Raw genomic sequence first — 257,840 nt, forward strand, 5'->3', positions numbered from 1 at the left:
ATATCGAATGGCATGATTTGATATATGGTTGGCATGCTTATCTGTTATATGACAAGAAGGTGGATAAGAATTTTAAAAGTCATATTTTAAGAAATGCTCTACTGCGTGTCTGGAAAAAATATCAACATAAACTAAACGACAAAATACCTATGTGGGCAATTCCCAGACATGCAATAGAGAACATTAAGTATAGTACAAAAACAGGATGTAACTACATACAGACAGATTCTCACTATAGAAAGAGGTGTATTACAGCTAAAACCCTTGAATGCACTAAAAGAGGAAAAGGTAATTCAAACATGGTTTCAGTATGGACAATTACAGGCCAGATGGAAAAAAGATCAAAAATTGGTTTTTTTATGAGGATAATTTATTAAAACAAATTAGGGATCAAAGTCAAATGCATATAAAAAGGTTATATAATGGATTAATAGAAATGGATTCGGAAACAGAATTAGTCAAAGATTGTATGATAAAGTGGGCACAAAATTTTGAAGAACCAATAATGTTGGATACATGGGAAAAAATATGGGTAAGAAATGTAAAATTCACACAAGCCCAAAATTTGAGAGATAATTTTTATAAGATGTTTTATAGATGGCATTTAGATCCTAAAAAACTGCCCTGTATGTATCTGAATTTACAACCTAAATGCCAGAGATGTGATTGTGTTGATGCTACGTATTACCATATATGGTGGACTTGTAAAAAGGTTAAAGCATTTTGGATAAAAATATGGTGGATTATGCAAAATGTTCTTTAAAAAAGGATAAAGTTTACCCCTCAGTTATTCCTGTTAGGTATAACTACTGATTGTACTGTTATAGAGACCAACTTGATTTTGTACTTAATAACGGCAGCAAGACTTTTGGTGGCGCAATACTGGAAGAAGGAAGATTTGCCTACTATTCAAGAATGGATATTAAAAGTAACAAACTTTGCAGAGATGGCTAAAATATCAGCATATCTTAAGGACCACTCAAATGAGAAATACAAACTGGAGTGGAGAAGATGGATTGACTATATTCAAAATAAATACGGGACTAAGAAATTCCAGATAGTTTTTGACTGAAAAAGCGAGGAATGATATAATCTGTTTAGAGTTAGCCTAACAAAAGAGGAGTTAAAGCTCAAATGAAAGATGATACTAACTTTCTTTAAGTTTATTTTAGAAGATCTTTGTAAAAGATGTACACCTTGTATTTGTTCTGGGAAGTTGGGGAGGGGAAGGTTGGGGGGGTTGGGGGGAGGGTGGGGGAGGGGAAGTAAATATTTGTAAAAGCCTTTTTTTTTTAAAGAATTTCAATTTTAAAAAAAAGACTTGTGGATTTCCACACCAGAATTCCCCAGCCAGTATGAAGTTGAAGCCCACAAGTCTTATAGTGGCCAAGTTTGGAGACCTCTGATCTAGCAGATAGCACTGGGGTTCTCAGACCATCTCTCATCCAATCTTGAACTAGGCTTGACCCTGTTTAGCTATTGGGCCCAGATAAAATTAAGGCAGGTATGGCCTTAAAAGGTAAAGGTTTCCCTTGCACATATGTGCTAGTTGTTCCTGACTCTAGAGGGCAGTGCTCATCTCTGTTTCAAAGCCAAAGAGCCAGCGCTATCCAAAGATGTCTCCATGGTCATTTGGCCGTTATGATTCAACGCCGAAGGCACACAGAACACTATTACTTTCCCACCAAAGGTGGTTCCTATTTTTCTACATGTATTTTTACATGCTTTTGAACTGTAAGTTTGGCAGAAGTTGGGACTAATAACAGGAGCACACTCAGTTACGCAGCACTAGGGATTTGAACCATCGAACTATATATGTACATATATTCCAATATGTACAGTGACATTATTGGAAGACATTAGTCTATGCCTTTATCAATCAATTGCAGCATGAGTATGAAAATGCCAGATAATGTTCTGCTTTGCTGGCAGAGATGGGGATGTTTTCTTGATTGGCCAAGCTCCCCAAAGAAGCCAGCTTTTACTTATGGGATTCTTGTGTCCCATAAATCAAATTTTCTTTTCATACTCTATAAATCAAAAAGAAAAAAGGAGGAAGTAGCAGCAAAGGGCATCCTCCCTAAGAACATTAAAGCAAGGATTGCAGAGATGGCAAGCAAAATTTAGTCATTTCTGTTCTTCTACTGACCCAAACATGGCCTGCTATGGAAAAGCTATAGCAGACTCTGGATAAACATATCACTTGGTCCTTGATTTACAATCATTCATTTAGCAACCGTTCAAAGTTACAATACAACTGGGGGGGGGAGGATGATTATAACTGGTCATTGTACTTGCAACTGTCCCAGCATCTCCATGGTCACGTGATCAAAATGTGCAGGTGCTTGGCAACAGCACATGTACAATAATTGCATCATTCCAGGGTCATGTGATTGCTATTTGCAAACTTTTCAGTCGGCTTTTGACGAGCAAAGTCAATGGGAGAAGCCAGATTTGCTTCATGACTGCACGATTCACTTAACAACTGCAGTTATTTGTGGCAAAAGGGTCATCAGATCAGCTATGACTCACTGATCAACCCCCTTGCTTAGCAATGGAAATTGGGGCCGTAAACTGAGGATTACCTGTAATGAAAACTTTGTCTCATGCAAATATGTCCTATCTCTCAGTTCTTCCTATCTGTGTTGGGGCTGAGATTATTCATGGGCAGTTCTTACTTTCAAAATCATTAGAGAGTATGGAATCTTCCCCCATTCAACATCAATGATAATCAGAGCTTCCTGCAAAGTAGTTTAGATTATAATCTTTCCTAGCTGATTTGAGACTATACTGGCTTTACAATCTCAATCCATTTATTCAAAGCCAATGGATATCATAACCTCTCATCACAAGACATACAGGTCTGCAAACCCCTATTACTCACCTTTCTGCACCCTAGAAGGGCAGATGTTTTCTCCTGGCCCACCCTGTTAAATATGCAGATTGTGCTGAGAGCAGCACAAAAGGCAGGTGAAATTCATTTTTTTTACTACCGGTTCTGTGAGCGTGGCTTAGTAGACATGGCAGGGGAAGGATACTGCAAAATCCCCATTCCCTCCCCACTCCTGGGGGAAGGATATTGCAAAATCTCCATTCCCATCTCACTCTGCTGCCAGCCAGAAGTTGTATTTTCCGGTTCTCTGAACTACTCAAAATTTCCCCTTTTGATTCTCCAGAACCTGCTGAAGGGTTTTGGAAAGCAGAAAGTGCAAATATCTGCCCCCACATCAATTCTGGTGAAAGTCACTGAAGATTTGCAGGAGGCTGGTGGTGAATGGTGGTGGTGATGAATGAATCCTTGACAGAGAAGATGGTGGTTGTAACCTTGATTGAGAAAGTAGCCTCTGCTGAAGCAATCATCATTTGACTTGCTTAGTTTGGAGAGCTAGCGATATGTCTCAAACTTGCCTTTGACCAGAACAGTTATTGAGAAGGTAGAAGGACCATAGTTGTGGAGAATCATGGACAAAAGAAATTATTGGGACCCTTTTCATTCTTGATTGAGACAGATTGGCAGTACTAAGATAACACTGATTGCTCTTTGGGATAATGTGAGGTAAGACCACAATGAGGAAGGACGGGCTTCCTAGTCCTCTTTGATTTCTCACCAGCCTTCAATACCCTCAATCGTGATGTCCTTCTACAGCATCTCTGAAGGTGTTGTGTGGGTTGTACAATGTCACCTCTGTCCTCCAGGGCCAGTTGTATTTTTCTGGTAGAGGGAGAGATGAGGTTCAGGTGGAAGGTAGTTCCACATGGACCAAGCATTCTCTACAATTTCACATATATGTGAAACGTGTGGAACAGGATACCCATCCACATGAGGTCAGATATCACTAGTATGCTGGTGTTACTTGTGTTCCTCAGCTCTAATTTGGCAAGGAAATGTGGTCAAAATTCTATTCCAGTCTCGGGATACCACAGTATAAAGTTGGAGGAACACACCCAAGTTCAATCCATGGAAGACAGAATGTCATGGACTCAAAAGCCAAGTTATGTTGAAGTAGGGCTGGCTGGGGGATACCAATAGTTGACAGCTGAAGCTTATTTTTCTCTGGAGAGAATGGGCCCTTGGGAACATGCCAGGATGGGAGTAGGGTACATGTCCATTGCTCCTTTTCCCTAGCAAATGGCAGGAGGAAGAGGAGGAGGAAGGCTTCACTGGAGCTCTGCTGCAGGTCATGAGGAGAGGAAAAGTCAATGTTATTTCATTCCTCCGCATGGTGACTAAATTGACTAAAGCAAAATACTGTGGACATAATATACTTAGACTTCAGCAAGGCATTCAACAAAGTAGACCACAACCTACTTCTTGGTAAGCTATGAAAAAGTGGGATAGATAGCATCACCACCAGATGGATTCATAACTGGCTGACAAACCATACTCAACAAATAGTCCTTTTAATAGATCTAAGTCTACATGGAGGGAAGTAAGCAGTGAGGTACCACAAGAATCCAATTTATGTCCAGTACTCTTCAATATCTTCATAAATGACTTAGATGAGGGAATAGAAGGAGAACTCACCAAATTTGCAGATGATACTAAGCTGGCAGAAATAGCTAACACCCTAGAAGATACTAAGAGCCAGCCTAATTCTATCTGAAGAGAAGGATGACCCACTCAGTTATGGACTGACTTGTGCTTAATTAAATGGCAGGTTCCTTGTTTTAACATTATGTCCACCGAAGAAATAAATATTTACTTGCTGAAATTGTTGGCACCTAGAATTCAAATGGAGAACTGTACCCTGGCCTTGAGTTTCATGGCCCACCAGAGCTGCCTCAAGTCAGCAATCAAAGCCATATTCCACTGGGACTTGTTGTTAGTTGCAAAGTCATGTCTGACCCATCACGATCCCATGGATAACGTTCCTCATGGCCTTCCTGTCCTCTTCCATCCCCGGAGACCATTTAAGCTCACACCTACTGCTTCGGTGACTCCTTCTATCCACCTCATTCTCTAATGTCCCTTTCTTCTTTTGCCCTCAATCTTTCCCAGCACTAGGCTCTTCTCCAGTGAGTCCTTCCTTCTCATTATGTGGCCAAGTATTTTAATTTCCTTTTCAGGATCTGGCCTTCTAAAGAGCAGTCAGGGTTGATCTCCTCTAGGACTGACTGGTTTGATCATCTTGCAGCCCAAGGGACTCATGGGAGTCTTCTCCAGCTCCATAGTTCAAAGGCCTCAATTCTTTGGCGCTCAGCCTTTCTTATGGTCCTACTTTCACAGCCATACTTTGCAACTGGGAAAACCATTTTTCCTCCATTCCATTGGGAGACTCCACTGTAAATTCAGTGGTGCTCCTCTCTTCTTCAAGTCACTTTCCTGGGTGTGCTGCTATGATTTGAAATTTTGACTCACTAACTTTTTAACAAGCCTCCTGAGTGTTGGGGTGAACTTGATCCCAGAGGCACATCTTAAGGGATCAGAAGTGACTTAGCATGACATGGAACCATCAAATGCAGTCAAAAAGGGCAACGTGAGTCTTTTCTTTTTAAAAAAAACATTCTTCTCTTCTCTCTCTCCTTTCCTTTCTTATTTTTCCATCTCGCTAAACATCTGCAGTCTTCTTGGAAGCCACAAATCTTAGCTAAGAGAATGAAAAAGAATGTCTTTCCTGGTAAGCTTGATTTTATAACTCCTTTGACCCTCCGATCTTTTCTCCCCCACCCCCCCGCTTAAAGACGTCTGAGATAAATTACGAAAACCCCACGAAGCATTAGAAGCTGTCTTGCTATCTTAGGTAAATTCATATACTGTTTAACATTAACTCAAGTTAATATGAATCCTCCATTTACAAATGTCTTTTACTTATTATAAATACCCACATTATATTTGGCTAGTGGCTTTGGGTGCTTTTAATCTAACCATTATGTTTATTGTTAAATATAATGTCTTCTGCCGTTTTAGGAAACTTGCCTAAATTGTCAGGTAGAGGTGATTATTCTTGGCCTTCACTAATTTTCTGCAAATAATTGGGTGTTTGGTGTCTTAATAGAGGAAAAGAAGGCAGAAATTATTATTTTTTTAAAAATCCCCAGGAAGCTGTTGCATGGCAGGTAATTACTTATCCATGGAGTTTTGTGCACAGGGTAACCATAGTTCTCTGCCTCCCACTGTGGCTTCCAGAGGTTATGGGTTTTGCTCCCATCAATCTCCACCAGCACAGCTTTTGACTGGGGTGGGGAAATATCTTTTTGGACACATTTAGATTTTTACAATATCTGCTGTAAGAAATGTTAACTGCTATAGAGAAGATAGATCAGAACAAGAGATATGATAGAGAACATTTTGAAAAGAGGGTTTGCTTATCTATAGGTCTTAGAAATGGAAACCTGTGAACCAAAACTTAACTTAAAAGTCTTTCATAATGAAGAAGAGATGATCCACAGCCCCAAGATGAAAGCTACCTTAATGGAACAGATCCCAATTCTACTCCCTGTTGTTACATGAGTGAGAAGTTAGTTAACACATCAACATAGTTAAATATGGCTTATATAGGAAATGATACCAAATTATATTTGGGTTTGTGGGAATACCATCCCAAGATAACATAAACTGAGATTTGAAAGAGACACCTACAACAACAGAAAGTGAAAAAGAAAAGAAGAAAGGAGGAAAGGAGATAAGAGGAAGAGGAAGGAAGGAAGATAGAGGTATGGAGTGGAAGATGGAAAAGAGAAGGAGAGAGGGTAGGAAGGGGAAGAGAGGAGTAGAGGAGAAGGAAGGAAAGAAGGAAGGGAAAGGAGAGGAGGAAGGAAGGAAGTAGAGAAGGGAGGGAGAAAAGAAAGGGAAAAGAAGGTGGTTTTCAAAATAGGCAAGGGATGGTAAACAAACGGTATGCTATAACCCTGTAAATGGAATGACAAATGTATAAGAATGATGAATGTAAAAAAGAATAATAACTATGTGGATGTATACCTATAATTGTATATACAGGACAAAACAAATTCATTTAAAAAAACATAGTTAAATGTGGCTATTGGGTCTTTCATGTTCTGTTAAGGACTGGTCATAAAATCTAAGTTATACTAAATTTGAATCTTCTCATAATTGTCTCTCAGAGGTCCCAATCAAGAATGTCAAAGGGCAATTAATTCCATGATCATTTCATTTGCAGTCATCAAAATGATGGTGGTAGTTCACCTTGCAAAGGCAACAGGTTCTACCTGGACTAAAATTGTCTTATTACTTCACCAGGATAGTTATTGCACAATCCTTTGACAACATGAGAAGGGGTGGAGGAGAAAACCTGTGATTCACTTGAGGGGGCAGGGTGCGTGCAGTTTTGTTCTGCTAAATGTTTAAGGATCAGCTGTGCCATTTCCATTGTTGCCACCCTACACCATGCATTTGGGGAACAGGTGATCAGCACAGCAGCTCAGCTATGCTCTCAATTGGCTTGCAAAATTCAAAAAAAAATTAATAGTTGGCTCTGGCGAGTTAATGCAACATGACTCCCGCACACTATAGACTATGTGCCACATAAGCCATGTCTTTCTGGCTCTCTGGCTCTTCCCTTATGATCTGATTGATGAACAGGTATTATAACAGAACAAAGAAATCTACAATCATTCTCTTTCTTGTCCATTCTGTGCATCACCTATAGAAACTGGCACTTACAAGATGCTCCGAAGAAATCAATCCATAGTGGAAGACTTTGTCCTGCTGGGCCTCTCCCAGACCAGAGAAATCCAATTTGCCCTCTTTCTCCTCTTCCTTATCTTTTATTCTCTGATCCTGCCAGGAAACCTTCTCATCATCCTGACCATCCAGAAAGAACCTCAGCTGAACTCTCCCATGTACTTCTTCTTAGCCAATCTGGCTTTCCTGGACCTCTGCTATTGCTCTATCACTCCTCCCAAGATGCTGTCTGACTTCTTCTCCAGCCATAAGACTATCTCCTTTAAGGGCTGCATCCTCCAGATCTTCTTTCTTCATTGGTTAGGATGCTCTGAGGTTTTCCTTCTTTTAGGCATGGCCATTGATCGCTATGTGGCCATTTGCCACCCTTTGCGCTATACCAGCCTCATCAGCAAAGCGGTGTGCTACATTTTGGTCCTGGTGTCCTGGTCTATAGGATTCATGCATTCTATCATCCAGGTAATTCTTATTCTCCCCCTGCCATTCTGTGGACCCAATGAACTGAATAATTTCTTCTGTGATATCACTCAGATCATCAAGTTGGCTTGTACTGACACCAATGCCATAGAATACATCATGTTCTTCAACAGTGGCTTGGCCACCTTGATGTGTTTTATCCTTCTCCTCATTTCCTATGGAGCCCTTCTGATCAAAGTGAGAGCAAATTCTGACAAAGGAAAGAGTAAAGCTTTCTCGACATGCATCACCCACATCATCATCATCTTCATCATGTTTGGCCCAGCCATCTACCTCTACTGCCACCCCTTTCAGGAATTCGCCTTTGATAAAGTGGTGGCTGTTTTCCATACAGTGGTCTTCCCCTTGATGAACCCCATGATCTACACTTTGAGGAACAAGGAGATCAAGCAAGCCATGCTGAAGTTGTTGGGCAAAATTAAAGTTCAAAGCGGATGATGACGATATTTTATTATCAAAGGCATTGGAAAAGTTGTGCCCTACCCATGATGCTACAACATAACCTGCTGAAAGTTTGCAAGCAAGTGGCAGAAAGGCCACTCAGTTGCTTATAACTATCTGAAGATCAAAGCCAGGACACAACCAGAGTGAACCGAAGTCCACATCTAACTCAGGAACTTCAATCATAAACAATGACGAAGATCAAGGCACTAAAAGGCAGATAGGAAGGGTGAAGGCCTTTGAATTGTGGTGGTTTGAGATGACTTATTACGCATCCCCTGAACTGCAAAAATCACAAACAAAGAAATCCTCAATTGAACCTCACCAAAACTATCAATCAAAGCCAAGATCATAAAAAATAAAAAAAACCTCTATCATACTTTGGCCATATCATGCGAGCTGACTCAAGTCAAGCATTCAATCACGACGGGAGTGACCAACAGAAAAACAATTAGGAGTCACCCTAGTACCCATTGGCTGGACACTATAAAGGATGACACGGGATACTCATGGGGGAGCCAAAGGAGGCTGCATGAGACAGAGGGGCATGGAAACTTTCGATCCATTCAGTGGACCAAGGGTTGGGCATGACTGACAATGACAATGATCAAGGAGAAAAAAATCATTTTTTTCCCCAAATAAATGTTGACAATTGAATTTCAGCCTGACTAAATGAAATCACAATTCTGTGAATTCCTTCCTGCCTGTTTTTTTTTTTTGTTGTTGTTGAAAAATCTGGCCTTTCTATTCGCTGTATGCTCCAGAACTGGGTTCCTACTGGTTCAGCTGGGTAGCTAGTAACTCGGCTTGAACCGGTTCTATCAGTGGTGGCATAGACACCACCATCTTGTTTTTTTTTTCCTTCTGCACATGCGCAGAAGCATTTTTCTCAGTAGTGTGCATGCATGCATAGCACGCATCCAGTGCACGCATGCGTGGCACAGCCCTGAGTGAATTGGCAGCAGCCGAAACCCACTCCTGGTATGATCCCATGTGTGGCATTAACCCTCATTCTTTTTTTTTCAAAACAAACATACAAATCCTCCTTCTTTACATACTGTGGAAAGTGTACCAGTTGGTTACAAAAGGCTTTTGTGCATCTCTTCCACCGTCATCAAATATAATTCATATCCCTCATTCTTGAGTATTAGGAATGTCCACAAGCATCAACTTCCTCTATTTTTAGTTCAAAGAACAACTAGCAACTTTTTAAAAAATAGTCTGATAAGGACATTTCTTGGATCTCTTGAGATCCAGTTGCATTCTGATTAAAGGTATTGGAAAGAGGTGACACTTAGAATACTGCATCCAGTTTTGGTCACCACACTATAAAAAGGATGTTGAGGATCTAGAAAAAGTGCAGAGAAGAGCAACCAGGATGATTAGGGGACTGGAGGCGAAAACGTATGAAGAATGGTTGCAGGAACTGGGCATGGCTAGTCCAGTGAAGAGAAGGACCAGGGGAGACATGATAGCACTGTTTCAATATTTGAGGGGCTGTCACAGAGAAGGGGGGGGTCAACCTGTTTTCCAAGGCACCTGAAGACCAAACAAGGAGTAATGGATGGAAACTGAACAAGGAGAGATTTAACCTAGAAATAAGGAGAAATTTTTAACAGTGAGAACAATCAAACAGTGAAACAGATGTTGCCTTTGGAGGTTGTGGGATCACTGGAGGCTTTCAAGAAGAGATTGGAGTGCCATCTGTCAGAGGTAGTGTAGGGTCTCCTGCTTGGATGGGGGAGTTGGACTAGATGACCTATAAGGTCCCTTCCTACTCTGTTAATCTGAGGTTTCAAATCCTATCTCAACATATTTGGTCCTACATGGATTTATATCGATTTATATAGCAATAGCAATAGCGCTTAGACTTATATATCGCTTCACAGTGCTTTACAGCCCTAAGTGGTTTACAGAGTTGGCATATTGCCCCCAACAATCTGGGTCTTCATATCCTATATAATTGAACTGCTGATACCTTGGTTTATATTTTCCAAATCACAAAACTAAATTTCTATTAAATCAAAAGGTTGCAAAAGCATTCTTTTAAATTTAAAAAATAATAAAAAAATAAAAATTCAAGTATTAAAGAAAAGTCTACAAAATCTCAGGGGTTGCACACTTATTTAAAAGCGAACTAGTAATATAATCTTTATAAGCACAAACTGCTTCTCTCTCCCCCCCCTCTCTCCCTCCCAACTCCCTTCCTCCTTCTCTCTCTCCCCCTCCCTCTCTCCCTCCCTTCCTCCTTCTCTCTCTCTCCCCCTCCCTCCCAACTCCCTTCCTCCTTCTCTCTCTCTCTCTCTCTCTCTCTCTCTCTCTCTCTCTCTCTCTCTCACACACACACACACACACACACACACACACACACACACATTCACATACAGAGAGAGTGAATTGCGAATCACTGTGAAGTTTAAAGTTAGTAATGTCATGTATTATGTATTTAGTGGCCGATAATGACCTGTATTTACAATCCCTTTGGATCCTGACTTTGCAAACAAGTGAACTTCAGAGGATTTATTTTTATGTTATTTGTATCCTACTTTTATTTTTTTTTTTACAAATAACACAAGGGGGCGAACGTATCCAACACTTCTTTCCCTTCCTATTTTTTCCACAACAACAGCACTGTGAGATCAGTCCTTTAAAAAGATAGAAATGTCTATTTTCTGCCTGATCCTATCAGCATTCAGATCCACTAAATCTCTAAGCCAAGAGTGCATACAGGCTCAAAAGTATACACAGCCCCAGATGGACATTATGAAACCTTTATCAATTTGTACCACTTTAGTACTCTTTCTTAGTCCCAGTTTATAATGCCTTGGTAGGGCCACAATTGGAATACTGCATCCAGTTTGGGTTGCCAGATGTAAAAAAGATGTGGAGACTCTACAAAGAGTGCAGAGATGAGCAACAAAGATGAATTTGTTTAGACTGGAGGCTAAAACATATGAAGAATGGTTGCTGGAACTGGGTATGCCTAGTTTAATGAAAAGAAGGACTAGGGGAGACATGATAGCAGTGTTCCAATATCTCAGGGGTTGCCACAAATAAGAGGGAGTCAAACTATTCTCCAAGGCACCTGAGGGTAGAAGAAAAAGCAACGGGTGGAAACTCATCAAGGAGAGAAGCAACCTAGAACTAAGGACAAGTTTCCTGACAGTTAGAACAATTAATCAGTGGAACAACCTGCCTCCAGAAGTTGTAGTTGCTCCAACATTGGAAGTTTTAAAGAAGTTGAATAAACATTTGTCTGAAGTGGTGTAGGGTTTCCTGCCTAAGCAGGAAGTTGGACTAGAAGACCTCCAAGGTCCCTTCCAACACTGTTATCCGATTCTATTCTATTAGTCAATTAGTCTATTAGTTCTATTCTATTCTATTAGACTCAACTTTAGTTCTGGAGGTACCACTCTTGCTGAAAAGGAAGGGCTGAAAACAAAGCTTTAGATGGCTGGAGACTAAGACATATGAAGAACAGTAGGAGGAAGTGGTTATGGCTAGTCCGGTGAAAAGAAGGACCAGGGGTAGCAGTGTTAGGTAGCAGTGATAGCAGTTATTTGAGGGGCCATCTCAAAGAAAAGGGAGTCAAACTATTCTCCAAGGCATCTGAGTGTAGAATAAGAAGCAATGGGTGGAAACTAACCAAGGAGGGAAGCAATCTAGAACTAAGGAGAAATTTCATGGCAGTTAGAACAATTAATCTTTGGCAGAGTTCCCCGATGTTTCTGTCTTTGTAGACTGGGGGGGGGAGGGGTGATTTGTGTAAGCAGCCAGCAAGCGTATACAGCTCCATAGCTCCATTTGTGCGAACAGCTCACACGTGCACCTGCCGCTCACAGAAACTGAGCACGCATGCTCTCCCGCTACATGTGCCAGTGAGGATAAGCCTGCACACACGTGCCAACTGGCCGTTTCTACAGCCAAGTTGCAAACCCCTTATAGCCCTCGCGGTTTTCGGACCCCTGATCTATGGAGCAATTTGCCTCCAGAAGTTGTGGCTGCTCCAACCCTGGAGGTTTTTTTGAAGAACCATTTGTCTGAAATGGTATGGGGTCTCCTGCCTGAAAAGGGGGTTGGACTAGAAGACCTCCAAGGTCCCTTCCAACTCTGTTATTTTGTTAATTATTTTTACCACTGGGGGAGGAAAGGGATATTATGATTTCCAACCAAACGTGTGAATCTACCGCAGGGATTTTACAAAGCCCATTCATGATGGTCACAAATGGATGCCGACTTTTGCAATAGCTTTTAAGCGAGATGAAAAATGCAGATATATCTATGATGAGGGGGCCACTTTTGTGGTGTAACCGCAGCGATCATTTCTTTCTTTCTAATTATAGAGGTTGCCTGAGAGGCACTAGAGGGCAGCAAAAGGCAGGCAGGGGGAAAAAAATCATGAAGATTGTGAATATTTATTTTAATTTATTTATTTATTTCATCAAGCATGAATTAGATAACAGATATAAGTATAAACATGATTATGAATACACAAAATGAATATGAATACAAGGGACTATTAGGATGACAAGGATGGTAGGCATGTTGGTGCACTTATGCACACCTCTTAAAAGACTTTTTAGGAATGGGGTGAGGTCGACAGTGGACAGTCTAGGGTTAAAGTTTTGGGGGTTTGGGGAAGAAATCACAGAGTCAGGTAGTGCATTCCAGACACTGGCCACTCTGTTACCGAAGTCGTATTTTCTGCAATTGAGTTTGTAGTGATTTTCCATAAGTTTGTATCTATTGTGAGCTCATGTGTTGTTGGGGTTGATTCTTAAGTATTCATTGACAGGAAGGACATTGCAGCAGACAATTTTATGTACTATGCTTAGGTCGGATTAAAGACGGCGAAGTTCTAAATTGTCTAAGACCAAAGTGTGGGGGCATAAGGTAGTCTGTTGCGAGCAGAGGAGTGGAGGACTCTTCTCGTGAAATATCTCTGGACTCGTTCAATTGTATTAATGTCTGATATGCAGTGCGGGTTCCAGACAGATGAGCTGTACTCAAGAATTGGTCTAGCAAAAGTTTTGTATACTTTAACTTTAATAGGATTTGTATGCCCTTGGGACTCTGGGCGGCTCACAACAAAATAAAAACATTTAAAATATTTAAAAAATACAATATTAAAATTAATACATCGTCCATTCAGTCAAGTGGGGCTGGATATTAATCAACAGCCCCAGGCCTGCCGGAACAGCCAGGTCTTGGGCGCTTTATGGAAGGCCGGGAGAGTGGTGAGGGTCTGGATCTCTGCGGGTAGATCGTTCCACAGGGCCGGTGCAGCTACAGAGAAGGCCCTCCCTCGGGGAGCCGACAGCCGGCATTGTCCGGTCGACGGCACCCGGAGGATGCCCAACCTGTGTGATTTTATTGGTCGTTGGGAGATGAATGGCAGGAGGCGGTCTCTCAGGTAGATACTCTAGTTTGCAGTCCAATATTACCAGAGAAGAAGCTATGCAAGATTAGATTAATAACTCTTAGTGCCTTTTTGCCAATGTTGTTACAGTGAGCTCTGGCATTTAGATCATTTGAGAGTCCCAATTTCAGTGTGAAAGGTGGGTGGGTGGGTGGCTTTCGGCCTACCACCAGAAGACTGAGAGTTCTAGTCCCACTTTAGGTGTGAAAGCTTGGCTGGGTGTCTTTGGGCCAATCAACCAGGAGACTGAGAGTTCTAGTCCCACTTTAGGTATGAAAGGTTATTCTCCAGCCCAACCAACCTCACAGGGTTGATGTTTCTTTGGTAAAAAAAAAAAAAGGCGGAGGAAACCGAGAGAAATATTTGAGGTGTTTAAGTTGCTCTATAGAGAAAGAGGTAAAAGGGATATATTAAAGGTTTGGAAATGGATACATATTTAGATAAAGAGACAAGGTCCCTAGCTAGAGTAGAATTTTATTTGATTAACTCACTTGGTTTCAACATAGTTTGAAATCCTGCAAGTAATAAATTAATTGAGATTAGGAATGATGTACATTGTTTAAGTGTTAATATTGATGGGAAGCTGAGTTTAAGGTAGAGAGTTTATTGATTTTTTTTCTGGGGGGGGGTTTCCCCTTTTATTTTTTAATTATTCTTTTCTTTTTTTCCTTTATTTTTTACTTTTTATTTTTTATTATTTTTTAATTTTTAATCTATCTGGTTTCAATATACTCCAGACTTTGCTTGATAAGGAACGATGTCAGGAATGGGATCTGGGAAGTCGGAAGGGGGTCTGGGAGGGGGGTTCATGGGGGGGAGGGGGGAGGGGGGAAATATAGATTCAATTTTTAAAACAATGAATGCACTTGGATACTGTTGCTTTTTTCTTTTTCTTTCTTTTTTTTCTTTTCCCTTAAAAAATTTTTTTTTCCTTATAATTTTAGTGTAAATTACAAAACGAATAGACCAATGAATAGTAAAAATACACCGAAGTGAGGAGTAGAGGGAAAGAAGGGGGAGGAATTAAGAGGGAGTGAGAAGGGAACGTAAGGAGGGTGAGATGGTGGGAAGGGGAGAAAGGAATGGTTGAGGGGGAGGGGAAGTAGAAGAGGGGATTGTTGGAGGGGAGAAATGAAAGTTGGAGGGGTAGAAGAAAGGGTGTATGAAGGATAGAAGTGTTATGAGTTGTATTTATTGCTTTTTTTTTAACTGCACAGTATTTAAGTGATTGTATAAAGGAAAAGGAAAAGGAAATAAAAATGTTTGAAGCAGAAAAAAAAAAAGGCGGAGGTAGGAATATCATGTATGTACATTGCCTAAAGGTTATTTATGAAAAATAATAAAGACATGATTTTTTTTTAAAAAAAAATCTAATTTAAATCTAAAGCGTCTGGTAGAAGCCACAAGGTCACGTCTGTCATCATGCAAATGACACAGGTTATGGAATGCTTATTGGCTAATTAAATACTTTGCATGGTTTCCCCAATGGCTTCTTATCTCTCGTGACATCTCCTCTTCCTCCCTCCACCGCACCCTCCAGGCACCCATGTAAATGTAGTTGCACAAGCCCGGGGGCCTGTTGTTGCAAGGGGCCTGCCTTCCTGTATACAGAAGAGATGGAGAAAGGTGGGGCACAAAGACATTCCGTGTTTGTCCAAATGTTTGTAGGGGAAGCGGGGGGGGGGGCGAGTGACATCGTACTAGAAGACATCGGGAGATGTGTGACTATCGCTTGTCCCAAAAGGTGCTTTTTCAAGAAGCAACCGGACTTTCTGGTTTTTTTTCTTTGAAGACCTTTTGCTTCTCATCCAAGAAGCTTCTTCAGTTCTGACCGGATGGCGGGGAATGGAAGGATTTATGCTCATGGCAGACAGCTGGTCATTTGCATTCTTTTAACTAGTCTTTGATGCCATTTGGAGGTTTATCTGTGTAATGCAAATGAGTGTGGAGCCTCCTTGGAACTGTTGAAAGGACTGTGTTGTACACTGGAGATAGATGATCTTGTATCCCTCCCCCTCTGTTAAGAGAGGGCTGTTCAGTTTTGACACAGATGGCCTCTTTGACCCTCCTTTCAAACCAACAGTCTTCTCTGTCCAAAATATGGACTTTGCTGTATTCAGAAGAGTGGCCATTGTTTTTTAAATACAGATGGACTAGTGAATCTTGTTCTGATGGGTTTGTTCTCCTATGTTGTGCCATACATTTACGAAGTGGTTGTTTTGCACTACTCACACAACCCTGACAACACAGATAAACCTCCAAGTGGCCTCAACAACTCTCTAAAATAATACAAATGATCAGGGGTATAAATCCTTCCATTCCTCACCCTCTAGTAAGAGATGAAGAAGCTTCTTGAATGAGAAGCAAAACGTCTTTAAAAAACAACAACAACAATAACAACCAGAAAGTCCAGTTGCCTCTTGAAAAAGCACCTTTGGGACAAATATGTCCCAGATGACTGAACATTTCCATAAACATTTTGCTGATAAATCCATAGACATTAGAGCAGCGATAGCATCACGTGCCAAAATGCAATGATAGTACAATGTGTGTGTGCCCCCCGTGTGCCCCTCACGCATGCGCCCCACTCCCATGCATGTGTTCCACCCCTTTATGCATGCATTCATTACCCCCTATGCATGTGCACGACCCCCTGCCCCCCCCATATGCATCCGCTTCGCATGTGCCTTGCCCCCCTTGTATGTGCAGTAGATACCCGAAAACCAGCTGGCCGGTGGGAAGCATTTGTGCATGTGCAGTTGAGCTGATCTGGGGCGATGGCTCATGTGCCTGCAGGTTCACCATCATGGCATTAGGCTAAGTGTGACTATGTCAAGTTTTACAATATACCCTCATTCCAGGAGGTGTCTCCTGCTGAGATGATCACCTGGAGAAGATATGGAGGAACAGCTTTAAGGCAGTGTTTCACAATCTTGGCATCTTAAAGATGTGTGGACTTTAACTCCCAGAATTCTCCAGTACAGAAAGCACTCAAACTCATTAAAAGTGATTAGAAGTTGGAAAAGAAAGAAAGGAAAAGTCTTTTAATAAAAGGGGATATGATTAAAAGCTAGAATACGTGATAGAAATAAGAGAAGGGAGAATATTAGTGTATACATTTTTATACAATAAAATGAAAGTAATAACAAGAGATATTGCGGAACAACTGAACAATGATAGATTGTAACCTAAGGTAAATGTGTGTTATTATTAGAAATATGTAAGTTGATTTAATGTAATAATTATGATGAACTATAACAGTTCTAGGCTGCATAAACATATATAATATAATCAAGGGATATAATCAAGATAACGTGTGTTGTAACATAAGTGTAGGCATGCATAGCTATGCTGGAACACGTATACAACAGCAGTAATCATTTACCATAAGACCAGAGGTCACAACCTGTTAACTCTCAGCACTAAGTAGGTCAGAGGTCACAACTGGTTAACTCTCAGCATTAACTAGGGGTCAAAAGGTTGCAAGCTGACTCTGCAGTATTAACTAGGGGTCAGAAGTTTGCATACTAGTAAAAGATTTATTTACTGACTATGGGCATTCTCTAGGTTCAGAGGTCTACATGGAAGTAAATGAGTTACCATATACCATAGACTTGTACAACCATGATTGGTCCACATAGACCATGTGACTCCACCCTTTCTTTGTGTATGCTCAATAAAAGAGGCCTCCGGACTCGTCTCATCCCGAGAAAGACCTGTCTCCGAGTCTTCCTTCATCATTGGCCTCATGAGCGACCCGCGGAGAAATCGCAAACGTGAAGTGTTAATACCACTTTATAATGCCTTGGTAAGGCCACACTTGGAATACTGCATCCAGTTTTGGTCACCACAATGTAAAAAAGATGTTGAAACTCTACAAAGAGTGCAGAGACGAGCAATGAAGATGAATTTGTTTAGACTGGAGGCTAAAACATATGAAGAATGGTTGCTGGAATTGGGTATGTCTAGTTTAATGAAAAGAAAGACTAGGGGAGACATAATAGCAGTGTTCCAATATCTCAGGGGTTGCCACAAAGAAGAGGGAGTCAAACTATTCTCCAAAGCACCTGAGGGCAGAACAAGAAGCAATGGGTGAAGTAAGGAGAGAAACAACTTAGAACTGAAGAGAAATTTCCTGACAGTTAGAACAATTAATCAGTGGAACCGCTTGCCTCCAGCAGTTGTGAATGCCCCAACACTGGAAGTTTTCAAGATGAGATTGAACAACCATTTGTTTGAAACGGTATAGGGTTTCCTGCCTGGGCAGGGGGTTGGACTAGAAGACCTCCAAGGTCCCTTCCAACTCGGTTATTCTATTCTATTCCTTTTATTTGTACTAGAATTTATGATACCTAAGTGCCACACTATTCACACGTTGATTTGATACATTTATAAAAAAAAAAAAATAAAAAAAAATGGGGTGGGGTGGAAGTGGCTTGCATGAAATGAAATGAACCACTACATGACAGAGACGGTTGCATGGATTCTGAACCAACATCTGTGATGGAGGATATGACGTGACGTGGAAATCCAGCTTTGCAGAATGCTCTTAACTTGTGGAAAACATTTAATCCCCCTCCATTTTTTATTTTTTTATGCTTGCATAATGCTTTTGAGTTGCAAAATAACCAAGCGGGAAAAAGAATTGCTTATCAAGCTTAAGCTGTATAAAAAAGTAACGAAGATTAAATTTAAATAAAGCTTATTGCGTTGTGCCCTAGGCAGCCACTCAGTCCTTAATTGACCTGGCAAGTACACAGTGTGAATTCAGCCAAAACAAAGGTAGCCCTCAAGTTACAAATGATTTGTTGAGCGACCGTTTGAAATTACAACGGCATCGGAAAAAAGTGGCTTATGGACAATTTTCAGACTGATGGCTACTGTGGCATCCCAATAGTCACATGATCAAAATTTTTGACATTTGGCATTGAACATCCTTCGGTCTGAAAAGTGTATGGTAGCATCCTAAAACAGCATCTGGTGTGCTGTATTCAAAGCCGGAGTGTCCTCTCCAGAGCACGAGGCCTCGGTAGATTAATACGGAGGACAGACTCTTACCCAAGCAGCAGATCCCGCACTCTCCACATCGCTGAAATAGTCCAATGAAATGGGAGAGCTGATATGGTTGGTTCCAGCTGCATCGCAGGAGTTACCAGAATGTGGTTGTACATAGTCACGAACTGCTTCCGGGACTTCGGCTCCGGATTTTGCCTCGAGGTTGACTCCTGGACCCCTTTTCCAGTAGTGGATATAGCCACAAGGCAGTGGAGGTTTGTAATCAGAGTTTCCCTTCTCCTAGAAGATGGTTCTGCCGCTTAATCTGCTGTTGGGGCAATGGTGGGTTTCAAAAATTGTTCGAACCTACTCTGTGGGTGTGGCCTCCTTTGTGGGTGTGGCTTGCTGCCCATGTGACCGGATGGGAGTGGCTTGCCGCCCATGTGACCGGATATGCTGACAACACTTGTCAGAACCACCTTAAATTACCTCGCACACAGCACGGGCATGCATAAGAATATGATGTCAACTTGTTTTTTAAAAGGCATCTTTGGTTTGCGTTAAAACAACTTCAACACACGCAATGTTCTGATTGCACCACAAACGCAGTAGTCATCCTTACCTTTCACACAGGCACTGAGTTTTATAAATATGAGCGTAATAGTGTAGAATAATCATATCCAAGGACCAGTGGTGGGTTTCAAAAAAGTTTGGAACCTCTTCTGTAGGTGTGGCCTGCTTTCTGGGTCCACTGGTGGAACCTCTTCTAAACGGTTCGGTAGATTTGATGAACCGGTTCTACCGAATAGGTGTGAACTGGTAGGAACCCACCTCTGTGTTGGGGCATAGAGCCTTCTTCTACCTTCAAAACCGTTGACCATCTTCTTCTGTAACCCTGGAAAGGGGCCCTTACGAGGCGCTACCAGCCGGGCCAGCGGGACCAAGGATTTTTAAGGAGGTGTTACTCCTCCATCACTCACCCTTTGTCCTGGCTTGTGACAGGCAGAGCCTGGCTTCCCAAACGTTGGGCCCAGAATGTGGGATTTGGGCATTTGGCAACTGGCATTTATTTATGACAGTTGCAGTGCCTTGGAGTCCCGCGATCACCATTTGTAACTTCCCAGCTGGCTTCCGGCAAGCAAAATCAACGGGGGAAGCCAGGTTCGTCCAATGACCACATGATTCACCCCATCCCCAGGCCGCGGCCCACTACTGGGCCTTGAGTTGTTTCAGAACTGGGCCACAGAAGTGGCGGGCAAGTTCGTGCGCTTCCCCATTTGCATGAACAGCAGGCAGTGATGCACTTTAACAACGGTGCGCCAGAAAGGCCATAAAATGGGGCAAAACTGCTTGTTTAGCAGCAGAAATCTTGGGTTCAGTTGGGGTTGTAAATCGAGGACGACCTGTAAGGCTGAATCGTTTCCTAAACCCCCTCAGAATTAGCTCTCCATAGACCGATTTGTGCTATAGGCTGTCGGCCGCCGCCAGCTCCTTTGGAAGCCAAATCAGATGAGGAGGAGGCATGGGAGTCAGGACCAGCATCAAGGCAATCTGAGAGCTCTGAGGGGGAAGAGGGAATGGAGCTGTCAGAGGGAGAGAGAGACAGAGAGACAGAGGCAGAGCCTGGCCATCCGTCAGCCCTCAGATGGAGAATCAACAGCCCTCAAGTCTGGAAGTGGCTGATGAAAAAGAGGAGGAACAGCTGGGTCCAGTGCCTGATATGCAGATGCACAGGAGGCAGAGAAGAGGAGAGCAGTGGAATTCTGCAAGGGGTCCAAAAAAACCAGGTGCTTCCCAACCATGTACTCAAGGCCCCACCCTCAGCACACACAAAAGGGAATATGGCTTCAACCGTGTCACTGTGGAAGTGGAAAGATTTGTCAGTAAAGGGATGGACAATCATAGATCAGAGCTTTGCAAAATTTAGTGACCAAGAAATCTGACCAATGCAACTACTAATAGTCCTCAAATTACGATCACTTCACTGATGGCTCATGAGTGACTTAAGGCCATTTCACTGTTGGCTTATACAATACAATAGCAGAGTTGGAAAGGACCTTGGAGGTCTTCTAGCCCAACCCCCTGCCTAGGCAGGAAACCCTATACCGTTTCAGACAGATGGCTATCCAACATCTTCTTAAAGACTTCCAGTGTCGGGGCATCCACAACTTCTGGAGGCAACTTCTGTTCCACTGATTAATTGTTCTGTCAGGAAATTTCTCCTCAGTTCTAAGTTGCTTCTCTCCTTAATTAGTTTCCACCCACTGCTTCTTGTTGTACACTCAGGTGCCCTGGAGAATAGCTTGACTCCCTCTTCTTTGTGGCAACCCCTGAGATATTGGAACACTTGCTATGATGTCTCCCCTAGTCCTTCTTTTCATTAAATTAGAAATACCCAGTTCTTGCAACAGTTCTTCATATGTTTTAGTCTCCAGTCCCCTAAACATCTTTGTTGCTCTTCTCTGCACTCTTTCTAGAGTCTCCACATCTTTTCTACATCGTGGCGACCAAAACTGAATGCAGTATTCCAAGTGTGGCCTTACCAAGGCATTATAAAGTGGTATTAACCCATCACATGATCTTGATTCACTCTCTCTGTTTATGTAGCCTAGAACTGTGTTGGTGCTTTGGGCAGCTGCTGCACACGTAAGTGGTTATGTCCATGGACTCCTCAATCCTTCTCACAGTTACTGCGATTGAGCCAGGTATCACCTATTCTATACCTGTGTATTTGAGCTGAGGTGGCGCAGTGGTTAGAGTGCAGTACTGCAGGCTACTTCAGCTGATTGCTAACTGCAGTTCAGCAGTTCAAGTGAGCTGTAAAAGCACTATGAAGTGGTACATACATCTAAGTGCTATTACTAGTACTATTGCTATTTGTTTTTTCTTGCCTAAATGTACAATAGAACCTTGCTTTTCTCCCCATTGAATGCCATTTTGTCTGGTCATAGTGCCCTGTGTTCAAGTTTGGATCTTGAGCCTATCTTCTGGAGGTCTGGCTAATTCCTGCTAGCTTAGTGCCACCTGAAAAATTGATAGGTTGCCCTCTTATCCCCTCATCCAAATTGTTTTCGAGGGTATAGAAGAGTATTGGAAATAATGGATTCTACTCTCACAAAGAGCATGATTTTCAGCTGAAAGGGCCTACAGTTTTGCAGTGCTCACATGCCAGATATGAAGACAATGAAACCCTTGTTTGACTCAAGCATCTGATATTCGAAGCAGATGACCTCTGAGTTCTCGTGGTTATTTGGGAAGTTGATCATTATGAGTTATGAGCACCCATGATATTCTAGGCAGGCTGATGTCAGACTGCTGCAAGAAATCTCTTTTGTGGCCAGGCTTAAGAGAGCAGGGATGATGCCAACCAAGCATGGGGTGAGTCTCTGTACGACCTACAGCAGCATATTGTTTACCAAACTCTACTTAGCCAATTATGCTTTAGAGCAGTGTTTCTCAACCTTGGAAAGATTGAGATGTGTGAATTTCAACTCCCAGAATTACCCAACCAGCAAGCACGTTTAAGATGGGTGGACTTCAACTCCTAGAGTTCCCCAACCAGCTAGCAAGTTTAAGATGGGTGGACTTCAACTCCCAGAATTCCCCAACCAGCAAGCATGTTGAAGATGGATGGAGCTCAACTCCCAGAATTCCCCAACCAGCAAGCACGTTTAAGATGGGTGGACTTCAATTCCCAGAATTCCCCAACCAGCAAGCAAGTTTAAGATGGGTGGACTTCAATTCCCAGAATTCCCCAACCAGCATGGCTGGCTGAGCTATTCTGGGAATTGGAAGTCCATACATCTTGAACTTACCAAGGTTGGGAAACACTGCCCAAGAAAAATGAAGATTAAATGCAACTCTATCCATCCACTCATCCTATTAATCTCCTGCCTTAAGAATCCAAGACAAGCAAGGTGGAATTGAATCTTGAGTGAGCCTAACCTCACCTCGGTGGTTCTGTCCTGTCCTCACTGCCTGCTCTCTCTCTCTCTGCAGAGCACAGCAAACCAAAGATAGATCCGAGAAGGTCAAAGAAGGACATGCAGATTGGAAAACCAGGAGATCAGGATCCTCCCAGCTCTGCCTGGATTGTGAGGCCTGGAGCCAAAGATATAAATGAACCTGGGGGACTGCCAACTTCTTGCTCAGGGAGGTCTCAGAAGGAAAAAGGGGAAAGGTACTACAGCAGGGTTGGTCTACTGAGGTCAACACAGGAAGAAGAAGGGAACTGTTTGTTTTTTGGGAAGTATGTCCCAGACTTAGGACGCAGGTCCAAGAGGCTATCAAATAATTGCACGGTACACTCGGAGTTACCCAGTTTTTTAAAGTCTCTCTTTCTCTCTAAATTCATTCTTTCTTTCCTTCCTTCCCTCCCTCCCTCCTTCCTTTCCTCACTCCTTCCCTCCCTCCTTCCCTCCTTCCTTTCCTCGCTCCTTCCCTCCCTCCTTCCCTCCTTCCTTCTTTCCCTCTCTCCTTCCCTTCTTCCTTCCTTCCCTCCCTCCCTCCTTTCTTCCTTCCTTCCTTTTTTTTCTCATTTGAATGATAGCAGGACAAATTTACTGCTGGCCCTTAGGCAGCAATAAGACTAAGGTTCAATGCCGTGACAGTCTTGCAAAGAGACAAAAGCTGCCCAGCCCCGGTCCTCACCCAGCAAGCAAAACCAGTTCCACCTGATTTTAGTATCCAAAGTCCAGCCATCCCGCCCTTTCTAAATAGGCCGGGCCAGCATTTGCCCTTGGAGCTGTTTGCAAAGCCCTGCGGCTCCTGCTAACAAACGAAGCATCCACTAGATGTGCTTTTTCAAGAGGCAACTGGACTTTCTTGTTTTGTTTGTTTTTTTCCTCTGAAGATGTTTCGCTTCTCATCCAAAAAGCTTCTTTAGCTCCGAGAAACTCCATAGACAGCTACTAGATGGCAGCAAAGAGAAACAAGGGGGGGGGGAACCCACTAATATGGTTGCCTCTTGTGGTCAGCTGGAGTTTTACAGCCGGGGTTGCCCACTAGAACCTGCCAGACGTGCACCAAACAAGCCAATGCCTCTGAGCATGTGCAGAGTGCCTTTCCCTTAGCGCTGCCTCGCTGGTCCCTTTCCACCACGGCTTTGTTTGCAAAGTTCCCCATTATGTTTGCATTACCTAACTAATTATTATTATAGCCGAGGTGGTGCAGTGGTTAGAGTGCAAAACTGCAGGCTACTTCTGCTGACTGCCAGCTGCCTGCAATTTAGCAGTTCAAATGTCACCAGATTCAAGGTTGACTCAGCCTTTCATCCTTTCTGAGGTCGGTAAAATGAGGGCCAAGATTGTTGGGGGAATAGGCTGACTCTGTAAACCACGTAGAGAGGGCAGTACAAGAACTGCGAAGTTGTATAGAAGTCTAAGTGTTACTGCCGTTGCTATTATTACTATAATTACAATTAGGCATGAGTTTCCGTGAATTGCATTTTCAGGTTGATGTGGTTTTTTTAAAAAAAAAAAGCAAAAGGCCCATTTGTACTCAGATAGACAGAAGCACTCCTTGTGGCTCCTGAATGGCCCTGCACAGTTCCACTTAGCAAATGTACACTGATATTTCTCACTCCAGCCATGTAAAGAACATTCTGGCCACCGCAGTGTGTCTCTGCAGATTGTTTCACATCCTGATAAAAGGAGACATTGATTTCCTATTAGGTATCTGCAAGGCAACGTTCGCAATCCGTCCCTTCACCCTGCTGTGTTCACATAACAGCAAGGAATGACAGCAAAGAATTCTGAACAAATATGTCCTTCTTGTTGATGGAATAGATTGTCCTGCAAAAACTCACTTCTCCATAACAAACCAACCCAGAACTGGTCAATTCTTTGGGGGGGGGGGAGTATCCCATACCCCACTCCTTTTTCCAAGCTACAAAGCAGCTAAGACTGAAGTACTGAAATTTAGAATAGAATAGAACAGAATAGAATAGCAGAATCGGAAGGGACCTTAGAGGTCTTCTAGTCCAACCCCCTGCTTAGGCAAGAAATCCTCCACCACTTCAGACCAATGATTGTCCAACATCTTCTTAAAAACTTTGAGTGTTGGAGCATTCACAACTTCTGAAGGCAAGTTGTTCCACTGATTAATTATTTTGACTGTCAGCAAATTTTTCCTTAGTTCTAGGTTGCTTCTCTCCTTGATTAGTTTTCAGCCATTGCTTCTTGTACTGCTTTCAGGTGCTTTGGACTCCCCCATTTTTGCAGCAAATCCTTCTTTTCATTAAACCAGGCATACCCAATTCCTGCAAATATGCTTCATATGTTTTAGCCTCCAATCCCTTAATCATTTGCCAGCAAACAAACATTATTCTACAAAATAAGGGGGTGACTTATCAACTGAATTGTTCCTTAGGCTACAGGTGATTCTCAGTTTACGCCCAGAATTTCCATTGCTAAGCAAACTAGTTGTTAACTGAGTTGCGCCCAATTACACGATGGTTTTTTTGCCATGGTTGTTAAGTGAATCATTGCAGTTGTTAAGTGAATCCAAGTTCCCCCATTGACTTTGCCTGTTGGAAATTAGCTGTAGGTCACAAATGATGATCCGGATTTCTGCAAACATCATAAATACAGGCTGTTTGCCAAGCCTCTGAATTTTGATCACGTGACCATGGGGGTGGTGCAACAGTCGTAGGTGCAAGGAACAGTCTTTAAGTCACTGTTTTCCATGATATTATAACTTTAAATTATTATTAAGTCAAGAACTACCTGTATTGGCTAGCTCCACATCACCCCAAAACTATGGACTATCCCAAGATGGCAGCAAGGGTAGGAATTTGACTTTGCTGCCCTCTATTGGTCATTTAGACTTTTACATTTCAGGCATGAGTTTCTCCTCAAACTCTAAAGCTGTGGTGGTGGGCTGAAAGTGTTGGCCGCGCCCACTCTGTGGACATCTTCCATCATTGCCACGCCCCTCAAGGTCCTCAGAGACCTGAGAAATGCAAAAAGACGTCAACTCCCAACTACAAGGCCACATACTTGATTGCTGAGGCTGCTGGGTATTGGAGTTCGCCAATACTGGGATAGCCACAAGTTGTCCTTTTTGGAAAGAATCTTAAGCCATTTCAAATCCTAGAATTTCAGGATTCCGAAATGTAGAGTTGGCATGAAGTTGGGATGGGCTTCCGATGCACCAGTTCAAGCCCAGCTTCAGTCCTGGGTGCTCTTTGGTTGATTCTGCCCACATATTCTCTCAACCCAGCCGACCTCACAAGGTTGTTGTTATGGGGGAAACAGGAGTAGAGAATATCTTTGAATCTTGCAATCAACTTCTGGAAGAAAGACAAACCATGAATCAAGCAAGCAACTAAATATACATCACATAGTCCTTGACTTGTAACAATTCATCGAGGGTCCTTTCAAAGTTACAACAGCGCTGAGAAAAAGTGACTTATGACAATTTTTCACATTTATGACCATTGTAGCATCTCAGTGGTGGGTTCCTACCAGTTCAGACCGGTTTGGCTGAACCTGTAGTAGCTTGGCGGCCTGGGTCACTGAAACTGGCAGGGACCCAGACCTGCCATGCCCCCAAACCAGTTCTCCTGTTGGCGTCATAGGCACTGCCATCTTGGTTTTTGCTTCTGCGCATGGGGAGCAATTTTAGTTGTGCTGCGCATGCGCGCAGCGTGCCCGTCAACGAACCAACAGTAGTCTCTACCGGAACCCACCACTGCCTTGGTCACCTGGTCAAAATGCAGATGCTTGGCAAGTGACTCATATTTATGACAGTTTCAATGTCCCTGGGTCATGTGATCCACCTTTTGCGGCCTCCTGACAAGCAAAATCAACGGGGAAGCCAGATTCATTTAACAAACGTATTGCTAATTTAACAACTGTGGTGATTCACTTAACGATGCATCAACAAAGGTCGTAAAATAGGAAAAAGCTCGCTGAACAAATGTCTTGCTCAGGGACAGAGACTTTGGGCTCAGTTGAGATCATAAATCGAGGCCTACCTGTAAATTTAGAACTGTGCTGAACTGGGCAGGTTAACGATAGAACTTAAAGATGAAGGGGAAACAGAGTATTTGTCAGCCTCTGTTTCGCTACTTGCTTTCGGCTGCCATTGAAACAGGGAGGAGGGGTGGTATTTGGAAAGGGAAGTTTTAAGTACAGAAGAGATTGTGAAAAGGGAGTTTTGCTCTCACCATCTACTGCGCAAGCTGGAGACAGTGATTGAGGTGGCCAAGGCCAACCGTCCTGCATACCACCTGATGATGCTCTTTGAGCTTGTCGATCACAAAGGTCGGCAGTTCAGCAGTTCGAATCCTAGCGCCACGTCACGCAGTGAGCTCCCATTACTTGTCCCAGTTTCTGCCAACCTAGCAGTTCAAAAGCATGTAAAAATGCAAGTAGAAAAATAGAGACCACCTTTGGTGGGAAGGTAACAGCATTCCATGTACCTTCGGCATTTAGTCATGCTGGCCATATGAGACGTCTTTGGACAGTGCTGGCTCTTCGGCTTTGAAACGGAGATGAGCACTGCCCCCTAGAGTCGGGAACGACTAGCACATGTGTGAGGGGAACCTTTACCTTTTTTACATGACTATGGATTAAAATGTATAGAATGTAAAATATATAGAGTGCTATTGTACAATTATGAAAATTAAGGGAAATAAATATGACGTACAATATCATGTATTTAAAAGAGAATATGCTTTATGACCATGAGAATAATGGTTATGACCAGGATGTATATTTTAAAAGAATTTGATATAACCAGTACGCTGTTGTTGCAAAACTGGAAATGTGATGTAAAAGAAGGAAAATATGTGAAAAACCAGGAGGCTGCAGCACAGGACTCAGGATATCACTACACTAGAGCTCAGGAGGTCATCATACAGCCCATTACCCAGGTCATTACAGCACAAAAGAACAATAGGCACACAGCCAGTACCTCAGCCACACAGGAGGTTACAAAACAGCTGACTAATCTGCAAACATCAACTTCATCTACTAATCAAGATGTTACAACACAGCCAACTAATCTGCTTGCAGCAACAGAGCCACTCCCACAAGTATTTATAGAGGGACGGCAGCTCCGATCACACTTTGCTCGCACAGGCACGAGGCCGAAGACACCAGCCTGAAGATGACGAATGGGATCTCGTCAAAATGTTTGCCAAGATACTCTCAATCTCACACGGGAAAAGACCCAAATACACCAAAACTTGCATAGATAGATAGATAGATAGATGATAGATAGATAGATAGATAGATAGATAGATAGATAGATAGATAGATAGATAGATGATAGATAGATAGATAGATAGATAGATAGATAGATAGATGATAGATAGATAGATAGATAGATAGATAGATAGATAGATACAGATACAGATACAGATACAGATACAGATACAGATATAGATATATAGATATAGTTATTCGGGTTTTCTCCCGCGTAAAATTGGAGATGTCTTGGTGACGTTTCGACGAAGTCTCATTCGTCATCTTCAGGCTTCTTCAGGCTTGGTGCTTCCAGGAGCAATGTGAGATCTCGGCTGTTTCTTCCTTTTAACTGCCAGTGGGGGGTTTGAACTGATTGGGTGGGAGCTTGGCTGTGTCCTGATTGGGTGGAGGTGTGTCCTGATTGGGTGGGGGTTTGTGTTTCATGTAAGGATAGGAGGGGTTTAAAGAGGCTAATTGTGCATTTGCAGTCTGGCTTCTGGTCCTGATATATACATATACATATACATATACATATACATATACATATACATATACATATACATATACATATACATATACATATACATATACATACATACATACATACATACATACGTGTGTGTGTATGTGTTTGTGTGTGTATACACACACACACACACACACACACATGTAGGCACATAAATAAATAAAAAACCATATTAGCTGTTAGCTATAAATAGTGGGTGGACATGTGTTATTTTGGACACTCAACCCTGGGGTTTGTTCTAAACTGCAAATAGAATTGTTGAAATATGCGGAACATTCTTCCTCTTAGGAAATGTGTTTCCGTTCTCCATTAGAACGGAATTTCTGAAGAAATGGCTCCTTTTCCTGCATTTGCAACAACAAATTCTTCTCAGTTCACAGCCATTAAGCTGGTGGTTCTTAGATTATTTGATGTCATTCCAGAACAGACACTTATAAGCTGCAGGGCTGCCCGTAACTTCTTATATGCCGTCATTGTACTTAAAGTTATAATTATAATTAATTAATTAATTATAATTAACATAGCTCTTTGTTAACGTGTGCTATTTCGGCTGTGACTGCTGTTCGCAGCCAAGCCTTTTAATTCTGGCAAAAACTGGGATGACATCCAGTTCAAAAGTGCATTAGGGTGGCCTGTTAAATAAACAAATATTAAAAAATATGATTATAGAGTAACAGAATAACAGGGTTGGAAGGGGCCTTGGAGGTGTTCTAGTCCATCCCCCTGTTCAAACAGGAAACCCTCTACCAGAGGCCTCCAACTTTTGGGGCACCAGTTCCTTGGAGAGAGGTTTTTTGGCAGACTGTGTGTGTGTGTGTGTGTGTGTGTGTGCGCTAGCTGCATCCCGCGGATGTGGCTTTGCTTGTTTGTGTGGTCCAATTGCTGGCATCACACCCGAGTGCCAGTTCCCTGCCCTATATCATTTCAGGCAAGTGGTTCACCAATCTTTTCTTTAAAAACCTCCAATGTTGGAGGACTCACAGCTTCTGAAGGCAGGCTGTTCCACTGATTCATTGTTCTAACCGTCAGGAAATTTCTCCTTAGTTCTAGGTTGCTTCTCTTCTTGATTAGTTTCCATCCAATGCTTCTTGTCTGATCTTCTGGTGGAAAATAGGTTGACCCCACCACATTCTTCTTTGTGGCAGCCTCTCAAATATTGGAACACTGCTATCATGTCTCCCCTAGTCCTTCTTTTCATTAAACTAGACATACCCAGTTCCTGCAACCGTTCTTCATATGTTTTAGTCTCCAGTCCCCTAATCATCTTTGTTGCTCTTCTCTGCATTCTTTCTAGAGTCTCCACATCTTTTTTTATTATGGTGACTAAAACTGAATGCAGTATTCCAAGTGTGGCCTTACCACGGCATTATAAAGTGGCACTAACATTTCAATAAAGGGATGAAATCAGATTGTCAAATTGTGTGACGAGTGAAAAGATTAAGAGACATGGGCAAGAAGTACAGGTCGTTCTCGATTTATAACCTTTTGTTGATCATCTGTTCAAATTTTTAGTGGCACTGAAAAAGGTGACTTACAGCTGGCATAGAAAGTTACAAATGTATGAACACTGATTTTGGCAGGAGTACCTAACAATGTTGGTAATCCTAAAATTGCCATCCTTATTGTACATTGTAATCTTTCCTTACACCAGTCAAAAAAATAACCTCAAAGGAAAAAAATTATACGTCAGGTAATTACATATGTGATTAAGCCGGAAGAATTGGGCCTGCCAATATCAGCTGAGCAGTATCTCCTGACTTGAAGGTGTGTGGACTTCACCGGCCAGAATTCCCTAACAGCCTGAGGAATTCTGGGAGTTGAAGTCCATACATCTTCAAGTAGCCAAGGTTGAGACACATTGGATTAATTGAACAAGATCTGAGAAAAGGAGGAACGAGATGCTAGAAGATTGCCATAGAAATTAGTTTTTAAAAAATAATGAACACTTGCTACAGCCTCACCCTTAGAAATTACAGGGCTTTAAGTATGACCCTGGCAATACAAACATAATTTGATAGTAAGCAGGTGAGGCAGCATTGACATGACACTATCAAATTTTACCCCAGGAGTGCGAGGAGGAATGCTAAAATGATCACTCCGTCCCATGTCGCTTTAGAGCCATATCTCTGTTTGCTGCATGACGTTATTCCATATTAATATTAATATTGTTGTTGTTGTTGTTTTGCAAATTGGAAAACAGAAGTGTCTGCAGCCTTGGAAAACGACTCCTACTTTCATCGGAATCACGAAAGGATCATTGCAGCCTTGCATTGCAAGCCCCTTACAGAGATGCATGCATAATGTAGCTGCACAGGTAGAAAAGGGGCGGAGCTTGGGTCGTTACCTCTTCCCCTGAGGTGGGTGAGGTTGATTACTTTTATTTTTGTGGTCCAATATTTCATTGTACAGAAATGTACTATATCCAGGGCCGGATTTTCCTATAGGCTAACTAGGCTTCAGCCTAGCGCCTCAAGATCATTCAAATTGTTAGCAAAATTAAAATTACACTATTCTAAAAACAGTGAACACTAAAACACTGAACCGAAAATAAGGAGAAATTCTACGCATATGACTAATAAACAAACATAAAAATGTATTGGTTAACATCGTTCCAGCGCCGCGGCAGTTGGGGAGCCCGCCCACGTTCCCGGCACCAGCGGTCGGGCGAGAGGCGCAGCCACTCCCAGTAGCCACCCCGTCGACGCAGAGCCCACCAGCAGCCAGGCAGATGAGGGCGAGGGGGCCGAGCCGGGCAGCTGAGTGCAGCAGGGGAGGCGGCTGGCCTCGCTGCCTTTGCCGCAGAGCAGAGCTGCCCTCAGTCGGGAGGCCAGCTATATATATTGATATATATCACAGTAATGATGTATATTATTGTCTCTCATGTAATTTACAAACTTAAAAATGGGAGGTGAAAGGGCCTCCTAAGTGGAATAGCCTAGGGCCTCTTTTCATCTAAATCCGGCCCTGACTATATCCAATCCTCAGGGAGAGCGTGATGGGATGCGTGCTTAAGCGTGACCTCTGCTCACTTTCCCACTGGAGATAGTTATTTATCCACCCACCCACCCACCCACCCACCTATTTATCATCTATCTATCTATCTATCTATCTATCTATCTATCTATCTATCTATCTATCTATCTATCTATCTATCTACCTACCTACCTACCTACCTACCTACCTACCTACCTACCTACCTACCTATCTACCTATCTACCTGTCTATCTATTTATCTATCATCTATCAATATCTATCATTTATCAATCATCAATCATTTATCATCTATTCATATCTATCATTTATCAATCATCTATCATCAATCATCGATCATTTATCATCTACCGTGTTTCTCCAAAAATAAGACAGGGTCTTATTTTCTTTTGATCTCCGAAATAAGCACTTGGCCTTATTTTGGGGGAGGTATTATTATTTTTGAGGCCCAGGAGGCAGCGAGCGTGGTCACCTCATGACTGCTGCTGTGTTGTGTTGCTATGGCAGCAAGGCACATCACTGGGCCTGCCGCTCTTCTTTGCAGTGGTCATTAGCGTGAAGGAAGGGACATGGTTGCTAGGTTTGCAGGAACGGCCATTAGGTAAGGGCATGGGGGGGGTGGCATGTTCCCCCTCCATTTCCCAGTTGTTATTAGTCATCCAGTTGTTGTTGTTGTTGTTGTTGTTATTGACCTGTGCATGTTAAGACTTTAAAAATCAATTGTTGCAAATATTTCTTCTCAGTCCAGATCGTCGATGGGAATTCAAAGGAAGTTCCGCCCAACACAGGAAAGATGAATCGCATGGAACCATTCTTTGTGGCTGACAGCTGGGTGTTCCCAAAAGAACAGGATATGATTTGGTCACATCTATGACTCTTCGTGTTATGCTGCCCTTGATCACATGCCAATTATCTTTCATTAAATAATTAAGCAATTACAAAGTCATTCTGTTTGCCCCAAAAAAATGCCAATTCGAATTTCCAGAATGAAAAACTTGGAGTTAAGCCTGAATTTTATCCGTTCATAAAGACCTGGCTGGTAAAAGAAAGATTGATAAGAAGCAATTCTAAAAGACACCCATATTGGTCAAAATTATAAACATCTATGCATTCCAAGCTAATACCTGCAGAACGATGGGATATAAAACCTCTTTCATTCATTTCTGTGGTATTAAAGTCTTATCTTTGAAAAATTCTGAATATGGGTATTTAAAAAGTGTCTTAAAACAGTGAAAATGTCCCATCTCTAAAATAATTTATTGACCTAGCTGGGATTGGGTTGTTGCTTGTAATAATAATAGTAATAATAATAGTAATAATAACAACAACAACAACAACAACAACATGCACTGGCTGATTATCTAAAAGAAAGTCAAGGACATCTATTAATCGAAGTAAAGAATAAAAATCTATTGAAGGTACAACAGACGAAACAAGAATACAGAAAAGATGTGATAAAATCAAGAATGGAGAGTTGGCAGAACAAAGCACTGCATGGCCAATTTCTGGAAAAAATAAAAGATAAAGTGGACAATGAAAAAACTTGGTTATGGTTAACAGCAGGTACATTAAAGAAAGAAACAGAGTCACTAATCCTGGCTGATTATTTAAATTTCACTTATTACAAGTGAAGCAAACAGTTGAAGAAGAAAAACATGCACTGGCTGATTATTTAAAAGAAAGTCAAGAACATCTATTAATTGAAGTAAAGAACAAAAAACTACTGAAGGCCCAACAGACGAAACAAGAATACAGAAAACATGTGATAAAATCAAGAATGGAGAGTTGGCAGAACAAAGCACTGCATGGCCAATTTCTGGAAAAAATAAAAGATAAAGCGGACAGTGAAAAAACTTGGTTATGGTTAACAGCAGGTACATTAAAGAAACAGAGTCACTAATCCTGGCTGCACAAGAACAAGCTATCCGCAGAAATACCATTAAGGCCCAAATCAAAAAATCCTCTGATAATACCAAATGCAGACTTTGCAAAGAAGCTGATGAAACTGTTGATCACATACTCAGCTGCTGTAAAAAAAATCGCGCAGACTGATTATAAATTGTGGCACAATTCAGTAGCACAAATGATCCATTGGAATTTGTGCAAAAATTATAATATTAAAACAGCAACAAACTGGTGGGAACATAAGCCTGAAAAAGTCACCGAAAATCAGATGGTCAAGATCTTGTGGGATTTTCGCATACAAACGGACAAAATACTGGCGCATAATACACCAGACATCACACTGGTTGAAAAAACAAGGTTACGATCATAGATATTGCAATACCAGGTGATATCAGGGTCGATGAGAAGGAATATGAAAAAATTGCGAAATACCAGGACTTAAAAATTGAAATTCAACGATTATGGCACAAACCAGCAGTGGCAATTCCAGTGGTAATCAGCACACTGGGTGCTATTCCAAAAGCACTGGAATTACATTTAAAACAGTTAAAAATTGACAAAATCACCATCAGTCAAATGCAAAAAGCCGCATTGCTTGGATCCGCACGCATATTACGAAAATACGTTACGACGTCCTAGGCCCCTGGGTGGGGCCCGACTAGTAATCAATGCCAAATCCGGCGAAACAACTGGCCGCTGTGATACAATTCTGTTGTTGCTAATAATAACAACAAGAACAACAACAACCCAGGTCCTTGGAAAGGACTCAATAGATAGGCCAAAAGGGCAGATCTAGTCTGAACATTTGGCTGACTGTGGGACAAACCATAATAATAAGGGTAATTGGAACTGCAGAAAAAATAATTGCTACCAACCTGCCTTCCCATTGAAGACCTGTATATTACACGAGTCAAAAAGAGGGCTGTGAAAATATTTACAGACCCCTCACATCCTGGACATAAATTGTTTCAATGCCTACCCTCAAAACGAGGCTATAAAGCACTGCCCACCAAGACAACTAGACACAAGAACAGTTCCCCCCCCGAATGCCATCACTCTGCTAAACAAATAATTCCCTCACCACTGTCAAATACTGTTAGTCTTCTCCTCGTTCCTATCACCCATCTCCTCCCATTTATGACTGCATGACTGTACCTTTGTTGCTTGTATCCTTATGATTTGTATTGATATTGATCGTTTCCTGATTACTTATTTATATCCTATGACTATCATTAAGTGTTGTACCTTATGATTCTTGAGAAATGTATCTTCTCTTTTTACATACACTGAGAGCATAGGCACCAAAGACAAATTCCTTGTGTGTCCCAATCACACTTAGCCAATAAAGAATTCTGTTCTATTCTGTTCTGTTCTGTTCTAGTCTAGTCTACTCTAGTCTAGTTTATAATTTGCATAAGGAGAGGAGGCTCAAGTATCTGTAACATGCTTTGTAAGTCAACTGAATGTTCTTCCTTTTTTTTAAACATCCTCCTGTCTCCTTTTGCCATTTCTAAGTCTTTTCTAGACATTGCTAAATTCCTTGGGGCAGAGACTGACTGTGGCTGACAGTGTGAAAGTTTTATAGATTGTACCCTTCCTCGTTACAAAATTATTTTCCTGCTGATGTAAACTCAAAGGCTGGAGGAAGTATGGATGGAATGTCACCTCTGTCCTTCTTACATTACTTCTGTCCTTCTTAGCCACCGCCTTTTCCTCCATTCCTTTAAGCTGCACAATTTGCAATATGCAAGTCCCCACATTTCTTTTCTTGGGTGGAACATTTAAGGCTAGACTTTATATCGGCAGGGTCAAGTCTTTTTATCGCTAAACACAAACTGGTAGTCCTCGACTTACAATCACAATTGAGCCCCACATTTCTGTTTGCTAAGGGAGAGATTTGTTAAGAGAGTTTTGCCCCATTTTACGACTTTTCTTGCCGCCATTGGTAAGTGAATCACTGCAGTTCTTAAGTTAGTGACATGGTCGTTAAGTGAACCTGGCTTCCCCATTGACTTTGCTGGTCAGAAGGTGATCACATGATCCCAGGATGCTGCAACCGTCATAAATATGAACCAAAAGTCCAGATTATCTGAATTTTGTTCATGTGACCACGGAGATGCTGCAACGGTCATAAAGTGTAAAAAAAATGGTCAAAAGTCACTTTTTTCAGTGCCGTTGTAACTTAAAACAACCACTAAATGAATGGTTGTAAGTCTTTTACAGGTCTTTTCTTTGCACAGGTCGCCTTCAGGAAGTGAGGGGAGCCAAATGTCAACCCGCAAAGCATCCCTGGACTGCTCTTGAGTTGCCATAGACAAGAGGGATGGGAATATGAACTTCGTAGCAGCAGTGAGGGAGCACTTTGATCAAAAGCACATTCCAGCCATCTCTCTGTCAAGACATCCCCACAGTTACCCACAGTGCCCAGAGGGGAATGATCTCTAAGGTTTAAGGTTTAAGGTTTATTAACATTTGTATGCCGCCCACTCCCTAGAGACTCTGGGCGGCTCACAGATAAGACAGGGGACATATATATATAAAATTAAAATAAGGATACAAACATTAAAATTACACAACATGCATACAGCTTAAAGTGGGGCTGGATAAAATCAACAGCCCCAGGCCTGCCGGAACAGCCAGATCTTAGTAGCTTTACCAAAGGCCGGAAGAGTAGTGTGGGTCCGGATCTCCACAGGGAGATCGTTCCATAGGGCCGGAGCAGCTACAGAGAAGGTCCTCCCCCGGGGAGCCGCCAACCGACATTGACCGGCCAATGGTACCCGGAGGTGGCCCAATCTGTGTGATCTTATTGGTCTCTGTGAGGTAAATGACAGGAGGCGGTCTCTCAGGTAGCCAGGTCCTAAACCTGAAAATTGCTTCATTGAAGAATGTGACAGATGACACACCTTGGAGGGAGGGGGAAAACAGGGTCAGATCCAGGACATAAATTACCTTGCATTGACTTAACATGTTGATGGATCCCCATCTGAAATGGAATTGGATTTGCCTCGAAATTAAGATTAGGGATTTTTCATCAGGTATCCATGCCAGGTGAGAGTCATGGACTCATTGTGCCAGTGTCCTTCCTACCTGCCTGTCCCACATGATATGTGTATTCTAACTCTGGGTTTTCACAGCAATGTGGAAATTGCTACTGTAAATATTTGTGGCGTTTACCGCACTTAGAGATAGGGATAGTAGAATGCTGAAATTTGAGATACAGGAATTTCCTGATTTGCTAAGGCCATCTGGTTAATCCCTCTTTTTCTAAGTAGGACAACTGAGATTGAGAACTGGGTCTCTGTGTTTCCTTGCACCAAACAGGGACAGACCTATTCCAAAAGTGGCCAAAAAGGGAAACTATCACATTAATCCCTGCAGTTCTAAGCTAACTTGTGTCTCAATGCTCATAGAGAGGCTTTCTCTATTTTTTATTTTACAACAACAAGCCAATGAGGTGGGTTGAGCCAAGAATGACTTAGCCCAGTGTTTCTCAACCATGACAACTTTAAGATGTGTGGACTTTAAGTCCCAGAATTCCCTGGACAACATATGCTGGTTGGGGAATTCTTGGAGTTGAAATCTTACCCATCTTAAAAGTTGCCAAGGTTGAGAAACACTGACTTAGCCAAAAAACCAGGAAGCTGGAAACTTCAAGTGTATGCCATACTTAGCATCTAGACTACACTACATTGGTTCTCAAAAGGAAGCTAATTTAATGTTAATTATTGTACATAGACATTAGTTTGGGTTTTGTTCACTCCTCTCCATCCTGTAAGGGTAGAGATGCCCTTGAGCTGTGACTCCATGACAATGTTTTGACAGCTGTGCAAATGTGATGCGGTATTATTGTTGCCTTTGGGCCCTTCTTTAGCTCCCTGTCAAGCCTAACACATTTGCCCTGTGGCATTTCCTAGTGGTCTCCTATCTATCCTAAGCAGTGCCAAACCCAGACAAAATGGACTATTTCAGAGACAACTGACCTTTCATATAGCACAAAGGGACGGAAGGGGAAGGGTGGTAGGCCAGTGGAGGATGGAAAGAAGGAAAGAAGGAAGGAAGGGGAGAAGGGAAAGAAGTAAGGTAGGATGGAAAGAGGGGGAAGGAGGGAGAGAAGGAAGGAAGGAAGGATGGATGGAAGGAAGGAAGGGGAAGGCAGGAAAGAAGGAAGGAAGGATGGAAGGGGAGGGAGGGAGGGAAAGAAATAAGTAAGGATGGATGGATGGAAGGAAGAGGAGGAGGGAAAGAAGTAAGGAAGGATGGAAAGAGGGGGAAGGAGGGAGAGAAGGAAGGATGGATGGAAGGAAGGGGGAAGGAGAGAAGGGAGGGAGGGAGAAGGAAGGGGAGGGAGGGAGAGAAGGAAGAAAGGGGAGGGAGGGAGGAAAGGAAGCAAAAAAGGGAGGGAAGAAAGTTGGGAGGAAGGGAAGAAAGAAAAAAAGAAAGAGAGAGAGAGAGAGAGAGAAAGAAAGAAAGAAAGAAAGAAAGAAAGAAAGAAAGAAAGAAAAAGGCGCCTTCCAGACGTTTTGGGCCGCGGTGCCCTTGTGCAACCTTGCCTCCTCCTCCTCCTGCTTTCCACGGTTCTTACTGGCTTCCCAGCGAATAGCGCCTTTTTTGCCTGGCGGAGAACCGAAGGCTCATAGACAGCGGGGGGATGGAGGGATGAAGGGCTACACAGGGATGCCGAGTCTGCTTCTCCTCCTCCCTTCCTCCTCCTCCTCCTCCTCCATCCGGTCCCTCCAAAGCGAAAGTCCGTCCCTGCCAGCCATGCCGTCGCTGAGACGACCGCGCCGAGCCCCGCCCTCCCCCCCACCCCCTTAGCATCCTGGCTCCCTGCTGCCGCCCGGCTCCGGTGCCAGGGCGTCCCTCCAACCGCTCGCTCGCTCACTCGCTCCTCCGCCTCGCCATCCTCCGTGCCCCTTCCCCGACCAGGCCCCGGGCTCCGGCCCTTGGGGACGCATCCCAGGCTGGAAGCGGGGGAGATCCGGCCATGGAGGGCGGCTCGAACCGGGGGGAGGACGAGCCGGCCGCGGCCGCCCCCAACCCCTTCGTCCACGAGCCGCGGCTCAGCCGCCGCCAGCTAGTCCAGGTAAGCTCCGCGTCCCCAGCTGCGGGCGGAGGGGCCGGTTAAAGGGAAGCCGCGGGCTGGTGCTCTCTGCCGGGCACCGGGCTTGGGATCGACGTCTCGGCCAGATCCCAGCAGGGAAGGGAAGGTCGCAACCGTGGATCTCGGGGGATCGGCAGGGGGGGGGGACGTTTCTCCTTGCAGCTTCTCCTTCCATCGCTCGCCCCTTTGGGGATCTCGCCTTGCGCAGCAGCCGAGCGATTTCCCTTGCGATCCACTGCGAGGGACATTCGCGGGGAGAGTGGGGAGGGGCAGAGAGATCCCGGCCAGCGGGTCACCTTCGGAGATGGAGGATCTCCTGGGATGAGGATCCGATGGCCCTGCAAAGCAGAGAATGATGGAAGCGGGTGGGGGGAGCAACGATCGCTCCCCCTACAATTGGGAGAAAGGGACAAATCGAATCAATCTTTATTATTATTGTTATTAGTAGCAGTGTTGTTACTATTACTATTATTATTAGTATTATCTTCTTTTATTCATGAAACTCAAGTCAACTGAACATTCAAAAATGCATCACAAATACCATTGACTGGTGCTAATGGTTGATACGGGTTGCTAGGTATCAACCAAGTATTATATGTGTGTGTGTGTGTGTGTGTGTGTGTGTGTGTGTGTGTGTGTATTTTATATATATAGTTTAATTATATATATAATTAAACAATATAAATGATTATTCCCTCTCAGAACCCCATAATTAATGGGGTTCTTTGGAAAGGGTTCATTTCTTTTTTGGGAGGTTTTTTTTGGGGGGGGCGATTATGCTAAAGCAAAAGTTTCCTTGAACTGGACTTCTGGGAAAAGCTGAGTGGAGGAAAGAGGTTTAAGGGGGTCCAGGGTCCGGCCTATCACAGATGAGAGAATTGGGGATGTGGGGGCGACACTTCATATCAAGTGGTCCCCAGAAGAGGATGTTGAAGAAGAGTGGTTGGTTGGATGCTAGAATTTGCCAGGCTGAAAAGTTCTGCTTGGTGAGTCGGTGGGTGGATGAATGAGCTTTTGGGGGGGGGGGAGGGAGGTCCTGCAAAGACCCCCTCCTCCTCCTCCTCCCATGCACCAGGAAGAACAGGATGTTTTCAGGTTCAGAGGTTTGGAGGGGAGGGTTGAGATGTTGCTGCAGTGCATTGTGGGTGATTATGCAGTCTCCCCCCTCCCAAATCCCTAACGCCCCCCCAAACCCCTCCAGATATGTTGGACAGGGAGGGCTTCTCAGCAGGCAAATACAAACACCCTGCTCCCCCCTACACACACACAAAAGCAGGGATGAAAAGGATATATAAGGGTCCTAATTTGGGGGGGGGGGACTTTGATCTTGAAAATGCCTTTGTGTGGGAAGCCTGGAGAAGGCAAGATTTGCACCCCTCCCCTTGGCCTCAAAACAGGATGGGGGGGGAGGAAGAGGGGAGGAAAGTGTAAGGATCCCCCTTCCCCCTCCCTCTGCCCTACCTCTCCATCAGCAATCTGCCGGTAGTGCGGAAGGAAAACAGGCCCTGGGAAAGAGGGTTTTCTTGTTAGGCAGCCCACCCCCTTTCTCCCACTCTGCAAGCAGAGCCCCATAGCCTAGTGATGAGCGCCAATTAAGCATGCCTCCATTCCCAACCGTCCCTTCCTTCCAGAAGCCCTCCTTCCCATCCTCTCCTTTCTTTATTTGGTCCTGCAGAGATTAAACATGAAAAGTGCCTTCCCGCCTGCTCGCTTCCTTCCCTTGATTGGTCACAAAATGGAGTGGAGAGCTCTCTTTCCCCCCCCCCCCACTCCCAAGGCTGAAAATGCAGCCTCTAACCCTCCGGGGAATCTATAGAAATTCTCCCTATATATATGTAATTTTCACCACCCCTGCATCCTGCCATAAAATAATTATCTGTCTTGCTTTAAAAAAAAACAAAAAACTGTTCCGTTCTCTCCTTTTCCCTACCAATCTGCTTTCTCCCGCTGGGGCTGAATATTCTCGCTTATCCTTATCGCCCGCACATCTGAATGTTTGGGTCCCCGCCTTTGTTTGAAATCCCTACCTTGGTTCTGCCACTACGCTGAACTTGCCTGCTTTTAACCTTAGTTGTAAAAAAAAAAAAAAGGAAAAAAAACAAACAAACCCTGCCGGATTGATTGGTTTGTGTTTTGAGAGTAGCAGGGCCAGAGATGGTATTCTATCCATTCGGATGGGTAGCGGAAATCGTGGGAGGCTCCTCCCACCCACACCTCCACTCTATAGCATCCCATTTAGTCTCTGTTTTTTTTTTCACCCAAAGTGGATGCGTGCGCTCACATTTGCAAACTGGTAGGAAAGAGAAAGGGGTGCAGTGGCTCAGTGGCTAAGACGCTGAGCTTGTCAATCAGAAAGGTCGGGGGTTTGATTCCCTACTGCCGCGTAACGGAGTGAGCTCCTGTTACTTGTCCCAGTTTCTTCCAACCTAGCAGTTCGAAAGCATGTAAAAGAATGCAGGTAGAAAAATAGGGAACCACCTTTGGTGGGAAGGTAACAGCGTTCCGTGCGCCTTCGGCATTTAGTCATGCCGGCCACATGACCACAGAGACGTCTTCGGACAGCATTGGCTCTTTGGCCTTGAAACAGAGATGAGCACCGCCCCCTAGAGTCGGAAATGACTAGCACATATGTACAAGGGGAAGGTAAGTGTATACCACTTCTAAGTAGGATGGTAAGAACCTAGTAAATGCATTAATTCAGTGCTTCAGTCTGTGTTAGCCAAAGTCAGGCACTGTTTCCAACTGGAAAAAATGAATTGTTCTTTTCAATGACCTTTTTAAAAAAAAACCTATATTAAGAGCTTCAGGGAGAGTGAAACGGAGACCATGAAGTGCATTGTATTCTCGTTTGCAGAAAGCAAAAATGCTGCTTTCATTTTCATTTTAGGCAGTGATGCTAACAACCGAGCTCGCAATTCACCAAGGGCTCTTCAATGCACCGTTTCCCCAGTTTTAGCTTTACAGGGTTCCAGGGTAGGAGAGTGAGTTGGAAGGAAACAAATGAAGCAAACTGTCTCTACATCCTTGTTTCTCTTTTTTAAATAGCCATGTTGTTAAGAATTAAAATACCCTGTTTCCCTGAAAATAAGACCTCCCCGGATGATAAGCCCAATTGGGCTTTTGAGTGCATGCACTAAAGTAAGCCCTCCCCGGAACCAGCAGGAGCCACTAGGCGATCACGCTCGCCGCCTCCTGCACCTCAAAAATATCATGTTTCCCCAAAAATAAGACAGGTCTTATATTCTTTTGACCCCCTGAAATAAGCACTTGGCCTTATTTTGGGGGAGGTCTTATTATTTTTGAGGTGCAGGAGGCGGCGAGTGTGCTGCTGCTGCTGTGTTGCAATATTTTTGGGGAGGACTTATTTTCTGGGGAGGGTTTATTTTAGTGTAATAAGGTAATAAGACCTCCCCAAAAATAAGGCCAAATGCTTATTTCAGGTGTGTGTGTGTGTGTGTTAAAAGGAAATAAGACCCTGTCGTATTTTCAGGGAAACATAGTAGCAAAGATAAAAACAAATACAAACTAAAAGGGGGGGCGGAAATAGAAGGTGCAGAAAAGAAAATACTAGAAAGAAAAACAGAAGAGAAAAAAAATAATATTAAAAGAAAAGAAATATAGACAGAAATATCCGAAAGGTGTTTTTATTTTTATTTTTTCAAAAGGCAACTGGGCTTCCTGGTTTTTCTTTGAAAGCGTTTCACTTCTCATCCAAGAAGGTTCTTCCGTTCTGAATGAATGAGTCAGAGTTGAAGAAGCTTCCTGGATGAGAAGTGAAATGTTTTCAAAGGAAAAACAGGAAGTCCAATTAGGTCTTGAAAAAAGAAGCACCTTTGGGACAACCATGACCTGGATGACTGAGAATCTTCATAGATATAGAAAGAAATAATTCCACCCTTCATCACAAGTATAAACAGTTTAAATAACTTTATCACCTTCTCTTAAATACAATACATGAGCTTTTCTTCCTGTATCCCATCTCTTATGTATAAACAAACTCTTGAACTGCCCTCTTTCAATTCCTGAATAGCACAATTTCATTAATGACATTTTCCTTAAAGTGTAAGAAGACACTGGGAGATTATTATATTCTGAACAATCGCAATTTTATACAACACTTAACACATCATAGACAGAGAGTACAGGTCATCCTTGAGTTACAACCATAACTGAGCCCAAAATCTATGTTGCTAAACGAAACATTCATTAAGTAGGTTTGCCCCATTTTTCAACTTTTCTCGCAATGGTTGTTAAGCGAATCATTGCATTTGTTAACGGAGTAACATGGTTGTTAAGTGAATAGCTTCCCCATGGACTTTGCTGGTCAGAAGGTCGCAAAAGCTGACCCCAGGACATTGCAGCCGTCATAAATATGAACCAGTTGCCCAGCATCTGAATTGTGACCATGTCGCTGCAGCGGTTGTAAGTATGAAAAATGGTCACAAGCCACTTTTTTTTCAGTGCTGTGGTAACTGAGCTGTTGTAAGTCAAGGATTAGACTACCTTTATAAGTTGTATCTCTCTAAAGAGAACAAAACTCCTTCTTTTGACTTAATGTATTTTCAGAATGACAACAACAGTTTTTTTTTAATATCTCCTTTAATTTTGCTCTCCTTTTTTCTCTGCCTTTTTCCAACTGATTGCCTTTTGCTACAAGCTTGTAATCGATACGATTTCCATCTCATGCCCAGCCCTGAATCTGCCCTTCCCGAGGTCCAAATTTTCTTTTTGGACTTGTGCTGGAGCCCATCTTCAGGGAATTTCTCTCTACTGGAATAGTGCTTGGCTACTATGACATTTATGACAGGTGTGGTGTCCGAGGATTGTGTCATGTGATCTCCTTTTGTGACTTTCTGACCAGCCAAATCAACGGATAAGCCAGATTCACTTAACCAACTGTGTTACTAACATCGACAGCCATGATGATGCACTTAATAACGGTGGCAAGAAAGGTCATAAAATGGGGCAAAACAAATGTTTCACTTTGTTGTTGTTGTTGTTGTTCACTGCGAAGTCAGGTCCGACACATTGCGACCTCATGGACACCATTCCTCATGGCCTTCCTGTCCTCTATCATCCTCTGGAGTCCATTTAAGCTCAGGCCTACTACTTCAGTGACTCCATCCAGCCACCTCATTCTCTGTCGTCCCCTTCTTCTTTTGCCCTCAATCGTTCCCAGCATGAGGCTCTTCTCCAGTGAGTCCTTCCTTCTCATTAGGTGGCCAAAATACTTGAGTTTCATCTTCAGGATCTGGCCTTCTAAAGAGCAGTCAGGATTGATCACCTTGCAGTCCAAGGGATCGCAGGAGTCTTCTCCAGCACCAGAGTTCAAAGGCCTCAATTCTTTGGCGCTCAGCCTTCCTTATGATCCAACTTTCACAGCCATAGATTGCAACTGGGAAAACCATAGCTTTGACTATCTGTCACTGCCTCCATTTCTTCCCCATCTATTTGCCAGGAATTGAGAGGGCCGGATGCCATGATCCTAGTTTTCTTAATGTTGAGTTTCAAGCCAGCTTTTGCACTCTCCTTCTTCACCCACATCAAGAGGCTCTTTAGTTCCTCTTCACTTTCTGCCATTAGAGTGGTATCATCTGCATATCTGAGGTTGTTGATATTTCTCCCGGGAATCTTAATTCCAACTTTTGATTCATCTAGCGCCACCCATGATGTCTCACTTAGCAACATAATTTTTAGGCTCAATTGTGGCCCTAAACCAAGGGCTACCTGTGTATGGACCTATCACAGTCTTCTTTTATTTTTTAACTTCTTATTGCAACCTAACAATCCTATTCATCTGCAAAGTCCAACATTCTATAGCTTTATAGGAAATAAAATTTTGATCTGCTCAAGCTCTTCCCAGCATTAAGGATACGGCTTGCCTTCTTCCAGCCTCTTTTTCTCAAATTCCTAATCTAGCCTATATCCGTGGGATTCCTAGTTCAGATCTGCATAAATTTATGCTGCTGCATAAATCTCTTTTTGAACTATGCAATGTACAGGTGAAACTCAAAAAAATAGAATATCATGCAAAAGTTCATTTATTTCAATAATGCAACTTAAAAGGTGAAACTAATATATGAGATAAGACTCATTACATGCAAAGCAAGATAATTCAAGCCGTGATTTGTCATAATTGTGATGATTATGGCTTACAGCTCATGAAAACCCCAAATCAACAATCTCAGAAAATTAGAATATTGTGAAAAGGTGCAATATTCTAGGCTTAAAGTGTCCCACTCTAATCAGCTAATTAAGCCATAACACCTGCAAAGGGTTCCTGAGCCTTTAAATGGTCTCTCAGTTTGGTTCAGTAGGAATCATAATCATGGGAAAGACTGCTGACCTGACAGTTGTGCAGAAACCCATAATTGACACCTTCGATAAGGAGAGAAAGCCTCAAAAGGTAATTGCAAAAGAAGTTGGATATTCCCAAAGTGCTGTATCAAAGCACATTAATATAAAGTTATGTGGAAGGGAAAAGTGTGGAAGAAAAAGGTGCACAAGCAGCAGGGATGACCGCATCTTGGAGAGGATTATCAGGAAAAGGCCATTCAAAAGTGTTGGGGATTTTCGCAAGGAATGGACTGAGGCTGGAGTGAGTGCATCAAGAGCCACCACACACAGACAGATCCTGGACATGGGCTTCAAATGTCATACTCTTCTTGTCAAGCCACTCCTGAACAACAAAGAACATCAGAAGCGTCTTACCCGGGCTAAAGAAAAACAGACTTGGTCTGTTGCTCAGTGGTCCAAAGTCCTCTTTTCTGATGAGAGCAACTTTTGCATCTCATTTGGAAACCAAGGACCCAGAGTATGGAGAAAGAATGGAGAGGACACAATGCAAGATGCTTGAAGTCCAGTGTGAAGTTTTCACAATCTGTGTTGATTTGGGGAGCCATGTCATCTGCTGATGTTGGTCCACTGTGCTTCATTAAGTTCAGGGTCAATGCAGCCGTCCACCAGGAGATTTTGGAGCACTTCATGCTTCCTTCAGCAGATGAGCTTTATGGGGATGCTGACTTCATTTTCCAGCAGGGCTTGGCACCTGCCAAATGAACCAAAACCTGGTTCAATGACCATGGGATTACTGTCCTTGATTGGCCACCAAACTCGCCTGACCTGAACCCTATAGAGTATCTATGGGGCATTGCCAAGAGAAAGATGAGAGACATGAGGCCGAAAAATGCAGAAGAGCTGAAGGCCACTATTGAAGCATCCTGGTCTTCCGTAACACCTCAGCAGTGCCACAGGCTGATAGCTTCCATGCCATGCTGCATTGACGCAGTAATTGCTGCAAAAGGGGTCCAAACCAAGTATTGAGTACATATGCATACTTATACTTTTCAGAGGTCCGATATTGTTCTATGGACAATCCTTGTTTTATTGATTGCATGTAATATTCTAATTTTCTGAGATTGTGGATTTGGGGTTTTCATGAGCTGTAAGCCATAATCATCACAATTACGACAAATCATGGCTTGAACTATCTTGCTTTGCATGTAATGAGTCTATCTCGTATATTAGTTTCACCTTTTAAGTTGCACTACTGAAATAAATGAACTTTTGCACGATATTCTAATTTTTCGAGTTTCACCTGTATGTGTTACAGGTAGTCCTCGGCTTACAACAGTCCATTTAGTGACCATGTGAAGTTACAGTGTCACTGGAAACAGTGACTCATGGCTATTTTTCACACTTATGACCATTGCAGCATCCCCATGGTCATGTGATCAAAATTGAGCTGCTTGGCAACTGATTCATATTTATGACGGTTCCAGTGTCCCGAGGTCAGAAGAAAAATTGTAAAACGGGTCGAAATTCACTCAACCGTCTCACTTAGGCACAGGAACTTTGGGTTCAATTGTGATCGTAAGTCAAGGATTGGCTGTACATTCACAGAAACATGCACAATTTGATGTCTGTGGGGGAGTAAATTCCAATGTTTTGTGAGTGTCCATTAAATCAAAGAGCATGTTGAATCATGGCAAATGATACCAATTGCACCATTGGTAATTGTCCAATGGTTTCCATTGATGTCATTTGCAAAATGATACCATTGTGCAAATGTCATAAATCACAGTTGAAATTTGATTCACGACATGCAAAATCTTAGATGGATCAAGATCTGGCAATTCGTCATTACGCTATTTAAGATTTCTTTCCCACCATTTATAAAAACAATTGGAATGCACACAATGCGTTGCTTAGGCAACCACAACCAGTTTGGGACAGATCGGTGGAAATGTAAAAACACAGATTTGATTTACAGTCACATATCAACAGAAACTTCCCAGAATCTCTGAGTCGCAGAAAGAGCTTAGAAGCCCATACAATCAACTGAATGCATTTTCTGAACTCGCACCGTAATGTTTTGGTCAGCACAAAACATAATAAGGTTGATAAAATTTACTGTGTGGGAGTGTAGCCATTAGAATTTTATCTGTGTTGGTTAAGTGTCGGCCTTCCCAGGTAGACCAGACAAAAAATACAACCGGATAAAGTAATTATACTTTATTGTAAAGTAGTGCAAGATCAGATGATGCAGAGAGAAACTGGCCCATAGAAGTCGGACATGAGTAAACTGATATCATCATCATCATCATCATCATCACTTTATTGTAAAACTGCTTTAACACAATTTAGCAAGTCTGAAAATACACTTGTCATTCCATGGCTTCCACAGGAAGTCCACAGTGACCACAACCGAGCTCAAACGTAACAAGCAAGGCACTTGAGTTTTATGACCTTTCTTGTCACAGTTGTTAAGCAAAACATTGTGGTTGTAAAGTTAACAACACAGTCTTCCCCAAGGACTTTGCGAACCTGAAGTGCATCACGCTTCTCCCACTGACTTTCATAGGTCCCTTTTTTTGTGTGCCATTGTAACTTTGAGCGGTGGCTCAATGGCTAAGACGCTGAGCTTGTCGATCAGAAAGGGCGGCAGTTTGTCAGTTCGAATCCCTAGCACTGCATAACGGAGTGAGCTCCTGTTACTTGTCCCAGCTTCTGCCAACCTAGCAGTTCGAAAGCATGTAAAAACGCAAGTAGAAAAATAGGGACCACTTTTGGTGGGAAGGTAACAGCGTTTCACGTGTCTTTGGTGTTTAGTCATGCCGGCCACATGAGCAGAGAGATGTCTTCGGACAGCACTGGTTCTTTGCCTTTGAAATGGCGGTGAGCACCGCCCCCTAGAGTTGGGAACAACTAGCACATATATGCGAGGGGAACATTTAACTTTGAACGGTCACTAAACAAATGTTTGAAAGACGAAGTCTTAATTGTATATCTGTTTCTGAAGAGGAAGGCACAGAAGTATTTTGACTTGCAGGAGATTTTCCAAGAAGCATCCCAGAGGTGGCCATTACTGGAAATAGGATGATGAGTTTGATGACAAAAGACGCCCTGTGAAAAAAAATCTTGTCCTGACTTCTAAATTATCTCCAGCTCCTGCCTAACTGATCCAAATAACTTGTGTCAATCATATCGAATGACCATAAGCAGTCCTTTCAGGAGTTGTGGGAATTGCTCAGAACTGGAAGGTAGACTAGAATAGAATAGTTTATTGGCCAAGTGTGATTGGGACACACAAGGAATTTGTCTTTGGTGCATGTGCTCTCAGTGTACATAAAAAGACAAGATACATTTCTGAAGAATCATAAGGTACAGCACTTAATTATAGTCACAGGGCACAAATAAGTAATCAGGAAACAATTAAAATCAATATAAATTGTAAGGCAATGTCAACAAAGTCACAATCATGCAGTCATAAGCAGGAGGAGATGGGTGATAGGAATGATGAGAAGATTAATAGTAATAGTAAATCAGCCTTAATTAATAGTTTGACAGTGGTGAGGGAATTATTTGTTTAGCAGAGTGATGGCGTTTGGGGAAAAAACTGTTCTGGAAGAATAATAGTAATACTTGGACTTGGACTTAATCTTCATAAATGTCAACGTCCACAAGGCAGTGACCGTTGCATTGTGAAGGCCAAAGGCAGAACGTCACGGATTACAGAGTTGTTTATCCGTGTGTTGTCCTGCCATTGGGTTCTCAGCTTGTTTCACAGTTCCGTCGCCACGGGAACCAACACTCCCCATTTATCCGGGCTTGTGACCGGCTATGGTTTCCCATAGGCTGGGTTAATAGTAATACAGTCTTAGTAAATTATTGACAGTGTTGTGGAAATCAGTTGTCAAGCAGAGTGATGGCATTGAGGAAAAAAACTGTTCTTGTGCCTAGTTGTGCAGTGGTCTATAGTGTCCTTTTTGAGGATAGGAGGTGAAACAATTTGTGTCCAGGATACGAGGGGCCTGTAAATATTTTCACGGCCCCCTTTTTTACTCGTGTAGTGTATAGGTCCTTAATGGAAGGAAGGTTGGAGGTAATTGTTTTTTTCTGAAGTTCTGATTCTTCCCTTAAGTCTGTATCTGTCTTGTTGGGTTGCAGAACCAAACCAGACAGTTATAGAGGTGCAGATGACAAACTCAAGGAGGAAGGAGAGGTTGATTTAAATGATTCAAACTCAGATTACAAAGCAGTGGTGGGATATACCAGGTTTCAGGCTGATACTTTGTACGTCTACTTTTTAAAACGATTAAACATTTAAAACATCTGGTTTGTCTAATAGGATGTTAGCTTTTGCTAAATAGGTGAGCACGTCATAGAGGTGTGTCTCAACTATTATTGTTCTGGCTAACCACTGTGTATTATACTACCCACATATCTGTTAAGACATCCGGTTGCCAAAGGCTTTAATTGTCTTAAGTACAGTGAGAACTCGCTGTTACATTCCTGCCTCTGTTAGAGAAATGTAAGAATTGTCATGAAAAGCATGTCAGAAAAAGGTTGGCCTTTATTTCTTTGGATTCCATGTCTCAGATTCTCCCTTTATAAACAGAGGAAGAAAAAATGATGGCTTAGAGAAAGTGAATATAAGGTAGACCTTGCCTTATGACCACAATTGAGCCCAAAATTTGTGTTGCTAAGTGAGAAATTTGTTTTGCCCCATTTTACAACTTTTCTTGCTGCATTTGTTAAGTGAATCTCTGCAGTGTTCAGCTAGTAACACGGTTGTTAAATGAACCTGGCTTCCCCATTGACTTTGCTGGCCAGGCCATGCTATAATGGTCGTAAGTGTGAAAAACAGTCATAAATCACTATTTTCAGTGCTGTTGTAACTTTCAACAGTCATGAAATTAATGCATGTAAATTACAGATTATATTATTTTGTTAGGATACATTGTTGTTTCTTATGATGTTCCTGGCTGAAGAATTAAATTTTATGTGCAATCTGATCTGATTTCCCTAAGAGTTCGTTCTACTGAATTCATCTGCATTTCTGACTGGTAGGTTTATAAAATGGTTTAGTTTAGTTTTAGTTTAGTTTACATTATTGTCATTGCACATGGTACAACGAAATTAAATGCCATTGTTAGTGTACATTATAACTATAAAAATAAGAAGATAAACATATGTCCTTTACTTTCTATATAACTGAAATTGAAAACCCGATATTGCACTATACCATAGAATTCAATATGGTTACTGCCCTGGGATAGAAGCTGTTTTTCAGCCTATTTGTCCTTGTTTTTATTATCCTGTACCGTCTGCCAGATGGTAATAGTTAAAAAAAAAAAGGGTGCCCAGGATGAGATGAATCTTTAAGAACATTTTGAACTTTCTTAAGGCAGCGGGAGCTATAGAGCTCTGCAAAGGGGAGGAAAGGGCAATCAATGATCCTCAGGGCAATGACATTGACCCTCTGGAGTGCTGTCCTATCTGCCACTGTGCAATTGGCAAACCCTACGCAGATGCAATAAGTTAAAATACTTTCTAAGGTGCAGCGGTAGAAGGTCACCAGCAGTTTTTCATTCAGTTTCTGTTTCCTGAGAAGTCTCAGATAGTATAATCTCTGATGGGCCCTTTTGACTAGTGCTGTAATGTGAGAGCTCCAGGTCAGCTCCTCTTTTATGATAACACCCAGAAACTTAATGACAAAAATCCAGAATTAGCCAGCCTTTGCTTCTTCTTTTAGGAAGTTCTTCCAATTTCCTGGTTGAGTATACAATCTGGGGTGTCCTAGGTGTTTCCCATGCAGATAATAACCAGAACTACCATATTTTTCGGATTATAAGATGCACTGGCGTATCAGACGCACCATGATTTTGAAGAGGTAAATTTTAAAAAAAGTTTTTTGCACTCTGCACGTCTCCCAAATCTTCTGCAGGCCTCATTTTTTGCAAAAAGATATATATGGGTGGGGGAGGGACATGCAGAGCTTTGGGAGGCTTGCAGAGTGCTCCTGGGGGCTGGGGGCGGCAAGAACAAGCATAAAATGGGCTATTTGTGCAAAAAAGGGGCATACAGAGGGTTTGGGAGGCTTGTAGAGTGCTCCTGGGGCGTGGGGGCAGTTTTTGCTCTTTTTTGCCCTCCCCAGCACCCAGGAGCACTTTGCAAGCCTTCCAAACTCTCTGCACGTCCATTTTTACAAAGGGGGCAGGGTTTCGAGAGGCCAAAAATGCTGTATTCAGTGTATAAGACACACTCAGATTTTCACTCTCTTTTGGGGGGGGAAGGTGCATCTTATACTCTGAAAAATATGGGTTTTTTTAAAGCACAATAAATTATAGAGTGTTAAAAAGAAAAAAAATCAGGAAAAAAAGGTGAAAAATAAGAAAAAAAGGAAATGTAAAAGAAGAAGAAAAACATAGAATTATGATTTCCGGCTTTCTTCCCAACCAGCAAATGCCATTCCCCCCCTCCTCTCCCCTCTTTAACTCCTTTTAAATCCATTAATCCTCCAGTCAGTCTTCTCTTCCTTCAACAAATGTCCATATAAGGCTTCCTTATATGAGAAGGCATTTCATCTATTTTTGACTCAAAAGACTTTCCAAGGATGCCATAAATCATTTTGATTTTATTTTTGACATTGATGAATGTTTAATAGAAGTTATGGATCTCCGTTGAGAACAATAGCACTATGCATTTGATTTTTCATACTTCATTCTGAGTTACTGCACTGACCGACTGTATGGCTGGTTGGATGTCTGCTTGTTTTTCTCAAAATTGACATTTGTGGACTTAAGAATAACTTTTATTCTTCTTTCTACTATGATGCAACTAATCCCTTACAGTGGCTCTGAAGATGTGACTTACCATATTTTTTGGAGTATAAGATGCACCAAGATTTTGAAGAGGCAAATTAAAAAAAAAAGTTTTTGCACTCTGCAGACCTCCCCCAAACAGTCCATTTTTTGCAAAAGGAGGCTGTTTTTTGTCAAAAAGGGGCATGTTAGGAGGCTTATAGAATGCTCCTAAGGGCTGGGGGGCATAATTGAGCAAAAATCGGCCCCTTTTTTGCTCATGTTTGCCCTCCCCAGCCCCCAGGAGCATTCTGCAAAGCTCCTAAATGCTATGCATGGCCATTTTGGTGAAGGGGGAGGGATTTGGGAGGCAAAAATGCTGTATTCAGTGTATAAGACACACCCAGATTTTCAGCCGCTTTTTTGAGGGAAAAAGGTGCATCTTATACTCTGAAAAATACGGTATGACCATTTTTTCACATGTATAACTTTTATGGTATCCTCAGGTTCACACGATCAAAATTCAAATGCTTGGCAACTGGCACATATTTATGATCGTTGCAGTGTCCATCCGTGGGCCATGTGATAATATTTTGCGACCTTCTGACAAGCAAAGTCAATGGGGAAGCCAGATTCCCTTAACAATCTTGTTACTTAATGACTGCAGTTATTCACTTAACGAATGTAGCAAGGAAGGTTGCAAAACTCACTTAACAATAGAAATGTTGGGCTCAATTGTGATTCTAAGTCAAGGACTACCTCTATTATTAGTTGCTTGCTCCTTGGAGCAATCCAAAGTTTTGGACTCTGTCTGTAAGATGGGTTTGAGGTGTGGAGAATGCAAACCCAGCATCTCTCAAGGAGAATATTTATAACTCAGGGTTGAAATGAGGGATCCTTGATGTTCTGTAACCTTGGTTGTTTTCTTGCAGGTGTTTCATTGCCCAATGATTAGCTAGCAGTGATGATGCTACCTAGTTTGGGTAATGTTTGCAGGAAGACAACCAAACTCAAGAGAGCACCAAGGATCTCCCTGATTCATTCAAGCAATCATGCCTATCTACAGGATCCTAGGTTGCAGTGGATCACACCTCCAGCTGTATGACCCTAGAAAATGACATAGCTGGTTTGATGAGTCACAGACCTATGTGACATTTATGCTCCTGCACATTCAGAAATACCTCTTCTAATTAAATCTGACACATTAAATAGCCTATTCATTTCCTATGAATTATTAACCTTGCATGTTATTATTATGTGGTTAATCTTTGGTGAGATTCACAGCCTTTGGGGCTGGTTAATAGCTCAACAGCTCAAGTCCTAACCAAGGACCTAGGAACTGTTAAGGTAATGTCGGAGGATATAAGCTGTTCCAAGTAGGGTGACTTTTTGTAGAGTCAGAATGTTCAAGTCTGATAAATTTAAAATTTCCAAATAGCGAGGTAGCCCTTTAGGTATTGCTCCAAGGTCTCCAATTACAAACAGGACAACACTCAATTTCTTTTTCCATTGTCGCTCAACTTCAATTTGGAAGTCCCAGTACTTTGTGATTTTTTTTTCTTACTGCTTATCTTCACATCAGATTTAAGATTAAGATTTAAGATTTAATTTATTTGTATGCCGCCCTTCTCCGGGAGGGACTCAGGGCGGTGAACAACTCAAAAGGGGAAAGGGGATACAAACACAATACATATAATTAAAATACACAAGAGTCACACGGCCATACAAGTCGAGAGGGGAGGGGAACTCATCAACCCCAGGCCTGCCGGCACAGCCAGGTTTTGACGGCTTTCCAGAAGGCCTGGAGAGGGGTGAGGGTCCGAATCTCCCAGAGTTCATTCCAAAGGGCTGGTATTGCAATGTCAATGAACCAAACTTTTTTTTTATTTTCAACTATTGTTATGTCAGGTGTGTTGTAGGCCAAGTGTCTGTCAGTCTGAATTCTGAAATCCCACAATCCCACGCCGGTTTGACCGGCAATTTGGCTCCTAATCTAGTAGAACCATCAGATTGGTGCGGCAAGGGATCGTGGCTTACTTAGGTTGCCTCCTTATCTGACCTGCAAGGTGCTGGGAGCTAGTAACGCTCGCACCGCATTCCTTCTTGGCTGGATCTGATCTCAGTGACCTTCTCTGTCTCTCTTCTGAGTGCTGCAGTCTGCAACTGTGAAGGTGGTGAGTGGAGGTAGTCCCTGCCTGTTTCAGTTAGACCCCAACCTTTCAGCCATGGCAGATGAGATCCCTGAGAATTCAGTGCAGCTTGGGCCCTCTTCCAGAGCTTTCTCCAGGCAAGCTGTCAGGGCTGCCTGGGAAGCCTTCAGGGGCAGCAAACCCTATTCTAGACCTGGACCCAAATATGGATCAGGCCCGGATAAGGATGCCATCTGTCCCCAGAAGGCCTTAGAGAAGCACTTTTCTAAAGCTCAGCAACAGGCCCAAACCTTCCAATCAGTGTCTCCAGTGGAGCCCTCCATGGGGGTTCAACCAGACCAGAGGCAGCCCGTCTCCGATAGTGATGAGGAGGGCCAGGGGTTTTCTCCCACTGCTTCCCTTGCCATGGCAGCTTCTCCAGATCCATCAATGGTTGACCAGGCCGATCTCTTTGTCTGTCCTTCAGACCTGGGGGAAGAGCCTGTTCCCGTGGGCCACTTGGTGCTCCAGCAGCCCTCCTCCCCGTCCCATCCTAGGGTTTCGACCCATTGAGGACCAAGGCCCTAACCTTTCAGCAGAGATGCAGGAGGTCATTAACAGGGCTATATCCCAGGGCATAGAGGCGGGCATGCTGCAGCGGGGCAAGTGCCTGCGCAAGATCCGACATCTCCAGCCCCAGGATGCTCCTAGAGAAGCCTCCTTCACCCAGCCTACTCAGTCTCCACATTCCTCTCTGGACAGCGAGAATTCTGACTGGGAGGAAGAGGACATCCTACCTAGGCAGGAACCTGAGTTTTCTGGAGACGAAGGGGTTGCGTCCGAAAAGCCTATCTTTTTGGGTTTATTTAAGCTTGCCAACTTCAAAACCATCCTGAATAAGACAAAGGTCTCAACCCGCTTGGGGTCTACCCCACCACATCAGGCGACTAACGATCCTGATGACCTATCTGGGGACCTCTTTGAAGAGCCTGTCTCAGCCCAAGAGATAGTGCCAGTTCCCAAGCTCTTTCTGAATGTGGTTCAAAAGCAATGGGCACAACCAGCCACCCTTGCTACTCCCAGTAGCAATGATAAGAGGTTGTACACGGTAGATGCCAGTCTTGAAGACTTGCTTAAATTGCCTCCCATTGATCCTTCTGTGGCAGCCTTTGCCTCATCCTCTGTACTCCCCACTAATTTACTGGAGGGACGCAAGGCAGAGTACAGGAAAACAGAGAACGCCTGCCATAAAACACACCAGGCAGTGGCTTGGGCAATTAAAATGTCCACCTCTGCATCCTTCCTTTCTAGGGCCTCCCTTCTCTGGATGAGACAGTTGCTCACCAAACCTCCAGCTGGAGATACAAAATTAAGGCAGGATGTCAATAATATCATGGCGGCTACTGAGTACACCGCCGAGGCTACCCTGAGCGCAGCCAAATTTGCCTCCCGCGCCTTGCCGTCCAATATCACTACTCGGTGTCTCTTGCTGTTCGGCCTGTCATCGGCCACCAAGACGTTTACAAAGATCCTTGCAGCAGTGGCAACCTTTCTCAGATCTTGTCCTGTGCGGCTCCATTGCTACCTAGACAATGTCCTCATCCAGTCGTCATCGTCACAGCAGGCGATCCAAGACCTGAGGTACACCATGGAGGTCCTTCAGGACCACGGCTTCTCCATAAATTTGGAGAAAATCATCTTCAACCAACGACCAGGTTGCAACATCTGGACACCATCATCAACACTGTCACCTGCCAGGTCTTCCTGTCCCTAGAGTGGGTAGCGAGCCTCAAAGAAAGGGTCCTACAGGTGCAGTGGTCCCTCACGCCAAGGTCGTGCAGTTGTCGCAATTCCTAGGCAAGATATCGTGCCTGTCCATCGTTCCGTGGGCAAGACTCCATTCTTGTCCCTTGCAGCAGCTTCTGCTGCCCTACCAGAGGGCCAACAAAAGAAGTTCGACAAGGTTGGTACAGGTCTCCCCAAAGGTAACATCACTCCCTCAGGTGGTGGCTGTCTCCAGCCATGGCGAAAGGCACCCCGTTCAGGGAACCGGCACATCTCACCATCACGACGGACACCAGCCTTTACAGCTGGGGAGCTCACCTCCACAATCAACTCACACAGGGCAGGTGGTCTTCAGCCAAGGCCTCTCACAGCATCAATTGGCTGGAGCTAAGAGCAGTCAGATTGGCCCTCCTCCATTTACGCCTCAACATACAGGGGCATAATGTGAGAGTGCTAACAGACAATGTAGTGACAAAGGCGCACATCAACCTCCAGGGGGGCACTCGCTCTAGATCCCTAATGACAGAAGCCGATGCCCTAAGTCAGTGGGCAGAGAAGCATCTCCTGTCAATACAGGGGGAGCACATTTCTGGAGCAAGCAACATCCAGGCAGACTGGCTGAGCAGGGCCACGTTCGACCACTTGGAGTGGCGACTACATCTGCTTCTATTCCAACACTGGTCTCAAAGGTTCGGCTGTCCGCTGGTTGATCTGTTCACCACCCCAGCAACACACACCTTCCCAGGTTCTTCACGAGGTTTCACAATCCGCAGGCCAATGGAGTCAATGCCTTGCACTGCCCATGGCCGCGGGGATTGTTGTATGCGTTCCCGCCATTACCTCTCCTTCCCACAGTCATCCAGAAGGTCGTTTGCCACCTGGTGCACCTCTCACGGGGTATCAGTGACTTCGGCCATGATTCCCATCATCTTGGACTTCTTGCAAGATGGACTTGACAAGGGCCTAGCGCCCAACACTCTACAATGCCAATTGGCCGCAATTTCCATGATACTTGCTCCTGATGAACACTCCTCCCTTGGGCGTCAGCCTACTATCCGTAGCTTTCTGAGGGTCGCAACCAATCTGAAGCCCCCAGTGGTCCACAGAAATTCCTCATGGGACCTCAACGTTGTTCTCCGCACCCTGATTGGTCCTTCGTTTTAAACCACTTCAGTCGGCCAGCCTTAAGCATTTGACCTTTAAGACCGCCTTTTTGATCGCCATCACTTCTGCGTAGTGTATCTCACAGCTGGCAGCCCTGTTGGTTTGAGAGGACTTGTGTTTGATAGGGTGGTCCTTCGGCTGGACCCAACGTTCATCCCCAAGATCAACTCCTGGTTTCATTGGACCCAGGAGGTCATTCTCCTGGATTTTTGCCTGCATCCCAGGCATCCAAGAGAGAACCGTTGGCACATGCTCGATGTCCGCAGAATGCTCCGCAGATATGTCAAGCACATGGCTGTGTTCCGTCATTCCGAATCGCTCTTCGTTTCTTTCCAACCAGCCTCCCAGGGCCGAAAGGTTTCCTCCTCTACTATTGGATGGTGGTTGAGGGCCTGCATTACCCTCGCTCACTTTCTGCAGTCCAAACCCGTGTCTTGCCACATCACGGCACATTCTACTAGGAGTGCCGCCACCACAGCAACCTGGGTGACGCAGGCGCCAATCAAGGAGATTTGCAGGGCGGCCACTTGGAGTTTGTTATCTCCATTTGTTCGGAATTACAAGTTTGCCTCGGCAGAAGGGGCTTTTGGGAGACGAGTTCTTCAGGGCATTCATACCAGCGGAGAGACCCTTAACACGACTGCTTCCCACCCTAGTGACATTTAGCTTGTGTATGTCCCTTGCTTGGACTCTCCAGAGCAGCGCCCTGGAAAATGACCATTGTCTTACCTGAAGGGTCATTTTCAGGGTGCTGCGAAGGAAAGTCCCACCCTACCCTGGGGTCTGGTTCCGCTGTTTTCAGTGCAGACTTCGGCAGTTCCTGTTGGATTTGTGCTTACGTTGGATATGGTTTTTTTGGACTTATTGTTGAACTTCTCAGCGCGCAACAGTTCCACGCCTTCATTGAAAAAAATCTGGAGATAGTCAGCACCAGAGGCGTGGCTTAAAGTTTCAATTCAGTTCTGGGCAGATTGGCTGTATTTAACCCTTGCTTGGACTGTTCTTCGCAGTGCCCTGAAAACGACCCTTTGGATAAGACAATGGTCAATTTCACTGTGGCTGTGTTTGACCATGGGGGAGCTGGGGTGGGCATGGCCAGCTCAACGTCACTCATTTGGGGAGCACCTATGTGCCCTGAACGCTCTGCCAGAAAAAAATTGGCTCCTGAGCTCCGTTTTCGGCTGCGATGTCCTGCAACTCTCTGTCCACGAAAACAGAACTTGAGAGTGCCGCCCGTGGCTCTTGCAGGCTCTGTTTTGGTTGCGATCGCCCCCCTGCAGCCCTCTGCAAGTGAAAATGGAGTCGAGAGGACTGCATACAGTCCTTCCGAGCATCATTTTTGCTGGCAGAGGCACTATGGGATGGTCCTTTACAGTCTTTAGGGCAGCCTCACAGGCCGGATCGAAGCACCCCATGGGCCAGATCTGATCCCCGGGCCTTGTGTTTGACATTCTTGCTTTACACTATGGTTTCAGTTTATTTGCCTTAATGTCCAAAGTCTTTTTGGATATTCCAGAATGTTAACAATAACTTAGCAGGTATGAAACTAAACTCTTGTTCTATATAAGTGAGTCAGCTTTCTCTTTTTAATTAAAAGGGATATTTGATGCTCTCTGAGCTTTGTGGTTTGCTTGCAGACATTTCATTACCCGACTAAGTAACATCATCTTTTTAATTAAGATTGCAGACAGCACTGCTGGTGATATAATATACACAAATACACACAGAGATATTTGTCTCTTTCTAGGCAGTTCTAGGCTAACTAAATACGGTAAATATAACTTCTTGCTGTCTCATCGGCCCATGTTCTTGGATTGACCTGTCCTTTTGCGTCTGAAGTTTGAGAATTGTCCAGAGGTTATTAGCTGCAAACAGAAGTGTCCATGGTGTCTCTTTGTGTGCCAAGGTGACATGTGTGGTGCCCAGGGCCGGATTTTCCTATAGGCTAACTAGGTTTCAGCCTAGGGCCTCAAGATCAAGAGGGGCCTACATTAAAATTGTTAGCAAAATTAAAATTACACTATTCTAAAAACAGTGAACACTAAAACACTGAACCGAAAATAAGGAGAAATTCTACGCATATGACTAATAAACAAACATAAAAATGTATTGGTTAAGATCGTTCCAGCGCCGCGGCAGTTGGGGAGCCCGCCCACATTCCCGGCACACCAGCGGCCAGGCAAGTGAGGTGAGGGGGTCGAGCTGGGCAGCTGAGCGCAGTCTAAAGAGCAGTCAGGGTTGATCTCCTCTAGTACTGACTGGTTTGAGCGCCTTGCAGTCCAAGGGATTCTCAGGAGTCTTCTCCAGCACAATAGTTCAAAGGCCTCAATTCTTTGGCCCTCAGCCTTCCTTATGGTCCAACTTTCACAGCCATAGATTGCAACTGGGAAAACCATAGTCGTGACTATATGCACTTCTGTTGGCAGGGTGATGTCTCTGCTTTTTAGTCTGCTGTCTAGATTTGCCATAGCTTTCCTCCCCAGGAACAAGCATTTTTTAATTTCTTGGCTGCAGTTCCCATTTGCGATGATCTTGGAGCCCAGGAAAATCACTACCTCCATTTCTTCCCCATCTATTTGCCAGGAATTGAGAGGACCGGATGCCATGATCTTAGTTTTCTTTATGCTGAGTTTCAAGTAACTTTTGCACTCTCCTTCTTCACTCCCATCAAGAGGCTGTAGTTCATTAAACTAGACATGTCCAATTCCTGTATCCTTTCTTCCTGTTTTAGCTTCCAATCCCCTTCTGATACTCTTCCCACAGATGACCCTGGAAGCAGGAGAGAATCCTGGTGGGCCTTCCTATTATAATCTCTTTCAAGATAGTTTACTCTTCTCTTAGTGTCTTCTTCTTAGATTCGGCAAAGAATTTGTAGAAAACCCACTCCAAATAAGGCAGAATCTCTCTTTGAAGGAGATGTGAAAAACTAATAAAATAAATGAAAGTGATTGTTGTTTTGTTTGAACTAAAGTTATCAGTTTTGGCGAAAGGAGGAAAGGTGTTAGAAATCCAGTTCCCCTATTCACAGTTTTGCAAACACTCCTGCCTCTTTTTTTTCTAGTTTTACTATTACTGTTACTATTTTTAAAATTAGTTTAACAAAGTACAGAAGTACAAAGAAAAAGAAAAATAAGGGTAGAATAAGGGAGGAAAGGGGAAGAGAGAAACGTGTAGGGTAGAAAAGGCATTGACTTCTGACTTCTTTTGGTGCAGTAGAATAAGGTATTTACATAAAACCTCAATTTTTTATTTTTACATAATAATATATACCAGCCCAGTGGTAGGTTTCAAAATCTTTCTGAACCTACTCTGTGGGTGTGGCCTCCTTTGTGGGTGTGGCTTGCCGGCCATGTGTTTTTCTTTCTTTCTTTCTTTCTTTCTTTCTTTCTTTCTTTCTTTCTTTCTTTCTTTCTATCTATCTATCTATCTATCTATTTATCTATCTCTTTCCTTCCTTTTGTCTCTCTGTCCCTTTTTCCTTTTTTTCTTTCATCTTTCACTTTTTCTTTCTTTTTTCTTTTTTTCTTTCTTCCTTTCTTTCTCTCTCTGTGTGAGTCTCTCTCTCTGTGTGTGTGTGTGTATGTGTGTGTCAGTGGTGGGTTTCAAAAATTTTTGGTACCTCTTCTGTAGGTGTGGCCTGCTTTCTGGTGGAACCTCTTCTAACCGGTTTGGTAGATTTGACAAACCGGTTCTACCAAACTGGTGCGAATTGGTAGGAACCCACCTCTGTACCAGCCCCATGATGGAGAACCTATGGCACACATGCCAGAGGTGACACTCAGCGCCCTTTCTGTGGCCATGTGCACCAGCACCAGCTACTATTCTGGTTTCTGGTGCATGCATTCATACTGGCCAGCTAGTCTTTGCGTGCACGGGAAACCCGAAGACTAGCTGGCTGATTTCCGGTGCTCTGGCGCACGCGAAGAGCAGCTGGCCAGTGCATGCATGCGCACCGGCCAACTGGTCTTTGGGTTTCATGCGCTCTGGCATGTGCGTTCCAGTTTGGGTACTCGGTGCCACAAAGTTTGCCATCACTATACCATCCATTTTTATAACAACAAACCTATCTAATCAGCCAAACCCAAGAGCAAAGTTTCATATTTTTTCCATCTCAAGCACAAAGCCCAAAAGTGGTTTCCAAGTAGAAACAAAATTAATAGTGTTCTTCTCTTTAATCAAAGCAATCCGTTTAGCCCTCTCGGCTAACTCCTTCAGCTTTTGCAGCCATTCATCCATCACATTGTCCTCCCATTTTGGGGCATAAAGAAATCTTTCTACATCAACGTACATAACGTCAAAAGTTCCAGTTTTTTTTTCCAAGTTCTTTGTCCATTAGAGCTAAAAGAAGTCTTTGGTTTGCTCTTCATATCCACTTTAACAAATCTTCTTGTTCGATTGGGTAATAGATAGGCACACACAGGCTTAACGGTAACAACAGCTCTTTATTGAATACAACAAATGAGAACAATCCAGCGAAGATTGAGTCTGACAGCAGCCCTTTTATAGGGAGCTGTCAGACCCTTCAACCAATAGGGTTAAACCTCTGTTCCCGCCGGAACAGAGGACCTTGGTGGAAACCACTGTAGATAGGGTGAATATCTAACACCCCTCCCCTCTTGGATGGAACAATCCTACTTGTAACGTAGTCACGCAGGTAGGCGGGCTTTTGGGTAGCTCTGCCTGACCTGCGCAGTTCAGCAGGAGGGGTTTCCTTGGACAGGTTGGACGGACCTGTTTGCTCCATAACTCCGCTTGGTGGAAACTCCTGGAACCTTTCAGAGGCCGCGGCTGGATCTTCTAGAGCCGGCTCACTTGGAGCTCGCTGCGGGCCTGCAACAAAACGAGATAAGTTTTCCGGTACCCTCGGGCTTGAGCTGGCCATGGAAGGAGTGAGAGTTTGCTCCGTTTGGTTAGGGCTTTGGCTAACTCGTGCAGGAATTACCTCTGGTTGTCTAAGAGTGGAGTTGGAGAGGCGGCCATGGAGTTAGTCAATATCCAATTCCTACCATCCTTGAGCTCTAAGAGGTAAGAGCAAGGGCCGGTGATGCCTATCACTATGGCAGGAATCCACAGAGTTCCCCCGGCGTAGTTGTGAGTGCATACCGAGTCCCCTACGCTAAATGTCCGAATCTTGCTTGTGGAGTCTGGGGGCGATGAGGCAGAATAATTGGGGTGTAGCCAGTCTAAGTGGGACCTTAGCTGGCGACCCATGAGAAGCTCGGAGGGGCTTCTGCCTGTAATGGCACAGGGCGTGATGTGCTGGATTAGCAAATAGTGATCAACCCGTGTTTGCCAATCTCCCGGGCCCATCCTAGCGAGGGCCTCTTTTGCAGATCTCACCATTCTCTCCACCTCACCATTGGAGGGCAGATGGAATGGCGCAACTAGGGCATGCCTGATTCCCTAAGCTGCTAGGAAGGTCTCGAATTGCATGGCCATGAATTGGGGCCCGTTGTCAGGGATCAAGATGTCGGGCAGGCCGTGCATGGAAAAATGTCTCCGTAGCACCTTGATGACAGCTTCTGCTGTAGTGGAGGTCATCGGGACTACCTCTAACCATTTTGAGTAGGTGTCCACAACTACGAGAAATGTCTGGCCATCAACGGGGCCAGCAAAGTCAATGTACACCCTAGACCATGGTGTTTGAGTTCCATTTCTTAGCGGGTGCCTCTGGGGGAGCCATTCTGGACTCCTGGCACGCTGTGCGAAGATGCAAAGGCATCCAGCCTTTAGTGCCGGATGAAGGGCGACGGGGATGCCCATGTCGCTGCCCTGCAGATGTCTTCTATAGGGGCCTGGGAGGCACAGGCCGCTGAGGTGGCCCCACTCCTAGTGGAGTGGGCCATGATGCCAGCTGGAACTGGCAAGTTCTGTGCCTCATAGGTGAGGGCAATGGCCAGACGGATCCACCAGCTAATGGTGGACCGGGAGACCCTCTTCCCTAGCGACAAGGGTTGGTATGACACAAACAGAGCCTCACACCTACAAAACTCCACCGTCCGCCTTAGGTAAATCCGTAAGGCGTTTCTTACATCTAAACATTGCCAACTGTGCTCCCGCTCCTTGGGTCTGGGCAGAAGTCTGGAGGAATCACCACCTGCGCCCGGTGGAAGAGAAAAAGAAAGAAAAAGGACACTGACTTCCATCTCTTTTTAGCACAGTACAAGATAAAAACACTTCAACCTCAACATTTTGCTTTTACACATTAATATATAACTAACCCTTCCTGTAACAGCAAATCTTTCTGATGCATGAAACCAGTCAAAGTTCCTCTTTTTTCCCCCCATCGCAAGCACACAATCCGGAAGTGATATCCAAATAAAAAGGGACTTCCAGATTCTGTAACAGTTCTGGAATTCTGTTCACTTTGTCATCTCTCTGGTAAATTTGCAAGATTTGTTTTTCTCGCCATGGATATGTATACATCTGAACTAGACTGTGTTGTTTTTCTGGGCCATAGAATACCTGTGGGTATATGCATAATTTTGTATTTACCATATTTTTCGGAGTATAAGATGCTCCAGAGTATAAGATGCACCTTAGTTTTTGGGGAGGAAAATAAGAAATAAAAAAGTCTGCCTCTGCCTACCAGCATCCATGGTATTCATCTGTGTCCTGTCAGTGTGTGAAAGAGTTGAGGGCTGTTTGGAAACAAACAGCATTTGCTTTGTGAGCAAAAAGGAAGGAGACAGCAAGGAGCCTGGGCGTGGCTTGTTCTGTACTAAAGCTGCATGCTGTGCTGATATCTGAAACTAAAAGTGAAAGTGAAACTTCTCTCTGCTGAAGTACCGCATTGGAAAACCTAAATTTGGTATTGTATATTTACTTAATGTGTTATATTATATATAAAGAGAAGTTATTGAATCCTGCTGGATCAGTGACTTGTGTGTGCTTTCTGAATGTGATTGCTGCTGCAAATTCTGACACCTCCTTGCAACAGAGAACAGCCAAGTCAGCTTCAGCACATTATTGCAGCCTGATTCAGCATGAGCAGCTGATTGGCAGGTGGATCGGCCTCCAGGAATAACCCCAATCAGCTGTTCCAGGCTGTAGGGATTACCACAGACCATCCTCTCCTTTGTGCCTCGCGTCTTGTGCTTCAGTGTATAAGGCACACCCAAATTTTCACTTTCTTTTTTGGGGGGGGGAGTGCATCTTATACTCCCAAAATACAGCATTTATTTATTCATTTTCTCATGTTTGTGTAGTATATGTTGGAAGTGGCGACCCTTTGAGAGCTGTATGAAACAAAATTTCATTTTAATGCAGGCCGTGTACCTATCAAAGTGACAATAAAGTTATTCTGAGTTCTACGTTCTCTTGCAAAAAAGCACACAGCCGACTTATTCAGTCTGGCTGTTTCCCAAAGAAACCATTACTGGACTCAATGCTGAAGGCGCTCTGCGACATAGTATTTATGCCAAGTAGCCCCAGAAGAGGAGTTACAACTGGGAATTACTTCTCAGCCAGACAGGAATGCAATAAAGCAAGGGACAAAATTGCTGACATATCTCACATTGGCGTGGCATCTCTCCTTCTAGGGAAGTTAAAAAAAACACACACACCAAGATCTGCCCTTGCTACAACCCCAAATTAGCCTGACATGTTGTCATGTGGACTTAAGCAGTGAAACAGATAAAGGTAGCCCTCAATGTATGACCACAATTGAGTCCAACATTTCTGTTGTTAAGCGAGACCTTTGTTAAGGGAATTTGCCCCATTTATGAGCTTTCTTGCCTTGGTTGTTAAGTGAATCACTGCAGTTGTGACCTTCTGACAAGCAACAATGCGGGAATCCAGATTCACTTAACAACCGTGTTACTAATTTAACAAGAGCAGCGATTCACTTAATAACTGCGGCAAGAAGGTCATAAAATGATTGGGCAACACTCACTTAAGAAATGTCTCACTTAGCAACAGAAATTTTAAGGTTCAATTGTGGTTGTATATTTGAGGACTACCTCTACCATTTTAGAATAGAATAGAGTTGAATTGAAAGGGTCCTGAGAGGTCTTCTAGTCCAACCCCCTGCTTAGGCAGGAAACCCTATACCATTTCAGAGAGATGGTTGTCTAATTTCTTCTTTAAAACTTCCAGTGTTTGGACCATTTACAACTTCTGGGGGCAAGTTATTCCACTGATTAATTGTTCTCAATATCAAGAGATTTCTTCTTACCTTAGTTCTAGATTGCTTCCCTCCTTGATTACCATATTTTTGGAGTAAAAGGTGCACCTTTTTCCCTCAAAAAAGAGGGTGAAAATCTGGGTATGTCTTATACACTGATATAGCATTTTTGGCCTATTGAAACCCTGCCCCCTTTGCAAAAATGGACATGCAGAGGGTTTGGGAGGCTTGCAAAATGCTCCTAAGGGCTGGGGAGGGCAAAAAATGGGCCATTTTGCCCCCCCCCCCACCAGCCCAGAGGAGCACTCTACAAAGCTCCCAAAGCCTATGCATGTCCAAAAAAAACCCAACGGCCCATTTTTCTGAAAAACAGCCTGTTTTTTGCTCGCTTTGCGCTCCCCCCACTCTGCAAGCCTCCCAAAGCTCTGCATACTTCTCCTTTTTTTGCGAGATCCGAGGTGTGCAGAGGGTTTGGGAGGCATGTAGAGTGCAAAAATGTTTTTTTTTAAATTTACCTCTTCATAATTTTGGTGTGTCTTATACTCCTGTGCGTCTTATAGTCCGAAAAATGCGGGAGTTTCTTGAATAGAGTTTATATGTTTATTGGAGGATATCGGGTTTTGTACAGCAGCTCAAGAGATCTTTCACATCACGCTCTTCTCCTGTCCCCACCTCCCATAACAATCCTTTGAGGTAGGTTGGGCACCAGGAACTTGATCTAGATAATGGATTTTTTCCAGTGCCTGTCCAACATTTTAACCAACAAGAATCAACGTCAAAGGCTAAACCTCAGGGGTGTGTTTTAAAAAATCATTTGGAAGCATTAAAGGCATGAAAGCGATAGCAGCTTAAACTGGTTTTCACAGCCAAGTGTGTAGAGGAGGGAATTCCCCCAGTCTGACCCACAAAAATGAAAAGAATTCCAGACCTTCCCAGTTCGTGCCACCTTCACTCAGCTTGCTGAACTCCCATTCTCGATTCTATTGTCCTGTTCATAGAGGGGATTATCGCCCAAAGTGTCCATCACAAGTCACAGTGTGACTTACGCAAATTGCATAAAGACACAGTTTGTGTCATTGGTGTGATGATGTCAGGCTGCACAGGACAGGACTTGCTCCCCAAGCCGTGGTGGCACAGTGGTTAGACTGCAGTACTACTTCTGCTGATCACCAGCCGCCCGCAGATTGGCAGTTCGAATCTCACCAGGCTCAAGGTTGACTCAGCCTTCCATCCTTCCGAGGTGGGTAAAATGAGGACCCAGATTGTTGGGGGCAATAAGCTGTAAACTGCTTAGAGAGAGGGCTGTAAAAGCACTGTGAAGTGGTATATATTGTATTTTTCAGAGTATAAGGCGCACCTCCCCCCCCCAAAAAAGAGGGTGAAAATCTGGGTGTACCTTATACACTGAATACAGCATTTTTGGCCTACTGAAATCCTGTCCCCTTTGATGAGGGTTTGGGAGACCTGCAGAGTGCTCCTGGGGGCTGGGGAGGGCAAAACTGAGCAAAAAATCAGGCCATGTTTCCTCGCTTTTGCCTCCCCATCCCTCTGGAGCACTCTACAAACTTCCCAAAGCCTCTGCATGCTTCCCTTTTTTGCAAAAAATGGACCGTTTTTTGCTCGTTTCCCCCCCAGCCCCCGGGAGCACTCTACAAGCCTCCCAAAGCATTTGCATGCCCCCTCCTTTTTTGGAAAAAACAGGCCAGTTTTTGCTCGTTTTCACACACACCCAGTCCCAAGAGCACTCTACAAGCCTCCCAAAGCATTTGCATGCCCCCCCCCTTTTTTCAAAAAACGAGGCATGCAGAAAATTTGGGAGGCCTGCAGAATGCAAAAACTTTTTTTTAAAAATTATTTCTTCAAAACCATGGTGCGTCTTGTACTCCGGCGTGTCTTATAGTCCGAAAAAATACAGTAAGTAAAAAGTGCTATTGCTATTATGATCACCCTGGGGGAAAATGAAGATGCTGTTTGCTCCCTGGGGTTATCGGTTCTTCGAAGCCACAAACTCTTGGCTAGGAGAATGTCTCAGTCTTCAGAAGAAAATGACATTTCCAAAGTTGCCAAAGTTACAATGCAGAAAAACGTGTTACTGTTGCCTTCACAAGTGGCCGTAAGGAAGAAGAGGCAGCAGAGGGGAACACAGAGAAACTGAGTTAATCTGTCTTCCCATCTTATGCAAATGATTGTACAAACGGATGTTCCCTTAAAGCAGTGGGCTAAGAAGAGATAATAAGATTTATTTATTTATTAGAGTTTTAGCTCACTGTTATTACTTTATATGTAACTCAAGGTAGCGAAGTAATATTCCTCTCTCCCCTTATTTTCCTCATAACAATCACAATTCACTGTCTCTTAGTTAAGACATACGAAGAATAGTTGCAGGAACTGGGTATGTCTAGTTTAATGAAAAGAAGGACTAGGATAGCAGTGTTCCGATATCTCAAGGGTTGCCACAAAAAAGAGAGAGTCAATCTATTTTCCAAAGCACCAGAGGGCACCACAAGAAGCCATGGATGAAAACTAATCAAGGAGGGAAGCAACCTAGAACTAAGGAGAAATTTCCTGACAGTTAGAACATTTAATTAGTGGAACAAATTGCATCGAGAAGCTGTTAATGCTCCAATACTGGAAGTTTTAAAGAAGAAATTGGACAATCGTTTATCTGAAATTGGGTGGGGCGAGTCGGTCAAACTGGCAGCCTGCGGGGCTGGGTGCGTCATGTGCAGGCCCCACCCGCATTGGCTTTGCAAAGGCAAAAAACATTGCAATATGTCACGTGATTGAGTTTGACACCTGTGATATAAGGTTCCTTCCAGCTCTGTTATTCTGTATCTTTTGCAAACCACCCAGGTATATAATCATAATTTAGAACAGAGTACCCCAACCTGAGGGGGGTTGAGGGGAACAACGGGATGGGACAGAAGCCTTTACGCACGCATGCACACATATGAACGGGGGCCGCGAGTGAGGGTGCAACGCAAATGGGGCCATGAGCGCATGCACCCCGCTCACTGTGACACTAGCACAAGTGTGGGAATTCGTGCATGCGCTGGCCAGCCATTCACATGGCCCAGTGGCGAAGAGGCCACAGTCCGGTAGTAGGCTGGGGCCCATAGGTAGGGGACCCCTGATTTAGAGTCTTCCCTAAGTCAAATTAGAAAATGTAGCAAACAGAAAGGAAAGCAAAAGGAAATGAGGGGATGGATCTGGGGTGCAGCCTTACCACACCCCTCCCAATGAATTTGTTTCCCTTGCAGTTCTATGTGCTGGGGGCTATTCTGGCCCCAATCCGTGTCGCATTGGCCTTTGTGGTCCTCTTCCTTATCTGGCCCTTCGCCTTGCTCCAAGTGGTGGGACGGCCTGAGGAAAGCTTGCAAGAACCTTGCTCCGGATGGAGAAAGTAAGTAATGGGACAGCCAGGGGTGAAATCAACTTACCTTCACTGCCAGTTCTCAAATGTGAGTGCAGGCGCGTGCTTCGCTCACACGTGTCGCCTCTGCGCATGCGCAGGGCCTTCCGTGCATGCACAGAGCGTCAAAAACAGAATGTGTTGACATCCGGGGGGGGGGGGTGGGCGGGCGGAGCCTGCTTCTGAGCTTCAAAGGTAAGTAGAACAGCAAGAGGGGAGGAACCCGCTGTGCCACACGAATTAGATTAGCTAGAAAGCAGGAAATCCAACCATTCTAGCTAATATAAATTGCATGTCACAGCTGCTCGTTGGAAATACCGGTTCGCCCGAACCACCAGCATTTTTTTTTTACTACCAGTTTGGGCGAAGTGGTAGCATTTTTTGCTACCGGTTTGAGCAAGCCGATCCGAACCAGTAGCATTTCACCCCTGGTCTCAGCTCTCCTTTGGACATTCTGCCTGCAGCCCTCTTAATGCCTCCTCCTTTTTTGCCCTTCTTCTTCCTCATCCCTTTTCAGCACAGTTTCTCATGGTTCGGTGTACTGGCTGAGTCGCCTGATGTTTTTCTTGCTTGGATTCATGCGCATCCGGGTGCGAGGTCAGAGGGCATCCCGACTCGAAGCACCCATCCTGGTGGCTGCTCCTCACTCCACCTTCTTCGACCCCATTATTTTGCTGCCCTGCGATCTTCCCAAGGTGGTGTCGCGCACGGAGAATCTCCATGTGCCGGTCATTGGGGGTAAGGCTGATTAATATCGCTGGGGATGAGGGTGAGTAGGACAAGGAGCCCCACGTAAGTGGTAGATCTGACCTTTGGAAGGTTTCGATGCATTGCATCTCTGCAGCTGGTGCATCTTGCAAGACTATGTGATTTGGGCTTTTACGTGCCACTTTCCGGATATTTTAATCCATTCTGAAATGGAACCTCTGGGATTCTAGTCCTCATGATGGTGAAGATATCTGCAGTGGTTACTGCAACCTTAACAGAATAACAGAGTGGGAAGGCATCTTTGACCCTCAAGGAAAGCCGTTCCACCGATTAACTGTTTTGTCATGAAATTCCTCCTCTCCTTGTTAAAAATTTCCCTTTGTCTTTCCTGATTATTCCAAGTTTCAGTTTCATCAAATGGCCTCTGGTTCTAAAAAGAGGGAGAAAGCACTTTACCTTGTCCCCTGTATCTATATCAGTCATAATCTCTCCCCCCCCCCCACCCAGTAACGTTCCCTCTCAATCACCTCAGCTTTGTAGGGTGGGGGGAAAAATACAATACTTAAAATATTGGACTTTAGTGAGATGAAGTAGGGAAGGAATTGAGTGTTCTGACCTAAGCTTCCCAAGAGCATGAAGCAAACCCCTGGTCCTGACAAAAAAAACCTTTTATTAATTGACTGTGAATTCTGCTCATTAACTTCCAGCAAAGTCTTTCAAGGGAGGATTTACAGTCACAGACCTTATCTGGCTTGGAGAGCTGACAGGCCGACATCTGCAAAACTTGGCAAGGGGCCTCGGAGAGTCACGAACCAATTAAATGAACTAATTGTCTCCTGCAAACTCCACTCCCCTTTTGCTCCTCTTTTATTCCCTCTGGGAGGGGCCATTCATCATCTGTCCTTACTCCCAAGTCGACCCCTGTTCTTTAGATTGTTCCCTTTGTCTGGCAACTCTGCGCATGTGCACACTGGGAACAGGCTCCAGCTGTTCGTCTGCCTCACTGATGTCTGACTCTGAAGGTAGCTGATAACTGGCATACAGCTCTGGCCCCCTCTCTTCCTCTGACACAGAGCCCTCATCAGAGCTTTCCCCAGACTCCAGGACTGGCCCATGTTCCTCCCCAACCTCCTCTCTCTCCAAATCTGCTGCCAGCTCCACCGGCCACTGGCGGGCCATCACACTGATAGCTCCTTGGTGCTCTCCGAGTTTGGTTGTTTTCTTGCAGACATTTCATTACCCAAACTAGGTAACATCATCAGTGCTGAAGGGGGAGGAAGAAGGAAGGAACTCTTCAGAATTTGTGTCAATTAAATTAAATTATTCTCCTAAAATAAGTAGTCCCTTTTCACTCCTTGCAACAGAACCTCCCTACTCCTGGGTGTGAAGCTTAATTTCACCCTCAAATGCCTAAAAGAATAACATTTGTGGACTTAGATTTTTACTGCCATATTGGGGAATGCAAACATCCAACTGATCATTAGATGGCAGCAAAGGGTTGGCATATCTGCATATCTTTGCCATTATGAAGTGGTAGCAAATGCTGTCATGGTTTTGGACACCCTGATTTGCTTGCTCTAAGACTGTCACTACCTTGTACTGATTTTAACATGGTCATTGGCTAAAATGAGATGAATCTTTGGACTGATTCAGCAGGAGTTTATGAACTTATAAAGCACTAGCTGGATACCTGTGCTTCACAACGAAACTATCTGATTGGGCAATGCAGGAGAAATCCGGTTCAATCCGTTGGCTCAGTGGTGGTCAACACATAAGGGAATATCGGCACCGTTGCCATGAGTCTGGAAGCAGTTCCATAGATGGAAGCCATATACATTTTGGTGAGATACTGACATTTAGTACTATATGAAGCCCCAGAGTGCTCCTGAGTGGAATGCCGGCCAGTTTGAACTGAGGTAATGGAATGTGCAGCAACTGGCAGTTGGAACAGAGTTCTTTTCAGGTGGGGAGGGGGAGCAGAACTCCTTAGCATCAGAATGTGTTAATCACTGTATAAGAAATACTAATGATCTGATGGTCATTTCAAAAAATCCTTTCTTAGCTGACACTTACAAGCCAAGAAGAACATATATGCCAAATTACAAGTTTTTAGGCTTTACGGTTCTGGAGATTTCATGATGAGTGAGTGGTACTTGGCTTTTATATATATATAGATTCATTCCCTTGACAGCTATGGATTTCATGAAGCAAGTGCCATACAGTAGTCCTCGACTTACATCCACATTTGAGCCCAAAATTTTCACCATTGTGAATTTTGCCCCATTTTACGACCTTGCTCGCCACAGCTGTTAAGTGAATCTGTGCAGTTGTTAAGTTAGTAACATGGTTGCTAAGCGACTCTGGCTTTCCCGCTGACTTGGCTTGTCCGAAGGATTCAAAAGGGGGTCACGTGACCCCAGGACACTACGATGGTCATAAATATGAGTCAGTTGCTAAGCATCAGAATTTTGATCACATGACCATGGGGATGCTGCAAAGGTCGTAAGTGTGAAAAATGATCATATGTCGCTTTTTCGGTGCCACTGTAAGTGGTCACTAAACAAACTGTTGTAAGTCGAGGACTACCTGTCAAATAACAGAAAATACAAAAGAATAACTGAATCACAAAAGGTGATACACATGATCCTGGGATACTACAACCATCATAAATCCAGGCCAGGTGCCAAGCGTGATCACATGACTGTGGGGAATGCTAAAGTGGTCGTAAGTATGGAAAAACAGTCATCAGTCATTTTTCTCAGTGCTGTTATGACTTCAGAGAGTCACTAAATGAATTGTTGTAAGTCAACGTCTACCAGTTTGCCAAGCATCTGAATTTTGATCTTGTGACCATGGGGGATGCTGCAATGGTCATAAGTGTGAAAAACAGTCATAAGTCACTTTTTTCAGTGCCATTGTAACTTTGAATGATCACTAAACAAACTGCTATAAGTTCGCATCCTTCGGGAAAATATTTCTCAGGCCAGCTGCCTGGCAGTGACTCAGAAAAGCTTTGCAACTACTTATCCCTTCTTTCCCCCTGTGCTCATCCCCTCCAGCCCTGCTGAGATTCAATCAGGCCATCCTGGTTTCTCGCCATGATCCAGCTTCTCGCAAGAAGGTGGTGGAAGAAGTGAAGAAACGAGCAACATCCCAGGGGAAATGGCCACAGGTAAAAAACATGGAGGACCCGGTCCATTTAGTTAGCTTTGTTAAGAACTGAGGGTGGCGCAGTGGTTAGAGTGCAGTACTGCAGGCTACTTCAGCTGACTGCTAGCTGCAGTTTGGCAGATGGAAACCTCACCGACTCAAGGTTGACTCAACCTTCCATCCTTCCGAGTATAATGGGTAAAATGAGGTCCCAGATTCTTGGGGGCAAGAGGCTGACTCTGTAAAACACTAAGAGAGGGCTGTAAAAGCACTATGAAGTGAAAGTGCCATTGCTATTGCTAACTCTGCCCACTGCCAGGAGTTTCATCCTGACCAGCTCAAGTTTGACTCAGCCTTCCATCCTTCCAAAGTCAGTAAAATGAGGACCCAGATTATTTGGAGGCAGTATGCTGACTCTGTAAACTGCTTAGAGAGGGCTAGAAAAGCACTATGAAACAGTATGTAAGTCTAAGAGCTATTGGTCTTGCTAGCTGCTCTTGATAATTTGGGAGGGTTAAAGGTTTGGAGATCCTCTCTTGATTTGTGTGACCACTTTTTCCAGGTGCTTTTCTATCCGGAGGGGACCTGCTCCAACAAAAAAGCCTTACTGAAGTTTAAACCAGGTAAGACCATGAGTAAGCCTGTTCAACAGGGGTAAAACAATGGATTGGTTTACCAATCCAATGAACTAGCATTGGAGATTGCCCTGCTTTAAACTAACTGATCAAAAAAGACAACTCTTTATGATTGACACAAGAGGCTATCAATTAGGCCTCAATTTCATTGCCTGTTTTGAAAAGCCGACAAGGTCACCAATCCGATTAAGTCTAATCTCTTTTGAAAACTAAAGAAAAAGGACTTTCTCTCTAAGTTTTGATTTGGGCGAAAACTTTTGTGAGTATCCCCACCCTTCAACCTTAAAATATATGTGCCTTACACTCATCTTCAGCACTCGGAGGAAAAAAAGATAAATCCCTGCCTATTTTACTCTACTACCCTATTTCCCTGAAAATAAGGCCTCCCAGGATAATAAGTCCAATTGGGCTTTTAAGCCCATGTGCTAAAATAAGCCCCCTCCTGAAAATAAGCCCTCCCTGAAAATATTTTAACGCAGCAGCAGCCATGAGGTGACCACGCTTGCCGCCTCCTGCACCTCAGAAATAATAAGACTTCCTGGAAAATAAGGCCAAGTGCTTATTTTGGATGTCAAAAGAAACACGGTAGTCATTGCCAACCGCGACCCTACAAATGCGCGCACAACAAAAGCGCGGCGAGAAAACCGTGACATCATAAAAGTGCCCACAACAACACACCGACAAAAGCGCAATTTAAGTTAAGGTAAGGGTTAGGTTTAGGGTTAAGTTCAGGGTTAGGTTTAGGGTTAGGTTCAGGGTTAGGTTTAGGGTTAGGTTCAGGGTTAGGTTTAGGGCTAAGGTTAGGGTTATTAGGTTATTATTACTTGTTTGTTGAAGGCGAGCTTTTGTCGGTGCGCTTCTGCACTCATTCGTCGGTGTGATTTCAACCTCGCGGTTTTCTCGCAGTTTCATCAGCACGCTTTTGTCGAGCGCGTATTTGTCAGTGAACCATTGCCAACTAAGGGGTGATGCTCATTTCCGTTTCAAGACCATTGAGCCAGCGCTGTCTGATGACATTTCTGCGGTCATGTGGCCATCATGACATCATGGAGCGCTGTTACCTTCCTGCCAAAGTATATTTATCTACTCGCATTTGCGTGCTTTCGGACTGCTGGGTGGGCAGGAGCTGGAATGAGGATGGGCGCTTAACCTGTCACATAGCGCTTGGGTTTCAAACCTGGGTTGCCAGCTTTCCAGCCAATAAGCCCAGCAGCCTCTTAATCACTGAGCCACCGCGTCCCACTTTCAGCACTCGGGACAGATGAGTAAATCTTGAACGTCTGTGCTTTATATTCTCAGGTGCCTTCATATCTGGTGTTCCCATTCAGCCAGTTCTCATTCGCTACCCCAACTCTGTGGTGAGTTTCCACGAACTTTAGGAAAGCGTCTTAGCCATGTAATAATTACAGGTAGTTCTCAACTTACAGCTGCAGTTAGGATCAGAATTTTTGTTGCTAAGCAAGATTATTGTTAAATGAGTTGTGCCCAATTTTACAATCACAGTTACTAAGTGAACCATTGCTGTTGTTGCCTGTGGAGATTCTCCGCCATCCAGGTCATGGTTGTCCCCAACCGCCTGCTCCTGTGTTCAACACAGGGCATAAAACACCCTCAGAAAGCACAGCTACACAACACAGTCCCTTCAGCAGCTCCAAGAAGGCTCCACACCCATTTGTGCTATTCAGGTGACCCTGTGGACACAGACAAACCTACAAGCGGCCTCAGTGAGTCTCTAATCAAACCAAGTTTATTACAGTCAAAGACCAGAGACCAGAATAAATAAAAATACTCAAGGAACATCCAGTTAAAAATTCTGGAATGAAGGAATAAATAGCAGATAAAATCTATATTAAAATCACAATTTGGCATCCAATCTGTCAGTTGCACACATGGCCTAACTATACTATAATATCAATCCTTAAAACCATTGAGGCCCGTAGTCATCAAATACTAAACTGCAAAAGGGTTTTGCTACATTAGTCGTGTAAAATAGCTAATGTTGGATTAATCAAATGTTTCTGATGAATCGCCGATGCTTCTGCACAGAATCTAGCCACCTGTGCTGCAATCACAGTGTTTTTGTCCTTGAACAGCGACTGGAGATAGAGCCTCTAAAATAATGCAAATAACCAGCTGGCTGCAAGGAATATAAATCCTTCCATTCTCCACCATCCAGTCAGAGCTGAAGAAACTTTTTGAGAAAAAGCATGAGAAGCAAAACATCTTTTTTTTAAAAAAACAACACAAGAAAGTCCAGTTGCCTCTTGGGGGAAAAAAAAAAGCACCTTTGGGACATTGCAATTGTACTCTGTTTCCCCCCCAAATAAGACACAAATGGAAAATAAACCCTAACATGATTTTTAGGATGCTCATAATATAAGCACTACCCCCAAAATAAACCCCAGTTAAGATTGTCAGCCAGATGGACGCATTTAGTGGCGTATTTTCCTGAAAATAAAACCTAACCCCCAAATAAGCCCTTAAGGCATCCTTTGGAGCAAAAATTAATATAAGTTCCATTCTTATTTTTGGGAAAACACACAATCAATTAAGCGATTTGGCCCTCACCTCCAAAGGGGCTTTGCCTGTTCGAAGCCATCAGCGAAGGCCACATGACCTTGCAGAAACTATCATAAATACCTGCCAGTTGCCAAGCCCTTGAATTTCGATCGCATAACAACCATGGGGACTCTGCAACGGTCATATGTACGAATATCAATTGCAAATTACTCTCGTTGATGCTGTTGTAACTTTTGAAATGTCGCTCGATGAATGGTTTTAAGTTGAGGACTATATGTACCTGATGTCAGAAAGAGCTGGCTGAGTAATTTTTTGTCTACTTTTTTTGAAGCTGGCTTGTCTAAGTAAATGTGAAGCTAGATTGTCCCAAAGGTGTTTTTTCAAGACTTTCTGGTTGTTGTTTTTTTTGAAGACCAGAAAGTCCAGTTGCCTCATGAAAAAGCACCTTTGGGGCAACCATGACCTGGATGACAAAATCTCCATAGATACTAAGTTAGATCAGTGTGTTGTGGCCTGTTGGCCACAATCAGAGCAGGAGCATTAATGGAAGTCAGGGCCAGTCTTGAGGCAACCTGAGAACTCAGAGGGAGAAGAGGGAATGGAGCTGGCAGAGATAGAGATGACAGAAGCAGAGCCTGGGCTGTCCATCAGCCCTCAGATGGAGAATTAATAGCCTCCAGGTCTGGAGGTGGCTGATGAGGAAGAAGAGAAACAGCTGGATCCAGTGTCTGACGCACGGATGCGCAAAAGGCAGAGGGAAGGAGAACAGTGGAAATCCGTGGGCCGGTCCTGGGGAAGGAAGAGCCACTGCTGCTAGCAAAGCCCCACCATACCTCTGGGGATAAAAGGCAGGGGGCAGAGATGAATTGACATGGAAGACAACTATTCCATCTGGACTTGTTAGCCTGCAGTGAGAGAGAAATGTTTTGCTGAGGTTGCTGGCACTCCTAATTAAAGGAATCTTTGAGATAAATTCAGAGGGTCTGTTGTGTCTGGTTGAGCCAGGTGAGAACACAGTGTCTAACTTATTATTAAGGCTTATAAAATGGCAATGGAAAAGCAGCTGAAGAGCTCTTGGAGGTTTTTCTGCGCCCTCGGGGTCACCTGAGTAGTGCAAATGGGTGTGGAGCCTTCTTAGGGATTATATGGACCTCTCTTATGAGCCGCGGTGGTACAGTGGTTAGAGTGCTGTACTGCAGGCTACTGCTGATCACCAGCTGCCAGCAGTTTGGCAGATCGAATCTCACCAGGCTCAAGGTTGACTCAACCTTCCATCCATCCAAGATCAGCAAAATGAGGATCCAGGTTGTTGGGGGGCAATAGGCTGACTCTGCAAACTGCTTAGAGGGGGCTGTAAAGCACTATGAAGTGGTATATAAGTGCTATTGCTATTATGGACCATTATGGACTCATTATATTATGGTGGCCCCTTATGGACCATGCTACTTTGTTAGATAAAACCAAATCTTTTCACTCTTTTTTTTTTACAGGATTCAACCACCTGGGCATGGAGAGGACCCGGAGTGTAAGTTCCTAATAATGGTTTTTATAATAGTGGCTGGTTATATGTATTCGCCTTGCCAGCAAGACCAAGTCTGATTCATTTTCCATTTCTTGTTCCAGGTTAAAAGTCATCTGGTTGACTGCATCTCAGCCTTGCACGACTGTAGAAGTAGAGGTAAGAAGAAAAGAGGGGAGATTGTGATAATTACTTCTGGGGTGATCCGTTGGTGCCTTTTCAGCCTCACAGCACTGAACTGTACTTGGTTCAAAGTTGTGTTTTATTTGCAGAACGTACTGTGTTTTTCGGAGTATAAGATGCACTTCCCCCCCCTAAAAGAGGGGTGAAAATTTGGGTGAGTCTTATACACCAAATGTAGCCCCACCCATCTACTGGCCCCCACCCTTTGGCCTCTGCCTCTCAGCAATTTGCCTCCTTGCCGCAAACAGCAAGCAGCCTGTTTCAGCTTCAGCACAGCCTGATTAGTACAAGCAACTGATTGTCAGTTGGATCGGCCTCCCGACTATCAGCTGTTTCAGGCTGCAGGGATTGCCATTGCCTATTGCTATCTCCGCACTCCTCATTTTTGGCCTCGCATCCCATTTTTGGCCTCTGCGTGTCCTGTTTTTGGCCTCCATGTGCCCCATTTTCCATCCATTCTGATCCCCACCGCCTGGAACGGGTGGAAAATGGGACACATGGAGCTGAAAAATGGGGCACGTGGAGGCTGAAAATGGGACATGCGGACGCGGCGATAGGCAGTGGCAATCCCTGCAGCCTGAAACAGCTGATCATTGGGATGCCAATTTAACTGACAATCAGCTGCTTGTGCTAATCAGGCTGTGCTGAAACTGAAACAGGCTGTTTGCTTTTTGCTACAAGGAGGCAAGTTGCTGACAGGCAGAGGCAAAAAATTGTTTTTGTTTTCCTCCCCAAAAGCTAGATGTATCTTATACATCAGAGCATTTTATACTCTGAAAAATACGGTACAATTTTTTTCTGGAACTCAGATCACACTTTGGCTTTGAATGGTGTGTTGGGGACCCACTCTCAAAAACAGTTGATGGGAAATTTCTCCTTTCTGCCATATAAAAAAATTACAATTTCATGTAGATTTGAGTACTCAGGTCCTAGTCTTCATATTGGCCTACAATTTATCTTAAAGTTGATGCCATTGTCTTGACGATCCCAGCTTGTGCATAGTATAAAGTTTACTTTAATTCTGATTTTTCTCTTCCTTTCTAGTTTCTCCCAGTTTACCAACCCAGCCCGGAAGAGGCTGTGAACCCTACACTATATGCTAACAATGTCCAGAAAGTGATGGCCAAGTGAGTGGGAAATGCTTTTTGTAAACTGGGAGTTTGGGGTGCAACAGGAGGAAGGATAGGCTCAACCTTATAAGAAATGGTCAGAAGATGTTGGGACTGGTTTGGGGTCCAGGTTCTGTGTGTTGCTGAAACTGAACTCAGAAAACTTGGGATGGCACACGGAAAAAACTGAATTCATAGAAGAGAAAGCCTAAGCCTCTTGATAAATTGACCAGACTAGAGGAATTGGCCAGTTCATTAATATTTATGGCAAAATCCATCAATGCAGAGGTTTCTTGCTAGGCTTTGAATCTGATCTGTAGGATGCTAGTTTGGGGTCCTTGATGACCTCAGCAAGAGACTAGAAGCCAACATTCATTCTCTGGAATGAGATGTGGCTCAGGGGCTAAGATGCGGAGCTTGTGATCAGAAAGGTTGGTGGTTCGAATCCCTTGCGCTGCGTAATGGAGTGAGCTCCTGTTACTTGTCCCAGCTTCTGCCAACCTAGAAGTTCAAAAGCATGTAAAAAATGCAAGTAGAAAAATAGGAACCATCTTTGGTGGGAAGGTAACAGCGCTCTGTGAGCCTTCAGCATTTAGTCATGCCAGCCACATGACCACAGAGACGTCTTCGGACAACGCTGGCTCTTCGGCTTTGAAACAGAGATGAGCACCGGCCCCTAGAGTCAGGAGTGACTAGCACATATGTGAGAGGGGAACAGGGGAAAGGATAAGTATAAAATTATAAGCGGGCTTGCAGGAATACCATCCCGGAAATACACCAGTTGAAAAGAGATAACCACAATAATAGAAAAGGAAAGGAAGAGAGAACAAGAGAGGGAAAGAAAAAAGAGGAAAGGAGAGGAAGCCATGGAGAGACAGAAATAAGAGAGAGGGTAGGAAGGAGAAGAGAGAAGTAGGGGAGAGGATGGGGAAGAAGGAAAGGGAAGGAGAGAAGGGAGGAAGTAGAGAATGGAGCAAGGGAGAAAAGAAAGGAAAAATAGGGTGGTGATAATACAAAATACTGTAGGTGTAGGGCAGTGGTCTCCAACCTTGGCAACTTTAAGACTTGTGGACTTCAACTCCCAGAGTTCAACTTCCTCAGTTGAAGTCCACAAGTCTTAAAGTTGCCAAGGTTGGAGACCACTGGTGTAGAGGATGGTAAGCAAAGCAACTCCAAATGTATACTTTAACTTTTTATATGGAAAAATAAATGTTTAAAAGTGATAGATATAAATCAGAAAAATAACTATATGAATGTATACCTGTAATTGTATGTAAGGGATTAAAAAAAAACTTTTTAAAAGAATATGTGTGAGGAGAACCGTTACCTTTAATGGGAGAATACTGCAGTTGGAAGCCTGATTCTTGGTGCACACGGATAAGCCATTTCTTCCCTTGCTTGATCAATCTGTGTTTCCCCATAAGACTCTCCTTGTCCTTATGTTGTTTCCTTTTTTAAACAGAGCCCTGGGGATCCCTGCCACAGAATGTGAATTTGTGGGCAACCTTCCAGTGACTGTTGTAGGGCGCTTGAGGGTAGCTTTGGAGCCACGCATCTGGGAACTGGGGAAGGCTATTCGGAAAGCCAGGTGAGAGAGGTTTACCAGGACAAGGAAAGAGCTTTGGTGGGTGAAATCAATGGTTGAATCTCATCTTTCATTCAACTTGGATGCCACAAGACAAGGCAGGCCTCTTTTGATAGATTATAATGGGTCCTGCTATTAGGAAGGAGAAGAAGAGGTACTGTTTTTGTTCTTGGAAATCTAATGATGGAGGAAGGATATGATGTTAGGGGAACAGAAATTGACCAGCATAGCATAATCATTGGCACAAGGTCCACTTGTGAGCAGAAGATTAGGTAGGAGTGGAAGGACACCTGGGAAAGAACCAAAATTGTCCAGGTTGGTGGGTTTATAATTTCCAGTTATATTCCACTTAATATTAGGAAGCACACTGGAAAATCAATTTTATGTTTTTCTTTCTTTCCTTCCTTCCTTCCTTCCCCGTCCCTCCCTCTTTCTTTTGTTCATTCCTTTCCTTCCTTTTTGTCTGTCTTTCCTTCCTTTCTCCCTCTTCCTTCCTTCATTTCCTTCTTCTCTTCCTTTCCCCTCGCTCCCTCCTTTATTTCCTTCCTTCCCCCTCCCTCTTTCTTTCTTTCCCTCCTCCCTTCCTTTCTACCTTTCCTTCCCTTCCTTCCCCCCTCCCTCCTTTCTTTCCTTCTTTCTCCCCCTCCCTTTCTTTCCCTCCTCCCTTCCTTTCTTCCTTCCCTTCCCCTTCTTCCTCCTCCCTTCCTCCTCCCTTCCTTTCCTTTCCTCCCTCCCTCTCTTTATTTCTGTATGTCTTTCCTTCCATTCTCCCCTTCCTTTCTTTCCCTCTTTCCCGTCCCTCCCTCTTTCTTTCCCTCCTTCCTTTCTTCTTTCTCTTCCTTCCCCCCTCCATCCCTCTTTTTCTTTCTGTCTGTCTTTCCTTCCTTCTCTTCTTCCTTCCTTCCTTCATTCTTTCCTTCCTCCACCCCTCCCTCTTTCTTTCTTTCTTTCTTTCTTTCTTTCTTTCTTCTACACTTTTGTTTTGTATATTGTTACTACATTGAAAAATTCTAGATAGATAGATAGATAGATAGATAGATAGATAGATAGATAGATAGATAGATAGACAGACAGACAGACAGACAGACAGACAGACAGACAGACAGACAGATAGATAGAGTAGTCTATCACTCAAGGTAGCTTATAGGGATAATTGAAGAAAACACGGTTAAGTAAATTGGGTTTCAGCTTTACGGCTGTGGAAAAAACGAATACAATTCCACTAAAATGAAGGAATGCTTGCCAACTTGCCCAAGAGGGCAGTGTAAAAATGTAAAATAAATAAATGTAAAATTTATTTTCTACCCTGCTCCTTTCTCATCAGTTAATATGTAAATTCATTCTATTCCAGTTAAGCTAATTTGCATTTTTGTTTGTTTAAGAGTTCCAGAAAATCTGTTATCATTATATATTGTATTACATTGTATTATATTGTATTATTATGTTTTCCTTTTATTCTTTCCTACCTCAAAATACTGTGTTTCCTGAAAAATAAGACATTATTTTCCTTTGACCCCCGAAATAAACACTTGGCCTTATTTTCAGGGAGGTCTTATTATTTTTGAGGTGCAGGAGGCGGTGAGCTTGGTCACCTCATGGCTGCTGATCTGTTGCAATATTTTGGGGAGGGCTTATTTTTGGGGGGAGGGCTTATTTTAGCACATGTGCTCAAAAGCCCGATTGGACTTATTATCCAGGAAGGTCTTATTTTCAGGGAAACAGGGTATTTTGGAAAGAAATCAATTAACTAAGTTATAATTCTGATTGTTTGTTACCATAGTAACTCTCAAAAAATCCAAAGAGAATAGGAAGACGCTCTCTGTGGGAGAGAAACCCCCACCCCCAAAGAAAGACTGAGTTCAAAAAATGGCTCAGGGATTGAGAGAAAACAGTGCCCCCACCAAATTCCCCCAGACATCTCCCCTACATTCTGGTCACATCACAGAATTGAGTGTATCCAACACACCCCATGCTTTTCTGTTCACAATAGATATAAAAAGAGAAATATTTGTGTCGCCAGTGGTGGATTCAAATAATTTAACAATCGGTTCTCTGCCCTAATGACCAGCTGGGTAGGCGAGGCTCAGTGGTCATGTGACTGGGTGGGTGTGGCCATCTCAAGGTCACTCAGGTCGATGGGCGCTTCACCTTAGCTGTTAGAATGTAATAAGGGTTAACCAAGGAGGCAGTTTCTATAAGCAGGGCAATAAAGATTAGGCTAGAAACAACACCAGAATGTTTCCTTCCTGCCTACAGGATTAGCCCTGTAAAGGGAAAAAAAAAACAAAGTGAGATTTCTTCCAACAACTGGTCTCTGAACTGCTTACAAAGTTATCAACCGGTTCTCCTGAATAGCTGCAAACTGGCTGAATCCCACCACTGTGTGTCACAATATTCAATAAACGTATTGTTTATACAGAAGAAAGTGTGGATGATGTAGGAAATGAGCAGGCTGAGCCCGAGGAGGGGAGGAGGTGTCAAACATGTCATCAGTTTAGAATCCTTATGTAGCCACAAGCAACCTTAGTCCAGGCCTGGTGAATTCCATTGACTTTTACCTTGTGCCAATATGTCTTGACTATTAGTTGATCCAATTCATGTAAGGTAACATGAAATAAACTCGTAGTATTTTCCAACACTACCCCACCTCCTGGTTTCTTGAACCTGACAGAGGCCTCTTGTGGCGGATACTATTAAGAGGACTGACAAACTTTCCTGCCCTCGCTCCTTTTCATCTTTGCAAATATCTCAATCAACAGATGCCTAACGGAGGGGATGAAACACAATTTGGATGCGCTTCCTTTCGGCACTTCAGGGCAAGTGGGACCAAGTGAGCTTGCCCACTGGCTGGGACTGGCCTGCCCTAAAGCTGTGGAAGAGATCTGCGTCTATTTCCAGCAGGTAAGCTAGAACAGGAAGAGGGGTACAAGTAGACTTATGACCACAAGGGAGATCAACATTTCTGTGGATTAAGTTGAGTTTTGCTCCATTTTACAACCTGGCTTGCCACCGTGGTTAAGTGAATCGCTGCGATTATTCAGTTAGTAACACGGTCGTTAAGTGAAACTGTCTTCCCCATTGACCTTGCTTGTCAGAAGGTCGCAAAAGAGGTTCCCATGACCTGGGGACACTGCAACCATCGTAATTAGGAAGCAGTGGTCAAGCATCAGAATGTAAATCACGCAACTATGGGGATACTGTGATAGTCATAAGTGTGAAAAAATGGTCATAAGTGTTGAAAAGGTCATAACTCACTTTTTCAGTTGTTTTATAACTTCAAACAGTCATTGAATGAACTGTTTTAAATTGAGGACTATCTGTACTGCGTGCATAGACTAGAGTGCTTTCTTTATTCGCACTGTTGTGGCCTGCCAGTGGCCAGCAGAGCTGGCAGCAGATTTGGACAGTGAGGAGATTGGAGAGGAAGATGGGCCAGTCCTGGAGTCTGGGGAAGACTCTGATGAGGGACCTGTGTCGGAGGCAGAGATGGGAGCAGAGCCCTATGCCAGTTATTAGCTGCCTTCAGAGTCAGACAGCAGTGAGGCAGACAAACAGTTGGAGCCTGTTCCCAGTGTGCACATGCACAGAGTTGCCAGATGGAGGGAACAGCTAAAGAACAAGGGACGACTTGGGAGGAAGGCCAGGCAATGAATATCCCCTCCCAGAGGAAATAAAAGAGAAAGAAAGGGGAATTTGCAGGAGACAATTAGTTCACTTAATTGGTTCCTGACTCTCGGAGGCTCCTGTCCCAGTTTTGCAGATATCAGCCTCTCAGCTCTCCAAGCCAGATAAGGTCTGTGACTGTAAATCCTCACTTGAAAGTCTTTGCTGGATGTGAATGAGCAGAATTCATGGTAAATTAATAAAGCGTTTTTGTCCGGACCAGGAGCTTGCTTCATGCTCTTGGGAAGCTTCGGTCAGAACATGCACTTAAGCAACTCTTTCATGCGTCCTGCTTTGATTCCCAGGATTCCAACGGAAACATGGATGCCCGGGAAGTGGCCTTAGCCCTAGAAGCTCTACGGGGAGAACATGACCCACAGCAACTGACACGTCGGGCTTTTGAGGTAATGGCTCTGATTAGCTTTGAGGGGTTGAGGAAATGAGCTTGCAGAACGCTGAGTGAGATGTTTAGCAAGGACTTGGATCCCTGCTGGCTGGAGACATCTTGCAGCTAAACAAAGGTAGTATTCAGTCAGTTCTGACTAGTTCATCTGAACCGGTAGCAGAAATCACGTGATTTGAGCAAAGCGCATGCTCGGAAGGCCGGATGCATGCGTGGACAGGGCACGCACACACGCACGCACACACACACATTCATGAACCAGTAGGGAAGGTAAGTGAAAACAACCCTTGGAGCTGAAGTCCTCACACCTTCAAGATTCGACACTTGAGATCACCAAGTTAGTTCTTGGGCAGGGAATGCCAGAATATGTCAGAGAAGTTGGGGTGAAACATTCAGAAAAAAGACAGTAGCAAGCAACTTTCATTTCCCAAAGGAGACATGAGGCAACTGGGCTTTCTGGTTTTCTTTGAAGAGTTTCACTTCTTATCCAAGAAGCTTCTTGGATGTCTTCAATGCTTCTTGGGTGAGAAGCGAGACATCTTCAAAGAAAAACCAGAAAGTCCAGTTGCCTAGTGAAAAAGCACCTTGGGGCATGAAAATCACTTGCCATTGTCTTTTTTGGCACTTTTTAAAACTTTCTAGGGTAACCCTGGCATATCCAGGTACTCCCCATCCAAGTACTAACTCCGTGATTCTCAATCATGGCATCTTGAAGGTGTGAAGACTTCAATTCCCAGAATTCCTTAGCCAGCAGGGATGAAAAAGCGCTTTTGGAATAATCGTGACCCGAATGGCTGAGAATTTCCATAGGTATTAAGCAGGAGTGAAATCAACTTACCTTCGCTACCGGTTTGGAAATGTGAGGGCATGAGCCACCTCCACACATGTGCAGGACCTTCCGTGCATGCACAGAGCATCAAAACAACGTGATGATGTCCAACTGGGTGGGTGGAGCCTGCTACCAAACGCGCCTACTATCAAGGGAGGGGGGATCGGCAGTATTTCTGATGATCAGCTGTGCCACACGATTTAGATTAACTAGAAAGCAGGAAATCCAACAATCCTAGCTTATATAAATTGCGCCTCACAGCTGACCTTTGGAAATACTAGTTCGCCCGAACCGGTACCATTTGTTACTACCGGTTCGGCTGAACTGGTTCGAACCAGTAGCATTTTACCCCTGGTATCAAGCCACTTTCATGTTGCTGTTAAGAAAATTACAGGGATCTGTCCATAAAGTTTTCAAGAGTTAAGCTCAATTCAAGATCTTTCCCTCATGTGTAGGAGAGAGTTCTCACAGTGTCAGTGAAGTACAATTGATAGCAAACCTGTCCATTGCAATTCCCTTGCCCTTTCTGGCTCTTTCGTGGCAAAGGGAGGGGCAGGAACGAAAAAATACAGAAGGGTCTGAATACTGTTTTTCTAAGTAGAGCTTGTTTTTCAAACACAGCAATCCCTAGAAATTTTTCCTCACGGCTTGCTAATTTTGTAAACATCACTCGTCAGAAATTACAGATAGTCCTCAACTTACAACCTCAATTGAGCCCAAAATTTCTGTGGCTAAACGAGACAGTTGTTAAGTGAGTTTTGCCCCATTTTACAACCTTTCTGGCCACAGTTGTTAAGTGAATCGCTGCAGTTGTTAAGCTAGTAACACTGTGGTTATAGTGGCTGGCTTCCTCATTGAACCTGCTTGTCAGAAGGTCGCGAAAGGTGATTGCGTGACCCCAGGACACTGCAACTGGCATAAATATGAGTCAGCTGCCAAGCATCTGAATTTGAAATCGTGTGGCCATGGGGATGCTAAAACGGTCGCGTGAAAAATGGTCATAAGTCACTTCTTTTCAGTGCTGTTGTAAGTTGAGGACTACTTGTATTGGATTCTTGTGAATTTCTTGGAGTGGTTCCAGTTCTGGGTGGCAAGTGAAGTCCGACATCCAGAATATATTGTCAGTGAGAAGGTCAAAAATATGGAAGAGACATCAAAAGAAAAGATCAGTAGGAACTGTAGATTTAAAGAAGATGGAGCGGTGAACGTCAGAACTAGATACCTTTTGTGAAATGTGTTTCAGTTTCATTCCTTTGTCAAACTCCATTCTTTATATGGAACTAGCTGATAACCCAGTGCTGCCTGGGTATTTGTTTATCCCAATCCTGAATTAGACAGGAATAACAATGTCAAGTGGCAACCTAAGTGCGGAATAGGCTGTCCTCCCTCCCTCCATTAACATCGCCACAATTCCTGAAGAGACGATGGCAAGAGCTTCTCTGAACCCTGATTTGAGCAACAGTTGATTTCGTCAAAAATGTTTTCCCTGTGCCACCACAAGCCTAATTTCTAATGGATTTCCCCCCTTACCAGAGGGAGCCCCCTTGTGGAGTATTGTGAAGCCGTTACCATGGCAACTCCACAGCGCTGTATAGTAGAAGTCATTTTAAGGTAGTACAGTAGAAGCCATTTTAAAGCAGTACAGTAGAAGTAGAAGCCATTTTAAGGCACAATAGGCTGTATCGTAACAGAACACCCCCCCCCCCAAGAGGTGTTAGGGGTGTCTTACCCTCACAGTATTTTTTTCCAGAGTGTAAGTCATCTGTACCAAATTTAGTTGAAATTGCTCAAGGCGTTCCAGAGTTATTCTGGAACATAACAGAGAGACACACATGATATATATATATATATATATATATATATATATATATATATATATATATGTATGTATGTATGTATGTATGTATGTATGTATGTATGTATGTATGTATGTATGTATGTATGTATGTATGTATGTATGTATATATATATATATATATATTTTTCAAGCTATTTAGCTCTCATGAGCTAGCCATACCCTTACTGGGATTCGAACCTGTGCTGTGTTGCTAGCTGATGAGAGCTAAATAGCTTGAAATAGATCTATACTAGTCTCCCTTTATTTATTTATCAGCACAAATACAAAACACAAATATATATAACAAAGGCAACAGTAAAAATATTGGGTTTCTGTCGTGATGGACTCTTGTGACGAGCCGAAGGACAGATGATGGAAGCAGTTAGCTTCCTCCCATAATTGGGGCTTACCAGGGGTTGTATATATATATATATATATGTATGTATGTATGTATGTATCTATCTATCTATCTATCTATCTATCTATCTATCTATCTATCTATCTATCTATCTATCTATCTATCTATCTATCTATCTATCTATATATATATATATATATATATATATATATATGATAGTTAGATATAGATATATAGATAGATATATTATATCTATATATCTATATGTATATATATATTAGATAGTTAGATATAGATATAGAGAGATAGAGATAGATAGATTATATATATATATATATATATATAGGATAAGGAGGAGACCTGTGGCTTAATGGCTAAGACGTTTGCCTAAGATGCAGTACAGCACAGGTTCGAATCCCAGTAAGGGTATGGCTAGCTGATGAGAGCTAAATAGCTTGAAATAGATCTATACTAGTCTTCCTTTATTTATTTATCAGCACAAATAAAAAACGTGTGTGTGTGTGTGTGTGTGTGTAAAAAAGAGAGAGGGAGAGAGAGAGAGAAATTACAGTGAAATGCTAATATGTGTATTTATTGACATCTTTCCTATCAACCAGTTATTCTCAGAGGTGGAGGCCAAGACAGGAGACTCTTGTCTGCACCAAGATGGATTCTGTGCCATTTTGCGCCTCCTGCTGGGCACTCCAGTTGTGGACGGAACTGAACTCTATGGCCGACTCTGCACCGAGGACCACAGCCGGGACGGGCTTACCCTTGGTGAGATGGGGCAGGGAGAAGAAGGTTTCGGCAGGCACTACTGCTGGTTCGCTCAAGTGCGCGCCGTGTGTGCATGTGAGCTTGATGCACGCTGTATGTGCATGCACAGTATGATTAAAAAATTTCTGCACATGCACAGAACCAAAAAACAAGATGACGGTGCCTATGACACCGCTGGGAGAACCAGTTCGGGGCATGACAGGCCTGGGTTGCTGCCGGTTCCAATATGTAAGCACCATGAGGGAAACATGATTTGGATAAGAAAATTTCAGGGGGCTCCTAAGCCATATGTCCCACTCCAAAGCTTGTTTCTGAAGGCCGTGGAGACCTCCAAGATCATCTTCCTAGGTTGAAATGGCAACTCTTTCATTTACAGTTATCTGGGTTGCAGTGTAGAAGGAAATGTGGGCAGAAATGCACCTGCTTGGCCTCTTTTAAGCCTAGCATGTTCATTTTGTCTTTCAATACCCTCAGCAATCACTCAAAGGATTGAAGAATCATGAAAGGAAAACATTCATATGTTAAAATGAGGGGTCCTTGGTGCTCTCTGAGCTTGATTGTTTTCTGTCCCTTACCCAACTAGGTAACATTATCAGGGGCTAGACTAGATGTTGTTGTGGCCCGCGAGCAGCCAGCAGAGTTGGCAGCAAAGTCTGACGGTGAGGAGGTTGGGGAGGAACATGGGCCAGTCCTGGAGGCTGGGAAAGGCTCTGATGTGGGCTCTGCGTTGGAGACAGAGATGGGGCCTAGGCCGTCTGGCAGTTCTTAGCTGCCTTCGGAGTCAGACATCAGTGAGGCAGAGGAACAGCTGGAGCCTGTTCCCAGTGTGCACATGCGCAGAGCTACCAGAGAAAGAACAGCTAAGAAATCAGGGTTGACTTGGGAGTAAAGGCACAGGTGGTCGGTGAATAATCCCTCCCACAGGAAATAAGAGAAGCAAAAGGGGAGCAGGCTTTTGCAGGAAACAATTCGTTCGTCCGTTCATTCGTTTCAGGAGTGTACAGATCTGTCCATGAATCTCAGAGACTCTGTGCCAAGTCTTTCCTTGCACATTACTGCATTTGGAAAATATTTCCATGGCAGCTTTCCAAGCTAGATAAGGTCTATGGTCATACATTCACCTTTGAAAGATGGTTCACCAGGCCTTTGCTGAATGTGAAATGAGAGGAATTCCCATTCGTTTAATGAAAGGGCTTTTCTCGGGACCAGGAATCTGCTTCGTGCTTTTTGGGGAACCCTGGGTCAGAACAGATGTGACCTAGTTTGAGTAAGAAAATGTCTGCAACAAAACAATAAAGCTCAGAGAACACTAAGAACCCCTGAAGTATCATTGCCACATTACTTGTGGCTGTAGGAGATCTAAGATTAAAAAGATGGCCTCTGGTTGCCTGTGCCTCTAATCATGGAAGCAATAAGGAAGGTACCCCATAAGGAGAGAAACAACTATCCATATGTGAGCTCTAAAATGTAAGCCCCATAGAAAGTGGTGGTTGCAGAACAACCCTGTGGCTTTCTTCGCAACATTTTTGGGAGTTGTTTGCCTTCTTCAAAGGACTGAGAGAGGAGGACTGGCCCAAAGTCAGTTGTCAGCTGGCTGTGGGCCTAAGGGAGCAACATCTAAGTGAGTTGGTCTGATCTCAATAAACAGCAGGGCCAAGTTGTTGGACAGACGACTGCTCCTATGTCTCGGGGCCGTAGGCTAGGCTGGGAAGTCTGAAAAACACCCTGGAAGAAAGCAGATGGCAAAAACACTTCCGTATTGTCATCATAAAACCTACCCAAGCAGTCAGCAAGGGCTGAACTGGATGTGTAGCATCTTTGCCTGGGCCAACCCATTAGTGATCTGGGCTGATCTCGGTGGTGGTGGGAGGGGGCAAGTGTTTGACCTTCTTGGAGGGGAAAACCACATAATAATTTCTAGGCTAGGAAGTCAAAAACACATCCTAGAAAAACGGTGCAAGTGGTAAGCCACTTACGATAGGAACTGCAGAGCATTCTGGAGCTCAGAAGCCTTTGGAGAGTCTCAATCATGTAGGTCCGTGATGGCGAACCTGTGGCATGCGTGCCACAGGTGGCACGTGGAAACTTCTCTGCAGACACGCGCGCCATCACCACAGCTTAGCTCCATCACACGTTTGTATGCCTCCTGCTGGCCAGCTGAGTTTCGAGTCACTGCCGCATATGTGGAAAACACACACATGTATGGGGGAGGGGGGGGAGTCAGGCATGCATGAGTGGAGGGTGGGGGGTAAGCAGGGAGGGGTGCGTCACTCCCCTGTGCCCCATTTTTGGTTCAGGAAGGCCTGCTAGGCCCAAAATGGGTGGCGGGGGTGGTGGTGCAGTGCCCCCCCCCCTCATTTATGTTCCCAGGAGGCTTCAGTGAGGTCTGCTAGGCCCAAAACAGGGCGTTCGGCACTCTCCCCCTGTTGCCCATTGTTTGGTCTCAGGAGGTTATAGTGAGGCCTGCTAGGCCCAAAACAGTTGACAGGGGGTGCCCCCCCCCTTTGGCCCATTGTTTGGTCCCAGGAGGTTTCAGGAAGGCCTGCTAGGCCCAAAACAGTTGACAGTGCGTGCCCTCCCCCTGTGGCCCATTGTTTGGTCCCAGGAGGCTTCAGTGAGGCCTGCTAGGCCCAAAACAGTTGACAGGGGGTGCAACGCCCTCCCCCTGTGGCCCATGTTTGGTCCCAGGAGGCTCAGGGAGGCCTGCTAGGCCCAAAACAGTTGACAGGGGGTGCAACACCCTGCCCCTGTGGCCCATTGTTTGGTCCCAGGAGGCTTCAGTGAGGCCTGCTAGGCCCAAAACAGTTGACGGGATGCGCCCTCCCCCTGTTGCCCATGTTTGGTCCCAGGAGGCTTCAGCAAGGCTTGCTAGGCCCAAAACGGGCCACGGGGTGGTGGTGGTGTCGTGCACACATGTGCGGGGGTGTGTGTCATGCATGCATTGCATTATGGGTGTGGGTGTGCGCGCGCTTTCGGTAGGTGAGGACAAAAAGGTTAGCGATCACTGATGTAGATCATGGTTGTCCCAAAGTTGCTATCCCAAAAGACAACTGGACACCTATCTCCTGTCTTCCACACCCATTTGAACTCCGATTCAGGTGACCCTGAAGGTACAGATAAACCCCCAAGTGTCCTCAATGAAAATTAAGTGCCAGATGACTGCAAAGAATGTAAATCTTTCCATTCTCCACCAGTCAGTTAGAACTGAAGAAGCTTCTTGGATGAGGAGCAAAACGCTTTGAAAGGGGGGGGGGAAACCAAGAATGTCCGGTTGCCTTTTGGAATTATGACTTTCTTCTGGTCATCTAAAGCCGAGTTCCTCAATCTTTCTGGTTTGGTGGCTCAAAGGGCGGTGGGCAGTTGCCTTTATGCATGCATGTGTGAAAGGTCCGCGAGCACCCACGTGATGCCTGTGGCGACAGCAGTGTCCGTGTTGTAAATCGCTTTGACACTAGGGCCCATAGTGCTCACAGTGATGCTAGTGCAAGTGGGGAGTGTGCATGCACACGGTTCCACCACAAAACCGCGGTAGACTAAAGCGCGCTTGACGAAACCGCGTACCTGTCATCACAGTGCGACGAAAACAGCACGCTGTGAGCGGTAAAGTTAAAATTAACGCGTAAACCTAAACCTAACCCCCCCCAAACCTAACCCTAAACCTAACCTTTAACCTAACCCTAAACCTAACCCTTAACCTAACGCTAACCCTTAACCTAACCCTAACGCTTAACGTAACTCTAAACCTAACCCTAACCCTTAACCTAACCCTAAACCTAACCCTTACCTTTACATGAATCGGCTTGCTTTAAAAGCACTTTTTAAAGCGCCCTTTTTTCTCCGCGGTCGTATTTGTCGCGCTGCTGATGATGTTAGGTACGCGCTTTAATCGGGCGCGCTTTAGTGGACCGCAGTTTTGTCGTGCCACCCATGCACACATACATCAGTGCACTGGCCAGGCACTCACACGGCCCAGTGGCCAATAAGCCACAGCAGTGGTGGGGTTCAAATGTTTTTTTTCCAATGGTTCTCTGGACGTGGCTTGGTGGGCGTCGCAGGGGAAGGACACTGCAAATCTCCATTCCCTCCCAATCAGCTGGGACTCGGGAGGCAGAGAATAGATGGGGGCAGGGCCAGTCAGAGGTGGTATTTACCAGTTCTCTGAACTACTCGAAATTTCCGCTACCGGTTCGCCAGAACTGGTCAGAAGCTGCTGATTACCACCTCTGGGCCACAGTCCGATCATGGGCCGTGGCCGATGCTACCTGTGATGGGTCCTTTTTATAACGATGCAATTTGTTTTCTTCTTTTCTGTAACCAGGTCAATTCCAGGACTTCTCTCTCCATCACCCTGACTATGCCCGTCTGTTCAGCACGTACCTGCACCCCCCTCCAGCCTGCACTCTCCCCAAGCCTGCCCAAGCCTCCACTTACGCTAATGGTGTCTCCGCCATTTCTCCCAAAAGCAAGGGTGACTGAAGCCCTCCCCTGCCTCTTAAGCCATGTGTATCCAACAACCATGAGAACAACCCTCCATACATACACACAGACACACAGCCATGCCGCACACACCTTTGGCCACAACAGAGCCCGTTCCTTGCTTGCTCCCTGCTGTCGGGGTGGTTAGGCGGATTGGGGCCTCTCCCCCCCCTCCCCATCTCAGGGCAAACGAAAATGGGGAAATCACAGCCGCAGTTTTTTGGGGAGATTGGGGCTTCTCTGGGTTTACTTTAGAGTTTTGTTTGGGGGAGGGCAAGGGGCTAGGATTTACTCCTATCCTTTACTTTACGTTGTTGAGTTTTGTTTTCTTTTCACCAAGAGGAAGAATGAACCGAAGGAGGAGATAAGCATCGTTTTTTGGGGTTTCATTTTCTGTTTTGTAAAATATAAGAAAGTGCTATTTTATATATAAGATAAACATCTATATCTCTATAATAAATATAAATAAATAAATATATATATATGTATTACATTTTAAAACAAAGATGGTTCCTGGACTTTTCTTTCTTTTAAAAAAGGGTTTGATACGGAGACAACTGTTTGCAGTCTGAATTTTTCATTCTACTCAGGATTTCAAAAGGAGATTAAATATTGCAAAGCATCCCTACTACCTAACCAATGGGAATATGACCACAATTGAGAGACCAAAACTTCTGTTGCTAAGCGAGACATTTGTTAAGTGAATTTTATGCCCCATTTTATGACTTTTCATGCCAAAGTTGTGAAGTGAATCACTGCAGTTGTTAAATTAGTCACACAGGTTGTTAAGTAAGACGGTTGCTTAGTTAATTTTGCCTCATTTTACTGCCACCTTTGATAAGTGAATCGGTGCAGTTTTTAAGTTTGTAACATGATTGTTAAGTGAATCTGGATTCCTCATTGACTTTGCTTGTCAGAAGGTCGCAAAATGGGATCATGTGACCCCAGGACACTGCAACTGTCATAAATACAAGTCAGTTAAGCATCTGAATTTTGATCACGTGGGCATGGGGGGGGGGGGTGCTGCCAAGGTCGTAACTGCAAAAAACATTTTTTTCTGTGACGTAACTTCAAACAGTCACTAAATGAACTGTTGTAAGTCGAGGACTATTTGTATAACATCCTGGGGCATTGTTCAAAATTCACTTATTGGGAAGGGAGAAACCTCTCTTCCTTCCCCCCCCCCTCCTCTCCTGACCTGCTTAATGGTGGTCCGCCAGCAGAATAGGCAGCAGATTCAGACAGTGAGGAGGTTGGGAAGGGACACGGACCAGTCCTGGAGTCTGGGGAAGGCTCTGATGAGGGCTCTGTGTCAGAGGCAGAGATGGGGCCAGAGCCATATGCCAGTTATCAGCTGCCTTCAGAGCCAGACATCAGTGAGGCAGATGAACAGCTGGAGCCTGTTCCCTGTGTGCACATGCGCAGTTGCCAGATGAAGGGAACAGCTAAAGAACAGGGGTCGACTTAGGAGTAAGGCCTCAGTTGGATGATGAATGCCTCCTCCCAGAGGAAATAAAAGAGGAGCAAAAGGGGAGTGGAGTTTACAGGAGACAATTAGTTTGCTTAATTGGTTTGGGACTCTCCGAGGCTCCTTGCCAGGTTTTGCAGATATCGGCCTGTCAGTTCTCTAAGCCAGATAAGGTCTGTGACTGTAAATACTCCCTTTAAAAACTTTGCTGAATGAGAATGAGCAGAATTCACAGTAAATTAATAAAAGGGTTTTTTGTTGGGACAAGGAGTTTGTTCATGCTCTTAGGAGGCCTAGGTCAGAAAAGATCGAAATATAGCTGTGGTGGAAAACAAGAAGACAAGAGTTTGGGATTATTGGAAAATACCTTATTTACTTTTTCTTGAAATGTTCCCATATTATTCAAGGACTATTTTTTCTTTTTTTTTAAATTGCCCAAACCAACACAAATGTTCCATTCCTGGAAGCCATAAAGCTGCTCTCATTCATCTAGCTGTCCTCCATGTGGGTATAACCACCTTATCCATTGTCCCCGGCCACTCCTCCCCTTACCCCCAGCCACTGCGCTTAGAAACGCTGAGTTTTGGAAAGGCTGCTGTGCTAAAAATACTAAGCAGACCCTCATTCTTTCTCAAATTATAAAATCCCCTTTCCTGCCCCATAAATTTGAAAGCAACAAAACGTGGTTTTCTCTTTAACAGTTGTTATTTCTCCCTTTTTTACCCTCTTTGTGTTTCTAATAGTTTATGAAATCAGCATTGTTGCATTCTCCAACTTGCCAGGAATCATTCTCTCCTTTTTGTTTGAGCCTTTCTTCCATCCACCGTTCACCCATGTTCAGTACGAGATGGATGTAGGAAGACCAAACCATTTATTTATTTTTTTACTCTCTGAAATTAGCAGAAATTAGACGGCTTCTGACTCCTTCCTGCAGAGACAGCCGAAGGATTTAAAATTGTTTTTAATTGGCTAAGAAGCAGGAACAACGGGTGGATGGGTGGGAGGGAGAGATATCCTTCTTCAAAAGAAGCACTTTTTAGAAAAATGCAAAAACCAACCAATCTTCCTGGCCCTATTTTGAACAATGATGGGATTCTGGAATCTTGGGTTGAATGAAGGTGACACCTATCAGTGCAGGGTTTTAAAAAAATAAACAGGGACTTTTCTGGGATGGCTGATGACAACACACTTAGGGAAAAAGGACGAGTTACTGGTTGCGAAGACGCTTGCTCCTTCGAGTCCCTGTGATGTTGCTCTTCCTCTTGTGATGACGATGGACCGATGCGCTAACATCCAAGCTGGTGTTCGTGAGAGGGTTGGCATTCTGGGATAATTGACCCTTGGCGCAATGCCTTGGTTTAACTTGCTTTGCAAGATCCATGGGTGAAAAGCTCAGTGTGTCCCCTTGTTCCATGGTGAGAAGCAACTGGTCGCTGTGAGGAGAGAAGTTGAGCTTGGAGGCAAGTAATGAAGAGAAACTGGACAGCTCTTCATCCTCTTCCTCATCCTCTTCCTCCTCTTCGTCTTTGAGAACACCTTCCATGGTTCCTCCAGGGAGGTCTGAAAGCACCACATTCATCACAGGGACTCTCTTGACCGGATCACCTTCTACCTGATTCCAGTTACTCATTTGTTTCTCTGGAGTTACTTGCTCCCAGCAGATGTTGGATTCACTTCTTAGAATTGTAGGATTGAATTCAATGTTTCCATGACTGCTGTTGCCTTGGAGGGTAAGGGGTGGTGGAAGCGCACGAGTGGGTACAGGGGGATGATCTCCATGGGGACCACTGTTCTCTCCATCAGCCTCGCTCAGAGAGACACAGCTGGAAGGATCTAAAGTAGGTTTTAGGCGTTCATCGTTTTCCATCCGCAGAGGGACATTATCCTGATCAGAGAATGGTCCCCGAGACTCCTGTAGTTTCTCAGTGCCACTGTGGACAATCAATGATGGTTTCTCGTGCCTGGAAAAGGTGAAATATGGTGGGTGTTCAGAATCTCCATCTGGTAGCTGGTCCTCAAACTTCCCTCCCTCGCTAGAACCACCTAAACAAAACGGCTGCGTATTTTTTCTGCCCAGTTCAACATTTGCCCTTAAACTAGTTTCTGGATGAGTTTCCAACACACCTGGTTCGGTTAATGGTTGGCCCTCTTGTCTAACACAGCTCAACTGTTTGTGCAGGGCTAAGTTGTCGACAGGAAACCTTGGGCTTCTGGCTTGGCCTTTGTTTTTGATAGACACAGTCTTCATTTGCTTTACATTTGTGTGGGCCTTTCTCTGAGATACAGTCTTGGCCCCTTGGCTGATAAGTTTGTGACCAATTCCTGAAAGAGCTGGTGTAAGTCTGTCTTGACTTACTATACTTCGACCACAAGGGTTTACATTTTCAAACTGAACTGCAGGAACATTGCATTTCTGAAGGCCTTGGATCTGGTATTGATCTTGGCCCACCAGTCCTTGGCGACTCTCTTGTTTGCCATGTTCAAACTGAATGACTTCCTGACCGCCGACTTTTCTAGGAGTGTCCTGATAAGATCTCATTTTCCTTTCCTGAAAGTCGAGCTCCGCTTTACTTAGGGGACTTTCAACCCCCATGTCATCCTGACTCTGAGGTGGGTTTATCACCTGTTCCTTCAATTCTCTGGGTCCATCAAAACGTAACGTTAGATGCTTTTCCCACTTGCGGTTCCCTACCAACATCATATTGTCTTGTTTATTAGGTTCATCCTGATTCGAAGGAGACGCTTGTGCTGCCCATGGAGTTTTCACTTCTCCTTTTTGGTTACCATCCTGGGTGGGTTTTACCTTATTCCAAATTATCTGAATTCCATTCTTCACAGGTGCTGCGATTCCATGGCTGCCCTTCTCTGTAGCCTTAGGGGACGCTGCTTGATCCTTCTTCTTTTGTTCCTGGATGGTATCTTGCTTTGAAGGGACGAGTCTTACCATGTCTGGCCTTGCTCTGCTCTCCCTTGGTGAGGCTAAATGACTACTAAGGGTGCTGTTTCCTTTCACGCTTGGAAAAGTCCATTGGGTCTGGGTTGGGGTTTCATTACCATCATTCATAATTAGATCTTTTTCCTGGGATTCCTGCATGCCTCTTTCCTCGGGATTCTTCAAGGTGGCTAGCAAATTCCCCTCCTGAGAGTCATGACTGCAATATTCACGAAGAGATAAGCTTGCTCTGAGAGTCTTCGGGAGAAACTCCCTGTCTCCCAGTTTCTGTTGTCCATTAGAAGCCGGTGGAGAACTGACAATAGAGTTGGCCAACTCTAACTGACTGGCTCGGGTGCCCTTGTTGGCGGAAGACCTTTTTAAAGCCTGCCGCAACATGTCTTCTCCTTTGCCGTTACTACTGACCTCATCTTCTTCCTCAGATTGGGATGGGGTGGAATCAGAATGGGAAGTAGGATAGACCGAAGGATCTCTTTCCTCTTCAGATAGTGCCAGGAGTCTCTTCTCAGTTAACTGAAGATAGACAGAGACAGAGGGATTGAATCAAGATCACGTGAAGTAAGATATTTTTTTGGAGTAAAAGATGTACCTGAGTATAAGATGCACCAAGATTTTGAAGAGGCAAATTAAAAAAAAAAATTTTTTTTTTGCATTCCGCAGCCCTCCAAAAAATGGCCCATTTTTCATGAACACGGCCTGTTTTGTAAAAAAAAAAAAAAAAAAAAAGTGTGGATAGCCTCTAGGAGACTTGTAGAGTGCTTCTGTGGACTGGGGGGGCTAGGGGAGGGCCAAAAATGAGCAAAAAATGGCCTGTTTTTCGTGAAAACAGGTCCGCTTTTGTCCAAAAAAAAGGGCATGCATAGCTTTTAGGAGGCTTATAGAGTGCTCCTGGGGGCTGGGGGGGGCAGAAAATGGCCTGTTTTCACTCATTTTTGCCCTCTCCAGCCCCCAAGAGCACTCTGGAAGCCTACTAAAGGCTATGCACGGCCATTTTTGCAAAGGGGGCAGGGTTTCAGGAGGCCGAAAATGCTGTATTCAGGGTATAAGGCACACCCAGATTTTCAGCCTCTCTTTTTGAGGGGAAAAGGTGCATCTTATACTCTGAAAAATACAGTACTAGTATCGCTAGAATACACTAGTACACCTAGAATACTGCACCTAGTTTTGGTCACCACACTATAAAAAGGATGTTGAGACTCTGGAAAGAGTGCAGAGAAGAGCAGCAAGAATGATTAGGGGCCTGGAGGCAGAAACATATGAAGAACGGTTTCAATAATTAGATATGGCAAGTCTAGTGAAGAGAAGGACCAAGGGCAACATGACAGCAGTCTTCCAATATTTGAGGGGCTGCCACAGAGAGGATGGGGTCAACCTATTTTCCAAAGCACCCGAAGGCCAGATAAGGAACAATGGATGGAAACTGATCAAGGAGAGATTTAATTGAGAAATGAGGAGAAATTATCTGACAGTGAGAACAATCAGCACTTTGCCTTCAGAAGTTACGGTTGCTTCATCACTGGAGGGGCTTTGAAAAAGAGACTGGACAGCCACTTGTCAGAAATGGTACAAGGTCTCCTGCATGTGCAGGCAGTTGGACTAGAAGTTCTACAAGGTCTCTTCCAATTCTGTTGTTCTATAGACAAGGAAAGGGGCCTATATAAACAGAAGCTTCACAATATAGTCTGGGTATGGGGAAATCCTTGCCAACATTGGCCTTCATGTGTATCAACTGTACTTTAGGCCTATCAATAGGTGGAGGGCTCGGTCTTTTGAGGACTAAGCCTTGCCAATTTGATGGGGTTTCATGGCGATTGTGAAATCTTCTGCATGGCAGGAAATGCACTATGTCCCTTTGTCATTAGGTTATCACTTCTTGTTCCCAGTTGGACATGACCATTTAGATGGTGACCAATAAGAGGCATCTACATATAATTCTAATGAACTAGTGAGTTCCAGCAGGTGCTTCTGGCTTCCTCAAGATCTTGCCAACTGAATAGAGGCTTCAACTGGGAGCAGGAAAACAAGACTTACTGTATTTTTCAGAGTATAAGATGCACCTCCCCCCCCTAAAAAGAGCATGGAAAGATTGGTGCGTCTTATACACCAAATGCAGCCATTTCTGGCCTCCCGAAGCCCCACCTCCACCTCCCATTTATGTGAAAAACAGGGCATTTTTCACAAAAACTCAGGCGTTTTTGCCTTCCTTCAGCCCCCCCAGCAGCACACTGCAGGTTTCAGCGGGGCTGGGGGAAGGCAAAAATGCCTCAGTTTTTGTGAAAAATGCCCTGTTTTCTGCAAAAATGCCTCAGTTTTTGTGAAAAATGCCCTGTTTTCTGCAAAAAAAATGGGGCGTTTTTGCCTCCCCCCAGCCCTGTTGAAGCCTGCAGAGTACTCCTGGGTGCTGGGAAGGAAAAAAACTTTTTTTTCTTACTTATCTCTTTGAAATCATGGTGTGTTTTATACACCAGTGCATCTTATAGTCTGAAAAATACGGTACTTTTGATCCGCTGTCTCTCTGCCTTTGCTTCTGCCCCCCCTCCCCCCCTCCATTGAGGCTATGTGCTGGGTGTCCATCACTCTTCTGCCTCTGGGAAAGTCTGAGGGAAGGACCGTGGCTTGTTCGGGATTTGGAAGTGACTCACGGCCGGCAGCTTTGAGTACAATGGGAAGAGGTGAAGCACCGCCAGCTTCATAACCCAATTCAGACTAATCTCCCCCCAGTATTGCAGCAATGTGGTATGGCGAATCTAGAGAAAAGGAGGAGGAGCGGTGACACGATAGCACTATTCCAGTATTTGAGGGCCTGCCACTAAGAAGAGGGGTCAACTTGTTTTCCAAAGCACCGGAAGGCAAGAAAAGAAACAACAGATGGAAATTAATGAAAGAGAGAAGCAATCTCTTATTAAGGAGAAACTCCCTAACAGTGAGAACAATTAACCCATAGAACAGCTGGCCTTCAGAAGTTGTGGGTGTTTTATCACTGGAGGTTTTAAAGAAGAGGCTGGACAACCACTTGTCTCAAATTGCATTGGGTCACTTGCTTGAGCAGGAGGGGGCTAGACTAGAAGACCTCCAAGGTCCCTTCCAGCTCTTGTCTGAATGGTATCAGTTTGAAGAAGATTAGGGAGCCTCAATAGTTAATATAACTTCTGTACCCAATTCCACCTGAACTGATCTATAAATATGCTCAAACTCTGATATGGAAGTGATTCCCATGCAGTGGTCTTACTGGAAAAAAAATCTGGGTATCCATAACTGAGAAACTCCTCCCCAAATTAACACTTGGAGAGTCACAAGTGTCTATTGTCAATATCTGAGTGGCAGGCATGCTGCAGCTGGGTTTCACAAATTCCTTACCATTTTATTATTTTCCCCTTTAATTTTTGTAGCTGGAGAGGATGTACCTAGATGTACCTAATTACCCGACAGTCGTTTTATTATTATCACTTTAAAAATGAACAAGTCACTCTTTGAATTGAAAATGGCACTTAAGCTCCAGGAACACACAAAAAGGTCCTTGCTAGCTTCAGCCCAAGATCTAAAATTGTAGAATGGCACTCTTGCTTCCAATCCTATTCTGCATGGCCTCTCCACTGCAGGATTCCAATTTAACCACTTCAAATTTCAAATTTCATTCCCTTGTATTACCTGGCTGGGTGTCAAGCTTAACTCCTCTGCTAACTCTTCTACCAGCTCCAAGGGATCCTGGGTTTTCTCTGGAGACAGTAAGTCCACCATAAATTGTGGATGGATAACAGCTTCCACCTGGCAGAGAGAAGCAAAGAGAATGGTATGAATAGGCCAGCTGGAGGATAATCACAAAAGGCATCAAATTCTCTGGTATGAGCACAATTTGCATCCACAATAACAAGCAGCCACAAAAAGTGAGAAATCAGAAGAGATTGCAAGGTCTATAATTTAATAAATCCAGAATAATACAGGTGGTCGTCCTTGACTTATGACCACGACTGAGCTGAAAATTTCTGTTGTTAAGTGAGATTTTTGTTAAGTGGGTTTTACCCCAAAAACTCTTGCCACGGTTTTTAAGTGAATTGCTGCAGTTGATACAGTAAGTTAATAAACGGGCTATTAAGCGGATATGGTTTCCCCACTGACTTTAACAGATAGCTTTGAAAGATTAACAGAGCTGGAAAGGACCTTGCAGGCCATTGAGTCCAACCCCCTTCCCCAAGCAGGAGACCCTACATCTGCCTCTACATAGGATTGAACTCACAACCTCCTCATTGTGAGGCGAAAGCTCCATCTCTAGGCCCCAAGAGTCTACGTCCAAGACTTTGCTTGTTAGAAGGTTGCAAAAGGGGATCTCGTGATATCAGACCACAGCGATGGTCATAAATATGAGGCACTTGCCAAGCATCTGAATTTCGATCATAGGACCATGGGGATCCTGCAGAGGTCATAACTCTAGGAAAAATGGTCGTAAACAGTGCTGTTGTCGCTTTGAACGCTCCCTAAGCAAACTGTTGTTAAGTCGAGGACTACCTGTAATTGAAACTGCTATAGACAATCAGGAGTGAGAGGAACATAATGAATAGGAAGATATAAAAGTAAAATAAGAAGTGACCAGTACATAGCCTGCAGACAGATGTGGGTCTTCAAATCACATTTTTTAGGTCCCTGTAATTCCTCAAGAGAGGGATGCGGTGGCATAGTGGCTAAGATGCTGAGCTTGTCAATCAGAAAGGTCGGTAGTTCGAATCCCTAGCACCACGTAATGGAGTGAGCTCCCGTTACTTGTCCCAGTTTCTGCCAACCTAGCAGTTCCAAAGCACATAAAAAATGCAAGTAGAAAAATAGGAGCCACCTTTGGTGGGAAGGTAACAGCTTTCCATGCGCCTTCGGCATTTAGTCATGTCGCCCACATGACCACGGAGATGTCTTCGGACAGCGCTGTCTCTTCAGCTTTGAAACAGAGATGAGCACTGCCCCCTAGAATCAGGAACGACTAGCACATATGTGCCAGGGGAACTTTTACCTTTAATTCGTCAAGATCATGATACTGGAAAATTCAACAAGTCACTGAACTTGGTGGATTTTGAGATCAAATTGGTACGTGAAGCTCCTTGGCTAGGCTTCACATGCATATTTCCAATTAAATGAGAATACTTGTAGCATAGGGTTGAAAGCAGCTCCTTGGTGTTCTCTGAGCTTGGTTTTTTTCTTGCAGACTTTTCATTACCCTTTCATTTCATGCAGACTCGCATGGAAAAGCAAAATGGATTGATAAAGGGAAGATCACATTTGGAATGGCATCACTCAAGAGATGGATAGCTGCAAAAACTGGACAAAAATTAAGACATGTTTGGGAGAGATGATACAACAACATATTGAGCTGAAGCCAGAAACATTTCTGCTAGGAATTCTACCTAAAATTTATAATAAAGAAATAATAAATAAAGATAATGTATATTTAATCATTCATGTACTAACTGCAGCTAGAATTGTATTTGCTCAACATTGGAAAAATGTAGAGATCTCTATTGATGAGAAGGTGATAAGGAAAATATTAGAATGTGCAGAAACAAACAGATTAACATCAATTAAAGAGAAAGAGCACACTAAATATTATATTATTTGAGAAGTATTTTACCAATGGTTGGAGAAAAAAAAGGAGTTTGGAAATGAAGAAAAGTAAAAATAAGTAGACAATACACAAATAAAGATGTAAAATGGTTAGTTTGTGTATGATAATTATGTTTAATGTTGATATATTATTACTAGAAGATAGTAAGAAAAACAATGGAGAGTTCTACAATGTTTAAATGCCTAATATATTATAATACTAAACTTAGGGAAATAATGTTAATATGAATGTGAAAGATGTGGCAAAAGGGGACCAATGTTGCCCAGAGATGTTTGTACCCAGAATACACTGCCTAAGGAAAGATGGAATGTTTATTTTTGTAACTGAAAAATAATAAAACTCTTAAAGAGAAAGAGATGGATAGCTGCTTGCAATAAGATACAGACTCTTGTGACACAGATAGCAAAAAGATAGCAAAAACAGTTTGGTTAAGCAAGAGAACTGGTATGCTGATGTGGGCCCAATGGTTTATTCCAGAGGTGTCAAACTCAAGGCCTGCGGGCTGGATCCAGCCTGCAGTGTGCTTAGATCTGGTCCATGGGGCCACTCTAGGAACAGTGGAGGACTGGTCTGTGGTGCGTCTGCCAGCAAAAACGGAGCCTGGGCGGGCTGCATGCGGCCCTTCCAAGCTCCATTTTCCCTGGAAGAGGGCTGGAGGAGAGTCCCTCCTAGCCCAGCTTGGGCCATCAGAAGTACCTCTGACACAAGTGACGTCAAGCTGGCCACGCCCCCCCTCCCCCCCCCCCAGCCACCTGAGGTCAAACACAACCCTGATGCAGCCCTCCATGAAATCAACTTTGGCACCCCTGGTCTATTCCTTTCCACTCTTTATCTTCTGCCTCTTACATGTCAACCATTCTTGGAGGAAGGAAAGAATACACCCTGTGTATCCCGCTAAATCCCCATTTTAAAAGATTGCAGGGAATTCTCAAGGGAAGAGAAGCTGCAAAATGTTGCAGAATAATGTACTAGGTAAAGGTAAAGGTTCCCTTTGTACATATGCGCTGGCCGTTCCCAATTCTAAGCCAAAGAGCCAGCACTGTCCAAAGATGTCTCCGTGACTAAACGGCAAAGCTGCACAGAACACTGTTATCTTCCCACTAAAGGGGGTTCCTATTTTTCTACTTGTATTTTTACGTGCTTTCGAACTGCTAGGTTGGCAGAAGCTAGGCCAAATAAGGGGAGCTCACTCCGTTACGCGGTGCCAGGGATTCGAACCGCCAAACCGCTGACCTTTCTGATCGACAAGCTCAGCATCTTAGCCACTCAGCCACTGATATACTATAGAAGAATAATGTACTACAGAAGAACAAATCCCCCTGCCATTGGACATTCTCTGTTACCTTACAAACAAATTCTTCATCGTCACACAACTGATCAATATACTGAAGCAGGCCAGGGTCTGGGAACACTCCTTCCTCCTGATCCTGGGTGTCTCGGCCCATCCCTTGTTCTTTCTTCTCGGCTTCTTCTTCCTCCCAGCTGGGGTTTAGGCCTTCCATGATCTCTGCGTACTGGTGCACAGCCTCAGCAGGGATCTCCCTGGGTGCTCCCGGGTTGGAAGTACTGGGCGGGCGCCTCTGGCGTCGTCGAGGCTGGCGGCTCTTGGAAGCTGACTTCTTTGGGATGTACACTTTTTTTGGAAAAAGAGGGATTGGGGAGTCAGTGCTGGAGAACATCCCATATGCATACTTTTGCCAGTCCCCTGGAGTAGAATGATATGGTCTACTCAGTCCTACAGTTGACCAACCAAGGGTCTAGGTAGGACAACTCGCCATGGCCAAGTTGCCATGGCCAACTCATTGGATAACTTGGATGGGACAATTTAATACTGCATTAATCGTTTCATTCAGTTACTTTTATTATTGGTGACCACATTTTCATTGCAATTATTATAGATCTTGTTACAACAGAGTCGAGGTGGCGCAGTGGTTAGAATGCGGTATTGCAGGCTACTTCTGCTGCCTGCTGGCTGCCTGCAGTTTATCAGTTTGAGTCTCACCAGCTCAAGGCTGATGCCGCTTTCCATCCTTCCAAGGTGGGTAAAATGAGGACCCAGATTGTTGGGGGCAAAATGCTGACTCTGTAAACCGCCTAGAGAGGGCTATAAAGCACTGTGAAGCTGTATATAAGTCTAAGTGCTGTTGCTATTTCTGGATTGACTTTGTTTTATCATTATTGGCCAATGTTTAGTCAAAATTAATTTAACTTTTTGTATCTGTGAATTGGTCATGGCAAGTTCGCTGTGGCAAGTTGTCCCATTCTGGACCAATGATTTCTGGCGGATGGCCCAGGGAGCAACTAAATGTTAGCTGAGGAAAATATAGAAGACTTTTCCGCAGTTTTCAAGGCTACTGTTTGAAATGTTCTTTTCTTTTATTTGGATCGGCCAATGGAAAGAATCACTGAGGCTTCTCCAATTGGATAAGGCCAGGAACTTATCCAATTGGTTTCTGCCCAGATAAATCCTAAATCGGTTTTTAACTTGTCTGTAGCACCTGAATATGGCGGGAATCCCCAATCCTCACTGAGAATTCTGGGAGTTGCAGTCCCAGTATATCCAGAAAACATCGGGTTGGAGAACACTAGGCAAAGAGAGGCCTGAGTTTGTATTAATGATTGTAGGCTTGTAGCTTAAACTCATATCTGAGCAATCATAAGCAGGTTTGGGAAGCCGAGACACACAGTAGCAAGTATTCTAACAACTCGAGTCCCTACCTAGTGCTTTGCCATAACTCAGGTCGATAGAGGCAACTATGCAAAATTCCCACATGCACACACAATAAATGACTTTTGGTGTAATACGTGCTAGCTGCTGCTATACTTCAGCAATAGCATTTGTTAAATCTCTGGAATTCCTGTGATATATGCAGTGCTGCAGCTCAGAGGTCATTTTACCTTCCTTGTATGGTATGAAAAGAGACGTGAGTTGGAAAGGAGGCTGTTGAGCACACTTTATATCCCAAACATATCTCTTAAGAGAAACCATTTTCCTGCCAGGATTGCTAAGCGGAGCAGTATAAACACATATCCAAGAAAGCATAGAGACTAAGGCCTGGTTCACATTTGGAAGAGCCGAGGTGGCGCAGTGGTTAGGGTGCAGTACTGCAGGCCACTTTAGCTGACTGTGATCTGTAGCTCAGCGGTTCAAATCTCACCGGCTCAAGGTCAACTCAGCCTTCCATCCTTCCGAGGTGGGTGAAATGAGGACCCGGACGGTGGGGGCAAGTTGCTGACTCAATTTGCTAAAAAAAAATTTGTAAACCGCTTAGAGAGGGCTGAAAGCCCTATGAAGCGGTATATAAGTCTAATAATAAATAAATAAATAAATAAGTAAGTAAGTAAGTAAGTAAGTAAGTAAGTAAGTAAGTAAGTAAGTAAGTAAGTAAGTAAATAAATAAATAAATAAATAAATAAATAAATAAAGCCACACCTAGAGTACTGCATCCAGTTTTGGTCATACCAAAGAAAAGACTCTAAAAAAAAAGTGCAGAGAAGAGCAACCAGGATGATTAGGGGACTGAAGGCTAAAACATACGAAGAACGGTTTCAAAAATTAGATAGGGCAAGCCTAGTGAAGAGAAGGACCAGAGGAGACATGATAGCAATGCTCCAATATTTGTAGGTCTGCCACAGAGAGAAGGGAATCAAGCTATTTTCCAAAGCATCTGAAGGCCAGACAGAGAATAGTGGATGGAAACTGAACAAGGAGAAATTCAACCTGGAAATAAGGGGAAATTTCCTGGCAGTGAAAACAATCAACCAATGGAACAGAAGTTGCCTTTAAAAGTTGTGGTTAGCAAAAAAAAAAATAATAATTAAAATAAATCTGCTAATGAAAAAAAAATAAAAGTTGTGGCTAGCTTCATCACTGGAAGCTTTCAGGAAGAGGTTGGACTGCCATTGGCTGGAAATGGTGTAGGGCCATGTTGGCAAAAATATGCCATGTGTGCAAGAAGTGCACGCAGAGCCTTCTCTGTGGGAACATGTGCTGTCACTATCTGCTCTTCACGTGCAGCAGAGCATTGGAAAAAAGCCAAAGAACAGGCATGTCTGCATAGGTACACACATTCTGATTTGGGCACTCGGTGCCAAAAAGGTTCACCATCATTGGTGTAGAGTCTCCTGCTTGGGCGGAGGGTTGGACTAGATGACCTACTTCACGTCCCTTCCAACTCTTAATCTATAATGATGGTTATGTCTACTTAGCCGTAATTTATGTAGTCAGCAGCACTGAAACAATGCTGCAAGTCCTCGAGGCTTCTGTATATCCACCGGACTCTTATCCTGCTTTGCAACTCAGATACAACATGACTTAAACATTCCCTGCGGGGGTGGGGGTGGGGATAATTGATGGGTGGGTCCAATAAAGCTACTATCTCACAGCTGCAAAGAGCTGGGTATTTACCAGGCACTAGCAATAACAAGATGGAAAATGCCACCACCTAGTGGTTATTTGGACAGCTACTGCTTGGTCCTAAGCCATAGTTTACGTTAGCTTTTATTAACAGCAATAGCAACAGCAGTTAGACTTATGTACCGCTTCATAGGGCTTTCAGCCCTCTCTAAGCGGTTTACAGTCAGCATATTGCCCCCAACAACAATCCGGGTCCTCATTTTACCCACCTCGGAAGGATGGAAGGCTGAGCCAACCCTGAGCCGGTGAGATTTGAACAGCCGAACTGCAGAAATTCAGTCAGCTGAAGTAGCCTGCAGTGCTGCATTTAACCACTGCGCCACCTCGGCTCGTGCAATAATAATATTTTATCATTACATGCTTTTGTTATAACCGGCAGGTTTATAATCCACAGGTACTCCTCAACTTACATCCACAATCAAGCCAAAATTTCCATTGCTAAGCAAGACACTTGTTAAATGAGTTTTGCTCCTATTTACAACCTTTCTATGAGCCACTGTGGCCCAGTGGTTAGAGTGCAGTACTGCAGGCTACTTCTGCTGACTGTCGGCTGCCTGAAATTTGGCAGTTCAAATCTCACCAGGCTCAATGTTGATTCAGCCTTCCATCCTTCCAAGGTGGGTAAAATGAGAACCCAGATTGTTGGGGGCAATAGGTTGACTCTGTAAACCGCTTAAGGTAAAGGTAAAGATTCCCCTCGCACATATGTGCTAGTCATTCCTGACTCTGGGGGGCGGTGCTCAACTTTGCTTCAAAGCTGAAGAGCCAGTGCTGTCCGAAGACGTCTCCGTGGTCATGTGGCCAGCATGACTAAATGCTGAAGGTGCATGGAAGGCTGTTACCTTCCCACCAAAGGTGGTTCCTATTTTTCTAATTGCATTTTTTACATGCTTTGGAACTGCTATGTTGGCAGAAGCTGTGACAGGAGCTCACTCCATTACACGGTGCTAAGGATTCGAACCACTGAACTGCCGACCTCTCTGATCAACAAGCTCAGCGTCTTAATCCCTGTTATAAACTGCTTAGAGGGGACTATAAAAGCACTGTGAAGTGGTATATAAGTCTAAGTGCTATTGCTTTCTTGCCATAGTCTCTTGCAGTTGTTAAGTTAGTAACATGGTTGTTAAGTGAACCCGGTTTTCCTGTTGACTTTGCTTGTCAGAAGGCTGCAAAAGGTGATCACGTGACCTCGGGATATTGCAACCGTCATAAATACACGCCAGTTGCCGATCATCTGAATTTTGATCACATGATCACGAGGATGCTGCAACAATCCTAAGTGTGAAAAATGTATGCCAGTTTCTGCCGGTGCTGTGGTAACTTCAAAAGGGTCCCTAAATGAATGGCTGTAAGTCAAGGACTATCTGTAGTTTGCCCATAAAATCGTGTTTTGCCAATGACATTGCTTGGTTCACACATGCAACAGGTAGTCCTCCATTTACAACCGTTTTGGAGCCTGCCCATTTGGGTTGTGAGTCAGGATGTTTGTAAAGCAGGTCACTATGTGACCGGAAAGGGACGTGGTGGCTAAGACACTGAGCTTGTCGATCAGAAAGGTCGGCAGTTCGGTGGTTCGAATCCCTAGTGCCATGTAATGGAGTGAGCTCCCATTACTTGTCCCAGCTTCTGCCAACCTACCAGTTCAAAAGCATATAAAAATGCAAGTAGAAAAATAGGGACCACTTTTGGTGGGAAGGTAACAGCATTCCGTGCACTTTCGGCGTTTATTCATGTCAGCCACATGACCACGGAGACGTCTTCAGACAGCGCTGGCACTTCGGTTTTGAAACGGAGATGAGCACCGCCCCCTAGAGTCGGGAACGACTAGCACGTATGTGTGAGGGGAACCTTTACCTTCATGTGACCAGATCTGTTTTTACTACCTTTTTTGTGGCAGTTGTTACGTGAGTACAATGGTTGTAAAGCGAACCCATTGTTTGTTATGAGGTGTTTTTGCCAGAAGTTGGAAGTCAACACAGGTTTTCGGCATAAAATGTTGAAAATTTTTAACATAACCGCAGGATGTGACAAACAGCCAAAAATATGATCTGAAAACAAGCATGAAACTATGGCAAATCTAGGAAGCATACTAAAAAGCAGAGACATCACCCTGCCAACAAAAGTGCATATAGTCAAGGCTATGGTTTTCTCAGTTGCAATGGATGGCTGTGAAAGTTGGACCATAAGGAAGGCTGAGTGCCAAAGAATGGGGGCCTTTGAACTCTGGTGCTGGAGAAGACTCCTGTTAGTCCCTTGGACTGCAAGGCGATCAAATCAGTCCGTCCTATAGGAGATCAACCCTGACTGCTCTTTAGAAGGCCAGATCCTGAAGAGGAAACTCAAACACTTTGGCCACTGAATGAGAAGGAAGGACTGACTGGAGAAGAGCCTAATGCTGGGAATGATTGAGGGCAAAAGAAGAAGGGGACGACGGAGAATGAGGTGGAATCACTGAAGCAGTTGGGGTGAGCTTAAATGGACTCCAGAGCATGGTACAGGGCAGGAAGGCATTGTCCATGGGGTTGTGATGAGTTGGACATGACTTCGCAACTAACAACAACACCGCAAACAGGGCCCTAATTTTCTCATCATTCCTGTTGTTGACTTACTTCGGATAATTCTACGAGTGGCTTTCCTGGGGTGAACAAACCATTTTCTCAAAGATCAGGGGATTGGGGAGGGGTAGGCAGTACCTTGCTGTTGTCCAGATTCGGGGATGGGGGACAATGGCGGCTTGGTGGGTTTGGGGACTGGGTTTTGGAACTGGGAACAAGTGGCCAAGAGTTTCATCTTTTGGATTTGCTGTTCTTCTTCGGCTTCAAACTCCATGAACCTAGGGAAGGATGGAGATGGAAAAGATTGAGTAAGGGGTCAACCGTCTTAAACCCACACCAGATACACATAGCGTAAACTGAAGGGCCCCCGGGGGGAAAATACTAAAAGGGAGACTTGGAGCCAATTCTCACTTTTCTGCCATTTCATAGAAGATCATGCGTTCAAAATTGCTGCTGTGCTCCCATTCCTGCACAGCACGAGGGACCCCATCCTCTAAGGTCATGTTGGGACGAAGGCGGGCCAGTGAACGGAGGACGGGGCTGTAGGGCAGGATGGCAATATTGTGTATCAACAAGATTTCCCAGTTCCAAACAGTCCTCTTCAATGTAATGAGGTACCATCGCCCATTGTAGCATCTCCCACTACAAGACTCATGAGTTCCCCTCCCACCCATCCGTCCTTCCCCAAGCCTTCATCTTCCAGAGCCCCCTCAAAGTACCTTCTCAGCTTCTTGGCCTCTCCAACAGTGTCTCTCAGTGGTTACAGCGCTGTGATAGAAGTGTAATTGATATAAGTGTACAAAACAAGAAGAGAGTAGCAAGGGGTGAAGGAACCAACATTTCGAGACGCACTTAAAAAAAATGATAACAAAAAGACGAGGGGGAAGTTAGCAATAGATTGTATGAAGACCGAGGAAAAGCAGAAGAAAGCATTGCAGCTTATAAGAGTGGGTTTCCTTTGGGCCAGAATTTTTAGAAACTTGCTTTGGGGATTGGGGTGGGTGCTGATTTTAATTTTGATTCTGCTTTGTTTCTTGACAAAGCAGAATCAAACATTTGACACAAGCACACTTAGAAATGTAGCTGCAGACTGAATTTAAGCAGCCTAGTTTAGAATAGTGACGAGACTAGAAATTCAGGTTTAAATATCCACTCTGCCACAAAAACATATTGACTCTGGCTTAGGTGTTGGCTGTGTTAAACCACAAACTATACAACCACGTATTTGCTTCTCCGGGCTATAGGATTGGTTTATGGTGCAAATACTGGATGAATCCTGAAATTTGTATTCATGGAACAATCACCTATGATTATCCAATTAACTGTAAGTAAATTTCTTCATCCTGGGATGAAGAAAGCAACATCTTAGACCAAGATACCTTACAGAATTGTTGGGAAGATAAATCTGAAGGGAAGATTACTACTTATGCCACTTGGATGCTGAAGAAGAAAGGTGGAATATAAATTAATCAAAGAAACCAACAGCTTCGGGTTGCCCATCCTTAGACGCATAGATCTGAAATTTTAGATGGAGGTAAAGTTGGAATCTCTGTAAAAACTGACTGTCTAACTGGGCTTACCTTAACTCCTGGATTGCAGGTTTCACAAAGAGAAATTTGAGGTGTGGAGCAAACCAGTTTTTCGTTGGCTACCAAAGCCCCATTGCTTTGGGCCAAGTCATTTCCCTCCCTCAAGTCTATTATTCTAACAGGTTGAACTGAGCACCTTTTGAAAAATAGGATTCTTTCACTCTCTCTAAAATAGGATTCTCACTGGCAGTTTGTCCCAGTGAAGGATAATTTAATTGTCATAGTCTAGGTTCATATATTGCTCGATACTGTGGTTTATCCATCGGCTGGATTATTGCAATGCGCTCTACATGGGGCTACCCTTGAAAAGCGTTCGGAGACTACAGCTAGTCCAGAATGCAGCCGCGCGAGCGATATTGGGTGTACACGCACGTTACACCTGTCCTCCGCGAGCTGCACTGGCTACCAATTGGTCTCCGGTCGCAATTCAAGGTGTTGGTTCTTACCTTTAAGGGCCAGTGTATCTGTGAGACCGCCTACTGCCACATACTTCCCAACAGCCAGTAAGATCCCACAGATTGGGCCTCCTTCAGACGCCGTCAGCCAGTCAGTGTCGGCTGGCAGGCCCCCAGAGGAGAGCCTTCTCTGTGGTGCTCCGACCCTTTGGAATCAACTACCCCCAGAGGTCCGGACCTTACCCACTCTCATGGCCTTCAGGAAAGCTGTTAAAACCTGGCTATTCCAGCAGGCCTGGGGCAGTTGACCTTATTGTCAAGGTCCAGCCCCGATTAGAATGAATGCATGTTGTGAATTTTAAACTATCCTTCTCTTGCTTTCCTTTCCTTTCCTTTCTTTTTCCTTTTTTGTAAGCCGCCCAGAGTCCTTCGGGATTGGGCGGCATATAAATTCAATAAATTCGATTCAATTCAATTCAATTCAATAAACCATGAAATCTAATATGTAGCTAGGTTTACCCGACACACCTAACCAAAATCTAATACATTCCCTTAGGGTAGTGATGTCAGTACCAAAAGCGCACACAACATAGCCCGTGTGTGCCCACAACTATAAAGCAGTATTGGCTAAACTTTTTGTCGTTGCATGCCAAAAACGCATGCCCATACCTGTAATGCAATGTGCTTGCGACCCCCTGTGCCCCACCTCACATATGGACTCCCGACCCTCGCACCTGCGCACGTAACCCCCCACCCTCCCCCACCCCCTGCACATGGACCCCACATTCTCTTGACCATGTTTGGCTTCCAGGTTGGTGCAGGAGACCTTCCAGGCGTAAAACGGAGTGGTGTGTGTGTGTGTGTGTGTGTGTGTGTGTGTGTATGTGCATGCGTGCACGTCCTACCTCTTCACCCCATTTTGCACCTGGAAGTCCTACTGCACCAACATGGAAGCCAAATCAAGGCACAGGGGCACTGTGTGAGCTCCCAAAATACAATATGAGTGCCTCCCCATGCATATACCATGCCCCCATGCATGCACACACACACCCGCACAAGTGCGGCAGAGACCTGGGGATCAGCTGGCCAGCAGGTGGCATGTATGCATGCACAGTGGACCTGGGCTGGGTGGGGGGAAGCTGGCGTGCCCGCAGAGAGGACTCTGTGTGCCACCTGTGACACGCATGCCATAGGTTTGCCATCACCATCTTAGGGTTTGGTATATTGGCTGACCCCTGTCTGTATCTCCCTATCATCCCAAGTCAACATCTGATTTCCAACCTATGGATCTGGCCCACCAGGATCCTCACATGAAAAAACAAGCAAGAGCTTCTGCATCAGGTGTGGCTGGGAAATGGCGTCTTGCCAAAGCCTTGTAGCGTTGCCAACGCCGGTAATTCTCATAAACTCCCTTGGAGGTACAAGCAAAAGAGGTGTCGCTGGAAGGCGACCCTTGAGCAGATGGGACAGCCTCAGGTGCTCTGTTTTTCCGACCACCTGGCTCCTCACCGGCTTTCGTCAACAACACAGTGCGGATGCCTGCACCACCAGGTCCATCCCGGCGCTGGGTGGCCCAACCCAATGGCATCCCTGTCAGGAAGAACGTCTGAGTTCGGGGCAGTTCCTCACTACCTCCCATAAGAGGTCCTTCACGTTTCAGTTTGATGATCAGCTTGCTTCCTGGGGTGTCGGCTGAGGTCACCAGTAAAGCAGCCCCAGGAAAAGCTGGTAGGAGCAGTGAAGGAACATTTGGAGGGCAGGACGAGAGGCCAGGGCCCTGAGTATGATTCTGGGAAGTCATGATCCTATAGGAGAAAGAATCTTAAAAACAAATTGAGCTGGCCAAGGAAACTGGCAGCCCTTTGCTCTCGGTGAGGTCCTGCTGTAATAACATTAGTGGAAGTGGATTGGATGCTGGGTCTTCTGGGAAATTCATGAGGCCACATCTGGTTTCCAAGAAGATCGTTCATTGTTGACTTGACTCTAAGTGCAAAGGTTGAATAACGGTTCCAGAACTTGGATGTCTTGGTGGTTCTAATAAGGGGGAGGAAGTTTAAAGTTCTACCTGCAGATCTGACCTGAATTTTCATACAGCACGTCTGTATTTATCATTGCCATTATGCGACCGTAATGGAAAATACGTTGAGATGACATGGTTCCTTCAGCCAGAAGGAATGTTCTACTCCCGCTCAACTGTACTTCCTGAGAGCCTTTGCTCTCGGAACTTGTACCTCTTCGTCTGTAAACAGGAATAGTTTACAATAAAGGATTGGGTTCCATGATTAAAATCCATGCCCAATGTTGCCCTGTGGGCAACACAACTCTTAGCAAGGTAAAGAAGCAAGTTTTAGAAATTACTTTTGGTTCAGTTGATAATCCTTTCTCTAGCTGAGACCTTTTAAAATAATAAAAATAATAATAATACAGGAGCCCTATAAAGTTACATACCTTTCCCTAAATGTGACCCAAGTCCAGCTTACCAAAACTGAAACAGGAAAAAGGGGTGAGTGTAGTTTTTGTTTGTGAGGCGCAGTTTAATACATGATGTCTTTTCTGACATCGGGCAGTGAATTGTAAGCACGTTATCTCCTGGCTTGAGGGCAGCCTAGACTGACACTTACAATGTAAACCAGTTTGAAACTGTTTTAACTGTCACACGGCCTCTATTAACAGAACTTTGAAAAATGTAGTTTGGAGAAAGTACCAACAAAACCTTCCTCCCAGAGGGTTTGCTCCCAGGTCACAGAGTGGAACTGGGGTGCTGGCTTTGAGTGACACCTCAGAGAAAACTGACTTCTATATTTCATGGGTGTCTTCCAGCTTTATTCTACAACCAGGTTGTGTTCAAGGCAGGGATTTGAGTTGGAGAGTGATCTACGTTTATTTCATCTGACTGGAAATGGGATACTCTTCTCCTCTACTTGTTCAAACAACGGGCTGTCACAAATTAGATGCTTTCTTCCAAATGCTATTTTCAAAAACAGTGAAAGGTTTGGACAAAGCTATCTTCTGTAAAAAGTGGTCAGTGTTAAAATACAGCTGTTACTTCTTTTTCTCCTTTTTATCTACTAAAATTCACCATTTATTTATGGCAATGTTTGTCAAATGTGGCAAGTTTATATACTATATATACAACTTTATACACTTTAGATACTAGACAGCATAGTATCAACATACTATAATGCTATAAAATACTAGACAACACAGTATCAATAGTAGAGGCCTTAACGTTTTTTTGGTTCTATTATATCTGAGGACCTAAAATGGACACCTAACATCAAAAATGTCATTAAAAAAGTACAACAAAGAATGTTCTTTGTGCACCAACTCAGGAAGCTCAGACTGCCCAAAGAGCTGCTGATTCTGTTCTACAGAGGAATTATTGAGTCTGTCATCTGCACCTCCATAACTGTCTGGTTTGGCTCTGCAACCCAACAAGACAGACACAGACTTCAACGGATAATCAGAACTGCAGAAAAAAACAATTACCTTCAACCTTCCTTCCACTGAGGACCTGTAGACTACATGCGTGAAAAAGATGGCCTGAAAATATTTACAGACCCTTCATACCCTGGATATAAATTGTTTCAACTCCTACCCTCAAAATGACGCTATAGAGCATTGCACACCAAAACTGGATACGAGGACAGTTTTTCCCCGAATGCCATCACTCTGCTAAACAACTAATTCCCACAACACTGCCATATTACATACTAAGAATGTATTATTATTATTGTTGTTGTTGTTGTTGTTGTTGTTCTCTTTCTTCCTTGTACCTATCTCTTTCCACTTATGACTTTTGTTGATTGTATCTTTAAATTTTATATTGTTTTGTTTCCTAGTATAATGTGATTGCTTATTAGTAAGCTATGACTATCACTAAGTGTTGTGTCTTATGATTCTTGATGAATGTTTTATTTTTCTTTATGTACACTGAGAACATATGCACTAAAGACAAATTCCTTGTGCGTACAATCACACTTGGCCAATACAGAATTCTATTCTATTCTATTCTATTCTATTCTATTCTATTCTATTCTATTAAAATGTCTGGACTCCCAATTGCTGGCTGGGCAATTCTGGGAGTTGAAGCCCACACACCTTAGAAGTGGCCAGGTTTGAGAATCACTGTGCTGGAGTGGTGGGTTTACACAGCACTTTAAACTAGGGTGGTTTTGTCAACAAATCTAATTTTCTGATTTCCATAATTTAGTGAACCGTAAAAGAATATCCATGGGTGAGGCATATACAAAATGCAGAAAACACAAAACATTGGTTTAGCTAGCTAGTGAGTTACTGTGATGTGCAAACGCAGACACGGTAATTTGGTGAGGGCTTAGTACCGTGTGAACTCAATCCATTAGTTTATTCAACAAATAAGGCTAAATTACTCTATGTGTTAGCCCAGTTGCAAATCAGGACAACACGTGCGCCCATTTTGGTTGTTTTGTGCTGAGGTCATTATTGTTCCTCCGTCCTTGTTTTATCCACTGCCCTTAGGCAACCTCCGTTGATCTAAGGATCTCAGGAAAATTATCCCTTTCGATACTTTTCTAGTGCTAAGTGCTGCTTGTTACGCAACTACTCTGCATTTTTTAAATGCAACCACTATATTTTCTTAGCAAGAGATCCAATCAAACGAAAAACCTCCGAAAAACACATTCTCAAAGAAGATGCTTTCTGCAGCTCCTGATGCAGAATAACGAGGCTTGGCGCGGAGAACGACTACCGTTCCCAGAATTCATTGAGGGAAAGACACTACAACTTCCAGGAAAACACTGCGAGCCAGACAGCAACGTGAATCGTAGAGCTTGAAGCTTAATAAAACGACAACTCCCAGAACGCTCCGCTTTTGGGGCGGTCCTTAAAGTGTAAGGGGTATCCCGGAAGCGGCGTTATCCACGTGTGTGTGCGGAGTAGGAGAAGCGCGTTTTTTTTGTTTCATCATAAAACTGAAGTCAGCGGCGTTGCGGTTGCAGTTTGGCCACAATGTTTCTGCAATACTACATCAATGAACAAGGGGAGAGAGTCTATACTCTGAAGGTAAGGCTAGATCACAACAGAAAAGAACAATAGGAGAGTTGGAAGGGACCTTGGAGGTCCTCTAGTCCAACCCTCTCTGCTCAAGCAGGAGAGCCTATATACCATTCCAGATAAATGGTGGTCCAATCTCTTCTTAAAAGCCTCCAGTGATGGAGCATCCATAACGTCTGAAGGCAAGACGTTCCACTGATGTTTGTTTGTTTTTTCACTCTCTCCTTAGTTCTAGATTTGCTTCCATCTATCGTTTATTGTCCAGCCTTGTGATGTTTTGGGAAATAGGTTGACCCCCCCTCCCCCTCTTCGTTGTGGCACACCCTCAAATGGAACAGTGCTAGAACGTCACCTTTAGTCCTCCTTTTCATTAAACCACTAGATCAGTCCAGTTTCTGCAACCGTTCTTCTTATGTTTAACAGATTAACAGAGTTAAGGAAGGGATCTTGTAGGTCATCTAGTCCAACACCCCCCCCCCCAAGCAAGAGATTCTTCACTATTTCTGACAAATGGCAGTCCAGACTCTTCTTGAAAGCTTCCAATGATGAAGCTCCCACAACTTCTAAAAATGAGCTACTCCGTTAGTTGATTGTTCTCACTTTCATAAATAGGTTCTCACTTATTTCTAGGTTGAATCTTTCCTTGATCAGTTTCCATCCATTTGGGTGCTTTGGAAAATAGGTTGACCCCACCTCTTCTCTGTGGCAGCCCCTCAAATATTGGAACATTGCTATCATGTCTCCCCTAGTCCTTCTTTTCATTAAACTAAACATACCCAGTCCCTGCAACCATTCTTCATGTGTTTTAGCCTCTTAATCCATCTTGGTTGCTTTTCTTTGCACTCTTTCCAGAATCTCTATCTTTTTTCTATAATATGGTGACCAATATGGTTGTATAATATGGCAAGCAATATGATTCCTTTGGCCAGTGGTTGGAGTCAAATAATTTAACAACCAGTTCTCTGCCCTAAAGATTTCTTCCCATAACCAGTTCACCAAACTGCTCAGAAAGTTAACAACACTTTCTCCCAAATGGTGCGAACTGGCTGAATCCCACCACTGCCCTTGGCACTTTAGCAATTCATCCAAATGGTTGTCTTATTGTGTTTTGGTTTTTTGCAACCCTTCAGCTAATCTTGATACACCTGATAAAGCTGAAAACACAATCTTTCCCTACTATTTCTCTTAATTATCTTTTGGGAAGTAAAGGGAGATGGAGAATGATCTCCATATGCAACTGGATTCATTTCCAGAATGTAACAATTTAAAAGTAGGATAATTATTTTTCAGGCTCTTCTAGGTCTTTAGCATGGGTGGGAAATGTAGAAACTGATGTGAAAAAAAATGTTAGAATGGGTTTGTTAGGGAATGGAGTATTCATTTACTGTGCCTGTTAGAACCTTGCATATTCCTAAAGATTTCCTAAAGATAAAAACTGATAAAATTTGTGAAATATGCAATTCATTGCCTAGAGGCCTAATATTTATTTTTGTTTTATGACATTAGGGATTTGGTTGCAAAGGATGCACCCATAATAATAATTTACAATATTAATAAAGCTGAATACAAACTGATAAAATCTTACTCCATCACATGCCTAACTGTTTAACTGTGGTTGAAAAGAAGTAAATGAGGGATAACTGATGTGGCAATACCAGGGGATAGTAAAATAGAAGACCGAGAATTGGAGAAGATCACAATATATCAAGATTTGAAAATCAAAATTGAAAGATTATAGCATAAGCTCGCCATGGTGGTCCCAATGGCTATTGCCACAACTTGGTGCCACACCCAAAAAGATCTTGGATGACCCTTAGAAAATGTCCACACTGACCAACTTTCAATTTGTCAATTGCAAAAGGCCACATTGCTTGGATCCACACAAACATTACATTCATATATTATGACATTTGGGGAAAGAACTTGATGTGTGAGAAGGCCAATATCAACTAAACTCTTGCAGCTGTGATTTCATATTTTGGGGTATATTGTCTGTGTGTGTGTGTGTGTGTGTGTGTGTGTGTGTGTGTGTTCGTGTGTGTGTATATATGTATGTGCGTGTATATATGTATGTATGTATGTATGTATGTATGTATGTATGTATATGTGCGTGCATGTGTGTGTATTTGTATGTGTGTATAAATATTTTAAAATATTTAAAACAAAGAGAAGCAGAAATTTACCCCACAAAAACAGTACAAGCCAAAAGAAGAATGATGGCAATGAAAGCAAACCCACAGAGGAAGAGAAGGACATCAATGGTCTCCTCCACTTGTCTGGGCAAACAGCCCCTGGCTCTTTAAGGTCATTTGAAATGCCAGCAACATGGAAGCCATTCGAATTTTGGTGTGGACCTTGTATAAAGTTATAGGATAGGGATGATGAAACTTTTTAGACACCGAGTGCCCAAATTGTGTGCCAATGCCCAAACTGAATGGTGTGCACGCATGATCATGCGTATGCATGGACATGCACATATTCACAGACATGGGTGTTGACATGTGCAAATGCATGCATGCATGCGCCACAGAGACCTGTAGACCAGCGGGAGGCAGGGCATCCCAACACCAGCAGCGAAGTAAGATATTTTTCTTTCACAAGCTTCAGTTTCGTCGTCTGTAGGGAAACAGAAGCGCATGAAAGAAAGGCCACGGAGATATGACCTGCATGTGTGCCAGGAGAGAGGGCTCTGCGTGCCACAGGTTCGCCATCATGGTTATAGGATGATGAAAATACTTCTTAATCTAATGTCACTGTCTAGCTTTGGGATTATTATTTGCTCTGATAATCATGGCAATTAATTTATTACATATACTTATTATATTATTCATGACTACACTTTAAATGTACAAGAAGCTGAGCTTGGCATTGTTCCAAAAGTGTTTGAAATAAAATGTTTTGAAAACTTGTGGCCAATTTCATATCATGCTAAACCAAAACCAAAGAAACAATGAATCCAGCTGCTGTAGCTTGTAAATCAGGGTTTTGGGTTTAATGTGATATGTAAACTGCACACACACACACACACACACACACACACACAGCCTCTCATCTCACTAAAAATGACTCTTGGCAGTATACAGTGTATTTTAATCATGTTAGACTGGTTCTCAATACTACTAAAAAATTTCCATAATCTTTAATTGTGCAAAACGTTAGGAAACCATAGGACAACACTTTTTGAAACAAAGTACTTCAAAGGGGGTTAATTTATATAAGGCATCCATCATCCAGGACTCATGACATCTGTGAAGTTGAAATGTGGCAAATGTTATAAAGCTTTTTATGATGCAAAGATGATCATAAAACAGTTTATGACAAGAGTACAAAATGTCAAAAAAAACCATGTCCTGTGTTGATGTTTGGTTGTGCTATCCCAGTGGTCCCCAACCTTACTGGCTCCATGGAGCGACAGTGGGGCGGGGGGGGAGATGGTTGCGCACACACAGCCTAGCGATCCTGTGCATACGAAAATGAACCTGCGCTCACTTGCTCCTTGTATGGCCCAGTTCCTATCAGAACTGTGGACCAGGGGTTAGGGACCCCTATGCTATACATTTCAGCATAGTACCATTAGAGAATATTTGTAGCTTAGGGTTGGATTGAGGGGTCCTTGGTGCTGTCTCTGAGCTTGATTGCTTTCTTGCATATGTTTTATTATCCAACTAGGTAACATCATCACTGGACATCTATAGCACTGATGATGTTACTCAGTTTGGGTAATGAAACGTCGGCAAGAAAATAACCCAGCACAAAGAGCACCATCTGTTCAACATGGGCTATTTTCAAAGCAGATACATCTCTAGATGCACCCCAACTTTTTCAGTGAAGACAGTTCAGAGAGAGAGAGAGAGAGAGAGAGGGAGGGAGGGAGGGAGAGGGAGAGAGAGAGAGAGAGAAAATAAAAACTCCAGCAAGAACTGTAGGAAGGCATTAACATCTGTTGGCATTTTTCAGTTTGCTTAGGAGGTCAGTTGAATATTTATTTATTAATTATTATTTATTAATTAGACTTATATACCGCTTCATAGGGCTTTCAGCCCTCTCTAAGTGGTTTACAATTTATTTATTTTTTTAGCAAATTGAGTCAGCAACTTGCCCCCACAGTCAGGGTCCTCATTTCACCCACCTCGGAAGGATGGAAGGCTGAGTCAACCTTGAGCCAGTGAGATTTGAACCGCTGAACTACAGATCACAGTCAGCTAAAGTGGCCTGCAGTACTGCACCCTAACCACTGCGCCACCTCGGCTCTTATACTTCTTATACTCATATACTTCTCTGTATTAAAGAGAAGCATTGTAGCACAATCCCTGTGTAGAGTACTGAACATCACAAGATTGATTTTTTTTCATGGTCTTTCATACTTTGCACACATTCTGGATAAGGTTTTAATAAGTTATGCTCATACGGCTATTTTATCTGAAAGGTAGGGGGCCTGCATGGCTTTTTAGATGGGATACGTTGATTTAAAGTCATTACGTGATCTTCCTTAAATTGACACACGGTTCTGTCTTGATTCTCCGGCTTTGTAGAAAATGGATCCGTCCGGCCAGCCAACATGTTCGGCCCACCCTGCCCGCTTCTCTCCTGATGACAAATATTCTCGACACAGGATCACCATCAAGAAACGCTTTGGTGTCCTGATGACCCAGCAGCCTCGGCCTGTGGTTTAAGTTACAAAGGCGGCGAGATAAGCTTTGAGAGCAGCTTTGAAGAAGCAGAGGAAGACGAAGAATACCTGACAATCTGCATTCTGCCGTCCACATGGTGGTCTCACTTTGCTGATGTTTTTTTCAAACTTGACTTAATTCTGTGGATGAGAAATTAATGATACCCTGGAAGCAAGAGAAAATTATTCACTGGTTTTTTTTTCTGGTTATGTAATTCTGGAAATAAAGTGAGATTTTTTTCCATGGTTCTATTTCGTTAGCATGATGGGTCTATGTAGTATTTTCCAGAGAAGGATAGCTTCCCCCAACCCTCCTCACAGCATGGTAGGGAATATCAATATCAGTAATGCTGGAAATAGTGGTTTGTATTTTGAGTGGACAATTTTTTTTAGTTCTTAAGTTAGCCAGCTACCTTTGGGCAATGTGGCACAACAAATGGCCACATTGACAGTTTCTCATCAAGTTGTAGGGAAATATTGATTTGCGTACCATAATGTTCCGTCTTCCTTAGCTCAGTTTTTGTCAACATTTTTTGCAAATTGGGTGCAGAAAAAGCTTATTAAATATACTGATATTACAAAATTTGATGGGATAACTAATGCTCTGGGGAAAAAAATCCAAAATGTTCTTGTAATTTTTTTAAAAGAATGGCTTGAAAATAACAGTGAAATTGAACAGACAAATGCAAAGTCATCCTTCTGGGGAAACAGACAACAAATGCATAAATATAGGATGGGGCTTGGCAATAACATTTAGGAAAAAGGCTTTAGAATAGCAGTTCATAAACAATCTGAGTCAGCAGGGTGGTGATGCAAAGAAGGCAAATATTTTAGGCTCTTTTAAGGGAAATATAATTTCCAAATCATAAGTAATAATTTCTATTCATTCTACATTAGTTGGAACCACACCTTGAATTCAATACCAGGTACTACTTTGTAAGATTCAGAAGAATTGAAGCAAGTTTTACAAAAGCTACAAAGGTGATCCGGGGGATGAGAAACAATTTGATGAACGTATTGAGAAAGCTAAAGGGTACATAATGCTTTTCAACTCTCTGAAAAGTTGCCAACAAAGAGGGCTAAAAATCAGTGTTTTATTAAAATCAAAGTATAGAATTAAGATAAAGGTAAAGGTTCCCCTCGCACACATGTGCTAGTCGTTCCTGATTCTAGGGGGTGGTGCTCATCTCCATTTCAAAGGCGAAGAGCCAGTATTGTGCAAAGATGTCTCCGTGGTCATGTGGCCGGCATGACTAAATGCTGAAAGTTCCCAGAACTCTTACCTTCCTACCAAAGGTGGTTCCTATTTTTCTACTTGCATTTTTTACATCCTTTAGAACTGCTAGGTTGGCAAAAGCTAGGACAAGTAATGGGAGCGCACTCCATTAAGCAGCACTAGGGATTCGAACAGCTGAATTGCCGACCTCTCTGATCGACAAGCTCAGCATCTTAGCCACTGAGCCACTGTGTCCCACAGGATTAAGATAAAGTATGGCAATTTCCAGATGAATCCAAATAGAATAAATTTGATGAGCAGATGGCTTCCCTGGAACTGGGATGCCTTGAAGATATTCTTGCAACCGAGCAGAAAAGTGCCTAAATTGTCTCCATTCTCAATCAGGCCTACCAGTGCCAAAAGCAACCACATTAATATAGGATGCTTTTTTTTAAATTTAGCAGTTTGAATTTTGCTGGTTGCTCACTCTCAAGAGATTGGGGCATTCCATAGCTGAGAACCCAACAAAGAATCTTTGCCTCATCTGATTCTTATTAAGAGATTGCTACTCTCCTCACCTTTCATTTATTGTGCATCTTGGAACATATCTATCCTTTGAAGCACAATTCATGAAAATCTTAATGCTTTTGGAGAAAGGGTGATCAATCATGCAAGACACTCCAGCAGATGGTTGTTTTCTACTGCCGGTTATCTTGTGTAACATGGATACAGAATACTGAAGGGGGTTGCTTATTATGAATTCTGTCTTGTTCTTTTGTGTTGCTTGGGTTTTCACTTCCTGCCTCAAACTGGGGATGGGGAAGGGCTGATCTGAGCCAAAGGCCGCTATTTAAAATATCTTGGGGTGTACACATCCTGCTGCTGAAACCGCACTAGGAGTGATTGGAAGCCAGACAATAAACAGAAGGGCTGCTGCCGCTAGATTTTGAGCAGAGAAGCTCGTGTGAGTTAAGCAAGGCTGAAACAGCGCCCAGCTGACTTTCTTCCATGCTACTCAGTCTGATGTGGCTTTTTTTTTTTTTTTTGGCTGACCAAGGATATGTAAAAAATGGGGAACAATTTCTGTCTTCCAAGCAGGGAGAATCCATGCAAGTATATTTGGGGCGGCGGGCTAGAATTGGATGTTACGCTGTTGGAAGAAATGTTCTTCTGGGTTCAGTTCCAAGTAGGGAAAAAGAAACTGGAAACATAGAGGCTGCTTGGAAAGATGGTTTAATGATGGACAGGATTAAGGTCCTGAACAGAAAAAGGGGGGGGGTCACATGCTTCAAATGTTGGGTAAAGAAGAAAGGGCTTGCTGGGTTTTTATACTCTGTTCGGCCCCACCTCTGTTTCCTGTTCCTGTGTAAGAAATGTATTCTGATTGGTTGTCAGACTCCCATGCGGCCATGTAGGGGCAACTCTCTAGGCTGTGCTTTGAGTCCAAGTTTGATTGAGTTTCCAGATGCCATGTGGTGAATTTCTGTAGAAGGCTAATCCTACCTTTATTATGTAAAGTAGACTAGCTCAGGCTTTAAGGGCTCAGTGGCAAAAGGGGAGGGGGGAGGTATGGGAAGCTGCAGGGAGCTACTCTGTATTTAAAATCATATTTCTTCCTTTTCACATCCAGGGAAATATAATATTCTGCCTTCTTAATATTTCCCGGGATATTTCAGTTTTCTAGCAAAGGGTAGGTTTTAATTTCCTACAACGCAGAACCAAAGTGTGGTTGGATAGCTTTGGGGTGTGAAACCTTAAACAGGAGGTTTTCTACAGATGTGGGGGAAAAAAGTCATATCACTTTATCATTCCAACACCCTTTGGCTGCTTAGGACTTGCAGGGGGAATAATGTGGTGCAACTAGTTAGCATGCAGGACTAGTCTTAAGACTGTTTCAAACTAGTATCTCAGTATAATATAGGGGGAAAGAGCAGAATAGCAAACTCCCTTAAGCTTCATGGAGAAAACCATTTATTCAACTTGGCCTGCCTATTTATCATATAAGATGGACTATGACTCAGGCTGGCCTATGCTGAGATGATTCAGAAACTCTACATTGAATCCTTTCCAAATGTATTCAGCATTGCTTTTGTGTCATTCTAGCAGTCTTACCACCATTCTAGCAGTCTTATCCAATAATTTTAGTCAAGAACTAGAAAAAGCTGAGGGGAGACAAGTTGATCAGTTGCTTCCCCCCCCCCCCTACAGTGTTGGGAAGCAAATCCAACTCTGATTTATTAATTTAATTTAATGAAGTTAAATATGGTTTTCCTCTCCAGGAGAAGGGGAAAGTAGACAAAACCGAAGTTAATGGTGGGATTATTTGGGATGGGTGAAAAGGAAGGGCTTCTTTGATAGACTGAAAAATGATACAGCAGAGGCTTCCATTGTGATGCCAACAATTTTGATGGCTTTAGAAAGGAATTAGGCTAACATTAGTCCTTCCATGACCACTAATTTTGGGAGGTATATATTTAGAATAGCTCATGTGCCCTAAATAATCACCAGTGATTCAGAACCAAGCATGGAAAAGAGCTGTTGGTCTCTTAGTATTGCTTGCAGGCTTCCCAGATTCATCGGCCCCTATGGGACACGTGCCCCTAAAGTCACCTTGTGGCAAAATCTGGCAAACTCTTCTAAAGGCCTAAGGGCTGTGATATTATATCTGCTTGAAGGGCACGACTGCCCCGGAGTTAAATGCATCTTAATAATGCATTGCTCCAATGACTGCACTGCATTTTTCTGCAACATCATTGCATATAATGAATTGCTTCTTTGCACACTGTTATGTGCCTGTAGCCTTTGAATAATGTTTTAGCACTTTTAAGATGGGGGGGGGGCGACTTCTATTTGTTGAAGCCCCCCCTCCCGCCCATCTTAAAGTTGACAAGATTGAGAAACACTGCCATAGACTAATCTTGAAGTGAGCTCTGTTCCTAGTGATTTATAGGTAATAATGCAGGTGCCATTGCTGCATTCTGAGGATTCCTCCCCAAATCCATTCCCAATTTAAGTCACTAGCTCTGAGATTTTGCAATATTCTCCATCCAAGGAGGAATCAGGTCTGAGGAAGCTTAGCATCCCCCCAAAAGTCAATATTGGCCAAGACTTTGCTTAGGCTGCATTAGAAGCCATACAATGAAGTTGTGAATCATGTATATGGCTATTTGAGGGGTGGGATGTGGGGGGGGGGAGGCGGCTGGGCTCATCAAAAGAGGTTGCTCTCAAGTTAATTGCAGCCTCAGTCATAAATTCCTCTTCCAATTTTCCCCAAGTCTCACTTAGTACCCTCCTCTCGCTATAATTTTCTTTCAGAGGCATAATCTTGGCGGTGAGGAGCCCCTCACCCTCATACTAATGAAACTACATCCCCCAGCAACCCTCGCGCGTTTGCAGTCTCCCCTTCTCCCCCCCCCTCCAATTGCTCCCCGTTCTCCAAAGGGTCCCCAACCATCCCCCTCGTCTTCGCGCGCTTCTCTGAAGATTAAAAGAAAGCCCAGTAACAATAACCGCTATTTCTTTCTGCGCTTGCGCAGCCAAAAGAAAAAAAAAGCGGCGGCGGAGGGGGGGGGGTTTGATAGCGATGGAAACAGGAGAGGATGAGGACACTTAAAGAGAGCCCGCTCTCCCTCCTCCCCCTCCTTTCCCAGCAGCTGAGATAGCGGCAAGGACTGGCGTGCGCGCGGGCGGGAGGCAGAGGCTTGCCGCTGTGGGCTGCGCGCGCCTGCCGGTCAAGCCAAGCCGGCCAAAACAAGCCGGCGAAGGTCTGAGGACGCGTGCGCGCGGGCGAGACCCTAATTTTGGAACGTTGGGGAGGCAGCCGCTCTGTCGCGCGCGCCGCAGGTAAACAAGCAACGGCCGCTCTCTCCCGCGGCGTGTGTGTGTGTGTGTGTGAGAGAGAGAGAGAGAGAGAGAGAGAAGAGGGGGGGGGGGGCTCCGCATCAAAGGACGTGGGGAGCTCGAGCGGTAGGAAAGGGAGGGGGTGGTAGTGGTGGAGGAAAAGAGCGCGAGGGTGACGCACGCGCAGCGTCGCCTTCCCACCTGTATCTCTTTCCACGTTCGTTCCCTTCCATACACTCCCACCTCCAGAGAGTTTCAATCTGCTCCCTTTGTATTGGTCTGTGTGGGTCTGTGGGTCCTCAGTCTTTAGGGTCATTTTGGGGGAGGTGTTGTCTGCTTTGCCTCATCTCATCTGCGGGGGGAGGGGAGAGTCTGGGGTGCCTTGTGGTGGTCTTTCTCACGCTCAGCGCACCTTGGGTGCCTCAGCATCTTTTAATTAGATAATCAGAACTGCAGAAAAAACAATTGCCACCAGCCTGCCTTCCATTGAGGACCTGTACACTGCAGGAGTCAAAAAGAGGGCAGATATTTACAGACCCCTCACATCCTGGACATAAATTGTTTCAACTCCTACCCTCAAAATGATGCTATAGAGCACTGCACACCAAGACAACTAGACACAAGGGCAATCCCTCCCCCACCTGAACACCATCACTCTGCTAAACAAATAATTTCCTCACCACGGTCAAACTATTCACTAAGGCTGCATTACTATTATTACTATTAGTCTTCTCATCGTTCCTATCACCCATCCCCTCTCCCTTATGACTGCCTGACTGTAACTTTGTTGCTTGTATCCTTATGATTTATATTGATATTGTTTCCTGATTGCGTATTTCTACCCTATGACTATCATTAAGTGTTGTACCTTATGATTCTTGACAAAAGTATATTGTCTTTTTATATGTGTACTGAGAGCATATGCACCAAAGACAAATTCCTTGTGTGTCCAATCACACTTGGCCAATAAAGAATTCTATTCTTTTTCAGCAAGAATCGGAGTGCTCCTAAGAGCGTTGCTGTCATTCTGTGGGTCGGAGACCTGAAAATGTGTGTTTCCTGCCTTTTGGTGAACTCTCCTACAATAATAGTTATGAAACACTCCTTTCTCCCTCTTGCCATATCACAGCACCAAGTACAGGTAGTCCTCAACTTAACGAACCACAAGACCACAACTGAGCCCTAAATTTCTATCGCACAGTGAAACATTTTGTTAAGTGAACTTTGTGACCTTGCTTGCTGTGGTTGTTAAGTGAATCGCTGCAGTTATGAAGCGAGTAACATGGTTGTTAAGCGAATCTGGCTTCCTTGTGGACTTTTCTCGTCAGGTTGCAAAAGTTGACCACGTGACAGCTTGGACACTGCAACCATCCTAAATATCAGTCAATTTGCCGTCTGAATCTTGATCATGTGACCTTGAGGATGCTGCAATGGTTGTAAGTGTGAAAAATGGTCATAAGTCATTTTTTCAGTGTTGATGTAGCTCTGAATGGTCATTAAATGAACTGTTGTAAGTCAAGGACTATCTCTAGGAGAACTTTGGGTTAGTGAGATTTTACAGAGGATTCAATGTCTCCGTACAGTTTTGTATAATCGATTTTTTGATATATACATATTTACTTTGTTTTTTTCCAGAATCCTACAGTTTGAGGAGGACTGATAATTTCCTTGCACTAGTCCAATCTAACGGTGATCTCCTTCTAGCAAAATCTTCAAAAACAACTGGAAGTTTGAGGAATTCTTGATGTTGCACCTTAAGAGATAACTTTGCCTCCGCTTCTTTAAGTTCTTGCACTGGAATCTGACATTTCTCCTCTTCAGTTGGAAAAAAGAGACCTCTGCCACACTTGTTCTCTTGTCTTTTTCTGCACCGGAATCCTAAGGGACATTTGCAAAGAAAAATATTTTTTTTCCTGGCATTCACCATGGAAAACAAGTGGATTATAATCTTACATTCATTATAGACTTTCTAGCATTTTGGCATACCTTGCAGATCTTTGCTTTTGGATATATTTTTCCTGTTGCATTTTGCTGAAATAAAAGGCATTTGCTTAACGGGTTCTGTATTGCTGCTTTCCCAGATATAGGGTAAAGCTGGAATTTTAGCAGTGTGGCTCTTTGACAGTTAAAAATTGCAAACGTTTTTCTTTTCTGACCTTTAGGATATCCTTAAGAACAGAAAACTGTGACATATTTGCCTGATGCATGGGAATCTTCAACGTAATTATCTGTGAAACATTAACCTACAAAATCATGGAATATTGCCTTCATTCAATCTTAGACTGTACTTATAAAAATATATCCAATAAGCATTGATGTCAAAATACTGCACAGTTTGAGTGTGAAGCAGTTTGTGAATCCATAGTAGACATGCATCTTCCTCGTGAGAGAGTATTGGGTAACATTGTTGGCATCTCTATTTTTCTGAATGGTCTTCCTCTTACGACTTGAGGTGACTTTAGGTTAAACTAATCAAGGAAGAGAGTTTTTTCCCCCCCCGGTTCTCTGTGCCATCTTTTTTGCCAAGATGGCTTCTGTCCGGTTTATGGTTACCCCCACTAAAATAGATGATATCCCAGGCCTGTCTGACACTAGCCCAGACCTCAGCTCCCGCTCGAGCTCCTGCGTCCGCTTCAGTTCCAGAGAAAGTGTGCCTGAAACAAGCCGCAGTGAGGGTGCCAGTGATTTTTCCCGAGTAACCACTTCCTTGGCCACTGAAGCAGCCGAGCCTACTTCTGACAAGATAACCAACCCTCGGACAGGTGTGGTTGAAGGTAGGCAACCTTTGGTGGGAAGGAGAACAGATAGTTAAAGTCTACTGGTAATTTTGCTAGTGGAGCAAAGTTAGTGGTTGCAAGTACCTTGTTTGGTAAAAGAACCAGGCGGTGCTTGTTTTCAAGTGTCTTGTTGGTAGAAGAACATTGAGAGATGAACTGTTCTTGAAAGATTCTTGTTCAGAAGTTGTGGGAAGCACAGTTCATTCCTGGTTGTGTTGCTCATGCAAAGAAGTATATTTTTGTGTTTTGGGAGGTACAAGGATTGTGTTGATGATATAGGAGGAGTGTGAATGGGCCTGTCCACTGTTTGACAGATGTTATTTTCACATGACTGGATTTTCCAGATTAGGCACCTTAGAATACATTTGTTGTTTTTATGCCAAGGTTTGACTGGCATATTTTAGGTTTACAAGAGAAGAAATAAGTTTCCTGATCAATTTCATTGGAAGCAGCTCTGAATTTCTCTGCTTCTAAAATGGAAGGAAACTAATCAAAGAGAGAAGCAACCTAGAATTAAGGAGAAATTTCCTGACAGAACAATTAATCAGTGGAACAACTTGCCTCCAGAAGTTTTGGGTGCTCCAACAAACAGGAGGTTTTAAAGAAGAATTTGGACAATTATTTGTCTGAAATCGAATATAGTTTGCTGTTTGGGAGAGGAGGTTGGACTAATGACCTCCCAAGATCCCTTCCAATTCTGTTATTATGTTAAAACCAGCCAATTTAGTCTTTAAATTGTGCTTTCCCTTTGAACTACTAAGTTTGCTGATCTCAGTTTTTCAGATTCCTTCTCTTTATTTTTTTTCCCCTTGTGCCAGGAAATGCTGAGCAAGACTCATGGGAAATGACTTGGGAGAATTTCAGTTCCCTTAATTTTGTTGGTTTGTCCTGTCTGATTTTTTTTAAAATGTCTAAGGTTAGACCAGGTTTTGCTCAGTCATCACTGAGTCAAAGTCACATTTTCATTGTGGAGTTTTTGAATAGCAACACTGATCTGTCAACAGTCTTTAGATCCAGCCAGTCTGTAGTTCATTGTCTGTTTTCTGAATCTTACTTTGTTCTAAAAGGCATCTGTCCTAAATTGCTCTCAATTGGAACAAGTTGAAAAATTTGAAAAACGGTAGTGAAACAAAAGAGAAGAAGAAAAGCAGTTTTTCCGAGCATCATCTATGACAGTGAAATACCACAGGTGAAGGCTTTTACTGTAAAGCCCTTTTTTCTGTTCTGTGAAGACTGTTAACAAGAATCACTTCTGGAAAATCTGGCAGTTATGCTTTTGGTAACTGAGACTTTCCCTTCACCAATCTATGTTTATGTTTTTGAAGTAATTATTTAATTATAGCTATGTTTGGCTTCCAGCTTTGTTTTGCAGATAACACCTTTTTGAGATGTTGCTAGAAAGAAGTAATTGTAGTAAGGAAATAATTCCTTTGATCTTTTTTTGTTCATTGAGTATGTATACATGTGAATAACTTTAATCCTCAATTTATATTATTTTACAAGATATATATTAACATAAAACCTCAGGTGCATTTCAAGAAAGGGTAAGTAGATGAAACATTGTATGATACAGCTGAATCCTTCTTTAGCAATCATTCCCATCCTACAGTCTGTGGATAACTGGTGGTTTGTAAGAGTATTGTAGGTGGCCCCTACAGTACTGAAATCTCATGAAATCCTAGGTGAATTTTATCCATTAATATAAAAATCACCTAGGATTTCATAAGATTTCAGCACTCCTGCTCAAATAATGATATTTCAGGTGTAATATCAAAACCTTATAAGAGTACATGGTCTCACAAGTTTTTAATCCTGTTATTCGGGAGTCCTTCGGGATTGGGCGGCCTATAAATTTATTAAACATCAAACATCAACATCAAACATATTTTAAAATTAAAATTTGAGGTCCTTCAGATGCCCTGGTATATAAGGGTGATATCTGCAGTGTAATAATGTTCCTGAAGGATTCTGAAACTGGGCAGAAATGCTCAGATAGTCAATTCAGCAAGTAGTCTGACTGCTTTTAATGGTGATGACCTTGAATTGCCTCTGGAAGTATACTGGAAAGCAAAGTCTCTTGTACAGCAGTGGTATTGCACAAGGGAACTTTAGAGTACCCCAGGCACCACTACATTCTGAAACATTTTAAGTTCTGAGTGTTCTAGGAAAGCTCCATCTAGAGCACAATGCAGTTATCCAATTAGGAGGTGACAAAAGTATGAATGACAAACACTGTATAGTCCAGAAATGAGCAGAACTGGTGCATGGGGCAAATCTGTACAAAACCTTTAGACCTGGAGCTGTTGAGAATGACCTCCAGATGGCATATTAACTCTGGTGAAATGCTACTCCAATAGCAGTAAGAGACGTAAAAGCAGATCTGGAAGGTTCAGAGGTCTAGAACCACTTGGATTTGCCGAGGTTGAGATGGATCCTATACTCCCCCAACCAAGCCCCCACAGCTTCCAGTCACTGGATAAGAACCTTGAACAAATTGTACAGTTGAGTAATATTTTGGTATTGATTGTGCTGGTAAATAGCTTCAATCAGTGATTTCATTTAGATGTTAAATATGAGTGGGGAGAGAGTTGAGCCTTGAGGAACTGCACATAAGAGAGGTTTAGTATTACACCTCTCCTCCTTCCCATCAACAGGATTGAAGGAAACAGGAGAATTACCACAAAAGAGTGGTCTCCATTCTAACCTATGGACTTAATCCAGAAAGGTACCATGATCATGCTATGAAAAACTGATGAGAGATCTAGAAGAAGAAAGACAGATACACCACCATCACTACATGTGCTCTCGAGATCTTCTGCAAAAAAGTATTTGTTACCGCTTGGACACAGCTACATGTTCCTCCTGGCTGGCCTTGACCAACTAGGAGCAACATGGATCTAAAATGTAGAAGAGTTTACAGCTCCAAAGACCCTATCTACTTCCTCAGGCTTAACCAGGCTAAATTTATTTCAGTTAGAAAGACTGTATATCAATCACTTACATAAAACCTGCTTAGTGGTAAGAGCCGTGATGGTGCAGTGGTTAGAATGCAGTACTGCTGGCTACTTCTGCTCAAGCTAGCAGTTCGGCAGTTCGATTATCACTGGCTCAGGGTTGACTCAGCCTTCCATCCTTCTGAGGTCGGTAAAATGAGGACACAGATTGTTGTTTGGGGCAATATGCTGACTGTAAAACTGTTTAGAGAGGGCTGTAAAACTTTGTGAAGTGGTATATAAGTCTTAATTATTGCTAGTTCATGTCCAACTCAAGTAGATTGCAGTGACTTTGTCCAATAGATGTGTAGAATGAGCAGGCAACAAGAGCCTTAAACTGGATCTCGGACCAGTGTACACTCTTCATAATTGGAGATCCCATACAGCTTCTTGTTTTCAGAGGAGCTTGGGGAAATGAAAACACTCTTGTGAATACATCTGGAGAAAGACGAAATAGCAAATCCAACTGAGCATGAGTAAGAGCACTTATGTCGACTCATTTGGTGACAGAACAAATGATAAAGTGGGCTTTTATTGTGTCTGGAAATAACCAACCGGCAGCTTTCTTTTGGGTGACCAGATCCTTCCTTGATAAGGAGGGGTTGCTGAAGCTTTTTCAGGCTCACTGCAATGGCTATTCTAGGCAGCAACATAAGGCCTTGGCTAGAGCATGCCTCAGAGTTTCAGGAATATTTCCCTGAAACCCTACTGGGTCCATCAATTGCCTGGCCTGGAGCAATCCAATTGGCCTTTCCTCCCTGCAGCCGGCAGCAGTCTCAGATAACTGCAGTGATTTGTGTAGCTGCCTGGAGTCAAGTTTGACACGAAGGAGTTACTGCAGTGCACCATTTTCCCCTTTTCCTTTTGCAACAGTCATGTCATCAGTTGCACACGCATCATCACTTTGTTATGACCTATAAATAGTCTTGCCTACTTCAAGGAATCAAGGTTGCGTGTATGTGCATCCAAAAACTGGCGTTTTCTGTTGCATTTGTCCCCTTAGATTTTTTTTTTGCAATGCCTGTGGGATGTTTTTCTCCAAATACTGTATCACATTTAGGTAAGAGACAATTCTGAGGCATGTTTAATTGTGAAAGTTGGCAGGCTGCCTTTCCCTTGTTGTTGGTATGCTGAGTTCTTGCCCAGTTTTGCTGAGCACTGATGTGTACATGTTCTCCTGCAGCTAATGTCTATCCTTCAGGAAGCAGGATGATTTTGTATATTTATTTAATTATATTTTATACCTTTTTCTTCACAAGAACAATTTTTGGAGTACACAAATAAAAACAGTAACCAGAATAATGTTTTGTTTGTAGCTCCTACTCCTCAATAGCACTTTTCTTCCAAGTGCTATGTTTATATCACACTATTCTCTCATTTATACTTACTATTTTTTTCATAGTCCACACAGATGTTACATGCAGACTTTTATGTAAGCCATTGCGCCTATTTTGCTATTGGCCTTTCCTTTTTTTCTTCTTGTTACTGCTCTAGTAGTTACCTATAGACAGAGTATTTCTTTTTACATAACCTTTATTAAAGAGATTTTAACAAGATAAAAACAATACAGATTATAGAAAAGTAAGAAAATAGTGAAAAGGTGAAGAAAACAGGAAAAAGAAAGAAAAGAGCAAAAGAAAAAAAGTAAGAAAGTGGCTTCTGACCCTCTTTAACAGTTGTAAAATGCATTCATGTTTTACCTCATTAGAACAGTGCTTTTCAAAATTGGCAATGGCTGGGAAATTCTGGGAGTTGAAGTCCACACACCTGAGATTTGCAAAATTTGGTAAAAACACTTAGATCTACAGAGCCACCTGTGGTTTTTGCCATACTTGTTTGGTTGTTTGCTTTATGAAGAAGCTATATCTGCCATACATAAGCGAGCTTGTCTTTTCTTATAGCAACTCTACATATGGATAAACATGAAAGAAGATAAATTATGCAACCAGCTAACCAGTGTCTCAGTTGTTCTGAGGCCCTTGCTGCTTCCCTTATTATATTATGACATGTTTGCTTTAAAACTGCTTGTATTTCAATACTTCTACACATACAGTTCCTATTAAACAAAAGACAATAGGATCATATTTTTGTGGCTGGAGAGAAAAGGAAAAGTAACTGATTAGTGATAGCAACTTCAGTGTGGTATACAAGGCACCAGCCTAGAAATCAAGAAACTGACTTCTAGTCTTCTTTTAGTCATGAATGCTAGCTGGATGACTTTGGTCCCTTCATCCTTTTTCTGCTCAATCCACTTCACAGAGGTGTTAATGGGAAAATTAGGAGGTAGGAGCATTATATATAGTAACTTGAGTTGCAGTGAATAAAGATGAGATATAAACATTAAAAAATGGCATTATTATATATGAATTTTAAACACTCTCCCATTGTCTTAATATGCTTATTTATTGTGTTTTCATAGTTATTTTAAGAAGTTTTTTTATTGTTTTATTATACACTGCCCAGAGTTATATTCATAAAATAGGTAGCTATAGAAATGTGATAGATAAATAAGATAAAAACCTCCCACCCACCTTGAGCTTGAGCTCAACTTCTGGTGATTGTTCCCATTTAATTTTTTGGACAGCATTACTTCTGGTTTTGGTTTTTTTAATCAGCCTAGTCAATGATCCTGATGATTTCCTGGATCCAAATGCTAACCAAGTCTGAATCTGCTTAGTTTCCAAGATCAGTTAAGTGCTACCACCTTTTAGGGTATCTAAATGTAGATAAACGTACCTTGGTAGACAGATGCTACCACCTTCTACGGTTTTTAAATATACTTAATAATACCTTGGTAGACAGTTTGGGAAACAAGGGAGAAAAAGTATGAAGAAGATGGCTGTTTGGTACCCTTTTCGAAGCTGTGATCATAGGAGGTGTCCATATTTTCTTCTGTGTAGCAAAGTAACATGCTACGTTTGTGTGTACAACATACGCTTTCTCCTTATGTGCACCTGTATCCTCTCTTATGGTATAAGTATTTGTATATCTGTTAAGAGTTTGATCAAGGTGACTGAACATCTATATGTTGCTTCTTTGTGGGCATATACGTGGGAGGATGTAATAGGCTAGTGATGGTGAATCTATGGCACGCGTGCTGGAGGTGGCATGCAGAGCCATCTCTCCAGGCACACCAACTGTCGCCCATTGCTCTTCCAGGTTCTGGCGTGCACATGTCCACCAGCCCTCTGCTTTTCACTCATGCATGCGTGCTAGAAACCGGAAGACCAAATGACCAGTGCAGATGCTGGAAACTGGAAGGTCACCTTCTCGGTCCATGCATGCGCACCAGGGAACTGCTCTTCTGGTTCCCAGCACTCCTGCGCATGCATGCCAAGGAACTGCTCTTTTGGTTTCCGGTGCTACCCCTGCGCGCTCCTGTTTCGACACTTGGTGCCAAAAAGGTTCGCCAACATTGTAAGAGACATATGAGTTCTCTATGTGTGTGTATGTCTGCTTTCAACTAATGTTGCTTCTGTGTGTTTTTGTGTGTATATGTGCACTGGGAAACAAGGAGTGGCCAGCAAATGCTCTGCTTTGAGTCATATGACTGGGCAGAAGGAAGGAAGGGAGTATTTGCCAAGAAACTGAGGTGTTGCCAAAATGCCTTTCCCATAAGCCTTTTTTCTTATTTATTTGATTTCTATAGCCACCCATCTCAACAAACAAACAAATGTTATGTTGTTTTTGTTCTGTTTTTTGGTATTATTAGTCACCCAGACTCTGAGTGAGATTTAGAACGGTGGATATATATATTCAATGAATAAATACAATAAATAGAAGCACATTGGGAGCATTGTTTTTTCTGGGGTGTGTTTTTTTGTAGACTTCCCCCCTATAAACCCCCGCCCCCACGTCTAATCCTGTCCATTGTTCGATTCAATTTTTCTTTTACTGATTTCTCCCATCATAGCAAATTTGATCGTATTCGCTTAACTTAACAGTAACTTACTGATGAAGAGTCTGGAACTATTTTACACAAGTTTTTCCAGCATTCTTTTGGGCTGAAAAGTATAGCAAATATAAACATCAAATTACAAGGATTTTTTTTTCCTTCTAGAATCAGATCTTTGCTGTTGTCAGTTTATTTGTACAGTATTTATAATGCTAAATGTAGAACGGAATAGGAGAGAAACTTGCCTACCAAGATTGTTGCAGCATAACCAAGTGTTTTTTGTGCTACAGTGCTGTCAGTTTAAACAAATGTGGCAATCAAGGAAAATGTTTACAAATCAGAGAAATGATAAGCTCAACTGGAAGACTTAAATCAAAGGTGCAAGTTAGGCCATTTTGGTGCTTTTGAAATGCATCATTTTAGTTTTAGTTGGCCTTTTCTGTGATTGCAATATGTAGATAAATTTATATTTAGACTTCTTGGAGTTAAGAAGCATAGAGTTTAGCTCTAAGTTGTAAATTCTTATTTAGTATACAATATACTAATCTCAATTTCCTTTTCTTCCAGTCCAGGGCATTAACTTAGACCTGCGCTCATAGAGCTGGCAGAGAACATTGGAAAAAAACCTGGAACAGCCAGGACTTTAAAAAGACAGGTCATACACACACATACACACACACTCATATTTTTCTAGAAGTCAGATTGAACCATGGCCTTCCAAGCAAGCTCTCAGGTTACCGTATTTTTCAGAGTATAAGACACACCTTTTTCCCTCAAAAAAGAGGCTGAAAATCGGCATGCATCAATACAGCATTTTTTGCCTCCTGAAACCCTGCCCCCATCACCAAAATGGCTGTACATAGTCTTTAGGAGGCTTTCCGAATGCTCCTGGGGGCTGGTGAAGGCAGAAATGAGTGAAAAATTAGCCACTTTTTGCTTAATTTTGCCCCGTCTCCAGGAGCACTCTATAAGCCTCATAAAGGCTATGCATGCCCTTTTTTTTGACAAAAAACGGTGTGTCTCTGGTGCATCTTATACTCTGAAAAATATGGTAATTAAGGGCCGTTTTCTGCTTTTTCATGATGGTTTTTCCCCTTTCTGTTCAGATGAGATTTTTAACCATATTTTTTGTTATGCAAGAACGGGAGATGTGATCTCTTTCATAATAATGAAGTGTTCTGCTCCGGGTCACATGACTGGTTAGCAGGCACAATAACGAAAGCCTTTATATTTGGCGGCACCCTAAATTACCCGCTGCTTTGCATGTAACAGGTCCTAATGTGATATGATACAATAACTGGACTTTCAGGTTATATAATAAACTCTAGGTGCTGAATAAAATTCTGAAGCTCTTTGTTCACAATTCTGGAATCAGAATAAACCAACCAGATAGATAGATATTCTCTCTAATATAAATACAAATACCAACCATAACCCGAAGGATTGATTTACTTTGATGATATATTTGTCAATATTATTAATGACTCCATTTCCATTCTTTCTTATACTCTTTTAAGAGAATAGCCTGGTTGTATTGACACAAAGCTCATCTTAAGCCAGAATTTTGCTCTAATAGTGGCCAGACAGATGTCTCTGCTGTGCTCCCAGACAAGAGATGGAGGTGTATTTCTTTCCAGCTGTTCTTTCCCTGCAATTGGTATTTGGAGGCATGCTTTTTTTTTTAAAAAAAAACCATTATTTTATTGCTGTTAAAATAATGACAGAGAAAAAAACCCCAAAAGAATGTCTTTTTTAAAAGTGAAAAATACGACAAAATAAAAAGGTACACAATTTTAGCTGCAGTTACCCCAACCCCTCATCTTTCTCTCTCACAGACACATACTTATTATTTATGCTGTATAAGTGGTATTTTGAGGTCCACTGATATTCTTGCTAAAGAATTTAAAACACTCTCCCATTGTTTAGGCCAGGGGTTGGCAACCTTAAACACTCAAAGAGCCACAAAGGTCCTAACCGAAAGCCCCCCTTTCAATTCTGAAGCCAACTAGAAGTCCAGTTCCCACATGATAGTTTCCTCCTAGTTCAGCATCCTTTTTCCTCTGCTGACAGGAGGTCTGGTTTCCCCACCATAGAGTCTCCTCCTAACATGATGTCCTTCTACCTGTCCTAACCAAAAGCCCTAACCCTAACCCTAACAATTGTGGAGCTGACTGGCAATAGGGAGCTCCAGCAGATGGATGAAAGAACCACATGCAGCTCCAGAGCTATGGGTTGCTGACCCCTGGTTTAGGCACTAGAAGAACCTCTAATTCTTTATTCCATTCATTCCTTAATTTTTAAAAAATGATCCCAGTGTATTACTTTTATAAATAACTCAAGGTGCTAAATATAATATTCCTTCTCCTATTTTTCACACAATAACAACCTTATGAAGTGAATTTGGCTGAGAGAAAGTGACTGGCTCAAAGTGACCCAACCTGTTATTGGTAACAAATATAGAAACTAATATTAGCTTTTAATTTCAAATTTTAATTTTTTATTCAGAATTATGTCATAGTCCAAAGAATGTATTTAAGATATAGAGGCTTTTAAAAAATAAAATCAATTTACCACATTTAGATGGTACACAAACACAACTTACCTTTGCTGTATTATTTGATGTAGAGATTGAAGAGATAATTTTCAAAACAGCAAGTGGACTAGATGGGTTTCCTGTCAAGGGGTATAAAACATTTATAGATTGTTTTTTGCCAAAACCTTGTCAGGTAAATGAAGAAATATTTGATAAGGGAATTTTATCACTGGCATTTAACCTGTCTGATTTGATCAAGAGCAGATAAAGATCATACTCAGTGTCCTAATTATGGTTCTATCTCATTGATTAATGTTGATACCAAGATTTTAACAGCAGACTTAGCAAACAGAGTACAGCAAATGATATTGTTCGTTATTAAGAATGATCAAGCTGAGTTTATAAATATTAGGCAAGTAGCAAACAATGTTAAGTTGGTCATGTATCTAATACACTTGAATAAAAAGATACTAATTTGTAATTTTATTGATGAAAATGCCTTTGACAAGGTACATAAACAATATGTGATAGCTGTCCTAAATATATTTGGATTTCTTTTGGAATTCATAAAATTAATTAAGATATGTGTTACTTGAATTTAAAATAAAAATTAATGGCATATTTTGTCCTATATTTCCACTTTAAAGGAACTAGATGTTCTTGCTTTTTAATATCCTCAGGGAACCCTTGGCTTGTGCTTTTAGACAGCAGAGAGAGATTTAAGGTGTAGTATATAAGTCATTATAACACTACTTTTTTTATTGCAGGTAACTTTTTTTGGTTTATACTACTATCACTGTTGATGGGGGGAAATAGATGGCTTTAATAATGTAGCAGGATACTCTGTTAACGGGCCCAAATCAGAATTGATATTGATAGATGAGTGTAATTAATTAAACCTTACTCTTTGGAGAAACATGAATTATCTCAAAAGGAATATTATTCCCAGACTGATTACTGTGTTTTTCGGAGTATAAGGCGCACCGGAGTATAAGACGCACCAAGGTTTTGAAGAGGCAAATTTTTTTTAAAAAAAGGTTTTGCGCTCTGCAAACCGCACAAAAACCAGCCCATTTTTCATGAAAACAGGCCGGTCCTCCCCACCCCCAAAAAAGAGTATGGATACCCTTTAGGAGGCTTGCAGAGTGCTCCTGGGGGCTGAGGAGCAAAAATGATAAGAAAGGCCCATTTTTTTTTGTCAAAAAAGGACATGGATACCATTTAGGGGGCTTATAGAATGCTCATGGAGGCTGGGGGGGGGCAAAAATGAGCAAAAACCAGCCTGTTTTTTGCTCATTTCTGCCCTCCCCAGGAGCTCTCTGAAAGCCTCCATAAAGCCATACATGGCCATTTTGGTGAAGGGGGCGGGGTTTCGGGAGGCAAAAAATGCTGTATTCAGTGTATAACACCCAGATTTTTAGCCTCTTTTTTGAGGGAAAAAGGTGTGTCTTATACTCTGAAATTCGGTAATATTCTGAGAGGAATTCCAATTTATATATCTGGAAAATATTTTCAAAAAATAAATTCTTAGTTTCAAAAATTTCAATGGAGTTCTTTAATTTTGAGTATATCTTTGCAGAAAATGCAATTATCAATTCATGAGGGGAAAAAATGGTTTTCTGAATCTGAAGTCGTTACCGATCCTGACCGGCTCAAGGTTGACTCAGCCTTTCATCTTTTTGAGGTTGGTAAAATGAGGATCCAGATTGTTGGAGGCAATATGCTGACTCTAAGCCACTTAAAGAGGGCTGTGAAACTCTGTGAAGCGATATATAAATCTAAATACTATTGTTATATCATATATGAAAATTCTGGCTGTGTTAATGTTTAGATGCAATCAAATGGTGTATTAGTACAAGGTGATTGCTTTTAAACTGATTTAACTTTTAAGTGCAGCCTGTTGAACAAGAGCTTCTAAATTTTCATGAACAAGAGCTTCTAAATTTTGATTAAGAGAAACCAGTCAGTGAGCCCATTAAAGATTTTTGAACTTATTTGATGCTTTGGTTCTCCACACCTGGTTGTAATAGTAATAACTTTGAGGGACATTAGAAAGAACAATAACAAAACCTATCTGATAAAAGATCAAAGTAGAATCATTAGCATTCGTAGCTTATCATTTCTAGTCTGATCTACCTCAGAGATTTGATATTTATGTAGTAAGTGAAACATTGTATAGGAATAAAGAATAGTTGTGGACTTGAATAAACTTTATGCTCAAACCCCTTTATTCATTGGGTTCATCTCTCCAAACTGTATCACAGCCTATCTACTAAGTACAGCTTCTCTTCTGCCTTTCTAGAGCCATGCTAAGGTAGTAAGGCACAAAGGGGGTTTGTAGATAATTAGTATTTCACTGCTTTTGTTGGGCCAAACAATTACATTGTAATCTCAGATTAAGTTGATGTGCTTTTTAAATTGGTTATGCCCTTGTCTGCAATCTTGTCATGTTGATGATATAAATGGCATGTGTAAGATTGTAGAAAATACAACTGGAACATTGGAGCTTTCTGTTTTAATCTGCCCCCCCCCCCCGTGTCTCCCGTCTCCCCCTCCCATACACATGTTGTTTTCACCCATTGAAGTTTAAGTAAATGAGTGTACTAAGTGTAAATAGAGAAGACATGGAGTCTTTTCTCAAAGGGATTTGAGATCTATGATAGAACTAGTTATGGAGTGAAGATAATTGTAAAATGGGGTTTAACTATGGGTTTAACAGACTATTGAGAATAGTTGAATTAACCTAACAGTGTGGACACAGCCACCATTTTTCTCAGTTCTATATACTATCTTTATCTGTAATGTGTAATATCTAGTGAGATATATTTTGAGTTCCAACTCCCAGTTCTCTTTTTTCCCCCCAGCAACTCCCAGTTAGGTTGAGCCTTCTTCTTTTCTGAACATGACAATACAGACATGCACTCTCCTACTAGCCTTCTTTTTGCAACCCAAAGTAGGATTCAGTCTTGGCTGGAAAATGCTTATGCCTAAGTTTCAAGTTTATGCATTTAAAAAAAAAACCTTCCCAGAGAAAACTGAAAAATAGGGATTCATTTCTCTAGGAACAGCTTCCACTATGCAGCCATATACACTAATATGTATGTGGATACATATTCTGCACCAATATACAATCATATTCTGGCTTTAGGGAAGGGCAGTTTGTCAAGATTGAATTGTCTTCTGATGGGAGTTGCTTTGCTTTTGCAGAATACACTACTCGTCCTACAGGCACTGCTAGTAGGACTACATTTTGTTGACTCTTGCTCTTTGCATTACAATTGTAATTAGTTCTTTGTAATTTCAAGTTTATGATTCTTTTTTCCCTTTGAGATGGACAAACTGTACAGCTTCTCCCAAATATAACTTCTCAAGCACTCTTTGTGTAAGGCCAAACAATTATTAACTAGCATTTGTACCTGTTAGCAGGGCTGCGTTTAATTCTTGGCAGAAAGCAAAAGACTCCATACGGCTGCTGTGATGTAAAGAATGTGTAGACTAGTGCAGCAGAGCAGTATGCACTGAGAGTAATCTTCTTAGTAGCAGGGTTGTAAATAACTCTTCGTGGCATGCATACACTTGAACACACACATATCCCCAAAGAGGTGTGTCTCCCTCACATTACATGCCCACACCCTTTCCCTCCCATTCCCTGGGGCTGCCTGTCACCTGACCCGCTGACACTTTCAGTTCTTTGTGTCCTGGTCTGGAAGAAAGTTTTGCTTTGAACATGCCTCAGTTCACGGTAACCAAAGTGGAAGATGATGAAGAGGGAAAACCAGAGGGGGATGGACAGGCAAGAAGCAGTCCAGGGCGGATCTGGGATCCTAGTGAAACTGCCAAGGAAGGTAAGCAAGTTAAATTGGATAGTTTCTTCCCATTTATCACGGTTTGCTCTCCTCCCCCAACGTTTCACTTGAGGTAATGTTTAACCCGTTTTGTTAGCCTCATTTGCCAGTAAGAGCCATGTGCTCAGCTACCCACCTTCTAACAGGGAGAAAGCTCTCTTGTCTCTTTTGCTTTCCCCTCACCATCATTTCTTCCCAGTGGCACCTTCTGATAGGGTTTGGTTTCTTTAGTCTTCATCTCTCTCCTCTGGCTTTGTTTAATCCATTAATCGTCTTCTCACTAACATTCCTGAAGTGTGACCTTCAGCCAGGTGGAAACTAGCTGTCTAAGGCAAATTACTGAAGTCAGAACCAAACTATAATCTGTGATTAGAGCTTAATTAGGACAGGGGCCAAATGTCCTGCTTCTTGTTCTTGGGAGGAAATTATAGCCACACGTACATCCAGGATTTCCGTTCGGTTTCAGCTCTTAGATAGCAAGTGAGCCTAGAACTAATGGGAAAAAGTATGGACAATTCTGCTATGGCTCCATCCTAGTGGTGATTAAATCAGATAATACCTATACCATATCTTTTTTTCCCCTTCTGGATGGGTTGATAGGTATTTTATTCTCCTTATACTCTCTTCTGGGTTGCATTGTTTACCATTATGTTCTTAACTGGATATATTTTTTTAGAAACGTTGAACAGTTATTTGCTTTTCAGTGTCTTTCTTACGGGATATACATCTTTTCCAAACATACTCTGTTCCATTTATATTTCCCATTACATTCCAGCCATGCTAAGCCAATCTGCTAATTCTTATTATCTTTTTTCCTTTGGATTCCCTCAACATGAGGTTTACTTTCTAAAGTTTTCCCATTAATTCTGCAAGTCTGGGACTATCTTGATCTGCTCTTAATTACAGTACATATTGTATATTTGGATGAAGTTGCTTTGGCTTTTCCATTCTCTTTGCTTATTTGTATCTACAAGAGTCTGTTTCATGTGATTTGGCTTGCATTGTTTATTGTCACATTGCTATATTGTTACTCAGCATGACCTTGAATTTGCCAAATTATTTTTCCCCCTGTTAGGTCATTATCTTCTATGCCATTTTAAAACTTCCTTGGTACTGGCACTAACCAAAATTCTCTTACATTCTGCCTTGGATAGCAGTGAAAAGAAACTGACCATTTAAGTGAAAAAAAAATGGCTAAAAATGACAATTTATTTATTACAGTTGTGGCCTTTGGTCCATGACATTATTAGTATCGTTGTGATCACTGCTTTGTTTCATTCTTCCCAATAGTTAGCAATAGATCTCATTATTATTCCCATTTTGCAGATAGGAAACAGCAGCTAGAAAACGTAGCCTTGCACAATAATGTTCAATAAAATTTTCCCTAAGGTCCTGTAGAATTCTGAGCTCTGTTAAAGCAGGATTCCTAATTAGAGGTATGGAAGATGTGAGTCTCAAGAGAATAATCTGATAGGGTAAAACCATTCAAGATCACTCAGCTTTACTTCCACTTTATTCTAATGTGACCTACAGAAAGCATATATTGCTTAGAGAAAGCATGTATGTTCTTGGTTTTCCTTTGTATTTGGAAAGAACACAATCTAATAGCCCAAAACAAATTAATTTGAAAGCTGATTTTTTTATGAAAGGGTAGATAAGAAGAAATAACTTGGGGTACATTTTGTAGCATTCACCAGAAAGAATAGAAGTTGAATTTACCTCATGTTGTTTCATCTATCTGAACAATTAATTACATGGAGGAAATGCACATATCAGAAAGGTGAACATAAACCTTAAAACCAAACAGAAGGGTTTGTTCTGTTGCACAATATTCTAAGGTGCAGCTGTTAAATCTAAGAAAAGCTTAATATGTCCCATCACCTCGTCAGCCACCCAAAATAGTATTTTATGTGTTCAGTTTGGCCTCCTGTGTCCATCCCGCTTTCCCTCAGAAGATTCCTACACAGCCTAGAAGTTCTTTCTTAGCTATATATCTGGTTATGAAAGGCTGGATGCTGACTGGTGAAATAGTTGCTCTCTTTGTGGTATGTCTATTCCTTATGCCTTCATTCTTCCAAGGTAACAAAGAAAAACACTTTTTAACAACAAATAAGTGTTAAGAAAATAAGTAGTGGGTTTCTATGCCCGCAGATGTCAAAATTATTGCCTTAACTGCCTTCGCACCACTGAGTCTAAGATACTGTGTTCAGAAGAGAAACCTGGTAAGATTAAATTCCTTAGGCTGAGTAATCCGGTAATGCCCTAAGTATAATCCTAAATAAAACATTTGTATGATTTCTAGAAATGCAACCTTCTGTATAGTTTTCATTTTCCTACTGGTGATGAGGAAACATACATACCCACACACCATGCTCCAGAAACATATTCTAAATGAAGATTTAATGTGAAACCAGGAACTTTCCTTGTTGGAAGTGCCCAAATCCGATATAATCTCTATTTATCCTCCTCAACACTTCGAATTGCTTTGCCAAAGCAATGAGCAGAAATAATTAGGTGCAGACTCATCAGCCACCTAATGTTTTTAATGCTGGGACCAAACTATGCTAATTGGTCAAGGAAGATTGCCAGCCCTAGAGTGTTTGACAGACATAAAGATGGCTTTGTGTATGAATATAGAACACAGAATAATAGAGTTGGAAGGATCCTTGGAGGTCTTCTAATCCAACCCCCTGCTTGAGCAGGAGACCCTATACCATTTTAGATAAATGGTTGTCCACTCTCTCTTTGAAAACCTCTAATGATAGAGCACCCGCAATTTCTGAAGGCAAGCTGTTAATTGGTTAATTGCTCTCACCATTAGGAAATTTCTCCTTAGTTTTAGGTTGCTTCTCTCCTTGGTTAGTTTCCATTGTTTCTCATCTTGCCTTCTGGTGCTTTGGAAAATAGTTTGACCCACTCTTCTTTGTGGCAGTCCCTTCAACTATTGGAAAACTGTGATCATGTCTCCCCTAGTCCTTCTTTTCATACTCAATTCCATTCTTCGTATGTTTTAGTTTTGTTCTTGTTGCTCTTCTCTGCACTCTTTCCAGATCTCCACATCTTTTTTTTTTTTTTTTTTACTGTGGTGACCCAAACAGGATGCAGTATTCCAAGTGTGGTCTTACTATGGCTGTGTAAAGCAGTACTTAAACTTCATGTGATATTAATTCTATCCATTAATGCAACCCAGGATTGCATTGACTTTTTGGCTGCTGCCGCACAGAGTTGGCTCATATTAAGTGAATGCCCAAGAGTCCAAGATGGGTATAGATTATTTTGGTTTGATACTTCTTCAACAAGTCCCTCCTTTTTCACATGATCTGTTGACAATATTGGCTTGCTGGAAGTATGGTCTTCAATCTGCACAGTGTGAGCATTGTTCTTATTGCTGCCTATTTATTTCATCAACTTTCTTTATCAAATTTCTTTGCTGCCCAATGTAGGCAGTTACTCTTGAATGTGTCTTCACTTAAAAAAAAAATAGCCCAAATTCTTTTCTCTTCCTCTATCATTAAAAAAAACAAACCTGGGTGCAATAAACCTTATTTTAACAGAAAGTTTGGGCAAAGTGTTTCTTAAGTTTGTAAGTCTGTTTTTATAATTTTCATCAATAGACTGGCATAAATGGTGTCTTTTTACCACTAAATTTAAGCAACAAACACTTGATTTAATATACATTAGGCCCTTAATTGGTGATGAATTCTGCATTAGCATTTGTTCTATCAATGGTCAATTAAGCTAATATTTTACTGAAATTATTTTGGTTACTGTCATTTTATTTTTATTGTCTGACACCCTTTATGTATGCCAGGCTCACAGGACATAATTTAATATTCAATAAAATGAAAATGTGATAAAAAGAGTAAACAGTTTTGACTCTCAAAAGAACAAAATCTGCATGTGTAAAGTCAAAACCTCAGCAACAGTAAGGTAACTTTAAAAGAAGATGATTGAAATAGAGATTCACCATATTCCTAAAAGATACTGATGAATGGCTTTGGCAGACTTCCTTTAAAGAAATTTCCAAGGTTTGCTTTTCTTAAAGCACTTCAGATTTGTTTAATTGTTTTGTGTTGCTGTTTGCAAAACACTTTAAGCATATGAACAGAACAGAACAGACTGTTGTATAAACAATGTCTTAAATTCATTTGCCAGTTTATCCTGACTGCCTGATCTTCATATAGTGTATAATGTAGAAATCTTTCATCTGATAGGTTTTCTATACCATTCCTAATCACTTTCCTTTTATTATTTTTAAACTTGTTATTTTTTTAAATAGCCTTGTTAAAAACATCCAGTTTTGATTTTAGGAGATTTGCACATAATTGGCTCTATTGTTTTAATGGTGGGCATTTAGAATAAGACCTTAATTATATCTGAATGCATTTAAGGCAAAGCAAATCTTATATTATCCCAGGGCCTGGCAAGCCAGTAGAAAACGTAATAGGAATAGCATGCTATAAACATTTTTTCAAAGAAAAATTAAAAACAAAAAACAGGAAGTTGATCTTGAATCATACTCATATCAGCTGCATTTGATTAAATGAGAGGTCAAGAAGAGAGGTCATCTTTGGTCTCATGGGCAACATAGACAAAATTCAAGGACAAAATGTTTATTAGGCAATATAATTTGTACGTTATTTATTTCTATTTGAACACATATTGCTAAACCATTAGAATAATAAGATCTCAAAGAATGCAACGGTTTCCCACAATGGCCTTCCAAACATTGCTGAACTTCAACATCCTTTTACAAAAAGCCATCCTGAATATGGCTAATGAAAAATGCATTTTCAGTTATATCTGGATAACTGAAAGTTGGCCATCTGTCTCGTGCTCTGTGACTTCCTGATGGAGCATAAGAAAGGAATATGCATATTCCTAAATGCATAAGAATGGAATATGTGACTGGTAATACAACGTTTACATTCAGGCATTGTAACTCGGAATAAGCTAGAGAAAGTTATAGAAAGGAAGGAATCATACCTCATTCTTCCCTTAGTCTGTTTTTTTCTCTTCACTCTGGGGTGCCCCATGCCCTATCTATTGTCCCTCTGGCCCCTTGGATGACAATGTGAAACAAATTGTGTGTGGGTGATAAAGGAGAACAGTAGTTCTCTACAGTGGCTTCTAGTCTTGATCCTTTGTTCAGCCATTTGCAGCTGTCGGTTTAAAATCAGAGTAGGATTCCCTGATGGGTTACTTCATGCTTTTCGTGAGGTTGATTAATGGTTGTTGAGGGAAAGGGAAAAGTATCCTGGGAAGTTTGGGGACAAAACAGTTCATTTTATTCTCCCACTCTCTTTTATTTTGCTATTCATTTTTCCTCCCCATATTCTGCTTGATTTTTCAGATGTGAGTCAAACTTCCATCACAGGGGAACAATGTCAGCTCTTAGGTACAGTATCGCAGAGGCCTTTTGTGTGTGTTTGGGTGTGGGTGTGTGTTTATGGTAAATGTATGTTATCCTGTTATTAACCGATCAGCTGATGTGGGGTTGAGGGCACACATCTCTGTTGGCTGCAGCTTTATGGGTGGGCAGAGGGAAGTTGAGTGTCTGTGTGTTGGTATGCGTGTGTGTGTGTATAGGAGTGTGTATATTTGTGTCTAAGACAAAGAGATCTAATAATATTGTGTAGTGCAGTCGTCATCAATAGAACTCATAAATTTTCCAGTAATAGGGTACTTGCTCTTTATTAGATGTGTTTATAAAATGTGTTTTCTTGGTTGATTATATTGTTCAAAGGAGCAGTGTAACTTTTTCAGTAGCTTGGATTATATTCTCATGAAAGGACAATGGTCATGCTGATAGAAGTAGTATATTTTAACTAAAGAAAACAAGGTGATAAATACCTTTTCTAGATTATGTCCTGCTTTAGCATGGGTAAAAATACAGACATGCCTCTTCCTGATTTATTTTTACTTTTGTAGCATTTGGATTCAGCCTGACTTTGTTTCAAAACAAAATAACTCTAACTCATTCATTTTTACTTAATCAATTTATAAAACCATATCAAGCATACAGTTCATTATTAAAAACAACACAGGATCAAATACAGTGTTGACAATGCCATTCCTTCTGCAGAAAAAGTTAGAACTTGAACCAGTGGAAAATTACAGGTAGTCCTCAACTTACAACAAGTTTGTTTGGTAACCGTTCAAAGCACTGAAAAAAGCAAGTTATGACCGTTTTTCACGGTTATGACCATTGCAGCATCCTCATGGTCACTTGATCAAAATTCAGACGCTTAGCAGCTACTTCATACTTATGTCCAGGGGATCATGGTGATTCCCTTTGGCGACCTTCTGATAAGCAAGCTTCCGTTGGGAAGCCAGATTCACTTTACAACAGTGTTACTAATTTAACAACTGCAATCGTTCACTCAAAAACTGTGTCAAGAAAGGTCATAAAATGGGGCAAAACTCCCTTAACAAATGTCTCACTTAGCAACATAAATTTTGGGGTCAATTGTAGTTGTATGTCGAGGACTACCTGTATTTTACCATTCTCTAGATTATCATAGGTAATGACTTCAAACTCTAGATTTTTTAAAAAAAACAAAACATCAGGATGGGTATCAGAGATTTTGGGATTGTTGAAACAGGATCAACATGCTTTTGAAAGATCAATGGAGTCCTGTATCTTCAGTCTGAGAAAACTGACTGGGTAAACAGTAGCAGATGATTATCTCTGTCAAAGGGTGTGTTCATAGGATTCCATAGAATAGACAAAGAGTCAGCAAAACCATATCAGCAAAATAGCCTAGAACTGTTTGTTCCAGTATGCTGGGGATGTTAACTTAGGATAACAATTCAATGAAAGCTCGTCCCTACTTCATTTAGTAGATGTTACATACTCTGAAAGCAGAATTCAGAACACAGAATTCTGTATTATCTCCCTTCATTCCCCTAAAATGGGGCGACTCATCCACTTTCCCTTTGCCATATATAGAGCTGGCCAGCTAATAGGCTATTTATTATTCCCTTGTGAGCAGAATAGAGAAATGACAATATTTTAACTTTAATGCAGATAGTCCTTGATTTATAACAGTTCACTTAATGACCATTCAAAGTTACAATGACACAGAACATAATGACTTACAACCATTTTTCCAAATTACGACTGTAATTTTCTCCATGGTCATAGAGGACAGGAGAATAGAATAGAATAGAATAGAATAGAGTAATAACTGGATCACTTTGAATGTACACTAACCAGCATACATTAATATGAAATCTCATTGCATATAGCTCTCAAAGGGTCAGCACCTCCAATATACTTTACATAAACATAACACATAAATACAAAATTATGCATATACCCACATATATGACACAGAGAAACAACAGTCATGTGATCAAAATTCAGACACTTGGCAACTAACTCCTTTATGACGGTTGCCGTGTCCTGGGGTCATGTGATCACTTTTTGCGTCCTTAACAAGCAAAGTCAATGGAGAAACCTGATTTATTTAACAGTGATTCACTTAACAACTGTGAAAAGCACTTAGCAACACAAATGTTGAACTCGATTGTGGTTGTAAGTTGAGGACTGCCTGTATGCCTTTTGTTCCAAAGGCTGAATGAAACAGGGTAGGATGTCATATTCAGCGTAGGCAGATGCCCTAATTCTGTATCTGAAATCTATTGAGGAAGCCCTAGCAATAAATTGAAAACCAGTATATTTTCTATAATTTGCAATTTGCTTCTGTTTGGACGCAATCAGCATCTTCTTGCTGATCTGCGTGTTCTGAGGCAAGAGACATGGAATAAGAATTTTTTCTCTCAAATGATGTTTGCGTAACATGTGTTAATGTATACATGGAGTCCAGAAACAGATAAAAGGTAAAGTTTGGGGAATGGGTAGAAAGTTTCAACCTTCTGTTGGATGAGTGGATCAGGAGAATGAAAAACAATTATTATTGGCAATCTTCCTTAACCAATTAGCATAGTTTGGTCCCCAACATTAAAAACACTGGATAACTGTTGAGTCTGCACCTAATTATTTCTGCTCATTGCTTTGGCAAAGCAATTCGAAGAAGAGATTGGGACTTTTAGAATTTCATTTTGAAGAAGATATCAGTCTGATTCTTTTGAAACATATTACACCGATAAGTCAGTTTAGAGTGCCTTGCTTGAAATGCTTTATTTCCAAAGATAGTCTGTTTCTCTTGCCTTCATCATCATGGATGAAAATTTATAAAACATATAAGAAGTATGTAAAATTGTAAAAAGGGTGATAAATAGATTTTTTTTATTTTTTTATTTTTTTTTAATTTAAAAAAAGATTTTATTGGTAAAAATAAAATACAACATCCATAACTTGTAAAAAACAATCCAACTACATAAATAGATAGATAAATAGATAAATGGATTTTAAAGAAACTATGTTTTTAATGATTCGGTTTTTAAGAATCTCTTCCTCCCTCAAACTTGCTTAAATTTTCACCTGAGAGAATGTTCATAATTAAGGCTTTGTACAGGAGAATTTGGCAAACACTGTATCCTTGAAAATTATATATGAACTGCTTTCAAGTACCTACCACCTTCATAAATGAAAAAGCTATATCTATGAAGCCAATTATCAGTTTATTGTGGGTGAATTTAAAATTAAAGAACGATGTCGCAGAACCTTGCAGATAAGATTTTAGAACTTGACTGCCTATTTTTCAGTCCATTCCTCTAGAAGCTCCAGAAAAAAAGACCTGGTTGATGTTAGGCAGTCCTCTAAGACAAAAAAACAAGCATGCACTGAACAGAAAAATTGGCTAGATAGATTCTTGGCATTTTCCTGCACATTGCTTGGAGAGTCCAAGCATGGGTTAAATTCTGCCTGACTGCCCTGGACTGAATTGAAAGATCTTTAGCCACGCCTCCTCTAACTTAACTTGGATTTTCCAACCAAATTCTTCTTCATCCTGCAAAGAAATAACATCTGCCTTTCAGTTCTTGTATTTGAGTCTATTGCTGCTATTTGCTGCCGGCGCTTGTCCTGAAGAGGGCCCTGCCGCTTGCGATATACTTGAGCGTTTGGCGTGGCAGTCAGTGGTGCGAGGACCCAGCCGTTCGTGCCATCGCTTTGCAGATTTGAATTTTGGCACCGTTTTTCCAGCAGTTATGAGCCCAGGTGGCGCAGTGGTTAAATGCAGCACTGCAGCTACTTCAGCTGACTGCAGTTCTGCAGTTCGGCTATTCAAATCTCACTGGCTCAAGGTTGACTCAGCCTTCCATCCTTCCGAGGTGGGTAAAATGAGGACCCAGATTGTTGGGGGCAATATGCTGACTTTGTAGAGAGGGCTGAAAGCCCTATGAAGCGGTATATAAGTCTAACTGCTATAACTGCTATAGTCATTGCGGCAGCCATTTTGGTGAAGGGAAAAACTTCCGATGGCCAATTTGTTTGCAGTTTTCCTTTCCATTAGTGAGTCAGCATTGGAGGGTGGTGGCAGTGTGACTCGGTCTGTCCAGCAATGTGGTGGTCAGTCTCTCCCCCTCCCCCTTGATTGTTAATTGATCATTAACAGTGAGGTGTTGGTCCTTGCCTTAGGCCTCCCTCCAGCTGTTAACCCTGCAGGCGCTGGGAGGCTGGATCTCGCCCCAGAGGTTTCCTCATGGCAGCACTGGCTTAATTACTCATTTCAGCCATCCATCTTCACGACTCTGAATCAGCAGCTGCAGCTACCCTCACATCCCCAACTGTGTTCTAGGTGGTAAGTGGTGCCGAGAGTACCCTTACTCACAGCATAATGGCAGACAACACTAATCAAGAGGCAATGCAGCCAGGGTCCTCTAGCAGCAGTAGCCTTACCAGACAGGCTAGCAAAGCAGCCTAATGAGGCCCAGCAGACAGAGCCAGGCTGGGGAAAAGAAAGGAACAAAGCCCCAAGACCAAGTTGTCCCCAGGCGCCAAAAAGGCACCAGAGAAACAACCTGAACAAGCCCAGCAAAAACCAGTGACTAGTTCTCCAATTCCTGCAGTGGAATCACCAGAGGCCCCAGCTCCTACTAATCAGGACTCACCACGATCGGATAGTGAGGACGAGGGCCAAGAATTTTCATCAGATGACTACTCTGAGTCAGTTAACTCCCCTAGACCATCCATGGGAGATAATGCGGATTTGTTTCATGCTCATTAGAAGCAAACGATTCGCCTCCTGTTTTATCACTGGCTCCACAACATCCTCTGCCCTGCCAGGCCACTAAGCGTAGGCAGCCTGTAGAAAACCAAGGGCCGGCCCTCTCCCCAGAAATGCAGGAAGTCATAGCCAAGGCTATATCCCAGGGCATTGCAGAGGGCCTCAAACAATATGCCAAGCAACCTCGCAGGTTCAGGTCTTCTTCCTCTAGGGCTGTTCCTTCAGAGAGCTCCCCAGGGATCCCCCTCTCCCCATTCCTCACTGGACAGTGAGGATTCAGCTGTAGATGAGGAGGTCCTTCCAGAGCAGGAATTTTCCAGGGATGAGGGAGCCGTCATGGATAAGCCAGGCTTTACTGGGTTGTTTAAACATGCTTCGTTCAAAACAATCTTGAGCAAAGCTAAACAGCCACTCGTGTGGGAGTAACTGCCATTGATCTGGACGCAGTAGACCCATCAGACCCTGGTGAAGGTCCTTTTGAGGAACCAGTTGTTCCCCAGGAGATTGTGCCAGTTCCTAAGTTATTTTTGAACATAGTGCAGTGACAGTGGGTTCAACCGGGCACTCTAGCCACGCCTGGTAGCAGTGATAAAAAGCTTTATACGCTGGATGGCTCCCTGGAGGATTTATTAAAATGGCCTCAGATGGATCCTCCGGTACAAGCCCTTACATCCTCCTCAGTCTTGCCTCCTGACCTCCTCTCCTGAAGGCAGAGGACAAGAGATCAGAAAGGGCATGTCACAAGACACATCAGGCAGCTGACTCGGCAATTAAGAAGGCCACCTCAACGTCTTTCATGTCCAGGGCATCTCTCCTCTGGCTCAGACAGATATCTGCCAAGCTTCCGACAAATAACACCAAACTGAGGCAGGAGTTCAATAAGGTCTTAGCGGCAGCAGAATACGCTGTGGATGCCACCCTCAACTCCGCTAAGTTTGCCTCCAGGGCCCTAGCCTTAAATGTCACCACCAGGCGGCTCTTGTGGCTTTGCCACTGGAACGCTGACATGAGGTCCAAGTAGAAGTTGGTCTCTGCCCCCTTTAAAGGAAGGAAGCTTTTCAGGGAGGCCTTGGACCCTGTCCTAGTCGAAAACAAGGACAAAAAGAAAGTTATGCCATCCATCATCAAGAAAACAGAGCGCAAAGGCTCTGGTTATTTTAGAAAGCAGTCCTTTCGTTCCTCAGAACTGTCCATTAGCACCGGTCAATACTACTGCCCATACAGTCATGGACCAGACCGGTCACAAGACTGTCAACCCTTTTGAGACAGGGCCAGGCAGCAATCCTTCTCTAAGCGGCCCTTTCGTGGCGGATCAGGCTGTAGGCCTTTCCGTCGCTATAAGTGACAGCCAGCTGACGGCTCCCATCGGAGGGCGCCTGCGCTTATTTCAGGACCGATGGGAGCAGACCACGTCAGACCAGTGGGTACTTCAAACAATCTGCCTGGGTCTGACTCTAGAATTTATTTCCCCCCTTCCCCACCATTTCATTCGCTGCCCCACTCCCTTCTCCCCAGCCAAACGGTCCCTAATGGAGCAAGAGATCCAGCACCTTCAGGAGATCAGGGCAATAGAACCAGTACCAGCAGGTCAAGAGGGGTCAGGTTTTTACTCGATCCTGTTCCTTGTCCCAAAGAACTCCGGAGGGTGGAGGTGGATATTAGACCTCAAAAGACTAAATTACCATCTAGCATACGAACGCTTCAAAATGCAATCTCTCCAGTCGATCTTGAGCTGCATCAGGCCTGGGGATCTACTAGCATCAATAGAACTCCAAGAAACATAACTTCACATCCTTGTCCGCAAGGTCTACCCTAGGTTCCTGAGATTCTACTATGCAGGAATGCATTATCAATACCGAGCACTACCATTCGGCCTCTCATCGGCCCCCAGGACATTTACAAAAATTCTGGCAGCCCTGGTAGCATCCCTGAGGCCACGTCCAGTGAGACGTCAAGCATACCTGGATGACATCATCATACAACCACCATCCCACGAGCAAGCGGTCCGAGACCTCCAGGTGACCATGAGAGCTCTGCAACACCACAGGTTCTCCGTCAACATGGACAAAAGCCATCTCAATTCCACCACCAGGTTACTGCATCTCGTTGCCATAATAGATACTAAGTTGCCAAATCTTTCTGTCGCATAGGCACTTGGGTTGCAGAGCCGCTATGTGGGCCTCACCATCCCAATTTGTTAGAGCCTACAAATTGGACAAGTTTGCGTCAGCGGAAGCAGCATTTGGGAGATGGGTCTTTCAGGGTATCCATGCCTCTGGAGAGACCACCGAATCACGTTCTTCCCGCCCTAGTGACATTTAGCTTGGGTATGTCCCATGCTTGGACTCTCCAAGAAGTGTACAAGAAAATGACCATTGGCTTACCTGAAGGGTCCTTTTCTGTGCGCTGCGAGGAGAATCCAACCCCGCCCTAGGGTCTCCCAGCTTCCATTTGTATCTTATTTGAACTTACTTGATGTGGATTTGTGATTTTCGTTTCCAAATTTGACATGCAATCTATTTGACTTGAACTAATGACAGACTCAATGGAACCACCTTTGAACAGTGTTACAGATCCACGCCTTCATCAAAAAAATCCGAGGGGCCGGAAGAGGAGGCGTGACTAAAGATCTTTCAATTCAGTCCAGGGCAGTCAGGCAGAATTTAACCCATGCTTGAATTCTCCTCGCAGCCTATAGAAAAGGACCCTTCAGGTAAGCCAATGGTCATTATATAACTGAGTACATGCACCCTCACAGTCTGTGATAGGTTAGCTCCTCTGGATGTCTCAAGTGTAAGCCGTACTGCAAAAACCTCCAACAGTCTTGTGAGGTGAAAGGACTTGTCATTGCCACCATACCTATTAACAAGAAATTTTAAAAAATCCTCTGTTTTCCTTTATTTCAAAGAAGACGAGCATTCCTGCTCTTTCAGGAAGAGCTCTAACAAAATGTGCCAGGATGTGCTTTAAGCTACATTTCCTCTTAGAATGAAATTATTAATTTCGGAAAAGAATACAAATTATTTATAATGGGGATTAATATTTGAGGATTAACATCAAAAGGGGAATGGCGAAAGAAAGAAGGAAATATTAAAGGGGGGGGGATGACACTGCCATAGGTGTATACTACCGGCCACCCAACCAAGCAGAGGAAGTAAATGAACTTTTTGCTAGTCAGCTAACTAAGGTATGTAGGAAGCACACCACAATAGTAATGAGGGATTTTAACTATCCTGACATCAACTGGGAAACAAACTCTGCACCAAGTGAAAGATCCAACAGGTTCCTAACGAACCTAGCAGACAACTTTGTTTCCCAAAAAGTAGAGATGGGAACAAGGGTATCAGCCATATTGGACTTAATTCTCACTAACAGAGAGGAAATGATAGAAGGTGTTGAAGCCACAGGAACCCTGTGGACAAGTGAACATGCAATATTGGAATTCAACATTATGCAAACATAATTATTAGAACAAAGTCAAACTAGAGTCTTGGGCTTTAAGAGAGCTAATTTCAATAAACTTAAAGAGAGCTTGGGAAGAATTCCATGGATGAGAATCCTCAAGTGGAAAACAACTCAAGAAGCTTGGGAAATTTTGAAAAATGAGATTACAAAAGCCCAGTCTAGCACAATACTAATGAAGAAGAAAAATAACAGCTCCCAAAAGAAAGCAGCATGGCTGCATAAAGAACTCTCTGACAAATTGAAAGACAAAAAAGATAAGTATAAGAAATGGAAAGGGGGAGGGGGACATAACTAAGGCAGAATAACAGCAAATAGCCCAAGCCTGTAAAGATGAAGTGAGGAAAGCTAAGGCTCACAATGAAGAAAGGCTTGCCACAAAAATAAAAAAAAGCTTCTTCCAACATGTTAAAAACAAGAAAAAGGTTAAGGAAACAATTGGTCCATTGCTGGGAAAAAGTGGCAAGAAGGTGACAAGCAACAGGGAGAAAGCAGAACTATTTAACTCATTTTTTGGGTTCCACCACAAAACCGCGGTCGACTAAAGCGCGCTCGACGAAACCACGTACCTGACGTCATCACAGCGTGATGAAAAAAGCACGCTGTGAGCGGTAAATCTAAAATTAACGCGTAAACCTAAACCTAACCCCCCCAAACCTAACCCTAAACCTAACCCTAAACCTAACCCTAAACCTAACCCTAAACCTAACCCTAAACCTAACCCTAAACCTAACGCTAAACCTAACGCTAACCCTTAATGTAACCCTAAAACTAACCCTAACGCTTAACGTAACCCTAAACCTAACCCTTAACCTAACCCTAAACCTAACCCTTACCTTTACGTGAATCGGCTTGCTTTAAAAGCGCTTTTTAAAGCGCCCTTTTTTCTCCGCGGTCGTTGTTGTCGCGCTGCTGATGACGTCAGCGACGCGCTTTAATCGGGCACGCTTTAGTGGACCGCAGTTTTGTCGTGCTACACATTTTTTGCACCTGTCTTTACACAAAGGGCTAAAACAGTCTAACCTATCAAAAACAGCACCACAAAAATCAGATTAGGAACACAAGTTGAAATAGGGAAGAAAATGGTAAGTGAGCACCTGTCTACCCTAAATGAGTTCAAATCACCAAGACCGGATGGATTAAACCCCAGCGTTCTGAAGGAACTGGCAGACGAGATCTCAGAACCATTGAACTATATCTTTCAGAGATCCTGGAGCACCGGGGAACTGCCAGAGGACTGGAAAAGAGCTGATATGGTTCCCATCTTCAAAAAAGGGGAAAAAAATAGATCCAGGAAACTACAGACTATCAGCCTGACCTCAATACCAGGAAAGATTCTGGAAAAGATAAACAAGCAATGAATTAGTGAACACCTAGAAGTAAACAAAGTAATAGCCAAAAGCCAACATGGGTTTGTGAAAAATAGATCATGCCAGACTAATCTTATTGCATTCTTTGACAAAGTGACAAAATTAGTGGACTAGAGGAATGCCATCAATATAGTTTACTTGGACTTCAGTAAGGCATTTGATAAGGTAGACCATAACCTACTACTAGATAAAGTAGAAGAATGTGGGTTAGACAGCATCACCACCAGATGGATTCATAACTGGCTGACCAACCGCACTCAACCTGTAGTCCTCAATGGAACTACATCTGGATGGATGGATGCAGTGGAGGCTCTGTTTTAGGCCCAGTACTCTTCAACATCTTCAATGATTTGGGTGAGGGAATAAATGGGGAACTCATTTATCATTTGCAGATGACACCAAGCTGGCAGGAATAGGCAACACTATTAACAGCAAAGGCCTTTTAACAACTCACCTGAGAAAGGGGGAAAATCTTGCTCCTGATTGGTTGCACAGTTTGAATTTCCAAGACTTTGGTGGTCTCTTCCCTTTGTCTAGACCAGAGGTGTCAAACTCATGTTGTCATGTGACGTATCGCGACTTCCCCCCCCTTCACTAAACCAGGTGTGGGTGTAGCCAGCATGTGACGAATCTGGCCCACGGGCCAAGAGTTTGACACCCCTGGTCGAGACTGACAAATTGAGTTTATGGTTTCTCCCCCTTATTTCTTTTTTTCTGAATGTTCTCTGCCTGTTCTTGCAGCCATATCTATACCCTAAAAATAATAGAAATTGGTTCTTGAAAGATATTTCTTTTATGAGCTGAGCTGACAAGTGCTTAAATAAGCAAAGATTTATTCTTATTGTTCCTGTACAGATAGAGATTCAATGTCTAGAGCTGGGGAAACAGATTTGGGCTATTCTTTCCCTTTTTGCCATACTTTCTTTTCCACATTGCAGATCCTGGATACAAGAAGGATTCCCAGACATTTCTTAACAATATCAACTATGAAGAAGGCGATGAATTCTTCGACAAGAATTTGGCACTCTTTGAGGTGAGATCACTGCTCCTTACCCACTTCCACCATATACACACTCATGACCACAATGAAGCCCCAAATTTCCGTGGCTGTCAGATATTTGTTAAGTGAATTTTGTCCCGTTTATAACCTTTTTTGCCACTGCTGTAAAGTGAATCATTGCAGTTGCTGAGTTAATAACACAGTTCTTAAGTGAATCTGGCTTTCCCATTGACTTTGCTTGTCAGAAGGTCACAAAAGGTGATCACATGACTCTGGGACACTGCAACAGTCATAAAGATGAACCAGTTTCCAAGCATCCGAATTTTGATCAAGTGACCATTGGGATGCTGCAACGGTCATATGTGTGAAAAATGATCATCAGTCACTGTTTTCAGTGCCATTGTAACTTTGAATGGTCACTGAATGAACTGTTGTAAGTTGATATCAATATCAATCTATGTCTGTATTCTTTCTCCTTGTTCCCTGTAATATAATTTATGGATAAGACCTTTCATCTTAATTCAAGTTTCTGGGCTGTTACAAGTTCATAGAAAAAGTGCAGTTACTCTGAATTCTGCAGGTTGAACATTTTTTTACCTGCCTTTTAAAATCTACTCATATAATTGTAAAAAAAAAAAAAGTTTTGAAAGGGAGGCCAATCTTGTTTGAGTTTTCTGAAAGTCTGCGGAAGATTTAATGAAGGTGCAAAACAAGAATGCTTTGTATATACATAAGCCTGTGGAATAACTAGCTTGTTTATAATACACGCTTGTTTCCTTTAGTGTCCATCCTTCATCACTACTTTCAGTCCTTTATTGTCCGTCCCCCCCTTCATCGATCCTAAAGGGACTTTTCATTTAAATTTGTCCTCATGCCTACTGTCCCACTTTGTAGGAGGAGATGGATACCCGACCCAAAGTGTCTTCCCTGCTCAATCGAATGGCCAACTATACCAACTTGATGCAGGGAGCCCGGGAACACGAGGAGGCAGAGAATGTCCATCCAGGCAAGAAAAAGGTCACCAAGGTAAGGAATGGCTCCAAGAAGATTTATGGAAAGACATCTTGAGAGGAGGCCAAAAAAAAAAAGTGTTTGTCAGGGTTTGCTGCAGAAATCACATCCAGAAAGCACAGATAACTAATTCAGCTGGATTCATTAACGTCTTTATATACATAATAACACACGAGTAAATGTGCAATACCAATAGTGGATTCTCCAACGTGGTAGTAGTTACAGGGGAAACACAAGACAGCAGAGAGAATAGCAGAGATGAGTTTCAGTTTCAATTCAGCAGACAGACTAGATTAGTTCTCTTGCACAGGCTCAGAGCTACATAGGTAAGCCACGCCCAGGCTCCGAACCATCTGGCATAGCTCTCAGTCCCCAAATAGTTCCATTGACCCAGTTGCCATGCCTATACATTGGCTGACCTTGTTACCATGTCCTATTCCAGTTCATGAATATTCTGACAGTGTTTAAGATCAGGATTGATAGAATTGATATTTTCCTCCCTGATTATAGTAGAACTAGAGAAATCTGCTATCCTCAACATTTGATTTCCCCAAAACATGCTCTGGGCTTCTTACATAAGCTTTCATTTTTGTCTGCTCTGTAAGGAATATTTCTAAATCCTTGACTTATGCATATAATTCTTGAGATTTAAATAAGTAGGATTAGATTAACAAAAGCTGGCAGAGATACTTTTTTAAAATGTTGTTTTATATGCCTCACACATATGAGCTTTATTGACCTTTCTAGAATTTCTGAGAACATCAGCTTCCTCAGAAGCTTCACTTTGGTAGATCTTAAACATTACCTCAAAACTGATTATGCTCAGTGGACCTACTGATATTCAACTTCATTCCTTCTGACCACCATTGAGTCAGCATCTCGGAAAGCACTGTCACCTATCCTGAGCTCAAAGAACAGATTAACCTGAATCATATAGTTAGTAACTCTTGAGAAGTAGACAGGATCAAACAATCAAAGCCGAGGAATAGAGAAATTTCAAGTCTTCATTGTATAGATAGTCCTCCACTTAACGACCACAATTGAGCCCAAAATTTCTGTTGCTAAGCAAAACATTTCTTAACTGAATTTTGCTCCATTTTATGACCTTTCCTACTACAGTTGTTAAGTGAATTACTGCGGTTATTAGGTTGTAACGCCGTTGTTAAGTGCATCTGGCTTTCCTGTTGACTTTGCTTGTCAGGAGGTCGGGAAAGGTGATCACGCATGACCCTGGGACACTGAAACTGCCATAAATATGAGTCAGTTGCCAAGCGTCTGAATTTTGATCATGTGACCATAGGGATGCTGTAATAGTTGTGTGAAAAATGGTCATAAGTCATTTTTTTTTCAATGTCGTTGTAACTTTGAATAATTACTAAATGAACTGTTGTAAGTTGAGGACTTCTTTTATAGAAGTGTTGGGAAGTTTGATCTTAACACTCTGCCCGTCCTCCTCCTCTTCTATTAGATTCCACAGATGGGCACGTTCATGGGAGTCTACCTACCTTGCCTGCAGAACATCTTTGGAGTGATTCTTTTCTTGCGTCTTACTTGGGTTGTGGGTTCAGCTGGTGTGCTGCAAGCCTTTACCATTGTCCTTATTTGCTGCTGTTGTGTAAGTTACCCTCTCTTATCAAGTTTGTATCACAATATGTTACCGCAGTCTTTGATATACAGAAAAGCTTTGGGGGTGGGGGGTGGGGAAGGAAACTTCTGATCTTGAGGAAGGAGAAATTACACTCACCGACGTTAGCATCCCATGGCTGAGATGCCAGTGCAAAAATAATCCTCTTCGTAGATGTAGTCAGTTTTTGTGTTGAGATCATTGGTGGTCTTTATTTCCATATCTGTTCTTCCCCGTCTTTGTTTAATCTATTTCTTTAATTTCTTTTCTTTAATCTATTTCAACTCCTACCCTCAAAATGATGCTATAGGGCACTGCACACCAGAACAACTAGGCACAGGACTGTTTTCCCCCCGAATACCATCACTTTGCTAAAAAACTAATTCCCACAACAATGTCAAATTATCTACTAAGACTCTATTACTATCCTTCTTCTCTTCCTTCCTAGTGTCTATCTTTTCCCACTTATGACTATAACCATGTGGCTGGTATCTTTACAATTTATATTGTTTTATTTGTTTCCTAGTATAACTTGATTGCTTATTAGTAACCTATGACTATCTCTAAGTGTTGTATCTTATGATTCTTGATGAATGTTTTATTTTTCTTTATATACACTGAGAGCATATGCACCAAAGACAATTTCTGGTGTGTCTAATCCCACTTGGCAAATAAAGAATTCTATTCCTTCTTATTCTATTCTATTCTATTCTATTCTATTCTATCAAAAAAAATTCTATTCCATTATTCTGAATTTTTGCAAAGATCCTGACTGAAACCATTTTGCTTACTTCCACCTTGGTGTTTTGTCTTCGTTATCCTTAATAACAAAGAAAGCTAAAAGGAGAAGGGGCATAATTTGATTTTTATCAAAATGTAAAAGCGATTGGGCAGCACAGGAAGCAAATTTAGGTTTGGCAAAATAATAGCCAAAAGTTATATAAGTTCCATCAGTGATTCTTAGCACAGGACAAACTAAGAATTTGCTTCTGCCTGTATTTGTCTCCTCAATACTTCTGCTGTCTATTTCTTGTCTCCTCCTTAGACATTGCTGACAGCCATTTCCATGAGCGCCATTGCCACTAATGGAGTAGTGCCTGGTAAGTGCTAACATTTTAAAAACGGCCTTCCCCCAGGAGTGAAATTCAGCAGGTTCTGACAGGTTCTGAAGAACTGGTAGCTGAAGTTTTGAGTAGTTCGGAGAACTAGCAAATACCACCTCTGGCTGGCCCCAAAGTGGGGTGGGAATGGTGATTTTTCAGTATCCTTCCCCAGCCACAGCCACCAAACCACGTCCACAGAACCGAGAGTAAAAAAAATTTGAATTTCACCACTGCCTTCTCCCATGTGTACAGTACCAGCTTTCAAATCAGATCATATTCAGAGGTTTTCCTGAATTCTTTCCTCAGAAATCTGGTTAGTTGATATGGGGAATGTCCCCCCTTTCGCCGGTAGCCCACAAAGCATGGAATTCTTTCTCTAACCATGGTTATAGCAATAGCACATAGACTTAAAAACCGCCCCATAGTGCTTTATAGCACTCTTTGAGTAATTTACACAGTGTCAGCATATTGCCTCCAACAATCTGACTCCTCATTTTACTGACCTCGGAAAGATGGAAGGCTGAATCAACCTTGAGCAGGTCAGAATCAAATTCAAGGATCGGCAGTGGGCAGAGTTAGCCTGCAATACTGCACTCTAACCACTGCACCACTAGGGTTAGAAGTAGTCCTTGACTTACAACAATTAGTGACTGACGTTACAATGAGACTGAAAAAAAGTGACTTATATGTCAGTTTTTCGCACTTATGACCATTGCAGCACGGCCACATGATCAAAATTCAGATGCCTGGCAACTGACTCAAATTTATGACAGTTGCAGTCATAAATTGCAGAGTCATGTGATCAACTTTTGTGACCTTTAGCAAGCAAAGTCAATGAGAAGGCCAGATTCGCTTAACAAAGTTACTAACTTTACAGTGATTCAGTTAGCAAGGGTGGCAAAGGTCATAAAATGGAGCAAAATTCACGTAACAACTGTCTCACTAATTTTGGGCTCAGTTGTGGTCGTAAGGTGAAGGCAACTTATATTGTGTTTTGGGGAGCTGATGTTGTAGCTGCTGCTGGTTTTACTATTCTTGAGCTTATTTTTGAAAGCCACAGGGCAGGTGCTGCTAAAAAGTGAGGGGGTTGGAATGAGTGAAAAAGCAGGGATAATAAGCCAAAGAGCCTCTGCATCAGGGGTGATATTTGCTTACCTTCCCTACCGGTTTGCAAATGTGAGCATGCACGCTCACTTCACTCACACGTGCCATCTCCGTGCATGTGCACAGCCTTCTGTGCGTGTGCTTTTGGCAAAAAAGGGGGGGGGGGCTAAATGGGATGCTGTAGAGCCAGGGCAGGTGGGCAGGGGCCCCTGCGATTTCCACTATCGGTTTGGGCGAACCAGTCCAAACCGGTAGAGTACCACCTTTGCTCTGCATCTTCTGTCCTTGTTGCCTCTCTGCAGCTGGAGGATCATACTTCATGATTTCACGAGCCCTGGGCCCTGAGTTTGGAGGAGCTGTAGGACTCTGCTTCTATCTCGGCACTACCTTTGCTGTTTCTATGTACATCTTGGGGGCTATTGAAATCTTCCTGGTAAGTATTCAGCACCTCACAGGATAATCTATAAGATACAAGACGGTATTGTAATTGTGAGGTGTGTTAGGTCCTGCCAGTCGGCTACAGCTCCTACAAGAAGCAGGAGGCTGCGGATTGCTGTGTCTCTTGCTACCATCATGCCAACGCCCCATCTTTTTGTATTTTCACTCCTCTGACTAGGCCGAAGGTGACGTGTGACTCATTCTTGCCTCCTCTCAGATGTACATTGCCCCCAAGGCAGCCATCTTCCACAGCGATGATCCCCTGAAGGAGCCGGCAGCCATGCTGAACAACATGCGGGTTTACGGCTCGGCCTTCCTGCTGGTTATGGTGCTGGTGGTGTTTGTGGGAGTGCGTTACGTGAACAAATTTGCTTCTCTTTTCCTGGCCTGCGTCATCGTCTCCATTCTGGCTATTTACGCTGGCGTCATCAAGTCCTCCTTTGCACCTCCTGATTTTCCGTAGGTTACTAGCATATTCCGAGATGGCTAACCAAACTTCCATTGAAAGCTGTGGCCAGAGGCTGGCTTCCCCAGCATGCCGCCCCTAAAGGTGTTGGGAAATATAGAATGGCCTGTAAAAGAGCTCTGCTCTCCTTAGTGCTCTCTGAATTTGGTTGTTTTCTTGCAGATGTTTCGTTATCCAAACTAGCTAACATCTAGTGTAGTCTGCAACAAGCTAACATCTTGTCTAATCTGCAAGAAAACAACTCAGCTCAGAGAGCACCAAAAGCATCTCATTTCAACCCTGAGGTACAAATATCCTCCTTTATTGATAATTTCCTTCCCAACCCTAGAATGTCTAGTTGTGTGTACAAACAGAACAACAGCTCACCATTCCCTCAGATAGTAGCATGTACCAACTTTCACATTTATGAAGTCCAACCAATTTGTTCATCCTTATTTCTCTCTCCATTCAGTGTGTGCATGCTGGGGAATCGTTCCCTCTCCCAGCACCATATTCAGACATGTGCCAAGACTAAGGAGTATGGTAACCTCACCATACCCACGTTCCTGTGGACACGTTTTTGCAACCACAGCAATCTCCTCAATGCCTCTTGTGATGAGTATTTCCAGCACAACAATGTCACTGCTATCCAAGGAATTCCAGGACTAGCCAGTGGTGTTATTGCTGGTGAGAAAGGGTTCCTTATGTCTTTGACTAGCAAAATGTTGTTTCATTCTGTGTCGCTCTTTGAGTCATTTCTTAGATTTAGACTTAGAATAACTTTATTGTCACTTAGAATGTACACTGATCGGCATACATTAAAATGAAATTTCATTGCATACAGTTCTCAAAGGTCACCACCTCCAATATACACTACATAAACATGACAATACATACATACATACATACATACATACATACATACATACATACATATGCATGTACCCACATATAGTCTATAACACAGAGAAACAACACAGTCTAGTTCGGATGCATACATGTACATGGTGAGAAAAAAGAATTTTGCAAGTTTACCAGATAGACAGCATAGGGAACAAAGCTTTTATGGAATCTGCCAGAAATACTTTGAAACCTCCTGCCAGAGGGGAGCAACAGAAACAGACTGTGAAGTGGGTGTGTGGGGTCTCTAGCAATGCTTTGAGCTCTAACACATAGCGCTTATAAGCAATATCCTGAATAACAGCAAGCTATCTTCCTATAATCATCTCAGCTGCCCTTACCACTCTCTGTAAGGGCTTTCTATCTAAGGCACTGCTGCCACCAAACCATACAGTGATGCAGTTTGTTAAAACTCTTTCATTTGTGCCTCTGTAAAAAGTGGCCAGGATAGAAGGAGAAAGATTGTAGTAGTGACTGAAGTTTCTTTGGGCTACTTCTCGGTCTAATAGTTAAGAAGATCGTGGGATTGGAGGGGGTGGGGGGACACTATCACACTATCCAGAGCTCTTCAAATAAATGATGGGGTGATGGTGATAATGATGATGCCATAATTGCAGAGAATCTTTGGAGCAGCTATCTGACGAAAGGTGAAATACTTGAGAAGTCATCTTTGCACTCGGCTGATGTGGGAGGAGCTCTGAATCAGCAGTATGTCCTGGCTGATATCACCACTTCTTTTACCCTTCTTGTGGGTATATTTTTCCCTTCTGTCACTGGTAAGTGCCTGCATTGCAGTTGAGCTCTCTGTTCAGTGTGACTGCAAAAACCAAGCCATATTAGAAGGGCAGATTTGTTAGCTATGAGACCTGTATATAGCAGTTCACTTGGCGACCATTTGAAGTTACAACGGAACTGCTTATGGCCATTTTTCACACTTATGACCATTGCAGCTTCCTCATGGTCACGTGATTTACATTCACATGGTGTGCCCACTGACTCGCAGTTATGGCTGTTGCAGTGTGCTGGGGTCTTGTGGATACCCTTTCTTAACTTTCAGAAAAGCAAAGTCAATGGGGAAGTTAGATTCACTTAACAACCATGATTTGACAACTCTAGTGATTCACTTAACAAATGTGGCAAGAAAAGTCTCACTTAGCATCATAAATTTTGCTCTCCGTTGTGATCGTAAGTTGAGGACTACCTGTATTTGGGCTCCTGAAGATTTCATCTGCAATTTCTCAACTTTAGTAAAAGGAGCTTGATCCTGGCCAGATTAAGACCAATAGAAAGGCGATGTTCAGATGTATTGTTGCTTCCCCCACCCGCCCCCGAGTTGAACCAACTCTGCTTGCCCAGTTAACATTTAATTTTATCAAAGCCAAAAGCTTTTATATAAAATACCAGTCAGCACTGTTCCTTATTATTACTTCATTCAGTCACATAAAATGTTCATTCCAGAAATGGATCGACTCTTTTATTTAAATTGTGTTGTCTTCATAGGAATCATGGCTGGGTCAAATCGTTCAGGAGACCTAAGGGATGCCCAGAAATCTATTCCCATTGGTACCATCCTGGCTATTCTCACCACCTCTTTTGTGTGTATCCTTTGAAGCAGCTGGAAGCACCTCTGGATAACCAGCTTTCTTACATTCCATTCCTTCTAAAATCAGTTCAATTGGAAATCAGGATCGATGAGGACTGCTTTGCATAGTTTTATGATCATTTTGACACAGGCATGGACATGTTTTATCTATTTGTGAATCTGGAGCCTGTAGAGAACTAGCAAACAATTTCAGTTGCTCTTTTAGACCAGTATCTGGGTAGAGCAGAATTTCTCAACTTTGCCACTTGAAAATATCTGGATTTCAACTCATAGAATTCCTGAGCCAGCATGTCGGCTGGGGAATTAGCTCAAGTCCAAACATCTTAAAAGTTGCTCAGGTTGAGAAATACTGGTGTAGAGAGAGCTGACAGAACATCATCTTCGTCATTCTTGACCAAAGAAAATGCCTTCCTTTGCTTCTGGAATTTGGATTCTTTTAATAATGCCAGTATGCTGCTTTAATAAATTCCAGATGTTTGGGGGCACGTTGAACCCAGAATCCCCTCCAATGAGGATTATTGCTTTGTTGCCTTGAAATTATGTTTCCTTGCCCACAGATACAAAGCTACTGGCAAGGAAATAATCAAAGCTGTTTACAATTTCAGCCCTGTAGTTCATCTTGAATTGATACCAGGACCATGCCTTTGTTTGGCTGATACCTGGCTGGGATATGTTAGGATTAATAAGGAAGAGGATAAAAATGATTTGATAGTTAGCTTATGAGAAGACTGGTTGTTCATTTTTACTACCTTGTTCTTTGCACAAAATTTATCTTTGACTCTTGCCACACTAGATCTTAGCAATGTAGTGCTGTTTGGGGCATGCGTAGAAGGCGTTCTACTCAGGGACAAGTAAGTAATACCACCTTGGCTTTCTCTAAATCTTACAATTTTCCAATAGTAGAAACTGCTTGTACATTTGTGTGTGTGTGTGTGTGTGTGTGTAGATTTTAGATTTGGGTTGGCTATAAAGTTCCTTTCTGGTCAACATTGGGAATGCTTGATACATCCTTCTTTTTTTAAGCCGGATATTTATGATTAGAGATAGTTTGATGTATTGGTTAAGGCAGCAGTCCTCAACCCCTGGGGCATGGCCCACTAATGGACTCTGGCCCATTTGGAAATGGGCTGTATTAGCACTGGCCGATGCATGCGTGTGCACACGCAACTTGACTTGTGCACGTGCGCACACACGTACATACCTCAACTTGGTTATCAGCGGGCCAGTTCCCCTGTCCCTCCCCACCAGGCCATGAAACCATAAAGGTTGAGGACTGCTGGGTTAAGGCATCAGGCTAGAAACTAGGAGACCAGGAATTCTAGATCTGCCTTAGGCACAAAACCAGCTAGGTGACCTTGAGGTAGTTGCAAGCTCTCAGCCTTAGGAAGCACTTGCCAAGAAAACTTCAGGCAGTTGCCAATACTCAAAGGCAGGTATGTGTTCACGCACACAAATTGTTGTTAGCAATTTCTTTTGCTCCTTTTCTGTGGCTTGGATCTAGTTAGAATGCAATTATACATCTGTTTTTGCAGGAATAGAATAGAGTAGAATTCTTTATTAGCCAAGTGTGATTGGACAGACAAATAATAAAGGCCTTTTGAAGTTGCTTTCAATAAGGTAAAGGTAAAAGGTAAAGGTTCCCCTTGCACATATGTGCTAGTCGTTCCTGATTCTAGGGGGCAGTGCTCATCTCCGTTTCAAAGCCGAAGAGCAAGCATTGTCCGCTGACGTCTCCATGGTCATGTGGCCGGCAGGATTAAATGCCGAAGGTTCACGGAACACTGTTAGCTTCTCACCAAAGGTGGTCCTTATTTTTTCTACTTGCATTTTTACATGCTTTTGAACTGCTGGGTTTGCAGAAGCTGGGACAAGTAATGGGAGCTCACTCCGTTACGCGCCACTAGGGTTTCAAACCACCGAACTGTCGACCTTTCTGATCGACAAGCTCAGCGTCTTAGCCACTGAGCCACAGTGTTCCTTTTTGCTTTAAATATTATTTGCTAAATAGCAACAATGCCAAAGGCCTCACATCCATCTGGCCTCTTTATGAACTTTCCAGATACCTTGGGATGATCTCTTTGTGACAGAAGCTACTAGACCAGATGGGCTTCCCCTGATTCAGGAAAATTTTCACATATAGGAGTGCACACTATGAATTCGTATTATTTCTCATTGGAATTAGAAGGATCTTTGCAATGAATTTGTATGGATCTAACAATAAATATAGTACAGGTAGTCCTCGACCTACGACAGTTCGTTTAGTGGCCATTCAAAGTTACGACGCTGAAAAAAGTAACTTAAGACCATTTTTCACACTTACAACAGTATCCACATGATCACGTGATCAAAATTCAGATGTGTGGCACCTGACTCATATTTATGACAGTTGCAGTGTCCCGGGTTGTGTGTGATCCCCTTCTGTTAACTTCTGACAAGGAAAGTCAACGGGGAAGCCAGATTCACTTAATAACCGCATTACTAACTTAACAACTGCAATCAATTATTCACTTAACCGCTGGGGCAAGAATGGTCGTGAAATGGTCGTGAAACTCACTTAGCAAAAGTTTTCACTTAGCAGTATGAATTTTGGAACTCAGTTATGGCCGTAAGTCCAGGACTGCCTGTAGAGCATATCATTTCTTTCCCTAGTTTGCTTCAGATGTACTTCTAGCCGTGAAACTTTTAAGGATTCAACTTAACAACATTTCATTCTTGTGTCCATCCGATAGATTTGGCGACACAGTAAAAGGGAACCTGGTAGTGGGCACCCTCTCCTGGCCATCCCCTTGGGTCATTGTCATTGGTTCGTTCTTCTCCACGTGTGGTGCTGGGCTGCAGAGCCTCACCGGTGCACCCCGGCTGCTGCAGGCCATAGCTAAGGACAACATCATACCTTTCCTGCGGGTGAGTGGCCAAATTTTGCTTTCAGATAGCAATAGTGCTTAGACTTCTATACCACTTCACCGTGCTTTTATAGCCTTCCCTAAGCGGTTTACAGAGTCAGCCTATTGCCCCCAACAATCTGGGTCTTCATTTTGCCCCCCCTCGGAAGGATGGAAGTCAACCTTAAACCTGGTGAGATTCGATCTGGCAAATTGCAGGCAGCAGAAGTAGCTGCACTCTAACCACTGCGGCTCTTGGAGAGGATGTGTACGGTTAAACCGTATGCTCTCTGCTTCTCTCACACGTACATTCATTTTAGGTTTTTGGCCACGGTAAAGCCAATGGGGAGCCCACCTGGGCTTTGCTTCTGACCGCCGGCATTGCAGAACTCGGGATCCTGATTGCATCCTTGGACATGGTTGCCCCTATTCTCTCCATGTAAGTGTCCTCTTTCTTCTGGGTTGGGGTCCCCAAGGAAACGCCCAATGCTGACACCAACAGATGTTTTTTCTAGGTTCTTCCTGATGTGTTACCTCTTCGTCAACTTAGCCTGCGCCTTACAAACTTTACTACGCACTCCCAATTGGAGACCACGCTTCCGGTATTACCATTGGTAAGGACGCTCTAGTACCTAATCGTTGAAAAGGGAGGGAACACAAATGGTTGCAGAAAACGAAGAGGGTGTGGAAAATCTAGACTCCTAACTCCTTGCAGGCCATTATGACAAAATAAATGTGGCCTGCAGATTATATGTAAGAGGACAAAGTGGGCCAGCAAGATCAATAAGTTGTTCGTCTTCTCTTTGGTTGAATTCTAGCTCCCATGGTTATTAGGAAACTCTGAGTGTGTGTGTACCCTTCTTCCAATTTCTCTCCTCATAGGATACTCTCCTTTGTGGGCATGAGCATCTGTGTGGCGCTCATGTTCATCTCCTCCTGGTATTACGCAATTATTGCAATGGTGATAGCTGGCATGATCTACAAATACATTGAGTATCATGGGTGAGTTGCTCCTGAACTGTTTTGGATTGGTTCTGTGTGGCCTTTGCTCAGCGAGGATTTCTTGTCATTAGAGTTACTCCCTCCCTAACCCCGATCCTAACCCCTGCCTTAACTTAATAATAAGCACCTGGGTTCTGCATACATGGCCTGAATACATGTTTTGCTCCGTTTGCAACAATTCTGGAAAGGACAGGCTTACTGTGACAAGCTTGTTTGGCTGAACTGTGCTTCCCTTGCAGGGCTGAGAAGGAATGGGGAGATGGCATCCGTGGCTTGTCCCTGAGTGCTGCCCGTTTTGCTTTGCTGCGCCTTGAGGAGGGGCCACCCCACACCAAAAATTGGAGGTAGGGAAGCCACAGACTGCTTTCGGACTCTTGTTGCCTCAACATGGGGCAATGCTGCATAGAAAACACAAACTCAAATTCAGAATGGAGCTGGAAGGGACCGTGGAGGTCTTCCAGTCTAACCCCCTTGCTCAAACAGCAAACCCGGTACCAGGCTTGTCAAACTAGCGGCCGGTGGCCTAGATACGTCACGTGTAGGCCACGCCCACCCCGGCTCATGCAAAGGCAAAAAACATCGTGATCAGGCCCGTGACATGACCGAGTTTGACACCTGTGCCCTACACCATTTCAGACGATGCACAGTCTCTTTTGAAAAACCTCCAGTTATGAACTGCCCGTAACCTCTGAAGGCAGGCTGTTCCACTAGTTAATTGTTCTGTTAGGAAATTTCTCTTTAGTTCTAGTTTGCTTCTCTCCTTGATTAGTTTCCATCCATAGTTTCTTGTCCCACCCTCAGGTGCTTTGAAAAATAAGCCAATTCTCTCTTCTTTGTGGCAGCCCCTCAGATACTGGAATACTGTTATCATCCCCCTAATCCAGTGGTTCTCAACCTTCCTAATTTCACGACCCTTTAATACAGTTCCTCATGTTGTGGTGACCCCCAAACATAAAAAAAATAATTCATTGCTATTCTATAACTGTACATTTGCTACTGTTATGAATCGTAATGTAGATATTGATATTGGAAGACTGCTATCATATCACCCTTAAGCCCTTCTTTTCATTCAACCAGACATACCCCAGTTCCTGCAACTGTTCTTCATATGTTTGAGCTTCCAGTCCCCTAGTCCTCTTGGTTGCTCTTCTTTGCACTTTTTCTATACTAGAGTCTCCACATCTTTTTTATAGAGGCAGCCAACATATTGTCTGCTCCTAAATTTTGGGTCTGAAAAGAATCACATACTGGAGGCTGGACAACCTCGGCTGCTATATAACCATACACACACATTCACAGAGACACACAGTGGCTTTATTCCCACAGCCTTCTTAACTAAGTTGCCTGCAGCTGCATTCACAAACTTGCTTACCCTCCCTGGATGGATCTTCAACCTGGTTTGGGGTTGTTTGCAGGAGTGCTCTTAACCTTGGTGGTGGTGGTAAGCTTAACCTTAATTTATTGGGCAAACGTTGTGCATTGTTTATTTTTTATTTTTTTAAAGTTTTTTATTTTTTCTTTCAAGTTCATTCACAAATATACACTCTTATAATTACCATTAATTATATCATTATCATTAATCATTTATCGTTATTTTCTTAACAAATATATAGAATACAGTTTGGGTCACTTTCTTGCCACTCCATTTTATTTTGCAACAACCTTGCTCCTTCTGTCTTCTTTACCTCCCTTCTCTGCCTTCTTCTTTCCTCCTCTCCCTCCCTTCTTCTTCCCCTCTCTTTCCTTCCCTCCTCTTCTCCTCCTCCTTACCCTCTCTCCTACTTTTACTTCCCCTCCTTTGCTTCCCCTGCTTTAACCCTTTCTTCCTTTCCCTCCTCCTCCTTCCTCCCTTCTTCTTCCCGCTTTCCTCCCCTCCTCCTCTCTTCTCACCCTCTCTCCTACTCTTAATTCCCCTCCTTTACTTCCTCTGCTTTTACCCTTTCCCTCCTTCCTCCCTTCTTCTTCCCCTCTCTTTCCTTCCCTCCTCCTCTCTTCTCCTCCCTTCTGCCCTCCTACTCTTGATTCCCCTTCTTTGCTTCCTCTGCTTTACCCTTTCTTCCTTTTCCTTCTCATCTTCCCTCCTTTCCATTGTTGCCCTTGCTTATTTACTTTCTCTCATGGGTTCTCAGAGTGGCATTTTAGGAAATCCAACTTTATATTTTCATACATATCATTTCCTCTGTTATTTTATTTCTAATATTAATTCCACTTGTATCATTTTTTAAATTGTTATCTTGCATTGCATTTTTTTCTCTTTTCCTTTGTGCATGGTTTATGGTACTTTTAGCAAGCAGGTTTTCATTGTGTGAATGGGGCCAATTCAGGCTCCTGAGCTTGGCTCTTGATGACAGGTCTGGTTGTGGATTTAGATATAGTTAAAAGTACCTGGCAGCGGCATGGAAAACATAGCTGAGCGCACGCCCCACACAATTATAGGCCGGAGCAGGACCTAAGCCCCTCCCTCCCTCACAGGAACACTTTCCCTCCATTACGAAGTCTCCAGGGCTAATTATACGGGGCGTGCATGCACACCTATGTTTTTTACGGCGTGGAGCCACAGCGACGCTCTGCGTGGCCATTCCGGAGCCCATCCACGTGGATTTCAAGGAATGTGAGGTGGATTCTAAACTCTAGCGCTGGTCTCAGTGACCCCTGTGAATTGGTCGTTCGACCCCAAAAGTCCTTCTTTTCTCTAGATTAGACAAACCCAAATCCTGCAACCATTGCTCATGTTTTTAGCCTCCAGGCCTTTAATCATCTTGGTTGCTCTTCTTTGCACTTTTTCCAAAGTCTCAATGTCTTTTTTAACACTGTGACTAAAACTGGATGCACTATTTCAAATGTGGGCTTCCTAAAGTTTTATCAAACGGAATACTCACGCATGTGGATTTACCTGTATCATTTGCTGCAGAATAAATTCTTACACCTGTGTGCTTTGGGGCAAAAGTCTAAATTCATCTGCTCCTTCAACTCTTTAACATGTGCATGTTGGGCTTCCATTTCTCTCCAGGCCACAATTGTTGGTGCTGTTAAAGTTGGATGAGGATCTCCATGTGAAGCATCCACATCTGCTCACCTTTGCTTCCCAGCTGAAAGCTGGCAAAGGACTCACTATTGTAGGTTCGGTCATGGTGGGCAACTTCCTGGAGTGTTACAGTGAAGCACTGGCTGCTGAACAGGTGAGATTTCATGGAAGTGCATTTCAGCTGAGCGGGTGCCACCGTTTAAGGTAGGACACTACAAGAAGAGCAGCTATATCAGTGTAAAGCAAAGCTTTTGGATAATTAGAGACAAGAAAATTAGGAGAACGCCTGATATTTCATCTTTCAGTTGGTTCAGTGATGTGTCTTCTCCAGCTAACATGTTTCCCAAGAGCTCAGGAATTAAGCTGCCCTTCGCAATCTGGCTACCTAAAATCATCTACCTGTACTTTTGTTAAAAGGGGTTTTTCAAGCTTGCCATATCATGAAATGTAAATTAGAATTTTGTGTTCAGTCAAGCTAACATTGTTGGATGATGCCATCCTAAGGTTAGAATAGAATAGAATAGAATTGGGAACAGAAATAGGAACAAACCCTGGAAGTCCTTGCCCAACACCCAGCTCAGGCAGGAAACCCTGTACCAGTGATCGCTAACCTTTTTGTCCTCAGGTGCCAAAAACACAACAATGTGTGCGGGTGTGCCCACATCCACAATGCAATGTGCTCCGCCTCTTATGCATGCGTGCATGAACACACACACACCCCGTGCCCCATTTGGGCCTAGCAGGCATCCCTGAAGCCTCCTGGGACCAAACACAGGCGGGAGAGGGGTCACTGCAACCCCCCGCACCTCATTTTGAGCCTAGCAGGCCTCCCTGAAGCCTCCTGGGACCAAAAATGGGGCACGGGGGAGCACCACTCCCCCCAGCCCATTTTGGGCCTAGCAGGCTTCCCTGAAACTTACTGGGTCCAAAAACTGGATGTGAGGGGCATGCCGCACCACCTCCATCCTCCCTCTGCACATGCGCACGTCTCCCCTATGTGCAGCAGAGACCCAAAAATTAGCTGGCCGGTGGGAGGCGTGCGTGCCATAGGTTTGCCGTGTTAACAGCATTTATAGAGAGCATCTAATATCTAAAGGTAACCCATGACCTACGACCACAATTGAATCTTTTTTGCGGCTAAGCGAGACAGTTGTTAAGTTGTTTGTCCCATTTTGCAAGATTTCCTGCCACAGTGGTTAAGTGAAACACTGCAGATGCTAAGTTAGTAAGACCGTTGTTAAGTGAAAGTGGATTCCCCATTGACTTTGCTTATCAGAAGGTCTCCTACAGGGGATCGCATGACCCTGCGCACGGCAACCATCATTAAATATAAACCAGTTGCCAATCATCCAAGTATTGATCACGTGACAGTATGCTGCGACAGTCAGAAGCGTACAAAAAGTCATAAGTAGCTTTTCAGTGTAGTCGTAACTGAATGGTCAGAAAACAAACCGTTGTAAATCAAGGGCTACCCGTATATTACAGATTTTCGCTCTTCTTCAGAACGGAATCATCAGATACTTTCTAATGAATCCATGCACTGTGTTCAGGTCTAAAGGACCATCTTTATATGTAAATCCTCATAGCTCTACATTACAATATAGGTCCATGAATGGCACGCATGCCCAAAGTAGCATGCAAAGCCATGTTGCCCGGCACACCCAGCCTTGCCTGTTTGTTTTCTGGGGTGCATATGCGTGCGACAATCAGCTCTCCTTCGCGCACATGGCTGTGCCGAAAACCAGCCTGCACATGTGGGCCAACAAGCTGATGGTTGGTTGGCCCCTGGAGGTTTGGCTTTTCTGGAGCGCGGCTTCGACGAGGGTGCGTGCCCACTTCCGTGCGACCTTTTCAGCACTTGGTGCCAAAAAGGTTCGTGGTTGCTGATATACGTAGTCCCCAACTTGCGACCACAATTAAGCCCAAAATGTATGCCGCTAAATGAGAAATTTATTATGTTGAGTTCTGGCCCATTTTACAACTTTTCTTGCCACATTCTTGTAAGTGAATCGCTGCAGTTTTTAAATTAGTAAACCAGTTGTTGAATGAATCTGGTTTCCCCATTGACTTTGCTTGTCAAAGGGGACAACCGTCAAAAATGTGAATAAGTTGTGAAGCAACTGAATGTAAATCACGTGGCCATGAGGATGCTGCAGCTGTCATAAGTCTGGAAAAATAATCCTAGGTCACTTTTTTCAGTGCCGTTGTAACTTTGAGTGGTCATTAAGTAAACTGTTGTAAGCCAAGGATTACCTGTGAAGTTTCCTCTGAGTAGCTTTTTGCAGCTTTGCCTTTAAGCTGCTTTAAGAGCCGTGGTGGCGCAGTGGTTAGAATGTGGTACTGCAGGCTATTTCTGCTGAATACCGGTTCCCTGCAGTTTGACGATTTGAATCTCACCAGGCCGAGTCAGCCTTTCCATCCTTCCGAGGTGGGTAAAATGAGGGCCCAGATTGTTGAGTGCAATAGGCTGACTCTGTAAACTGCTTAGAGAGGGCTGTGAAGTACTGTGAAGCGGTAAATAAGTCTAAGCGCTATGGCTATTGCTATCTTGCTGGGCTTCACCCGCCCATGAAAAATCCAGCTTTCCCTTTTTGTCTTAAGTGCTTTTGCTGTTGCTGTTTCAGACCATCAAACATCTGATGGAGGCAGAACGTGTGAAAGGCTTCTGCCAGATCGTGGTGGCTGCCAAGGTGCGAGAGGGCATCTCTCACCTCATTCAGTCCTGCGGGCTGGGCGGCATGAAGCACAACACGGTGGTGATGGGCTGGCCGAATGCCTGGCGCCAGAGTGAGGATGCCCGTGCTTGGAAGACCTTTATTGGTACGGTTTCCCTACGGGGCAAAGCAGTTGGGGGGCGTGAGGTCCCAAGAGTCAACCAAACCAATTGCGTAAGTTCCTCTTCCTGTTCTCCAGGCACTGTCCGCGTGACCACCGCTGCCCGCCTGGCCTTGCTCGTGGCAAAGAACGTGGCTTTTTACCCTAGCAACGCAGAGCCTTTTTCCGAGGGCAACATTGATGTCTGGTGGATTGTGCACGATGGAGGGATGTTGATGCTCCTCCCCTTCCTTCTCAAGCAGCATAAGGTGATGATGGGCAGGCACTGCTGAGACACGGAGACGGCGTTAATTGGCAGAGCGGAGTTTACTGATTTCCCTCTCTCCCTGCTTCCAAGGTTTGGCGTAAGTGCAAAATCCGCATCTTTACAGTAGCCCAACTGGAGGACAATAGCATACAGATGAAGAAGGATCTGGCCACCTTCCTTTATCACCTTCGTATCGAGGCAGAGGTGGAGGTCGTTGAGATGGTGAGTGACACAATTTGGTGGGGGGTTAGAAACACATCTAGCAATAGCAGTACCACTTTGACTTATATATCACTTCACAGTGCTTTACAGCCCTCTCTAAGCGGTTTACAGAGCCAGTCTGTTGCCTTGACCCTCCTTTTACTGACCTCAGAAAGATGGAAGGCTTGAGTCGTTGAGACTCGAACTGCTGAAATGCTGGCAGTCGACAGTCAGCAGAATTAGCATGCAGTACTGCATTCTAACCACTATGCCACCTTGGCTTTGTCTAATGGGGGGAAAAGAGATTAGAGGCATAACTTATAGATAGAAACATATCCAATGAGGGAAAAGAGATTAGAGCTATACAGCTTGTCCTTGACTTAAGACCACAGTTGAGCCCAAAATTTCTGTTGCCAAGTGAGACGTTGGTTAAGGGACATTTGCCCCATTTTACGACATATCTTGCCACCATTAAGTGAAACTGCAGTTGTTAAGTTAGAAACACGGCTGTTAAGTGAACCTGGCTTCCCCATTGACCTTGCTTGTCAGAAGGTTGCAAAAGGGGATCATGTGGCCCTGGGATACCGCAACCATCATAAATACATGCCATTTGCCAATTTTGATTACATGACCATGGGCATGCTGCAACGGTCATTAAGTGTGAACAATGGTGATAAGTCACTTTTTCAGTGCCATCAGCGTTTTGGCCACTAAATGAATTGTTGTAAACAGAGACGTATTTAATTGGGAAAAAAGGGATTAGAGACACATCTAATGGATAGAGACATATCCAATGAAGAAAAAGGGATTAGAAATATATCTGATGGACAGAGATATATTTAATGGGGCAAAAGGGATTAGAGATATTTGATGGAAGCCACACTCATACTCATTCCTGATTCCTTTAGCATTGCCCACTACCTGCCCCCAAGTTACAAGTGACTTCTTTCACCATGGGAACAAGGATCAAAAAGAGATGTTTAAAAAATGTGTTCCCTTTCAAGGAAAGAATTATAGGCTGGCTAGTCTTCTTTTGCACAGAATGACTGTAGACATGTATATTCCTAGAGAAGTCCATCTGTGCAGATGTGCCATTGGTTGAAATATGGCTAAGGTTACGAATGACAGAATAATATTGGACCTAGCCAGGGGTTACAATGCAATGCAATGCAATAGCAGAATTGGAAGGGACCTTGGAGGTCTTCTAGCCCAACCCCCTGCCTAGGCAGGAAACCTTATACTGTTTCAGACAAACAGCTATCCAACATCTTCTTAAAGACTTCCAGTGTTGGGGCATTCACAACTTCTGGAGGAAACTTCTGTTCCACTGATTAATTGTTCTAACTGTGAGGAAATTTCTCCTCAGTTCTAAGTTGCTTCTCTCCTTGATTAGTTTCCACACATTGCTTCTTGTTCTACCCTCAAGTGCCTTGGAGAATAGATTGACTCCCTCTTCTTTGTGGCAACTCCTGGATGTTGTGGTTTGTCAGATGAGTCAGAGGAGGCGGAATGGGTGCCTGGAATCGGAGCCTGCAGAAGGCTCTAAGGAGCAAGAGGACTCAGAGCCAGATGGCAGAGCAGGACCCCTCTACTTACGCTCAGGCAGAGAGCATTTTGGGGCCTGAGCTAAGCGAAGGGGAGGAACAGCTGGGTCCCATCCCGGATGCGAGTATGCACAGAGAGGAAAAGGGAGCAATAGAGGGCATGGGGCCGGCTATTCAGGAAAACATGGAGCCGTTAACAAGCCCCTCCCTGGCTGCAACATAAAGAGGAGGGGTGTGGGAGGCGCCGGTTGCTGTAGGCTACTGTCCATGCTACAGGAGATATCCCTCCGTTGAATTTCTTTGCCAGGATTTCTTTGCCAATACTCAGGTTGCTCAGGACTCTTTGGGATAGAGGTGCTAATGGAGGCTCCCTGTGGGGAACTCAGAGACATTGCAATTAGCTCAGCCGGTGTGAGCAGAGACTGCTACTGCTTGTTGAAACATCTAAGGACTGGTTACCTGGGGTTTTGTCCATGAATGCAGTTTATTCCTGCCTTGTCAAATAAGAAGGATTTTTTTCCTCACAAGGAAGCAGTTGAGTAGTACTCGAGAAAACTGGGTCAGAATGTGGGGCTGGGAGGGTTGTCCAATATCAGCTGTCCCTTTTCTTCTCTTGCAGCATGACAGCGATATCTCTGCCTACACGTATGAACGCACTTTGATGATGGAGCAGCGCTCTCAGATGTTGCGCCAAATGCGCCTCTCTAAAACAGAACGGGAACGTGAGGTGAACTGGGCTGAACCAAAGGTGGGGAAAAATAGGCTGAAAAAGAGCAACCGATTTGGGTTTCTTTTTCACTAAAGCATCAGTGATGCCTTCCTTGTATATAGGCCCAGCTTGTGAAAGACAGGAACTCAATGTTGCGGCTGACCAGCATTGGCTCAGATGATGATGAAGAGACAGAGACCTACCAGGAGAAGGTGCACATGACCTGGACCAAGGACAAATACATGGCTTCTCACGGACACAAATTCAGGACCCTGGAGGGTTTCCAAGATCTGCTCAACATGCGTCCGTAAGATGTCAATTACTGGGTTATTTCTGATATATGTCATTAAACTTTTCCTATTTGCCATTTGTGGTGGCGTAGTGCTTAGAAGGCAGTATTGCTGGCTAATTCTGCTAACTGACAACTGCCAGCAGTTTGGAAGTTCAATTCACACCGGTTCATGGTTGACTCTGCCTTCCATCCCTCTGAGGTTGGTAAAATGAGGACCCAAACTGTTGGGAACAATATGCTGATTCTGTAAACCATTTAGAGAGGGCTGTAAAGTGGTAAGTCTAAGTCCTGTCGCTATTGCTATTCTGCTTCCAAATTCTTCTTGGAAAGTGATACGAAACCTAGCTTAATCTTACCACAATCCTGTCTGGGTTTTATTATAAATGTGTTTCATATTTTCCACCATAGATCTCATTGTTTCCCATGAGTAATGCTCTTCATTTCCAGCATGTGCCAGGGTTCTTCTTGTATTGATTTATTTCATATGGCGTTAATGTTTGGAAATGTTTAGAAATGTTTATTCCATTTGTATGCCTCCCTATTCCCGAGGGACTCAGAGCGGCTAACAAACAAAGGTGGGGGGGGGGAATACAAACAACAAAACATGTTATGTTAATGCATAACAGCAGTGCATACAATTCACAAAAATGGCATATAAAATGTGTTTCAAAATATAAAACACCCAGGATTGTGAATTATTTTAAAAACCCACAATATTAATGATAAATTAAATTAAATTATGTACTAGAGTGACTAAGTTTATGTCCTGATATCTAGATAGTTTAGCCATTGGACAGCAGTGCCCTCGAGGGTGGAGTTCTTGCAGGGTCTGGGTCACCTTTTGATGGGGCATTCTGTTGTAATATGATCTAAAGCTTACAGGATGGTCCCTTAGTCACAGTATTATCAACCAATCCCCATTTGAATTTCCAATATTGGCACCTGCTGTGGTTGGTTCAGATTTGGTTGAGTGTATTGTAGCCTACCAGTGGTCAGCAGAGCTGGACAGTGAGGTGGTTAGAGAGGAACATGGGCCAGTCCTGGAGGCTGGGAAAGGCTCAGCCAAGGGCTGTGCCTTGGAGGCAGAGATGGGGCCGAGGCTGTTTGGCAGTGATCAGGTACCTACGGAGCTAGACAGTAGTGAGGCAGAGAAACAGCTAGAGCCTGTTTACAGTGTGCGCATGCGCAGATTTGCCAGAAGAAAAGAACAACTCAGAAATCAGGGTAGACTTGGCAGTAAAGTTACAGGAGGAAAGTGATTGGCCCCTCCCATAGGAAATAAAAGAGGAGTGGAAGGGAAGTGGAAGGAAACAATTCGTTCGTCGTTAGATTCATTTCGGGAGTGTGAAAATCTGCCCGTGAATCTCAAGAGACTCTGTGCCTAGCCTTTCCTTGCACAGAGCCTCATTTGGAAAATATTTACATGGCAGCTTTCCAAGATTTCACATTCATTTAATAAAAGGGTTTTTTTTCGGGTCCAGGACTCTGCCTTGTGCTTTTTGGGGAAGCCTAGATCAGAACAGAGCGTTGACCTGTTTTTCCTTGGAAGAGGGACATTGTGTTGGGTCGGACACTAAATTAAACAGATCTGGGTTAGAAGTTGCCCATTAGAAGTTTTTGCTAATACTTTTAGTTTGCTTTTCTGCAATTACCATGTCATTCCCTCTTCTTTTAGGGAGGAATGTCTGGCTGTGTTATTTTCAGTTTCTAATCCATAATAAATACCTTATTTTCTTACAAGCCAGTCTTAGGCTAGAGATTAGAAATACTGGTAAAGCTTGCTGTATGGATATATTTATATGGTTTTGCTATTTTGTTCCCCTATCCCCAATTTAGGGATCAGTCTAACGTGCGACGTATGCACACAGCTGTCAAGCTCAATGAAGTTATTGTCAACAAGTCCCATGAGGCTAAGCTTGTGTTGCTGAACATGCCTGGGCCACCACGAAACCCTGAAGGCGATGAAAACTGTATCCTTTTCTACCGGGTACTGGAAGGAGTGGAGGTGGCTCTGAAGAATCGTGTTGTGTTGTTCCTTTGACTCTTTTCCACCCGCAGATATGGAATTCCTGGAGGTGCTCACTGATGGGCTGGAGCGTGTGCTGCTTGTACGAGGCGGAGGCAGCGAAGTCATCACCATCTATTCATAGAGGAGGGAGGGAGGGGGGGGTCTTCCTCCTGATGAACTGTGTTCGGATGGATACTCGCTTTCCTACCTGTTCCCATGTGCCACTTGGATCTCCCGAGGAGACCAGCTATTACCGCCACACCTATTTGCTTTCATTTCTCGTGGCAATTCAGGGTCTTCAAATTGGGCGTTTCCCCTCACCCCCACTGTTTGGAGGATGGATAATTGGCAGCTTCTTCAGCTTCCATCGAATTAGGAGCTGTGCGCTAGAATCTTCACAAAGGCTTGTCATTTGAGGGAAATTTAGAGATAGGTAGGCAATTGCTCTGTCAACCCTCTCAAGAAATGTAGGAGCCGTGTGTTGCGAGTAGTATTTCTGCAGGGCATTTAAAGAGGAGCAAAAGATCAGGAAAGGAGTGACACAATCCATCAGCTGAAGCAGCTGGTTTGGCCCAGTTGGAGAAGATGTTACTTGTCACTATCATGATAAGAGGAACAAGAAGGGAAAGGAGATCCTGCTGGGTGATTTAGAAAAAGGGAAATCCATCCTTCATTGTGCTGTTTTCTCTTGGTCAGCACCAGTCTCTTTGCTTCCCTTCCCACTGAAATCAAGGCCGCAATAAGCTCTCAGAAAGTTGGAAGTCACTTTTCAGTGTGCTTAACCCTGATCCCTTGTGGTATTCTGTGAATCAGATATGCTGTTTGCTGATAAGGGGAGAGAATGGCTGCTCCCCAAGTTAGGGTGGAAGCAGCCTATTGATGGGGAAATCTCTCTTCCATCTGGCCTTTGCACTTCTACCTAGTCGAGCAACTGCCTTTTTCCTCTTTTTATAAATAATTCTGTAGAACCGCAGCAGGTGGCTGTCATACTTTGTTCTCACACATTGAGAGGAAAAAGATTTCTATTCTGAAAAACAGGGTTTTCTGATTTTTCCAAATTGCCCTCTTGGCTTTTGAAGAGGTCCATCTCTTCTTCCAAGCTTGGATAAGAAGAAAACTTAATGCCACGTCTTCTGTGCCAAGCAAGATGGCCCTCTTTGATGTCAGTGACAAGGATATACAGCTTTCTTTTATCACATGTTTGGGATGGAGTTTTTTTCCTTACCTCTACAGAAGCAAACTTAGGGAAAGGTGCTGTGTCTATTTTTGTCCTATCTAATTTCAATGATGGATGTCTCCTTCTCCTGGTAGCTCTTGCTCAAGAATAGAATACAGGGACCACTCCCTCGGGGTAGCCTTAAAAGACACATCTCAAGCCTCTCGTTTTATTTTTTAAAAGAGAATTTCACAGACATCTCTTTATTTTGGCTGAGACCTTTTTTTAATTTATTCAGGGTGCAACCTTGTTTACATCGCGTCAAATTTGGGAGTGTGATTTTTTTTTTGCTTCTCGAATTATGTAAAGAATAAACATTTTATATACAATTTTCTTTTAAATTTTAGTTGTGCCTAAGCGGCTCCACTTGCGAAGCTCATGTATTCATTACGTAACATTCATCCACTTTACAGCCTTGGTATCATTTATGAAAAGACAGTTAAAATAAATAAGGGCATATGTTTACATTTTCCACATTTTGAAAAGAAAACCTACATCCAGTGCTCTAATTCATACAAATATGACTTTGAGATTAATGTGAACAGGTTATTGAATAACAAGTTTATCCTCCGCCCCCGCCCCCCAGTAAATCAGTTATCAGTGGCTTAAGAATTAGGTAATATACATGAATTTTGGAGTAGCTGTTTGTTCTCCATCATAAAGGTAAAAGAGTCCCTGTGGATTTTACTCCACTAGTTGTTGCTGATTAAGCTGGCAATGCTCATCTCTCAAGGCCATTGAGCCAGCACTGTCCGAAGATATTATCACACTCATGTGGTCAGCACGATGTCACAGATGGCTATTACCTTCCTGCTGAAGTGGTACCTATTTACTTACTCGCATTTGCAAGCTTTGACAGGAGCTGGGGCGAGGACGGGAGCTTACCCTGTCGCATGGCACTTGGGTCTCGAACCTGTACTGCTGGCTTTCCAGCCAACAAGCCCAACATCTTAACTGGTCCACCACTGTCCTGCCCCATTGTTCTCCATGAAGTTTTCACTTTTTTTTTTCATTATGTATGTTCATACATATAATTGATAAACTATTAGAATCTTATAAAATGTTCCAACTCCATCTTTCCCACAAGAGGTCACAGAGCACATTCCTATACACTTTCCACTTGGCTTTAGGATAGTAAAATCCAAATTTTATCAAAGATTAGAATTATCTGAATTAACTCTACATTCAAGACAAAGTATGTATCCATTTAGCCAAGATCTCTTAGCTTTAACATTAGACTGCTATAGATTCCTTCTAGGCTCATCTCTTTCTGCGTAATTTTTAAATGAGAAGTGAAGTGCTCAGTATGTAATCTGGGTTGTCATCGTGACATTGAGCACGTCTAGTATTGTGTACATATTATAGAAAAAGGCATTCTCTGATGGTAGAACTTCAGTGAAGCACTATACACACTTAAAAAAAGTTTTTATTTTTATTTTAACCGAGGGAAAATTTACCAGGGTGAATATCTTTTGCTTCAATTCCTGCAAAGCACACCAGTCCTTCCTGTTCTGGATAACATTCTGCAAATGCTTCCTACTGTTCCACAATGCAGCAACATGCCCTTAAAATCCAGTTAGATTTCTGGAAATGGGTCAGGTCATAAGATCAGACCCCCACCTGAGTACTCCATACGCTAGGCAGAAGACAGAAAATAAATATGAGTCACAAACAAAGCCAGCGTTTTGAAAAGTAAGTTATCTTTAAACAGGATAAACAACAGAGACTAAGCAAGAGAATGTTAAAAACTCTTGGATTAGATCTGGGTTCTTGTAAAACATCCAATGCTGCCCTTTTGTGAAATTAAGAGTGCCAAAAGAGACCTGGCAGCTTTGATCCAAGAAATCTGTCCTGTATGCCACCACCTCCACCCCTAAATGATACATATAGGCTAGTTAGGAGATGATCTACGGGAGGGGTGGCAGGATAATTATTCATACTCTTCACACTTACCTCAGGTGGTTCAATAAAAGCCAGCCAGTCAGAAGCATGAGTTGGCAGTAGCCCCATTGACTGGCACTTATAAACTGCCAAGGCCAATCCTAACAGGTTGCCAATTAAATATACCAATCCCTGAAGAAACTTCTGACTTGAGCTTTCAAGTAACTTGAAGGCTGTGGGGACACAAACACAAAAAAAGATAATGTACTCTGTGGAGTATGAAACACTATACAGCACACTGGTTGACAGTACTTTTAAAGCCCTACATGGTATTGGACCTGGCTACCTGAGAGACCGCCTCCTGCCATTCACCTCCCAACAACCAATAAGATCGCACAGGTTGGGCCTCCTCCGGGTGCCGTCGACCGGACAATGCCGGCTGGCAGCTCCCCAAGGGAGGGCCTTCTCTGTAGCTGCACCTGCCCTGTGGAACGATCTACCCGCAGAGATCCGGACCCTCACCACTCTCCCGGCCTTCCATAAAGCGACCAAGACCTGGCTGTTCCGGCAGGCCTGGGGCTGTTGATTAATATCCAGCCCCACTTGACTGAATGGATGATGTATTAATTTTAATATTGTATCTTTTCTTATATTTTTAAATTCTTTTATTTTGCTGTGAGCCGCCCAGAGTCCCAATGGGAGAGGGCGGCATACAAATTTTATTAAAGTTGAACAAGCACACTATTTCGGAATGTGGTTGTCAATTGAAGAATCTTTCCAGAAACTAGGTTTAGCCAGAGATTCGGGAGTCATCTTAAAATACTAATATAAGTCATTTATAATTAAGCAAGGAGTAGGAAATATAAAGTCAACCTTCCTGAGTTTTTTTTTAATCATTGGGGATTAAGCTACTTTGCAAACACTTTGTCCTAAAGGCAACCCTGAAGCCAAGCAGAAATCTGGATATTGATCTTAATCAGAGGGATCTCCCTGCCCCTAGCAATCCTCTTTTTCTTATAAGCCTCTAGAATAGATGTCGCAAATCCAGCTAGCAAATATTCCTCCTTCACCTTATTGTTTCCTGGACTCTCTTGGTTTATAGCATAACCTTTCGTACAGCATTTACTTATTTGTACCATATGTAACTGCCCGCATAACAGAGTTCTTGTATTCACATTTTTAAAGAGAGAAAGCACTTGTGTGTATCCTATTTTTGAAATTGTTCAAACTATTTTGGAACACAACCAAGACTATTACCGATATTAAGGTAAAAGTTCCTCTCACACATATGTGCTAGTTGTTCCCGACTCTAGGTTTAGGTTTAGGTTTCATTTTATTTATATGCCGCCCTATTCCCAGTGGGACTCAGGGCGGCGCACAAACCCAAGGAGGGAAAGGGAAACACAAAAAACTACAAATACAGGCATTTTAAAATGACCAACAGCCACACAGATCGAGAGGGGAAGGGAACTCATCAACCCCAGGCCTGCCGACACAGCCAGGTTTTAATGGCTTTTCGGAAGGCCTGGAGAGAGGTGAGGGTCCGAATCTCTGCAGGGAGATCGTTCCAAAGGGCCGGAGCTGCCACAGAGAAGGCCCTCCCCCGGGTAGTAGCCAGATGACATTGGCTGGTAGACGGAACCCGGAGGAGGCCAGCCCTGTGTGATCTAATGGGTCTTTGGGAGGTAATTGGCAGCAGGCGGTCTCTAGGGGGCGGTCCCCATCGCTGTTTCAAAGCCAAGGAACCAGCCTGTCTGAAGATGTCTCTGTGGTCATGTGGCCAGCATGACTAAGTGCCGAAGGCACACGGAGCACTGTTACCTTCCAACCAAAGGGAAAGGTGGTCCCTATTTTTCTACTTGCATTTTTACTGCTTTCAAACTGCTAGGTTGGCAGAAGCTGGGACAAGTAACGAGAGCTCACTCTGTTACGCAGCACTAGGGATTTGAACCACTGAACTGCCAACCTTTCTGGTTGACAAGTTCAGCATCTTAGTCACTGAGCCACCATGCCCCTTTTTTACTGGTATTTTTTATTAATTGGAATAACAGCCCCACAAAATAGAAAATGGAGAAAAAATGGGATAAAAGAAAGGTTTGGATAGTGATAGAGAGAGGCTTACTAGCAGAGATGGACATTAGTGCTTGGATGGGCCTCCAGGCCATCATACAGACCATCATGGTGGGGAAGATAGAGATTGTATTCCCTGCCATGTACATGATGAATAGGTTCATAGGGATTTGCTTCAAGGGACCAAGAGCAATATCCCAGCAGCGCTAAAACATATAAGGAGGAAAAAAATACAATAGAATTCAATAAGCAAAGGCTATATATACATTTCGAACAACTATAGCATTTCTAATACCCAGTTCTTCCTCTGCAGGACATTACCTTTTCAACCAGGATGCGATCTGTCTCCTGAACACTTGTGTCAGGCACCTGCTTATCTGAATAGCCTATGGGGTAGAGGGTGTCTCCTTGGCTGCTGCCCCGGTCGCTTCGGCCTCTGACAAAGAAAAGAAACCCCTCATCCAAATTCACATGCCCAACATTTGTAGATTGCTTATGTAGGGAGACACATAAAGGTCTTTTCCTAGGGACTTACCTACCACCACTGCCTGGACCACTCAATTCAATGGCCCATTTGAAACGTCGTCCACGATTGGTCACCAATCCCCCTCCGGCACTCATCGTTGCCTGCAAAAGAGGCAATGCACACTCCAAATAAGATCCTCAATTGAATATTAAGAAAGGGAGCAGCCTGATCCTTTTGGCAACGCGTCCCACAATCCTGAAGAAATCGCAAGTTCTTGCATCGTTGCCTCCATTCTGTTCAACATTATATTATAGTATTATAACATCTCTAGCCAAAAAGTCAACATTGCATTGGAACCTGGGAACCGAACCTAGGAAGCTCTTGGTTTCCTGATTGCCACAGATCATCCAAGCAGCTGGCAGTTCAAATAAACTCTTTGTGTATAACAATGTCACCAATATTTTCTCTAAATCCACAAGTCATCACCCTCTCCAGAATAACAGAGTTGGAAGGGGCCTTGGAGGTCTTCTAGTCTAACCCCATGCCCAGGCAGGAAACCCTATACCATTTCAGACAAATGGTTGTCCAATCTCTTCTTAAAAACTTTCAGAGTTGGAGCACCCACAACTTCTGGAGGTAATCCATTCTACCCTCTCCCCCCAATGAGGGGTGGGGAAGCCACACCGAAGAGCTAATTAGATTTAGATAGATACTTTATTTGTATGCCGCCCTTTTCCCTGAGGGGACTCAGGGCGGCTCACAATTCAGGGGGAGGGAGGACAAACAAGTTACAACACGAAAACAATACATCATTAAAAGAGCACAACAGTCATACTATTCGAGTGGGGTTGAAATCTTTAGCCCCAGGCCTGTCGGGACAGCCAGGACTTAAGGGCTACGCGGAAGGTCTGGAGGGTGGTGAGGGTACGAATTATCATCCCACAAAGTCTATATATACATTTCAAACAACTATAATGAAAAAACTCTTTATTATGATTCTGTAGTCCCTGCAACTGTAAAGTGTGGCCATAAATCCTTTCTCTCCAACCTCTGTATGGAATATCTCGAGGACTACAACACCTAGAATCCCTAGCCGTTGTCCTGGCTAGGAAGTCTGGGAGCTGTAGTCCCTAAAGGTTTATGGAGATTCTCAGGTCATGGTTGTCCCAAAGGTGCTTTTTCAAAAGGCAACTGGACTTTCTGGTTTTTCTTGGAAGATGTTTCGCTTCTCATCCAAGAAGCTTCTTCAGCTCTGGCAGAATGGTGGGGAATGGAAGGATTTATACTCCTTGCAGACAGTTTGGCATTTGCATTCCTTTTTTAAAATGATTTTTTAACGCCAATCGGTCTGCAAGGAGGATAAATCCTTCCGTTCCCCACCATCCTGTCTGAGCTGAAGAAGCTTCTTGGATGAGAAGCGAAACGTCTTCAAAGAAAAACCAGAAAGTCCAGTTGCCTCTTGGGGGGGGGGGAGCACCTTGGGGATTCTGGGAGTTGTAGTCCCTGAAAGGTGCCAAGCGGAGGAAGGCTGTGCGACAGAGCTGGCAACTTCAGCTCTCTTTTTGGGAGTCGTGATTAAGCCAAGAGGGACATTTTCTTCCCTCGCTTCTAAGTCACACCAAAACCCAACCCTAAAGCAAGGCCGGGAAGCCTGGGAATTGTAGTCCGCCCCCCCCCAGTCCCCCTCCCCCCCCCGAAAAAGAGCGCCTGATGGTCTACACTCACGGCTCGAAACGCTTCAGCAGTTGCCTTTTCTGTTTCTCGTCACTTCCTGTTTGGCTCCGTGCCACATGGTCGACCTCTAAAGACGTCACGAGCACGGGGAGGGGGAGAGAGAGAGAGAACACTGCCCTCTACCAGTTCATTTCCGGCTGAGCTCTGCGGGTTGTCCCGAAAGACCGCTCTGTGCCTCACTTTGTCTTCTCTCTCTCTCTCTCTTTCTCTCTCTCTCTCTTTCGCTCGCTCGCTCTTTGATTCGGAGGCTTCCCACGCATGCGCTTGGAGTCGCTTAAAACCATGAGAGTCTTAATCGGTGAGTGGTGGTCGCTTTCGCTTTCAGAGCCGACAGGCGCCCCTTTGCAATGGGAGGAACGGCTGTTTTCTTTGCTGCTGGGGTGGCTCTATTTTTTCCCCTCTTATTCCCCACCCCACCCCCCTTTGCAAATTGCGGCTTGCAGTTCTTGGCTTGGTTAGCGCCACCTTGAACTGCGGTCGACACGAGGGATGCGTGCAAAGGGTTAACGTGAGATTCCCCTTTGAGTAACCGTTGGTGGGGGGTCCCAGTTGAAGGATTTGGTATCCCTTCTTCATTTTCTTCAAGTCATTGGATGAGGACTTGGAGAGGTTCAGGTCGACCTTCACTCAGTTTGGGACAGGTGTTCCCTCCCTCTCTATCTCTTATCAATTTCCTTCCTTGCTAGGCATGCTGCTTTTAGGATATGAATCTAGTAAAGAGAAAGGAGAAGGGGGGGGGGTCTTTCTTAATTTTTTTCTTTGCAGAAAAAAAGACAGGAGTACTCCATCAATAATGCTCTTTTATTTTAATTTTGCCCCTTCCAGTCAGTGTAGACTGCTGGCAATGAATTGGGTGAACCTCTGCAGCTTTCTTGCCAGTTTTCTTGAATAGAATAGAATAGAATAAGAGATAGAATAGAATAAGAAATAGAACAGAATAGAATAAGGAATAGAACAGAATGGAATAAGGAATAGAATAAGGAACAGAACAGAATAAAGAATAGAATAAAGAATAAAATAAAATAAGGAATAGAACAGAATAAGGAACAGAAAATAGAATAGAATAGAGGAATATTGAGGAATATTCCATTCCTTATTCTATTTATTCTATTTCTTATTCTATTTTATTCTTTATTCTATTTTATTCCTTATTCAATAAGGAATAGAATTCTTTATTGACCAAGTGTGGTTGGATAAGCAAGGAATTTGTCTTTGGTGCATTTTTCAGAGCCACTCAAAATCCCCCCTTTTGCCTCCTTCCTTTTAGCTGTGAGTAAGTGACTAGTAGTCCAAGGTCACCTAGCAGGCTTTGCTTAAGACAGATCTAGGATTTCTGATATTGTGGTTTCTAGCCTGATGCTTTAAAACCAACACGTCTAACTGGCTCTCTAGTAATGCATTGCCTGACTTTACCTTTCCTTCCTCTGATAATCCAAAACTGTTAAACATTCTCATTTTCTGCTTCTCTCTCTCTCTCTCTCTCTCCCTCCCTCCCTCCCTCTCTCTCTCTCTTTATATCTATCTATCTATCTATCTATCTATCTATCTATCTATCTATCTATCTATCTATCTATCTATCTATCTATCTATCTATCTATCTCTATCTCTATCTATCCTGCTGGTCAGTCCAATAAATAGAATCATACTGATTGAGGCATGTGCAAGTGTAATAAAGAAACCCATAGTTCGCTTTGTGACTTCAGATAGTTGGTCTCCATCACACAGTTGTTTTAATCTTAGAAATGTCAATGGAGGTTCTCAGTCATCTACCTCACGGTTGTCCCAAAGATGCTTTTTCAAAAGGCAACTGGACTTTCTTGATTTTCCTGGAAGATGTTACCTTTCTTGTCCAAGACACTTCTTCGGTTCTAACTAACTGGCAAAGGGAAAGGAGTTCTATAAATATTTTCTCTGCCTCACTAGTTATATCTGAAGAAGCATCCTGGATGAGAAGTGAAATATCTTCAACTAAAAGAAACAAGGAACTCCATTGCTTTTTTGAAAGCACTTTTGGAACAATCTTAGCAATGCTTCCGTCAGGGGGGGGGGGGGGATGTAAAAAAAAAAAAACCCAACCCCTATGTAGGTAAAGGTTCCCCTTGCACATGTATACTAGTCGTTCCCGACTCTAGGAGGCGGTGCTCATCTCCGTTTCAAAGCTGAAGAGCCAGTCCTGTCCGAAGATGTTCTCCGTGGTCATGTGGCTGGCATGACAATGCCGAAGGCACACGGAACACTGTTACCTTCCCACCAAAGGTGGTGCCTATTTTTTTACTTGCATTTTTTTATGTGCTTTCGAACTGCTAGATTGGCAGAAGCTGGGATAAGTAATGGGAGCTCACTCCGTTATGTGGCACTAGGGATTCGAACTGCCAACCTTTCAATCGACAAGCTCAGCTCAGTCTTAGCCCCTGAGCCACACGACCCTTTATATACATCACCAACCAAAGAGTGTGAGTTAGTGGGCACTAGAAGATGGACTTTTTCTAGAGCAGTGTTTTTCAACCTTTTTTGTGCAAAGGCACACTTTTTTCATGAAAAAAATCACGAGGCACACCACCATTAGAAAATGTTAAAAAAAATTAACTCTATGCCTATATTGACTATATATAAAGTGTTTTTCCCACAGCACACCTTACACTATGTCACGGCACACTAGTGTGCCGCGGCACAGTGGTTTAAAAACACTGTTCTAGAGTAGCCACTGCTCCATGGAACATCCTCCCTTTGAAGATTAGAAGGGCTCCAATCCTGTTAGCCTTTCATAAGACCCTAAAAAGAAGGCTATGTTCTGAAATTGGGGTGCTGAATGTGTTAACCCAGTTTCCTGGCTGTGTTGCTAACTAGCCAAGTATCTTAGCTACTGTGTATTTGTAAATAATTTGGATTTTTCTATTTTTCATTGTTTTGTTTTATAATATTTTAGTATTTCACTTGTAATACCATTTTTTTAATTGTAAATTGTCCAGAGTCATTGATTGAGATGGGTGGCTATAGCAAATGAATAAGTGAACTGCCTCCACTACCATAGAATATTTGATTTTTTTGGGGGGGAGGGAATGACTCAAACAATTGCCCCCAACATTTTGTTGTTGTTTTTAAAGGAAGGGAGTCACTTGCCAGAAGGTAGAGAAGCTATTTGTGTTTATTGTATGGAATATTCAGATTTTAGGAAAGAGACAACCTCCTTAAGAATTCTGAAGATGAGAATCATAAACTTTGATGAATTAAAGTTACCATATTTTCCGGCGTATAAGATGACTTTTTAACCCCAAAAAATTATTTCAAAAATCGGGGGTTGTCTTACACGCCGGGTATAAGAAAGGCATACCAAAAAACCAAAACAAAAGAAAAAGCAACGCCGCCAAGCAAAAAGCAACGCCGCCACCAATGCAGACACCGGCCTTTCAATCGATAACCTCCTTGCCTGGGCATGTGGATGGATGAGCGCCGGGATGGCTTAGTAAGGTCTGGTTGGCAGTCTGGAGGAGGAAGGCGCTGAGCTCAAACTACAGAAGCCCAGCAGTGCGGAGGCCTTCAGCCAGCTTGCGGGCATCTGAAAGTAGGGGGTCGTCTTATACGCCCAGTCGCCTTATATGCCGGAAAATATGGTAAACTTAAAATGCCGTGATTCAGTGGCTAAGACGCTGAGCTTGTTAATCAGAAAGGTCGGCGGTTTGAATCCCTAGCACCACATAACGGAATGAGCTCCGGTTACTTCTCCTAACTTCTGCCAACCTAACAGTTCAAAAACACATAAAAATGCAAGTAGAAAAATAGTAACCACCTTTGGTGGGAAGGTAACAGCGTTCCGTGCGCCTTTGGCGTTTAGTCATGCTGGCCACATGACCACAGAGACGTCTTCGGACAGCTCTGGCTCTTGGGCTTTGAAATGGAGATGAGCACATCCCCCTAGAGTCAGAAATGACTAGCACATATGTGTTAGACTTGCAGTGTTTCTCAACCTTGGTCACTTGAAGATGTCTGGACTTCAACTCCCAGAATTCCCCAGCCAGCATTCACTGGCTGGGGAATTCTGGGAGTTGAAGTCCAGACACCTTCAAGTGTCCAAGGTAGAGAAACACTGTGTTAGAGGAACCTTTACCTTCAAACTTAAGCCAGTTTGGTCCAGTGGGGAAGGCACCTGGCTAGAAATCAGGGGACTATGAATTCCAGTTCTGCATTAGGCATGAAAGCCGGTTGGATGACTTTGGGCCAGTCCCTCTCTCTTAGCTCAACCCACCTCAAAAGGTTGTTGCTGTGAGAAAATCAGAGGAAGAAAGACCATTAGGTATATTTACTATCTTGAGTTATCTATAGAAATAATGTTTTTTTTAAAAAAAATCTAAATAAATTTAATATAATCACAATGATTTGAGGGAAGAGCATTGGAAAGTTAGATTGAAATTTTCGGTATTAAGCCAAGAAAACTACAAAGTGCACCTTTTTCCAGCACAACCAATCTTATAGGATGGGGGTAAGTGGTGGGTTCCAAATCCTGTTGCAACTGGTGCCCTGCGCCGGGAGCAGGCATCCACCACATGCACGAGCATTGCGCACGCATGCGCACCCACCACCCATGGTGCGCAGGCGCAGTATGCTGCATGCACATGCTCAAATGGCCTGGTTGGGTTAAAATACAGGTAAGGAATGTGGGCGGAGTGGGTGGGCCCTCCGAAGGAATGGAACGGTGCCTACTGCCCCCTACTGGGGCATACTGGCCGAAACCCACCACTGGATGGGGTGATGAAAGTAAATTGAAAGAGAATTCCCAAATAAGCCAAAACAAGCTCCTGTGGGGGGGAAAATGTATGGTATGAGTTTAATAAATAATTTCCCAACAGGTTTGTGGTTGTTTTAACCTTCTCATTCACTGTTCGATAACCCCCTACTGAATGTAATTTAGGTGGTGGGACTGGATTTATTGGTCGAAACTTAAGCCGGATGCTAAGGAGCCAAGGCCATGAAGTAACCCTTATTTCTCGTGAACCTGGAAAGAACCGGTTAACCTGGGTAAGGAGTAGGGGCTTAAAACAAGCTAAAACTTAGAAGAATATGTTATTGTGGCCCGCCAGCAGCCAGCGGAGCTGCTAGCAGATTCGGACAGTGAGGAGGTTGGGGAGGAACATGGGCCACTCCTGGAGTCTTGGGAAGGCTCCGACGAGTGCTCTGCATCAGAGGCAGAGATGGGCCAGGGCCGTCTTAACAATTATCAGCTGCCTTTGGAGTGAGACATCAGTGAAAGAGATGAACAACCCCAGTGTGTGCATGCACAGAGTTGCCAGACAAAGGGAACAGCTAAGGAACAAGGGTCGACTTGGGAGTAAGGCCCCAGGTGGACGGTGACCCTCCATAGGGAATAAAAGAGGAGTGAAAGAGGAGGGGTGTTTGCAGGAGACAGTTAGTTCATTCCTGCATTCTTGCCAAGTATTGCAGCATCTGAAAGATATCGACCTGGCCACTCTCCAAGCCTCATAAAGGTTAGTAATTGTGAGCTATCTTGAAAGACTGTGGGAGAGGAACGACTTTGCTGGAGAGGAATTCACTGTAAATTAAATAAAAGGGGTTTATCGAGACGAGAACTCGGCTTCGTGCTGCTGGGGAAGCCTAGATCAGAACATACGCTTAAATGCATTCCAGATGGGAACTGTTGCAATTTAATTTATTCTGAAGTGACAATGGAAGAATGGTTTGTATAGATGAAGAGGAGATGGGAGACGAAGAACCTATAGTGCAATTCCGGGATACGTTAGATGAATTAAGGACAGAGTGGAAATTTTAGAAAGAAAAACAGAAGTGATGAACAAGGAGATGGAGAAGGACTTAGACCAGTTTTTCTCAAACTTGGCAACTTGAAGATGTCCCGACTTCAACTCCCAGAACTCCCCAGCCAGCGAATGCTGGAAGTTGAAGTCCGGACATCTTCAAGTTGCCAAGGTTGAGAAACACTGACTTAGACAATCTAACACTACTGGAATGGAGAAAAAATAAATTTTATTTGAGACTTAGAGCAGTTCCCGAGAAGACCAAAGATTCTTCAAGCTTTAGTAAACTTTTTTGAATGGAATGAAGATGATATGGAGGCAGAAATCAACAAAAGGTATAAAATTAACAGAATATTGGCAAAGTCAAAACAAAAAATGTACCAAAGCATATTCTTGGGCACTCTTTATCAGGAGGACTGGAGGACTGCCATTTATTTGCTTGCTGACAAAAGCTGCTCCCATTGAAGGCTAAAGTCGGTTTGTTTGGATGCTTATTGGCTGTTGATCGGGACAGCAAAGTTAATTGTAGAGAATGGATGAGCCATTTTTAATTGAAATGTATACAGGTAGTCCTCGACTTAATAACACTTCATTTAGTGACAGTTCAAAGTTACAATGGCACTTGTAAAAAGTGACATGGCCATTTTTCACACATGGATTGTTGGAGCATCTCAATGGTTATGAGATCAAAATTCAGACGTTTGGCAACTGACACATATTTATGACCTGTTTCCCGGCTCCCCAGAGTTATGTTTGGCCCCTTTTGTGACCTTCTCAGGAGCAAAGTCCACGAGGAAGCCAGATTTACTGAACCACCGTGTTACTAACTGAACAGCTGCAGCGATTCATTTAACAACTGGAAAGAAAGGTCATAAAATGGGACCAAAGTCACTTAACAGCTATCTCGCTTAGCAACAGAAACGTTGCTCTCCATTTGTGGTCATAAGCTGAAGATTACCTGTCTGTAATTAATAATATAGCCTCTAAAATATTGTAGGGTGAGAATTGATTTAGTCTATGAAAGATAGAAATCAGAAGGACTCTTAAGAATAGCTTTTCAATCTAATAATAGTTATTAAAAGGTTTAAGCTTTTATGAGCTCCTGATGCAATGGAGCGATTAGATTGGTGTAGAATTTAAATTGGGGTGCAAGTTGGAAAGGAAAGAACTAAAGGTGGCTGCGCAGGTGGCCTGTAAAAATATATTACTGATTGCCTTTATCAATTAACATTTGTCACCCAGTGGAGAGTCCCGTTAAATAATGTGAGACTATCGATTTCTGTCACCTGAAAATCAAGCTTAATACAAGAACAAAAAATTGGTTGTATGTTTTGGACATCTCAGATAATGTTTTCTGTCTGTCTTTTCTTTCCAGTTCTGTCCTGCGTTTTTGGGATAATCTAGAAAACTGTAGAGTTGTCAGCCTTGGGAGAGTTAGCTAAAATAATAATAATTCCATAACCCTAAAAAGAGAAATTACAGCTCCTTTGTAGCAAAGGTTTGTTGATGTGTGTAATGGTATGTGAGGACAACCTTGAGGGATGAGAAGGGATATTGGCCAGAAAACAATCAGATAAGAAAGGCCCAAAGGAAAGACCCATCTTAATGGATCAAAAGTGTCGCCTAGAGATTTGTACCTTCAGACTTGCAAGATTCTATTAATAAATTCCCCTTTTGCGATCTTGTAATCCCATAATTCGGGGGTAGAGTCGGGTGACTGGATGGAGTCTGAGCCACTCGGCTCGTAGCAGATATTTTTACTTGGGTTATCTGTCCCTACCTGGGCTTGAACTCTCAACCTTCTGAGCGGGAGGCAAGTGTGTTCACCGCTAGGCCACTACTCTGCTCATTTGCAAGGTTCTATTAAGGTAGCCTTATAATAAAGTATCATTAGCTCATATCATTGTGTTTCCTGTCTGGTTTATGTGGGAAGTTTGTCCAAATGCTTTTGTTTATCAGATTTAAATTAGGTTTAGGGTTGTTGGGATTGTTTTTTTGTTCTGTTTTTGTTTCTTTTTTTCCAAAAGGATTTTTTCATATTTGGAAAGTTGTTCTGTTTAATATTTTCTCTTATTCCTTCAGCAATAATTGATCTGATGTTTCCATGTGTTGCTAACACTATTGCATAAACAGCAGCTTTTTCTTCTGTTAATTATAATAATATAGTAAAATGTGTTCGAAGAGAAAAAAAACAACACAGCAACAACCTGATAAACTCTTGAATTTGTGTTTTCATTTCTAGGATGAACTGTCCCGTGTCGGCCTCCCTTCCTGTGAAGGAGTGGTCAACCTGGCTGGAATAAATGTCCTCGATCCTCTTCAGAGGTAAGTCTCAATAATTTTGGACAAGGTCAGTTGTGGGACACGAATTGGGTTTCTTCAGATTCATCGGCTGTTTCCTCGGTTGTGCTTAGAAGTAGGGATGTTGAGCAGAATTGACAAGTGCCTTTACAACAAGAAGTCTTGCCTTCAGAATTGTTCTGGCCTATTCCTATTCCAAGTCTTGCCTTTAGAACTAGTCTAGTCCAGTCCAGTCCAGTCCTATCCATTCCTATTCCATTCTATTCCCATTCTATTCTACTCTACTCTACTCTACTCTACTTCTCTCTTCTATTCTACTTTCTTCTGCTTTGTTTTCTATTATTCTACTCTATTGTAATTCTCTCTTCTACTTTCTTCTATTCTGTTCTGTAGTCTATTATTCTATTCTATTGTTATTCTATTATTATTCTATTCTATTGTTATTCTATTCAGTTACTCTACTCTATCCCTTATCCCCCATCTCACTCCACTCTATTTGATTCCACTGCACCTTATCCCTATCCCTATTCCATCCCATCCAATCCCTAACCCTATCCCATTCTAATTTTATTATATAAATTCTATATTCTCTTTGTCTAGAACTGGAGTCAAATTTTCAAAAAAGTCTCCATTTGGAATGAAAGAATGGGGAGGTGGGAGTTCCTGAGCCCAGAGAAGAACCATATTTGATTTGATGTTGACTAAAAAGTTGAGAATTTTTACCTTGACTTCCTTTCATATTTTTAATAAGGCCCCCCTTCTTTTAACTTAATTGTTAAAATTCAGTGACTGCATGAGGAAGGACTTTACATGACTACAATCAAGGTTTGATGAGCTGTATGTAGCCCTGAGGCTTCAGGATGTGCATCCCCTTGGTAGGAGATAGGCAGACTTGTGTATTGAAGGTTTCTTGAAGACGTTAGGTTGGTATGGATGGTTGGCTCATGGAGAAGAACTTAAAAACATAGTCAGGAAAATTAGCTTCTGGAATTCCTTCCAATTCGATGACCAGCTGTGGTTTTAGGAGACATCTATATTCTTTGTCATGCATTGTGTCTGCTCATTTCTACTTTCCTCTCTTATTGTATTTGCACTTGGATGCACAAGATGGACTATCTGTCGTCCGTTCGGGCCACAGGAAGAAGAGAAAAGGGAAGTTAGTAAAAGGCTGGAAGTTGGTAAAAAGTTGGTCAACAATATTCTAAGCTGTTGCCCAGCTGTGGTCTCCCTTGGGGATGCACTAGAAAAGGGGGCTCTCCAAATTTGGCAACTTTTAAGACTCCTGGACTTCAATTCCCAGCATTTCTCAACCGACCTTGCTGACTGGGGAATTCTGGGAGTTGAAGTCGACAGATCCACAGTGTGCAGCTGCTTTCAAAAAAGCCAACATAATTCTAGGCTGCGTAAACAGAGGGATAGACTCAAGATTACGTGAAGTGTTAATACCACTTTATAATGCCTTGATAAGGCCACACTTAGAATCCAGTTTTGGTCGCCATGATGTAAAAAAGATGTGGAGATTCTAGAAAGAGTGCAGAGAAGAGCAATGAAGATGATTAGGGGACTGGAGGCTAAAACATATGAAGAACGGTTGCAGGAACTGGGCATGGCTAGTTTGATGAAAAGAAGGACCAGGGGTGACATGATAGCAGTGCTCTAATATCTCAGGGGTTGCCACAAAAAAGAGGGAGTCAAGCTATTCTCCAAAGCGCTTGGGGGCAGAAGAAGAAGCAATAGGTGGAAACTAATCAAGGAGAGAAGCAACTTAGAACTAAGGAGAAATTTCCTGACAGCTAGAACAATTAATCGATGGAACAACTTGCCTCCGGAAGTTGTGAACGCTCCAAAACTGGAAGTTTTTAAGAAGAGATTAGATAACCATTTATCTGAAGTGATGTAGGATTTTCTGCTTAAGCAGGGGTTTGGGCTAGAAGACCTCCAAGGTCCCTTCCAACTCTGTTATTCTGTTATTCTGATCTTAAAGTTGCCATGTATGGAGACCCATGTACTTAAGACGCATTTGTGGGAAGATTATTATTATTATAGGGGGGCCATTTTCAAATTTGTTTTTCGATTGACAACTTTTCCAGACTGAAATGGATCTGTTCTGCTTCCCTGCCTACAGGAATACACATATAGTACCCAAAGTCCCATTTCATAATTTATTTCCAATATTTCGTTGAAAGGAAAAAATAAAACAAAACGGACTCTGCATCTTCGCTCACAAGCTGAATGTCCTCACCTACTTAACCCTTATGACCTGTTAGAGGATTCGTAATAGGATTAACGTTTACTGTCATTAGTTAAGGTACCTCTCTCCAGCTTGATGGGATTGTTATTTACCTGCAAGAAAGCCAAGGCCTTTATTTCTCCCTGACATTCTATGCCGAGAGAACAAGCTCTTGATTTAGATCTAGAAGAAGTGAGTTCTTAGATTCCAGCCATGGCTCTTTTGCTACAAACATGTTTTCCCCCCTAGGTGGAACAATCACCAGACTTTAAAGTTGTGAAAATAGGCAATCTTAGTGGAAGGATAAAACTACTGTATTTTTGGGAGTATAAGATGCACCTCCCCCCCTCTAAAAGAGTGTGTGTCTTATATACCAAATACAGCCATTTTTGGCCTCCTGAAGCCCCACCCCCACATCCCATTTTTACAAAAAATGGGCTGTTTTTTCCAAAAATGGATGAGTTTTTGCCTTTCTCCAGCACCAAGAAGCAGTCTGCAGGCTTCAGCGGGGCTGAGGGAAGGGAAAAACCCCTCTGTTTTTTTAAAAAACAGCCCGTTTTCCACCCATTCTTTGCAAAAATTGAGGGCTTTTTGCCTTCCCCCAGCCCTGCTGAAGCGTACAGAGTGCTCCTAGGGGACGGGGAGGACAAAAACGTTTTTTTTCTTACTTACCTCTTACTTACTTGCTGCGCCTTATATACTGGTGCATCTTATAGTCCTAAAATACGGTATCGTTGAAAGACTGTCAGATTTTGCAGTAGAAATCACATCCAGAAAGCACACAGATAACTGATTCAGCAGGATTCATTAACTTCTTTATATACATAATACATAATGTACGATGATTCAGTGTACAATAACAATAGCAGATTCTTCCAACGCGGTAGAGAGGAAAGATAGTTTCAGTTCGGAATTCAGAGCAGACAAGTCCAGGCTAGTTTTGTTTCTCAGCATAGCCTCAAAACTATAGCCATGCCCAGGTGCCTAGCTGTCTCCAGCAAATACCATTTCACTTTCTAAACCGCCCTCATTGGCTGACTTAGTTGCTATGCCTTTTCATTGGCTGACCTTGTTACCATGTCTCTGCCGGTCATGAATATTTTGACAAACACTGATGTCTTTTTTTGGGGGGGGGGACCTTCTGCAGGTGGAATGATGCTTTCCGTCAGGAGGTCATTTCTAGCCGAGTAGAGACCACAAAGTCCTTGGCAAAAGCCATCAGAGAGGCCGATCACCCACCTCAGGCCTGGGTTCTTGTCACCGGCATAGGTATTAACCACAGTGTTGTAATATAACTTTGCTATCTCTTTGACTGTAAGTAAGTAGTGAGTTGTAAGCACAGGTAGTCTTCAACATACGACCACAGCAGAGCCCTTAATTTCTGTGGCTGGAGGGAGATCATTCTTGAGTGAGTTTTGCCCCACTTTGCCACCTTTCGTGCCATGGTTGCTAAGTGAATCACTGCAGTTGTTAAGTGAATCTGGATTCCCCATTGACTTTGCTCGTCAGAAGGTCGCAAAAGGTGAACACGTGACCCAGGGACATGGCAACCGTCATAAATATGAGTTCAGTTGCCGAGCGTCTTGAATCTTTATCATGTGACCATGGAGGTGCCCCAACGGTCGTAAGTGTGAAAAAAGTTCATAAGTCACTTTTTCCAGTGCCGTTGTAATTTTGAATGGTCACAAAATGAATCGTTATAAGTCAAGGATTACCTGTAATAAAGAAAAAGTGTTTTGGGAACTGAATTAATCCCTCAGCCTTGATGGGAACTACTTTTAAACCAATTTGTGTTAAGTAAAAAAAGTTGAGCCCAAAACCTATGTTGCTGAGTGAGAAATTTGTTAAGTGGATTTTGCCCCATTTTACGACCTTTCTCGCCACATTTGTTAAGTGAATCACTGCAGTTGTTAAATTGGTAACATGGTTGTGAAGTGAATCTGGCTTCCTCCTTGACTCTGCTTGTCAAGATCGCAAAAGGGGATTGCATCGCCACTGTCATAAACGTGAATCAGTTGTCAAGCATCCGAATGTAAATCACACGACTCTGGGAATGGATGCCTCAACGGTCGTACATGTGAAAAACGCTCCTGTCCCTTTTTTCAGTGTCGTTATAACTTTGAACAAGTCACTAAGAGAACTGATGTAAGTTGAGGACTACCTGTGCTGACTACTGTTGAGCAGCAATTTCACGCTTAGCAATAGCACTTAGACTTACTGTATTTTGCGGAGTATAAGACACCTTTTTCCCTCCAAAATGAATGTGAAAATCTGGGTGTGTCTTATACACTGAGTACAGCATTTTTGGCCTACCGAAACCCCGCCCCCTTTGCAAAAATGGACGTGCAGAAGGTTTGGGAGGCTTGCAAAGTGCTCCTGAGGGCTGGGGAAGGCAAAAACGAGCAAAAAAACAGGTTGTTACCTCTTCAAAATCATGGTGCGTCTTATACTCCGGTGTGGTCTTATAGTCCGAAAAATATGGTAAATGCCGCTTCATTGTGCTTTACAGCCTTCTCTAAGGGGTTTACAGAGTCATATATGTTATATAGCAGCAAACAAAATTTACGTATCTACCCCAAGAATCTTAAAACCATTGATCTTATTGCTGGGTTCTATTGAATGTTCATAAACATTCTGACCAGTCAGAATGAATACTGACAAGCGGCCTTAATATCTTAAGGCAGTGTTTGTCAAGCTTGTCAATATTTAAGATGTGTGGACTTCAACCCCCAGAATTCCTCAGTCAGCATAGCTGGCTGGGGAATCCTGGGAGTTGAAGTCTATACCTTAAAATTGACATAGTTCACAAACACTGTATTAGGGTCTGCTTGAAATGGATGCATTTTTCCCCTTGAGGGTTAGGGCTCATTGGGGATTAGTGTAACTTACAAAAGATGGCATCTGAGAGCATTGAGATAGAAAAGTCAAAACGTTGCTAAAGTGATTCGAAGTAGACGGTGGCTCAGTGAATACAGCCATTACAGTCATTAATGTTCAGAACCAATCAATTATTTTGATTAAGCTTGTTTGCTTAATCAAAAGGCAAGTAAAGAATAAATAGGGGTACTTGGGAGTGGCATGGTAGCCTACAGGTGGAGCTCTCACCTCATAATCAGTAGGTTGTGAATTTGATCCTCCGTAGGTATTTCTTTCTCTGGACTCAATGAATAATTTATCTGCTGTGAACTCCACATAGGCATCAGGAAGGACATCCCGTCAGTAAACTCTCAGCTCCAAACCAGTCGCCCTGACCCCCAATCCAAAGCAAGATATTGCGGGGTCTTTTAAAGAAAAATAAAATAGGGGTACTTATGGCCCTACAGCTGTTCATGAACTCCAGGTCCCATATTCTGCATTAAGGACCCTCCATATTGGAGCTTTTATGTCTTGTAGACCACCACCATCCAGAGGGTTAAAGGTTTTCAATCCTGGATTTAAAAAAAAGAATAGGTATGAAACTTAACGAAATAATGATTAGGCCAAGATATGTTTTGGAAACCTCAAGAAGAGCTAGTTTCTGTATTCTAGAACTAACTGAGTAATAATTTCTACAGCTTTTTGGAGAAAAAGTATTTCTCAAAAAATTTTGGTAGATATATTCCAAAGTTCAGATCTAATAGATGGGAGATTTTCCTAAGAGCTATAAAGACATTTGCTTGGAGTAAAGTTCTGTAATAAATCACTATCTTAATATCTTCTCCAGGATATTACCGGCCCAGCCACACCACTAAATACACTGAAGAGAGTCCCGGTGGAGACTTCGATTTCTTTTCTCGCTTGGTGAGCTCTTGGGAAGAAGCAGCTAAAATTCCTACTGAAGCCACTCGCCAAGTGGTAGTGAGATCTGGTAAGAGAAAGACGTGCAACGTGGAAACATTTAATTGTAGGCAACAAATTCCAAACTTCTGCTTTGAAGATACTTTTTGTAGACTATGGGTCTCCAATCCCCACTATGTTGACTGGCACTGGGCCACGGCATGCCAGCAACTGGTCCACGCAAACAAGCGAGGCCGCGTTTGCAGTATGCAGGCAAGCATGCAAAACCACGGTATGCCTCCGTCCCTGGAAAAAAACCTTTCTCCATGGAACCGATCCCTGGTGCCCAAGAGGTTGGGAGAACATTGTTGTAGACTACATGGAAACTAGGTGTTGTGGCCCGCCAGCAGTCAGCAGAGCTGGCAGCAGAGTCGGACAGTGAGGAGGTTGGGGAAGAACATGGGCAGATCCTGGAGGCAGAGAGGGAGCTAGACAGCTGTGAGGCAGAGGAACAGCTGGAGCCTGTTCCTAATGTGCGTATGAGCAGAGCTGCCAGAAGACAAGAACAACTAAGAAAGCAGGGTTGACTTAGGAGTAAAGCCACACTTTGGAGGAGATTGGCCCCTCCCATAGGAAACAAATGAGGACCGAATGGGGAGTGGGCTTTTGCAGGAAACAATTGTTTATTCAGTCATTTCGAGTTCTGTTTGTGACTATAAGAGGCTCTGTGCCAAGTGCTGCCTTCCCTTGTTTGGAAACTAGTTATCTGGCAGTTCTCCAAATGAGATAAGGTTCGTGTTGATAAACATTCCTTGGAAAGACTGTTAGCTAAGCCTTGCTGATTGTGAATGTGTAAATAAAAGGGGTTTTGCCAGGAGCAAGACTCTGCTTCTTGCTTTTTAAGGAAGCCTGAGTCAGAATACGAAAAAGCCATTCCATTCTCCATAGTGAGGGAAGGAGTATTCAGGATGGGTTGACCTTGTCCTCTCATTGATTGGGCTGAGTCAGATAAGCTATTTTGGGCCACGCCCTGGTCACCAGATACCACCCAGTTATCGACTCAGCCCCTCAACGGGCGGCTGTGATCATCCCAAGCTCCTGGAAAATTTTAAAGAAAGGATTGAATTCATTGTTAATTTGATTGCATTTGCTGCCTCCCTGCCTGAATGAGTAACTGGCTCTTGGCTGATTCCCTGGCTGGGAAGAGAGAGCGAGAGCACGTGAAGCAAGTCCTTCAGGGCAATGCGCAGTCCAGGTCGTAAAGAGAGACCTAGGGCACTAATCGAGACTGCGGGCGAGGGGACGCTCCCCTGGAAGCCCCGGGAAGGCAGTCACGTTGGAGAGGCTCAGCTGGTGCCAGAGCGTTCTGCCGTTCCCCCCCAGGGGGTCAAGCGGTGAACCGCAGTGTTTTTAAACGCAACGGAGCACCTGCGCCTGCCTGCGAGTGCTGGAGAGAGATAGCGGCCCGCAGGAGCTCGCAAAGCTCAGAAGAGAGCGGAGGAAGCGAGAGAGAGAGAGCGCTCTCCAGCGGCAGCAGAAGCTGCGCGCCAACCCCAAAGGCACAAGCTGCTTCCACGTGTTCCCTGGGAGAGGAACTTTTTGAATTTGGAGCCAGCGGCCATTTTGGAACGTGATCCAAGATGGCAGTGTCCAGCAGCACAGAGGATGCCAGAAAGACTCAAGCCTCCAGCGCAGCAGCCAGCAGCCCCACCAGAGGAGCAGCTAACCAGGTCAGAGATTGCTACAGAGGCTGCTAAGAGAGGAGGAGGAGGCAAGGCAAAGGCAAAGAAAAAGCACGTCTCCTCCAAGGGGGCCAAAGAGTCAGGCTGCAGCTCCAGGCTCCCAAAGCCTGGCTCCAAATACAAAAGGGGGAGGCACCAAGTCTTGGAGCGCATTTGCCTACCAAGCATGGGGTATGCAAACACCGAGCTCTATTACAGCGCATTCCACACGAAGCGTGGCCACCTCAACGGCCTGAGCCACCCAGGCCTCATTGACTAAGATCTGTAGGGCAGCTACGTGGTCTCCCCACTCACCATTCATGAGGAACTACAAACTGTACTCCTTTGCCTTGGTTCACCGACAAAAGGGCGCCCGACGAAACCGCGGTGACAAAACTGCGTGTTCTAAACTGCACCGACGAATGAGCGCTGAAGCGCGCCGGCAATAGTGCGCCGACAGAAGCGCACCCTAACCCTTACCTTAACTTAAATCACGCTTCTGTCGGCGCACTGTTGTCAGCGCGCTGTTGTTTGTGCGAGCTCTTAACATGGGTAACCCTCCCTAGGGATGTGTAAGCTTTGGTACGTCCCATCCTGGACACGCCTCCCCTCACTATGGAGAAATGGAGTTGGTACTTACCTGATACGCCTCTTCTCATAGTGGGATAGGAGTACCCAGCTCCTCCCTGATATGGTTATGTAACATGAGCGTTATGTTTGATGGTTGAGCTGTTCTGTTGAAGAAATAAAGGTTGAAACTAAGATAAAAGGTTGGAGTGGATGACGCAGTGAGTTGGATAAGGTTCTTCGCTGATAACTGGGTGACCAGGGCGTGGCCCAAAGAGCTTATCTGACTCAGCCCAATCAATGAGACGACAAGGTCAACCCATCCTAGATACTCCTCTCCCACTATGAGAAGAGGCGTATCGGGTAAGTTACCAACGCCCTTTCTCATTCATTGTGGCTTTTGGTCACAAATGTTCTTGACTGTGTTTCCCCTGATGAAGCAAGCACACCTCTTTCCACTTACCACAAGCATAACTGGAATAGCGTGTGGTGTTGGGAGTCACGTACTGTTAGTCCTCGACTTACAACAGTTTTTTAAAGTGACCGTTCGAAGTTACAACAGCACTGAAAAAAGTGACTTGCGACCGTTTTTCAGGCTTACGACCGCTGCAGCATCCCCATAGTCACATGATTGACCTTTGGCAGCTGACACATTTTTTATGACGGTTGCAGTGTCTTGGGGGTGGGGGGGGTTTCATGTGATTCCCCCTTTTTTGACCTTCTGACAATGGGGAAGCCGGATTTACTTAACAACCATGTTACTGACTTAACCATTGCAGTAGCTAATTTAATGAATGTGGCAAGGGAGGTAATAAAACGGGGCAAAACTCACTTAACAAATGTCTCACTAGCAACAGAAATTTAGGGCTCAATGTTGGTCGTAAATCAAGGACTACCTGTACATGTTGAGCAACCATGTAGCTTGCTAGGCGTGCACCATGTCACTAAACTCTGGTTTTCTAGCTTGGTGTGTTACACAGACCTATTCTAATTGGGGTGTCTTCAGAGAACCATCTCAGCTGATATTGGACAGCTTTTTGTGGCCAACTCACCACAGCCAATTTGCCACGGAAAAACTCACCACGAGACAATTATCAATTCAATTTATTTAAAATAATTTTCACAATGTTTTAATTTTTGTCATTCATATTTCACTAGTCGGTTGGATACCCATGCTTCGCTATGGAACTATATGATTGGGCTTGATAAATAGCGGTTAAAGCTTGAACATTAATGAGTTGTTACAATCAGCTTCTCCTCTACCCTTTTCTCCCTCAGGCGTCCCCCACAGAAGCCTCTCCTATCGCCCTTCTCTCCCTCACGCTGGCCCCACACAGGCCTATTCTATCTTATCCCCTTCTCTCCCTAAGGCTGGCCCCACTGAGCCTTTCCTATCCTCTTCTTTCCCTCAGGTTTTCCCCACAGAGGCCTCTCCTATGTTTTCCCCTTCTCTCCTTCTCAGGTGGGGAGGGGGAGTAGAATGTCTAAACTCCCAGCCCGCAGGCCGGATGAGTCACGCACTGGCCACGCCCATGCCCACGCCCAAATGGCAGTTGGAACAGAGTTCTTTTCAGGTGGGGAGGAGGAGTAGAACGTCTAACTCCTTAGCATCAGAGCGTGTTAATAATAATAATATAAGAAATACTAATGATCTAAATTGTCATTTCAAAAAATCCTTTTGTTAGTGAGCACCTAGAGGATCATACAGTATGTGCCAAATTTCAGGTTTGTAGGCTTTACGGTTCTGGAGATTTCATGATGATGCATGAGTGGTATTTTGCTTTTATATAGAGCGATTCTATCCCTCCTTTTGCATTTTTTTCTTTAGTGATTCTATCCAACCATTTCTTTGATATTAGTGTAACTTGTCTTGCGGAGAGTTGGCCATGGTGAGTTATAACGCAGGGTTGGCAACGGCGAATGGCCATAGACCCATCTCATCAGTTATTGTGTACGGGAAGCCTATGTGGAATGTAACTCTGTAACTATACCTCTGCTTGCTTTAAGGTGCTGTTCTGGGTAAAGACGGTGGCGCCATTAGCCAGATGATATGGCCTTTCCGCTTTGGGCTGGGAGGCCCCATCGGTTCCGGACACCAGCATTTCCCGTGGATCCACGTCGCCGACTTGTCAGGAATTGTGAGCCACGGGCTGCAGAAAGAGGGCCTGAGGGGCATTTTAAATGGTGTGGCACCATCCGCCGTGGACACCACCAATGAGGATTTTGCCCGAGCAATGGGGTCGGTGCTCAAACGTCCCGCCTTCTTGCCCCTGCCGGGTTTTGTAGTGAAAGCCGTTTTCGGCTCCGAGCGAAGTACCATGCTGCTCGATGGGCAGCGGGTGGTCCCCAAGAGGACTCTCGAGAGCGGCTACATGTTTGCATTCCCCGACCTTTCCTCTGCTCTCCAGGATATTTTAGATTGACCTGAGGAGGCCTGAGGCTGCATGTCGACATGTTTCCGTTTTGTCTAATACTTCCTGGGTAGGCGCAACGCTCAGTTCTTTTCAGTAGGTTGGCTTGCAATGCCGTAGGTTGTTTTGAGCACCGGAGTTTTCAAGTCAGGAAGTTGATCTGTTAAAAAAAAAAAAAAAAGATTATCTTATTCCCAAAGAATAAAATCTATGTCTATGGTGCTGTGGGGAGAAGGAAGAGTAGTTTATGGTGGTTACTTCTGTGGACGGTAGATTTATTATCTTTTCTTCTAGAAAGTTCTCTTATACCACAACTTAACGGTGATCGGGATGGGGTAACAAAATGTTACAGTATCTGTGAAGCAAACGCACTGGTCTTTGAATGGAGAATATACCAGTGGTGGATTCCCATGTCGGGTGAACTTTTGAATGTATTTATTTATTTGGAAGGGGGGTGGCCTAGAGGTCAGGATCCTGGGCTTGGCATCCAGAGAAAACAGGATGCAGTGGTCCCAAAAGTGCTTTTTTTTTTTTTTTTAAGTCAAGTAGACTTTTTTTTCCTTGAAGACGTTTCGCTCCTCATCCAAGAAGCTTCTTCGGTTCTGAATGAATGGTTGAGGACGGGAGGGTTTATATTCCTCGCAATCATCCAGTCATTTTGAGAGTCGTTGAGGCCACTGGAAGATTTATCTGTGCCGTCAGGGTCAAATGAATGAGTGTAGAACAGGGCTGTGAAACTCGCCGCCTGCGGGCCGGATGCATCACGCGCTGGCTACGCACATGCCCGGTTTAGTGATTTGGGGGGGGGAGTCTTGATATGTCACATGACGCCACGAGTTTGACACCCCCGGTGTACAACCTTCTTGGAACTGCTGAAAGGACTGTGTTGCAAACAGGAGATAGGAGGCGTGTCATCTTTTGAAGTCAGAAAAGTTTGGACAAGAGAGGAACTACCGGTTGGAGAGAGGGGTCAAAGAAGCCAACTGCATTAAGATTGGACAGCCCTCTTTCAACAGAGGATACAATACCGTTTACAACACAGTCCTTTCAGCAGTTCCAAGAAGGTTCCCCACCCCTTTCCATGACTCAGGCACAGATAAACCTCCAGGTGGCCTCTATGACTCCCAGAAAGAGCACTAACAACCAGACGACTGCAAGGAATATAAACCCTTCCATCCTCCACCATTCAATCTAAGAACCGAAGAAACTTCTTGGACGAGATGCGAAACTTCTTCGAGGAAAAACAAAGTCCAGTTGCCTTCTGGGGGAAAAAGAAAAGCACCTTTGGGACAAGCATGGCCCGGAGGACTGAGAATCTCCGTAGACAAGGATGCCGAAGGGGGCTTGCCAGAGGGGCAGGAAACCCCACCACCTCCACCCATGAGCTTCATTGGGCTCAATGGCTTCTCAGTCTGATCTTTTCCCCAAGGCCACAGGTCTGCTCTTGACTTAAGATCTCTTCCACCCCAGTCTTTGAATTAGCCTGACATGTGAGGCCGTTGTGCGGTTTGCTTGCTTTTCGCTTTGTGCACTTTTTCAGTAAATCATGGTTAAGCAAATCAGATCTACTGTCTTCTGTCTTGTTGATGTCCTTGTGTGCTCATGATGTCCTGAATGCATTTATCTGGTTTTATTATGTCCCCCCGCCTCAAATATTTTATTAACCCGGTGAAGTCCATTTTGAGTTGGGATCGTATTCTAGTCACCTTCTGGACATGCCCATGTAGTTTTCTCAGCAGTACTAAAAGTAAAGGTTCCCCTCGCATATATGTGCTAATCGTTCCTGACTCTAGGAGGCAGTGCTCATCTCCGTTTCAAAACCAAAGAGCCAGCGCTGTCTGAAGACGTCTCCGTGGTCATGTGACCGGCATGACTAAACACTAAAGGTGCATGGAACGCTGTTACCTTCCCACCAAATGTGGTTCCTATTTTTTCTACTTGCATTTTTTACATGCTTTCGAACTGCTAGATTGGCAGAAACTGGGACAAGTAACGGGAGCTCACTCTGTTACGCGGCGCTAGGGATTCGAACTGCCAAACTGCCGACCTTTTCTGATTGACAAGCTCAGCGTCTTAGCCACTGAGCCGCTGTGTCTCTTCTGCAATACTAAAGAAGCAGAATATATTTATATATATATATATAATAAATATATTCTGCTTCTTTAGTATTGCAGAAGAGACACAGCGGCCTATATATATATAGTCACAGCGGACTATATATATATAGTCACAGCTTCTGAACAGCTCGACTTTAGAAGTTGTGAGTGCTTCATCCTTGGAGGCTTTCAAGAAGAGACTGGACAGGCGCTGCCAGAAATGGTGTAGGTAGGGCCTTCTGCTTGAGCAAGGAGTTGCATTAGATGACCTGCAAGGTCCCTTCCAGTTCTGTTAACCACAGCAGAGTAGAAATCTCAGGGGTGTTAAAAATGCCAAGAGGCATTTTGCAATAGCAGTAGCACTTAGACTTATATACCGCTTTACAGTGGTTCACATCCCTCTCTAAGAGGTTTTAGAGAGTCGGCCTCTTGCCCGCAACAATCGAAGTCCACATTTTACCGACCTCGGAAGGATGGAAGGCTGAGTCAACCTTGAGCCTGGTGAGATTCCATCTGCCATATTACAGGCAGCTGGCAGTCAGCAGAAGTAGCCAACCACTGAGACCATGGCTCTTTTTCATTTTTTGCAAGTCCCCTATACAATCCTAATGGCCATTCCAGCTTTTTGGATGCCTATTTTCAAACATCTGAAATGAAGGACAGGTAGTCCTTGACTTGAGATCAGAATGGAGCCCAAAATGTATGTCATTAAGTGAAATATTGTTCACGTTGAGTTTTTGCCCCGTTTTACAACCTTTCGGGTTGCAGTTGTTAAGTGAATCACTTCAGATGATATGTTAGTAGTCCGATAGTTAAGCGAATCTGGCTTCCCCATTGACTTTGCTTGTCAGAAGGTCGCAAGAGGGAATCACGTAACACACACAAACACACACACACACGCACAGGACACTGCCACGGTCATAAATGAGAGACAGTTGTAAGCATCCAATTAGAAATCACGTGACGATGGGGATGCTGCAATGGTCATAAGTTTGAAAATGGTCGTAAATCACTTAGGACCGTTGTAACTTGAGGACTACCTGTATAACTGAAAGATCAAAATTAATAATTGATTATGTGTTATAAAATTAGTGGTGGCACTTAACAACCATATGCAGTCCATTTAGTGTCTGTCCTTCCTTCCCTCCTTCTCCTGTCTTCCTTCCTTCCTCCCTCACCCTCCTATTCCCCTTCCTTTCTCCCTCCCTCCCTTCCCTCCCTCCTTCGTTCCTCCCTCCCTTCCTCTCCTTCTCCTTCCTCACCTTCCCATTCTCCTTCCTTTCTCCCTTCCCTTCCCTCCCTCCCTCCTTCTTCCTTCTTCCCTTCCTCCCTCACCTTTTCGTTCCCCTTCGTACCTTACTTTCTCCCTCCTTCCCTCCCCTTTCTCCCTCCTTCTCCCTCCCTCCCTCCTGACTTTCTCCCTTCCTCTCCCATTCCCTTCCTTCCCTCCCCCTCTCTTCCATCTCTCTTCCTTCTTACCTCGCCCTCCCATTCCCCTTCCTTCTTTCCTTTCTCCCCTCCCCCTCCTTCCCTTTCCCATCTTCCTTCTTCCTCCCTTCCCCCTCCCTTTCCCTCTCCCCCCCATCTCTCTTCCTTCCTCACTCACCCTCTCATTCCCCCACCCTCTCTCCCTTTCCCATCTTCCCCCTCCCTCCCTCCTCCCTTCCACCCATCCATCTCAAGGCAGTAACTTTGGCCAGCGTCTGATCCTAGAACTATATTTTGCATGCAAAGGGTAGCCGAGCCCTTTAAATCAAGGTGCACAAACTGAGTTGGCCAAGGCTGTCTCAGGGCTGCAGAAGCTTTTGGGAGGACCCCTGAAAATCTGACAATTGCTCCCTTGTGGTATTTCTCAAGACAGGAAGTGCTGAAATAAAGGAGAATCTCCTATCGGCAACTTTTAATTCACTGAACAGAAGCAAAACAATTTAGCAGAGCTGGGAGAATGCTGTCCTCCCCTAAAACTGGTATGGCAGGGGAGAACATTTTTCCCCTCTTACAATCCTTTACTCCTTTGTGTGAAGGAATAAGAAAGAACTCAAAAGGTATGCTGGCTATCTTGTTCTACATGTTTTCCTTACACTCATTAACCTTCGTCTCCAGCTCTTTCCTTTCTTAACCAATAGGGGAAATATTCCACCAGGCCTTTGAGAAACATGGAAAGAGGTTGCTTCAGTAAGGCCTTACACAATTTGTAAGGTGGAAATAATAACCACTGAATACAGGAAGATTTCTAAACAAACGCACATATGCTTGAATTGTCCCAAAGGTGCTTGCTTATTTATTTATTTATTTATTTATTTATTTATTTATTTATTTATTTATTTATATAGCAAATAATTTATTTATTTATATATATAGCAAATAATGCAAAGACATATACATCTAAATACAAGAAAGAAAGAAAGAAAAAGAAAGAAAGAAAAGAAAGAAAGAAAGAAAGAAAGAAAGAAAGAAAGAAAGAAAGAAAGAAAGAGGGAAACTAATAATACAGTGCACCCCCCAGGGACCCTGTTTTTCTGTCTTATATTTCTTCACCTGTAACAACTAAAAGATACAATTTATTCCAATTGTACCCTTACCCCCCCCAAAACAACATATATTCTTTTTTTTATAATTTTTTTAAATTTTTATTACATAGACAACACATACACACAACAATGAAAAAACAAAAAGAAAAAAAAAAGAAAAAAAAATCCATCATCACATACAGCATGTCGTTTGGTTACAGGTGTTTTAACATTTATCATTCTTATACATTTATTATTTCATTTAATAGGTTATAATATACAGTTTGGGTTGCTTTGTTTACCATCCCTTCCTCCTGTTATAACACCACCTTATTTTCCCTTTCTTTTTTCCCTCCCCCCCTTCTCTACTTTCTTCCTTCCTCCTCTCCTTTCCCTTCCTTCTTCCTGTACCTTTCTCCTACTCCTGCTCTTCCTCCTCCCCTTCCTCCTCCTCTTTCTCTCCTTTCCATCCTCCTCTTCTTACTTCTTTCTTTCCACCCTCTCTCCCTTCTATACTTCCTTCCTTCCTCCTCTCCTTCCCTTTCCTTCTTCCCTTGCCTCTCCTTTGATCCTGCTCTTCCTCTTTCCCTTCCTACCCTCTCTCTTTCCTTTTCTCTCCCTTCTATCCTCCTTTCCCTTTCCTTTCTCCCTCCCTCCCTTCTCTACTTTCCTCCTCTCCTTCCCCTTCCTTCTACCCGTATCTTTCTCCTACTCCTGCTCTTCCTCTTCCCCTTTCTACCCTCTCTCCTCCTCTTTCTCTCCTTTCCATCCTCCTCTCCTTACCTCTTTCTTCTTCCCCCCCCCCCGTCTTCCTTTCCTTCTCTCCTCCTCTCTCCCTTTTTTTCTATTGTTGTTGGTGTGTCTATTTTGAATCTCAGTTTATGTTTCCTTGGGATGGTATTTCCGCCAACCCAGACATAATTTGGTATCATTTCTTATTCCCTTACCTGTGCTAATCTATCCTAACTATATTTTCCCCCCCACACACACACTTTGTATCTCTCTGTTATATATATATACTTATATATTTAATACACACAATTAAAAAAACACACACAAAAAGAAAAAAAGAAACCTGCTCAAGAATATATGTTGCAAAACAACATATATTCTTGAGCAGGTTTATTCCCTTTGCCTTCCACCAACACTGATTTTATAAAATTCCCCCGTATTTCATTATAATTGTTTGCTTCGATCATCCCTTTTTAAAATTTAATTTCCATTGTTAATTTATCATTTGTTTCCATACTCCAAATTTCATTATACCACTCATTTCTTTGAATATCCCACTTCTGTCCCTATTTTTTAGCCATCACTAATCTTGCTATTATCAAATTTACAATCAATTCCTTTTTTTTGTTTCATTTATATCCCGTTTTTCCACCAGCAACAGTAATGCAATTCTGTGACATGTCTAAATTTACATTCAAGAACGCTCTAATTTCTCTAAACATCGTATCCCATATTTTTTGTGCATTATCACAATCCTACCACTTATGTTTGTGTGTTCCAACCTCTTTATTTTACCTCCAACGAATATTTGTATATTTACCATCTATTTGATTTATGTGGTGTTAGGTACTGTTGAAAGAAATGTCCTTTTGGGTTCAGCTCCAAGTGGGGAAAAAGACCCTGGAGACATGGAGGCTGCTTGGAAAGATGGTTTATTGTTGGACAGGGCCACATGGCTTGAGCCCTGAACAGAAAAGGTGATCACATGTTTCAATGTTGCTGGAGAAGAAGAGAGAAGGGCTGAGGAAGGGGCTTGCTAGGCTTTTTATACCCTGTTTAGTCCCACCTCTCTGTTTCCTGTTTCTGTGTAAGAAATGTATTCTGATTGGTTATCAGACTCCCATGGTGCCATGCAGGGGGCTACTCTCTAGGCTGTGATGAGTCCAGGTATAGATGAGTTCTCAGATGCCATGTGGAGAGTTGAGTAATATCCCTTCCCCCTACAGCTGCAGTGAGGAGAAGTCTTTATTATGTATAGTGGGCTAGCCTGGCCATCTTAATGGCCCATTAGCTGGGGATGGGCAGAAAGCTATAGGCAACTATTCTGTCTTTTAAAACATGTTTCTTTTCACATCCAGAGAAATATTCTGCCTTTTCAATATTTCCTAGGATATTTCATTTTTCTGGGAGAGGGCTGGATGATAACTTCCCACAGTACTACCCCATATCACTTTATATCCATTTTCCTTAACTCTTAACTGACGTATTCACATATATTCTTCTATTCCAAATACTTTTTTCAATCAGTATCATTTATTTCTCCTCAATCTGATTCCCAAATTAATTTTAAACCTTTTGCCCGTGCAAAGGTGCTTTTTCAAGAGGCAACTTCTTCAGTTTCTTGGGTGAGAAACGAAACTTCTTCAAAGAAAAACCAGAAAGTCCAGTTGCCTCTTGAAAAAGCACCTTTGGGACAACCAGGACCAGGATGACTGGGAATCTCCATAGAGATTTAACAAACAGCATGCATGCTTTGATTTTCAAATTTCAAAGCACCAAATTTTTATTTTTCTGCACGATTCCGTCCCATAATTGGAGACAAAAGCTAAACTTTTAAGCTACAAAAAAGTTGTATGGCTAATCCTCGCCTCATGACCACAACTGAGCCTTAATATTTCTGTTGCTAAGTCAGACATTTGTTAAGTGAGTTTTGCCCCTTTTTACGACCTTTTGTGCCACAGTTGGTAAGTGAATCACTGCAGTTTTTTTAAGTTAGCAGCCTGGCGCTTAAATAGATCTGGCTTTCCCGTTGACTTGGCTTGCCAGAAGGTTGTAAAAGAGGATTGTATGACCCAGTGGTGGGTTGCAGGCAGTATGCCCCGGTAGAGCTGTACCGGAGCCTGCCCGGAGCACCGAGTACTGTTCCGGCACGGTGCTCCGGAGGGCCCACCCAGCCATCCAAGCTCCTTATCTGTCCTTTAAGCCTTTGGCGCTTCCCTACATGCGCGTGGCACGTACGGCGCCTGTGCGATGCTCCAGCCAAGCAGCTGGAGCGTCGCAGAGGCTTGTAGAAGCATCACAGGCAAGTACAACGCATGCGCGCGTCCCGCATGTCCATGTGGGTGATGTACCTGTTGGAACAGGATCTGGAGCCCACCACTGGTATGACCCACCCACCCCCTCTGGGACACTACGACCATCATAAATATGAGCCAGGTGCTAAGCATCAGAATTTTTATCACATGATCGTGGAGATGCTGCAAAGATCGTAAGTGTGAAAAATGGTCATAAATATAAATCAGTTGCTAAGCACCAGAATTTTGATCACATGATCATGGGATGCTGCAAAGGTCGTAAGTGTGAAAAATGGTCATAAATATGAGTCAATTGCTAAGCACCAGAATTTTGATCACATGACCATGGGATGCTGTAAAGGTCGTAAGTGTGAAAAATAGGGATACTACAACCTCATAAATCCAGGCCGGGTGCCAAGCATGATCACGTGACTGTGGGGAATGCTAAAGTGGTCGTAAGTGTGGAAAAACAGTCAACAGTCAGTGCCGTTGTGGCTTCATACAATCACTAAATGAATGGGTGTAAGGTCTACCTCTACGATGCTGAATGGAAAAACGTTGGAGGGAGACTCTGGGCAGGGTTAGTGATTCATGGCGACTCAAAATTTTTTAAAAGTGAAACTTCCCCCAGATTGCTTTAGGACCGCAGGGTAAAAAGCATTTATTTCTGGAAAAGAAAGATGAACACATCAAAATATTCCCACTTTTGCAACCTTCTCAAATGCCCGTGCTTTTTAAACTTCGGAGGGGGAGTCACGGTTGCTAATTTTTGGAATGAAACTCCCACTTTTGACCTTGAAGTACTTCAGTATTTCAGTTTGAGTATTCCGGGATTTGAAGAGCTGCCACAAAGTTTGAGTTTACTTTATGGTCATTGCACCTTGTACAATGAAATTAAATGCCATCTTCCGTGTGCATTATAACTATAAAAACAAAAACACGAAAACACATCCTTCACATGCTATATAACTGAAAAGGAAAACCCCCGATACTGCATTAATATTGCACTGTACCATAGAATTCAATATGTTTATTGCCCTGGGATAGAAGCTGTTTTTCAGCCTATTCTTGTTTTTATTATCCTGTACCGTCTGCCAGATAGTAATAGTTAAAAAAAAAAGGGTGCCCAGGATGAGATGGATCTTTAAGAATGTTTTTGAACTTTCTCAAGGCAGCGGGAGTTATAAAGCTCTTCCAAAGAAGGGAGAGGGCAACCGATGATCTTCTGGGCAATGACGTTGACTCTCTGGAGCGCTGTCCTATCTGCCACTGTGCAATTGGCAAATCACACACAGATGCAATAAGTTAAAATACTCTCTAAAGTGCAGAGATAGAAGGTCACTAGCAGTTTTCCATTCAGTTTCTGTTTCCTGAGAAGTCTCAGGTAGTATAATCTCTGCTGGGCCCTTTTGACTAATGATGCAATGTGAGGTCAGCTCCTCTTTTATGATAACACCCAGAAACTTAAAACTGGCCACTTGCTCCACTTGGTCTCCCTTGATAAGCAAGAGCTGGATGTCTGATCTATTCCTTCTATCGTCCACTATAAGCTCCTTAGTCTTACTGGTGTTAAGGACCAAGTTATTGTCTCCACACCACGAAAGGGTCCGCAACGTGGGTGTCCTCCTGAATTCGCAGCTGACATTAGAATACCACCTGTCGGCTGTAACCGCCCCTGGGGGGGGGCTTTCGCCCAGGTTCTCCTGGTGCACCAGTTGCGGCCCTACCTGGACCGGGAGGCACTTCAAATGGTCACTCATGCTCTCGTCACCTTGAGGCTTGATTACTGTAATGCGCTTTACTTGGGGCTGCCCCTGAAGAGTGTTCGGAGACTACAATTGGTCCAGAATGCAGCCGCACGAGCGATATTGTGTGTACCTAGATACACCCATGTTACACCTATCCTCCGCGAGCTGCACTGGCTTCCCATCGGTCTCCAAACGCGCTTCAAGGTGCTGGTTATTACCTTTAAAGCCCTACATGGCTTGGGACCTGGATATCTGCGGGATCGCCTCCTGCCACATACCTCCCAACGACCCATAAGGCCTCCTTCGGGTACCATCAACCGGGCAATGCCGATTGGCGACTACTCGGGGGAGGTCTTTCTCTGTAGCTGCCCCGGTCCTGTGGAATGATCTACCCGCAAAGATCCGGACCCTTCCCACTCTCTCGGCCTTCCGGAAAGCCACTAAAACCTGGCTGTTCCGGCAGGCCTGGGGATGTTGACCCCAAAATACGGTCCAGCCCCATTTAGAACGGAGTGTATGGTGTGCCGTTTTTAAATCTATCTTTTCTTTCCCTGTATTTTATTTTTGACTTATTTCTGTACTGTAAGCCGCCCGGAGTCCTACGGGATTGGGCAGCATATAAATGTTATTAAACTTGCAAACTTGCAAACTTGAAAGCAACAGGTCCACCTCAAAGAAAGGAGACAACCTATTTCCCCAAACCCCATAAAGCAAGACAACAAGCCATGGATGGAAACTAATCAAGAAGAGAAGCAACCTGGGATTAAGGAGAAACTTCCCAATAGGGAGGACAATTAACCAGTGGAACCGCTTGCCTTCAGGAGTTGTGGGTGCTCCCAACAAGGGAGGTTTTTAAGAAAAGACTGGGCAGCCGGTTCCACCACAAAATCGCGGAGGACAAAATCGCGCTCGACGAAAGCGCGCATTTGACGTCATCACAGCGTGACGAAAACATCGCGCTGTGATCGAAAAATGTAAAAATAAAGCTAAAACCTTACCCTAACCCCCCCAAACCTACCCCTAAACCTACCCCTAAACCTAACCCTAAACCTAACCCTAAATCTAACCCTAAACCTAACCGTTAACGTAACGCTAAACCTAACACTAACCCTTAACCTAACGCTAAACCTAACGCTAACGCTCTAAACCTAAACTAACCCTTAACCTAACCCTAACCCTAACCCTAACCCTTACCTTTATGTGAATCGGCTTGGTTTAATTTTAATTTTATTTCAATTTTTAATTTTTTTCGTCGCGCTGTGATGACGTCACATGCGCGCTTTCGTCGAGCGCGATTTTGTCCTCCGCGCTTTTGACGGGTCACGGGGCAGCCACCTGTCTAAAACAGTATAGGGCTGTGATGGAGAACTTATGGCACATGGAGCCATATCTGCCCGCACACGAGCTGTGGGCGCCAGCATGCATGTGTGCGCCAGCCAGCTGATTTTTGGACTTCCAGAGGGCTGGGGGAGGCTGTTTTCACCTTCCCCAGACTATAGGAAAGCCTCCGGAGCCTGGGGAGGGGGAAAATGTCCTCCCCCTGACACCTGGAGGAAATACCAAGCTCAGCTGGTATTGGCAGGGGAGGGGGGGATTGTGTGTGTTTTGCATTATGGATGCTGGCACATGCGTGTGCTGTCACATGTGCGTGCGTGCACACATTTTTGGCACCTGACAACAAAAAGGTTACCCATCACTGGTATAGGGTCTCCTGCTTGAGCATGGGGTTGGACTGGAAGATCTCCAAGGTCCCTTTCCATCTCTATTCCAATTGGATTATAAATACAATTGCCAAAAATAGAAATATTTACTGGTGGGATGATTTCATCAACCATAGGAGGTTTGCAGAAGTACAGTAAGGTTTGGAGGGGGAGAAGAAGTCTAGGGATGGGAGGGGGGGGGGAAACCCCACGAATGTCACAGAGCAAACTCAAGGTGTCCAGTGGCAACGAAGAACATAAAGAAGGGAGGGAAATTACGGTAAATGCAATATCTGGTTACGCCATAGCTGATTGAAACCAGAAGTGGGGCATTTTGCACCTAACTTTTTCCTGGGGGAGCCGACATCCTTTCTGATTCTTGGGGAAATTTTGCTTCTGTTTTAGGGGGTTTCTGAGGATGTCACGGCGCTGCAGTGACATAAAAAAAAAAGGCAGGAGGGGGCTGCTAGGCGTTCGACCATTTCACGCTTGTGTTTAGCCTTGTGGGAGGTTCATTATTTTAGCTGTTTTCAGGTTAAGAAGCTTCTCATGGTGTCCTGAACCAGTTTCACTCCAGAGCAATGCAGAAACCTTTGCAGACAGGAAACTGAGGCTAGACTAAGCCAGTTCTCGGCTTGGGGTATTGGCACTAGTTGGAGGGTTGTGGAGACTGGATTCTGGGCACGGCAGCATGGGTTAGGGTGGCCACTCTGCACACAATCGGACACACACTGGCAGCCAGCAAGTCCTATATGAAGTTGTTCCTCCTCCTCCTCCTCCTCCTCCTCCTCCTCCTCCTCCTCCTCCTCCTCCTCCTCCTCCTCCTCCTCCTCCTCCTCCTCCCTCCTCCTCCTTTTTAATGTAGTCATTCATTTGCAGAGACAACAAAACAAGAATTACCCATGGGGGCAATCTAGCAGGCACACAATACTGTATAATCGCACACTGAAGCATATGCATGGGTGTCTGTGTTTGTGTTCATTCCACTTACAGACTTTGTTTACCCAGTGTTTAGCTAGTTGCTCAATTCCAACCTTTGCCCGGAGTCGCAGATTCATTGAAGCACAAGCCACCTGAAAGGATTGGTAAACATGATAACTCGCACAAACACGCATCCTCCTGAGAGCCTTTAAAATCAACATTTGCACGTTGGGCGAATGCGCCAGCTAATCCTGGTCAGGAGATTGTATGATTGCGTAAACCCAACTAGATGCCTGGGCATGGAGAAAAACCATGTACCTTTGCAAAGGGGGGGGGAGGAGGGGGAGAGAAAGAGACAGAGAAAGGAGAGCCATAGGGATAGATAGAGGATGGGTGGGTTGGTAGGTAGATAGATAATAAATGGATAGATGATACAGATGATAGATGGGTAGATAAACGATAAATAATGGATGGATGGATGGATAGATAGATATGGATGGATGGATGGATTTATGGATGGATGGGTGAATATATATTTATATCTACCTACCTACCTACCTACCTACCTACCTACCTAATCTATCTATCTATCTATCTATCCATCCTATAGACAGATGATAGATAGATGGGTAGATAGATTAAATAGGTAGATAATAGTTAATAAATAGATGGATGGGTAGACATATGTAGGTAGGTGAGATAGATAGGCAGGCAGGCAGGCAGGCAGATAAGGATAGATAAAGATAGGTAGGAAGGTAGGCAGATAAAGATGGATATATGTGTGTGTGTAGATAGAGAGATAGAGATAGAGATAGAGATAGAGATAGAGATAGAGAGAGAGAGAGAGAGAGAGAGAGAGAGAGAGAGAGAGAGAGAGAGAGAGAGAGAGAGAGAGAGAGAGAGAGAGAGAGAGAGAGAGAGAGAGAGAGAGAGAGAGAGAGAGAGAGAGAGAGAGAGAGAGATGGTACTCTGTCCATGTTCAGAAACCTCTTCTTCCGCGCAGCAAGTCACCGCCTCACAGGAACCGCCCCTCCTGACGCGCCGCCCAGCTGGGAAACTCCAGCTCTGCAACAAGCCGTCGGGCGCTTCCGCTTGGCACTAAGACGGAAGCTGAAACTTGAGCGCTAAGTTTGCTGAGTTTTGGGGGTGTGGTGGTCTTTCGCTGGAGGGGCTGGGGCAGGGACAAGAGCCTCCCTCCTTTTCTGTCTCTCCACACACACGGCCCACGAAAGCAGCAGCAGCAGCAGCAGCAGCAGCAGCGATGGGAACGCATGGAGTAGTTGTGCGGGCTCCCTTGGCGACTCCAGCGGGTAAGGCGCGCGGTCTCTTTCAGGGGACTTCACCCCTTCCCCCTTTCGTTGCAAATGGGAAAGGGGGAGGGTCGTGCTGGGGGGTGGGGAAGGAATAGGGGCGATTGGGCAATCCCGTCCTCCCTCCCCACTACTACCAAGTCATCGGGGCGGCGACCCGGGCAGGGTCTCCAACCGCCCCCTGGGCTCGTGATGGATCTCGAGCGGGAGGCGCAAGAGTTGGCGATGCCGAGGACCCAAAGAGAACCGAATGGGGTCAGTTTTGGGGGGGGGGGCGGTCGGGTTGGGGGGGAGCTCTTCGGTCCGATCATCGGGGCAGAGAGGGAAATCCCCCCCCCCTTCACCGCGGAGTGGGCTGGTGGGGGGTGGCACATCGTTTGGCCAAGGCTCCTTGGCCAAGAAGATTTGTGATTGTGAAGGATTTAATTTCATTTTTGTTTGTTTTTATTTTGTCTAGTTTGTCACTCATGTACAAGATAAGATAAGGAATAAGAATAAACATGTCTAAAAACACAGGAAGTGGGAACATTAGGACGGAGGGAAGGCACGCTGGTGTGCTTATGTGATCTCTTAGGAATGGGGGGAGGCCAACAGTAGACAGTTTAAGGTTAAAGTTTTTTTTTGGGGGGGGGGGTTGAGGATCCCTCTGGTTGTTCTTTTCTCCCGTCCTTTTTTTTTGAGGGGGGGGCGGGGGTGGTGGTCTTTGCTTTTATGACGCTGGTCCCCTCTAGGGTAGGAGATCCCTGTTTTGGGGCTGATCGGACTTTGGCTCTGAGGATATTTACAGTCCGTCCTTTCCATGAAAATACCCAGGCAAACTTTTTGTTGTTGTTGTTTTGGTTTCTCCTTTCACTTTGCCACACAGTATGAAAATAAATGAGAAATCCCCTTGGCAAGGGAAGTGGCGTGTTTTTGCATGTTGTAGTTTTGTATGTGTCCAGTTGGCCAGCGTTTCCCCACCCTACACTTTCTGGGTTGGTTACCCAGTCCAAGTGGGATGAAGGGCAGCTCTCCTTGATGGATCCTTCCCCTGCCATGAATTGGACCGTAAGACCTTCAAGGTCCCTTCCAACTTTGTTGTTGTTGTTAGTTGCAAAGTCATGTCCGAACCATCGTTACCCCCATGGACAACGTTCCTCTAGGCCAGTGTTTCTCAACCTTGGCGACTTTAAGTCTTGTGGACTTCAACTCCCAGAATTCCCCAGCCAGCTATGCTGGCTGGGGGATTCTGGGAGTTGAAGTCCACAGGGCTTAAAGTCGCCAAGGTTGAGAAACACTGCTCTAGGCCTTCCTGTCCTCTACCATCCTCTGGAGTCCATTTAAGCTCACGCCTCCTGCTTCAGTGACTCCATCCAGCCACCTCATTCTCTGTCGTCCCCTTCTTCTTTTGCCCCTCCGTCTTTCCCAGCATGAGGCTCTTCTCCAGGGAGTCCTTCCTTCTCATTAGGTGGCCAAAATACTTGAGTTTCATCTTCAGGATCTGGCTTTCTAAAGAGCAATCAGGGTTGATCTCCTCTAGGACTGACCGGTGTGAAGGGACTCGCAGGAGTCTTCTCCAGCACCAGAGTTCAAAGCCCCCCCCCCTTATTCTTTGGCATTCAGCCTTTCTTGTGGTCCAACTTCCACAGCCAAGCATTGCAACTGGGGAAACCACAACCTTGACTATACGCACTTTTGTTGGCACGGTGATGCCTCTGCTTTTTAGTATGTTGCCTAGATTTGCCATAGCTTTCCTCCCCAGGAGCAAGCGTCTTTTAATTTCTTGGCTGCAGTCCCCATCTATGATAATCTTGGAGCCCAGGAAAATGAAACCTGTCACTAATCCAACTCTGTTGTTTTATGTTATTCTGTGAATTGAGGGAGGCCTTTGCTGTTTACATTTACTTTCCTTTTTACAATCTGCTGATCTTTTAACCATTGACATCCCCAGCTAATCGTTTAACTGAGGCGTGGAGGAGTCTGCCTCCTCCTTTGATCTCTCTTGAGGAAAGGCAAGATTATAAATCTGACAAATGTATCAAAATTTTAAGTTTAGAAAACAACTTCTGTGAGAGAAGTTGGCCTGAGTGGAAACGATTGGCCCCCAGTCTCCAGCGGGGCCCTTTTTATCTGATTCTGTGCTTGAAAGATTATTTCACATAGGCCCCCGGCAATGCTTTTATGCCCATATCCTTTCCCTTGCTTTGCAGTCACTATATCATACACATAATCCTCGACTTACGACCATGATGGAGCCCAAAAATTCTGTTGCTAAGTGAGACATTTGCTAGGCGAGCTTTGCCCCAATTTATGATCTTTCTTGCTGCAGATGTTAAAGTTGACAAATTAGTAACCCGGTTGTGAAGTCAACCTGGCTTCCTCGCCGACTTTGCTTGTTAGGAGGCCTCAAAAGAAGGGGACCGCAGGACCTCGGGAACACAGCGACGGTCGTGAATGTGAACCAGTTGCCAAGCATCTGAATTTTGATCACGTGACCAACGTGGGGGATGCAGCGGTGGTCGTAAATCTGGAAAAAAAATGGTCGTTAGCCTCTTTTTTCCAGTGATGTAACTTTTAAAGGTTAACTAAATCAACAGTTGTAAGTTGAGCATTACCTGTATAATGTAATTATTGCATTTGTCTTGGAAATCAAGCTTCCCCCCCTTCCCCCACTCTTCCTGGAAGATGAGATCAGCATTTTGTAGGCTTTGGGAATCGAAACCTATTTCTTCAAGCTAAGCATTTAGAAACACAGGCACCCAGTTTTTTTTTCGCTTGTCTTCGGCTGCATATAAAATATCTGAAATAGTTAATATTATGCAAATAGCCTAATAATTTTCAAATTATTGTGGGGCTGTATTGCTAGCTGTCCTGGGCCACATAGGGTCCACGGGGCCATAAGTTGGACACCCATTCACATGGATGAATTCAAGTGTTTAGATCAGTGATAGGGAACCTTTTCCGGACCGAGTGCGGAAAATGCGCACATGTTGGTGCAGCCCCCTCTGCCCACACGCGCCCCATGCATGGACTCTCCTCTAGTGCATGCATGGGCTCCCCTACATGTGCGCAGCCCTCTCTGCATGGCCCTGGATGTGGCTCTCGCATGCACACACACACCCTGCATGCACCTTGCACATGCAAGCATGCCTCTGGCACGTGCCCCACCCCCTGTGCATGCGCAGCAGAGACCCAAAGACCAACTGGTCAGCGGGAGGTGTGCATTTATGCACGGCGGAGCTGAACTGGGGCAAATGGCTCGGGTGCCGTCAGAGAGGATGCTGCGTGCCACCTCTGGCACACGTGCCATAGATTCGCCATCACGGGTTTAGACTATGCATGTGGGAAAGAGCCCTAATCTGACTTCTACAGAAGTTTCTTTCTCATTTGCATGTTCTTTGCTATTGTATACAAATGAGGATTTGCAGTTCAGAGCCATTGGCAGGTTTCTTTCAACTCCAAGGGGTCATTTTTATGATATGTGCAGCTTTATTTCACAGGAGCCCCTTATCGGTGCAGAAGCTGGACTTTGCAAATCATCCTATCCAATTTGCAATTTGCAAATAGAGAGAGAAGAAATTTAATGCATCCTTATGGGAGGGGGCAGCTGGTTAGAGTAACAGAGTTGGAAGGGACCTTGGAGGTCTTCTAGTTCAACCCCCTGCTTAGGCAGGAAACCCTACACCCTTTCACACAAATGGTTATCCAACATCTTCTTAAAAAACTTTCAGGGTTGAAGCATTCACAACTTCTGGAGGCAAGTTGTTCCACTGATTAATTGTTCTCAATGTCAGGAAATTTATCCTTGGTTCTAGGTTGTTTCTCTCCCTGATTAATTTCCACCCATTGCTTCTTGTCTCCTGCCCTCGGGTGCTTTGGAGCAGTGGTCAAATTATTTGCATTTTTTTACATTGCACTAAATACTATTTATCTTTTTTTAAAAAATCATATTGGTGGTCTGCGGGATTTAAAATTATGAATGTAGTGGTCCCTGAGGACCGAAATGTTGGCGACCCCTGCTTTGGAGAATAGCTTGACTCCCTCTTCTTTGTGGCCTGAGATTCTGCTATCATGTCACACACACACACACACACCCCGCAGTCCTTCTTTTCATCAAACTTATTTTCATCAAAACTGGTCAGTTCTTCTGAATATTGCCCCCCTCCAACCTCCATTCCAGGTCCCTCCTCCTTTACTTTTTTTCAGTTATGGGACTTTGAATAACAATAACATAGTGTTTTTCCAGCATTCTCTAAGCTGTTTACAGGGTTAGCCTATCACCCCGCTAACCATCTGGGTCCTTATTTTACCCGCCTCGGAAGGATGGAAGGCTCAGTCAACCTTGAGCCTGGTGAGAATCAAACATTATTAGGCTGCTTCGCATATTCGGACAGATGATTTGATTGGATTTGGCACTTTTATCAGCCTACTGTGTCCTTCCCAAAGCCATGGAATGGGAAGATGTTGATGTTTCATGGCTCCTGTGGGATTGGAAAGTTTTTTAGCAGCTGCATCCAGTGTCCTTTTGCTCCCTTGTTTTCTCTTGGCTAATAATTATATCTGCAGAAAAAAAAACAATTGCTATCAATCTACCGTCCCTTGTATACTGCATGGGACAAAAAGAGGACTGTGAAAATATCAACAGACCCCTCACACCATGACATAAACTCTTTCAACTTCTGCTCTCAAAACATTGCTATCGGACATTGCATACCAGAACAACTAGACACAAGGACAATTTTTTCTCCGAATGCCATCACTTTACTTAACCACAATTCCCAGAACACACTCAAATAATTTACTAAGCCTGCAAATTATTCCTAGTATCTATCTCTTCCCATTTATGACTATAACCATGTTGCTTGTATTTTTCAGTTTATATTGTTTTATTTGTTTATTAGTATGATTTGATAGCTTATTAGTTGACTATCACTAAGTGTTGTATCTTTTTATTCTTTTTAAATTTTAATCTCCTTATGTACACAGAGCATTTGCACCAAAGACAAATTTCTTGTGTGTCCAATCACATTTGGCCAATAAAGAAGTCTCTTCTCTTCTCTTCTCTTCTCTTTTCCACTCCACTCCACTCCACTCCACTCCACTCCACAATACTCTACTCAATATTCTGCTCTGCTCTGCTCTGCTCTGCTCTGCTCAGCTCAGCTTAGCTAGCTCAACTCAACTCTATTCATCTCTCACCCACAACCCTTTTAATCAGCCTGGTTTCTCTTCCCTGCAGCTTATTAGCCACGTAGCAACTTGTGTCTTGAAGAGCTGCCAGACACAGGCTTCCGTCATGCCGAACAGCAGGATCCTGGATGAATTTGCGGTGGCCGAGGAGGCCCAGGAGATGTTGATGCAACACCGTCCCCAGATTGAGCGCCTCTTTCAGGTGGAGCTGAATGTCATGGGGGTGCTGGGATTGGACCCCAGAGGAGCACGGAAGATCTGGTTGCAGCTGCAAGGAAGCCAAGATAATCTTCGCAGGGCAAAGGTGAGGCCAGCTCTGATCCTCGATCCAGGCTCAATGCCTATAAAGCAGCTTATCATGGTCTTCTCTTGTTTGTCATTTGGGAAACAAAAGTCTCCGGGCCACCTGGAGCAATGTAGTCCTCTCTAAATGCGGGTCAGTGTTATTTCATGAGAAGACGTTATTCAGTCTGACGAGCGGCACTTTCCCCAAAGCCTTGAATGGTGGTTTTGTTTCCTAACTTCTGTCGCCTAGCTAACTCTGGTCATCTGAATCTAAAGTTGGAAAAAACCTGGATACTTTTTGGAAACCCGAGGTCTGTAAATTTGATTGGGGTGTTGGAAAAGTTGCTTTATCAAGGAAATGACGTGGGTTCAGCTTTGAAGTCACTAATGAATTGAGGTGACTTGAAGGAGATTCCACTGAAGGGTTCTGTCCTCCACAACCGAGACAAATAGCAAAGATGACTTAGTGCTCACGACCAGATTTGTTCCAACCTAGGCTTCACCAGAGCATGAAGCAAACTCCTCATCCCAACAAAAAAAAAACACCACTTTTATTAATTAACCTTCCCACCAAAGTCTTTCAAGGGAGGTTTTACAGTCACAGACCTCTGGCTTGGAGAGCTGACGGATACCTGCAAAATTTGGCGAGGAGTCTCAGAGAGCCACGAACCAATTAAGCAAACTAGTTGTCTCCTGCAAATTTCACTCCCCTTTCGCTCCTCTTTTATTTCCTCTGGGAGGAGGCATTCATCATCCACCTATGACCTTACTCCCAAGTCGGCCCCTGTTCCTTAGCTGTTCCCTTCGTCTGGCAACTCTGTGCATGCGCACACTGGGAACAGGCTCCAGCTGTTCGTTTGCCTCACTGATAGCAATAGCAATAGCAGTAGACTTATATACCACTTCATAGGGCTTTCAGCCCTCTCTAAGTGGTTTACAGAGAGTCAGCATATTGCCCCCAACAATCTGGGTCCTCATTTTACCCACCTCGGAAGGATGGAAGGCTGAGTCAACCCTGAGCCGGTGAGATTTGAACCGCTGAACTGCTGATCTAGCAGTAGCCTGCAGTGCTGCATTTAACCACTGCGCCACCTCGGCTCTTGATGTCTGACTCTGAAGGCATCTGATAACCCTCAAATGGCTCTAGTCCCATCTCTGCCTCTGACACAGAGCCCTCATCAGAGCCTTCCCCAGACTCCAGGACTGACCAATGTCCCTCCCCAACCTCCTCACTGTCTGAATCTGCTGCCAGCTCTGCTGGCTACTGGCGGGCCACAACAAGATGACTGCAAAGAATATAAATCCTTCCATTCCCCAGCATTCAGTCAGAACTGAAAAAGCTTATTGGCTAAGAAGCAAAACATTTTCATGACCCCCCCTGCCAAAAAAAAGTTCCAGTTGCCTTTCGAAAAGAACTTTTGAGACAGTACTGATTGGTGTGTTTTCCTCCAACTTTGGGAAGAAATGTTTAATGTGAAAGCCCAAGGTGGATTAATATTTTCCAGATTTATTAACAATAAATTCTGGCCTTTTGGGAAATCTCATTTAATTCCAATAAATTTCCTCCTTGGCCAAGCAGGTTAGAATCATGCCCTCAAAACTTAGCATAGTTTCCAATCTGCTTCACCAAAAGGGTCTTCACATTGAACAATTTTCATTTTATTTTTTCACTGCAGGAAAACGGGGCAAAACGTTTGGGGACTGTTTTTTTTTGGGGGGGGGGAAATAGAAGAGCTTCCAATGCTCTCAATTTGATGAACTGTGTTTCCTTATTTACACCACTTGCTTTATCTGTGCTGCATAAACAGAGGCACTTCCTTATTTACGTAACGCTGTGCTTTGTCATTCTGTGCAGTCCAATGTGGACAAAAATTGGCTTATGCAAGGATTCCTAGGATCACTTGACACAGCGCAGGGACTGCTTCAATGTTGTTTTATGTTTTCTTTAGTTTTCCAAAAAAAATCATTTTTAAGCAGCAGTGGGATTCAAAAATTTTAGCAACCGGTTCTCTGCCTGGTTGCTGGGTGTGCGTGGCCTACTCGGCACCCTGCACCTGGCTGGGGAGAGGAATTTTTTCCTTCCCTAGGCTGCAGAGTCCTTTTTTGAGCCTCCCGGAGGGCGAAAACAGCCTCCCCTGGGCTCCGGAGGCCCTCCGGAGGCTGGAAATAAGCTTGTTTTCAGACTTCTGGAACTTTCGGTAGGCCCATTTTTCGCTGTTTGGAGGCTTCCCTGAATCTCCAGGAGGGCAAAAATGGCCTCCCCCGGCTTTGTAGGCCCTCCGGAAGCCAGAAATGAGCCCGTTTCTGGGCTTCCGGAAGGCCTGTTTTTCAATCTCTGGAGGCTTAGGGAAGCGTGAAAACAGCCTCATCCGCCCTCCGGAGGCACAAAATGTTTTTTTGGTTTTTTTGCCCTCCCAAACCCTCCATGCGGGCCCTGCACTTACCTGGCATGATGAACAGGCTGTGTGGAGACTCCTGGGAGGGGTGGGATGAGGTGGGATGGGCCAGCTGATCCTTGCAACAACCAGTTCAACGAACCGGATGCAAAATTAAGATCCGGTTTGCCTGAACAGGTACGAACCGACTGAATTCCACTCCTGATTTTAAGCGAATATTGCTTATTTGAAGTAGTTGAAACAATACATATGAATAGATTTAAAACTCAGAAACTCTTGTTGTTGTTGTTGTTGTTGTTGTTACTACTACTATAGTATTATTGTTATTGTTGTTATTACAATTTATTTTCTAGCTATCTTGCCATATGCCTACTCTAAGTGGCGCACACTGTATCCATAAAAAATGAAGATATAAAAAGAAAGCTTAAACTAAGTAAAAGTAAAACAACAATAAAACAACTAAGGAAAACAAAAAGAAAACAGTCAAAAAGAAAACAAAGAAAATACATCAATATGATTTGTAAAAAAAGATGGAAAATATAGAACCAGGTTGCCGGGGATAGGTGGCTTCTGCTATTAAACTAGCATCCACCTCCAGAATTATGTTAAATGTATATGTATATCTATACACACACATACACATATATTATAAATATGCATATGCATATAATATAAAATGATTTATTTAATTGCATTATTCAAAGTGGAAGCAAAATAGTGGTGCTGTGAGCTATGACTATGCCAATTTTTAGCAAACTCAAGAAATAATACAATTACCATACTTTTCAGAGTATAAGACACATTTTTCCCTCCCTAAAAGAGGGTGAAGATTTGGGTGGATCTTACACACCGAATATAGCCATGCCCATCCGTTGGCCCCCACCCTTTGGCCTCTGTCTCCCAGCAATTTGCAGCAAACAAGCTTCTTTCCAGCAAACAAGCTGCACAGCCTGATTATCACAAGCAGCTTATTATTGGTCCCATCGGCTTCCCGACCATCAGCTGTTTCAGGTGCAGTGATTGCCATTGCCTATTTCCTCCTCCACGTGTCCCATTTTCGGCCTCCGCATCCCATATTTGGCATCAATGCACCCTGTTTTCATCCTCATTTTCTGCCTATTCCGATCCCCACCGCCCGGAATGGGTGGAAAATGGAGCACGCGAAGGCCAAAAATGGGGGATGCAGAAGCTGAAAACAGAATGCGGAGACTGAAAGTGGGACACGCTGCAATAAGCTATGGCAATCAGCTGTTTGTGCTAATCAGGCTCTGCTGAAACTGAAACTGGCTGTTTGCTGCAAGGAGGCAAATTGCTGGGAGGCAGAGGCAGATTTTTTTCTCCTGTTTTCCTCCCCAAAAGCTCGGTGCGTCTTATACTTTGGAGTGTCTTATACTCCAAAAAATATGATACATTGTTTATACATCTGCTCATGAATCCAAAATACAGAACCCAAAATACAGAACATACAGAACATGAACCCAAAATACAGAACCCAAAATACAGACCCAAAATACAGATTTAGGAATAAATTGCCTGTTTCCAGAAATGGATTTATTTTATTTTTTGTAGTGTTGGAAAAAGTTCTTTTTCGATGTAACAAAAGCTATTCTGGTTTCAGACCTTTGAGGAATGACTATATTGTACGTTCTTGTGTTTTCCAGGAATACATTAAAGGTCTTTGTGGCCCAGAGGTTCAGGAGGAAATACAGTACCCTAAAGATATGCAGTGCATTTTCTTAGGTGCACATGGGTTATTTCTGGATTGTCTCATTCGAGGGACGTCAGCGAGCCTCACCTTTCTCCGCCCGGGTACGCTGCTGATCTCAGGGTTGGCAGAAGCCTTTGTCATGGCTCAGAGCAGGATCCAGGAATTTGTGGGGAAACACCAGAAGAACCCCAAGCTTCCAGAGGAACGGGAAGCTCAAGTGAAGCGGTCCTTTCGGGAACTGGTGGAGAAATATGATGACAAACATGCTATGGATCTTTTGATCTTGCCCACCTCGGTCAAAGAGGAGTTGCTGGGTTTGGTCAAGGAGATTCAGGAAGATAACACACGGGGGCAAAGGAATGGCTACAGGACACCGTTCGGTTTCGGGATAGATTGTTCACTACGGTGGGAAGCCAACGCTGTGAGTAATGGCGGATCTGGGACTCCAGATCGGCTTCAGTCTGCCTTTGACATACCTGAAGAACTCAGTCAAATCCAGGAAGAGAATAGAACTGGAGGCTCCGGTCATGACTGGCCTGTGGAATTTACCAGGCCACAAGAATCTCTTCACAAAGCTGCTCCTTTGATGCAACTACCGTACTCCGCTAGGCCTTGGGATGCCACAGCGGACTTGCCTACTGTGGATGCGAAATCTCAAGACCCAAAACATCTTCATGTCCCACGGGATGACCTTTTCAGAAATTCCGATGAGAAATCCCAATTGCACCCCAAGCCACAGGGACATCTGTCAGTCTTGAATGATCCTCGGCATTGGCTTGAAGCCATGGCCACTAAGAATTCTGGGATTCCCAAGAGTTCCTCCAAGCCGATTCTAGTTAAATCCAAGGGTCAGATTCTACCTGGATATGAAGGCCTCCAGGAAAGCTTGGAGGATCATCAGGCAGGAGAGAAGGATCCCTTTTGGGCAACAGGATCGAGTCCCGTTAGTTTGCCCGAGGAAACCACGGAGGGGGAGGGAGAGGGAGAGGCAACGTCTGACATTTTGCTGTCATCGTGGAGCGAAAAAGAGTTCAAAATGAGGCTAAACTTCTTCAAAACGATGGGCTACGAAGAGCACGTGGTCAAAAAGATACTACTGGAGGGTGGAGTTAAAGAAGCCCCTTCAACCATCTTGGATAGAGTCCAGATGATGGCGGCAGGCTTGTCTCAAAACGAAGACACCTCCCTGTCTCAGGGAGAGCCTGAACGGCAAGCTCTCGCTGCTTTGTCTCTGGAAGACACGTACGATGAAAACATTTATGTCCAGGAACTGATCAAAACGGCAGTGGTCAACTGCGGCCATTGTCCCAGCAAGATCCCCACAGAGATACAAGCAGGAGCCCCATTGGCGAGTCTCCTGAGGCAGCTCAACGAGAAAGGGGAATTCCACAACAAAAGTGAGAGTCCAACAGGCGGATCATCAACAAAGCCAGAACATGGAGGTCAGTCTGGCATCCAGAGAGCAACCATTTTGAATCACGGGGAATCTTCTCCGCCGAGGACTCCTCCAGGGAAAAGGTGGAATGGCGCCCTTTCGAATCACAAAGGTGCCCATGTTTCAGCAAGTCATCCTGGAGTTTCTCCCAAGGCTAATTTTTTATCCTCCCTATCGGATCCTGAGGAGATCCAGTCAGCCGAAAGCACCAAAATGGAAGCTCTTCACCAGGCCTCTGTTTCCACGGTAACGGGAGCTCAGCGCTTTGAGGAAGCTCTCCAGACGAAGTTCAAGCTCAAGTTGGCCAACACACCTGGGAAGAAGAATTTGCGGATGGTCATTATTGATGGTAGCAACGTGGCCATGATGTGAGTTGGGTTTGGGGAAGAAATTCTGATTTTAAAAAAAATCCAATTTTGATCACTACGACGTCCATCCACTTCCCATTCTTCTTAATACCCTGCATAAAATCACCAAATAGTACAAGGTTTTCAGAATACAAGCAGTCCTTGATTTACAACAGTTAGTGACCGTTCAAAGTTGATTTATGACCACTTTTCACACTTACGACCATTGCAACATCCCCATGGTCACATCATCAAAATTCAGGTGCATGGCCATTGGTTCATATTTATGACGGTTGTAGTGATCCCCTTCTGACAAGCCAAGTCAATGGGAAAGCCAGGTGCACTTAACCACCGTGTGACTAACCAGTGATTCACTTAACAACTGTGGCAAGGAAGGTTGTAAAATGGGTCCAAACTCACTTAGCGTCTGTCTCCAATAGCAACAGAAATTTGGGGTCATAAGTTGAGGACAACCCATATTCTTCAAACCAGCCAAAAAGCAACTTTGAAATGCCTCCAAAGGGAGATGTGTTCAGAGTTCAAATCTCTTCCAAAGATTAGGGAACGCCATTGTCTTAGGCCAGGTTTTTCATCCTTGGGAACTAAAAGTCATGTGGGCTTCAACTCCCAGAATCCCCCAGTCTCTTTTTATTCTATTTTAGTTTGATTTGTCCTGAATGATACAGACATTGAGTCTTTATTGATTAGCCCTTGGGCCATATCAAAATGCAAAGTTCCAGAAACAAACTATTACTAAAATTTGGTAGAAGGCAATATGAAATGAAATTTGATAAAATAAAATTTAAAATGGAATTGGAATAAAATATATTTAAGATGGAATTGGAATAAAATACAATCTAAAATGAATTGGGATATAATATAATAATTTTAAGATATAGATAAAATATGATAAAATTATGTTATGGGTGTCATCCCTGCAGTCTACCCCCCCAATTAGTCCCATATGTGCAGATCTCAACTGAACTATTTTATTTAAGTCCTTTGCTGCGTTAAATGTTATTGTCCGGTTCTGGCTGCACATAAGGCAAGTTGTTTTGATACGGGGATCCCTATTTTAGTTTGATTTGATTAATTAAGGTTACTGTTCAGCTTTATAAAGCTGCCCAATTTCTAAACCACCCTTTGTGTGTACAAATTGAAGCTCAGAGTAATAGAAAGACATCAGACAAGGATGATGGCTGTACTGTGAGGGAATAAGATATAACAGCCTGCTACCCCCAACCCATCCAAGCCTAGGGAAAGATCCAGGTCTTCGAAATTGTAAGTACTGTGGCAAAGATGACATATTTCTTAAATCCCCTTGGTTGATATTGTGTGTGCTAATGCTGATAACATCAGGAGAGATGGTGCCATCAACCAGATTCTAGGTCCGTGATGGTGAACTTATGCACGCATGCCACAGGTAGCATGCGGAGCCCTCTCTGCGGGCACGCTAGCTGTCCCCCCAGCCCCATCACACATGCGCACGTGCCTCCAGCCAGCCAGCTGGTCTTTGGGTCTCTGCCGTGCATGCGCTGGGGGCGGGTCACATGCGGGGGACGTAAGTGTGTATGTTCGCGGGGCGACAGGGCGCATGTGCGGGAGGTGCTCACATTTTGGGGGTTTGTGCACATGCGCCTCCCTGCCCCGTTTTAGGTCCGGAAGGTCTCCCGCACCAACCTGGAAGTCAAAATGTGGTCCACGGATGCCATATGAGCCCCCCCCCCCCAGCACTCTGTTTTGGGCCCAGAAAGCCTGAACCAGCCTGGAAGCCAAAAATGGATGAGGGGGGGTGGGGTGCTTGCAGGGGGGCACCTGCAAATGTGTAGGGCGAAGGGCACATACGCAGGGGGCGCACGCATTGCATTTTGGGGTTTCGCTTTGGTCACTCGGCACCAAAAAGGTTAGCCATCACTTCCCCAGGTCACGTATAGCTTTCTATAGGTAAGCTTACCAGTGTCATGTGCCATGTCCCTATGCTCCTCCTGCTGCATTCCTGTTCAGCTGAACCATAAAGTGGAAATTGCTGGTTCCCACATTCCTTGTCTCAGCATTTTCACCTGGCTTTGATGCTCCGAACCCTGGTCTCTGTTCAAGATGAAACTAACCATTTCATCTAACCTAGATAGGGGAAGGAAGCATGCAGATCTTAAAGAGTTTGCATACAACATAATAAGATCTCCGTGGAGACCTCAGTGAAGCAAAGAGTAGGACTTCTGCTTGCTCCTATTTCTCCTTGCTGGCCAGGTTTGCTTCTGTGCCCTTGGGCCAAAGTTAGATGTAGATTTGGCCCTATTCTGATCTGATCTGAATGTATTTTCAAGGTGTGATATCAAATCATACTTTATAAAGAGCATTGTGGTTAATCCGGGTAGCTGGGTCGAGGAGTAAACTCTTCTCGCTGCTAACGAGATGAGGTCAATTCACTTGCCAAAAAAAAGGGAGAAATTTGGGATGAAAGTGTGCACCAGATTTTTATATCTATTATATATTATACCTTATGGCTAAGATGCTGAACTTGTCGATCAGAAGATTGGCAGTTTGGGGGTTCAAACCCCTAGCACTGTGTAACGGAGTGAGCTCCCATTACTTCTCTCAGCTTCTGCCAACCTAGCAGTTCGAAAGCACATTAAAAAATGCAAGTAGAAAAATAGGAACCACCTTTGGTGGGAAGGTAACAGCGTTCTGTGCGCTTTCGGCATTTATGTCCCCTCGCACATATGTGCTAATCGTTCCCAACTCTAGGGGGCGGTGCTCATCTCAATTTCAAAGCCGAAGAACCAGTGCTGTCTGAAGACGTCTCCATGGTCATGTGGCCGGCATGACTAAATATCGAAGGCACTTATTATCTTCCCACCAAAGGTGGTTCCTATTTTTCTACTTGCATTTTTACATGCTTTCGAACTGCTGGGTTGACAGAAGCTGGGATACTTAATGGGAGCTCATTCCGTTACATGGTGCTAGGGATTCGAACTGCCGAACTTTCTGATCAACAAGCTCAGTGTCTTAGCCACTGAACCACCGTGTTCCCTGTCCTTAGACTTTCGTAGATCTAAATCTCTACCTGGTTTCTGTTCTCAGGCACGGTCTGAACCAGTTCTTCTCGTGCCGAGGAATCGCCCTAGCCGTTCAGTATTTCTGGGACCGAGGCCACCGCGAAGTGAATGTCTTAGTTCCCGCTTACCGAATGGAAAAAGATTCTAATGTGAGAGGTGAGAAGTTTTTGCTTTTTTGTTTTTTGTTTTCCAAAGCAAACAACTTAGCCACCTTTTGGCTGATTCCCTGCAGGAATTTTAATCAATTGTGATAGCTGAAAAACCTATCAGATCTACATATGTGCAAATGAATAAAAATGGGGACACTGTTGTTTTTTTTAAAACGTTGTAATGGAGGACTTCCAACAGCATGATCGAAAGAGAAGCATTTGTACCGGTTTAATAATCTAGGGAAAGGGAAGCTAGATGTTCCCACACTGGATTTTCTAGTAAATATTAATATTAAAAAATAGTTGCTCACTGATTTGTTACCATGTGGAATGTGGTTCAAGCATGTTTATACCTTCAATGGGGTCCTCTCTCCCCATGCCCTTTTCCATTTTCTTGTGAGATCAAGGAGCCAATCAGATGCCTAGACTGAGGGTGGAACTTATCAACCAATCAGATGCCTAGATTGAGGGTAGAACTCATCAGCCAATCAGATGCCTAGATTGGGGGTGGAACTCATTAACCAAACAGATGCATAGATTGAAGGTGGAACTCATCAGCTCATTGGATGCCTAGGCTGAAGGTGGAACTTATCAACCAACCAGATGCCTAGATTGAAACTCAACAGCCTATCAGATGCCTAGATTGAGGGTGGAACTCATTAACTAATCAGATGCCTAGATTGAAGGTAGAACACATCAATACATCAGATGGCTAGACTGAGGGTGGAACTCATCAGCATAGATTGAGAGTGGAACTCATCAACCAATCAGATTCACAAATTGAGGGTGGCTGAATATTTCGATCTGAGCCTCCCTAATTCTTCAACCATTCTGGTGGATACTGCTACAGTCCTTCATGGATGCCTTAAGGAAGACATCTTGTTGACATCTAGTAGTACTTCATTTACGCTGAAATGCAAACAATGAGCAAGTCTACTAGTGTATTTTGACCACTGTATATTTTTTCCTGCTTCCCTATCCTTTCCCCAATCACAGAGAGGCACTTCTTGACCGAGCTGCACGACCTAAGTATCCTATCCCTTACACCATCCCGTAAAATCGACGGGAGAGGCATTGTCCCATATGATGACAGGTGAGCTCCATTGTTGGATTGGTTACTAAAAGCAATCGATGTTTTCTGGCGTTTTTGGTGCTTTCAAAGCTTGGTTGTTTGCTTACGGACGTTTCATTACCCAATCAGGTAATGTCCTCAGTGCTAGTAAGTGTGGGGGTTGTCCCCTGTTTACATCCATTAGATTACCCTGTCAGTGTTGGTGGGAACGTGCTTTCTTCCTGATTGCGATATTGTTTTCTGCTTGTTTGTCTGGTGTTAATCCCTGCTTCTCTGGGTTTTGGTTGCTGGAAAGGATGCATACTGGTTCTTTTATTCCCTTCTTAACTTTTTACTGTCTCTTTTGAATGGTGCATAAGTATGGCATATCACTGTTAGTCTATTGATGGCTGATTTGTCTGAACGCCGCTTCCACTTGAAACTATGTTTTGAGTTTGCCCCATTGTGAGATTCTCTTCTACTGGAGTAAATGTTTTCTGTTACTGCACAGGTTGGATGTTGCTTGTTTAATTCAGGGGGTAGATCCACCAAACGAACATAGATATCAGTGCACCTGAGAGTGGGTATGGAGCAATTCTGTTTGGAATGGAAATGACACCCTCCATGATAGCTAGCATTGCATAGCACCTGTTCAAAATCATCAGATTTTTAATTACCGTATTTTTCGGAGTATAAGACACACCTTTTTCCATCAAAAAAGAGGCTGAAAATCTGGGGGCGTCTTATACACTGAGTACAGCATTTTTTGCTTCCCGAAATCCCACCCCCTTCACCAAACTGGCCGTGAATAGCTTTTAGGAAGATTAGCTTATAGAGTGCTCCTGGGGACTGGGGGGGGGGGGGGGGCAGAATTGAGCAAAAAACAGGCCATTTTTTTCTCAATCTCGCCACACACACACCAGTCCTCAGGAGCACTCTATAAGCTTCCTAAAGACTATCCATGCCATGTCCCCCTTTTTTTGACAAAAAACGGGCCCTTTTTGAGAGGTTTGCACAGTGCAAAAACTTTTTTTTAAAAAATTGCCTCTTGATGCATCTTGTACTCCGGTGCATCTTATACTCCAAAAAATACTGTATTATTAGATAACTTTCAAAATCTGCTTCTTGGTATTCTAGAGGAGGTGCCCAAGACAGTTATGCCAGTGGTGTCTACCTTTTCAGCAGTGAGTGCCGAACCATAATGCAATGCCACAATCATAATGCAACGCACGTGCCCCCCTCCCCCATGACCTCCCCCGTGTGTGTGCTCGCCCATTGCATTATGGTTCAGCACTTGCTTTCGAAAAGGTTAGCCATCACTGGCCTAAACAAGAAAACCCCTGCCAAGGAGCAAGCTTTTATGACATCTAAGATACCAATAAAGGAGAGTATTTGTAGGTGTGGAATGAGCGCAGTGTGGCTTAGTGGTGAAGACACTCACCTCCCACTCGGAAGGTTGAGAGTTCAATCCTAGGTAGCAAGGAAAAAAATACCTGCTTTGAACTCTGTGTGGCATCAGGAAGGGCATCCGGCTGGTAAACGCTCAGCTCCATCCAGTTGCTCCGATTCTACCCCAAATTAAAGGATTGTTGTTGTTAGTTACAAAGTTATGTCCGACCCATCGCAACCCCATGGATAAAATTCCTCCAGGCCTTCCCGTCCTCTACCATTTTCTGGAGTCCATTTAAGCTCACGCTTCGGTGACTCCATCCAGCCATCTCATTCTCTGTCGTGCCCTTCTTCTTTTGCCCCTCCATCTTTCCCAGCATGAGGCTCTTCTCCAGTGAGTCCCTCTTTCTCATTCGGTGGCCAAAGTATTTGAGTTTCATCTTCAGGATCTGGCCTTCTAAAGAGAAATCAGGGTTGATCTCCTCTAGGACTGACCCGTTTGATGGCCTTGCAGTCCAAGGGACTTGGAGGAGTTTTCTCCAGCACCAGAGTTCAAATAGCAATAGCAATAGCAATAGCAGTAGACTTATATACCGCTTCATAGGCCTTTCAGGCCTCTCTAAGCGGTTTACAGAGAGTCAGCATATTGCCCCCAACAATCTGGGTCCTCATTTTACCCACCTCGGAAGGATGGAAGGCTGAGTCAACCCTGAGCCGGTGAGATTTGAACCGCTGACCTGCTGATCTAGCAGTAGCCTGCAGTGCTGCATTTAACCACTGCGCCACCTTGGCTCTTGCGCCTCAATTCTTTGGCGTTCAGCCTTTCTTACAGCCATACATTGCAACTGGGAAAACCATAGCCTTGACTATAGACTGTTTTGTTGGCAGGATGATGTCTCTCCTTTTTAGTGTGCTGTCTAGATTTGCCATAGCTTTCCTCCCCAGGAGCAAACGTCTTTTAATTTCTTGGCTAAAAATTAAGGGATTAATTAATCGTAAAAAAGAGTGTATCTTATCTGTAGCTTAGGGTTGAAATGAAGACTCTTTGGTCCTCACCAAACTTGGCAGTTTTCCTGCAGATGTTTTCTTATACCCAAACTAGGCAACCTCATCAGTTCTCATAGGAATGGATCAATAGCACTGATGAAGTTACTTAGTTTGGTAATGAAACGTTGCCAGGAAACAAGCTCAGAGAGCATCAATGCCCTAAGGCATTTGTTCCACCTTTAAAATATTTCAAGCCGCCTCTTTGGAAATATTGCTTGTGGCCAAATTTGGGGAAATTGAGATGAACAGACAAAGAGAGTTTTTTTTTTTTTTTTTAGAATTGCCCACTTATTTCAACATTTGCTGAGCAGACTGATGGGTGATAATGAAGTCATTCTTTTACAAGGCCTGGTAATGGGAGTTTCCCCAGGGCTTTCCCAGTTTCAAGGCAGTGAATGGCTTCCTTCATTGTTATTATTTTTAGGTCACACGAGCCTTAGACACTGAACAGAAGCAGGAAATGATTCTGCCAACCAATTAGATACACAATGCAAATTTAATGTTGGAGTCAAATTCCTTGTCGTACTAAGAAACAAAAATCTGTTGCGGACATTAAAACAGATAGCAGTATTTATTAAATACCGTATTAAGTTTACTAAGTGGTACTTTGGTACTCAACTGCTTTGAAACTCATCCTGATTTGGTACTCGGTGCATTTTGATATGACCATTTTTGTCCTGTTACTTGTTGTTTGTTTGGTACTCAACGCACAAGCTAGAACTTGTCAGAATTGACTGCCTTCTGACTCACTACATTATTATTTCTTCTTCTTCTTCTTCTTCTTCTTCCTCCTCTTCTTCCTCTTCTTCTTCTTCTTCTTCTTTGCCTTCTCCCCTCCTCTTCTTCCTCCTCCTCCTCTTCTCCTCCTCCTCCTCTTCCTCCTCCTCTTCTTCTTCCTCCTCCTCCCCTCTTCTTTTTCCCCTTCCCCATCCCCTTCTCCTCTCCCCCTCCTCTTCTTCTTCCTCCTCCTCCCCTCCTCCTCCTTCTTCCTCCTCCTCCTCTCCTTCTCCTTTCCTTCTTCCCCTTCCCCCTTCCCCCCCCCTCCTCCTCCTCTTCTTCTTCTTCTTCTTCTTCTTCTTCTTCTTCTTCTTCTTCTTCTTCTTCTTCTTCTTCTTTCCCTTTCCCTTCCCCTTCTCCCCTCCCCCTCCTCTTCTTCTTCCTCCTTCTCCCCTCCCTTCCCCCTCTCCTCCGCCTCCTCTTCCTCTTCCTCTTCTTCTTTCTCCTCCTCCTCCTCCTCCTCCTCCTCCTCCTCCTCCTCCTCCTGCTCTCTCCTCCTCTCTCCTACTCCTTCTTCTGCTATTCTGCTGTCATCGGACATCGACGATCATGTTGGCAATTCTTTTTTTATCAAAAGCTGCATGAAAAAATGCTGCTGAGTTTTGTCCCACCCAGTCCCTTAGATTTTGATGCCATGATATTCTTCTTCTGCCTGGTCGTCCTCGTTTGCCTTCAGTATTTCCCTGGAGGGATTAAGTGAAGTATGGCGTGTTTTTCCGGGTGTCACCCAAAATATTCTAACTTCCGCTTTTTAATGGTTTTGATTATTTCCTTTGAGTTTCCCAGACGGCTTATTACCCCCTCCTTTCTGATTTTGTCAGCCCAGCTTATACGTAACAACCACCTGTAAATCCACATTTTAAATGCTTCTAATCTCTTCAAGTAGCTTCGTGTCAGAGACCAACTCTCCAGTCTGTAAAATGGGATAGAAAAGGTATAGCATCTGACAAGGCTGATTTTCAGCCTTAGGCTTATGTCGTGACGTTTTCATTTTAAAGAATGCTGTTCGAGCTTTCTCTGTCCTTGTCTTTACTTCAGTGGTCATGTCCCAGCTTCCGTGTAAATTAGAATCGAGGTACCTTATCAGGGCCGGATTTCCCTATAGGCTAACTAGGCTTCAGCCTAGGGCCTCAAGATCAAGAGGGGCCTACATTCAAATTGTTAGCAGAATTAAAATTACACTATTCTAAAAACAGTGAACACTAAAACACTGAACCGAAAATAAGGAGAAATTCTACGCATATGACTAATAAACAAACATAAAAATGTATTGGTTAAGATCGTTCCAGTGCTGCGGCAGTTGGGAAGCCCGCCCACATTCCCAGCACCGGCGGTCGGGCGAGAGGCGCGGCCACTCCCAGTAGCTGCCCAGTCGATGCAGAGCCCACCAGCAGCCAGGCAGGTGAGGGCGAGGGGGTCGAGCCGGGCATCTGAGCGCAGCAGGGGAGGCGGCTGGCCTCGCTGCCTTTGCCGCAGAGCAGAGCCGCCCTCCGTCGGGAGGCCAGCTATATATATTGATATGTATTGATATATCACAGTAATGATGTATTTTATTGTCTCTCATGTAGTTTACAAACTTAAAAATGGGAGGTGAAAGGGCCTCATAAGTGGAATAGCCTAGGGCCTCTTTTCATCTAAATCCGGCCCTGTACGTTATTAATGTAACTAAGGTACGTTATTCCTTACGGGAAAATAATTTGTTTCGTAGTCAGCATTTTTGATACTCATCGTGCCTCCCGGAACCAATTAACGATGAGTGCCAGTGCTTTATGTCCCTCTTGTCTCACAAATAATCTTAGAAATATAAATTTGGAATTTTGCGCAGAGTTTGCATCATTTTTGGCTTTGATGGCCTCTTCTAACTCTAAAGGTCGGTTGGAAGAAATGTCCTTCTGCGTTCAGTTCCAAGTGGGGAGAAAGACACCGGAAATAATGGTTGCTGTTTGGAAAGGTGGTTTAATGGTGAACAGGACCACATGGTTTGAGGTCCTGTGCAAAAAAAAAAAGGAAAGAGATGTTGAGAGTGCCTGTGTTTTATGCCCTCTCTGGGCTTTTGAATTTGAGCTTGTATTCTGCTTGTTTGTCAGAATCCCACGGAGCCATGCAGGGATAACTTTGTAGGTTGTTTATTGAATCCCAAGTTTGGTTGAGCCTTGCTGGGTGATGATGTAATGAAAGGGCTTTGGGCAATTCCTACCATGGCTCTGCCTGAAAGAGGTAGATTTTTGTGATGTAAAATAGACTGACCCAGGTCTTAATGGCCCATTGACAAAGTGGGGCGAGGGCTGAGTTTCTGCTTCCCTTTTACGGGAAATATTCTGCCCTTTTAACATTTCCTAAAATAACTCATTTTTGTAAGAGAGGGGTGGATGCTAACTTCCTACAGTGCCTTTGAAAAGAAGTAGGAGGATAACTTGTGTTTGCCTGTGGTAGAGCCCATATCTTGCTAAGCTCTATTGTGGTTTAGTTTAGTGTGTACTAACTGTCTAGTTGAACTAGTTGAAAGAAGCATAACTTGCTGTAATTTTCAGACTATAAGACGCACAAAAGTATAAGACACACAATGATTTTGAAGAGATTTTGAAGTAAATTTCTTTTAAAAAGTTTTTGCACTCTGCAGGCCTCCTAAACCTTCTACACGCCTCATTTTTTGCAAAACAAATACAGAGCTTTGGAAGGCTTGTAGAATGCTCCTGGGGGTTGGGGGAGGGGCAAAAACGAGCAAAAAAGGGCACATTTTTTGCTCATTGTTGCCCTCCCCAGCCCTCAGAAGCACTCTGGAAGCCTCCTGAAGGCAATGCACGTCCATTTTTGCAAAGGGGTCAGGGTTTTGAGAGGCCAAAAATGCTGTATTCAGTGTATAAGACGCACCCAGATTTTCACCCTCTTTTTTTTTAGGGAAAAAGGTGCGTCTTATATTCTGAAAAATATGGTAAGTCAAAGTGCTTTGGGAGGCTTGTAAAGTGCTCCTGGGGACTGGGGCCCCCCTTAAAAACGAACAAGCATTTCCTAGACAAGACCTTTGCCCTTCCGGATCTTTTGCAATGGGGCAAGTATCCATGATGGATGTGGACCTCTCCTCAAAGGAAGCTTGAGCGTGGCCCGACAAAAGCGTGCACGACAAAAGCGCGCTGACAAAACCGTGTTGCTAAAACCGCAACATCATCAACACGCCGACAACAGCGTGGTGACAGAAGGGCGCTTTACAACAGCGCGGCGACAGAAGGGCGATTTAAGTTAAGGTAAGGGTTAGGGTCAGGATTAGGTTCAGGGTTAGGGTTAGGGTTAGGGTTAGGGTTAGGGTTAGGGTTAGTTTTAGGGTTAGGGTTAGGTTTAGGGTTAGGTTTAGGGTTAGGTTTAGGGTTAGGTTTAGGGTTAGGTTTAGGGTTAGGTTTAGGGTTAGGTTTAGTTTTACAGCGCGCTTCTGTCGCTGCGCTGTTGTTGATGCGATTCAGCACTCATTCATCGGAGCGCTTTAGAACTCGTGGTTTTGTCACCGCGGTTTAGTCAGGCACGGTTTTGTCGTTCGCCCTTTTGTCGGTGAACCAAGCTTGAGAACTTTGACACAGGAGAGGCAAAATTTCTCTCTGGCTCTCCTTTTACATGTTTTTCATTGGACTGCAGAATGATGCTGAATCTAGCGGAACAGACCAACGGGGTGATTGTCACCAACGACCAGTTCCGGGACCTTGCCAAAGAATCCAAGAGATGGATCAAGATCATCAAAGAGAGGTGAAGGAGGATTCTTAAATTTGGGAGCTCAGTGGGGTGGAGAAAGAGGCAATCACCCCCTTTTTTTAAAGGACTTTCTTGAAAGGGATTTGAAGGGGGGGAAAACATGGCCCCTTTATGACATGTGGACTTCAACACCCAGAATTCCTGAACCAGCATGCCAGTTCAGGAATTCTGGGAGTTGAAGTCCACACATCATAAAAGGGGCCATCTTTCCACAAACCCTGTTCTAGACAGGTTTTCCCTTTCTTGAATGAGGTGGGAAGAAATAGAGTCGAGACTCGGTTGAGGGAGTCAAGGAAGCTGAAGATTTGTCCTCCAGAGTCAGTTATGAAGAAAGAGGCATTTGACATGGGACTATGGCTATCTGGTGTGGTCTGGGGGAAATGACACATTTCAATGCCTTCCCACTAATCCGCCTGCCACCCATTGAGGACTGAAGATGTTAACGAGGACAGTTCCAGGAAGTCCTTTATTTCTACATTTGAAATTTCCAAGATTTTTGGGTGGGAGTTTCTTCTGAGAAGTGATGGAAACCACAGACAGACAGTTTAGTTTTGATCTCTGTTTCTCCTGAGACGCCTTAATGGAGAAAAAACAATTTATAAAACAACTCGCTTCCTGCTCTGGAATTGTGGGTACTTCACCACTGGAGGTTTCTAAAAATAGACTGGACTGGGTAATCAGTTGATATAAGGTATATTGGTATAATATATAAGGTATATTGGTATAAGGCCGTGATGGTAAACCTGAGGGCACCTGAGCCGTTGCCCAGCTCTGCTTTACCAGGCATGCGCGTAGGGTCTCCCGCCGGCCAGCTGATTTCGGGTCTCTGCCCGGGAGACACGCATGCATCAGCAATAGTTTTCTCTTACCTTTGTTACTGGTTTGGAACTGGGAGTGTGTGCTTCTGCGCATGTGCTGAGAGTCCGTGTTGATGTCTGGGCAGGTGGGCGGAGCCTCCCGCTGGCACCACTACCGGTTTGCCCGAACTGTGGCGAACCGGCAGAATACCGCGTATGCATGCACAGGGGGCGGCACGCGAGGAGAAAAAGGCTAGCCGTCACTGGTAAAAGGCCTCCTATTTTGAGCAGTGGGTTGGACTATAAGACCTCTGGGTTCCCTCCAGTGGTGGGTTTCAAATTTTTTTAGAACCTCTTCTGTAGGTGTGGCCTGCCTTGTGAGAGTGGCTTGCTGGCCATGTGACTGGGTGGGAGTGGCTTGGCAGTCATGTGACTGAATGGGCGTGGCCAACTTGTAAAATGTGGTGAAACGCACTTAACAACGCTCTTTCTTAGCAACCAAAACGTTGGCTCAGAAACTCTGGCATTTAAAGCATGCAGGTCTTAAAGCTGTCAAGTTACAAGACCCTTGCACCCCTATCCCTTTAGAAAAAAACCCCCAGGGGTGTTCAAACTTGACACCTTTAAGACTTGTGGACTTCAACTCCCAGAATTCCTCCTCCAGTCATGTTGGCTCAGGAACTCTGGCATTGAAGTGTGCAAGTCTTAAAGCTGTCAAGTTACAAGACCCTTGCACCCCTAACCCTTTAGGAAAAAAAAAAACAGGGGTGTTCAAACTTGACAACTTTAAGACTTGTGGACTTCAACTCCCAGAATTCCTCCTCTCACTCTTCATCTTGATGATGTGCGAATGGGCGGTGGGGGGAGGGAGCTGGAACCGGTTCTAAAGGGCACTGTAGATTTGTGGAACCTCTTCTATAGAAGAGCTTAGAACTGGCAGGAACCCACCCCTGGTTCCCTCCCAGCCGAATGGTTTTATGTACAGCTAGTCTTCGACTTATGACCACAGCTGAGCCCCAAATTTCTATTGCTAAGCAAGGCGATTGCTAAAAGAGCTTTGCCCTATTCTACGACCTTTCTTGTCGCAGTTATTAAGTGAATCAGTGCATTTGCCAGGTTACGGAGTTGTAAGTGAATCTGGCTTCCCCCATTGACTCTGCTTGTCAGAAGGCTGCCAAAAAAAAACAAAAACACCATGATTATGTGACTCCGGGACACTGCAATTGTCATAAATGTAAGTCAGTTACCAAGCATTCGAATTTTGCAAAGGCTTATTAAAAGATGGTGTTGTTGTTGTTGATATTGGCACTAGTGAAAGGTGACTCTAAACATACCCACAGCTTTCACTAATTAAGTTTCCCCTCTTCCTCTGGCCAGCCAGCTGTGGGACTGTCCTTGGGTTCCCACAGGATAAGCTTTATTGTTTTCACTACAAAAAGCATCCAACTACCCACCGTATTTTTTGGAGTTATAAGATGCACCTTTTTCGCCAAAAGAAGAGGGTGAAAATCTGGGTGCGTCTTACACACTGAATACAGCATTTTTGGCCTCCTGAAACCCCGCCCCCCCCTTTGCAAAAATGGACATGCAGATGTTTTGGGAGGCCTGCAAAGTGCTCCTGGGGGCTGGGGAGGGCAAAATGAGCTAAAAATGTGCCCCCCCCACAGCCCCCAGGAGCACTCTAAGACCCTCCCAAAGCTCTGCATGCCTTTTTTTTTTTTTGCTTAGCACTGCTGAGAAACACTGCATTTGTAGCCTCCTTACTATCTTGAATAGCCGAGGCTAAACGTATGGGTATAGGTTCTCCTACTTGAGCAGGGGGCTAGATTAGAAGACCTCTAGGGGTCCATTGGGCCATTTTTTGCTTGTTTTTGCCCCCCCCCCAGCCCCCAGGAGCATTCTACAAACCTCCCAAAGCATATGCAAATTTTTTTTTGCCTCCCCCAGCCCCCCAGGAGCACTTTGCAGGCCTCTCAAACTCTCTGCATGCCCCGTTTTTCACAAAAAAAAAAAATGAGGCGTGCAGAGGTTTTGGGAGGCCTGCAGAGTGTGCAAAACCTTTTTTTAAAATTTACCTCTTCAAAATCTTATACTCCGGTGCCTCTTATGCTCCAAAAATACGGTATTTCCCTCCCTACCCCCCCCCACCCCCCCGGTGGTATGGCAGCCCTGACACCTCCAAGATGGCCTCAGCTATAACCGTTTCAGGGTTGACATTTTGTGCTGGGGTCTGGAGAAGGAAGGTGTCTCACGGCTGCTTGGCTGGCTGTAGCTCCTCGGCATTTCTGGAGCGGGAAGCCCCTGGGATCTGCTTCCCCTTTCGGCTGGTCTTCCCACGTTTGGTGAAGTCCAAACCTCTTCCTCCTTGGCCATTTAGCCACCTGCTGAGCTTGACAGCTGCTTCACTCCCTCGCTCGTACATATCTCCTTTCCCAAACAAGACAGATCTTTCTCCAAGCGCACCTACACACCCGTGCTCTGGTGCTCTTTAACATTTTCCTCTTATATTTTGAAAACACGTGTGGGAAAAATGCTCTTCAGCCTGCAGTCCCGGAGTTGTAGGAGGAAAAACAAAACAAAACAGACGGGCAAACTTAGGATGACCTGTTGGAAAGCTTTTTTCCCCACTTAGTTTTTTAGAAGATCATTTCTAGAGAATGTTCTTCAAATATGGAGCTTCTTCTGTTTGAGGTCCCCTCTGAAATGGTGCAATGGAAAAAGAGCCGGTTTGTTTATTAATAACTACATTGTCATAATTTTCCTATGATTTTTCTGTATTGCAATTATTGGGAAAATTCCTTCCTTCCTTCCTTCCTTCCTTCCTTCCTTCCTTCCTTCCTTCCTTCCTTCCTTCCTTCCCTCCCTCCCTCCTTCCCTCCCTCCCTCCTTCCTTCCCTCCCTCTCACCTAATTCTCTTTCCTTCCTTCCCTCCCTCCATCTTAACCAATTCTCTTTCCTTCCTTCTTTCCTCCCTCCATCTCTCCCTCTCACCTAATTCTCTTTCCTTCCTTCTCTCCCTCCCTCTCAATCAATTCTCTTTCCTTCTTTCCTTCCTTCTTTCCTCCCTCCGTCCCTCCCTCTCACCTAATTCTCTTTCCTTCCTTCCCTCCCTCTCAATCAATTCTTTGTTAATTTCGATTCCTTCGTCTGTATATCTTGCCTACAGATAAGAAATGTTCTCACCTTACATTAGCTTTGCTCAGATGGCCCTCAAGAGCTACAGGAAGCTATTTGGAGACGTGATATCATAGGATGTCCCTGATTACCCACATTTTAGACTTAAAATTCACCATTAAATGTGTGCTTGTTAAGCGACAGCATCGCATGGCTGTACCCAATTTCACAGCCATTTTTTTTGCCGTGGTCCTTGGACCACAATCCCCATCACCTGTCTCAAGCAGTGCTGGGATGGCCAGAACAGTATAAACAGTAACAGAATCGGAAGGGACCTTGGAGGCCATCTAGTCCAGTTCCCTGCTCACACAGGAGACCCGGACTAGGGATTCGAACCGCTGAACTGCCGACCTTTCCGATCGACAAGCTCAGTGGCTTAGCAGCGTGCAGGGCGGCTTGCGAGTGCCGCTTGTTTAGCGCTGTCGTAACTTCGAACAGTCTCTGAATGAGTTGTGGTTAAGCCGTATTCAGTCCACATTGATTCAACAACCAGGCATCGGTGACAGGAAGGGCATCCAGCCAGGACACAACACAGCTCCATTCAGTTGGCCGGACTCCATCCCAAAAGAGATTATGGGGGTTGTTAAAATGATGAGTCATTCAACAATCAGCCATTCTTGATTTTTATTTTTCATCCCTCACACTTAAGTAGCTGCTCCTTACCTCAAGTTCAACCTGTATGTACCACCTGATAGGCCCACCATTTCCTTCCCAGCCTTAAACCCTTAAAGGTAAAGATAAATTTCCCCCTCACACATATGTGCTAGTCGTTCCCAACTCTAGGGGGTGGTGCTCATCTCCGTTTTAAAGCCGAAGAGCCAGCGCTGTCTGAAGACATCTCCGTGGTCATGTGGCCGGTATGCAGGGGTGGGTTTCAAAAATTGTTCGAACCTACTCTGTGGGCGTGGCCTCCTTTGTGGGAGTGGCTTGCTGCCCATGTGATCGGATGGGAGTGGCTTGCCACCCATGTGACCGGATGGGAGTGGCCTGCCACCCATGTGACCTGGTGGGAGTGGCCAAGACGATGTTATTACTAGATATTACTAATTACTAGATATTATTAATATTACTAGATCATTATTAATGCATAGATAACTGTGGGACATTACACACCCACCCACACCCACAAACTATGACAGTGCTAGGAAAACACAAAAAAAATAAAAATCCCCCCCCCCCCCATAAAAAAGACTGCCAATGAAACCAGTTTTTTTTTCCTAAGCCTAAGAACAGGAAAGACAAAGTCACTGGAATAAAAACCATCAAGGCAATGTGGAAAATTATAAAGGACAGGCACTCACAGAACCATCAAGCACCTCAGAATTACCTAAACGAGGGTGAAACACACTGCCTTGCAACAAACCTGGCCTGCCCATAGAAAAGCAGCCACTTTGAGACACATAAACCTGGTCTAAACACTTAAAAGCAACATATTGCATCACAAATAAAACATTTGCAAAAAGGAATAACATTTCTTGTAATAAACATTCTATAAACAATAAATAAATAAAAATTCCCTAAACTAATTAAAAACCACCACGTTCAGAGAACACCAAAGGACCCCACAGTCCTCTCCCTCCTTATCTTTTTCTTTTTTGTCCTAACTTTCTCCTCCTCCCCCCCCAACCCCATTCCCTTCTAGCACTGATGATGTTACCAAAGAGGAGCTCTCACAGGGGTAAATGACTGCAAGCAGCAGCTTCAGTCACCTGCTCGCAGCTGACAGTTGCGTTTGGGAGCGGAGGTGGTGGCAGCAGAAGTGGGCACAGACGGGATGTCCCCGCTTGCTGAGTAGAACGAGGCGGCGGGGATGCATTGTTTCAGGGTGCCCCAAGCGCTGGCTCCTCTGAGTGTAGCCCATTCCCCCTCCCAAGAAGACCATTTTCTTTTTAAAAACTCCTCTGCAGACGATCTTGAAAACCTGCGAGGGATTCCCCCACCCCATTCCTGATTGCCTGTAGCCTTGGAAGCTTCCGAAACTTAACAGTAAAAGCAATTAAGAACTTCTCTCGCTCCTGAGATTTTCTTTATTGTGCAAACGCTTGCTTTAAGGCTGCAGGCACCCAGGGAGGGGGGCAGGAGAAATCTGCCTATCTGTCCCCTTCCAAAGCAACCTTGCAGGATTTCAAGATCATCCGGAGAGGCGTTTTTTTAAAAGAAAATCCTGAAAAGCCACAAGATTTGGAGAGATGGGAAGCTGGTCTTTTTTTTGGGGGGGGGGGGAATCCCCAGAACCAGGAGCGCAGCCCATTCCCCCTCCCAAGAAGACTGTTTTCTTTTTAAAAACGCCTCTGCAGACGATCTTGAAAACCTGCGAGGGATTCCCCCACCCCATTCCTGATTGCCTGTAGCCTTGGAAGCTTCCGAAACTTCTCTTGCTCGTGAGATTTTCTTTATTGTGCAAACGCTTGCTTTAAGGCTGCAGGCACCCAGGGAGGGGGGCAGGGGGAATCTGCCTATCTGTCCCCTTCCAAAGCAACCTTGCAGGATTTCAAGATCATCCGGAGAGGCGTTTTTTAAAAAGAAAAACCCCGCAGGCACCCAGCGACAGGGGCTAGGAGCTAGGAACCCGGAAGTTAATTACTTCCGGGTTCACTGATGAACAGGTTCGCAAGAACTGGTGCGAACCGGGAGGAACCCACCCCTGCCGGTATGACTAAACATTGAAGGTTCACAGAACACTGTTACCTTCCCACCAAAGGTGGTTCCTATTTTTTCTACTTGCATTTTTACATGCTTTCGAACTGCTAGGTTGGCAGAAGCTGGGACAAGTAACAGGAGCTCACACCGTTATGTGGCACTAGGGATTCGAACCGCTGAACTGCCGACCTTTCTGGTCGACAAGCTCAGTGACTTAGCCACTGAGCCACCGGGTCCCTGATAAGCCCTGAGGGGAGTGTTTTCAGTGGTTTGTTTGTGATAGGGATGGGCACAATTACCCAATTTCAAGGAGGAAAAAAGAGGCCAAACCAACTCCAAACATTACGGTTACAAGAGTTCACTTAGTGACGGAACAGAGGTACAACAGCACTGAAAGAAAAATGACATAACTATTACCATTGATTCCCCCCCCCCCCCAGTCAAGGGATCAAAATTCAGATGCTTGGCAACAGATTCATATTTATGACAGTTGCACACGATCCCCTTTTGCCACCTTCCGACAAACCAAGTCAACAGGGAAGCCAGACTCCCTGTCCCACTTAACAACTGTGTTACTAACTTTAACAACTGCAGTAGTTCACTTAATAACCGTGGCAAGAAAGGAGGTAAAATGGGGCAGAACCGAGCTTAAAAACTGTCTTGCTCGGCGACGGAAACTTGTGGCTCAATTGTGGTCGCAAGTCGAGGACTACCCGCGTGGCCCTTTTGGCGATGGGAATGGCCCCCATAACTGCTCTCGGGGGCCCTCTTAATCTGGAATGTAAAGCAGAGAAAATTCTGCTGTTGAAATTCAGTGACTGAATTTTAGGGCTTAATCCTGAGGCGCTGAGGAGGTCTGTGAAAATTGGCTCCCTCTGAAATGTGTGTTGTTGCTCCCAAAATGGCTGCTTTCAGGAGGTTGCCGAAAAATTACATTTTTAGAGTAAGCTGGAAGGGACCCCTAGAGGTCTTCTAGTCTAGCCCCCTGGTCAAGCAGGAGAACCTATATGCATACGTTTAGCCTCGGCTATTCAAGGTAGTAAGGAGGCTAGAATGCAGTGTTTCTCAGCAGTGCTAAGCTAATACCTCGGCTAAATCCTTGGGGAGAGGGGGGAGAAGTCCAGTGGATGATTTTTTTTCCTTAAAAAAATATTTCTTTCTGGTTGCATTTGCAAATTGCAGAAAACCCAAGCTGGTTTACTTACTTGTGGTTTAGTCCCCAACCTTTCGGACCTCAGGGACCACTAAATTCATAATTTTAAATCCCGTGGACCAATAATATGATCGTCCTAATGACTGCCTGGGTGGGCGTGGCTAAGTGGTCATGTGACTGGACGGGTGTGGCCAACTCGATGTCACTCACGTTGAGGGGTGCCTCGCCGGCCTCTGCCCACCCCTCCCCTCCCAGCCACTCCTCGCCTTCCTGCCTGCCTGGGCTCCTTAGGGGGGTCCCCAACAGGAAGCAGTTGCTGGAGCTAAGCAGCCACCTTGAGAAAGAGTTGGCAAAACAGCTGGCTCAGTTCAAATTGGATCTGACCGAGAAGGAGACTCAGCAGAAGCACCTCACTGAGGACTTTCCAAGCAGAGGGAAGATCTGCAGGAGTGCAAGGCCAGGTACTGGCGCCTGGAGGCTCAGCGGGCTGAGATGGTCAGCCAGTTCCAGGCCATGATGTAGTCGCACTGTAACATGGCCCTCCGGCTCTTTGCCATCAGTTCCGCTTTCCCTCCAGCCTTCTCCCAAAGCCCCACACCAGGCGGCTGAAGCAGACCCCAAGTTGGAATTTCTTCTCCCCTCTGACCCACACAAAAAGACCCCGAAGGGGGAGACTCTCTGCAGCAACATAAGCGTTCATTGCACGTATCCGACCCAGGAGCCGTAGTGTGAGGACCCCTGATTTAATGCAATATAAAAAAATGCAAATAATTTTTCTGTGGGCCACCAAAATTTTCTCATGGTGACCGCTGGTTTAGTGTGTTGAGTGGCTCGCAAGCCGTCATTTGGACCTCGGCACCATCAATAGACCTGACCCATTTGAGCTTGCGAAACAGGCTGTGGCTTTGCAGAACATGTGAACCCCTTTCTCTGGTTTTCTGTTGTGCAGCTTGTTGCAGTACACCTTCGTGGGGAACATATTCATGGTGCCGGACGATCCCTTAGGACGAAGCGGCCCTACCTTAGCAGAGTTCCTGAGGAAGAAAACAAGGTGAGTGTTTCTGATCCTCTTCTAACAAATATATCCCTTGAGCTACTCTGCCTGGGTTAGGTTTAGATGTTGTGGCCCGCCGGCAGCCTGCGGAGCTGGCAGCAGAGTCGGACACTGAGGAGATTGGGGAGGAACGTGGGTCAGGCCTGGGGGGGGGGGGGTTGAAGAAAGCTCAGGCAAAGGCTCTGCATCGGAGGCAGAGAGGGAGCTATACAGCAGCGAGGCAGAAGAACAGCTGGAGGCTGTTCCCAGTGTGCGCATACGCAGAGCTTCAAGAAAACAAGAACAACTCAGAAATCAGGGTCGACTAGGGAGTAAAGCCAAACCTTGGAGGTGATTGGCCCCTCCCATAGGAAACGAAAGAGAGTGAATGGGGAGGGGGCTTTTGCGGGAAACAATTCGTTCAACTGTTCATGTCAAGAGAGAAAAGTTCTGTGCCAAGTTTTGCCTTGCCCTTGTTTGGCAGCTTGCCAAACAAGATAAGGTTCGTATTTGATAAACAACCCTCTGAAAGACTGTTTGCAAAGCCTTGTGGTCTATGAATGAAAGGAATTCACAGTCGTGTAATTAAAAAGGATTTTGCCGGGACCAAGACTTTGCTTCTTGCTTGTTAAGGAAGCCTGGGTCAGAACATTAGATTTAAAAACCAACATCTTATAGATGGATGGAAATAAAAATAGTTCCATTCTGGGCCAGGCAATAGCAATAGCACTTAGATTTATATTCCACTTCATAGTGCTTTACAGCCCCTCTCTAAGCGGTTTACAGAGTCAACCTCTTGCCCCCAACAATCTGGGTTCACATGGACCCAGTTTTATGGACCTCGGAAGGACGGAAGGCTGAGTCAGCCTGGGGCCAGTCAGGATCGAACTCCTGGCAATCGGCAGAGTTCACTTGCAATACTGTGTTTTAACCAGTGCGTTATCCTGGTGCCTTGAATTTAACTCTTGGGGGTTTTTATGGGAGGGCATGTTTCTTTCAAACTATAAATCAAAGCAAATTTTAATACATTAGTCCATACATTCTCCCATTTATCTATCATTATACTCAAAAATTTTTGCCCGTTTTACCGTAGATTTTTATTTTTTACACATTCATCTACCAAGTTCATCTTAAGTAATATTGTATATACTTTAGCAATCAATCTACAGAACCTAAATCGATATCGAATTCAAATTTAAGTCCCGTGAAAACAAAACTTTTTTTTTTTAATCAATTTTAAATCTTTCAACAATTCTTTCAGGTTTCTTGGCCAGAGTGCCCACGTAGTTTCTGTCCAACTTCATAATCTGGGACTTCTTCCTGTTCCTCTATGCAATGAGGCTGCCAATGGCTGAGGCCAAAGATAAAATTTCCTTTGTGGTTTCTATGGTTTCTTCGACAGCCACAAGGAAACGATGTGTTCATGACGAATTTCAACTTCCTGGTCTTTCAACTTTCAATCTTGGGGTGGCCGATGAAGTGGCCTTCAGTCAGTTATGGGTTGGCAATTTCTCTGAAGCACGACATTCCCTTCATAATCTAAGCATTAACCAGGTTTAGCTTTGGATAGCAACTGAGAGTCATAGGCTGTTTCGGCCTGCCAGTGGAGCTGGCAGCAGATTCGGACAGTGAGGAGGTTGGGGAGGGACATGGGCCAGTCCTGGAGTCTGGGGAAGGCTCTGATGAGGGCTCTATGTCGAGGGCAGAGATGGGGCCAGAGCCCTATGCCAGTTATCAGCCGCCTTCAGAGCCAGACATCAGTGAGGCAGATGAACAGCTGGAGCCTGTTCCCTTTGTGCGCATGCGCAGAATTGCCAGACAAAGGGAACAGCTAAGGAACAAAGATCGACTTGGGAGTAAGGCCACTGGTGGACGGTGAATGGCCCCTCCCAGAGGGAATAAAATAGGAGCGAAAGGGGAGTGGAGTTTGCAGGAGACAATTAGTGACTCCCTGCCAAATTTTGCAGATATTGGACTGTCAGCTCTTCAAGCCAGATAAGGTCTGTGACCGTAAATCCTCCCTCGAAAGACTTTGCTGGATGTGAATGAGCAGAATTCACAGTAAATGAATAAAAACGTTTTTTTTTGTTGGGACCAGGAGTTTGCTTCATGCTCTCGGGAAGCCTCGGTCAGAACAAAGGCTGCTCTTGGTTGCTACTATGTTGGTGGTGAGAAACAGGTCTGGAATGGCAGGATAGCAAAACATGTTAGAGGACGGTGGCAGCTGCCAGATATTTCCCAATTGCCACCTTTGCCCTTTTTCTAATTCTACCGAAATTACAGTTCCTGGAATTCTTGGTTGCAACCATGTTGAAGGCTTTGGAAGCGATGATGATGAAAAACAGTGGCAGAGCTCCATCTTGTGGCCAGAAGTGGGAAGGGCCTGACTTTTTAGTTGCCACAACCAATCCTTTGCCATCAATCAATCCTTCGTATCTCACCTTCCAATTATTGCTCAGTCCAAAGCACCCGGGTTCCATTATGGAATTCCATTGCGCTATTCATTACCGTATTCTTCAGAGTACAAGACGCACCAAGATTTTGAAGAGGCAAATTTTAAAAAAAAGTTTTTGCACTCTGCAGACCTCCCAAACATGACCCATTTTTTCGTGAAAACGGGGCCACTTTTTGTCAAATAAAAAGGGCCTGAATAGCCTTTAGGTGGGTTGTAGAGTGATCCTGGTGGCTGGAGGAGCAAAAACGAGCAACAAAATGGCCTGTTCTTCGCTCATTTTTGCCCTCCCCAGCAGCACTCTGGAAGCCTCCTAAAGGCTATGCACGGCCATTTTTGCAAAGGGGAGGGGTTTCGGGAGGCCAAAAATGCTATAATCAGAGTATAAGAAGCACCCAAATTTTCACCCTCTTTTTTGAGGGAAAAAGGTGCGTCTTATACTCTGAAAAATACGGTATTATCTGAGAAATGTTAATTGAAGATAAGTTTTAATGAAAACCAATGGAACAGAAGTTGCCTTCAGGAGTTGCAGGAGCTTCATCACTGGAGGTTTTCAAGAAGAGATTGGACTGCCATCTGTCAGAAATGGTGTAGGGTTTCCTGCTTGGGCTGGGGGTTGGACTAGAAGACCTACAAGGTCCCTTCCAACTCTGTTAATTTACTAATTTGGCAAGCAAGCTTAAATTCTTCTTAGATTACCATGAGATGTTCCCAGTGGTGCATAAAACCCACGGGTTTATCTTATTGGGTGAAAACTTCTTTTTAAAATTTATTTTGTCAAATCTGTTTGCCACCTATCTCGCTATGTACTCTAGGCAGCTTACGACAATAAAAAGGTAGAAAAAGGAATAGCTGGATAAACAGAAGTAAAGGCATGGAAACAACGATAGCGGCTTAAACTGGTTTTCACAGCCAAATGTGTAGAGGAGGGAATTCCCCCAGTCGGACCCACAAAAATGAAAAGAATTCCAGCCCGTCCTAGTTTATGCCATCTTCACTCAGCTTGCTGAACTCCCATTCTCGAGCTAATGTCCTGTTCATAGAGGGGATTATCGCCCAAAGTGTCCATCACAAGTCACAGTGTGACTTACGCAAATTGCATAATGACACACTTTGTGTCATCGGTGTGATGGCGTCAGGCTGCACAGGACAGGACTTGCTCCCCAAGCCGTGGTGGCACAGTGGTTAGACTGCAGTACTACAGGCTACTTCTGCTGATCACCAGCTGCTAGCAGTTTGGCAGTTCGAATCTCACCAGGGTCAATGTTGACTCAGCCTTCCATCCTTTCGAGGTGGGTCAAATGAGGACCCAGATTGTTGGGGGCAATAGGCTGACTCTGTAAACTGCTTAGAGAGGATTGTAAAAGCACTGTGAAGCAATATATGTCCAAGTGCTATTGTTAAAAAGATGGATGGGTGGGGAGCAGAGAGCAAGTGGGGGAAGGGAGCCGGAGTCTGCCATCAATCTAACAATCTCCAATGAAAACAGTTGGTTTTAAAATAAGCAAATTGCTACTTCAAATAGAGAAAGATGAAAAAAAAATAAAAAAGTTAACCAATCCATTTCTTGCAAAACAGGGGCATGATTTGAATTTTTCTGCTTTTCCCCCCCCTCTCTTCCCATTGCAGAACCAAGTATCCCGACTGCCACTCTTTCAATGGAAAGCCCTCCTCACTGTTCCCGCCACCCCGTCCTGTCTCGCAGACAGAGGTCCTTCACCTCCGGGACAGGAGGCCCCCTTCAGGTTCTGGAGAGGACTACAGTAGAGGATGGCAGGACAGCCCGGTTGAGAAGGAGAAACTCCGTTCCAAGGAGGAGACCGAGTGGCTGAGGAAGAAGCTTTTGGAGATTTTTGTGGGACAAGACAGAAAAGTGGACTTTGTGCTCATGAGAGAGCTTTGCTGTCACGACCTGAATAAGCTCTCAGAGGCCATTCTCAGTTTTACTTTCTGAACCAGCTGGTGGACGATTCTGTGTCATGTTACCAAAATGAGGGGACCTAACACAGTTGCCTTCAGATATTGAACTTCAAATGATTGGCGTGGCCTTTGTGGAGAAAATGCTTCAGAATGAAGACGGCACTGTTGTTGTTGTTTCCCCCTGTTTCCTTTAATATCAGATGAATCTCACCTTTCCATCAGATTTCCTTCTCTTCAATAATCGGAGCGCTCTCTCTCTCTCTCTCGCTCCATTCCGGAAACGTGAAGTCGCTTGCTGGAAGTTGACTCCCGACACGCAATATGGCGGACCTAAGCTATGGGAGAGCGGAAGACTTTTGAGACGGAATGACTCCAAATAAATCGGTCCTTTGCCGGGAGAAATTCCTTGCAGGATTTCTCACTCTTAAAGGCCCAATTCCCAACATCCAATCTTGGGCTCAGTTTTCACCAATCAGCGAATTCTGTGATTAAAAAAAAAAAATCACGACTTTTGTAAGCTTTTGCTTTAAAAGGGTAGAGAGCTGAGGGATCCTCGGTGCTCCGTGAGCTTGGTTGTTCTCTTGTAGTTGTTTCGCTACCCAAACTAAGTCACTAGTGATAGCGCTGATGATGTTACCTAGTTGGGTAGTGAGACGTCTGCAAGAAAACAACCAAGCTCAGAGAGCATCAAGAACCCCTTACATTAACCCTGAGCTATCACTATTCTCCTTTATTGGTAGAGATGCTTACACAGAATCTCCCTTTTAGGCTTAGCGAAAGGACCACCGTTGTGTATTCTCAGCATTCACCCAGTTTGATTGGAGTCCAGTTTAATATTAACACCCATTGCAAGATTAGATTTGTGGTTTGATTAAAAAAAAAAGCTGTTTTATACTTCTACAACAGCTTTCCTCAAAGTGGCAACCTCCAAATGTATTCAGTGTCTAAAGGTGCAGTTATCCATCTTGCTATTCAAAAAAAAAAAAAGGATGGGAATTAGTCATCCAAGTCAAATGGTTCGAAGAAAAATCTGAGCCTCCAATACTGATTGTATAAATCCTATTTTATATCTTTTGAGTAGGGTGCCAAAATCAATTTTATGCAGAGATTTTTAAATTTCCCTCACGCAATTCAAGTACGTTTGGGGTGGGTGGGTGGGTCAATTCTTATACAGTCTCTTATAAATAAAAGGGTTAATTTTTATTAAATATATATATATTTAAAATTATACTTTTGTAGGGTAAAGGGAGAAAAAAATATTGCACTGTTCTTCCTAACTATTTTTTGAAAGCTAAAAATAAAATTTGTTTTCTGAAAACAGTATTGTGTGTTAATAGTGCCCTCAAAGTATCTGTTGTGGTCTACCAGATTCGGTTTGCCAGATTCGGGCAGTGAGGAGGTTGGGGAGGAACACGGGCCCGTCCTGGAGTCTGGGGAAGGCTCTGATGAGGGCTCTGTGTCGAAGGCAGAGAGGGGGCCAGAGCCATATGCCAGTTATCAGTTGCCTTCAGAGTCAGACATCAGTGAGGCAGACGAACAGCTGGAGCTTATTCCCAGTATGCGCATGCGCAGAGTTGCCAGACGAAGGGAACAGCTAAAGGACAGGGGTCGACGGGTCGAGTAAAGCCACAGGTGGATGATGAATGGCCCCCTCCCAGAAGAAATAAAAGAGGAGCGAAAGAGGAGTGGAGTTTGCAGGAGACAATGAGTTCGCTTCATTGGTTCCTGATTCTCCGAGACTCCTTCCAAGTTTTGCAGATATCAGCCTGCCAGCTCTCCAAGCCAGATAAGGTCTGTGACTGTAAATCCTCCCTTGAAAGACTT

At 43.7% G+C, this 257,840-nt stretch overlaps 8 protein-coding genes, 1 long non-coding RNA gene and 1 other non-coding gene across 19 annotated transcripts; 7 read left to right on the plus strand and 3 right to left on the minus strand.

Annotated features, from left to right (window-relative positions):
- Positions 1–5,457: 5,457 nt before the first annotated feature.
- On the plus strand, positions 5,458–8,557 carry LOC106546084 (olfactory receptor 4N2-like). The gene is made up of 2 exons (XM_014062860.2): positions 5,458–5,477; positions 7,636–8,557. Exons 1-2 carry the CDS (start codon positions 5,458–5,460, stop codon positions 8,555–8,557), a joined length of 942 nt encoding a protein of 313 aa, XP_013918335.2.
- Positions 8,558–38,422: 29,865 nt separating this feature from the next.
- LPCAT4 (lysophosphatidylcholine acyltransferase 4) lies at positions 38,423–92,651 on the plus strand. 2 transcript variants are annotated; one of them, XM_014062874.2, is made up of 14 exons: positions 38,423–38,676; positions 68,243–68,385; positions 68,912–69,132; positions 72,162–72,274; positions 72,815–72,875; positions 74,187–74,245; positions 76,898–76,932; positions 77,031–77,085; positions 78,154–78,236; positions 79,681–79,806; positions 82,563–82,704; positions 83,772–83,870; positions 87,511–87,670; positions 91,989–92,651. In XM_014062874.2, exons 1-14 carry the CDS (start codon positions 38,578–38,580, stop codon positions 92,144–92,146), a joined length of 1,554 nt encoding a protein of 517 aa, XP_013918349.2. In that variant the 5' UTR covers positions 38,423–38,577; the 3' UTR covers positions 92,147–92,651. The 2 variants fall into 2 exon arrangements, with proteins under 2 accessions (XP_013918349.2, XP_087570261.1); XM_087714135.1 differs by having other exon boundaries at positions 38,429–38,676; positions 68,917–69,132.
- Positions 92,652–94,185: 1,534 nt separating this feature from the next.
- Positions 94,186–112,929, minus strand: NUTM1 (NUT midline carcinoma family member 1). The gene is made up of 6 exons (XM_087712025.1): positions 112,439–112,929; positions 109,556–109,684; positions 109,283–109,422; positions 103,516–103,805; positions 100,216–100,332; positions 94,186–97,080 (listed from the first exon to the last, which is right to left on the minus strand). Exons 1-6 carry the CDS (start codon positions 112,927–112,929, stop codon positions 94,822–94,824), a joined length of 3,426 nt encoding a protein of 1,141 aa, XP_087568151.1. The 3' UTR covers positions 94,186–94,821.
- Positions 99,110–99,279, plus strand: LOC148046421 (Nuclear RNase P). Its single transcript, XR_015696539.1, has one exon.
- A 3,082-nt stretch (positions 112,930–116,011) lies between the features above and the next one.
- On the plus strand, positions 116,012–121,077 carry NOP10 (NOP10 ribonucleoprotein). Its single transcript, XM_014062873.2, has 2 exons — positions 116,012–116,171; positions 120,695–121,077. The coding sequence occupies exons 1-2, from the start codon at positions 116,118–116,120 to the stop codon at positions 120,833–120,835; spliced, it is 195 nt and encodes a 64-aa protein (XP_013918348.1). The 5' UTR covers positions 116,012–116,117; the 3' UTR covers positions 120,836–121,077.
- A 4,622-nt stretch (positions 121,078–125,699) lies between these two features.
- Positions 125,700–181,192, plus strand: SLC12A6 (solute carrier family 12 member 6). Of its 5 annotated transcripts, none has more exons than XM_087714137.1 (26): positions 125,700–125,890; positions 127,523–128,661; positions 147,284–147,328; positions 157,837–157,931; positions 158,793–158,924; positions 160,378–160,524; positions 161,579–161,633; positions 163,043–163,173; positions 163,396–163,637; positions 164,096–164,310; positions 165,141–165,299; positions 166,024–166,122; positions 166,920–166,977; positions 168,856–169,030; positions 169,329–169,447; positions 169,524–169,622; positions 169,891–170,010; positions 170,250–170,354; positions 173,021–173,189; positions 175,660–175,855; positions 175,949–176,118; positions 176,208–176,339; positions 178,482–178,610; positions 178,694–178,878; positions 180,700–180,833; positions 180,922–181,192. In XM_087714137.1, the coding sequence occupies exons 2-26, from the start codon at positions 128,415–128,417 to the stop codon at positions 181,011–181,013; spliced, it is 3,450 nt and encodes a 1,149-aa protein (XP_087570263.1). In that variant the 5' UTR covers positions 125,700–125,890; positions 127,523–128,414; the 3' UTR covers positions 181,014–181,192. The 5 variants fall into 5 exon arrangements, with proteins under 5 accessions (XP_087570263.1, XP_087570264.1, XP_087570265.1 ...); XM_087714138.1 differs by having other exon boundaries at positions 178,482–178,589; XM_087714139.1 differs by lacking the exon at positions 147,284–147,328 and having other exon boundaries at positions 125,701–125,890; positions 178,482–178,589.
- LOC148046422 (uncharacterized) lies at positions 130,203–141,794 on the minus strand. 2 transcript variants are annotated; one of them, XR_015696509.1, is made up of 4 exons: positions 141,502–141,794; positions 138,155–138,225; positions 133,358–133,424; positions 130,203–133,158 (listed from the first exon to the last, which is right to left on the minus strand). It is a non-coding gene; the product is annotated as an uncharacterized LOC148046422 (long non-coding RNA). The 2 variants fall into 2 exon arrangements; XR_015696510.1 differs by having other exon boundaries at positions 130,210–132,062; positions 141,502–141,788.
- A 2,303-nt stretch (positions 181,193–183,495) lies between the features above and the next one.
- Positions 183,496–188,307, minus strand: EMC4 (ER membrane protein complex subunit 4). Its single transcript, XM_087714142.1, has 6 exons — positions 188,230–188,307; positions 186,574–186,665; positions 186,360–186,474; positions 186,091–186,244; positions 184,041–184,201; positions 183,496–183,723 (listed from the first exon to the last, which is right to left on the minus strand). The coding sequence occupies exons 2-6, from the start codon at positions 186,657–186,659 to the stop codon at positions 183,688–183,690; spliced, it is 552 nt and encodes a 183-aa protein (XP_087570268.1). The 5' UTR covers positions 186,660–186,665; positions 188,230–188,307; the 3' UTR covers positions 183,496–183,687.
- Positions 188,308–188,377: 70 nt separating this feature from the next.
- On the plus strand, positions 188,378–208,548 carry SDR39U1 (short chain dehydrogenase/reductase family 39U member 1). Of its 2 annotated transcripts, none has more exons than XM_087714143.1 (6): positions 188,378–188,536; positions 193,145–193,251; positions 196,246–196,328; positions 199,682–199,803; positions 202,238–202,381; positions 206,586–208,548. In XM_087714143.1, the coding sequence occupies exons 1-6, from the start codon at positions 188,497–188,499 to the stop codon at positions 206,999–207,001; spliced, it is 912 nt and encodes a 303-aa protein (XP_087570269.1). In that variant the 5' UTR covers positions 188,378–188,496; the 3' UTR covers positions 207,002–208,548. The 2 variants fall into 2 exon arrangements, with proteins under 2 accessions (XP_087570269.1, XP_087570270.1); XM_087714144.1 differs by lacking the exon at positions 188,378–188,536 and adding an exon at positions 192,321–192,529.
- An 11,684-nt stretch (positions 208,549–220,232) lies between these two features.
- On the plus strand, positions 220,233–257,151 carry KHNYN (KH and NYN domain containing). Of its 3 annotated transcripts, none has more exons than XM_087714148.1 (8): positions 220,233–220,300; positions 225,519–225,773; positions 229,812–231,661; positions 234,722–234,852; positions 235,842–235,938; positions 242,734–242,841; positions 251,561–251,662; positions 255,726–257,151. In XM_087714148.1, the coding sequence occupies exons 2-8, from the start codon at positions 225,576–225,578 to the stop codon at positions 256,048–256,050; spliced, it is 2,811 nt and encodes a 936-aa protein (XP_087570274.1). In that variant the 5' UTR covers positions 220,233–220,300; positions 225,519–225,575; the 3' UTR covers positions 256,051–257,151. The 3 variants fall into 3 exon arrangements, with proteins under 3 accessions (XP_087570274.1, XP_087570273.1, XP_087570272.1); XM_087714146.1 differs by lacking the exon at positions 220,233–220,300 and adding an exon at positions 220,456–220,555; XM_087714147.1 differs by lacking the exons at positions 220,233–220,300; positions 242,734–242,841 and adding an exon at positions 220,455–220,555.
- Positions 257,152–257,840: the final 689 nt, after the last annotated feature.

The sequence above is a fragment of the Thamnophis sirtalis genome, unplaced genomic scaffold, assembly GCF_051295495.1.
Source record: "Thamnophis sirtalis isolate CommonGarterSnake01/CBP01778 unplaced genomic scaffold, rThaSir2_p1.2 scaffold_4, whole genome shotgun sequence".
Lineage (NCBI taxonomy): Eukaryota > Metazoa > Chordata > Lepidosauria > Squamata > Natricidae > Thamnophis > Thamnophis sirtalis.

Coding starts and splice junctions, on each gene's coding strand:
- LOC106546084 (XM_014062860.2), top strand. CDS start 5,458: ATGCAGTCAAAAAGGGCAAC. Junction 5,478..7,635: donor ATGCAGTCAAAAAGGGCAAC/GTGAGTCTTTTC, acceptor GATGCTCCGAAG/AAATCAATCCATAGTGGAAG.
- LPCAT4 (XM_014062874.2), top strand. CDS start 38,578: ATGGAGGGCGGCTCGAACCGGGGGGAGGACGAGCCGGCCGCGGCCGCC. Junction 74,246..76,897: donor TTCGCTACCCCAACTCTGTG/GTGAGTTTCCAC, acceptor TTTTTTTTACAG/GATTCAACCACCTGGGCATG. Junction 82,705..83,771: donor TCTGCGTCTATTTCCAGCAG/GTAAGCTAGAAC, acceptor TTTGATTCCCAG/GATTCCAACGGAAACATGGA.
- NUTM1 (XM_087712025.1), bottom strand. CDS start 112,929: ATGACTTCCCAGAATCATACTCAGGGCCCTGGCCTCTCGTCCTGCCCT. Junction 109,685..112,438: donor GCTCTTGCTTGTTTTTTCAT/GTGAGGATCCTG, acceptor CCTGCCCTACAG/CCCCGTCCTCCGTTCACTGG. Junction 100,333..103,515: donor ATGAAGAATTTGTTTGTAAG/GTAACAGAGAAT, acceptor TCTCTCTGCCAG/GTGGAAGCTGTTATCCATCC.
- NOP10 (XM_014062873.2), top strand. CDS start 116,118: ATGTTTCTGCAATACTACATCAATGAACAAGGGGAGAGAGTCTATACT. Junction 116,172..120,694: donor AGAGAGTCTATACTCTGAAG/GTAAGGCTAGAT, acceptor CCGGCTTTGTAG/AAAATGGATCCGTCCGGCCA.
- SLC12A6 (XM_087714137.1), top strand. CDS start 128,415: ATGGCTTCTGTCCGGTTTATGGTTACCCCCACTAAAATAGATGATATC. Junction 165,300..166,023: donor ATTTTTCCCTTCTGTCACTG/GTAAGTGCCTGC, acceptor TTGTCTTCATAG/GAATCATGGCTGGGTCAAAT. Junction 178,879..180,699: donor GATCTGCTCAACATGCGTCC/GTAAGATGTCAA, acceptor TCCCCAATTTAG/GGATCAGTCTAACGTGCGAC.
- EMC4 (XM_087714142.1), bottom strand. CDS start 186,659: ATGAGTGCCGGAGGGGGATTGGTGACCAATCGTGGACGACGTTTCAAA. Junction 186,475..186,573: donor GGTCCAGGCAGTGGTGGTAG/GTAAGTCCCTAG, acceptor TTTCTTTGTCAG/AGGCCGAAGCGACCGGGGCA. Junction 184,202..186,090: donor ACTAATGTCCATCTCTGCTA/GTAAGCCTCTCT, acceptor GTGTCCCCACAG/CCTTCAAGTTACTTGAAAGC.
- SDR39U1 (XM_087714143.1), top strand. CDS start 188,497: ATGCGCTTGGAGTCGCTTAAAACCATGAGAGTCTTAATCG. Junction 193,252..196,245: donor GAAAGAACCGGTTAACCTGG/GTAAGGAGTAGG, acceptor TTTCATTTCTAG/GATGAACTGTCCCGTGTCGG. Junction 199,804..202,237: donor GGTTCTTGTCACCGGCATAG/GTATTAACCACA, acceptor TATCTTCTCCAG/GATATTACCGGCCCAGCCAC.
- KHNYN (XM_087714146.1), top strand. CDS start 220,493: ATGGATCTCGAGCGGGAGGCGCAAGAGTTGGCGATGCCGAGGACCCAA. Junction 242,842..251,560: donor ATCAAGATCATCAAAGAGAG/GTGAAGGAGGAT, acceptor TCTGTTGTGCAG/CTTGTTGCAGTACACCTTCG. Junction 251,663..255,725: donor TTCCTGAGGAAGAAAACAAG/GTGAGTGTTTCT, acceptor TTCCCATTGCAG/AACCAAGTATCCCGACTGCC.